We start from the raw sequence: 218301 nt of genomic DNA, 5'->3' as shown, positions 1-218301 counted from the left end.
AAAAAGTGTTTCCTCGTCTCCGTTCTAAATGGCTTACCCCTTATTCTTAAACTGTGGCCCCTGGTTCTGGACTCCCCCAACATTGGGAACATGTTTCCTGCCTCCAGCGTATCCAAACCTTTAACAATCTTATATGTTTCAATAAGATACCCTCTCATCCTTCTAAACTGCAGAGTGTACAAGCCCAGCTGCTTCATTCTCTCAGCATATGACAGTCCCGCCATCCCGGGAATTAACCTTGTAAACCTACGCTGCACTCCCTCAATAGCAAGAACGTCCTTCCTCAAATTAGGGGACCAAAACTGCACACAATACTCCAGGTGTGGTCTCACTAGGGCTCTGTACAACTGCAGAAGGACCTCTTTGCTCCTATACTCGACTCCTCTTGTTATAAAGGCCAACATGCCATTTGTGTTCTTCACTGGCTGCTGTACCTGCATGCTTACTTTACCAACCTCTCTGTCCTGGGTCTCCTCCATGGCCGGAGCGAGCAACACTGGAAATTGGAGGAACAGCACTTGGGGAGTCTCCATCCTGGGGGCATGAACATTGAATTCTCCCAATTTTGTTAGTCCTTGCTGTCTCCTCCCCTTCCTCAGCCCTCCTGCTGTCTCCTCCTATCCCCCAGCCTTCGGGCTCCTCCTCCTTTTTCCTTTCTTGTCCCCGCCCCCCCACCACCCCCCATCAGTCTGAAGAAGGGTTACGGCCCGAAACGTTGCCTATTTCCTTCGCTCCATAGATGCTGCTGCACCCGCTAAGTTTCTCCAGCTTTTTTGTGTACCTGCTTACTTTCATAGACTGTTGAACAAGGACCTCCCAGATCCCGCTGTATTTCCCCTTTTCCCAACTTGACGCCATTTAGATAGTAATCTGCCTTCCTGTTTTTGTTACCAAAGTGGATAACCTCACATTTCTCCACATTAAACGTCATCTGCCATGCATCCGCCCACTCCCCCAACCTGTCCAAGTCACCCTGCATTCTCATAGCATCCTCCTCACAGTTCTCACTGCCACCCAGCTTTGTGTCATCTGCTAATTTGCTAATGTTACTTTGAATCCCTTTATCCAAATCATTGATGTATATTGTAAATAGCTGCGGTCCCAGCACTGCCTGCCATTCTGAAAGGGACCTGTTAATCCCCACTCTCTGTTTCCTGTCTGCCAACCAATTTTCTATCCATGTCAGCACTCCACCCCCAATACCATGTGCCCAAATTTTGCCCACTAATCTCCTATGTGGGACCTTATCAAATGCTTTCTGAAAGTCCAGGTACACTACATCCACTGGCTCTCCCTTGTCCATTTTCCTAGTTCCATCTTCAAAAAATTCAAGAAGATTGGTCAAGCATGATTTCCCCTTCGTAAATCCATGCTGATTCGGACCGATCCTGTTACTGCTATCCAAATGTGCGGCTGACAACGAAAATCCGCAGGGTCGGAAGAAGGGTTTAACCCAAAATGTCACCTCCTTTTCTCCGGAGATGCTGCCTGACCCGCTGAGTTACTCCAGCATTTTGGGTCGTTCCAGTACTTTGTTTTAGTTATAGAGTCATACAGCGCACAAACAGGCACCTTAGCCCAACTCGTCCATGCTGACCAAAATGTTCCATCTACTCTGAAGAAGGGTTTCTGCCCGAAAGGTTGCCTTTTTCCTTCGCTGCATAGATGCTGCTGCACCCGCTGAGTTTCTCCAGCTTTTTTGTGTTCCATCTACTTGCCACATCTCTTTAAACCTTTCCTATCTATGTTAAAATATCTTTTAAATGTTGTTAAAGTATCTGCCACAACGACCTCCTGAACAAGGGTCACGACCCAAAACATCACCCTTCTGCCTGCCCTGCTGAGTTACTCTAGTACGGTCCGTCTGCCTCCTCTGGCACCTTGTTCCATATACCCACACCTCTGGGTGAAAAAGTTACCCCCTCAGATTCCTATTAAATATTTTCCCTCTCAACTGAAACCTATGCCCAGTCTGAAGAAGGGTCCAGACCCAAAATGTTGCCTATTCATGTTCTGCAGAGATGCTGTCTGGCCTGCTGAGCTACTCCAGCACTGTCTTTTTCGCCTTTATTTCTTGATTCCACTACCCTGGGAAAAGACTATTCTCCTCATGATATTTTATACACCCCTCAGCATCCTACATTGCAAGGAATAAAGTTCTAGCCTGCCCAACCTCCCCCTGGCAATATCATTGTAAATCTTCTTTGGGTCCCTTTTCAGCTAAATGGCATCTTTCCTGCAGCAGAATGACCTAAACTGAAGATAGACACAAAATACTGGAGTAGCTCTGCAGGACAGGCAGTATCTCTGGAGACAAGGAATGGGTGACGTTTCGTGTCGAGACCCTTCTTCAGACTGATGTCTGACACAAAATGCTGGAGTAACTCTGCGGGACAGGCTGCATCTCTGGAGACAAGGAATGGGTGATGTTTCGGGTCGAGACTCTTCTTCAGACTGAACACGATTGTCACCAAATTTGTATGATACTTCTTTCAATTGATGAGATGTTTGATCACCAGCCTTGAGTTTGTATAATTTGCCATATTGTTTTGTCTTTGCCTCATGGGAGCACATACGGAGACTATTTCAATGCCAAGAACAGCCAAAGCAAGGGAGACCCATTTCTGAGACAAAACAAAGGCAAACTACACACAATACACAATACACAATACAATTTATTTGTCACTTGAACCTCATAGAGGCTCAAATGAAATGTTGTTTCAGTGAGTTGGTTTATAGTCCACAATAAAAATGAGCCACATACAAACTCATGTAAAACTGTTACCCTAGCAAACACATGAACAAACAAATATACATTTGAAATTACTATTTAATTCATGTATAGTCATTGAATATACATATCATGATTTTCAGATTGCAAGTTTTTTCTCCTTTTCCATAGCTTCAGGTCACAGAATGGGGAATACGCACCAGTCTCCATCTACGGGGACAGTGTGGAGAGTGTCCAGCTTTAGGTTTCTGGGCACTCACATCTCAGAGGACCCCACATGGTCCACCAACACCGCTGCGCTGGTCAAAAAGGCACAGCAACGACTGGTCTTCCTGAGAACATTGAAAAGGACTGGTCTGCCCCAATAGCTGTTGACAACCTTCTACCGCTGCACGACAGAGAGCATACTAACGTATGGCATCTCTGTGTGGTATCTCAGCTGCACGGAGGTGGAGAGGAGAGCTCTTCAGCGCGTCGTCCACAGATCGCAGAAGATCATTAGGACACCGCTACCAGCCTTGGAGGGCATCTACTACACATGGTGCCTCAGGAAGGCCGTCAGCATCCATAAAGACTCCTCACACCCTTGTAATGGACTGTTCGAACTACTTCCTTCCGGCAGACGTCACAAGGCCTTCTACCCCGCACCTCCAGACTCAGGAACAGCTTCATTCCCAGAGCTATAGCGGCTCTGAACCGGCCCTGCTGAGTGCCCCCCATCCCACCTGGACTGTCTCCCTCGGATGGTCACGTCGCACAGACACATCTGCACTTTAGTCTGTTTTGGCTGTTTTACTGTTTTAATGTTCTTTTTACAAACCATGTTCTCGGGGTATCTAAATCTAAATTGTATTAGTTATTTAAGTTATGACATCGGATGGAAGCTGCATACCCAAATCTCGTTGCACTTATGTGCAATGACAATAAAATATATTATTATATTATTATCATTAGCTTAATGAACTGTGATGATCTCTCTCTATGTTTGACATAAGCCAGTTATGATTACCTATGCTGCCATCACCAAGCGCATGGTGATGGACTGAAAAATCATGAGTGTTTACTTCAGAGAGAGTTTACCATGAGAATGGGTTATGTGCAAAGCGGAGACGTTTTGGGCTGAAGGGCCTGTTCTTGTGCTGTATTGTTCCGTCACTGATTCAAGGACTGATTCAAGTTTAATGACTGAATAAGTACAATAAATGAACAGCATAATGACTGAATCAAGTTTATTTTAGAAATATCTTTTTGCATATTAATCATTCAAGTATAAAAATATAAAATTAGCAGCAAATTTTAATAATATATTTGGCCCCCAGAGTACAGCACCAGTTAGAATGTAAAATACGTGAATCGCCTTTCACAACGTTAGTACGTCATTTCTCGTTTAATAGTTAAGGACTGCAGATACTTTAAGCCAAACATAAATGCATCAAATTCACTGGACTACAACTAGGGAAAAAATGCAAACCTGTAGTTACAATAAATTAATAGTTCTGCCTGGCGGCAGAGGTCAGTCATCTATTGGGCACCAAGTGCAAGAAGGCAGAGTTATCTTTGGAGATGCGTGGGTGGTGGTGCTTCACATGGCGGGGCACTGGGTCACGCTGACCGCACCATGGACCTCCGTGGCTTTCCTGAGGGGCATTGGCTTTACGTTGACCATTACGTTGACCATGCAGCCGATGAAAGATGCGCGGGTCGGGAAGTGAGATGCCTGCACGCCTCCTGTGAGGTGAGAAAGAGAAGAAGGTTTTAGAACACAAGAGCATGGAATATCCTCGAGTCTGATGAAGGATCTCGACCTGAAACTTCACTAATTTCTTTTCTCCACAGATGTTGCCTGACCCACTGAGTTACCAGCATTTTGTGTCTATCTTCAGAGTATGGAACATGGCAGGCAACTCTGACGGTCCATGCTAAAGGTTTAGTTTAGTTTATTATTGTCACGTGTACTGAGGTTCCAGTGAAAAGCTTTTATTTGTGTGATAACCAGTCAAAGAAAAGGCTATACATGATTGTAATCAATGGTTCCTTTATTATCACGTGTACCTAGGTACAGTAAAAAAATGTATTTCACTGTGCCTGGGTACATGCGATAAAGAAACCATTGATTACAATCAAGTCATCCACAGTGTACAGATTAAGGATAAATGGTATAACATTAAGTGCAAGATAAACTATTGTGCCAATGGCTAGGTTATTAGTGAATATATCATAGAACATTGATCAATACCGCACAGGAACAGGCCCTTCAGCCCACAATGCCTGTGATGAACATGGTGCCGAGTTCAATAAATCACCTTTGCTTGCATGTGATCCATATACCTCCATATTTAAAAGCCTCTTAAACGTCACCATATCTGCTTCCACCACCAGCCCTGGTAGCGTGTTCCAGGTACCCACCACCCTACTTGTAACAAACCTGCCTCGCACATCCCCTTTAAATGTTCCACTCTCACCTTATATCTATGCCATTCTGGGAAAAGTGTTCTGACTGTTGAGTTCCATTCTGGGAAAAAGTTCTGACTGTTGACCCTATCTATGCCTCTCACAATTTTATGTACATCAACCAGGCCTCTCGTCGACCTCCAATGTTCCAGAGAGAATATTACAAGCTTCCTTGTAGCTAAGACCCTCTAAATCCAGGTAGCATTCTAGTAAACCTCTTTTGCATTCTCTTCAAAGTCTCCAAATTCTTGCTACAATGAGGTGACCAGAACTGCAGGTAACACTCCAAATACAGCATAACCAATGTCCTACAAAGCTGCATGGTCGTATTAGCCTGCAAGTCCTATAAAGCTCTGATTTCATCTCCTCCCCCCATTTTCCTATCTATATTAATCCAATTTACCATCATTTAAGGGCCAATCATTCGCAGCATGAAAACAGGCCCTTCTGCTATACTCATCCACACCAACCAAAATACCGCATATCTAACGCCAATTTGCCTGCATATATTTGCCCATATTGCTCCAAACCTTAGCTATCCAAATTCCTTGCCACGTAGCTATCCAAATGTCTTCAAGTCTTGTTATGGGACCATATAGAATGCCGATTGGAACATTTTAGGGATATGGGCCAAGCACGGGCAAATGGACCAGCTTGGTCAGCATGGACAGGTTGGGATGAAGGGCCTATTCAATGCTGTATGACTAAGAAGGGGCGATCCTTCCCTGCGTCCTCGATTCCTAGGCATGAATGGCATGGAAATTTGGCCATTTGGCCCAATGAGTCCATACTAGCTGAAAAAGGAAGATAGGTACAGTGGCTCTCAGCTGAGCACCCTGCAGTTTACACCTCTTCAAGTGCTCATCCATGTATCTTAAATGCAGTGAGTTTCCTCCTCCCCTATCAGTTTGAGGCTGTGAATTCCTGCAATCTTGAGGAAAACACAGAGTTCTGGAGTAATTCACTGCCTCAGGACCTAACCGGCCTAAAGTGTTGTCTGTCCATTCCCTCCCAGAAGCTGCCCGGCCACTGAGATTCCTCCAGCACTTTGTTTTAAACAACTGGTCTATGTTCTCTCGTCACCGAGATGTCCGCTATGTGAAATTACTATCCACCTTGACTGAGCCTCCAATAATTTGATAAAATCTTGCTGAAATCTCCTCTCAGGCTCCTCTGAGGAAAGCAACTCCAGCATAAGAATTCCTGCCTCAGACTAAAGTTCGTAATCCCTCTCTCCTCCACTAATGATGTCATATACAGTACCTCTGGCTAAAATTCAGGCCCTTAATATGAGGATTATTGTCAGGTGTACCAATATATAGTGAAAAGCTTTGGTAGACACAAAATGCTGGAATAACTCAGCGGGTGAGGCAGCATCTCTGGAGAGAAGGAATGGGCGACGTTTCGGGTCGAGACCCTTCTTCAGACCCTTCAGACTAGTGAAAAATGTTCATATACATAGAACCAAGAACAGTACAGGAATAGGCCCTTCAGCCCTCTGTGTTGGTGCTGAACTTGATGCCAAACTAAACTAATCTCCTCTGCCTATACATGATCCATTTCCCTCCATTCCCTGCATATCAATGTGTCTATCTAAAAACCTCTTAAATGGCACTTTCGTATCTGCCTGGCAGCACGTTCCAGGCATCTGTGTAAAAAACTTTCCCCGTCTGATCTTTGACATTTCCACCCTGGGAAAAAGGTTCTGACTCAACCTTAACTATGCTTGTTATAATTTTGTGAACTTCTTCAGGTTTTCCCTCAACCTCCAGCATTTCAAAGAAAACAGTCCAAGTTTGTCTGAAGAAGGGATTCGACCAGAAACGTTCCCTATCCATTTTCTCTAGAGACGCTGCCTGACCCGGTCAGTTACTCCAGCATTTTGTGTCTATCCAAATTTGTACAATCTCTCCTTGGAGCTAATACCTTCTAATCCAGGCAGCAGTCTGGTAAACCGCTTCTGCACCCTCTCCAAAGCTCCAACCCCCTGCAATGGGGTGACCAGAACTGCACACAATAAATTTGAAGTGCACGCAATATCTTGTTGAGATTTGTACTTTGGAATGTGTTTGGCATTGGAATGTGTGCAAGTGCTAACGTGTAATAAGAGAAATATTCACCATTTATTTTAATTTAGGGAGAGGAAGGAGTGATTTATTGACTTCAGTAAGCGGGATGGTGCACACACCCCTGTGAACTTCACTCACGCCAAAGTGGAAATGGTCGAGAGCTTCAAGTTTCTCAGAGTAAGCATCACCAACAATATGTCCTGAACTAATCTCATTGATGCTACAGCCAAGATACCACACCAACGCCTCGAAGACTAAGGAAGTTCGGCATGTCTCCAATAAGTCTTACAAACTTCTACAGATTCACCATAGAAGGCATTCTATCGGGATGCATCACAGCTTGGATTGGCACCAACTCTGCCCAAGACCAGAAGAAATTGCAGAACGTTGTGGATGTAGCCCAGTCCACCACACAGGCCAAACTCCCCACCATCGACTTCCTACACTTCACGCTGCCTCGGGAAAGCAGCCAACATAATCAAGGACCACTCACACCCCATTCTTTCTTCTCCCCTCTTCTGTCAGGCAAATTCAGGAACAGCTTCTTCCCTACTACTGAACGGTCCTCCCATAAGCTCGGGTGTAGTCCTGATATTTCAATCAATCTCTGATCTTGATTCTTTTCTCAGTTGAAAAAGACATAGAGTGCGGGGGTAACTCAATGAGTCAATCAGCATCAGTCAGATGCTGCCTGATCCACTGAGTTATTCCAGCTTTTTATGTCTATTTTTGTAAACCAGCATCTGCAGTTCCTTGTATCTACATCTTTTCTTTGTAGCTGTAATGCCCCAAAAATTATATTCAGCACTCTGGTATTTTCCTCTGTGTACATGTGTGTGGACTGATGGTGCTCATAAGTCCACGTCACAGGAGCAGAATTGTGCCATTCGGCCCATCGAGTCTACTACACCATTCAGTCATGGCAGACCTTTCCCTCTCAACCCTTCTCCCATCTTCTCCCCATAACCTTTGAACGGTACGGTATAATTGGACTGGATAGCACGCAATCATGTCATAGTCATACAGCATGGAAAAAAGCCCTTCAGCCCAACTTGCCACGCCAACCCTCTTGCCCCATCTACACTAGTCCCATCTGCCTGCATTTGGCCTATATCCCTCTAAACCTATCCTATCCATGTACCTGTCTAAATGTTTCTTAAATGTTGTGATAGTACTTGCCTCACCTACCTCTGGCATCTCGTTCCATACACCCACTGTGTAAAAAAGCTACCCTTCAGGTTCCTATTAAATCTTCCCCCTCACCCCCCACTTTAAACCTATGTACTCTGGTTCTTGATTCCCCTACTCTGGGCAAGAGACTCTGTGCGTCTACCTGATCTATTCCTCTCATGGCAGAGAAGGTTTCTCACTGTATACGTGACTTAATACACCAATACCGACACGCCTCCAAGCACTGGTTCTGACGTTGGTAATGTTGGTCGTACCTGGCAAGCCTCCGACGTAGAGAGGGTCCGCCGTGTCGGTGGAGAATGAGGCCAAGGGACCAACAACGTGGTCACGTTCAGCGTCCACGTCCAGCTGCACCACGTTGTTTCTCTTGATCACTGTGGAGAATAAAATAACACTGAGTGACGACAACGTTCAAGTTCGTTACCTTCACGCATCTGACAGGTGGATGCATCTTTCCTCTCCCCGTGGGTTTGCCCCAAGCGCCCTGGTTTCCTCCCACGTCGCAAAGTTGTACAGGCTGGATTAATGCCTAACCTTTCCACATTTCATACTTTGGACTTAGACTTAGAGATGCAGCACGAAAACATGCTCTTCAGCCCACTGAGTCCGCGCCGACCACGATCACCTTGTATACTAGCGCTATCCTGCACACTAGGGATAATTTTACAACTTACTGAAGCCAATTGACCTACGAACATGTAAGTCTTTTGTGGCGTGTAGGAGGAAACTGGAGCACCCAGAGACAACCCACGTGGTCACAGGATGAGCAGACAAACTCCGTACAGCACCCGTAGTCAGGATCAAAGCTGGTCTCTGGCTCTGTAAGGCATGAACTCTACTGCTACGGCACTGTACAGCCGAAGGAAGATACGTTCCTTGACCGCTGACATCTGAAGTTTAACAGCCTTAGAAGGATCCTCATAGACGCAAGAAATTGCAGATGCTGGTTTACATAAAAGACACAAAGTGCTGTAGGAATCTCCCAAAAATGTGCAGGATTGTAGATTAATTGGCCTCTGTAAATTGCCACTAGTGTGTAGGGGGCCAAAGGGCCTGTTTCCATGCTGTATCTTTCAATTCAATTCAAACACTCAGCAGGTCAAGCAGCATCTCTGGAGGACATGAAGAGGGTCCCGACCTGAAATGTCGCCCGCCCATGTTCTCTAGAGATACTGCCTGACCTGTTGAGTTACTCCAGCACTTTGTGTCTTTTTTTTTAAGAAGGATTCTCACCTGCGATTCTGTGCCATTGTCCATCGCACAATGAGGGAGGTGTGACGGATGTGTTGAAATCTCCAGCCCCGTTGTTTACATGGACTGTAACCTGTGGACAACAATTAGCACCTGGTTCATATTTTTAAAAGCAGAAAATACTGCTGTGGTTTCCTTAATATTAATATTATCACAGTGAAAGATTTGATTCACATTTCATGAATTATTAGTCATAAGCCAAAATAGGCCCTTTGGCCCATCTTGTTCATGCTGACCAAGTTGGCATCTTGTGCTAGTCCCACCTGCCTGTGTTTGGCACATATCACTCTCACTCTATCCTATCCTTTCCATGTACATCTAAATATCTTTTAAATGGTTATAGTACCTGCCACAACTGCTTCCTATGGCAGCTCGTTCCATACACACACCCTCTGTGTGAAAGCGTTGTCCCTCAGGTTCCTATTAAATCTTTCCCCTCTCACCTTAAACCTAGGTCCTCTATTTATTGAGTTCACTAACTCATATATTTGTAAATATTGTCATTATTACAATTGTAATTGTATCTGGTTCTATAGATTCCTCCGGCAATTCATTCCAGTTGCAGACTACCCTATGAGTGTGCCCACTGAGGTCCCCCCTGAAGTTCCCCATGGGGTCCCTTTTAAATCTCTTCCCTCTCACCTTCAGCCTATGCCCTCTACTTTTAGAATCCTCTATCTGTCTCAATAAGATCACCCTTTAGTCTCATGGGCTTGTGGGTTATAGGGAGAGGTTGGATAGGCTGTGACTTTTTCCTTCGGAGTGTAAGAGGCTGAGGTGTGACTTATTGAGATGTATAAGATCATGTACCTATACGTGCATCTGTGCATTGTGGATGGCTCGATTGTAATCATGTATTGTCTTTCTACTGACTGGTCAGCATGCAGCAAAAAGCTTTTCACTGTACCTCGGTAGACGTGACAATAAACTAAACTCATAACTCATGAGGGACATGGATATAGTGAACACACAGTTTTTTTCCCCAGGGTAGAGGATTCTAAAACTAGAGGGAATAGGCTTAAGGTGAGAGGGGTGAGATTTAAGTGGGACCTCGGAGTTTTTCAACTTTTTCCTCTTAGGTTGTCCGTATCTGGAATGAGCTGCCAGAGGAAGTTATAGAAACAAGTACAATTAGGACTTTTAAAAGACATTTGGACAGATATATGGATAGGAAGGGTTTAGAGGGATATGGGGCAAATGCAGACAAATGGGACATGCCCATGATGCCAACTGGTTGAACATGGACAAGGTGGGCCAAAGGGCCTGTTTCCGTGCTCTGTGACCCCATGGCCAAACTTTCGGAGTCAACCACGCTTTAACATGTTGCTGAGAAAATAATTTATCATTTCAACTGAGTGGGTGACAAGGCAGAGGTGTGTGAGCAATAAATCGATCGGTTGCTAGGTTACCAAGGGCTCGGGAGCATAGTCATCTTTCACCTTAAAGTGATGATGGCATAATACCGGGGGAACTTCATGAAATTGCTGATGGACATTGATTTTATGGGGGGTGGGGGTGGTGGTGGTGGGTTATGGTAAGATAATTAGCTTTTGGTAGCATGTATTGACACTGATAGTTCTGTCTAGACTGGAGTTAACTGAGTCATTCCCCTCAAAGTTACATGCTCAAAAACTGCTCATCCTCTCACATCTGGAATTGATTCTACTTGATCTGAAAAGAAGTTGCATTCTGCAGCACACTTTGTTTAGTTTGGTTTTGAGATACAGCATGTAAACTTGCCTGTCGGCCCACCGACCAGTGATCAACATTCAACATTAACCCACTTTCTCATCCACTCCCTGCACACAAGAGGGCCAATTAACCTACAAGCACGCACGTCTTTGGGGATGTGGGAAGAAACCGCAGCGCTTAGTCTGAAAAATAACCTTCCACTATCACCTGTTGCTTCCTTCCATGAAGCCAATTCTCTATCCTGTCAGATAGCTGTCCCTGGATCCCATGCAATCTAACCTTCCAGAGCAGCCTCCCATGTGGAACCTTATCAAATGCTTTGGTAAAGTCCATATTGATAATGTGTACAGCCTTGCCCTTGTCAACCATTCTGGTAAACGTCCTCTGCACCGTCTCCAAAGCCTCCACATCCTTCCTGTAATGGGGCGACCAGAATTACGGCCTAACCCAAGTCCTAAATCTAATGTTGCAGCGGATACTTAAGGTAGAATAAGAAAGCGATTAAACTTCCATAACATGCAGCCGTATAGTATCACAGGTCAGACCTACCTTTCCTTTGTACATGTATAGACTGAGGTAGTTTCCTTGAGGGCTGTTTACATGGAAGAGGACACCAGTGTGGGTTTGAGGCCGCACCTCAAACAGGAGCTCAAAGTCTTTGCCCACCACGAATGAGTCTTCTACAAATAAAGATTGAAGCGTCAGGCATTTACCGTGCAAGAGACTATTCACGCTGCCTCGGCAAGGCCACCAGCATAATTAAGGACCAGTCTCACCCCGGACACCCTCTTCTCCCCTCTCCCATCAGCCAAGAGGTACAGAAGTGTGAAAACGCACACCTCCAGATTCAGGGACAGTTTTATCCCAGCTGTTATCAGGTAACTGAACGATCCTAACACCAACTAGAGAACTGTCCTGACCTACTATCTACCTCATTGACGACCTTGGGACTATCTTTAATTGGACTTTACTGGACTTTATCTTGCACTAAACGTTATTCCCTTCATCTTGTATCTGAACACTGTGGACAACTTGATTATAATCATGTATAGTCTTTTTGCTGACAATAGCACGTAACAGTGTACGGATACAGGATAAAGTGGATAACGTTTAGTGCAAGATAAAGTCCATTAAAGACAGTCCGTGGGTCTCCAATGAGGTAGATTGTGGGTCAGGAACGCTCTCTAGTTGGCAATAGGATGGTTCAGTTACCTGATACCAAACCATTTGTATTGCTTCATCATCACCTCGTCCCCAGCCAACAATGGACCATTGTCGGCTCCACCTTTCCTGAGTCATCGATGCAGGCTCTGCCTTGTTCTGTACCTTCCCATACCTCCAGTGTCTCCCTCCCTGACTCAGTCTGATAAAGGCTATTGACGTGAAACATCACCTATTCCTTTTCACCGGTGATGCTGCCTGACCCGCTGAGTTACTCCAGTATTTTGTGTCTAACAGCTGATAAGACCAAATATATCACGACACAAAGGTAAATTAAATTATCCTGATTACTTAAGAGCAAAATACATTTTCAAAAAATTCAAAGGTTATTTTCCAGCTGGACTGATAAAGATTTAACAAACCTAAAACGAGATAAGCTCCCTCTGCTGCAAAGTATGCTCCTTGTTCAGCGTTGCCGACGAAGCACGGTGTGACTCCAAATGTTCGCGAGGGAGAAGGTAACAGATTACCGTCCAGTTTGAAGTTCCTTACACACCCGTGGAAGCTCAACCTTGGTAAACGCTGGATACAGAAACGATTAGTGTTAAAATTTAAACAAGCCACGGCCGAGAAAGCACACCCTCTCCTCTGCTTCTTCAGAAGACGAAAGGAAGTTTGGCATGTCTCCAACAACTCTCGCCAATGTCTACTGATGCATTGTAGAAGGCGTGTTTTTGGGTTGCATCACAGCTTGGTGTGGGAACAGCCAGACCACGGAAATTACAGAGAGTTGTGGATGTAGCCCTGTAGCCCAGTACATAACACAGACTAGACTCCCCACCATATACTTCACGCTGCCTCGAGATAGCAGCCAACATAATTGATTGCCTTTCTCCCCATCCATTCCCTTTTCCCCCCTCTCCGGTCAGGTAACAATACAAAAGCTTGAAAGCACGTAATGCCAGATTCAGGGACAGTTTCTTCCCCACTGTTATCAGACTACTGAATGGTCCTCCTATACACCAGGGTGGAGTCTCAATCTTCAAACCTACCTCATGGCAGACACTGTAATGCTGTTCCACTATATTCTGCACTGGTATGTTTCTCTTTGTACTACCTGTTGCACCTATGTATGGCTTGAATGTACTCATATATACTATGAAGATCAGTGGAGGTGTGGTGTTAGTCATAGTTATCGGCATCTAGTTATACTCAGCGCAGAAATAGGTCCTTCGGCTCAACTAGACCAAGGTGCCCCCTCCAAACTAGTCCAATTAGACCTTTTTAGACGATGCTGTGACCAGGCAACTCTCTGCAACTTGGCCCCACAAGTGGATCTGCTATCATTACAATCGATCCACTCTTTTAAACTTCAGCAGTGGCCCTTTATCCAGCATATGTACACTGTACAATGTGCCCAGCTTAATTGTGATCATGTATGTAAAGTATTTTTGCTGAATGGATAGCACAAAACAAAAAAGCTTTTCACTGTACCTCGGTACACATGACAATAATAAACTAACCTAAAATGTACCTGTCCAAATTTCCCTGAAATGTTGTTACTGTACCTGCCACGACTACCTCCCCATTCCATATTCCCGTTGCTTTCTGTGTGAAATAGTTGTCTCTCGCTAAGGTATGGGAACGAGGATGAAGGTTGCAAAGTTTACGTTACCTTGTGACTGCGCTGTCCTTTACCAGATGGTAATCCACCCAGATAGAATGGTGACTCCACTTTCAAGAGAGGGCCGCTGCTCACACTGCCCTGCCGTGTCCGAAGTCCATCAATAACCAGCTTTCCGTTGTTACTCTCTCTGCTGAACACCACCTATGGAGTGAGAAACAGAAAGTTATGCACAAATCAATACAGGCAATCCACAGGAAATAAAATTAACACCAAGTTATTGTGTTGATATGGCATTCACACATCTCAAAATATAGAACGTCAATTAGAACATTTTGTTATTAGATTTTTAGACTTTAGAGATACCGTGCGGAACAGCGATCACCCTGTACACTATCTTACATACTACACAATTTTTGCCGAAGCCAAATAACCTGCGCATCTTTGAAGTGTGGATGAAAATGGAGCACCTGGAGAAAACATACGTGGTCACAGGGAGAACAGACAAACTCCGTACAGGCAGCACCCATAGTCAGGATCAAACATGGGTCTCTGGTGTTGTGCGGAGCAACTCTACTGCTGCACCACTGTGCTGCCCCCTATTCAAAGCGTAAACACATAACTTTGTTTGGCAATTGCACTGCCTAAAGGGACTGTCTATCTTTCACAACCTAATTCACGACCTCTGCCAATTTTGCCCTTGACTCATACTCGCAGCATGGTCGTCACAAGGTTGTAGGAGGTTGTAGGTAGGTCGTAGCAGGCCGTGATGCTTATCGTAAGTACTCGTGGCATTGAGTAGGTCGGGGCGTATTTTCTAGCATGATGAAAAATGTCCACGAGTAAAAAAGGTTGTGAATTAGGTCGTGAAAGTGGGACAGGCCCTTAAGATTGTTCTACAATGCCGAACAAGATGCCCCATCTGTTAGTCCCATTTGCTCACAATAACCCATTTAGCTCTATTTCCTTTTTGCCCATGTACCTAAATGGCATCCACCGTGTTCGAGTCAATTCAAATTTATTGACAACCACTGTGAACATAGAAATAGAAGAATACAGCATGGTGTTTGGCCTTGTCCCATGCCAGGCTTTGACCCGCCCCAACATCTCTTTGCCAGCTTTCTCCCCCCTGAAGAAAGGTCCCGACCCAAAACATCTTCCATCCTTTTCCTTCCACAGATTCTGCTTGACCTGCTGAGTTGCACATTTTGTTAAAAGATGGAGGAACCCAGCGGGTCAGTCAGCATCTGTGGAGGAAATGGACAGACGACCCTGCTTCAGGCAAATGTGGATTCAACGAACTGCAGATGCTGGTTTACAAAAAAAAGACACAAAGTGCTGGAGTAACTCAGCGGGTTAGGGAGCGTCTCTGAAATGATCAGTGTGAAGAAACGTCCCGACCAGAAACGTTACCTATCCATGTTCACCAGAGGTTCTGCCTGTCCCGCTCAGTTACACCAACACTTTGTGTCTTTGTCAAAGTTCTGTGAGGAACAGGTACAGTGAAGATCCTGCTGTTGTGGATATTTACAGTGAGCCAGAGGTTGAGGAGGATGAAGGTTCTTCTGCACCCTTGCTGGCCCATACTCCCCCCCTTCTCTCCATCCCCCCACTCACCGTGTGCCAATGGCCGTCGTTGTGTCTCGCTCTGCTCCTGATCTTCAGTCGTTTCCCGTTGACAGCGAAAGCAAAGAAGAAACGCCCCTTGGAAATATAGAGGGTCATGTAGGACTTCTGAGACTTGTCCGACACATAGAAGATGATTCCCTCCGCTGAGTTCGTCCGCACATCGATGGAGAATTTTGATCTGGAATGCAAAATATATCGTAGAGTCATAGAGCACAGAAACAGGCCCTTTGGACCAACTCGTCCATATCGACCAAGATGGGCGGCACGGTGGCATAGTCGTAGAGTTGCTGCCTCACAGCGCTAGGGTCAATCCTGACTAGGGGTGCTGTCTGTGTGGAGTTTGTACGTTCTCTCTGTGACCGCGTGTGTTTCTTCTGGATGCTCCGGTTTATTCCCACACTCCAAAGACAGACAGGTTTGTAGATTATGTAGGAAGAAAGTGCAGGTGCTGGTTTAATTCGAAGATAGGCACAAAATGACGGAGTAACTCAGCGGGACAGGCAGCATGTCTGGAGAGAAGGAATGGGTGACGTTTCGGATCGGGACCCTTCTTCAGACTGATGTCAGGGGTGTGGGCGGTACATAGATAAGGAAGTTTATATATAAGGAGGTGCAAGGTGTGAAAACAGGACAAAGGGAATGGAGATCAAGGAAAATGTAGAATAGATCATTGTTAGTTGGGAGAAGGTAACAACAAAGCAAACAGAGATAAAATGTAGTCAGAGACAGTAAGACTGGTCGGAGAACTGCGAAGGGGGAGGGGATGGAGAGAGAAGGAAAGCAAGGGTTACTTGAAGTTAGAAAAGTCAATGCTCATATCGCTGGGGTATAAGTTGCCCAAGCGAAATATGAGGTGCTGTTCCTCCAATTTGCACTGGGGCTCACTCTGACAAAGGAGGAGACCCAGGACAGAAAGGTCAGTGTGGGAATGGGAGGAGGAGTTAAAGTGCTGAGTAACTGGGAGATGTGGTAGGTTTCGGTGGACTGAGCGGAGGTGTTCAGCGAAATGATCGCCAAGCCTGCGCTTGGTCTCGCCGATATAAGTCCACACCTGGAACAGTGGATGCAGTAGATGAGGTTGGAGGAACTGCAAGTGAACCTCTGTCTCCCCTGAAACGACTGTCAGGGTACTTGGACAAAGTCGAGGGGGGAAGTAAAGGGAGCGGTTGCAGGGGAAAGTACCTGGGGAGGGGGTGGTTTGGGTGGGAAGGGACGAGCTGACCAGGGAGTTGCGGAGGGGACAGTCTCTATGGAAAATGGAAAGGGGTGGAGATGGGAAGAAATGGCTAGTGGTGGGATCCCGTTGGAGGTGGCGAAAATGTCGGAGGATTATGCGCTGTATGCGACGGCTGATGGGGTGGGAGGTGAGGACAAGGGAGACTCTCTCCCTGTTACATATGGGGGGAGGGGGAGCAAGAGCGGAGCTGTGGGATATCGAGGAGACCCTAGTGAGGACCTCATCTATAATGGAAGAGGGGAACCCCCATTCCCTAAAGTATGAGGACATCTCTGATGACCTGGTATGGAACATTGGGAGTAGGGAATAATAGTCTTTACAGGAGGAAAGGTGGGAAGAAGTGTAGTCTAGATAGCTAAGGGAGTCAGTGGGTTTATAGGTTAATTGCCCTAGTGTGTAGGGAGTAGACGCAAAAGTGGGATAACATAGAACTACTATGAACTGTTCGGTACAGATTCAGTGGGCAGAAGGGCCTGTTTCCATACTATATACATATTTTACCTTTCTTTAAATGATTTGGGAAGGTTATCATACTCCAATCGACTGTCTGGTGAGTTTCCAAATTGGTAGGCCCCGCTGACTGCCTTCAGTTGCCATGACATCTGACATCGATTGAGTTCCTGGCCTGTATTTTCTTTCATTGAATGATCAGGAAGAACTATCTGATTCTTTCCATCCTGTTTTGAAGAACACATCGCGTTAAATCTTCCCACTGTCAATAAAGGATGCTCATTACTTTAGAAGTATATAAAATCATGAGAGGCATAAAACATAGAATACAGCACAGGAACAGGCCCTTCGGCCCACGATGTCTGTGCCAGACATGATGCCAAGACCAATTTGTATCTGTCTGCAAGTGATCCATATCCCTCCGTTCACCACATGTTCATGTGCCTATCCAAAACGCCACCATTGCATATGCCTCCACCTCCATTCCTGGCTGGGCATTCCAGGCACCCACCACACTCAGTAAAAAAGCTTGCCCCGCACATCTCCTTTAAACATAGATAGTGCATGGAGGGGGGAGGAAAAACAGCCAGAACCTTTTCCTCACCAATGTTAGAGGTATATAGAAGAGGCACAGTTAGGGAAAACAGTCAAAACCTTTTTTCCCAAGTGGCAATGTCAAAGACTACAGGGCATAGGTTTACTGTGGCTAAAGGGATCAGGGGGTATGGAGAGAAGGCAGGTACAGGATACTGAGTTGGATGATCAGCCATGATCATATTGAATGGCGGTGCAGGCTCGAAGGGCCGAATGGCCTACTCCTGCACCTATTTTCGAAGTTTCTATGTTTAACTAAACTAAAGTGAGAGGTGGAAAATGTAAAGGAGATGTGCGGAGCAAGTTGTATTTTTACACAGAGATTGATGCGGGCCTGGAATGAGCTGCCAGTGGTGGTGGTGGAGGCAGACACGAGTGGTGTGTAAGAGAGTTTTGGATAGGCATATGGATCTGCAGGTAATGGAGGGATATGGATTATGTACAAGCAGACGAGAGTTGGTATTGGCATCATATTCAGCACGACCATTGTGGGCCGAAGGGCCTGTTCCTGTGCTGTACTGTTCTATGTTACGTTGGGTGTTGTGCTGACAGGTACACGCACCTTGTTGGCCTTCACAGTTCCCTGGCTGTTTGGTTTCTTGACTTCCTTCAACATGAGCATTTCTGGAGCTCTCGGCTGGCGACAGGTGTTCAGGTTTACGTTTGACAGCTCAGTTGAAGACACAAAATTTTCCACTTTGGGATCTTGATTTTCCCTAGATAAGCGAGAGCGAGAGAGAGAGAGAGAGAGATGATTAGTCAAGCCTTTCTTGGGTCAGGACTCTTAAGATTTAAGCTGGAAAAAGAGTAGACAAATGGAGACACGAAGAACCTCAGAGGGCATGGAAGATATACAAGGATGTTGCCAGGACTCGAGGGCCTGAGCTATAGGGAGAGGTTGGGCAGGCTGGGACTCTATTCCTTGGAGTGCAGGAGAATGAGAGGTGTACAACATCATGAGGGGGAAAAGATAGGGTAAATGCCTAGAGTCTTTTACCCCCAGGGAAGAGGATTAAGAACTAGAGGGTTTAATGTATTTTCCCCAGGGTAGAGGAATCTTGAGCTGGAGGGCAACGTTTTAAGGTGAGTGGGAAAAGATTTATGAGGAACGCCATTTTCACACAGAGGTGGTGGGTATATGGAATCAGCTGCCAAGGAGAAGTAGTTGAGGCATGTACTATAACAGCATTTAAATGACATTTGGACAGGTATGGGAATAGGAAAGGAATGGAGGAACAAATGGAGGCAAACTTAGCTGGGCATCGTGATCGTCATGGAAGAGTTGGGTTGAAGGGCCTCTATCCATGCTGTGTGATCTATGTTAGCTGATATTTAATGTGGGTGTATGGAACGAGCTGCCAGAGGGGGTAGTTGAGGCAGGTGCAACAACAATATTTAAAAGACATTCGGACAAGTACATGGACGGAAAGGTTTGAAAGGATAAGGGCAAGTGGGACTCTGGAAGTGGAAAATGATGCAAATGCACAGGTCAGTCAGCGCCTGTGGAGGAAGGAATTTTTAATGCTTCTGGTGACAGTGTGGTGAAGAGACTATATAGTGATGAGAAAAAAGAGTGAGATAAGTACAGAGAGAGGGATGGAATGTGCTGGAGAAACATATGAGCGAAAGGGATGTTAGCGACAGATAGATTTACCTATTCAGGAACACATTGTTGATGCAGCCATCAAAGTTCTGGGTGATTTTGTCGCCACCCAAGTATACAGTGTCCTTCCTGGGAGGCTGAGATAATCCCACCGATATTTCACTCCGGTCTAGATCGTCCACGTTCAAATAGACCCTGGAAATGTAAATGAGAAGCAATTGGTGACTGATGTGTATTACAGTATATTGTTGTGGGACAGACAAAACTGTACTGACAGGGAACACAAGTTGAGGAAAAGCTCAATGAGACTCTGCACTTGGAGTATTGTGTACAGTTCTGGTCGCCCCATTACAGGAACGATGTGGCGGCTTTGGAGAGGGTGCAGAGGAGCTTTACCACAATGCTGCCCCCATTAGAGGCTATTAGCTACAAGGAATGGTTGGACAGACTAAGATTGTTTTCTCTGGAAAGTTGGAGGTTGAGGGGAGACATGACAGAAGTGTATAAAATTGGAAGAAACATAGATAGGGTAGACAGTGAGAACCTTTTCCCCCAGGGTGGAAATGTCAAAGACTGGTGAGAACATAGCTTTAAGGTGAGAGGGGCAAATTTTAAAGGAGATGTGCGGGGCAAGATTTTACACAGAGGATGGTGAGTGTCTGGAACGCGCTGCCAGGGGTGGTGGTGGAGGCAGATATGATAGTGGTGTTGAAGTGGCTTTTAGACAGGCACACGGATATTCAGGGAATGGAAGGTTATGGATCATGTGCAGGCAGATGAGATTAGTTAGTCTTGGCATCATGTTAAGCACAGACATTGTGGAGCAAAAGGCCTGTTCCTGTGCTGTACTTTTTGTAGGTTCTATGAAAACAATGTCAGGTAGAATTGGCAGGTTCCAGTACAGGGAGGAATTGAGGCGTGTACAATAATAATATTTAAAAAATATTTGTACAGTTACATGGATAGGAAAGGTTCAAAGGAATATGGGCCAAACGTGAACAAAGGGGGCTTGTGTAAATGTGGCATCATAGCTGGCATGGACGAGTTGGGCTGAACGGTCTGGTCTGTTCTCATGCTGCAAGACTATTTCAACCAGAAGAGGCAATTCGACTGACAAAAGATCTAGGAAATAACATTAGGAAACACACCTGTCATTCGTCCTCTGAACAGAGACATAGTGACCAGCTCCATCATTGAAAGAGCTTCTGGATGTGAGGGTCTTGCCCAGAATGTCGACCTTCACCTTGCCATTTTTCAGAGAGATTTCAAAGCTGCCCTACAAAAGTAAATTAAAAATATTTTCAACATTTGACAATGGCAGTTTCCGCTGAGTAAGCCAACACATCACAACCTTTGATATTAAATGCAAAGTAAAATGTTTTATTTAGAAGCCAAGCTCTTGATAGGAGACTCACAAGAGACTGCCGATGCTAGAATCCTGAGTTAAAAATAAAGTGCTGGAGGAACTCAGCGGGCCAGGCAGCAATGACTGATCCACCAGCAGTGAAGTGCTTTGGCGATGTGAAAGGCGCTAGAGAAATGTCGTGGTGGTGGAAATGTGAGTACATTTAACTTCATTCTGAGATCTAGCTTTCGTCGAGTTTAATTTAGTTTAGTTGAAATACAGCACGGAAACAGACCCTTTGGCTCCACAGCCCACGATGTCTGCGCCCATCCCCGCACATTAACACTATCCTACACACTAGGGGCAATTCCCAATTTTACCGAAGCCAATTAACCTACAAACCTGTACGTCTTTGGAGTGTGGGGAAAAACTGGAGCACCCGGATGAAAGCCCACACGGGCACGGGGAGAATGCACAAACACCGATCAGACAGGTTCAGGATCGAACCCAAGTCTCTGGCCCTGTGCGGCAGCATTAACGAGGATGAATGTATGTTCTTCAGGAGGTTCGGGGGTGTTTGATCGCAGGGCGGGGATTACCGGCATTGTTAGCGGCTGCTGGAGGAAGGAGGAAGCATTTACCTTTTCATAGGAGAAGAGCAGGGCGTCGAGCTGGCTGGTGGAGAAACCAAAGCCAACGTGGAAGTTATCTGGGAATGTGAAGTTGGTGGCACTCAGGCCCAGAACTCCTTTGCCAGCGAAGTGAGCAGTTCGGACCAACTGTTTGGAAGGAACAAAGGGTCATTAGTGATAGGAGCAGAATTAGGCCATTCGGCCCATCAGGTCTACTGGCCAGCATTCAATCACGCCGACTATCTTTCCCTCTCAACCACATTCTCCTTCCTTCTCCCCATAACCCCTGGCACCCATACTAATCAAGAATCTGTCAATCTCCACATTAAAATAAGCATTCTTAGCCTCCACAGCCTTCTGTGGTAATGAATTCCACAGATTATTCACCCTCTGCCTAAAGAAATTCCTCCTCATCTCCTTTCTAAAGCTACATCCTTTTACTCTGAGGCTATGCCCTCTTGTCCTAGACTCTCCCACTAGTGAAAAAATCCTCTCCACATTCACTCTATCCAGGCCTTTCATTATTCGGTAAGTTTCAATGAGGTTCCCTCCTCATGCTTCTAAACTCCAGCGAGTAGAGGCCCAGTGCCGTCAAACGCTCATCATACGTTAAACCACTAATTCCTGAGAATGAGAACGGGAAAAATGCTGAGGTGGCAAGGGGCAGAAGCGAGGCACAACACATCGTGGCCCACCACTACCACCAGCTCCTAGAACAACTTGAACAACATCAACTTAATCTTTATCTGTGAGTAATTGCGTTTACAGGCCTGCAGAGCTGCAGTGACTAAGAATTTCATTGTTCTGTTGCCAGAACCTGTCCAAATTTTCATTTAGTTTAACGATACAAAGTGAACCAGGCCCTTCAGCACGCTAAGCACACGCCGGCCATCAATCAGCCGTTCACACTAATTCTATGTTATCCTACTTCTGTATCCTCTCTGTACACAATAGGAGCAATTTACCGAGGGCCAATTAACCTATAAACCCGCAAGTCTTCGGGATATGGGAGGGAGCCGGAGCATCCGAAAGAAACCCACGTGGTCACAGGGGGAACGTGCAAACTCCATACAGACAGCACCTGGAGTCAGGAATTAACCCAGGTTACTGCCACCGTAAGGCAGCAGCTCTACCGCTGCGCCACTGTGCTGCCCTTTAAATTGAATGAGAAACATAATATGATTGAGAATGAGTACAAATGTGGTTGGAAACTCACCAAGAGATCCTGTGAGCACCCTTTACTGACGCCGACTGTGTACTCCCTGGATAGATCCTTGTTTTGGTCTGCCTTTGGGTTTTTCACACAGGCGCGCAGTGATGATTTGACCGGCATGTTTAAGCTGCATTAAAAGATGTCAGGAGGAATTACAGGACAACTCATTCCATCCATACCTTGACTTCAGCTGAATACTCTTCACACATTCCTATTTTAGTTACAGAGTCATAGAGCCATACAGCAGAGAAACAGGCTCTTCAGCCCAACCTGTCCATGCTGTCCAAGATGCCCCATCAACTCTAATCCCACCTGCCCATGTTTGACCAATATCCTTCTAAACCTTTCCCATCTATAAATCTGTCCAAATGTCATTTAAATGTTGCTATAGTATCTGCCTCAACTACTTCCTCCAGCAGTTCATTCCATATGCCCACCACTCTCTAAATGGAAAGGTTGCCCCTCAGGTTCCTGTTAAATCTTTCCCCTCTCACTTGTTAGAGTGATGGTACTCATGTACAGTGTGGTTTGGCTTGTGTCTAAATACAATCATAAACCAGTACAAGGTAGACAAAAATGCTGGAGAAACTCAGCGGGTGAGGCAGCATCTATGGAACGAAGGAAATAGGCAACGTTTCGGGTTGAAACCCTTCTTCAGACTGATCTGGCCATGGAGGATGCCCAGGACAGAAAGGTCAGATTCGGAATGGGAGGGGGAGTTGAAGTATTGAGCTAACGGGAGATCAGGTTGGTTAATGCGAACTGAGCGAAGGTGTTGGGCGAAGCGATCGCCAAGCCTACGCCTGGTCTCACCGATGTAGATCAGCTGACATCTAGAGCAGCGGATGCAATAGATGAGGTTGGAGGAGGTGCAGGTGAACCTCTGCCACACCTGGAAAGACTGCTTGGGTCCTTGGATGGAGTCATGGGGGGAGGTAAAGCGACAAGTCTAGCATTTCCTGCGGTTGCAAGGGAAAGTGCCAGGGAGAGGGGGTGGTTTGGGTGAGAAGAGACAAATTGACCAGGGAGTTACGAAGGGAGCGGTCTCTGCGGAAAGCCAAAAGGGGAGGAGATGGGAAGATGTGGCCAGTGGTGGGATCACGTTGGAGATGGCGAAAATGTCAGACGATTATTTGTTGTATGTGACGGCTGGTAGTGTGGAAGGTGAGGACAAGGGGGACTCTGCCCTTGTTACGAGTGGGGGGGATGGGGAGTGAGAGCAGTCACGGGGTATAGAAGAGACCCTGGTGAGAGCCTCATCTATAGTCGAAGAGGGGAACCCTGTTGCCTGAAGAGTGAGGACATCTCCGATGCCCTGGTGTGGAACACCTCATCCTGGGTGCAGATGCGGCATAGACGGAGGAATCGGGAGTAGGGGATGGAGTCCTTACAGGAAGCAGGGTGGGAAGAAGTGTAGTCCAAATAGCCATAGGAGTCAGTGGGTTTATAGTAGATGTTGATCAGTAGTCTATCACCTATGATAGAGATAGTGAGGTCTAGAAATGGTAGGGAGATGTTGGAAATGGTCCAGGTGTATTTGAGTGCCAGATGGAAGTTAGTGGTGAAATGGATGAGGTCAGTGAGTTGTGTGTGGGTGCAGGAGGTAGCACCAATGCAGTTGTCAATGTAGCGGAGGTAGAGTTCGGGGGTAGATTGTTCGACACACCCTACAAAGAGGCAGGCATAGCTGGGGCCAATGCGTGTGCCCATAGCTACGCCTTGTATTTGGAGAAAATGGGAGGAGTCGAACAAAAAGTTGAGGGTAAGGACCAGCTCAGCTAGGCGGAGAACAGTATCAGTAGATGGGGATTGGTTGGTTCTGCCGTTTCTTCCTTGATGTCTTCTTCCTCTACTTTCTCCTCCCCTTCCCAGCTCTCCCTCAGCCCACTGACTATACCTCTTCCTTTCTTCTTCCCGCCCCTGCCCCCCGCACCCTCACATCAGTCTGAAGGGTTTCAACCCGAAACGCTGCCTATTTCCTTTGCTCCATAGATGCCGCTAAACATCCGCCGAGTTTCTCCAGCATTTTTGTCTACCTACGATTTTCCAGCATCTGCAGTTCCTTCTTAAACATAAACCAGTATAATATGGCTTCAGTATCTGTGCCTAGTCTGGTCTCTGAGCATTCGAAACCCTTCCCACTTGCTGCCTCTGTGAACTCCACTCTACCTCATCTTACGGAGCTGAAGCAGGAGAGAAGAGTGTGAGGAGGCACTCTCACGGAAGACCTGGTCTATTTTACTAATCTCTGAATGAGAGCCCAGGCACACAGCCATCAACAGAACCTCCAGTGACCATCCAGTGGTTATACCAGTCTCTGAAGGTCCCAGCAGTCTGTCACAGGCGCCCAGGCCAAACGCAGCAGGAATTGAGGGGCCATTTTCATTACTGCAACAACTGCTGTTGTTGGGAAGGATTTTTTTTTCCTGCACCCAGCTTCCAAAGCAAAAAAAATCATGACGTACCTTTCTTTAATGTGTAATGGGATTCCTCCCAGGTAATAATTGGAGAAACGGATTTCTTTCAAATTGATTACGCTGTCGATAGAATTCACCAGTTCATTCCCAACTCTCACAACAACCCTCTTTTGGGTTCCCGAATTCACCATCTGCAGCTTGATCTGACATTAAACGTGATTGAAAAATAATTGTCGTTTAATTGTTTTAAAGATTTAATGAATAAGTACTTCACTTTCTGGAAATCCATGCTAAAAATATTAAATGCATATTGCATGCCTTTTGTACTTCCAACTAGCAATTATTCATGTTTACTTATTCTATCTTTAATAAAGATTTTGCTGCTATATAATGCAATGTCAAAAACAATTTAAGATAACTAAAATAATTGAATTGCATATTTATATTTGGAAGAAAAACAACAAAATATAAGTACTTCTCTTTGATGGCATCTAATTCTTTGACACAATGTGATACTCAAAAAAAATTGTTATATATAATATTATATTCTACTGTATACAATGTTAAATGCAATATACAAAACTATATTCACTACATGGAGTTCTGGTATAATAAATATTCCCATAAAGTGAATTGGATATAATGCAATTGATTAATTAAGGAACATTATTTGTATTATGCAGGCCGAATCGGTGATAACACAATTGTGATGGAAATTAGAGATCCACTGCATTAGTGCAGAATTCTTGATTAGTACAGCTGTCGGAGGTTAATGGAAGAAGGCAGGAGGATGTGATTAGGAGGGAGAAATAGATCAGCCATGATTGAATGGCGGAGTAGGCTTGGTGGGCTAAATGGCCTAATTCTACTCGTATTCCTAAAGGGCCTGTCCCAACTGTAATTCAAGAGCTCTCCTGAGTTAAAAAAAAATCAAACTCGTGGGAAGTACGTAGAATGTACGTAGCGGTTACGTCGGAGCTCGTGGATGTCCCGTAGCGGCTCGTAATGCTAACGGCATGTACTCGGGAAACGCGGTAACTCGTGAAGTTTTTTCAGCACTGTAAAAAATGTCCACGAGAGCCCCGAGTACCTACGAACGGCTATTACTGTAATTCTCCGAGTTCAAATCAGGGGAAACTCGGGAGAACTCTCGAATTACCTCGTACGGTGGGACAGGCCCTTTATTACCTAATGACAGAAGAGTTGGAAATTGACAAGCAGAGCAAAAACTGTCATGTTAAAAAAATAGTCTTGGGAATAAACTATTTCTGTGTAACCTCCCTGCAGCAATAAGACACCATCTTATCTTAAACACATAGTCTGCCAGTTACACCATGGGAGACCTTTGAAATTGACAAACGATCGCTTCTATTGACACTTGTGCAATGTTACTTTGTTAAACAATGTAACATGCAGCCTTGGGTATTTTTGGCTTGAAGAAACAAAGATAAACCTATAGTTATTAAAATAAATCTGTATTTTTGAAAATCATCCCGGAAAAATAACTTTGATATCGCAAGGTTGAAACTCCAAACCCCCTTTTTCCCAATGACAACAATTATTTTTCAAACACAATTTTCTATAACTCAAGATTTCTTAATTCAACTATCGTGTTACAGCAGAACTACGTGTACATATATTATATTTGCTATTATATATACTATATATTGTATACAATTCTGCAATATGCTACCACACTATATATAGCATTCCATACTATAAACAATGCCATGTTCCTTGGGACAGTACACACTATGCATAATGTACAGTCCGGTGTATATATATGTGCATATACAGTGCATGTCAGAAGAGTATATGTACAGTATGCACTATGTATACCATGTTTTTGGTACATTGGTATAGAAATAAGATAACAAGTATAAAGTAAACTAGTGTTTACATCTTTTCCACATATAGTATTCAGAAGAAAAACAATTAAATGTAATTACCACATTCTCTTTGGTGATGTCCAGTTCTTTATCTGAGATGATGGGCGGGCTTCCATTTGACTTGAGGTCGTACCTGAACACCAACCTTCCCCCCTCGAGGGTCAGAGCACAGCTTGAATCCTGCAATCAATGGAAGAGCGGGTTCTAAACCACATCCTTAAACAATAAGACGGATTCATGCGGGAGGTCAGGCAGTATCTACGTCAGGACACCACTACCTAGTTTAGTTTACTTTAGTTTAGAGATACAGCTTGGAAACAGGCCCTTCAGCCCACCAAAGATAGACACAAAGTGCTGGAGTAACTCAGCAGGTCAGGCAACATCTATAGAGAAAAAGGATGGGTGACACTTCGGGTTGGGACCCTCCTTCAGGCTCCATCACTCCAGCAATTTGTTGTAACACTTTAACGACTCCAACTTCAACACGTTACTTCAGCACTTTGTATATATCTTTGGTATAAACCAGAATCTGCAGTTCCTTGTGTCTATGTTCAGCCCACGCTGACCAGTGATCACCCGTGCACACTACTTCTATTCTACACACTAGGGACAATTTACAGCAGCCAATTAGCCTACAAACCTGCACATCTTTGGAATGTGGGAGGAAATCAACATTCCAAAGGTGAGAGTGGAAAGATTGAATAGGACCCTGAGGGACAACTTTTTTCACACAGAGTGGGCCTGGAACATGCTGCCAGGGGTGGTGGTGGGGTCAGATACAATAGTGGCATTTACAAGGTTTTTAGATAGTCACATGGATATGCAGCGAATGGAGGAATATGGATTACGTGCAGGAAGAGGAGATTAATTTAATTTGGCATCATGTTTGACAGGAAGATTGTGGGCCAAAGGGCCTGTTCTTGTGCTGTACAGTTCTATGTTCTGTAATCTATATTCTAAGCCTGAAGTCCCACACCATCAGGTTCAGGAACAGCTACTTTCCTTCAATCATCAGCTTCTTAAACTGACCTGCACAACCCTAATCCTAACTCGACAACAGAACACTGCTGACCACCTCTTGCATTACTGTGCACTTGTTTTTGAATTTTGGTTTACATAATGTCTTATTTTTGCAAAGTCGTGTGCACAGTCTTATAGAATTTATGTGTCATTTATGTATGATTTATTTCTGTAGGTGTTGTCTGAGTCTATGTACCTGTGATGCTGCTGCAAGCACGATTTTCACTGTACCTGCACCTCACCCTAGTTGTGCACCTGACTTAATGTAAACGGTTGGCTGAAGCTCAGAGCCTCAACAAACTGCAGAGGCTGAGATCTGGAGCAAATAACAAAGTGCTGGAGGAACTCAGCTGGTCAGGCAGCATCTCCAGAGAAAAGGAATAGGTGGCCTTTCGGGTTGGAACCCATCTACAGAACTCAGGGGGTCAGGCAGTGCCTGCATGTTTTGATGAGTTCCTTCAGCGCTTTGCTTTCTGGTTAAAGGGCAGCAGGACTTGAAGGGCCTGCTTCGGCGCTGTGTGAATCTATCAAGTTAACCCTCTGATTTAAGAGTAAGGTAAACTGCAAATTGGTTTACCAATTTCTCGAAGTATAGCAGGACCGCATCTTTAGTGGAGGTTTGAATGGTTTGTTCAATTTTTAATCTTTGCCCAATATTGGTCAGGTTTATTAATGCGTATCCAGTGCCATCAAAATAGAAAGCGTCACTTCCTGGTTCCTTGGTTGGCTTATATCTGTAAAGGAAACAGATTAAACTCTTATTATAACAGAACATGGATAACAGCGAATGTAGTTAAATAACAAAGGTCCAATTTTAATTAACACTCTGAAGGGTTTAAGCCCTTTCCCACCCCGGTCATTCCTTCTTCCCCCACTTCCGTCCAGCAGGAGGTACAGAAGCTTGAAAGCGCGCACCACCAGACTCAGGAACAGCTTCTTCCCCTCTGTTATCAGGCTTTTGAACGGTCTTTCCACAAGGTAGGGTACTGTCTGATTCACCTCTACCCCATTGCGGACATTGGACTTTGTCTGGAACTGATGCGCTACATTGCTGAGAATCATATTCTGCACTCTGTATCTTCCCCTTTGCTCTACCTATTGGAATTGACTTTGCCGATTGTATTCATGTATAATATTATCTGATCTGATGGGATGACATGAAAAACAAGACTTTTCACTGTACCTCGATAATAATGGTGATACTGTAATAATAAATCTAAATCAAAACCTAAACCATCTCTTTTGAAATAATGCTATTTGCTTTATGCCTGTTCCCAGATGCGTTAACAGTGAACATACCTTTCACAGGGTCTATCCTCTATAGTGTTGATGTTGAAGGTTTCCTCAAAGTTGTACAGGCTGATTAGTTTCTCATTCAGAATGCCAAGTTCAATACAACCTTCATATTTGGGATGATCTAATTCTGCAGGAGGCTAGATGACAGGGAAAGATGTTCACAATTAAAACAAACGTTTCAGCTGGAAAGGGTGCAGAGAAGATTTACGAGGATGTTGTTGTGACTAGAGGTACAGGGAGATTGGATAGGGTGAGATAGAGGTGCATAAAATCATGAACCTTTTTTCCAGGATGGATATGTCCAACACGAGAAGGCATATATAAGGTGAGATGGGGAAAATTTAAAAGAGATGTGCGTGCCAAGTTTTTTACACAGAAACTGGTGGGGGACAGGAGTGATGATCGAGGCTGATGAGATTTTAAGCGGCTTTTAGATAGACACATGGAAGTGCAGAGAATGGAGGATATGGATCATGTACAGGCTGATGAGATCAGTTTAACTTGGCATCATGTTCGGCACAAACATTGTGGGCCAAAGGGCCCCGTTCCTGTGCTGTACTGTTCTATGTTTGATGATCTATGAAGCAGGTGGGGCTGAGAAAGCAGCTAAGTAGAAAGTAGCAAGCTATCACATGAATTAGTCTTCAGGTAAAAGGAAATGAAAGACACATGGACACAAAGTGCTAGAGTAACTCAGGCAGCATCCCTGGAGGACATGGATTCGGCCCACAATATCTATTCCAAAGTTATGGCACAAATCTCTGTCTGTAGTTGAACCATATGCCACCATTCTTGCTATATCCATGTACATATCTAGAAGTCTCATGTACCACTCTTATATCTAGAAGTCAAAAGATAAGACATAATGAGAACTCTTTTCACTGCAGAGAGTGGTGAATCTCTGGAACCTCTGCCACAAAGGTATTGAGGCCAGTTCATTGGCAATTTAAGAGGGAGTTTAGATGTGGCTGTGGCTAAGGGGATCTCTGGAGAAAGGCAGGTACGGATACTGAGTTGGGATCAGCCATGTCATATTGAATGGCGGCCACTCGAAGGGCCGAATGGCTTTCCTGCACCTAATTTCTATGTTTCTATGTTTCTATGTTTCTAAGTGAATGGATAGGTGATGTTCTGGCCACGACCTACTTTTGAATGTGAAAAAGAATTGCAACTCAAAAGATTCAGTCTGAAGTAGTGACCCGACCGAAAACATCACCCATCCACACTCTCCGGTGATGCTGCCTGATCCGCTGAGTTACTCCAACACTCTGTGTCTTCTTTTGTAAGTCTGCACCTGCAGTTCCTTGTGACTACACAAATGATATGGGCAGAATCCTTACATGACGAGTAAAGGTTTTACCGTAAAGGTTTGTGGGAATCCTCCCACGTAGAAGACAGCATCTTTTGGGTCTAGATTGAGCAGCAGATCGTTTCCACTGGTTGTTTTGACGTGGGTACGGCTATCTTCGAGCTTGCCGCTCAAGGGGCTGACCAGACTGTAGTTCAATGCACCGTACTGCATGATCCTGCAAGAGAAGAGGTCAGTGTGAATTGCAGAACATGTGTGTGTGAGAGAATCAGCCACCCTCCTGCAGTGTTTACTGCCTGGTCTCTCTGCTGGGAGAAGTAGGAACGGGGTACTGATTTTGGATGATCAGCCATGATCATATTGAATGGCAGTGCTGGCTCGAAGGGCCGAATGGCCTAATCCTGCATCTATTCTCTATGTTTCGATGTTTCTCTGGAACCTGCCTCTCCGGCGCCAGTCTCCATGGATGTTTGATCGAGCTTACTTGAGCCCCCAAGGTTAGAATCACGGTGGCTTTACAGCATAGAAGGAGGCCATCTGGCCCGCTGTGTTTGGCAGAGCCACAGTGTCCCAGCACCAGGGCTGAATCCTGACCTCGGGTGCTGGAGTTTGTACGTTCTCCCTGTGACCATGTGGGTTTCCTCCGGGTGACTTTAGACTTTAAAATTTAGAGATACAGCGTGGAAACAGGCCCATCGGCCCACCGATTCTGCGCCGATCTGGGTTCATCCAGTACACTAGCACTATCCTACACACACTAGGGACAATTTACAACTTATAGAAGCCAACTGACTGACAAATAAGCATGTCTTTGGAATGTGGGAAGAAACCGGAGCACCTGGAGGAAACCCGCACGGTGTTATGTGTTCGATAAAGGGAAAACGTGAAAACACCACACAGACAGCAGCCGTAGTCAGGATTAAACCGCTGTGCTGCCCTGTGCCAGGGTACTCCGGTTTCCTCCCGCATCCCAAAGACGTTCGCGTTTGTAGCTAAATTGGCCCTCTGTAAATTGCCCGTAGTGTGTGGGGAGTGGAGATGGCAGACTCCACCCACCCAGATGGATCCAACCCTCCTGCACTGTAGTAGCCCTGCATGGTCATGGCCCTTCAGGCCTGCTGTAAATGTGGGCAGGCTGTCTGTCTCCCTCTCTCTCAAGCAGTGAGGAGACCGCTGAGAAAGGAGGGGGGGGGGATCTGGCGGGGGACGCCTGTGGCCACGTGCGGCAGCAGACTCGGGTCACCGCTGCACGATAAAACCGTTCAGTGAACCTTTGTAACTTTTTGTCAGCACCAGAATCGCGGAGATTCTTGTGTACTGCCGAGGTGAGGGCTGCTGTAAAACAAAGCATTTCACTGTAACTAGCAGGCACGTGTCGTCAGGGTAGGCAGGGTAGGCAGTGCCTACCCTGACTAAAATTATAAAATGGTAATTATTAAATATAAATAGTAAAGATTTCCAATTCATTTACTAAATTCAGTATTTATTATTAAATGGTTATTGTTTTAATAATCGATCTTAGGTAGGCATAATCCCCTTGTGCCTTTCATCTGCAGTTCGCGTAATATGCGTAACTATGTTCAACCCTCGTGCCGTGGATGCTGCTTCAAGCCTTCACTTACAACGGGCAGTAAAGACAGCTGAAATTCTGCATTTGCACCGTGGACTGCACGCAAGATGCCCCCACAGGAGATGAGACCAATCTGCGCATGAGCATTTTTTAAGATGTTTTAAAAGTTGACTGACCGTCTACAGGACCGATCTGCGCAGTTTTTTACAATTTTCTGCGCATGCGCGGGTTTCACGATTTTTTTAAAGTCGACTGACGGCCTAGTGCCTACCCTGAGTAATTACTCACGGCACGTGCCTGGTAACTAGGTACACGAGACAATAAGGTATCATTGATTCGTTGACAGAGAGTGAAAAATAAAGAGTTCATAAGTTCATAAGATCAGGATTAGGCCATTCGGCCCATCAGGTTTACTCTGCCATTCAGTCATGGCTGATCAATCTGTCCCTCTCAACCCCTTTCTCCAGCCTTCTCCCCATAACGAATACAACAAACAGCAACCGCACAAAGATTTCAAAGTAGTCAAGAGCATGCGTTACCTCTCGAACTTGATGTGGTCGAAGGTTTTGGTGTTGACCGCTCTGTCTGAGGAGATCCGTTCAACTTTAGCCCCCAGTTTGTAGATAGTCACCAACTTCTCATTCATCAGCATCATCCCCAGGTAATCCTTGGAGGTCTGGGGTTCAGAGGGAAATTATATATCAGATGTTGAAAACCTAAACCTTTACCAGATCTACTCAGCCAATGTAAGGTAGACAAAGAACCTTTGTCTCAGGGTGGAAACGTCAAATACTAGAGGGCATAGCTTTAAGGTGAGCAGGGCAAAGTTTATAGGAGACGACTGGGCCAAGAATCATTTACACAGAGGGTGGTGAGTGCATGGAACGCGCTGCCAAGGGTAATGGTGGAGGCAGATACAATAGTGATATTTAGGTAGAACATAGAACAATACAGTACAGGAATAGGCCCTTCGGCGCACAATGTCTGTGCCGATCATGATACCATGAACAATCCTTACCTGTATGTATACGCTATACACACACACACACATACACACACACACATGTAGGGGTCAGTGCAGGGAATGGAGGGATACAGCTCATGAGGAGATCAGATTAACTTGGCATTATGTTCAACAAGGATAATATGGGCCGAAGGGCTGTCCCTGTTTATGTTCATGTCATAGGAGCAGAATTAAGCCATTTGGCCCATTGAGTCTACTCCGCCATTTAATCATGGGTGATCTATCTTCTTCTCTCAAACCCATTCTCCTGCCTTCTCCCCATAACCTTTGACATCCTTATGGGCCTGTCCCACTTAGGCGATTTTTCAGCGGACTGCCGGCGACTGTCAAATTGCCGGCAATCAGCTGAAAAACCGGCAACTGCAACAGCGACTGTCAGAGTGGAACACACACAAACACACATCGCTTCCTTCACCAGCCCGTTATGCAGACGGGGGACAGGGCAAGCGGGGGGAGCCGTGTCTAAAAAATTCACACGGTGCAAGGCGAAACAGACACACGCCGTGATGACCAGGAGTTTTGAGTTGTAAAAAGATGGCTAAAGCCCAGTGTACGGTAAGTCCTTTAAAAGAGGGGGGGGAGAAGGAGTGGTGACAACTTTTAAGAAGCCAGAGATACACGGCTTTGAAGCTGGGCGGGCATTTAACATTACCGGTCGGTTATCCTTGGTTCTGAAAACTACTGCTTACCTTTTTTTCCCCCCAATGAGCCAATGAAATTCACTGGTCAGCACCGGCTACAACCTACGAGAACGTCCAAGAACCTTCGGCCTCCTGGCAACCCACTAGGACCTCCTGGCGACCCACCTATGGCACGAGAATTCTTGCTACTCTCCATGGCGGCTTCATTCCAGTTGCTGCCAATTTTTCAACATGACCATAACGGCGACCATAATGAGGCCGTGACTAGTTCCCAGAATGCAGGAACTCCTCACGACCATGAAGGCAACTCCCTGGCAACCACCTGCATAGTCTCCTGCAGTCGCATAAAAAGTCGCCGAAGTGGGAAAGGCCCCTGACTAATGAAATCCCTGTCAATATCCGCTTTTAAAATACCCAATGACTTGGCCTCTTCTAGTGTCTGTGGCAATGAATTCCACAGATTCACCACCCTATGGCTAAAGAAATTCCGCCTCATCTCCTTTCTAATGGTACCTTCTTTAATTCTGCGGCTGTGCCCTATGCTCGTATTGGAAACATCATCTCCACATCCACTCTATCCAGGCCTTTCCCCCTCATCCTGCTAAACTCCAACGAATACAGGCCCAGATCCATCAAGCTCATCATGCGTTAACTCAATCATCCCCGGGATCATTCTCGTAAACCTCCTCTGGTCCCTCTCCTGTGTTGAGAGTGTTCTGAGATTACTTACATCTCTGTGCCCCAGGTACAAGACGAACATGTCTTTGGATTGCTGTCGTTTTCGTCTCCTGTTGTCACCCCGTGAAACCTCTGGCCGTTTCAGGTACAGGAGGAGGGAATTGTAAGCCTTCAGGGAGTCCAGGTTATCGGGGAGTCGTACCTCCACCCCAGAGTCACCATTAAACTTCATCGCCACGTTTATCTACAATATGAGCGAGAGAAAATATTTCAGCAATAGGCTTGGTTATAGAAAGACCATTGTGTTTCCACAGGGACCTCTTATCCCAGGACACCCAAAGCATGGGCCACCCCTCTTTGATCATCGTTACTGTTTGCATTACTTTCATTCATTAGTTCTATATCTCCCTTAATCACCGTCTATATCCCTCGGTTCCCTTTCCCTGACCCTCAGTCTGAAGAAAGGTCTCAACCCGAAATGTCACCCATTCCATCTATCCTGAGACGCTGCCTACCCCGCTGAGTTACTCCAGCATTTTATGTCTATCTTTGTAAAAGTTAGGATGTTATCTTACAGTTGTGCAAGATGTTGTGAGGACACATTTGGTGTATTGTGTTCGGTTTTGGTCATCTGCCCAGGACAAGAAGGCTCTGCAGAGAGTAGTGCGTTCGGCCGAACGCACTATGGGAACTTCACTTGTCCCCCTGCAGGAACTATACATCAGGAGGTGCAACTCCAGAGCCAACAATATCATGAGAGACCCCTTCCACCCCTGCAACGGACTGTTCCAGCTGCTACAGTCAGGCAAACGCCTCCGTCGCCGTGCGGTGAGAACGGAGAGGTTGAGAAGGAGTTTTTTCCCAGAGGCCATTCGGACTGTAAATGCCTATCTCACCAGGGACTAACTCTACTGAACGTTTTTCCTTCAATTATTTATTATGTAAAAGAATATGTGTGTTATGATTGTGTTTATAGTTTGTTTGGTTGTTTGTCATTTGCACAAAAGTCCGTGAGCATTGCCACTTTCATTTCACTGCACATCTCGTATGTGTATGTGACAAATAAACTTGACTTGACTTGACTTGACTACTACAGGAAGGATGTTGTTAGGCTGAGACGACGGGACAGCATGAAGGTGATAGGCCCAAAGGCCTATTTCTCTGCGGTACAAGTCTCTGACTAGTTGTACCAGGCACTAGTGAGTCGGCACATGGAGTACTGTGTTCACGTTTGGTCACCTAGTCATACCTGCCGCAGAAAAGATGCGATTAAGCTGTGTGCAGAGAAATTTCACGAGTTTGTTGCCAGGACCCGAGGACCTGAGCTATCGAGAGGTTGGGCTAACTAAGACTTTATTACTTGGAGTAAGGGGGTTGAGGGGTGAACTTAAAGAGGTGCATACAATCATGATGGGATAGGGTGAATGCACAAAGTCTTTTATCCAGAGAAGGAGAATCAAGAACCAGAGGTGGGGTGGGAGATTGCAACCTTCACGTGGTCCGCCCTGTTTCGACGAATGCAATCAACCTGGCATGCACAATCAAATAAGAACAAATAGAACAAGTTGTCCTACAACTTTAGGCTGCGTACTCCATATGCAAGAAGAAGAGAGAACCAGAGGTCATAAGTTTAATGATAGAGGGGCAAGATATAATGGGAACCTGAGGGCTAAGTTTTTCACACGGAAGGTGGTGGGTGTATGGAATGAGCTGCCAGAGTAAATAGTTAAGGGAGGTACAATAACAATTAATAGACATGGGCAGGTACATGGATAGGACAGGTTTAGAGTTTGGGTTTATTTTCTATGTTACCAGAGATTTATTACAAATGTATTTATTAGTAATTATAGAGATATTTCCAATAGATGTCCGAGTCTAGGTATAGACAGAAGTGTCTTTGACGTTACTGAGTTGGTTTTCTAATGCTCACCTTGTTTGCAGCTTCTCTAGCCTGGTCAATAAGTTCCCGGATACGGTCGATATTTTTGGAGATATTGTTGACAGGTTGTATAAGGCTCAAATCCTTTAATTTCTGGACCAACCCCGGCAGACTGTCGGTCAAATTTTTCACTGCAAGGGAGAAAAGATATTTAATGGTCAATATGTATCGAGGGAGGCCATTCTGCCCATTGAATCCAGGCCGGCTCACGAAGCAACCCCCCATGGCCCCACACATTGAGAACCTGGAAGGAACAGTACATCACAGGAACAGGCCCCTTCTGCCCACAATACTGTATTGACCATGATGACCAGTTAAACTAATCTCATCTGCCTGCATGTGATTCATGCATTATCCCATACACTTTCATGTGGCTATGGAAACGACTCTTAAAAGCCACCATCACATCTGCCTCCACTACCTCCTCCAGCAGTGCGTTCCAGGCCACCACCACTCTCTGTGTAAAAAACCTTGCCCCGTTGTCTCCTTTAGCTTGGCCCTCTCACTTTATAGCCATGCCCTCTAGCTATGGACATTTCCATGCTGGGAAAAAGATTATGGCAGTCTACCCTAGCTGATGCCTCTCATCATTTTATATATGAGGGCAACATTCTCTGAAAATTTCTATCAACTCCTCCGGGAACTCCTCCAACTAAGGGATTAGTACTGGAAAGCCTTAGCTCAAGAAAACTATGCATCAGTGTCCAAAACTGGAAATTGGAGAGGGCGCAGAGAAGATTTACAAGAATGTTGTCAGGACTCGAGAGCCTCCTATAGGGAGAGGTTGAGCAGGCGAGGACTGCATTATCATAACGTTTAAGAAATATTTAGACATGGATAACGAAGAGGGAAGCTCAGTTTAGAGGGAAATGGACCAATGCAGGCCGGTGGGACTAGTGAGGATGGGGCATATTGGTCCGCATGGGCAAGTTGGGCCGAAGGGCCTGTTTCCACACTGTATGACTCTATGCCTGTATGACAAATGTTCTTTCTGAAAGTTCTGCTCCTCCTTTCTTTCACACAGTCATGCACGTCTTTCATCTTCAACAGTTTGTCATATCACACGGGAGAATAGGAGGCTATTTGGCCCATCAAGTCCATGCTGGGTCGCAGTGTCATTTCATTATGAATAGAGTGATCCTGACTTCCCATCTACCACATTCGCGATCTATGAACTATCTTTAATCAGACTCTACTGGACATTATCTTGCACTAAACGTTATTTCCTTTATCCTGTATCTGTGCACTGTGGACGGCTCGATTGTAATCATGTACAGTCTTTCCGGTGACTTGATAGCACGCAACAAAATGCTTTTCACTGTACCTCGGTACATATGACAATAATAAACAAAACTAAACACTTCTTTACCATCCCCTCCTTTCCTTCCCCGTCAGATAGAGACTAACATTGGCCTCTGAAAGGAACCGTTCGACTTACCTGACTCTTCCGCTTCGTTTAGCACGGTGTTAAACTCAGAGATGTTTGGAAAATTTTGCGTTGTTCTGTTCATGTTTCCGACATCGTTGATTATGGGCTGCAATTTGTCCATCACGCGAGTGGCAATGTCATTTGCTCCGCTGGCCGTGGCTTTCGCTTGGTCTAAAGTCTGGCCCACGTCATCTGTTCAAAGAAGCACATTGGAATATATAGCTGAATAATGTCAGGCTGGAATAAATAGTGCCCCCCCCCCCCATGTGTAGACGGAAGGATCTCCTCAAAATCCATGAAGGACGAGAGGGTATTATACTTTAGACTTTAGATACAACGGAGAAACAGGCCGGTGGCACAGTGGTAGAGTTGCTGCCTTATAGCTCCAGAGACCTGGGTTCCATTATGACTACAGGTGCTGTCTGTGCGGAGTTTGCACGTTCTCCCCCTGTAACCGCGTGGGTTTTCTCACGGTCACACTCCAAAGATGTGTGCAGGTTTGTAGGTTAATTGGCTTCTGTAAACAGTTCCTAGTGTGCAAGGTAGTGCTAGTGTATGGGGTGATCGCGGGCCTGGTGGGCTGAAGGGCCTGTTTCTGCGCTTATCTCTAAAGTTAAAAAAAGTTTTAAAAAAGAAGGGTCCCAACCCGAAGTGTAGTCTGTACATTTTATCCACAGACGCTGAGTTTATCCAGCACTTTTTTTTCGTTCAGGTTTACGACATTTGCAGTTCCTTGTGTTTCCATTTCCTGACTCTTATACAATGCTCTGGCCGATGGAGGCAAGCATACCACACCCCTCTATCACTCTATCTACAATCTTTCCATGGTCCCAGTGCTGAGTGCCCTACCTCTGTTTATTTGGTTCAGTTTCTGCCTGAGACTTGTAAGATTTTTCAACATTTGATCTTTCTTCTCAGTCCCATCCAGGAGTCGTTTTTTCGCATCTTCAAGTGTCGGGATGACTTCTGAAACAAAAGGCAAAAGAGGCATTCTCGTTACTGCATGCAAGTATTTGGGATTTACAAAAATAAGTTTATCATTCAAAGAAAGACACAAAATGCTGGAGGAGGCAGCATCTCGGGAGGTCATGGTTAGGCAACGTTTCAGGTGGGTGGGTGGGACAAGATGACGGACACTGTGCTCAAATTTTATGCACTGGCTGGACCCCAGCTGGGTCACAGGCTCCAGGTCTGGTCACCGCACTGTAGAGAGGGATGGCACGCAGTGGCGCAGCAGTAGAGTTCCTGCCTCACAGCGCCAGACAACCAGGTTCGATCCCGATTACGGGTGTGTGTGTGTCACGGAGTTTGCAGGTTTTACATGGGTTTTCTCCGGGTGCTCCGGTTTCCTCCCACGCTCCAAGGATGTGCAGGTTTGTAGGTTAATTGGCTTCTGTAAATTGTCCTAGTGTGTAAGATAGGACTAGTGTAAACAGGTGATTGCTGGTCGGCACAGACTCAGTGGGCTGAAGGGCATGTTTCCACGCTGTGAATCTGAATTAAACTAGACAAGAAGGTCCCAGAGAGAGCGTGTGGGGACTTACTGAAAGGGTACCAGACATGAGGGATTCCAAGTCCCAGGTCAGAGTGGAGAAGATCATGCGGTTACAAGGAATAGGAGTAGAATTAGGCCATTCGGCCCATCAACTATACTCCGCCATTCAGTCATGGCTGATCCATCTCTCCCTCCTAACCCCAATTCTCCTGCCTTCTCCCCATAACCTCTGACACCCGTACTAATCAAGAATCTATCTATCTCTGCCTTAAAAATATCCACTGACTCAGCCTCTGCAGCCTTCTGCGGCAAATAATTCAGTTGAAGATGGTGGAGAAGAGGATTGAAGATATTGGAGAAGATAGTTGGAATAAAGGAGGGGTGAGGAGGATAGGTTCACAGTGGTCGTCAACAGGAGATGGAGGGAAATGTTTCTCATTGACAGAGATCTCGAGGATCGGGGCAATGGATTACGATTTTAGGCAAAAGGAAAGTGAGGATAAACATTTTTATTAGTACTGGAGAAGGAATTATTAGCAAAGGGCACAAAGGAATGGGACTGGTTTACTGGTGATCTACTTTGATCTCTATGGCCCGAATGGCATCTTTCAGTTCCTGTACTATACTTTACTCTTCTTTGTTCCAGTTCCATTTGCCTGCACTATGCCCATATCCCACAAAACCCTTTCAGCTATTTATTTCAGATCTTCTTTTAGTTCCAGGATTGTAATATTTCCCTGTAATTTCATCAGTGTGGACTCCACAGAGCTCTATTGTTGTTAAATATCCTACCTGTGTTCAATGTCCTCTCAGCGTCTTTTGTCAAGGAAAGGACTCTGTCACTTTTGCTATTCACATCAGCTGCTTGTCCGGGCAAATCCTGCTTCACCACCGTCTGGAAATACAATGGGAAAGGTCAGTGATAAAGTCATACAGCACAAAAACAGGCCCTTCAGGAGAACCCGTTCATGCCAACCACATGCCTCATCTACACAGCTCCCATTTGCCAGCATTTGACCCATATCCCTCCAAACCTTAGGTACACAAAAATGCTGAAGAAACTCAGCGGGTGCAGCAGCACCAATGGAGTGAAGGAAATAGGCAACGTTTCGAGCCGAAACGTTGCCTATTTCCTTCGCTCCATAGATGCTGCTGCACCCGCTGAGTTTCTCCAGCATTTTTGTGTACCCTCGATTTTCCAGCATCGGCAGTTCCTTCTTGAACACTCCCTCTAAACCTTTCCTGTCCATGTACTTGTCCAAGTGTCTTTTACATGATGTTCTAGTACCTGTCTCAACTACTTCCTCTGGCAGCTCCATTCACCACTCCCTGCTTCTTCACTCTATATAATATTTTTATCTACACTTTGTATGAAACTATAACACTATAACGCTGTATTCTGCACTCTGGTATTTTTCTCTTTGAACTACGTGTTATACATGTGTGTATGGTGTGATTGTGAACCAACTTATCACCAACTAGAGAGCAGTCCTGACCTACCATCTACCTCATTGGACACCCACAGACGATCTTTAATCGGACTTTGCTGGACTTTATCTTGCACCAAACATTATTCCCTTTGAAGATTTGAAGAAAGGCCCCGACCTGTAACGTCACCCATCCTTTTTCTCCAGAGATGCTGCCTGACCTGCTGAGTTACTCCAGCGCGTTGTGTCTATCTCCAGTGTAAACCAGCATCTACAATTCCTTTCTACACATTATTCCCTTTATCCTGTATCTACATCATGGACGGTTTGATTGTAATCATGCATAGTCTTTCGCTGACTGGATGGCATGGAACAAAAAAGCTTTTCGCTGTGTTTTGGTACACACGACAATAATAAACTAAACTACTCATGTGTGGAATGAGTTGATTGGAAAGCACACAAACAAAGTTTTTCACTGTATCTTGTGGCAATAATACTCCTTAACCAATCCCAAACCATCGTTCAGGTCCCCAGCTGATCTTGCATTATAGTTCGATGGTTACCTGCAAAGCATCATCTGCTGCTGCCTCTGCTCTCTTTGCTGCTGCTTCTGCTGCATTGACTGCGTTGATTATGTTCTCATAGGCATCGGAGGCATTGATAACGCGCTGTAGGAGGGAGTCCTGGTTCACTTCTTCTATGGCCCTGTGACAATGAAAACAATCAACAACCAAACGTAGATCACCCGAGATCTTCACAACATCTTTCCCCTCAGTGTAACCCAATCAACCCCATCTCAACGATTCAATGATACTTTATTGTCACATGTAATGCTTTTGTTGTGCATGAAACCTTGCATACAATACTTGTTTTTCATTAACAGAGAGCTGCTGCCTTACAGCGCCAGAGACCAGGGTTTGATCCTGACTATGGGTGCTTGTCTGTACGGAGTCTGTACGTTCTCCGTGTGACCTTCGTGGGTTTTCCCCAGGAGCTCCGGTTTCCTCCCTCACTCCAAAGACGTACAGGTTTGTGGGTTATTTGGCTTGCTAAAATTGTAAATTGTCCCTAGTGTGTGCAGGATAGTGTTAGTGTGTGGGGATGGCTGGTTGGTGCGAATTCAGTGGGCTGAAGGGCCTGTTTCCGCGCTGTATCTCTAAACTAAACTAAACCCGATAAAATCATACATCAGAACTCACCTAGACTTGTCTGGCACTGATATTGTTATAGAAGTTCACCAATCCAAATTTAACATCTAGGACACAGTGAATGGTAGGTCCTGCGGAGTGTTGTGGAGCAGAGGGGTCTAGGAATACAGCTACATAGTTCCCTGAAAGTGGCGTCATAGGTGTTAAGGTGTTGAAGAAGGCTTTTGGCACATTGGCCTTCATCGGTCAGGGAACTGAGTGTAGGAGTTGGGACATTGTGTTACAGTTGTACAAGATGTGGGTGAGGTTGCACTTTGTTCGGTTTTGCTCACTGGGTTACAGAAAAGAACATTAAACTGGAAAGAGCACACAGAGAAGATTTATGAGGATGTTGCCAGGACTTGAGGGCCTGAGCTAAAGGGAGAGGTTGGGCAGGCTGGGACTTTATTCCTCGGAGCTCAGGAGGCTGAGGGGTGATCTTACAGAGTGTTTAAAATCATGAGGGGTTTACAGAGTGAATGCACCAAGTCTTTTTTACAGGAGAGGGGAATCAAGAACCAGAGGATATAGGTTTAAGGTGAGAGGGGAAAGATTTAAGTGGAACCCGAGGGGCAACATTTTATTGAGGAAAGTGCTGGATATATGGAATGAATGAGCTGACAGAGGAAGTAGTCGAGGCAGATACTTTAACAACATATGGGCAACTACATGGACAGGAAAGGTTTAGAATGATATGGGCCAAATGTGGGCAGATGGGAACTAGATTTACATTGAACCTGCCATCACTGTACTTGTACATATGATACTAAACTCAACCTTGAGCCGTAACCCCTCTTTCCGCCCTGTTCCCACAGTCAGGAGAGGTTAGCATTGACAGGCATTATGGCCAGCATATATGGGGTGGACTGAAGGGCCTGTTCCCACCCTGACGGGCCTCTGGGTGCCTTTGATCGCTCTCACCTCTGGAGCTGCTTGGAGAGCTGATCCAGATTGTTGGCGTGCTCTTCTGCACGCGATACAATAGGCTCCTTGCTGGCCGCCTCCGCGAGACGCCTCATCTTCTCGTTGAGCAAAGTCAAGGCTCCGTCCAACTCCGCACCCTGCTTCTCGTAATCCTGGGTAAGGTAAACACGGTAAGAGGCAAAAACTCCTAACGGGCAACAATGAGTCAGGCAACAGAGATCAACAATCTAATCGAATCACCCAATCAGCGTCAATGGTGTGGAAGCAGAAATGGTTGAGAGCTTCAATGGTTCTTTATTTGTCACACATGCAACTGCTCAGTGAAAATATTCTTGCGTATTTACACATGCAGGCTCTGCCTTAGGTACAGAAGTGTGCAAAAGCACACCTCCAGATTCAGGGACAGTTTCTTCCCAGCTGTTATCAGGCAACTGAACCAACCTGCCTCAACTAAAGAGCAGTCCTGAACTACTATCTACGTCATTGGAGACCATAACATCGGACTATCTTTGATCGGACTTTACTGGCTTTACTTTGCACTAAACATTATTCACGTTATTCCCTTTATCATGTATCTGTACTCTGTGAATGGCTCGACTGTAATCATGCATTATCTTTCTGCTGACTGGTTAGCACACAACTAAAGCTTTTCACTGCATTAAACTAAACTAAACTGAACCATGTTTTAACTCCATTTTCACGTCCAAGGTCTGGTCAGCCTGTACGTTCGGTCCACTGGAGCAGTTCACCAAGTTCCTTGGCGTTAATATTATCAATGATCTGTCATTGATCAACCAGACTGAAGTGACAGCCGAGAAGGCACGCCAACACCTCTCCTTCTTTAGGAAATTTGACATGTCTCCAATGACTCTACAGGTGCACCATAGAAAGCAGACTGTCGGGTTGCATCACAGCTTGGTTTGGGGACAGCTCTGCCCAAGGCAAGAAATTGCAGAGTTGTGGATGTAGCCCAGTCCATCACACAGACCAGACTCCCCACCATTGACTCCATCTATGCTACCTCAGGAAAGCAGCCAACATAATCAAAAAAATGTCTAATGTCATCAAAGACCCACACCACCCTGGTCACGCTCTCATCATGCTGGTACCATTAAGAAGAAGGTACAGGAGCCTGAAAACCATGGCCTCCAGGTTCAAGGATAGCTTCTTCCTGGCAACCACCATGTACACTGCACAACACTAACCTCAGCCCTACATCAGCAATGATCTGCTGCCGACTTTGTTTTGGTTGCACTATGTACTTTGGCTTTGCACTATGATGCTCTGGATAGCTCGTGTGACTAATTAGTCATTCATAACATTGGTGTTTATTGTACATTTGTCTGTGTATTATTGCGCTAATTGGCCTGAGAATCTCAATGATCTGTTGCCAGTATTGCGATAATTAAACAATCTTGATTCCTGGAGCTCTAGTCGTTGGTTACACGGTTACGTGCTGATGCCTACTCACCTGCTGGCTATCATCCAGCATACGGAGCATGTCTCTGAGCTTGCCGAGAGTGTCATCCGCCATCCCAATCAAGTTTGAGGTTTCCAGTTTTTTATCTTCCAATTCATTGTGTTTTTCCTGTGGAGAAACATGATGTGTGACTTGTGGCGTCGCGTTAGATACAGCGCAGAATTAGGCCCTTCGCCCCACCGAGTTCGCGCTGACCAGCGATCCCTGCGCACTAGCACTATCCTACACACACTAGGGACAATTTACAATTATACCAATTGTATACCAACCTGTATGTGTTTGGAATGTGGGAGGAAACCGGAGATCCCGGAGAAAACCCATGAAGGTCACGGGGAGAAAGTATAAACTCCGTACAAACAGCACTTGCGGTCAGGATCAAACCCGAGTCTCTGGTGCTGTAAACACGAGTCTCTGGTGCTGTAAGGCAGCAATTCAGTTACAATGGTCCATGGATAGGGAAGGTTTAGAGGCGGACACAAGAAACTGCAGATGCTGGAACCTTGAGCAAAGCAAAGAATGCTGGAGGAACTCAGCGGATCAGGCAGCATCTGTGATAGGTGACGTTTCGCGTCGGGACCCTTCTTCAGACTGATTTAATTCTTCATCAGTCTGAAGGTCCCAACCCGAAATGTGCTCTGTCCATTTCCCTCCACAAATGCCGCATGACTCGCTGAGTTCCCTTTATACTGTTTCTGTACATTGTGGACGGCTCGATTGTAATCATGTATAGTCTTTTAGCTGACTGGATAGCACGCGACAAAAAGCTTTTCACTGTACAATAATGAAATGAACCGTCCATAGATGCTGCCTGACCCGCTGAGTTCCACCAGAACTTTGTTAATACCAAACAAAACACAATCTAAAGCCTGATAATACCAGTTCCCTGCCAACAGATGTCGCTGGTGTGTGTTAAATAGATTAGCTTCACCTTGGCTGAAACCGGATCTCTTCACAAAGTGCAGATATTCCATGGAATGTCAATCAGACATAGATAGGATAGACGGGCAGAATCCTTATTCTTAGGGTGGAAATGTCAAAGACTAGAGGGCATAGCCTTAAGATGAGAGGGGGAATGTTTAAAGGAGATGTTATTTACACAGAGGGTGGTGGGTGCCTGGAACTCGCTGCCAGGGGCTGGTGGTGGAGGCAGATACGATAGTGGTGTTTAAGAGACTTTTAGATAGGCACATGGATATGCAGGGAATGAAAGGATATGGATCACGTGCACGCAGAGCAGGTTAGTTTATCTTGGCAGCACGTTCGGCACGGACGTTGTGGGCCGAAGGGCCTGTTCCTGTGCTGTACGTTCAAAGTGGGTTGGTGTTACAAGGCAGACTGTCTGAAGCAGTCCCTGAGGATGACCACATAGCCTGACCTTCATGTAAAATTGATCAGAATACAATCTTACAGAAAAGAAACCGCAGATAATATAATTTTCATACAAAATTAGTCACCTTAATGGCTTGCAGTGCGATGGAGTTAATTTTGTTGATGTCTTCAGCCTTCTTGGTTAATTTTGCTGCGTCAGTCATTGCTTCTTGAAGATCCATCAGTTTGGCCAGATATGAGCTCAATGCATCCTTTATATCTGTAGCAAGCATCTTGTTCTCATTGATATTTTTTTGAATATTCTTAATCCGATCAAGCACTGTAAGATGATAAACATATAGTCATAGAGTGATACAGCATGGAAACAGGCCCTCGGCTCAACTTGCCCACACCAACCAAAATGCCCCATCTACACCAGTCCCACTTGTCTGTGTTGGGTTGACATCTCTCTGAACCCGTCCTGTCCATGTCTACATGTTTCTTAAACATTGTGCCTCAATGCGCCTAAACCCATCTCAACCACCTCTTCCAGCAGCTCGTTCCATACACTCACCACCCTTTGTGTAAATAAGTTACCTCTCAGGTTCCTATTAAATCTATCTTCCCCCCTCACCTTAAACCTATGTCCTCTGGTTCTCGATTCCCCAACTCTGGGAAAAAGACCCTGTGCGTTTGCCTGACAAATAACAACGATTACATTTGCTTCAAATAAGTTATTCACAAAGATTTAAATTATCATATTCAAACGCCAATAAAATAACATGTTAAATTCAAATCAAGTCAAATCTCTCACCAACCTCTCAGAGATCTCCATCTCAAATTTTCATAACCCAATCAATTTTCTGTTCAATTTCCCCTCAGGTTCATCTTCTCTTTAACAAATCACCATTGTAGTGTCTTATCAAATGTCTATATAAAGTATTTTTCGATTTCCCTATTCTGTGCATTTACTCTATTTAATCTTTTCATGATATTGCACACAAGGAATTTAGGTTATAAGGTGGCAGATAATATGTTGGTAAAACAAGCCTGCAGAACAGATGGATTCCAGCTTGTCTGGTAGCGGATGTTATATACGATGCTCAAAACCCAGCAAGAAGCTGTAAGAAGGATTTTATCGGGATGCATCAGAGTTTGGTTTGGGAACAGCTCTGCCCAAAACCACAAGCAGAAAGTTGTGGATGTAGTCCAGTCCATCACACAGACCAGACTCACCACCATCGACTGCATCTATACTTCCCTTTGCCTCGGGAAAGCAGGCAACATTATTAAGGATCAACCACTCACTCCCCAGTCATTCCCTCTTCTCCCCTCTTCCGTCGGGCAGAAGATACAAAAGCTTGAATCCACTCACCACCCCATTCAGGAACTGCTTCTTTTCTGGTGATATTAAACTGTTAAACTTTTCTCCCATATGCTAGGTTGTAGTCCTGATCTACCAGCCTACTGCATTGCAGACCTTGCACTTTTTTATTGCACTTTCTCTGTAACTGTAATGCCATAGAAGTGCAACGTTATATTCTACACTCTGGCTTTTTAGATTTAGGTTTATTATTGTCACATGTATTGAGGTATGATAATCAAGAAAAACGATGATAAGCAAGAAAAAAAAGTCCCAGCCATTTCATCCAAGTAGCAACCATCCGGGTTGCTAAACACTTTCATTCTCCTTCCCATTCCCACACAGACCTTTCTGGCCTAGGTCTCTTCCATTGTCAGAGTGAGGCTAAAACGCAAATTGGAGGAACAGCATCTCATATTTTGCTTGGGCAGTTTACAACCCGGTGGTATGAATTTTGATTTCTCTAACTTCACGTAGCCCCGGCATTCCCTCGCTCTCTATCACTCCCCCATCCAAGTCGCACTAGCTTCTCGTTTTCATCCAACAAACAGCTAACGATGGTCTGTTTCCTTTATCATCGTTATTTTGCATAGCTTTCTCTCATTGTTCTATATCTCTCGTTTCCCTTATCCCTAACCAGTCTGAAGAAGGGTCTCGACCCGAAATGTCACCCATTCCTTCCCTCCAGAGACGCTGCCTGTCCACTGAGTTACTCCAGCTTTTTGTGTCTATCTCCAGCCATTTCAAACTTACCCTACAACTCAAGCCCGCAAGCCCAGTTAACATTCTGGTGAATCTCTCCTGCACCCTTTCCATCTTCGTCTCACTTTGAACCATCCTACCAACAACTAGGGAGCGGTCCCGAGCTATCATCAACCTCATTGGAGACCTTCAGACTATCATTAATCGGACATTACTGGACATTATCTTGCACTAAACATTATTCCCTTTATCATTTATCTGTACAGTGTGGGTAGCTTGATTGTAATCATGTATTGTCTTTCTGCTGACTGATAACATGCAGCAAAATGCTTTTTATTGTACCTCGGTCGGTACGGCTGACAATAAACTAAACTGAACCCAACTCTGCCTTCAGCCCAGCAGCAGCTCTGAAGGAAGGTGCCGCATCAACCCTCCCATTCTTTTGCAGGAAAGCAGAATTTAACAGGGCTTACATAGTTCAGATTCAGTCTTTTCCCGATCTGCCACCTTCCTCTCCTCGTCGAAGTTGAGGCCCCTCATCTCGTTGAGCATTCGTTCTACCTCGGTCATGTTCTGCACAGTGCCTCCGGACCCAATATCCTTCAGCTTCTTGAGGAGATCTGAAAGGAGAAACAAAACCACACTGCAGGAGAAAAGCCTTTCCGTTCTGCCTTTGCAACAAAGTTTGCTTACAACACCTAGAAGGGTTATGGGCCAAGCGCAGGCAGGTGGGACTAGTGTCGATGGGGCTTGTTGGTCGGCATGGTCAAGCTGGGCCGAAGGGTCTTTTTCATACTCCATGACTCTATGAATTTGGTGAAACCATATTTGGTTGGAGTGGTGAAGGAGGCAAATATTGCTTGACTTCATAGGTCAGGGCATAGAAGATTAAAGTTTAATTTAGTTTAGAAATAAAGATTAGAAACAGGCCCTTTGGCCCACCGAGTCCATGCCGACCAATGATCATCCATACACTAGCTCTGGGGCAATTTACAGAAGCCAATTATCCTACAAATCTACACGTCTTTAGCGCTGAAAGGTAGCAACTCTACCGCTGTGCCAGTGTGCCGTTCTTTAGATGGGATGTTATTTCGTAACTTCACAAAGCACTGGTTTGCATGTGGAGTATATTATAAATGAAGTGTGTGTGTGTGCATCTGTTGTGCTGCTGCAAGTAAGAATTTCACTGTTCCGTTTCAGAACGTACAACAGTAAAACATTCTTGACCCTTGCCCCCTTACCTGAGATGTTCATTGCCACATTTTCTACGTTTGTCAGCAGGTCACGTGCCCGTTGCGTGGTCACGTCCACCGACGTTAGTAGCTGCTGCGTGCTCCGCGAATTCTTTTCCGCCTTAACATGAAACATTATCCAGTGTTAGAACAGGGCTTGCAATAAAACTCCAGTCTGCAGAGCCCAGCCCCACATCCATGCGCAGCCCCTAACATACGCTCCAAGCAATGCGGCCTTAATGTGCGGGGATCACTGGTTAGTGCAGACTCGGTGTGGAGAAGAGCCCACTTCTGTGCTGTTTCTCTAAACTCTTTAAACTAAACTAAACATTGGATTCCCAGCTTGTTGGAAAGGGTGCAGAAGAGATTCACCAGGATGTTACCTGGGCTTGGAGACTTGAGTTATAGGGAGAGGTTGGGTAGGCTGGGACTTCTTTGAGCATAGGAGGCTGAGGGGTGACCTTATTGAGGGGGTACAAGATCATGAGGGGCATGGATAAAGTGAACACTCACAGACTTTTTCCGAGAGGTCAGGGGATATGGGGAGAAGGCAGGAGAATGGGGTTTAGAAGGAAAGATATATCAGTCATGATTGAATGGCGGAGTAAACATGATGGGTCGAATGGCCTAAATCTGCTACTAGAACTTACGAACTTATGAGAGGATTTAAAAACTTTCGGGCATAGGTTTAAGGTGAGAGGGGAAGGATTTAAAAGGACCTCAGGGACAACTTTTTCACTCAGATGGTAGTCCGTATCTGGAACGAGCTGCCAGAGGAAGCTATAAAAGCGTGTACAATTACGAGTTGAAATCATGTTTGGCACGGACATTGTGGGCCAAAGGGACTGTTCCTGTGCTGTACAGTGCTATGTCCCATTACGACTTCTCTCAGGTGGGATGGTGTTTTTCCAAATGTTTCCCCACCTTTCCCTTATCTCCATCACCATGTTACACCCTTGTAAAGACACGTTGTATATTTCAAAATGGGAGAAGGTGCTTGCCTTTTCTTCGAGAGCGTTGATATCTTGAATGAGATTCAGGTTGTCATTTTCCAAATTGTCAGTCTGTTTCACCTGTGTGTTGACGATGGATCGGTACGCATCCAGATCCGACTGAAACACACAAACAACTCACTTCAGCTACATTGAGACAACTCCATTTGTTACTTCAGGTATATTTTTAGCAAACTTTACATGCTATAAATCATTTTCAGTCCACTAGAAAATACATTCCAAAATCATAAATTTTAGGTGAATTACTTTCAAATTTACTCTCATTCTCTCTCACACACATTCTCTCTCACACACACATTCTCCCACACATTCTCACACACACAAATTCTCATGTACACTCCCACGCTTTCACATACATACATTCACACACTCTCACATATACTTTTCTCGCACATTCTCACATACACACTATCTCACATACTCTTACACACACACACACATTTTTTCACATACACACACTCTCACCGCACACATTCTCACACACTTACATTATCTCACAAATGCCCCTCTCTCACAGACACACACTCACAATCACATACTTTTTCCTCTCCAACATATACACCACATCAACCTAACCAAGAAATCACAAATGGGTTTGGTATTAATTGGGTATTTTTAAGCACTAAACTAACATTTTGTTTAAGACGAAAAATACACAAGGTTTTACAATCACGGCAAAGTTGAAACATTGAGGGAGGTTGCTATGTGAAGTTCTGAGGCAGGTGTGATGCAGCGAGTACACACGGTTGCAAAAGGTGAGCTGTGGGATGAGGCCATCGCTGAAGGCCCAAACAGCAGCCTGGGGCATGACTCCTTGAGACTGAGCGTGCGGACTGGACTAGACTTTGGAAATGTGGACTACTACTGTACACTTGTTACAGAGAAGTAATGCTGAGGCATTATAAAGTACTGCATTTGGAGTATTGTGAACAGTTTCGGCCTCATATCTGAGGAAGCAAGTGCTGGCATTGGAGATGGTCCAGATATATTTTGTGCGTTTGACAGCATTGGGCCTGTATTGGCTGGAGTTTAAAAGGATGAGGGGTAACTTCATTAAAACAAACCAACAGTGAAAAGCCTGGATAGAGTGGATGTGGAGAGGATGTTTCCACTACTGGGAGAATCTAGGACCTGAGGCCATAGCCTCAGAATAAAATAATGTACCTTTAGAAAAGAGATGAGCAGGAATTTCTTGTCAGAGGGTAGTATATCTGTGGAATTCATTGCCACATACGGCTGTGGAGGTCAAGTCAATGGATATGTTTAAGGGTTATGGGGTGAAGGCAGGAGAATGGGGTTAAGAGGGAAAGATCGATTTGCCATGGATGAAAGGCGGAGTCGATGATGGGCTGAATCATTTAACTCTGCTCCTATAACTTATGAACTTATGAACTTTGGTAATCAGGGATTGTGCTTGGGTATGGCAATACTTTAATGAACTGTATGCAAGAAAAAGAGTTTCACTGTGCGTTTGCACATGTGACAATAAAGCGCTGTTGACCGTTGACCACCGTGTCTACCTCGGTCCGTTTGATGGCCTTGTCCAAGTTGTCCATTTGGAGTCGTGCACTAGCACTGATGTTTGCATTCTGAAGTTGCAGTTTGATTTTCTGGATGTCCGAATCCATCTTGCTCAGGTCAACCAGCAATGTTTCTACACAGCTATCACAGACTGGGACACAAGAAGAACAGGTTAGCACGGCAGTGCTCCACTGGCACAGAAACCAAACACTGGCAGACACAGCGATACATCTCTCACATGATCAGACTTGTCCCACGTCGGGCATCCCTTCTTGTAACGTTCAGGTTCAGGGGCAGCTTCTGCCCAACACCCATCAGGCTCGTGAACACCACAAACTCCAACTAAACTCCGAACTACACTTTAGACTTTAGAGATACAGTGTGGAAGTAGGCCCTTCAGCCCACCGAATCTGCGCCGACCAGCGATCACCCTGTACACTAGCACTATCCTACACACTAGGGACAATTTACAATTTTACCAAAGGCCATTAACCTACATATCTGTACGTCTTTGGAGTGTGGGAGGAAACCGGAGCACCCAGCGAAAACCCATGCGGTCACAGGGAGAACATACAGACGCCTTATAACAGAGGGGAAGAAGCTGTTCCTGAGTCTGGTGGTGCGCGCTTTCAAGCTTGAAGATTGAGAGCAATCACGGTTTGGGCAAACGAACCCGTGGCCAACATAGACAACTCCACACAGACAGAACCTGAGGTCAGAATCAAACCTGAGTCCCTGGCGGTGTGAGGCAGTGCCTACTGTGCTCGAACCCCAGGGACTCAACCTTCCCCACCCAACGCTCCCAGAGTCAGGACAGAGGCGAGGGGGCTGTTTTACTCACTGTCGCACTTTCCATCAGAGCTGGTGTCTTTGTGTTCCTCATTATTACAGTCTGTGAAGGAACAAAACATATTCATGAGCGGTCATGTCGAGGACCTCAGGATAAATGCAATGAGTGTGGGGATTCTAAAGAGAAAGACCGGAAATAGGAATTTACTTGTTCCAGTTTAAAACATTCTACGGAATCAGAAAGAGAGATGTGATGCAGAAAGAGGTCCTTCAGCCCATTGAGTCCCTGCTAACCATCAACTCAGGAAAGTAACCAACATAATCAAGGACCATGCACACCCCCTTCTCCCCTCTCAAGATTTCCTCTTCTCAAACAAAATCAATTTCAAAAAGTGCATTTACCCTGCGGACCTGGGGGGTAACTTTTTCACACAGAGGGTGGTGGGTATTTTGAACGAGCTGCCGGAGGAGGTAGTTGAGGCAGGTACTATTACCCTGTACAACATTTAAAATACATTTGGACAGGCACATGGATAAGAAAGGTTTGGCGGGATATAGACCAAACACAGCAGGTGAGTGTGATATATGGAGCATGTTGGGCTGAAGGGCCTGTTTCCATGCTGTATTACTTTATGACTCGAAGAGTCTCCCATTGGGCAAAAGATTCAGAAGCTTGAAATCGTGTACTACTAGATTCAGGAACAGCTGTTATCAGAATACTGAATGGTCCTCTCATAAGCAAAGAATAATTTCCCAATCTTCCACCCAACCTTGTTATGGCCCTTGGACTTTTTTTCACCAGCACTTTTTCTGTAACTGTAACACTACATTCTGCATTGTGTTTATTTTCCCTTTTGCACTACCTGACGTTACATGTGCAGCATGATCTCACTGGATAGCACGCAAAATAAAGTTTTTCACAGTATCTCAGTAAACATGACCAATACCAATACCACAGATGCAATGCTGAGGCTTCATAAGGCACTGGTCAGACCGCATTTGGCGTATTGTGAGCAGTTTTAGACCCCATATCTGAAGAAGGATGTGCTGGCGGTGGAAAATATCCAGAGGAGGTTTACAAGAATGGCCCCAGGAAAGATTGGGCTAACATATGATGAGCGTTTGATGACACTGGACCTGTACTCATTAGCAAATCTTACCGAATAGTGAAAGGTCTGGATAGAGTGGATGTGGAGAGGATGTTTCCACTCGTGGGAGAGTCTAGGACAAGAGGGCACAGCCTCAGAGTAAAAGGATGTAGCTTTAGAAAGGAGATGTGAAGGAATTTCTTTAGGCAGAGGGTGATTAATCTGTGGAATTCATTACCACAGAAGGCTATGGAGGCTAAGTCAATGCTTATTTTAATGTGGAGATTGACAGATTTCTTGATTAAGAAAGGTGTTTATGGGGAGAATGTTGTATGGGGAGAAGGCAGGAGAATGGGGTTGAGAGGGGAAGGTAGATCAGCCATGATGGAATGGCAGAGTGGACTTGATGGGCTCCGTTTAACTTATGAATACCAGCTCCTGCCCCAATTCTCTTTGTTCTGCGAGGTAATACCTGGGCAGCTGTTACATTGTCCTGTCAAGGGATCACAGCTGGTCGTCTCAGAATTGCCGCACTGACATCTCCGGCATTGATTCCCGATCTCCAGTGGGTTCCCAAAATATCCTGCAGCACACCTGTGGGATTCAATCAGAGTCACGTCAATGCAACTTTACTTTCATTTAAGAGGCAGACACAAAGGGCTGGACAACACAGCGGGTCAGGCAGCATCTCTGGGGAGAAAGCTTACAGCAGGTGGCGTTTCAGGTCGGGTCCTCTCTCCAGAGATGCTGCCTGATCGGCTGAGTTACTCCAGAATCTTTGGTCTAAACCACCATCTGCCGTTCCTTGTTTTTACTTTAGTTTACTTTAAAGATACAGCACGGAAACAGGTCCTTCGGCCCGACCAGTCCATGCCGACCAGCGATCGCCCCGTACACTAAAACTATCCTACACAACACCAGGGACAATTTACAATTTTTACCAAAGTCAATTAACCAACAAACCAGTGCATCTTTGGAATGTTGAAGGAAACCAGTGCATGTACGAACTCCGTACGGATAGCACCCATAGTCAGGATCGAACCCGGGTCTCTGGCTCAACTTCACTGCTGCACCACTGTGTCATCTGAGTGCAACATACTCCTCTGTCCCATAATAACATATAAAGATAGAGAGCTTAGTTGCATAGTTAACTTGGCATCATGTTCGGCATGGACATTGTGGGTCGAAGGGCCTGTGTTCTACGATCCTGTGCCTTTTCTATTTTCTCGCCCGATTCCAGGGGACTGATACACAAGAGGAGTTGTGTATGGCTTAATTGTGCCCATGTATCATGTGATTTAACGGGATAGCGAGCAAGCCAAGCTTTTCACTGTATGACGGTACACACGACAGTAATGAACCAATAACACCATTGCTTTACAAAGCTTGGCATTGTGATTAATGATGAAAGACTAACCTCTCGCATTTTGTCCCGTTATAGCCTGGTTTACAGGAGCACCTCATGGCACCATTAACCTCATCACACCGTGTGGCAAAGCTGTGAAGGGAAGCAAGTTACAGATGATCAAAGAATCAGGATGATATCGGGGAACAGCATCTCACTGCAACCCAACAGTATGAAGACTGGATTCTGCAATTTTAAGTCATGACCCCCCATGCCTTCTCTCTTTCCCTGCCCCGCACCAACACCAGTGAACACACATTTCTCCCACCATCTCCCATCCGCCCCGGAAGGCCTGTTTACATACTGTATCTTCCAATCTAAACCCCTCTCCCTCCTCTGTATGCTCCTCTCCTATCATGACTCCCCCAATTCCCTTTTGTTCCCTTTCTTTCCCCTCCCTCACTTCCACCCATTTCCTTGCCTCCAACTTTGCATGACCTCCTTATCTGACACCATTTTGTCTCCCTATCACCTCTGTGACTTACTCCAGCCATCTGCCAAATAACCCCCCCCCCCAACCTGTGTCTATCAATCACTTGCCAGACTAAGTTCTTCCCCACCTCTCTTTGCCAGCTTTCTCCTCCCTGAGGAATGGTTATTGGAACCCAAAACGTTATCTGCCCATTTCCCTGCACAGATGCTGACCCGGCACTCGGTGTTTGCTCACAGAGCTGTGACACCGTGTTTGGTTGTGTGGTGCTTACTTGTTGCTGGGCCCTGTGTGTGGACAAGCACAGGCTCTGCAGACACTCCGGGTGGCACTGCCAAAGAAACCGGGCTGACACCGTTCACAGTGATCCCCCTCCGTGTTATGTTGACAGTTCTGTTAAAGAAGACAACACCAGTTAGAGTCACAGAGTAATACAGCAGGCCCTTTGCCCCAACTTACCCACGCCGACCAAGATGCCCCATCTACACTCGCCCCACCTGGCCAAGTGTCTTTTAAATGTTGTTATTGTACCCGCCTCAACTGCCTCCTCTGCCAGCTTGTTTCACCCTCCGCATGAACGAGTACCACAACAAGTTCCTATTAAATCATTCCCTTCTCACTATAACACTTAAATCCACTATAAACACTTGATCCACTTAAAAGATATAAACACTGAGAATAACGCAAGTGCTGGAGAAACACATCGGGTCAGTTTGAAGAAGGTTCCCATCCTGTCCATTCCATCCACAGATGCTGCCTGGCCCACTGAGTTTCCCAGCATTTAATGTCTGCTTAAGTTTCAGCAATGGGCAGAGACGTGATAGATGGAGGACCATTCAGCCGTGTGATACCAGCGGGGAAGAAACTGTTCCTGAATCTGGTGGTATGTGTTTTGAAGCCTTTGCATCTCCTGCCTGGCGGGAGAGGGGAGAAGAGGGAATGAGTGGTCCTTGATTATGTTGGCTACTTTCCTGAGGCAGAATGAAGTGTAACATGGTCTGGGAACAGCTCCATCCAAGGCCGCAAGAAATCCCAGAGTTGTAGGCGCCGCCCAGACCATCATGCAAACCAATCTCCTTCCATTGACTCCATATACACTTCACGCTGCCTCGGCAAGGCCACCAGCATAAAGAAGGACAAATCTCACCCCAGATGCTCCCTCTTCTCATCAGGCAAGAGGTAGAGGAGTGTGAAAGCGCACACCTCCAGATTCAAGGACAGTTTATTCCCAGTTGCTATCAGGCAACTGAACCATCCTATCACCAACTAGAGAGCGGTCCTGAACAGCTATCTACTTCATGGGAGACCATTGTTCAAGTTCAAGTTAAAGTAAGTTTATTGTCATGTGTCCCTGATAGGACAATGAAATTCTTGCTTTGTTTCAGCACACAGAACATAGTAGGCATTTACTACAAAACAGATCAGTTTGGACTATCTTTAATCGGACTTTATTTTGCACTAAACGTTATTTCTTTTATCCTGTATCTATACACTGTGGACGGCGTGACGTTAATCATGTATAGTCATTTCACTGACTGGTTAGCACACAACAAAAATGCTTTTCACTGTTCTCGGTACATGTGACATTAATAAGTTAAACTGAATTAGATGGAGTCGATGGCAGGGAGTTGTGTCTGGGCTATGTCCATGACTCTCTGCAGTTTAGTCTCTGTGTGACATTGATTCGGTCATTCTAAGTTCATTAGTTTTTACAGAACTAGGAGCAAGGGAACGGTGGGAAACTGGATCGGTTATGGTTCAGCAGACAGCCGCACTGTCTGTAGAGGATTGTGTGTTTGATCCAACGCCACCACTGACTATGAACCTGGATATATACCAGGGATCAGGGCCCATTCCACGTCCGGGCCAAATGGTCTCCTTTTGTGCTGTAAGATTTTCTTCCAGCAACCATTGAGATTTCAAATTGTCCGATGAGAATATTTGCAAAATGCATTAAAAAAACATCAATTACGACTTAAAAAACGAGAAATAGACCAGAATTGGAGCATATATTTGCTTCTCTGGGCCATGTTAAATCACAGCAGCATACAATTGCCTACATCGGCCTCACTCCCAGCCCCCCAGCTATGTGGAGTTGTTCCACTGAGGGGAGGGACTGGGATGCAGACAGCTGGATTACAATTTAAAATCTGCTTGTTAAACTCTGCCCTGAGGAAATACAGCCAATTCTTTTCTATTTGGAAGATTTGCTCTCACATTCCTCCTGAGTGCTGTGACAATTTTTAAATCAACTTCATGTGGGGTTTTTTTCTGTGTGTTTGTCAGGGTCTGATGTCGTGGGCAAGACTCATCCCATGTCCCCGAGTGGTAAAAGGGACACAAAGTGCTGGAACAACTCAGAGGGTCGGGCAGCATCCTAGGAGAATGTCATCCTAGGAGATGCCCCCTCCTAGGAGGGGGCATCTTTTTCCCTTTTCTCCAGAGATGTTGCCTGACCCGCTGAGTTTATTTATTTTTTATCTTATTATTTATTTTTATTCAAATCGTTTGCTATGTCGCTCTTCAAGGGAGATGCTAAATGCATTTCGTTGTCTTTGTACTGTACACTGACAATGACAATTAAAATTGAATCTGAATCTGAATCTGAGTTACTCCCGCACTATGTGTCTTTATTTCCGCCAATAACTTTCCTCTTACATTCGACCTTGCGGAGATTGTGTTCACAAATTGTATCTTGGTAATAAATGGACACTCCCAGGAGGTTCTTTGGCCCATTGTGCCTTATTCTATTATTCAATGATCCAGGTTCACCCTGCTCGGCAAGGTCAACCAGTCTCACCCCAGTCACTCTCTCCTCCCCTGTCTGTGTTTTAAAACGTAGTAACCAGTTATTTTTTGGAAAAAGTGTGTTCCCAGTGCTAATTAGGGGGGGAAACCATGGGATGGGGGAGGGGGGAGGGGAAACCTCTTGAATCCATCGACCTCATTGGAGACCCGACGAACTATTTTCGTTGGGTTTCCGTTCTTTGGGGCTAAACGGAGCGGCCTACATCTATGCAGAAGCCGATGGCTCAATTGTACATCATGTCGCCGTCGCGGGGCTGGCCGACCAAAAACGGGTTTACTGTACCTTGGAGCACTGCTGCTAATAAAACTGCTGCTGCTGCTAACCGGTTTCCTCGGAAGCTCAACGACTTATCTTTGGAAATGGGCACCGCAGAATCGCGGCTCCCTGGAGGGCCATATCTCACTTTTCAGGGGATCTCGCAACGGCGACTTTACAACTTTCCACTCCGAGTCTCTTTCCCACTTTACTTTAGACTTTAGAGATACAGTGCAGAAACAGGCCTTTCGGCCCACTGAGTCCGCGCCGACCAGCGAGCACCACATACACTAGGGCTCTACACACTGGGACCCGGTTTTTCACTGAAGCACCACAAACCTGCATGGCTTTAATGGCAAGAAGAAACCATTGCCATCGCGGTCACGGGGGGAGTGTATACTTTGTACTCTGACATCCGTAGGGGGGGGGGCCCCCTAGTCAGTGGGAAATAAGTTTATTTGGCCTTGCATCACAGCGATGTGATGCCTAGATCCACACGTTATGTTGTGTCCGTGGTACACTTTGGGCGGTATGTATGCAGCGGCAAGTTACGGCCTCACAGCGTTTGACCCGTATTCGATCCAAATGACAATAAATGTATCTTATCTTATCTTATCTTATCTTATTTCCGCCAATAACATTCCTCTTACATTCGACTCTCCGGAGAACGTACAGGTTTGTAAATTGTAATTGGTAATTTGTGTTCCCAGGAGGTTCTTTGGCCCATAGTGCCTTATTCTATTTGCGTCAATGTATGGGGTTCATTGCTGATCGGCAAGGACAACGGTCTCACCCCAGGGCTCTCTCCCCCCTCTTCCATCTCTAAAGATGTACAGAAGTTTGAAAACACTTACCAGCTGTTGGGAAAAGTTATCTTCCCCTTTTATTCCACAACTGACTGTCCTTGACCAAATAGAGTGATTGTCCTGACCTACCAGTATCGACCTGATTGATTAGCTAACGTGCAAAATATAGCTTTTGACTCTACCTCGGTACATGCGACAATAAAAAAACCTCAACATAAACACGGTCCACATAGGCAGCAGCCAAGGTCAGAATCAAACCCAGATCTCCAGCATTAGGAGGCAGTGGCTGTACCAGCTGCACCATTGTGTGTGAGAGAGGTTTCTGAGTAAGATGGTTTATACAGAAGAGGGATTGAGGGAACGTGAGAAACGGAGACAGGGAGATGGAGAGGGAGGAGACAAGATGCAGCGGTGATCGAACCTGCTGTACACAAACAATAACACTTTAAACAATTAAATCCAAATTACTGTGACACAGTGGCACAGCTGGTAGAGCCACTGCCGCACAGCTCCAGAGACCTGGGTTCGATCCCCACCTCGGCTGCTGTCTGTCTGGGTGGAGTTTGCACGCTCTTCTTGTGATTGCGTGGGTTGCCTCCGGGTGCTCCAGTCTTCTCCCAAATCCCAAAGAAGTGTAGGTTTGTAGGTTAATTGGCCCTCTGTAAACTGCCCTGATGCGTAGGGAGTGGATGGGAAAGTAGGATAACATAGAACCAGCGTGAATGGGGGGAGGGGGGCGATAGTTAGCATGGACCTGGTGGGCCAAAGGGCTGTATCTCTGAAATTAAAACTAAAACTATCTCAGTGTCGGGACATCGGTTTGCGGGAACTGCTCCAGTACATCAAGCGCATGGTCCGATCGGACTTTGAATAATGTCACCGAAAATGGTAAATGGTGGCGCCTACATGTGTAATATATGCAAAACGAATTTCACTGTGCAGTTGCATACATGACAAATAAAGAATTCGTGAACTATTGCTACTTACGATGCATTTTCCGGTTCGTGCTTCACACAGGTTTGAATGACCATGACAGCGACAAGGAACACATCGCCCCAAGTAAAATCCCGGGTTTTCTATGTAATATCCATCGCTGCATTTCTGTCAACAGTGGAGGAGATGTGAGTTAACACTGGGAGCCAGGGGAGGAAAGAGGGAGACACACACGCCACCGACAGCGGTGACAAACAGGAAAAAAGTCACCAATAAAGAACCAAGCAGAGTTTACTTCCAGCAAAAAGGCTCAAAGTACTGGAGTAACTCAGCGAGTCAGACAGCATCTCTGGAGAAAAGGAATAGGTTACGTTTCAGCTTGGAACCCTTCTTCAGACCTATACCTTTTCTCCAGAGATGCAAACTGAACCGCTGAGTTACTCCAACATTTTGTGTCTATCTTTGCCAGCATCTGCAGTTCCTTCCTATACATTACATCCATAAAGACAGAATTACAAATTAGCTCAAGTTATGGAAATGCTTCAGGCAATAACATTTTTGTAGGTCTCTGCCCTGAAACGTTAACTCTGTTTCTCCCTTCATAGATGCTGCCCGACCTGCTAAGTGTTCCCAGCATCATTTTGTTTTTATTTCAGATTGTCGGCATCTGCAGGAGTTTGCTTTGACGTACGAGTTACGTAAACATTCGATGACTTGCTCGCACCTCTCTGTGCCTATCGTATTTGCCTCAAACACCACTCCGGTCAGCATGTTCCAGGCACCCACCACCCTTTGTGTAAAAAAAGTTGTCCCAAACATCTCCTTCAAACTTTGCCTTCTCACCCTAAAGCTACACCCTCTAGTCTTTTGACAATGTTACCTTGAGAAAATACTCCAAATGCAGCCTAACGAGTTGAATCAGTACTTTAGATCTGTCTTCACTAACAAAGACACAAACAATCTCCCAGATGTACTCGTGGCTAAAGGACCTAGGGTGACGGAGGAACTGAAATAAATCCACATTAGGCAGGAAATGGTGTTGGGTAGACTGGTGGGACTGAAGGCTGATAAATCTCCAGGGCCTGATGGTCTGCATCCCAGGAAGTAGCTCTAGAAATCATGGACCATTTTCCAATGTTCTACAGATTCAGGATCAATTCCTGTGGATTTTGTGGATTGGAGGGTAGCTAATGTTGTTCCTTTTAAAGAAAGGATGGTGAGAGAAAACAGGGAATTATAGACCAGTTAGCCTGACATCGATGGTGGGGAAGATGCTGGAGTCAATTATAAAAGATGAAATAGCGGCACATTTGGATAGCAGTAAAAGGATCAGTCCGAGTCAGCATGGATTTACGAAGGGGAAATGATGCTTGACTAATCTTCTGGAAATTTTTGACTAGGAAAATGGACAAGGAAGAGCCAGTGGATGTAGTGTACCTGGACTTTCAGAAAGCCTTTGATAAGGTCCCACATTGGAGATTAGTAGGTGTATTTAGAACACATGGTATTGGGGGTAGAGTGCTGACATGGATAGAAAATTGGTTGGCAAACAGGAAACAAAGAGTAGGGATTAACGGGTCCCTTTCAGAATGGCAGGCAGTGACTAGTGGGGTACTGCAAGGCTCGGTGCTGGGACCGCAGCTATTTACAATATACATCAATGATTTGGATGAAGGGATTCAAAGTAATATTAGCAAATTTGCAGATGACACAAAACTGCGTGGTTTTGACCCCAGCTATTTACAATATATATATTAATGATTTAGACAAAGGACTTAAATATAACATCTCCAAGTATGCGGAAGACACAAAGCTGGTGGGCAGTGTGAACTGTGAGGAGGATGCTATGAGGATGCAAAGTAACTTGGATAGGTTGGGTGAGTGGGCCGATGCATGGCAGATGCAGATAAATGTGAGGTTATCCACTTTGGTGGCAAGAACAGGAAGGCAGATTATTATCTGAATGCTGTCAAGTTAGGAAAAGGGGAAGCGCAATGAGATCTGGGTGGCCTTGTATATCAGTCACTGAAAGTAAGCATGCAGGTACATCAGGCAATGAAGAAAGCTAATGGCATGTTAGCCTTCATTATAAGAGGAGTTGAGTATAGGAGCAAAGAGGTCCTTCTGCAGTTGTACAGGGCCCCGGTGAGACCACATCTGCTGTATTGTTGCAGTTTTGGTCTCCAAATTTGAGGTAGTAATATTGAGGGAATGCAGCGTAGGTTCATGGGATGGCGGGACTGACATATGAAGAAAGAATGGATCGACTGGGCTTGTATTCACTGGAGTTTAGAATGATGAGAGGGTATCTTATTGAAACATAAGATTGTTAAGGGATTGGACACGCTAGAGGCAGGAAACGTGTTCCCAATATTGGGGGAGTGCAGAACCAGGGGCCACAGTTTAAGAATAAGGGGTTGGCCATTTAGAACGGAGATGAGGAAAAACGTTTTTACCCAGAGAGTTGTGAATCTGGAATTCTCTGCCTCGGAAGGCAGCGGAGGCCAATTTTCTGGATGCTCTCAGTTAGATAGTGCTCTTAAAGATAGTGGAGTCAAGGGATATGGGGAGAAGGCAGGAACGGGGTACTGATTGTGAATGATCAGCCATGATCACAGTGAAAGGCGGTGCTGGCTCGAAGGGCCGAATGGCCTACTCCTGCTCCTATTGTCTATTGTTTAACCAAAGTCCTATAAAGCTGCATCGAGACCTCCTGACTCTTGCACTCAGTGCCCTAAGCGACGAAGGCAAACATGCCATAGTCATTATTTAATAATCCTGCCATATGATTGAGACGTTACAAACAGTGGGAAAGGCTGACTATCTGGGACTATTTCACAGCGGAGCGAAGACAGATAGAGGAGGAACATTATCAGTTCAGCGGAAGGTATTCACAACAAAACACTGGCCATGATCACCAATTAATAATGAATCTAACTTGGATTCAGGGCAAACCTACTGGCCAACCTAATTGCAGATCTTGCACTCATTCCCTGTAACTGTAATGCTATAACACTATATTCTGCACTCTGTACTAACTTTTGTACTTGTTTATGGCTTGATTGTACTCATGTACATGATTTGACTGCATCTCAGTACACGTGACAATAATAAACCAACACCAATACCGAACTTTGGGAATAGCTCTGCCTAAGACCACAAGAAATAGCAGAGATTTGTTGGTTTGGCCCAGTCCATCACACACACCAGACTCCCCACCATCACGTTGCCTCAGGAAAGCAGCAAACATAATCAAAGTCTTGGCCCTCCCATTTTTTCTTCTCCCCGCTTCCATCAGCAGGAGGTACAGAAGCTGGAGAATGTGCACCACCAGACTCAGGAACGGCCTTGTCCCCTTCACAACTGCTGAACGGTCCTCCCATAAGCACGGGTCCCATCGCATCCCATCGCCATTATTCCATCAAAGACACAGAGAACCCCTTCCAAACTTCATCAGGTCTGAAGAAGGGTCCCGACCTGAAACACCACCGATCCATGTTCTCCAGAGATGCTGCCTGACCCGCAGAGTTACTCCAGCGCGTTGTGTCCTTTTCTGTAAACCAGCATCTGCAGTGTCTTCATCAGCGCAATTGTCCGATCATCTATCTACCTCATGGCTGTTCGTGTCAGACCAGCGGCCAAGGTTCCCCGCGTCACATCACACAGAGGACCTTGGCTGGCTGTGAATTGCTATGAGAGGTCCCAACTTTGATGGCACCTCCCTTCTTCCCATTCAGTGGCTCCAGGGTGAAATACAAGAGGCTCGGAGCAGAGAGATGGTGATATCTTCCCGCAAGAAATGAAGAGGCTAAGGGAATGATTCAGCGACTGAGACAGAAACAAGATCACAACGGGGAGAGGAGAAGAAAGAAATAGATGCAACCTCAGGGCCAGCCCAGTCTGATTATAAGTAGGGAGGTTATAGGATGTATGGTACAGAGCACACTGACTGGTTGCTATACTGCCTGGTTTAGTAACTCAAAAGCCCAAGTACATGGGAGGCTACAGAGAGTGGTGGACATGGCCGGGTCCTTCATAGGATACTGACCTCCCCACCATCGAAGGGATCTACAGGAGGCGCTGTTTCAAAAAGGCAACCAGCATCATCAGAGACCCACACCACCCTGGCCACGCTCTCATCTCGGGAAGAAGGTACTGGAGTCTGAGAACCATGACCTCCAGCTTCAAAAACAACCGATTCCCAACAAACATTAGACTCTTGAACACTGCCCAACACCAACCAATACCTCGGCTACCATGATCTTCTATAGAGTTTGATTTGGTTGCACTGCAGGAGTAGAATAAAAATGCTCGACGAACTTAGCAGGTCAGACATCATTAGTGAGGGGATGGACAGCCAACATTACGGGTTCTTCCGTATGACCCGAAACATTGTCTGTCCATTGTCCCCACACACAAATGCTGCCTGACCCGCTGAGTTCCTCGAGCAATTTTGCTCGAGATTTCAATATCTGTAGTCTTTCGATTAGCCAGAGAGCTGGAGTGTTTGTTTGTCAAATGCACCAGATATGAACTGGAACACCCGCACTCCCTGTACAGGCATATTAGACACCACAACAACCAAAATAAATATACAACAAATTAACCCACAGTAGTGCAACAGTCTGATCAGCCTCAGTACAGCCTGCATGCCCTCTCCCCCACTGCCGAGCCCCTCAAACATGTCCATTCCTATTTCAGTGCTTCACATCGCTGCAACTCTCCAGAGTCATGCAGCACGGAAACAGGCCCTTCGGCCCAACTTTCCCAACTTGCCCGTGCACACAACGATGTCTGTAGATATATTCTGCACCAAGCACTATATTCTCCACTCTTTATCTTCCCCCTTTTGCTCAATCTACTGTACTTGTGTTTTCCTTGATTACATTTGATTTCACCCATTGTGAAAAAGGGTTCCAACCCAAAATATCGCCTATTCTTTTTCTCCCGAGATGCTGCCTGACCCGCTGAGTTACTCCAGCACTTTGTGTCTATCTTCGGTATAAAACAGCATCTGCAGTTCCTTCCTTTACATTTATCTGATCTGACTTGATTGAACAGCATGCAGAACAAAGCTATTCATTGTACACATGAAAATAACAAGATCTGCCTCAGCTGACAACAAACTGTTAACTTTTCTCACATTTTCCCCTCCCATTTTGTGTACCCTTCGTTGTTCCTCTGAGCTAATAAAGCCTCAATACTTGAGAAAACGCACCACAAGTTTTCATTATCACAGAATTTAAAAATAAAACAGACAGCAATTAAATGATTTAAACCCTAGATCTATCTGATGGTGCTGAACAACTGTGGGGCATATTTTCTCTGATCTCCTGAGGGAAATTTTCTTTGAACTATAAACCCACTGGCCCTTCTCAGTCAATGTAGGAGAAGGGTCTCGATCTGAAACGTCGCTTGTCAATCCACAGATGTTGCCTGACCCGCTGAGTTACTCCAGCACTTTGTGCCCTGCTCACTAAATGTTTAACAATGTTTAACAATGTCAGATTAGAAGGTTACCGTTCTGCAGTTGACTCTGTCCCGGAGAATATTTTCCGCTCTCCGTGATACTTTCTTTGGCTTTTCCATTGCCCTCATTCCTCCGAAACATGGCCCGAGGATTGACAGGAGTACCGCCAGCACCTTCAGCCGCCTCGCCCACAAATTACACTCAGGCATCCTCCTTCAGTCTCTGCGTTCGGTGCACACCTTAAAATGGGAAGCTCACTGCCAAAGGCTTCTTTTATAGCTGGTGTGTCAAATGGAGGCTGATTCAATCTCCGGTGTCCTCCTCCCCACCTTTAAACTCAGCCTCGCTGACTCAGGTTTATACGTCAGCCTGAGCCAGCCGGCACTGACAAATAATCCGGCGCATTCGCAGGTCTAGTTGCTACTGGTTCGAAGGTGTGGCAACCGCACACCTATCCTGCGTCTGGACCCAGACGTGTCTAGACAATTGCTCACTCACTTCCCCTATATTTTGGAGTACATTCACTTTGCCCTTGAAACAAGTACACTTCCCAGCACGGTTATCATCTTAGCAACACAAATAAAGGAGGAATGAAAACACAGTGGCCAGCGTCACTTACAGCGAGGTGGGGAAAGGTTTTAGAAAAATAACCAGAGTAGTTTTGTTTATTGTTACGTATAGCGAGGTACAGTGAAAAGATTTTACTTCGAGTTTGAGTTTAGTTTATTGTCATATGTACTGAGGTAAAGTGAAAAGCTTTTTGTTGCTATCCAGTCAGCAGAAAGGCTATACATGATTGCAATTGAGCCGTCCACAGTGTGCAGATACAGGGTAAAGAGAATAACGTACAGTATATTGCAAAATAAAGTCCAGTAAGATAAAGATAGTCCAAGGGTCTCCAATGAGGTAAATTGTAGGTCAAGACCGCTCTCTAGTTGTTGGTAGGATGGTTCAGTTGCCTGATGGCAGCTGGGAAGAAACTATCCCTGAAGATACAAAGTTGGTTTGCAAAAAAAGACATAATGTGCTGGAGTACCTCAGCAGATCAGGCAGCATCTCTGGAGAACATGCATAGGTGACGTTTCAGGTCTGAAGAAGAAAAGAGTCCTGACTCAAAACGTCATCTATCCATGTTCTCCAGAGATGCTGCCTGACCTGCTGAGTTACTCCTGCACTTTGTGTCTTTATTATAAAGTAAACTCATGCTTGTTTATGCTATGCTTTTAGTTTTGCCTTTAGCATTGATTTACCTTGCTTTTTATTTTCCAGGCTTTGCTTTCCTTTAATAGAACAGTACAACACAAGAACAGGCCCTTCAGCCCATGATGTCTGCCAAACACGATGGCGTAAAACTAATCTACTCTCCCATTCCTTTTACCCCTGCATATCCATGTGGCTATCCAAAATACTCTTAAACGCCACTACCGTGTCTGCGTCCGCCACCACCCCGGCAGTGTGTTCCAGGCACCCATCACCCTCTGTATAAGAAACATTTCCCCTGCACATCCCCTTTAACCTTTCCCCCTCTCACCTTTAAGCAATGCCCTCTAATCTTTGACATTTCCACCCTAGGTAAGGGCACTGACTGTCCACCCTATCTATGCCTCTCATTATTTTATATACATCTGTCAGGTCTCCCCTGAACCTCCAATGCTCCAGAGAAAACAAACCTATTTTGTCCCAATGGAGAAAGAAGGAACAGCAGATGCTGGAATCTTGAGATAAATACAAAGTACTGGAGTAACTCAGCGGGTCAGGCAGCATCTCTAGAGAACATGGACAGATGCTGGGCGGCCCACTGAGTTACTCCAACACTTTGTGTTTTGCAAACTGTCTTTGTAGCTGATACCTCCTAAAAGAGGCACCATTCTGGTAAAACATAGAAAGAAAGAACAGAAGATGCTGGTTTATACCAAAGATAGATACAAAGTGCTGGAGTAACTCAGCGGGTCAGGCAGTATCTCTGGAGAAAAAGGATGGGTGATGTTTCTGGTCAGGATCCTTCTTTAGATCATCTGAAGAAGTGTCCTGACCCGAAACAAAACCAATCTTTTTTCTCCATAGATGTGGCCTGGCCCGCTGAGTTACTCCAGCACTTTGTGTCTACCATTCTGGTAAACCTCTTCTTCACGCTCTCCAAAGCCTACATTCTTTCTGGGTCCTTCATAAGTTGCTATTAGATACAAATCTGTTAAAAGCGCATGTTATAAAACTGGTATTTGGGATTAGATCTAACAAAAGTGTGGACTAAACAAGAGGTAATGTCACCTGTGCTAATACATCACAACATGTTCTTACAACATCCTCCAATTATACGCAAAAGCCCCAGGGTGGAGCTAACGCACACAGTTCCCCACCCTGCCGACTAATACTTTTCCGCTAATAAACCTCTACAAACCAAACACACGTACAAACACACAGACCCCTCCCAAGTGTCACATGCATTGATACATACTTACATCACCACATCTACATGCTTTTGCCATGAAAGGACAATATTTCTACAGCACAACAAGTCGGGATGGGATTATTATGAGTTAAACTGCCTGCGAGATACAGTCAGATGGAGTAATAGCAATACAACCTAACACAATCACTCTGTTTCTCTCTCCACAGGTGCTGCCTGACCTGTGAAAAATGATTTTGCTTTTTATTTTGTATGTCTGATGTCTGCACTATTCCCATTTTCAATTACTGGAGGAGCATTTGGTCAGGGGCTTAAGAAAGTCCACCATGTCGTAAGGGCGGCACAGTGGCACAGCGGTATAGTTGCTGCCTAACAGCGCCAGAGACCCTGGTTCGATCCTGACTACGGGTGCTGTCTGTACGGAGTTTGTACGTTCTCCCTGCCTTAAGGGCAGCACAACACCTTGCAAACAGCAACCCATTACAAAGACCAATAGGATAACATAGAACTAGTATGAACGGATGTTCGATGGTCGGCCGAATGACCTGTTTCAATGCTGTAGCTTTCAATCAATTCAAGTTCTGAGAGAGAAAAAGATACAATGTGCTGGAGTAACTCAATGGGTCAGGCAGCGTCTCTGAAGAACATGGACAATGACGATTTGGATCAGGATCCTTCTTCAGACTGAGTGTACTTTATCTTGCACCAAGCATTATCCATGTTATTCCCATTACTATGTATCTGTACACTGTGGATGTCTCGATTGTAATCATGATGTATCTTTCCGCTGACTGGTTAGTACGCAGCAAAAGCTTTTCATCGTACCTCGGTACACGTGACAATAAACTAAACTTAAACTGTAGTAATGGGGAGAAAGCTGGAAGAGAGAGGTGGAGTCGGGACAAAGCCTGGTGAGTGATAGGTGGGTAGATGCAAAGTGCTGGAGTAACTCAGCGGGTCAGGCAACATCTCTGGAGAAAAACGATGGGTGATGTTTCAGATCGGGACCCTTTTTCAGACTGAAAGTAGGGGGTGGGGGCAGGGGTGAAGAGCTAAGACTAAGCAAGGCCGGCCACAAATGACCTCAGGCAGGGTGGTGTCTGGTGGGCCCATTGTTGGCTCAGGAAGATGTGATCTCAAGAGAAACTAGGTGGGGAACTGTAGAACTGGTAAAATGACTAAGGAGGAGGAAAACGGCATGGTTACTTAAAATTATAGAGAATCAATGTTCATACCATTGGGTTGTAAGCTACCCAAGCAAAATATGAGGTGCTGTTTCCCCAGATTGCGTGTGGACTTACTCTGGCAATGGAGGAAACCCAGGACTGGAAGGTCAATGTGGGAATGGGGAGGGGAGTTTTAAATGGTTAGCAGGCGGGAGATCCAGCAGTCCTCGGCGGACCGAGGTAGATACAGGTGGGGGAAGGAGGGTGGGGGGGGGGGGCTTTGACTGGCAGACAGGTGGACAAAGGTCGCTAAGCTTGGCTCAGGGGCATCTCTTGCAGGCTTCGAGTCTCAGGCAAATTGGCAACATGACAAGCCCATTTTAGCTAGTCCTGGGGTAATTAGCACCTCCGTGCCTATTAACAGACTCAAGCATAGGTGTGGTGCTACAACACTGCCAACGAGGGGATTGTTACGGAGCAAAAGAATGTTGGCACGTGTAGCACCAGTGATTAGGAGATGCCAGCTCTAATCTGTAATAAACCCCAGTGGAAACATTTAAACATAACCATTATAAAATAAATTGCACCTATTATAACATTTAGCAATGATTGGAAGATGATCAGAATTTATTTAAATTGCACACTCTTCAGTTTTATTGCTGTTATTAATCATCTCCAGTCAAAGTAACAGAATTTTAAAATGTCGTAGAAATAGTTGGCATCCAGCCCCATGTAAAATGATGAGAGGCATAGATGGGGTAGACCGTTACAACCTGTTTCTCATGGTGGAAATGTCAAAAACAAGAGGGCATAGATTTAAGGTGAGAGGGGCAATGTTGAAAGGATGTGCATGGCAAGTTTGTTTACACACAGGGTGATGGGTGCCTGGAATGTGCTGCTGCGGGTGGTGGTGGAGCCAAATACAATAGTGGAGTTTACGCAGTCACATGGATGTGCAGAGAATGGAGACATATACAGACCATGCGCAGGCAGAGGAGATTAGTTTATAATCATATAGTGGTGTACAGCACAGAAACAGACCCTTCGGCCCACCTTGTCCATGCTGACCAAGTTGCTGTAACGGTTTAACAGTATGTTTTTTAGCTCTGTGCGAGGGGCAAAGTTGAATGGAGATGTGCAGGGCTGGTACTTTTACACAGAGGGTGATGAGTGCCAGCGGTGGAGGTGCCAGTACATACAATAGTGGCACTGCAGAGGCTTTTACATAGGCACATTCTTGCTGAGTGGAAATATGACAGACTAGAGGTCATAGATTTAAGGTGAGAAGGGCATAGTTTAAAAGAGATGTGTGGGGCGGTTTTGTTGGGTCCCTGTTCCTGTGCTATACCCTTCTATGTTCCGTGTTTGGAAAAAGAATAGCTCAGGAATTTTCCCTGATGATTGGCCTGTTATTTATTCCTTAGACGTTGGGCCATATTCGCCTTTACTGCTTGTGTGATCCACTTCCAACATCACAGCAAGCAGCAATACAGAACCATGAGAAAAAGTCAAAATGTTGGAGGAACTCATCAGGTCAGGCAGCATCTGTAGAGGGAATGGACAGACTATGTTTCATGCCAGGAGCCTTCTTCAGACTGATCAGAACTGCTGTTTCTCTAGCACTTTGTTTTATGATTGCAGCAATTTATCTCTGGATATCGTGAGAGACATAGGTGAGGCTACATTTGAGGTGCTGCATTTCTGGTCACCCTGCAAGAGGAAGGATATCATTAAACTGGAAAGGGTGCTAAAAGGATTGGCAGGAAGCAGTTTAGTTTTAATGGAGTTTTAATTTAGAGATGCAGCGCGGAAACATGCCCCTCGGCCCACCGAGTCTGCGCCAACCAGCCAACCCCGTACACTAGCGCCATCCTACACACTCGATACAATTTACAATTCTTACCTAAAACAATTAAAACAACAAACCTGTACATCTTTGGAGTGTTGGAAGAAATTGGAGCTCCCAGAAAAAACCCACGCGGGCACGAGAAGAATGTACAAACTCCGTACAGACAGCGCCCGTCAAGATCAAACCCGAGGCTCTGGCGCTCTGAGGCAGCAATTCTACCACTGCATCACAGTGCCGCCCAAATGTAACATGAGTACAATCGAACCATACAGAAGTACAACAGGTAGAGTGGGGAAAAGTACCAGACTGCAGAATATAATGTTATAGCATTACACTTATAGAAAAAGTGCAAGGGCCACATTGAGGTAGGTATGAAGATCGGGACTACACCCTAGCTTATGGAAGAGTGGTTCAGCAGTGATAACAGCAGGGAAGAAGCTGTTGCTGGAACTAGTGGTAGGTGCTTTCAAGCATTTGCATCTTCTGTCCGATGGGAGAGGGTGACCGGGGTGTGAATGGTCCTTGATTATATTGGCTGCTTTCCTGAGGCAGCGTGAAGTGTAGATGGAGTCGATGGTGGTGGGGAAGTTGGTCTGTGTGATGGACTGAGCAATGCTCTATGTTCCAGAAGGACATGCTCCCAATGCTGGCAAAGGGGATATGAGCGGATGGGAGAAACAAGGTCAGCATGGACGTGATGGGCTGAAGGGCCCGTTATTGTGCTGTATGACTCTATGAGTGTGACTTGAACAGACAGCATTATGCCCCGGGGCAGGACAGCATAACTCCACAACATCCCGCTGCCGTCAGGCTGAGCAACTGCATCTGCCCCCAGATTCCATCCATTCCCATCTCATAGTTTCCACCAGTTTTATAACCGGCAGTTGTTCAAGAAAAGCTGGAATACTAAAACTATCTGGAAACAAAGATACTTAAAAAAAAATACGGTGGCTCCAAGCCAGGGAGTGCATTAATATTGACCAATTACTGTTTGTTTAATGGTTGTGTAATGGCACAGATAGGGTGGACAGTCAGAACCTTCTTCCCATGGTGGTAATATCAAATACTTGAGGGCATAGCTTTAAGCTGAGAGGGACAACATTTAAAGAAGATGTGTGGGGCATGTCTATTTATACAGAGTGTAGGTTAACCCTTATTATTGTAAAAAGAAATGAACTGCTCCGGGATGAGGAGCTTACACTAGATAAGGTTGAACGTGTCTGCCGGGTTGCAGAATCCACTGACACGCATACCAAAGCCCTGGGACCGGGACCACACTCTGCCTACGATGTGCATGACTTCTATAGGTCCCCGCAACAAACATTAACCCCACGACAACCACCTACAGGGAGGGTAACTGATCCTCTGGTCCATACTGTGGTGACTGCGGTGGCTCACACCTGAAATTTCGTAAGCAATGCCTCGCTTATGGCAAAACTTGTCACTATTGTAAAAAGAAAGATCACTTTATCTGCTGCTGCCGTGCCCGTGCCAACAGGGCCCAGCCACAACAATCTCTCTATGCGCTTGAGCCTTCACTTTCCCATGACCGACACTGAACAGCGCTACACTCAAATGGAAAAGGAGCTACTCACAGAAACTTTTGCCTGCAAGAAATTCAAGGACTTTATCTTCGGCAACCCGATCACGGTCAAAACAGACCACCAGCCCCAGTCAGTATCCTCAGTAAACTGATCCACACGGCACCAGTGTGTTTACAATGCATGATGTTGGAACTACAGAGATATGACATTAGATGTGACACTTAGCTGACACCCTCTCATGGGCACCTCGCCCAACCTGTGAAAAACACCTGTCTGATGACGAGCACGAGGGGTACATGGTTATGATGGTCACCTGCCTCCCATCTGCTGGTTTAGACATCCTCGTATCACAAACAGCTGCAGATGAAACGCTACAATCTGTGGCCACTGTCATCTGCCGCGACTGGCCAGGCAATTAGCACGACCTGCCGCAAGCTGTCCGCCCATTTTATCCTGTCCGCGATGAACTGGTCATTCAAGACAGCGTCATAATGAAAGGACATTAGGCAGTCATCCCGACGTCTCTTCAAAGCAAGTTCTTCGACATTGTCCATGGGGGCCATCCCACTGCAGAAATAACCCTCCAACATGCAAAAGGCATGCTGTTCTGGCCTGACTTGGCTGACTACATTCTCGATAAAGTTGCTGCCTGCCCAATCTGCAATAGCCTGACCCCGCACCAACAGAAGCAACCACTTCTCCAGCACCCCACACCAGACTTACCCTGGTCTACAGTGGCGGCCGACATCATTGAGTGGCACGGCAAACAATACCTGGTTCTAGTCGATTCCAACTCAGGATGGTTTGAAATCGACCTGCTCAGTAGCCCGACCTCAGCCATGGTCATTCATAAATTAACTCGCCACTTCTCTGTCCACGGAGCCCCCCTAAAGTTACTCTCAGACTATGGAACTCTCCAGCCAATTCTTCAGGAATTTCGTGAAAAACTGGGACTTTCACCACATCACCAGCAGCCCCGAGTACCCGCAGTCCAAAGGTCTGGCTGAGCGTGTGGTAAATAGTGCGAAAGAACCAATGGAACGCTCACACAGGGGCGGCTCTGATGTCTATCTCGACCTACTCCACCTACGGAACATCGTCCGCGACCCTCTCCTGGGATCAGCAGCCGAACGGCTCATGTCACGGCAAACCCGCTCCACCCTACCTATGGTCAAGCAACTACTAGAACCACATGTTCGTGCACCGTCAGTGATCCAATCAAGTTCAAGTGAGTTTATTGTCATGTGTCCCTGTATAGGACAATGACATTCTTGCTTTGCTTCAGCACAACAGAACATAGTAGGCATTTACTACAGAACAGATAAGTGTGTCCATATACCATGATATAAATATATACACACATGAATAAATAAACTGGTAAAGTGCAAATAACAGAAAATGGTTATTAATAATCAGAGTTTTGTCCGAGCCAGGTTTAATAGCCTGATGGCTGTGGGGAAGTAGCTATTCCTGAACCTGGTTGTTGCAGTCTTCAGGCTCCTGTATCTTCTACCTGAAGGTAGCAGGGAGATGAGTGTGTGGCCAGGATGGTGTGGGTCTTTGATGATACTGCCAGCCTTTTTGAGTCAGCGACTGCGATAAATCCCCTCGATGGAAGGAAGGTCAGAGCCGATGATGGACTGGGCAGTGTTTACTACTTTTTGTAGTCTTTTCATCTCCAGGGCGCTCAAGTTGCCGAACCAAGCCACGATGCAACCGGTCAGTATGCTCTCTACTGTGCCCCTGTAGAAGTTAGAGAGAGTCCTCCTTGACAAACCGACTTTCCGTAATCTACTCAGGAAGTAGAGGCGCTGATGAGTTCTTGATAATTGCATTAGTGTTCTTGGACCAGGAAAGATCTTCAGAGATGTGCACGTCCAGGAATTTGAAGCTCTTGACCCTTTCAACCATCGACCCGTTGATATAAATGGGGCTGTTGGTCCCCCTCCTACTCCTTCCAAAGTCCACAATCAGTTCCTTGGTTTTGCTGGTGTTGAGGGCCAGGTTATTGCGCTGGCACCATATGGACAGTTTCTCGATCTCTCTTCTATACTCTGACTCGTCCCCATCAGTGATACGCCCCACAACAGTGGTGTCGTCAGCGAACTTGATGATGGAGTTCGCACTGTGATTGGCTACGCAGTCATGGGTATAGAGTGAGTACAGCAGGGGGCTGAGCACGCAGCCTTAAGGTGCTCCCGTGCTGATTGTTGTCGAGCCTGACACATTTCCACCAATACGAACAGACTGTGGTCTGTGGATGAGGAAGTCGAGGATCCAATTGCAGAGGGATGCGAGAGACCCAGTTCTGCGAGTTTGGTAACCAGCTTGGAGGGGATGATTGTGTTAAATGCCGAGCTGTAATCGATGAATAACAGCCTGACATATCAGTTTTTGTTGTCCAAGTGGTCCAGAGCGGAGTGGAGGGCCAGCAAGATCGCATCCACCGTTGATCTGTTGTGGTGGTAATCGAACTGCAGTGGGTCCAGGTTTTTGTCGAGGTAGGAGTTGATTTGCTCCATGATCAACCTCTCAAAGCACTTCATCACCACCGACGTTAGTGCCACTGGTCGATAGTCATTGAGGCATGTCACCTTACTCTTCTTGGGCACCGGTATAATTGATGCCCTTTTAAAGCACGTGGGGACCTCAGACCTCAGAGGTGAGAGGTTGAAAATGTTCGTAAAAACTCCCGCCAGTTGATCCGTACAGGTTTTTAGAACACGACCGGGTATACCATCAGGTCCAGGTGCTTTTCGGGGTTCACAAAGAATTTCCTGACGTCCCAGCTCCAACGCCGCCACGACATACAAAGAAAATACTATGATAAAACCAGTTCTCCGCTTCAACTACTCAACAAGGGCTAGGTTGTCCACTTGCGGTCACTCCGAGATTACGACCGCCTCGGAGTCATTCTGGGGTCAACCGCAGAGCCACGCTCGTACTTGGTCAGTATTGACAACGGCATCTATCGGCGAACCCGCCAACACCTCCTCCCGGTTAATAAACTGGCACCTCCACGTCCTTACCCGGACCAGCCTGCCGGTCTTCCCTCAAGCTCAGCGAATGCTGTTCCAGCGATTCCTCTGCCGGTGCCAGCGCCATCCCTGCCTTCCCCGGTGCCCCCATCCCCACCGGTGTCTTCTCCTCTGCGTTCACCCGATAAGGGGCTTGATCCCTCAGAGAAGGATGAGGCGTACGAGTGGTATTACCGTACACGTGCAGGCCGTGTCTGCAAGCCAAACCCACTGATTGGAAAATTTACCGTCTACACTTGAAATGTGCATGACCCGTTTTGTTTTATGTGGGCACATATGCAATAAAATAATAAATGCCGCACTTTATACTGAGTTGGATGCTCAGCCATGATCATATTGAATGGCGGTGCAGGCTCGAAGGGCCGAATGGCCTACTCCTGCACCTAATTTCTATGTTTCTATGTTTCTACTGGTGTTTTACAATATGCCCCACTAACCACGCTATATGTGCTTTGTTTCTTTAAGAGGAAGGATGTAGATTAACCCTTATTAATTCATGCCATTTATAATCTCCACTACACATATGTGCATGCTACCCTTTACATGGTAATACGGGTACTACACAGCTTTACACTAGCAAGGTCAGCTAACTCGCTCCCTCTCTCTCTCTCTCTCTCACAAGCCAGCGGAGCTAGATGCTAATAGCTGGCTGTTTGAATGTTCCTGTTTGCCTATGGAATAGAAATTGATCTTCACCATGTGCATGTTGCTGTGGATCATTCATAAACACAGAGGATGGTGGGTGCCTAGAATACGCTGCTGGGCGTGGTGGTGGAGGCAGATACAATAAAGGTATTTTGGAGGCTTTTAGATAAGCACATGGATATGCAGGGAATGGAGGGATATAGATCATATACAGGCAGAGAAGATGAATTTAATTTGGCATCATGGTCGGCATGGACATTGTGGGCTGAAGGGCCTGTTCCTGCGCCGTACTATTCTATGTTCTGTGCTAAATGCAGACATTCCCGCAATGAGTTATTCTAGATTTAAAAACCTCTCTACACAGCCTACAGCGAAGAGTTTAGAGGGAGTCACTGAAACTTTCTGTTTGCACTTCCAGGTCCAAATTCCAACTGAAGTATTTGTAAAAGTATTTGTTATTGTAGGTTTTGGAACAGCCTCAAACCGATGAGTGAATTATTCTACTCCAAAGGTACTGGCCTATTGCACATTAATCAGTAAAGCCAGCAGTAAGGGAATGTGCATTGGGTCCAAGGGTGGCAGAGTACAACTAATACACTCTTCTGTAAAGCACGCCTTCCCTAACACTCTTACACTCTTGGAACTAACTGATAGTTTAGTTTATTTTAGAGATACAGTGCAGAAACAGGCCCTTCAGCCCAACGAGTCCGCGCCGACCAGCAATCCCCTGTACACTAGCACTATCTTACACACGAGGGACAATTTACAATTTTTACCACAGCAAATTAACCAACAAACCTGTACGTCGTTGGAGTGTGGGAGGAAACCGGAGCACCCGGAGAAAACCCACACGGTCACAGGGAAAAGGTACAAACTCCGTGCAGACAGCATTCGTGGTTAGGATTGAACCCGGGTCTCTGGCGCTGTGAGGCAGCGGCCCTACTGCTTTGGGACGGACAGGTTGGGAAGGACACCCACTGCTCCATAATGTTACGTGCCAATTCATGCCAAAGACTGATAATGTTAAATCACTCGATTAGCAAAGCTACTTTCAATGAAAAACAAGTTCAAAAGAACAAAACACAGAAAGTGCTGAAGGAAGTCAGCAGGACAGGCAGTATTTGGAGAGGGAAATGGGCAGATAATGTTTTGGGTCGGGACCCTTCTTCAGACTGATTGTAGTACCTGTAAAGGGTTGAAAGTTGGAAAAGGGAGGCGGGGCAAAGCCTGGCAAGCGATGGGAGGACAAAGCTGGAGAGAGGAGTGAAGGAGGAGGGAAATGTACAGCTGGAGTGAGGGATACCAGTGGAAGGGTACTGGCACACTGGGCTGGGAATGATCGTGGGAGAAATGGGTGCACACGGGTTGGAAAGGAGGGGGAACGGAGTGTGTTACCTAGATTTGGAGAATTCAATGTCCACACCGTTGGGCTGTAATCTACCCAAACGGAAAATGAGATGCTGTTCCTCCACTTTGCATGTGGCCTCACACTGACAATGGAGGAGGCCTAGGACATATAGTTGGTATGGGAATGGGAAGGGGAAATAAAATGGTTAGCAACCAGAAAATCCAGTAGGCCTTGGCGCAATTGTTTGGCAAAACAGTCACCAAGTCTACACTTGGTCTCGCCGATGAACAGGAGGCCACATCGGGTACACCGGGTCAGTTTCTTCCCAGCTGCTATCACGCCACTGAACCATCCTATCACCAATTAGAAAGCAGCCCTGAGCTACCGTCTACCTTATTGGAGACCCTCAGACTCACTTTAATCAGACTTTACTGGACTTTATCTTACACAAAAAATTACTCCCTTTACCCTATATCTGTAAACTGTGGCCTGCTTTATGTGTAATGATGTATAGTCTTTCCTCTAACTGGTTAGCACGCAACAAAAGTTTTGATTGTACCTCAGTACATGTGATAATAAACTAAACTAAACTAGATCAGGTGCACGTGAACTTAGAAGGATTGCTGGGATCCCTGGATGGAGTCGAGGGGGGAGGTATAGAGTTGTAGGATCATAGAGTGTAGAATAAAGCTCCTTGGCCCAACGTCCACATCGACCAACATGTCCCATCTACACTAGTCCCACCTGCCTGCGTTTGGCCCATATCCCTCTAAATCTGTCCTATCCATGTACCTGTCTAATTATTTCTCAAACGTTGTGATAGCACCTGCCTATTAAATCTTTCCCCCCTCACCTTAAACCTATGTCCTCTGGTTTATGACCTCTGGGCGAAAGACTCTGTGCATCTACCTGATCTATTCCGAGAGACAAGTGTTACATCTCCTGTGCCCCCACTGCAAACTGACAACATTGCCCTTCACAGAACAGATGGACTTGAATGCCGATGGACACTAAGTGCTGGAGTAACTCAGTGGGTCAGGCAGCATCTCTGGAGAAAAAGTGAATGCTGGGTCCTACCTGGCAAGAGTCTCCCATGTAGTGTGTGGGACAGGAACACACTTCGACGTTGGTGGCAGGGGTTGCAGATTCAGAACCATTGGCCTCGTCCAGCTGAACGGAGCCCAGTGACAGGCGCTGGGTCTGGGAGAAGTACAACGCTCTGATCTGCAAATCTTCCACGTTGCTCAACAACAGCATGAAATTCTCCCTGGACACCGGAGTATTGATGATCGCATGCCTGAAGTTATCCTGTTGGTACAGGAGACAATGCTAAATTCACCAGCAAGGACATGGAGTATTGTGTTCAGTTTTGGTCAACCTGTAGTCATTCAATTGGAAACAGTACAGAGAAGATTTGGAGTCATAGAGTAATAGAGGGTGGACACAGGCCCTTCTGTCTAACTTGCCCACGTTGACCAACATGCCCCATCTACACTAGTCCCATCTGCCCGTGGTTGGGCCATATCCCTCTAAACCTGTCCTATCCATGTGCCTGTCCAAATGTCTCTTTTACCTGCCTCAAGTACCTCCTTTGACATTTTGTTCCATATACCCACCACCTTTTGTGTGAGAAAGTTTCCCCTCAAGTTCCTATTAAAACTTTCCCCCCTCACAAACCTCCTCTTGTCCTCAGTTCCCTTACTCTGGGCAAAAGACTGTGCATTTACGAGGATGTTAAGGGACTTGAGGGGCTGAGCAATATGGAGATTTGGGCAGGCCAGGGGCGATCTTACAGAATTAATAGGGGCAATGTTTTTACGCAGGGGGTGGTGGGTGTATGGAATGAGCTACCAGAGGAGGTCGGTGAGACAAGTACTATAACAGCATTTAAAAGTTTTTAAAGTTTAGAGGGATATGGGCCAAATGTGGGGAGGGGGAGTTGTATAGATGGGGCATCTTAGTCGGCAAGGCCCTGTTTCCACGATGTATGGATCTATGACTCGATGACTCCAACTCCTTTGCAATAAACACCAACAAGCTGTTAGCCTTCTTACTATTTACTGGAGATCCTGCTATCTTTTGGTGGTTTGTGCACCACATCACCTAGATCACCACAACACCTAGATCACAGTATGGTATGGCAACTGCTCTGTCTCCGACTGGAAGGCATTGCAGAGGGTGGTGAAAATTGCCCAACGCATCACCGGTTCCTCGCTCCCCTCCATTGAATCTGTCCAAAGCAAGCGTTGTCTGCGGAGGATGCTCAGCATCGCCAAGGACTGCTCTCACCCCAACCATGGACTGTTTACCCTCCTACCATCCGGGAGGCGCTACAGGTCTCTCCGTTGCCGAACCACCAGGTCGAGGAACAGCTTCTTCCCGGCGGCTGTCACTCTACTCAACAACGTACCTCGGTGACTGCCAATCACCACCCCCCCGGACACTTATTATTTATTCAAATCATTTGCTATGTCGCTCTTCCAGGGAGATGCTAAATGCATTTCGTTGTCTCTGTACTGTACACTGACAATGACAATTAAAATTGAATCTGAATCTGAATCTGATCTCCACCAGCTCAACAGCGTAAAGAGTAATCAATTGTCCACACTTACCTCCAACAGTTGAACCTTTCCATGATAAACTCGATCCGGGGCCGGGCTCCTCGGATCAAAGTACATGATGGTCATTTGTTCTCCCTTGCAAAAAAATTTATCCAGTTAGAGATATGAGGGTATAGGGATATGGAACAGTACAGCACAAGAACAGGCCCTTCAGCCCACTAGGTCAATGCCAAACATGATGCCAAGACAATCACTTAACAGTCTCACCTAATCTATATCCCTCCATTCCCTGTATATCTATGTACCTATGCAAAATTATTTTAAAAAGCCACTAAAATCTGCCTCCACCACCACCCACCGCAGCGCATCCCAGGCACTCACCCCCCTCTGTGTATAAAATTTGCCTCACACATCTCCTTTAAACTTTGCCCCTCACCTTAATGCCGCGCCCTCCAGTATTTTATATTTCCATTCTGGGAAAAGGTCTCTGACTCTCAGAATTTTATTTACTTCTAATCAGGTCTCCCCGTAAACTCTGGCACTGAAGAGAAAACAATTCAAGTCTGTTAAATCTCTCCTGTCATTATTACCCCCTAATCCGGACATCATTCTGGTAAACCTCCTCTGCACCCACTCCAAAGCCTCCACATCCTTCCTGTAATTGGGCCGACCAGAACAGAAGATTTTCCTTAAGATTCCAGCATCTGCAGTTTCTTGTGTCTCTGTAATGTGTTGATCCCACAGCCAAACATTGTGGCAAGAAACTTTGATATTCCTACTATGCACGGTTCAATAATCAGTGCTTGTTACTAATTCCGTCACCAACATTCTTTTTCATTCAAAGAGCGGTACTTACCCTCAATTGAACGTCTGATCTCTTTTCAAGCAAAGTCATCCCTTCACTTGGCAAGCCAAAAGATTTTATTTGGTAGGAGAGAAAGCCACCATATGATGAGAGCTGTAACGCAAAAGTCAGAGATGTTTTAGTTTAGCTTAGTTTAGAGACAAACAAGTGCAGGCCCTTTGACCCAACATGGTCCCAAATGCTGCCTGAGCCGCCGAGTTACTCCAGCACTTTGTGACTTCCCTTGTAAAGCAGCATCTGTGGTTCCTTGCATCTAGACATTTCTCACCTTGTCCCCCAGGTAGGATTCCGGAGCAGCCCAGTGCAGGTCATGGATAATGTCAGGCAGTTCCTGGACATCAGCCACCACGGTGTCACTCCGCCGGTTAAACACAACTGGAATCTTTTGTTTATTCGCCGTACGTAAAACCCACTTCCTCATTTGCATGTGCTACATGAAAGTATAAAAGTGAAATCATAACATTGTCTAAGTGGTGCGAGAGTCTACAGCAAGCGGGCATAGTTAAGGCCAAACACTTGGTCCACCAAGGCCAGGTTGATAGCCACTTTCACTCTCCTTCCCATTCCAATATTGACCTTCCCTCCACCCCAAACCTCCCCCCTCCGTGACCACACTCGCTCCACTAAAGGTCCATTAACCGGTTCCACAGTTCACAATGATGTATCTCTCTTGGGCTCACCTGTCTCTAGACAACAGTCAGTCTATCAGGGAACGTCCTTGCCTGAAGTTATTTCTTGCCCGCCCCGATTTGTCCTGTTTTTTCTTCACTTCCTGTTTTTCTTCCCCCACTCTCCCCTCTACAATCAGTCCGAAGAAGGGTCCCAACCCAAATCATCGCCGATCTGTGTTCTCGATAGGTGATGCCTGAGTTACTTTGGATAGCACTTTGTCTCTATCTAAGATTCACCTTTCTGTCATGGGCCTCCTCTATAGCCAGAGTGAGGCAACACATATACTGCAGGAACAGCACCTTTATTCTGCTTGCGTAGCTCACAGCCCAATGGTATAAACATTGAAGATAGAATTCTCCAATTTTACATTGAATTAACAGTGAATTCTCTAATTTTAGATAAATCCCCTCTTCCTTATCATCTACTCAACTTTCTCTCCACAATTTTCCTTCCAATCCACCCTCCCCCAGTCATAACATTTGGCTTGGCCCATCATGTTCGGTAAAGACATGGTGGGCTGAGGGGCCTATTTCTGTGCTATACTCTTCTATGTTTAGTTTAGAGGTACAGCATGGAAACAAGCCTTTGGCCCACTGAGTCTACACCGACCATCAATCATCCATTCACACAAGTTCAATATTACCCCACTTTCGCATCCACTTCTTACACTCTAGCGATAATTTCACAGAGACCAACTAACCTACAAACCCTGTACATCTTTGGGATGTGGGAGGAGACCGGAGCACCCGGAGGAAACCCATGCAGTCGCAGGGAGAATGTGCAAACTCCACATGGACAGCACTCGATGTCAGGCAGCTGCTCTACCTCCTGTGACAATGTGTGGTCCTGTTCTAGGTTACGTGATCACACCTCCAGGAATAGGTACAACTGAAGTTGGCAATCTAATGCATCTTCAGCCTTACCAGTGACAACCTTTAAATGGACAATTGCTATGTTGGCTGTTTACAGTGTTGCCTTCAGACCTACACTATGGCACCTGGAGGAAAGTATCTTTGAGAACCAGAGGACATAGGTTTAAGGTGAAGGAAAAAAGATTTAGTAGGAATCTGACCGGTAACTTTTTCACACAAAGTGTGGTAAGTGTATGGAACGAGCTGCTGGAGGAGGTAGTTGGGGCAGGTATTATTGCAATGTTTAAGAAACATTTAGACAGGTACATGGATAGGATAGGTTTAGAGGGATATGGCCAAACACAGGTAGGTGGGATTAGTGTCATTGGGACATGTTAGTTAGTGTGGGCAAGTTGGGCCGAAGGGTCTGTTGCCATGCTGTACGACTCTATGACTCTGTGAAAGGTGACAAACCAAGGCTAGGGTCACATCACTTACCTGGGTCCTGGATTTATGTGAGCTTCGACACTGACTGGTCACTCCAAAGCAGAAACAACTGGTGCAGCCCTTGGCGTTGGCTGGCTCCAGGTGAAATGAGCCGGGTCGACATTTATCACACCGGGCACCCACCACGTTCTCCTACAATGGTCAAAGACAACGATTCAAGTGGGTAACCCTCCTCCTCCCCTCTTCCAGAAAATCAAAAGCGTACATATCAAATAATGATGAGGCGGAGCGCAGCAAGGAGATTGAGAACCTCGTAACCTGGTGCCAAGGCAATAACTACTTCCTCAATGTCAGCTAGACAAAGGAGATTGTGATCGACTTCAGGAAGCGAAGCGGAACACATACCCCGGTGTGCATTGGCGGCGCCAAAGTAGAGATTGGGGAAATCTTCAAGTTTCGAGGAGTAAATATCACCACCACCAAATTGCCCTGGACTAGCCAATGGAAGCAATAGCTAAGAAAGCACACCAATGCCTCTACCTCCTTAGAAAGCTTGGGAAGTTTGGTATTTTATCAAGATGCATCGCAGCGTGGTTTGGGAACAGTTCCATCCAAGACCGTGAGAAATTGCAGAGAATTGTGGACGCAGCCCAGATCATCATGCCAACCGACCTCCCATTCCACTGACACCATCTACACTTCAAACTGCCTCAGCAAGGCCACCAGCATAATCAAGGACCAGTCTCACCCCGGACACTCTTTCCTCTCTCTTCTCCTAAGAGGTAAAGAAATGCAAAAAAATATACTTCCACATTTATGGGACAGTTTCTTCCCAGCTATTATCAAGTAATTGAACCATCCTCCCACCAGCTAGATACTGATCCTGACCTCCTCTCAACCCCATTGGAGACCCTCGGACTATCTTTAATTGGTCTTCACTGGACTTTATCTTGCACTGAACGTTATTCCCTTCATCCTGTGTCTGTACACTGTGGCTGGATTGTAATCATGTATAGTTTTAGTGGATGGCATGCAACAAAAAAGATTTGCAATGCCGCTCGTTACACGTGACAATAATAAACTAAAGAGCACACCATCACACTCAGGAACAGCTCCTTCCCCTCCATTATTAGGTGAATCTCCTCTGCATTGTCTCCAGTCCAATCACATCCACCCTGCAGTATGGTGACTGGAACTGCAGGCTTCTAAACGGTCCTTCCATAAGCTAGGGCACTGTCCGATTTACTTCTACCCTATTGCAGACAATGGACTTTGTCTAAGCAACTGGTGCGCTACAATGCTGAGAACTATATTCTTCACTGTAGCTTCCCCTTTGCTCTATCTATTGTAAAGTCACTGTCTAAACAGATCAGGTAATACCATACATAAATATAATCAGGTCAAACTCAAATACAATAGGTAGAGCAGAGAGGAAGGATAGAGTACAGAACATTGTTCTTTTAGTGCTGTGGAGCATCAGTTCCAGCACCTTGTTTTCTGCATGGAAACTATAAAAGCAGGGCGGTTCCTTGTACACAGAGAGGGTTTTTTAATTTTTATTTATTTATTTTATTTTATTTTTTTAAATTAGAAGTACAATAAGTTACAGTAATACACACCACATATATCTTATTACATTTGTTGAGCTTTAAAAAAGCTAGAAATAAAAGAAGTAAGGAAAGTGAGAAAGAGTCGTGATAGTGCAAAAAAGTGTTGGGAAAAGAAAGCCCATTAGAAAGAGAGTTAGAGAAGAAAGTTAAGAAATAGACCCTGGAAAAGAAAGAAAGAAAGAGAAACAATCGCTCTATTATAAAAAACTCTTCAAAAAGGGATATACCATCCATATTTTTCATCCCCCGTTACCAGATCCTGGCACCATTTATTTTTTAAATTACTGTTGCACCTTATGCTTGTAGTAAGTCCATAAATGCAGACCACATCTTTTGGAAGTGGTCTGCTTTGCCTGCGAGGAGGAGTCTCATATCTTCCAGGTGTAATGTTTCGAACATGTTTGAAATCCACATTTTTATTGTTGGTATAGGAGCGTTTTTCCAGAATTTGAGTATGCTTTTTTCCCATTATTAGCCCAAATACACAGAGAGGGTATAACAGGCTTTACGGAGGGTCGAAGATCGTGAGGGAGTGGGTGTTGGAAGGACAAGGTTTAGTTATAAAGCACGGAAATAGATCCTTCGGCCCAGTTAATCCGTGCCGACCAGAGATCCCAGTACACCAAGGACAATTTACAATTTTTACAGATGCCAATTAACCTACAAACCTACACATCTTTGGAGTAGGGGAGGAGACTGGAGCACCCGGAGAAAACCCTTGCGGTCGCAGGGAGAACGTACAAATTCCATATGACATCCCCAGCTGCACCAACATGCAACGACTGACCTTGCAGAGACAGCGCCCGGTCACGGGGTCACACACGCTGAGCTGCGTCGCATCGGGATTACAATCGCATGGAAAACAGTCTGGGAAGCGGGAGAATCCCACCGAACATCTATCGCACTGCCGCCCGGTGACGTCTGGCTTGCATCTAAATTGGAAAATATTCTATGAAATTCAACAGGATTCACAGCACCATCAGAGTCATACAGCACGGAAACAGACCCTTTGGCCTAACTCGTCCACGCTGACCAAGATGCTCCATCTACACTCCAAAGATGTGCAGGTTCATAGGTTCACTGGCTTCTGTAAATTGTCCCTAGTGTGTAGGATAGAACCAGTGTATGGGGTGATCACTGGTCAACACAGAGTTTGTGGGCTGAAGGGCCTGTTTCCACGCTGTATCTCTAAAACTAAAAAAACTAGTCCCACCTGCCGGTGTTTGGCCCATATACCTCTAAACCTATCCTATCAATGTACCTGTCCAAATGGCTTAGATACATAGATACATAAAAAATAGGTGCAGGAGTAGGCCATTCGGCCCTTCGAGCCTGCACCGCCATTCAATCTGATCATGCCTGATCATCCAACTCAGTATCCCGTACCTGCCTTCTCTCCATACCCCCTGATCCCTTTAGCCACAAGGGCTACACCTAACTCCCTCTTAAATATAGCCAATGAACTGGCCTCAACTACCCTCTGTGGCAGAGAGTTCCAGAGATTCACCACTCTCTGTGTGAAATGTTGTTATAGTACCTGCCTCAACTACCACCTCTGGCAGCTTGTTCCATACACCCACCACCCTCTGTCTGAAAACTTTGTCCCTCAGGTTCCTATTAAATGTTTCCCCTCTTACCTTAAACCCATGACCTCTGATTCTTGATTCTCCTACTCTGGGTAAAAGACTCACCCTGTCTATTCCCCTCATGACTTTATAAGATCACCTCTCAGCCTCCTGTTGTTATAGTAACTGCCTCAACTACCTTCTCTGGGAACTCGTTCCATACTCCCACTGTGTGCGTCTCTAGTTGATGAAGGGGGAAATATGGGGCATTTAAAAGGGAGATAAAAAAAGGGGAGAAGGAAAGGGATATTGAGGGGTGTGGGGAACTGGTACAGAGGAGATGGGGCAGATGGGCCAGAATCATATTGAAGGGCAAGGAAGGCTTGATGGGCTGAGTGGCCTAATCCTGCTCTTAGTTTCTTGTGTTCTTATCTTTTGATGAATACCGCTCAGTAAAAGCTGAATTTCGTGGCGAATTTTAACATCCCCTGGCCCCTTGCCTCTGCATGTGTGAATAATTAAAGTGATTCCAATGTGGGAGGGCCTCCAACAGAGAATACTTTCTTTCAGTTGTAGAAGCTATGATAACCTGCCAGATTGGTGAAGTACTCTTGACGTGTTAAAACAAGAGATGTGGGACCCATGAATACAGAACATAGTACTGCATAGAAACAGGCCGTACGGTCCATAAGGCATTACTAAACCGAAGCATAGAACACGGAGCAGGGCAGCACAGGAACAGGCCCTTCAGCCCACAATATCTGTGCCGAGTATAATGCCAAGACCAACTCTTATCTGACTGCACATTACCCATATCACCCCATAGATAGCGTAGACAGTCAGAACCAATCCCCAGGGTAAAAATGTAAAATATGAGCATGGCTTTAAGGTCAAAGAGGAGAAGAACATGTCTCCCCAATACCCTGCATATCCATGTGCCCTTGCACTTTTTTTAATTTCTGCACTTTCTCTATAGTTGTATCTCTATATTCCGCACTCTGTTTAGTTTCTCTTTTGCTTAACCTGATGTAAAAGTGTATGGCATAATTTGACTGGCTTAGCTTAGTTTAGTGAGTTTAGTTTATTGTCACATGTACTGAGGTACAGTGTAAAGCTTTTTGTTGCACACTGTCCAGTCAGTGGAAAAAGACAATTGTAATGAATGATTTCAGATCTACTTCTAGGACCAGCACAGAGAATGGCCGGGTTTGGGCATCATCACAAAACAATGTTTTTTCACTGTATCTCAGTACACGTGACAATAATAAACCTAAACCTAAACAGGTGACCAATTGAGGCATGGAACAGCAGTCTGAAAAAGGGTCCAGAACCGAAATGTCACCTGTTCTTTTTCTCCAGAAATGCTGCCTGACCCGCTGAGTTACTCCAGCATTTTGTGTCTATCTGAGGTATGGAATGGGCTAGAGGGACTGAGTGGCCTACGCTCAGTTTTGGGTAATCACGGTGGCACAGTGGTCGAGTTGCTATCTTACAGCGCCAGACACCCGGATTCGATCCTGACTACGGGTGTTTGTACGGAGCTTGTACATTCGCCCCGTGACTGTGTGGATTTTCTCCGGGTGCTCCGGTTTCCTCCCACACTCCAAACATGTACAAGTTTGTCGGCTAATTGGCTTTGGTAAAAAATTGTAAATTGTAAATTGTCCCTAGTGCTAGTGAATGGGGTGATCACTGGTCGGCGTGGACTATGTGGGCCGATGGCCTGCTTCCGCGCTGTATCTCTAAACTAAACTAAAGTGCTTACCGGCACTGCCCAGTCTTCCGGTGGCAGTCAAGGTTGGTGGGTTTGATGATGCCCTCTCGCGTGCAGTTGCACTGCTCACAGCCGACCAGAGGATGATAGCTGAAGGTCTGCTTCTCGCAAGCCTCGCACTTGGGCTTCACCGTCTGCGGTGCGCAGATGCAGCGGCCCGTCCCCTCGTCGCACAGCCGCTGGCCGCAGTTACAACCTGAGGACGAGATACAAATGTAAGGCACTTGACTATAAAACCATGAGAAGACCAGATCAGACTTTGCTTATCTTCACCTTGTTGAGTAGTGACCGGGGCTTGACTAGCTGAGCCAAATTGTCCGTGGAGGTGATTGGCTGGCTCACCGCGAGCACACTGGGATTACCTTCCGAGAGTCTCTTGCCCGGAGTAGGGGAGTCGAGAACCAGAGGATATAGGATTAAGGTGTGGGGGTGGGGAAAGATTTAATAGGAACCTGAAGGGAAACTTTTTCACACATATGGAATGATGGTAGTTGAGACAGAGGAGGTAGTTGAGACAGGGACTTTTGCAACCTTTATGAAACAATTAAGTGGGCAGATAAGACACAAAATACTGGAGTATACTCGGCGGGTCAGGCGGCATCCCTGAAGAAAAAGAATAGGCGATGTTTCGGGTTGAGAGCCGTAAACCAACATCTAGAGATATTTCTTACACAAATGAACAGGTACGTGGAGAGGACAGATTTAGAGGGATATGGGCCAAACACAGGCAGGTGGGACTGCTGTAGATGGGACATGTTGGTCGGTGCGGGCAGGTTGAGCCTGTTTCGATACTCTATAACTCTGGGACTCTTTCTTCCCCTGAGGAAGACCATGCACATGGGAGGCTCTGAAGAGATCAGGAATAGGGATGACAGGGCTTTGGAAATGGCGGCAAAACCAGGCCACTCTTGCGTGCTGTCTCAGTGGACTATTTCTATGCTCTTTGTACTAATTTAGGATTGTGCTTAGGTGTGGCAATACATTACTGAACTGTATGCAAAAAATAAAATGTCACTGATGTAGTGGATGAGGCCACTGTTTCCAGCTTTGGCGACCAGGGTTCAATCCTGACCACTGGTGCTGTCTGTGCGGAGTTTGCATGTTCTAACTGTGTTCGCAAGTGTTTCAGTGAGGTATTGAATCATACAGCACAGATACAGGCTCTTTGGACCAAGTCGTCCATGCCGCTTAGAGTCATCAAAGCAACATCATGGAAACAGGCCCTTCGGGCCACCTCGTCCAGGCCGACCAACATGCCCTATCCACATTAGTTCTATTTGCCTTCGTTTGGCCCATATCCCACAAGCTTTCCTATCCATGTACCTGTCCAAGTGTCTTTTCAATGTTATTGTATCCATCTCAGCCATTTCCTCTGGCAGCTTGTTTCACATACCCACCACATTTTGTACGAAAAATTTGCACCTCGGGTTCCTATTAAATCTTTCCCCCCTCACCTTAAACCTATTCCACCTGGTTCATGATTCTCATACCCTGGCCAAAAATACTTTGCATTCACCCCATATATTCCCCTCTTTATTTTATACACCTCAATAAGATCACACCCCAGCATCCTGTCTGCCCAATCTCTCCCTATAGTTCAGGGCCTCGAGTGCTGGCAACATCTTTGTAAACCTTCTCTGCACTCTTTCCAGCTTAATGGCGTTGATCTTAGAGCAGGGTTTCTTCCGGGTGCTCTGGTTTCCTCCTACATCCCCAAGATGAGCAGAGTGGTGATTTAATTGGCCACTGTAAATTGCTCCTGGTATGCAGCTGAGCGGTAGAATCGAGGGGGAGGTGAAGGAAATATGTGTAAATGGGGAATCTTGGTCGGCATGGCAAGTTGGGCTGAAAAGTCTAGGTTAGTTGAGTTTATTTTATTGTCAAGCGTACCGAGGTACAGTGAGAAGCTTTTTTTTTAGTGCTATCCAGTCAGCGGGAAAAACTATACATGATTACAATCAAGCCGTCCACATTGTACAGCTTCAGGATTAAGGGAATAATGATTAGTGCAAAATAAATTCCAGTAAAGTCTGATTAAAGATAGTTTGAAGATCTCCAATGAGGTACAGTGGCGCAGCGGTAGAGTTGCTGCCTTATAGCGCCAGAGACCTGGGTTCGATCCTGACTACAGGTGCTGTTAGTACGGTGTTTGTATGTTCTCTCCATGCGTTTTCTCCGGGCGCTCCGGTTTCCGCCCACACTTCAAAGACGTACAGGTTTGTAGGTTAATTGACTTTGTTAAAAAATTGTTAATTGTCCTCAGTGTGCAGGAAAGTGCTAGTGTGTGGGGTGATCGCTGGTCAGCGTGGACATGGTGGCCAAAGGGCCTGTTTCTGCGCTGTATCGCTAAACCCCAAAGGTCCCGACCACAGAGGAAAATGAAGGAGGACTGGCCAAATTTTGTGCCTTCCACCACAGTGATGAATGCTTTGGTGGATGTTTGTGTTACATTTTTATTGTGTATTGTGTGTTCTTTCTCATTGGACCACTGCTGGCAAATTCATGGAAGCTGCATACCCAAATCTCATTGCACTTATGTGAAATGACAATAAAAGATATTATTATTATTATTATTCTTATTATTATTATTTCACTTGCACTTTATGTGCAACGTGACAAATAAAACCGTATTGTATTGTATAATGTGTAAAGGTAGATGGTAGTTCCGGATCGCTCACAAGTTGGTGCTTGGACGGTTCAGATGCCTGATAACAACTGGGAAGAAACTGTCCCTGAATTCGGAGGTGTACATTTTCACACTTCTGATCATTGAATGTATTATTGATGATTGTACATTTATTTGTTGTTATTGCGTTAATGGCGTTAAACTATCCCTGATTCTTTTCCTTGCTTGTTTCCGAGCTGTGTGAGTGTGTGGCCTGCCCACCATCTTCCATCCCTCCTCCAAGGCTCCATGACTCTATACTCCATCCCCAACGTCAGCAGGTTTGTTTGGCACTTTTATTCTGAATTTAACTGATCACTTTATTGTGCCCGAGCACGTCACGCACTCTCCGCGGCCGGCGACGTTGTAATACAGGGAGACTTACGGCGGCAGCTGGGGAACAGGTAGTGTCCGGTTGCACATCGATCGCACTGACGTCCGATGACGTTCGGCCGGCAGGGACACTGCCCTCCGATCGGGCTGCAGTCAGGGCTGGTGGCACCGTAGCTGTTGCACCCGCAGGGCAGCGCGCCCTCGTTATAGAAGGCCACCAGCGACTTGGCAGAGTCCAGGCAGAACTTGGGCGAGGTAGCAGGACTAGAGGGGCAGAGTTCCATGGAGTCATCAGTATTGAGGCGGGTCATTTAGTCCCCCCATGAGGTCCCACCCCTCTGTGAGTGACCTCCACATTCCCACACTCCCTGTGCAAATTTAGTTTAGTTTAGTTTAGAGACACAGCATGGAAACAGGCCCTTCGGCCCAATGAGTCAGAGCCGACCATTCACACCTGTTCACACTCGTTCTATTCTTTCCCACTTCCTCATCCTCTCCCTGCACACTGGGAGTAATTTACAGGAGCCAATTAAGCAACAAACCCTCACGTCTTTGGGATGTTGGAGGAAACCGGAGCACCCAGAGGAAATTCATGCGGTCACAGGGAGAACGTGTGAACTCCACACACATACAGTAGCCAAGGTCAGGGTCAAAGCCGGGCCGCTGGCAATGTGAGGCGGCAGTTCTACCCAATGTGCCACTGTGCTGCCTTTCCCACCTCTCTGCACTCGTACAGATGTCGAGTGCACGGAAATATCTGTACGCTGTCTGTACGGAGTTTGCACGTTCTCCCTGTGACCGTGTGCGTTTCCTCCAGGGGTTCCGGTTTCCCCCCACATCCCAAAAACGTACAGGTTTGTACGTTAATTGGTTTATGTAAATTGCCCCAGTGTGTAGGATGGAACTAGTGTACGGGTGATCGTCAGTCAGCTTGGACTCAGTGGGCCGAAGTAGGCCTGTTTCCACGCTGTATCTCTAGACTAAACTTTATTTTTTGCCCTTTACATTGACTACTGTTTTCCCACAATCCCCTCCCTCCCCAAGAATGGCAAAAATCCTAGCTATAAATATTATTAAAGCATCAGAATTTTATATTGTACGTAGAACAGTACAGCACAGGAACAGGCCCTTCAGCCCACAATGTTCCTGCTATGATAGTAGTGTCCAAGATTCTTTCAGATAGATACATGGACGTGCAGGGAATGGAGGGATACGGATCACATGCAAGCAGAGATTAGTTTAACATTGTGGGCAGAAGGGCCTGGTCCTCTGCTGTACTGTTCTGTTCTATGATCTAGGCATTTCAGTTATACTCACTCAATGTGAAAGCTCTTCCCTCCACAGGCAGTAATGAAGTCAAATGACTTATCCAGAGGCTTCTCATGTTGTAAGTCAGGACTGTAACTCTCTGAAGGAACAATTAAGATATATTCCTATAAAAGGAAAGTAGGTTGAAACAGTTATGTGTCAGTACCAGCGGGAGTAGCAGCAGACAATTCAGCCCCTCAGACAACTGGAACTTCACGGACAGACTACCCGTTCTTCCCTGATACCCTCGGCTTGTACAGTCACAGTCATACAGCGTAGAAGCAGGCCCATCGGCCCAACTTGCCCACACCGACCAACATGCCCCATCTACACTAGTCCCACCTGCCTGAGTTTGGCCCATGTCCCTCTAAGCCTATCCTATCCATGTACTTGTCTAAATGTGCAAGAAGGAACTGGTTTTTGGATCTTGACCCGAAACATAACCTATTCCTAAACATTGCGATAGTACCTGCTTCAACTACCTCTTCCAGCAGCTCGTTCCATACATCCACCACCATTTGTGCAAAAAAGTTACCCCTCAGGTTCCTATTAAATAATCCCCCACTCTCCCCCCCCCCCACTCACCTAAAACCCAATTCCTCTAGTAGACAAAAATGCTGGAGAAAATCAGTGGGTGAGGCAGCATCTATGGAGCGAAGGAAATAGGCGACGTTTCGGGTCGAAACCCTCTAGTTATTGATTCCCTACTCTGGGAAAGAGACTGCGTGTGTACCCAGTCTATTTGTTTCATGATTATGTACATTTCTTTAAGCTCACCCCATATCTTCCTGTGCTCCAAGGAATAGAATACTAGCCTGCTCAATTGCTCCCTGTAGTTCAGTCCCTTAAGTCCTGGCAACATCCTCGTAAGTCTTCCCCTGCCGTCTTTCCAGCTTGACAACATCTTTCCTATAACATGGTGCCCGAAACTGAACACAATACTCTAATTGTGGCCTCACCAATGTCTTATAGAACTGCAACATGAATCCCCAACTTCTATACTCAATGCTCTGACTGATAAAGATCATAGTGCCAAAAGTCTTTTTGACCACCAGTTACGTCACTTTCAAAGAACTATGTACCTGCAAGCCTTGATCCCTCTGCTCTACAACACTCCCCAGAGCCCTACCATTTACTGTGTAGATCCTGCCCATGTTAGACTTCCCAAAATGCAAAACCTCACATTTCTCTGTATTCCTTCAAAGTTTCTTTAAACTTATTGCCAATGTTTTTTTCTACACCCTCGCTTCGTTTTCCCTAGTATCCCAATTGCATAGTTCTGCTCTAATTGCTAAGATCTCACGTTAGGAGTTTGGGGGGTTAGAGGCTTTATATTTATCTTCTCTCCTTATATGACACCCTTTTGTCTTCTTTTCACCTCTAGCCTTTGTCACATACTCCACCCAATGACCCCGCCCCCTCACCTGTATCCACCTATCACTTAAGCAGATAGGAACTGCAGATGCTGATTTATACTGAAAATATACACACATTGCTGGAATAACAGAGGGTCAGGCAGCATTTCTGGAGAAAAAGGATAGGTGACATTTAGGCTCATGACCCTTTTTCAAATCTGAAGGGTCTGAAGGAGGGTCCTGACCCGAAAAGTCACCCATCCTTTTTCTCCAGAGATGCTGCCTGACCCGCTGAGTTACTCCAGCACTTCATGCCTATCCACCTATCAGTTGCCAGGCTTTGTCCTGCCCCCACTTCTTTTTTCCATCTTCCCCACCCCACCCCCCACAACTCCATCATGCTGAAGAAGGGTCCCAACCCGTAACGTCGTGTGTCCATTCCCTCACCAGATGCTACCTGACCCACTGAGTTCCTCCAGCACTGATTTTTGTTGAACTTACCACCCAAAGTGCTTTGTCTTTTGGAACAGTGAGGGTCAGAGACACATCCTGACTCTTTAAGTCCAACTCTGTTCTCTGTCCTGAAGTAATCGGGCTGCGGCATCCAAACCCGTGTGGGCAGAAGGCAGCGTTGAAGGATCCTGGGAACCAAGTAAACACACCGTGTTAACACTGAATTCTCCATCAGTCCGAAGAAGGATCCCAACCCAAAATCTTCATAGATGCTGACTGACCCGCTGAGATTCTCCAGCACTTTGTGTTTTGCTCCAGGTTCTGGCATCTGCAGTTCCTTGTGTCTGCATATAATATTTATCCAGCAATTTGTTGTTAACCAAAACTAAATCCAGTCATAGTCGTTTAGCATGGAAACGAGCCCATTAGCCCAACTACTCCATACGCAATCTACGCTGTCCTGATAAATCCTGGAACACCTCCATCTGATCTCTGCTTCATCTTTGACACTTATGCCCCTGTGCCACTTAGGAAACCTGAACCGAAACCTCTGGAGACTTTGCGCCCCACCCACGGTTTCCGTGCGGTTCCCGGAGGTTGCAGGTGGTTGCCGGAGATAGCAGCTAGTGGAAGCAGGTAGGGAGACTGACAAAAACCTCTGGAAACCATCCGAGCAACCGCATGGAAACCTTGGGTGGGGCACAAAGTCTCCAGAGGTTTCTGTTCAGGTTTCCTAAGTGGGACAGGGGCATTAAAGACTACAATCATTGTCTTGCACAATACTTATTAACTATTGCAGATGCATCCTATTGGGTTGCATCATAGCTTTGTTTTGAAGCAGCTCTGCCCAAGACCGCAAGCAATTGCAGAGAGCATTCAGTGAAAAAGGCTACACATAAATGCAATCAAGCCGTCCATAGTACCCTCACCAGCAGATTTAGTCTTTTAGGAATATAGCAAGGAAACAGATCCTTCGACCCACCGAGATCACGCCGATCAGCCATCACCCCGTACACTAGCACTATCCTACATACTAAGGACAATTTACAATTTTACAGAAGCCAATTAACCTATAAACCCACGCATTTTTGGAGTGTTTACCTAAGATTGCACCCAACCCAGGCGGCTCTTTGTGCTAGTCACAGAAGTTGATCTGCAATCACGCATTACAATTGTTCCACTCTTTTAAATCTCTACTCTGACAGCAACATTTCATACTTTAACTGCGCTATTCACATTATTCCCTTTATCGTGTATCTGATCACCGTTGATGGCTCGATTGTAATCATGTATTGCTGACTGGTTGGCACGCAACAAAAGCTTTTCACTGCACCTCAGCACACGTGACAATAAACTAAACTCAAACGCTGAGCTCAAGCTCTGTGGGAGGGAACCGGAGCACCCGGGGAAAACCCACACGATCACGGAATGTTCAAACTCCGCACAGACGGCACCCGTAGTCAGGATCGAACCCGGCTCTCTGGCGCTGTAAGGCAGCAACTCTACCACTGAATCACTGCGTCATCCCGGCTGATCTCTCCTTCCTGAGGAACACTGCCGAGAGGTTTGCATAGCAGCGTGGCTGTGGGTGGCTAACTCACCTTTGTAGGAGCCTGCTCCATCCACCGTCACCTCCACTGGGAATGAGGGGGTCAAAGGCTGGTAAAAATGCACAAGCACCACATATCTGCCTGTATCTGGCACCCTGGTGTTAAAGGTCACCCGATTCTGTGAGAAAAAGAAGAAAAAAAAAGTTTTATACAATCATTTTATTTCCCACATATATGAAAATTAAGACGTTGGTGAGGCCACCACACTTGGAGTAATCTGATGAAGGGTCTCGACCCAGAACTCCACTTATTCCTTTTCTCTAGAGATGCTGCCTGACCCACTGAGATAGCATTTTGTGTCTATCTTGGAGCGCTGCATTCAGTTGTGGTCAGCCTGCCGTAGGAAAACACAGCATTGAGCTGGAGAAAGTGCAGAGAAGATCTACGAGGATGTTGCCAAGACTCGAGAAATTGAGCAGGCGAGGGCTTTATTCCTTGGAGCAGAGGAGGCTGAGGGATGAGCCTGTAGAGGTGTATAAAATCATGAGAGAGATAGATTGGGTAAATGCACAGAGTCTTTTATGCAGAGCAGTGGAATCGGGATCTAGTGGGACTACATTTAAGGTGAAGGAGGACAGAGTTTATAGGAATCTGAGGGGTAACATTTTCATGCGAAAGGTGGTGGGTGTGGTGAATGAGCTGCTGGAGGAGGTGGTTGAGGCAGGGACTATCGGAATGTTTAAGAAGCAATTAGACAGGTACATGCCTAGGACAGGTTTAGAGGGTTATGGGGCAAGCGCAGGCAGGTGAGGCGAGTATAGATGGAACTTGTTGGTAGGTGTGGGCAAGATGGGCTGATGGGCAAGTTTCCACACTGTATGACTATGAAAATTAAGACGTTAGTGAGGCCGAACTTAGTGTGTTGTGTTCACTTTTGGTCACTCTGCTATGGGAAAACATGCCATTAAGCTGGGAAGGGTGCAGAGAAGATTTACGAGGAGGCTGCCAGGAGTTGAGGGCCTGAGCTATAAGGAGAGGTTGAGCAGTCTAGGACTTCATTCCATGGAGTGTAGGATGCTGAGGGGTGATCTGGTAGAGGAGTACAAAATCATGAGATAGGGTGAATGCACCCTCGAGGCTTTAACCAGAGTAGGGGAATCGAGAACAATAGGTTAAACGTCTGAGGGGAAAGATTTAATGAGACCCTGAGGGTAAAAACGATCGATAGATTATTAAATATTAAAGATATCAAGAGATGTAATGTTCATGCAGGGAAATAGTTTAATGAAATTCAAGGAACTGCAGATTCTGGTTTGCAAAAATGATTGAATGTTAAGGCAGAGCAGGCACGATGGGCTGAATGGCCTTGTCCCTGCTACAACATCTTATGTTCTTGTATTAAATAATGGATTGTTTTCTCTAGAACGTAGGAGGTCGAGGAGAGATCTGCCAGAAATATTTAAAATTGTGAGAGACATAGATAGGTTACGCAGTCAGAACCTTTTCCCCCAGGGTGGAAATGTTAAAGACTAGAGGGCACAACTTTAAGGTGAAAGGAACACAGTTTAAAAGAGTTATGCAGGGCAAGTTCTTTTCCACAGAGAGTGGTGGATGTCTGGAACATGCTGTCAGTGGTGGTGGTGGTGGAGGCAGATGTGCCAGTGATGCTTCAGAGATTTTTGGATAGGTAGATGGATATGTAGGGAATGGTGGGATATGGATTATGTGCAGGCAGATAAGAATTGGTCTTAGCATCATGTTCAGCACAGACATTGTGGGCTGAAGGGCCAGTTCTTGTGCTGTACTCTTCTATAGAACATACGTTCTATGTTTTAATAAGCTCACCCCTGAGCCTCCTATGATCCAAGTCCCAGCCTATCCAACCTCTCCCAATAACTCAAGCCCGCAAGTCCAAGTAACGTCCTAGTGAATCTCTTGTGCAACAATGCCATCCTTCCTATAGTTGGGCGACCAGAACTGCACATATTCCTGGTACCTTAGATTGGAAGACAAAGGACAGACACACCGTGTGAATACATAAAACATCCAGGAAATTGCAGAGAATTGTTGACACAGCCCAGACCATCACACAAATCAACCACCTTTCCATTGACTCCATTTACACCTCACGCTGCCGTGACAAGACCACCAGCATAAGCAAGGACCAGTTTCACCCTTGTCACTCCCTCTTCTCCCCTCTCCCACCAGGCAAGAGGAGCAGGTATGAAAACGCATACCTCCAGATCCAGGGACAGTTTCTTCCCAGCTTTTATCAGACAATTGAACCATCTATAGAGCGGACCAACTAGAGAGCGGTCCTGAGCTACCATCTACCTCATTGGAGACCCTCGGACTATCTTTAATCGGGCTTTATCTTGCACTAAACGTTATACCCTTTATCCTGTATATTTTCACTATGGACGGCTTTATTGTAATCATGCATAGTCTTTCTGTTGACTGGTTAGCACGCAAAAATAAAGCTAGGACTTTATTCTCTTCACCTCGGTACACATGACAATATAATAAACAAAACTGCAAACAAGACCAAGAGTTGATTACCTGTGGTGCTTTCAGTAAAATGATGTCTCCAGGCTCCACCATGGTTGGAGGGTGCTGGGAGATCTGCAGATCAGTATCAGGGTTGTGTTGAAGGGTTTCGCTGGCTGTTGAAAGGACTCCATCCTCCACCCTCACTGCGGAGATGGGCGTTTCATACTTGGATGCAACACAGGAGCTGTGGAAAATTGAAAAAAATAAAAACGGTGAAAATAATATTGTACAGTCAGGATTTAGTTTAGTTTAGATTAGTTTAGTTTAGTTTAGAGATACAGCATGGAAACAGGCCATCGGCCTACCTAGTCTCTACCGACTAGCGATCACCTGTTCACACTAGTTCTATCCTACACGCTAGGGACAAATTACAGAAGCCAATTAACCTACAAACCTGTAGGTTTTTGGAGTATGAGAAGAAACCGTAGCACCCAGAGAAAACCCATGCAGGTCACTGGGAGAACGTACAAACTCCATTCAGACAACACACGTCATCAGGATTGAACTCAGGTCTCTGGCGCTGTGAGGCAGCAACTCTGCTGCTGTGCCACCGTGCCACCCTAACTTACTTGGAGGGTTCACAGTCCCATGTCACTTGGACATAGTGGTGAAGAAGGCGTTTGGCATGCTTGGACATTGAACATAGAATGTTACAGTACATGTACTGAATATGATGCCAATTTAAACTAATCTTAAAGTTAAAATAAAGGGTGGCACAGAGGAGCGAAGGGACGGCGCAGTGGCGCAGCGGTAGAGTTGCTGCCTTACAACACCAGAGATCCGGATTCAACCCTGACTACATGTGCTGTCTGTACAGAGATAGCTTGTTTTCCCTGTGTCCGTGTGGGTTTTCTCCAGGTGTTCCTGTTTCCTCCCATATCCCAGAGACACGTGTGTAGGTTAATTGGCTTCATAAATTGTAAAATTGCCCCTAGTATGTGGGATAGTGCTAGCGTACGTGGTGATCGCTGGTCAGCACAGATTCAGTAGGCCAAAGGACCTGTTTCCGTGCTGTATCTCTAAAGTCTAAGATCTAAAGGGTCTCGTCCCGAAACGTCACTCATTCCTTCTCTCCACAGATGCAGCCTGTCTCACTGAGTTACTCCAGCGTTTTGTGTTTCTCTAAGATCTAAACCTCTTCTGCCTGGATGTGACCCATATCCCTCCATTCCCTGCATATCCATGTGCCGATCTGAAAGCCTCTTTAATGCCTATTAGCCCACCACCACCCCTAGCAGCATGTGCCAGGCACCCACCATCTTTAGTTTTGTTTAGTTTAGAGATACAGCTCGGAAACAGGCCTTTCGGCCCACCGAATCCCTGCCAACCAGCGATCCCCGGCCCGCACATTAACACTATCTTACACACACCAGGGACAATTTACACTTATACCAACCCAATTAACATAGAAACCTGTACGTTTTTGGAGTGTGGGGAGGAAACCGAAGATCTCTGAGAAAACCCCCGCAGAATTGACAAACTCTGTACAGACAGCACCCGTAGTTGGGATCGAACCTGGATCTCTAGCACTGCAAGCAACTCGACCGCTGCGCCACTGTGCCACCCATGTTAAAAAAAACCTTTCAAGCATGTAAATAGGCCCTTCAGCCCAATTCACCCAGGGCGTCTACCTGAACTACTATTTGCCCCATATAAGGTCATAAGCTCGTAAGGAATAGTAGAATTAGGACATTTGGCGCATCAAGTCTACTCCGCCATTCAATCATGCCTGATCTATCTCTCCCTCCTAACCCCATTCTCCTGCCTTCTTCCCGTAACCTGTGACACCAGTACTAATCAAGAATCTATCTATCTCTGCCTTAAAAATATTCACTGACTTGGCCTCCATTGCCTTCTGTGGCAAAGAATTACACAGATTCACCACAATCTGACATAAATAAATTTACGTTTTTCATCTGGGGGGGAGAACGTCCTCTAATATCTCCCTAGACCTTTTCCGTCCCCCTGTCCAAATGATTTTCAAACATGTATTCTGTTTAGCGATATAGCACGGAAACAGTAGTTTCAGCCGACCATCAAACCTGGATTTTTAGCTTTCTGCAAGCGCTCCCGACACAGGGCCACTGTGCCAGGGCGTGTTCAAAAATAACCTTTCAAGCATGTAAATGCCATTCAGTTGGAAAGAGTGCAAATTCAAGTAAGAGGATCTACCTGAACTCGAGTTTCCCCATATAAGGTCTATGTAAGGAATAGTAGGTTTTGGCGCATCAAGTCTACTCCGCCATTCAATCATGCCTGATCTATCTCTCCCTCCTAACCCCATTCTCCTGCCTTCTCCCCGTAACCTGTGACACCAGTACTATTCAAGAATCTATTTATCTCTGCCTTAAAAATATTCACTGACTTGGCCTCCATTGCCTTCTGTGGCAAAGAATTCCACAGATTCACCACCCTCTGACTAAATAAATTTCTCCTCATCTTCCTAAAAGAACGTCCTCTAATATCTCCCTAACCTTTTCCGTCCTTGAATCTGTCCAAATGATTTTCAAACATGTATTTCAGTTTAGCGATATAGCACGGAAACAGGCCCTTTCAGCCGACCATCAATCACGGATTATTCAACTTTCTCAACCGCTCCCAACACAGGGAGACTGCACAGGGCGTTGTTCAGTTGTAGTCACTTTGATGTAGGAAAGATACCATTCAGTTGGAAAGAGTGCAAAGAACAAGTAAGAGGATATTTGCAGAATTCGAGTCCTGAGCTATGGGAAAAGGTTGGGCAGGCTAGGATTCTATTCTCTGGAGCACACAAGACTGAGGGGTGATTTTATAGAGGTGTATGAAATCATGAGGGGAATCGGCAAGGTGAATGCACAGAGTCTTTTCCCCAGCGTAGGGGAATCAAAAAATAGAGGACATAGGATTAAGTTGAGAGAAATATGAAGTAATAGGAACCCGAAAGGCAACCGTTGGGTGTATGGAATGAGTGGCCAGAGGAAGTAATTGAAGCAGGTACATTAACAACATTTAAAAGTCATTCAGACATGGTACATGGATAGGAAAGGTTTAGAGGGCTATGGGTCAAATGCAGGAAGATGGGCCTAGCTTAGTTTTTGCTCAGCAGAGATGGGTTGGGCCAAAGGGCCTGTTTCTGTGCAGTATGACTGTGACAATTGAGAATGCAATGCCAGTGTGCTGTGCATTGAGCCATAGGTCTACAGGGAGTGTTCTCACAGACTGGAGTTCTGCCAAGCTCCTGTGGCCTAGTTGTTCCTGATTTAATCAATCGTGCTGCCTTTATGACTTTTATTTGCCCGCAGTACAATAGAAGCTGTTTATGACTGAGTGACTTGAATAAATAATGCTATTCACTCAACGCTATCTGGAGTCAACGCACAAATGTCATTTACAATCGCACTTCTGTGTCCATATCACAGAAACGCAATCTCGGCATGAAGGGAAAAAACATTTCAACCGCCGTTTACTCAAAGGATATTTTCAAACCGATGCCAAAAGCAAACTTGTATATTTTGTACATTAATTGAGAGGCTTTTGTGTAGTTAGCTGTTGGATCACAATACCCATGTCCCACTGGAAATAGATTATCCTGATTAATTCCATGAAAACCCTTTCAGATTTATTTGTTCACAGGAAGCAGACATTCCTGGCAATTACAGCTCAAACCCAATGGCCCCTGAGCTGAGGAGCTAATTAAGAGTCCACTGCACACTGGCACGGCAGTACAGAAGGTAGAGTCGCTGCTTCATAGTGGCAGAGACCCAAGTTCAATCCTGATCTACGGTGCTACCTGCATGGAGTCCACACGTTCTAAAATTCTTTTGAGTTTAGGGTTTAAAGATATAGCATGAAAACAGGCCTTTTGGCCCACCGAGTCCATGCCGGCCATCAATCACCAGGACACTAGTTCTACGTTTTCTCACTTTTGCAAAATTTGGTAAGCAACCGGAGTACCCAGAGACAACCCTTGTGGTCACAGAGAGAACATACAAGCTCTGTACAGACAGCACCCGTAGTCTGGGTTGAACCCGGGTCTCTGGCGCTGAGCCAGCAACTCTACCACTGCATCACTGTGCCTCCCCAGAGTTCTCTTGAACTTCTACAGGTGCATGCTCCAAAGACATGCAGGTTTCTAGGTTATTTAGCTTCAGTAAAATTGTAAATCGTCCCTTGTGTATAGGATAGTGCTAGTGTACGGGGTGATTGCTGGTCAGCGTGGACTCGGTGGGTCAAAGGGCCTGTTTCCACACTGTATCTTTAAACTAAATTAAACTAAGGAGGCAGTTGAGGCAGATGCTATAATGACATATAAAAAATTCGGATAGGTACATGGATTGGAAAGGTTTAGAAGGAAATGTGTCAATGGTGGGAAAATGGGGCCAGGATAGATGAGGCATCTTGGTCAGAATGGATGAGTTGGGCTGAAGGGCCTGTTTCCATGCTACATGATTCTATGTACATGATTATATCTCTCTGCTCGTCCGAGGGACTTTACAACCCTCTGACGAGCAGAAGGAAGATCTGAGGCTCTGTTGGTGCAGCGTAAATTACAATGAAAACACAAAGTACTTGTGCTATAACTCCAGGATTATGCGCTCAACTAAAACAATACAAGCCCAAAACCAAAGTATTATCTAACTAAATACACCAACTTACAAAAAATTACCCCATATGCAAAAAAACCCCCAACTACCTACATATTGGGGTTGGACAGGCTAGATGCAGGAAGACTGTTCCCGATGTTGGGGAAGTCCAGGACAAGGGGTCACAGCTTAAGGATAAGGGGGAAATCCTTTAAAACCGAGATGAGAACTTTTTTCACACAGAGAGTGGTGAATCTCTGGAACTCTCTGCCACAGAGGGTAGTTGATGGCCAGTTCATTGGCTATATTTAAGAGGGAGTTAGATGTGGCCCTTGTGGCCAAGGGGATCAGAGGGTATGGAGAGAAGGCAGGTACGGGATACTGAGTTGGATGATCAGCCATGATCATATGAAATGGCGGTGCAGGCTCGAAGGGCCGAAATGGCCTACTCCTGCACCTAATTTCTATGTTTGTATGAATTCTATATTAATTATCTTTAAAAAAAAACTAATCTTGTAGATGCAAGTATATCATTGGGGTTATCAAATGGGCACCTCCCTTCAAAGGTGTTTCATTGAGTTAGGCCCACGACATCTCAGGAAGACTCAACAAAATGTCAAAATAAGGGATAAAAATTCCCGGCGGCAAAAAGAACAGAAGGCCTTGGTCGAGTCACAGCTGATGGGCTTAACCCATGTCTTTTTTGCTTCCCATTGCTTGTTACAGCTGCACAGTCTTTTTTTTTTTGGAGGTTTATCCATATTTGCACATGTCAAACCGACCGAACAACACCAGACGTTATTGAAATTTGTTGTTTTGGCAGGAATTGGCAAAATATAGCGTACAACTGATGTGCATAAGGGGGCCTGTGATAGATTGACAGGTGAATCACTTGTGTGTGGCGTCAACAGCACATGCAACACGCACGCATGCTTTTGTATCAGATCTAGGATCTGTCTGTAAGCGTGTCCTCTGATGATTACAGAGTACAGATGCTCCTCGACTTACAATGCTTCGACTTACGATATTTAGACTTGACGATGGTGCAAAACCGATACACATTCACTAGCCTGGCCTCCTGGCATCGTTGGGCTGCGTTGATAATTTAAGCAGTAATGCTTTACTTTTTAATTAAAATTGTTTTCCTGTGGTATATTTAGATTTACGCCTGCTCTGTTGAGCAGACGCACTCGCTCGCCTGAGCTGGCTTGTTAGTATCTAATGCTAGCCTGTGAACTTTCTCCTATTTATCATGATGTAAGGTTGATTTAGTCAGCTGTTTTATATGTGAGGTATCTGAGCTGAGGCTGGAGAGAGGAGAGAGAGGGAGAGAGAGAGCGTGCAGTGGATACAGAAGATGCGAGCTCCAGGACCGAAGAAGAGGCTGGCATACGTGGAGAGTTTACAGGGAGATAAGAGAACCGTTAGCCTTTCCGTGGGAGGAAGCGATGAGGGAGAGACTTGAGGAATCTTGCAGGAGGCGAGATGGACATCAAACGGCAACAGATCTGATGAGCCCGTTGATGAAGTCTCAGAGCTGCTACCTGCTGTGACAATTCGCCATGTGTTTGCTCCTGCGGGGACTGACACTCGGGTGATTTAAGGGACAATGGTGCTCAGGGAATTGGTGAGTGCTCCGACCGAACAGTGGCGCTAGTGGGGGTGGAGTGGGTGGTTGAGAGACGCCAAAGAGATTTCATAATTAAAACGTGGAAATTAAAAACACTCCCAGAGGCAGAGGACTGAAGAGGAGTGGGGGGGGGGGGGGGGGGGGGGGGGGGGGGGGGGGGGGGGGGGGGGGAATGAAAACCCACAAGCGCGTGGCGGTCCAACCCGGAACACTCTGGTGATGGTAGGTTAGGTGTATCAAATGCATATTTTCGATTTACGATGGGTTTATCGGAACGTAACCCTATCGTAAATTTAGGAGCACCTGCTAGCAACAGTCAAATATGGGACAAGGGCGGTCCCATATGGGATAACCCAATTTAGCCCAATATGCGGGATGTCCCAGCTAATACAGGACAGTTGGCAACACTAATTCTGAGGCCCTTTGCTGCAGTTACTTTCTGCCAACTACAAGAATAGACCTGGAGCTTCTTTCCCGCTATCACTGAGCCACTGTCCTTCATTGATGCGCTAATCCTACTCGTAGTCTTTTCTGTTCCGTGGTCTGTAGCTGGATACTCCACCTGTGAGTCATCTTCCGCCCCGCTCTCACAGACTCTCGGTATCTTTCTTTTATATGTCGTAGCTTTTTAGGTGTGCAGCGAGACTGTTTGCAATCTACGCCACTGCTGCAATGAGGTGCTAACCCATTACAGCTCCAGTGAGGTCTATTCTCTCCTGTCAGCTGTTTTTCCAAGCCACATGGACTTTCCCTAGTTGTCAGCTGCTCTGATCACAGCAGTCACTAGCTGGGCTAGATGTTAAATTACAATTAAACCACAAAGTACTTGTGCCATAACACCAGGATAAGTGTTCAACTAAGAAAACCAAGCTTTTTTTTTCCTTGCTGCACCCTACCAACAATGTCTGTATGCCTCAGAGCTTCTATGCGTAGCTCGAAGGAAAGGATATTGTACTTGAATTACAAATCAGCCCATCATCAAACTGAAATGTTGCCAAGTCTGCCTCGGGTCTAAGCCGCACCCACACTAGGAATTTGCTGCAAGTCCTGTGGAACTTACCAAGTTTAGACAAGACTACGAATTGCTTTGGGGATTCAATTGACGGAGATAATACACATTTACATCAGTGCAATAACAAACTAAAATCACAAATTGACGGCCAAACAGTGGATGGCTTATGGATGGCTTATACAGGAGCTGAGAAACATGGAGTAGCAGCCCTGATACACCCACTGATCAATGGAAGTACAAAGGAAGACCAGACATGGGGGAGCCGCCATGAGGGGGGGGGGAGAACAAAGGAGGGTCTGGCATGGGGGTGGGGGTGGGGGCGGGTTGGTTGGGAGGGCAGGGGGAGAGGGATGGGGAGGGGAGGAGGACCTGGCGTGGGTACTTTGTACCTTTGTCGGTGCCCTTTATGTGGCGACTATTTGATTACCTTGTGTACGCAAAACAAAGACTTTCACATGTGACAATAAAGTATTTATTCATGGTCACTTTGGCCAAAGGTAACAGTGGATGGCAGGGCCCTGGATAGGTATAGTTTTATGTTTATTAATGTCGAGGTACAGGGAAAAGCTTTGTTTTGCATACCAGCCAAACGAAACATAAATACAACATGCAGGTATCTTGTTCCCTGAATGTGGTGACACAGGTAGACAGGGTAGTGAAGAAGTTATGTTGCATGCTTAACTTCATCGGATAGTACAGAATGTAGAAACTGCAGATGCTGGTTTACACAAAAGGGCACAAAGTGCTGGAGTAACTCAACTCACTTGTTGGTCAGCATGGACTCGGTGCACTGAAGGGCCTGTTTCCACGCGGCATGACTCTCTGCAGATGCTGGTTTATACCAAAGATTGTCCCAAAGTGCTGGGTAAAGGACAGGTGACAATTTGGGTCAGTCCCTTCTTCAGACCCATCCTTTTTCTCCAGCGATGCTGCTTGACCAGCTGAGTTACCATCACACATTGTGTCTATCTTTGGTATAAACCAACATCAACATTTCTTTGTTTCTACGTAGTTTCAAATTGTCATATGTACCGGCAAAAGACAATTAAATTCTTACTTGCTTCAGCTTTAAAGGCCCAGTAAACCAATAACACAGAGAATATAATAATTTAAAAAATCAGTAATGCATATACAAAGTACTATAACAAAGTGAGTATATGGAACAAGCTACCAGAGGATGTAGTTGAAGCAGGTACCATAACAACATTTACAAAATATTTGTATAGGTACATGATGGGTCAGGTTTAGAGGGATATGGGACAAACTCAGGCAGGTGGGACTAGTGTAGATGAGACTTCTGGATTGGCATGGGCAAGTTGAGCTGAAGGGCCCGTTTCAATGCTGTATGACTCAATAGCACTCCTAGTGTAAAAACTGAAGTCCACAATGCAACCAAACTCACAGTCCATGGAGGATTATACTTGATGAGGTTAGTGTTGTGCAGTGTTCAAGAGTCTGATGGTTTCTGGGAAGAAGCTGTTCTTGAACCTGTACCCGGGGAAATCAGTATCTGTGATGGGCCCAGCAGTGTCTACCACTCTCTGCTATCCCCATCATTTCTGGGTGTTCAAGGTGCCGAATCAGACCATTCTGAGCCCAGGGAAAGGTCACTTATCCTTAATCATTAAAGAGTGAGTCCAGGTTAGGGGGCTACACAATGGATCACTCGACAGGTTGGGGCATGGAGAGTGGACGATGCAATATCACCTGCCGCTGGTCAATCAGTTGTTTTTGAAATTTGAAATAGAATCATTACTTTAACACCAACAAAACAAAGTCAGCACCAGCGACAACCTACGTCACCTGGTGACAACCTCCGTTAACCTGGCGACAACTACAACAGCACCTACGTCAGGAGGAGTCAAGCTACACACATTGGCGTCAAACCAACTATCGCCGACAGTCTCCGAAAAATTTCCAACATGTTGAAAATCTAGCAGCGACCAGAAAGATGCTACGACTCTTTGGGTGATTGAGGAGACTATTCACGACCATACAGGCAACACTCCGGTGACCATGTGGCGACAGCCTGGTCGTCTGTAGTCGCCTAAAAAATCGCCTGTGGGACAGGCCCTTTCCTGCATTACAGCGACAGACACCGGGTTCGATCCTGACTACAGGTGCTGTCTGTATGGAGTTTCTACGTTCTCCTTGTGACTGTCTGGGTTTTCCCCGGGTGCCCCGGTTTTCTCCCGCACTCTAAAAACTTATAGGTTTGTAGGTTAACTGGCTTTGGTAAAAATTGTAAAATGTTCCTAGTGTGTAAGATAGTGCTCGTGTACGGGGTGATTGCTGGTTGGTGTGGACACGGTGGGCCGAAGGGCCTGTTTTTACGTGGTATTACTAATGTCAGCAGGTAGGCCATTGTGCAGCATTTACCTCCGGTTGGTGATGGGGCCGTGAAGAGCCACACAATGCACCTTCGGTTCCACGTGCTCATTGCAGTATTCATTGGCAGGTATCAAGTAAACCCGGTGCTGTCCAAGAACAGGAATAAAGCAAAACAAGTATCAGTACCCAGTTGGTTTTTAAAAAATCACCACGCTCAGCAAGAAATGTTTATCCACATCAGTTTTAGATGAGTGCTCCCATAACTCACAGCCATGTCCCCATGTTTGTGACACTCTCACTACAGTGGATACATCGCCACATCTACCCAGTCACTGCTGAGTTTAAAGATACAGTGTGGAAACAGGCACTTGGACCCACTGAGTCCATACCAACCAACAATCATCCACACACTAGTTCTAACCTACACACTAGGGACAATTTACAGAAGAAGAGAAAATTAACCTACACACCCTCACATCTTTGTGATGTGGGAGGAAACTCACGCGGTCACAGGGAGAACGTGCAAACTCCATACAGACAATGTACAGATATTTCCGTACACTGGACATCTGCACAGATGTTTCCATACAGTGTTTCTGATAAGCTTATATAATTCCTCATTCACACTTCTAAACTCCAAGCAGTAGATCCAAACTATCTAGCCTCTCTTGAAAGAACAACACCCCATCATTTATTTTCCCTGTTCAAGAGAGCAGTCCTCAAGGATTTTCATCAGAACCACTCCCTTAGTGGATAGTCATCATCTTAAAATGTTAACTCTCAACTGAAGCTGCCTGACCTGCTGAGTGTTTCCAGCTTTCTCTGTTTTTAATTCAGATTTCCAGCGTCTGCAGGGTTTTGCTGTTGATTTTCACCATCAGAGACACGGAGGCACAAACAGACGCACAGAGACATAGACATAAACACAGACATTGACACACACACACACACTCACATACACACACTTACCGAATAGTGAACGGCTTGGATAGAGTGGATGTGGAGAGGATATATCCACCAGTGGGATAGCTTAGGACCAGAGGGTATTGGCTCAGAATTAAAGGACATTCCTTTAGGAAGATGAGGAGGAATTTCTTTAGTCAGAGGGTGGGTGAATGTGGAATTCATTGCCACAGTAGGCTGTGGAGGTCGTCAAAGGATATTTTTAAGGCAGAAATAGATAAGATTCCTGTTAGTACGGGTGTCAGGACTTATGGGGAGAAGGCAGGAGAATGGGATTCAGAGCAAAATATAGATTAGCCATGATTGAATGGCGGAGTAGACTTGATGGGCCACATGGTCTAATTCTGCTCCTATCACTAATGAACAAGAACTTATGCTCAGATGCACACATACAGACACAGACACACACACATGCACACAGACAAATGCACAGAGACATAGACATAAACACAGACATAGACACACACACACACACACACACATACACAGCCAAAATTAAACACAAAAAGACCCCCCCACACACACACACGCCCAGGCCCATGATAATAAGCAGAAATGTACACATGTGCACATACACGCATACCACACATACACAAACACACACACAAACACACACGCGCGCACACACGCGCACATACACACAGGATGGCCGTACCAGTAAGAAGCTGATTGACGTTCCCTGCAGATGTAGTTCCACATCTGAGGACAGATCAAAGGTTGCGATGCGGCCGTGCTGATCAACCGCCACGCTCCGACACGGGAAACTGTGGGAACACAAAGGGCAATGATACCTCTCACACGCGGGGGGCACGGAAACCTCTCACATGTACAGTCGGGTAGCGTACCAGCATCACCAGCAGACTGGTGGCTCCCATTGACAGTGCTGGTAGAGTGGACTGTGGTGTAGCCGTCGGTGATGGGATCGGGCCAGTTGGGCTGAATGGAACAACGGTGCCCCCTCAGCAGACAATTCAAGGTGCCGGAGAATCAATCGGATATGGATACATAGATACATAGAAAATAGGTGCAGGAGTAGGCCATTCGGCCCTTCGAGCCTGCACCGCCATTCAAAATGATCATGGCTGATCATCCAACTCAGTATCCCATACCTGCCTTCTCTCCATACCCCCTGATCCCTTTAGCCACAAGGGCCACATCTAACTCCCTCTTAAATATAGCCAATGAACTGGCCTCAACTACATTCTGTGGCAGAGTTCCAGAGATTCACCACTCTCTGAAGAGGGGGACAGAGGGAGACCTGTCACACAGAGGACCGACTGAAACTCCCTGGTTGTGAGGGGGGGGGGGGGGGGGGGGGGGGGGGGGGGGAGGTGCGGGAATGTATTTTAAAAGTTCTCATTGTACCTGCCTCTACTACCTGTGTGAAAAGGTTTAATGGTTCAGTGCCACTTTATTGTCACGTCACACCTAGAGCAGTGAAATTCCTTTTTGTTGCAGACTATATGTAGGGACAATTATACTTAAAAGTAGATTACACAAGCCAAGTGTCACCAAGTTTCTGCCACCATATTGTCCCTTTCAAGTTCGGAATTGTTAAAAATGTTCGTCTCAACATGGCCATAAAGGCCTATTGTCCTGGCAACAACACTGGGTCAGAGTTGCAGGGGTCGGCCTGGTCAAGCAATGTTGTCGATGGCCTCCACTGCTGGTCCACCGCTCCGTGCCGCTGCAGGCCGCATCCTCAAGTTCCTATTAAATCTTTTCCCACTAACATTAAAACTGCGCCCGCTGGTTCGTGATTCCCCTACTCTGGGCAAAATGATTTTGTGCATTCACACTGTCTAATCCCCCCCCCCCCCCCCCCAATGAGATTACAATGCCGATGGGTTCTGCCTAGGGAAGGCTTCATACATTTGTTAAACCAGTGGATGTCGGGATCATTGCGCTGTGCCATACCTGTATTTGCAGCCGTACAGATTAAACTTCCCACCAGCGACTGTTCCCTGTGCACTCTGCAAAGCCATCTTGAGGGAGTGCACTTGCTCACCCTGGTTGACGTACTCGATGACAGGAACATACTGGTCCAGCTGGGGGAGGCGGATGGCAAACCGCACCTGAACCTGGGGACACGAGAAGTGGCGTGAAAATCAGAGCACTGCAGAGATACAAGGAACTGCAGACGCTGGAATCCTGAGCAAAACACAAAGTGCCGGAGTAACTCAAGCGGGTCAGGCAGCATCTGCGGAGGACATAGACAGGTGATGTTTCAGAGTGGGACCCTTCTTCAGAGTGATTATAGAGGGTGCAGAAATCAGGAAAAGGGAGGTGGGGGAGGGACAAGGACTGGAATGTGATCAGTGGCTACCACCCTGACCTGCTGAGGAACTCCAAGACTTTGAGTCTATCTTCAGTATAAAGCAGCATCTGCAGTTCCTTTCTACACGTGATAGGTGGATACAGGTGAGGGGGTTGATTAGCAGATGGGTGATAAAGGCTGGGGGTGAACAGGAGACAAAAAGGTGTCAAATAAGGAGCGAAGGGGGGGAGTGAAATGTAAAGCCAGTGGGAAGGATATGGGTGAAAGGGGACTGGGAAGAGGGGAAATAAAAAGGAAATGGGGGACTTGAGGATGGAGGGAGTGCAAAGAGAACAAAACCAGAGTGGAAAATATGGTGTTACTGTGTTATAGCATTACAGTTACAGAGAAAATGTCCAAGAGCTGCAAGGAGGTACGTTGGTAGATCAGGACTACACCCTAGCTTAATAGAGTACCATTCAAGAGTCTGATAACAGCAGGGAAGAAACTGTTCCTGAACCTGGTGCTACGCACTTTCAAGCTTTTGTGCCTGCTGCCTGACAGAAGACCATAAGACATAGGAGCATAATTAGGCCATTCAGCCCATCGAGCCTGCTCCACCATTCAATCATGGATGATCTATTTTTCCCTCACAACCCATTCTTCTGCCTTCCTCCTGTAACCTTTGTAGCCCTTACTAATCAAGAACCTGTCAATCTCCACTTTAAAAATACCAAATGACGGCCTCCACAGCATTCTGTGACAATTAATTCAACAGATTCACCATCTTCTGGCTAAAGAAATTCCTAATCTTCTTTCCAAAGGTACGTCCTTTTGTTCTGACAGTGTGCCCTCTTGTTCCAGACTCCCCCATTAGTAGAGATATCCACTCTTTGATGGCCTTTCATTATCTGGGAGGTTTCAATGAGATCCTCCCTCACCTTTCCAAACTCCAGTGTGTACAGGCCCGGAGCCATCAAATGCTTCTCATACATAAACGCAATCATCCCCAGGATCATTCTCGTAAACCTCCTCTGGACCCTCGCCAAAACCAGCAAAGCCTTCCTCAGATATGAGCCCCAAAATGGCTCTCAACATTACAAATATGGCCTCACCAGCACCTTATAAAGCCACAGCATTCCATCCTTGCTTTTATATTCTAGTCCCCTCAAAATGAATGCTAACATTTTATTTGCGTTCATAACCACTGACTCTAAATAGACAATAGACAATAGGTGCAGGAGTAGGCTATTCGGCCCTTCGAGCCAGCACCGCCATTCAATGTGATCATGACTGATCATCCCCAATCAGTACCCTGTTCCTGCCTTCTCCCCATATCCCCTAACTCCGCTATCTTTAAGAGCCCTATCTAGCTCTCTCTTGAAAGTAACCAGAGAACTGGCCTCCACCGCCCTCTGAGGCAGAGAATTTCACAGACTCACAAATCTCTGTGTGAAAAAGTGTTTCCTCATCTCCGTTCTAAATGGCTTACCCCTTATTCTTAAACTGTGGTCCCTAGTTCTGGACTCCCCCAACATCGGGAACATGTTTCCTGTCTTTAGCGTGTTCAAACCCTTAATAATCTTATATGTTTCAATAAGATTTCCTCTCATCCTTCTAAATTCCAGAGTATACAAGCTCAGCCGCTCCATTCTCTCAGCATATGACAGCCCCGCCATCCCGGGAATTAACTTTGTATATTTGCAGATTGCAGACTCAATCTGCAAATTAACTGCTTGAGAATCCTAAATCAGCACTCACAAGTCCCTTTTGCATTTCCGATTTCTGAATCCTCTCATCATTAAGAGTCTACACCTTTATTCCTTCTACCAATGGAGAGGGGAGAAGAATGAATGCCTGGGCCGTGAGTGATCTTGATTATATTGGTTGCCATCCCGAGGCATTGTGAAGCGTACATGGTGTCAACGATGGGGAATGGACTTATCTATATTACTAAAAGTCTGATCTTGACCGCTTTTGGCCCACTGTGCTGCAATTGCCGAGAGAACGGCGCCACCTACGGCCGTCATTTTTGGCCACCTCGCTCAGAGACCCCCTCCGCCTTCCAGGACTGGAGGATTTTTCCCATCGATGAAAAATCAGAGAGATATTGAAGTTAAAAAAAAATTCCCATTCTCTCTGCTGCCCCTGCTGGCGGCAGGGGGGAGGGGGGGAGGGACTATAAAACCCGGAAGTGTCGTGCCACACTCAGTCTCTGCCAGACCCAGGAAGCAAGAGGGTTACGGCTCTCTGAGCTGTGAATAACACTGAACGCATGTCTACTTCACGGTGAGTCCCCTCGATGTGGCTGCTGCCAAATTGTTTGCCTTTTTTTTTAAAGTTTGTTTTTGTTCACAAAATGAATTTTGGTTGTCAGGTGGCTACTATCAAATTGTTTGCCTTGGCTTGGCTTTTAAAACTGTTGCAACAGTTGGCTGCCAGCCCAAGAATCCATTCGGCCCACAATGTCTATACTAGCCCTCTGGAAACCAGAACCTTCGGCCCGCAACACCCATACTAACGCAACAGAAAGCCCCCCCCCCACTGGCGAACAATATTGGAATTGGTAGAGAGGTGGAATATTGCGTTGGCAACCATCCCTCCCGTGTGATGCTGGGACCCAACGGGTCCCACTTAGTCTAGTATTCACTAGAATTTAGAAGGATGAGAGGGGTTATTATAGAAAGATATAAAATTATTAAGGGATTGGACACGCTAGATGCAGGAAACATGTTCCCGATGGTGGGGGAGTCCAGAACCGGGGCCACAGTTTGAGAATAAGGGGTAGGCCATTTATAACTGAGGTGAGGAAAAACGTTCTCACACAGAGAGTTGTGAATTTGTGGAATTCTCTGCCTCAGAAGGCAGTAGAGGCGTTGGAATGGTCAGACTCATCATGCAACGGTGAAAGCAACAGGTGTCGTAAACTTTCTGAGGCGCAACTTTCATCATTGTTCAACTTCTGTCAAGGAGAAGCTATACTTCACCCTCGTTAGACCTCATTTGGACTAGGCAGTTGCAGCATGGGACCCATACACAAATAAAAACATTTCTTCCATCGAACGTGTCCAAAGACATGCAGCTCGATTTGTTACTAACACCTATGATAGAGAAGCGAGTGTCACCAAACTTCTGAATTCTCTGGGGTGGAACCCTCTCCAAGACAGACGTGAAGCTCACCGTTTGACCTGTTTTTACAAAATGTTAAATGGTCAGCTCGACATAGACTACAAGACCTACACCAAACCCAAACCAATTAGGAGCAGACGAGGGCATTCGATCCAATTTGTGATCCCAGCTACAAAGACAGATGTATACAGCAATTCGTTCTTCCCCCGCACAATTAAAGCATGGAATAATCTCCACCCAACTATAGTTACCCAACCAGATGCAACTAAATTTAAAGTAGCTCTTTCTTCCCAATAACCCTTTCTGGCTTAAGCCCTCCCTTCACCACCTCTAGTTTAAATTCCATTTGGAATATTTTGGAGGACCAAGAAACCAAGAAGATAGATAGATAGAGCTCTTAGGGTTAGCAAAATCAAGGGGTATGGGGAGAAGGTAGGAATGGGGTACTGATTGTGGATGGTCAGCCATGATCACATTGAATGGCGGTGCTGGCTCGAAGAGCCGAATGGCCTACACCTACACCTTTTGTCTATGTATCTATGTATCTACCATTTAATAAGATCAAAGTGGAACAGACACGATTTTTGATCAGTATGATGAAACGTCTTGATCCGAAACATCACCTGTCCATTCCCTCCACAGACGTTGCCTATCCTACTGAGTTCCTCCAGCACTTTGTTTTAATCAATATTCCAGCATCTGCAGTTCCTTGTACAGGGTACAGAATATCGTGTTACAGTGGTCTTTGATTATGTTGGCTGCTCTCCCAAGGCAGCGTGAAGTGTAGAAGGAGTCGACGGTGGGGAGTCTGGTCTGTGCCTAATATTTCAGGACTATTTTCCTGCACTAACCACATATCCCTTGATTCCCTTAATATCTCAAAATCTATTGATCTTAGTCTTGAATATCCACCATGACGGAGCCACAAAATCCATCTTGGCCGTAGAAAGAATCCTAACGGGTTGTATCACAGCTTGGTTTGGCAACAGCTCTGCCCAAGACAGCAATAAATTGCATAGTTGTGGATGTAGCCCAGTCCATCACACAGACCAGACTCCCCACCATCGACTCCATCTACACCACGCTGCCTCAGGAAAGTAGCCAACAAAATTAAAGATCACTCACACAGCCCGGTCATTCCCTTTTTGCACCAAGACAAATTCCTTGTATGTGAATACTTGGCCAATAAACGTATTCATTCATTCTCCCCTCTCCCATCAGGCTGAAGTAACTAAAACTTGAAAGCATGCACCACTAGATTCAGGAACAACTTCTTCACCGCTGTTATCAGCTAACTGAACGATCCTCCCATGAGCTAGGTTGTTGTTCCGATCTTCCAATCTACTTCACAGCGACCCTTGCACTTTTTTATTGCACTTTCTCTGGAACTGGAATACCATAACAGGGCAACATTATATTCTGCAGTCTGGTTTTTTAGATTTAGGTTTATTATTGTCCCAGTTGTCATTAGTCTTCCCAGTCAACCAGGACTGAATGCCACTACCGTATCTGCGTCTACCACCACCCTGGCAGTACATTCCAAGCACCAACCATCCTCTGTGTAAAAAAACCTGCCTTTAAACACAGAGGTTGGTGGACTCAGCACGGTGCATCACAGGCACCTCCCTCCCCACCATCAAAAACACCTACACCCGGCACTGCCTCAAAAAGGTGGCATCAAGGATCACCGCCATCTGGGCCGTGCCCTCTTCTTCTCACTGTTACCAATGGGCAGGCGGTACAGAAGGCTGACGTCCCACACCACCAGGTTCAGGAACACCAACTTTCCTACAACCATCAGGTTCTTGAACTGACCCGCACAACCCTAATCCTTACCTCAACAACGGAACACCACGGACCACCTCTTGCACTGCCCTGGACTTGTTTCTTTTTCTATTCCAATTATGATTTTGTACTTGTGCTTTGATTTTTTTTGATTGATTGAAAGATAAAGCATGGAAACAAGTCCTTCGGCCCACCAAGTTTACACCGACCATCAATCACCTGTACATGGTAGTTCTAACTTATCCCACTTCCACATCCACACCCTACATGCTGGGGACAATTTGCAGAGGCCAATTAACTTACAAACCTGTACATCATTGGGATGTGGGAGGAAACTGGAGCATAAGTTCATGTCATAGGAACAGAATTAGCCATTCGACGCATTAAGTCCACTCCGCATGGCTGATCTATCTTTTCCTCTTAAACACATTCTCCAGCCTTTTCCCTGTAACCTTTGACACCCTTACTAATCACAATTCTGTACATTTCCGCTTTAAAAATACCCAATGACTTGGCTTCCACTGCCGTTTTTGGCAATTAACTCCACAAATTCACCGCCCTCTGGCTAAAGAAATTCCACCTCATCTACATTCTGAAGGTCAGTCCAGAGGGTAATCACAGGGTAATCACAGACCAGTCTCGCCCCAGTCACTCCCTCTTCACCCCTCTCCCATCAGACAAGAGGTACAGAAGGGTGAAACGCATACCTGCGGATTCAGGGATACTTTCTTCCCAGCAACTGAACCATTCTATCACCAACTAAAGAGTGGTCCTGACCTCACAATTATCTAATTGGAGACCCTTAGACTATCTTTAATTGGACTTTATTGGACTTTCTATAGCACTATACATTAGTCCCATTATCCTATATCTGTATACTGTGTAATCATGCATTTTCATTTCACTGACTGGATAGCATGCAACAAAAAAGCTTTTCACTGTACCTCGGTACACGTGACAATTAACTAACTGCACTAAACTAAACTAGCAGTCTGCAGAAGGGTTCAGATCCGAAACGTCACCTAATCCTTTACTAAAGAGATGCTGCCTGACCCACTGAGTTAATCCAGCATTTGTGCCTATCTTCAATACTAAACTACATGCCCTTTTATTCTGATTCGACAGAAAGAGAAGTTTGATCGGTATTCTTTCGCACCTGTCTGCCTGTGAGGACGGCCATGTTTGCCCGGGCAGATGTCAGCAGCTGGTCGACAGGCTGGAGTTTGCCGTCCACAGTGTAGTGACCATCGCTGGCTCCAGCACTCGGGAAGTTGCCCAGGGGCAGGTATTTATACAACAAGCAGCTGCGGAACAGAAATGAGTCAAGAAACACAAGTAAGACAAGCGGCCTGAAGTCAGCTGCAAACTCTCACGCCACCCTTCTCAGCACACTCCTGCCCTTAATTCACAAGGCAAAACTTTTTTTATAGAGTGCGGAATATAGTGTTGCAGCAACACTTGCAGGTACTATCGCAACGTTTGAGAAACATTTGGACAGGTACATGGATGGGATAGGTTTGGATGGATATGGGCCAAAGATTTTAGAAAGTGCAAGCATTGTGTGCAGTTGTGGCCACCCCATCACAGGGCGGATGTGGAGGCTTTGGAGAGGGTGCAGAGGAGGTTTCCCGGAATGCTGCCTGAAGTAGAGGGTTTCAGCTACAGGGAGAGGTTGAACAGACTTAGATTGTTTTCTCTGGAACGTCAGAGGTTGAGGGAAGAACTGTAGAAGTATTTAAGATTATGAGAGGCATAAACAGGGTATTCGGTCAGAATCTTTTCCCCAGGGTGGAAATGTCCAACATTAGAGGACATGGATTTAAGGTGAGGGGGGGCAAAATGTAAAGGAGATGTGCGCAGCAAGTTTATTTCACGCAGAGTGCCCAGAAAGTACTGCTATGGGTGGTGGTGGAGACAGACACGATCGTGGCATTTAAGAGGCTTTTAGATCGGCACATGGTTATGCAGGGAATGGAGGAATATGGATCATGCGCAAGGCAGAGAGATTAGTTTAAGCCAAAAAACACAAAATGCTGGAGTAAGTGAGTCAGGCAAATCTCTGGAGAATATGAATAGGTGATGTTTTGCGCAGGACCCTTCTTCAGATTAGTTTAAATTGGCATGATATTCGGCATGGACATTGTGGGCACTGTTCCTGTGCTGTATTGTTCTATAGGGGTTTCATTGTTTTGTTCCCTCTGCATCGAACAATGGGCAGCACATTGACACAGCAGTAGAGTTGCTGCCTCACAGCGCCAGAGACCCAGGTTCAATCCTGACTACGGGTGTTGTCTGTGCGCAGTTTGTATGTTCTCCCTGTGACCATGTGGGTTTTCTCCAGGTGCTCCGATTTCCTCCCACACTTCATGCAAGTTTGTAGGTTAATTGGCTATGATAAATTTGTAACTTGTTCCTAGAGTGTAGGATTATGCTAGTGTATGGGGTGATCGCTGGTCGGCGTGGACTCGGTGTGCTGAAGAGCCTGATTTCGTGCTGTTCCTCTAAAGTTTAAACACTCCTGACCCTTGCTCTGTGCGGTTTGCTTACTTTTGGCCCTGTTGCTGTGGGTCAGCGTAGTACATGCAGGGCTCAGTGACTTGAAACTGAAGGATTGGAGCCTCGTAATATTCACTGGGCAGCAGCACCAGGTAATCCTGGAGGGTAGAATTAAAGAGACATTGAAGGGTTAGGTAATGGGATGGAAAACAGTGCAAAACACAAAAACGGCAATGAGTATTTCATTGTTCCATTTCGGGACAAATAACACTAAAACATTTGTGACCCTTGAAATCTCAGATAGCATCTGTGACGGGATTGGACAGGTGATGATTCGGGCCGGGACCCTTCTTCAGGCTGATGGAGGAGGGTCACAAAACTGAAGATAGCGGGGGCTGGGACAAAGCCCAGTAATTGAGAGGTGGCTACAGTGAGGGAGGTGGTGGAAAAAGTGACACAGGATAGAGATGAAAAGGACTCAAAAGGGTGTCGGATACCGAGCGAAGAGGAATGACATGTGAAGCATAGGGAGGGATATGGTTGGAAGGGGGCAGGGCAGTGTGTGGGGAAGAGCGGTGAGATTGTGGGAGAAATGGGTGCGACCATGATGGGGTGAAGGCCAAGAGAGGGAGTAGTATTTGAATTGGAGAATTCACCGTTCATATTGTTGGGATGTAAGCTAGCCAAGTGGAATTTGAGGAATGTGTGGCCTTACTCTGACAATAAAGGACGACCAGGACAGAAAGGGCAGTATGAGAATGGGAAGGGGAGTTAGCAACCGGGGAAATCCAGTAGGCCTTGGCGGACCGAGCGCAAGTGTTTGGCGAAGCAATCACAGGGAGAACTTACAAAACATAGCTTTTCATTGTACCTCAGTACACGTGACAACAATAAACCTAAACCTGACCAAAGAACTGCCTGAATTATAAAATCAGTAGAATATTATAACGTAATGCATCGTTCCCAAGGCTGATCCTCACCAAGAGAACACCCTCCGCCTCAATGCTGACCGTCCAGGTTCCAGGTGAGAGCACAAAGGGATCACCATAGTTGTTCCTTGAGACAGTAACGAAGGATGGTTCCCTACCGCGAGCGAAGGTGATCTCCTTTGTCTGTGGAGACACTGCGAAGGAAGAGACCAAAGCATGAGTAAACACTGCAGCACGTGAAGGACTGAGATTTAATTTGATTGATTGAAAGCTACCATCTACCTCATTGGAGGTCATAAGGTCCTAAGGAATAGTAGTAGAATTAGGCCATTCGGCTCATCAAGTCTACTCTGCCATTCAATCATGGCTGATCTATCTCTCCCTCCGAACCCCATTCTCCTGCCTTCTCCCCATAACCTCTAACACCTGTACTAATCAAGAATCTATCTATTTCTGCCTTAAAAATATCCACTGACGTTGCCTCCACAGCCTTCTGTGGCAAAGAATTCCAGATTCACCACCCTCTGACTAAATAAATTTCTCCTCATCTCCTTCCTAAAAGAACAGTCGTTAATTCTGAGGCTATGGCTAGTCCAAGACTCTCCCACTAGTGCAAACATCCTCTCCACATCCCAAATCTGAGGAATCCCTCAGGCTATCTTTAACCGGACTTTACCTGACTTTGTCTTGCATAAACATTATTCCCTTTATCATGTATCTGTAAACTGTGGAACGGCTTGATTGGAATCATGTATTGTCTTTCCACTGACTGGTTAGCACGCAACAAAAGCTTTTAGCTGTATCTCAGTACATGTGACAACATGTACCTCGGTACATGTGACAGCCGTTCTGCCCATCAAGTCCACCGATCACCCATTCACACTGGTTGAGTCTAAAGAAGGTTTCAGACCTGAAACGTCACCTATCCATGTTCTCCAGAGCTGCTGCCTGACCCACTAAATAATTCTAACCCCTAGTGACTTATTTTATAAACCAGTCTGAAAATTCCTGTTTCCACATTAGTTCTATAGAAACCATAGTGCATGGAAACAGGCCCTTTGGCCCACCAACCATCAATTGCCTGCTCGTACTAGTTCTATGTCATCCCACTTTTGCATCCTACACAGGACGGGCAACTTACAGAAGCCAATTAACCTACAAACCCACACATCTTTGGGATGTGGGAGGAAACTGGAGCACCCGGCGAAAACCCATGCGGTCACAGGAAGAACGTTCTAACTCCACACAGACACCACCCATTGTCAGAATTGAACCCAGGTCTCTGATGCTGTAAGGCAGCAGTTCTATCAGCTCTACCAGCTGTGCTGCCCGAAGAGGGAAATGGGCCAAACGTGATGCAAACGGGACTAGCTTAGATGGGTATCTTGGTTGGCATGGACGGGTTGGTCTAAAGGACCTGTTTCCGTGCTGAATTCTCTGTTAGCTCTGTTTTTCTTCCCACAGGTACACCTACTACAACTGAGTTCTTCCGGCACTTTATTTTTTGCTCAAGATTCCAGCATCTGCCGTCTCTTGTGCTTGGCAGCACTTAACTAGTACTTCTAACACTGTCGAATGGGTGACGTTAACATCAGGAACTGAAAGGAAATCTCACCAATATCTCCAAAAATGAAAACACATTCCTATTATTTTTGAAACACTTACCCAAGAGGATTACAATCCATATGTAAATTAGTGTTTTAGGATTGTGGGGAAGTTTGGCACATCATTAAAAAAAACTCACACAAACCTCATGCAAAGAAGCGTTACATTTCAGAGCCATAAACTGTAAGAATCACTTGTAAATACGGTCGGGGAATATCATGGACTTGTATTCAGGAGTTCAGACCATTGATGTGGAATGGCTCCATGACTCTATGCTCCCATAGAAAAATATCCTATTGGGATGCATCACCGCTTGGGTTGGGACCAACTCTGGCCATGGGTTACAGATGTAGCCCAGTCCATCACACAGGCCAGACTCCCCACCATTGATTCTATCTATACTTCACCCTACCTCTGGAAAGCAGCCAACATAATCAAGGACCACTCACACCCTGGTCATTCCCTCTTCTCCCTTTTCCTGTCAGGCAGAAGAAACTAAAACTTAAAAGCATGAACCATCAGATTCAGGAACAGCTTCTTCCCCGCTGTTATCAGTTAACTGAATGGTCCTCCCATAAGCTACGTTGTAACTGTAGCACTATGTAGCCGTATGTAAACTATATATTTTACTCGGGTATTTTTCCCTTTGCACTACCCGTTGTACTTGTTACAGTTGTTGTTACAGCTTAATTGTACTCAAGTAGATTCAGATCTACTTTAATTGGATAGCAAATAAAGCTTTATCACTGCTTCTAAATACATGTAGCAATAGTAAACCTGTGCCAATATCTACGCTCTGCCAGTTGCCCATACACACACTGCATTCAAACGTTTAGACGAAACTCAGGAGATGCAAGGAAAAAATGTTCCTTAATTACTTACCATGAGTGGCAATGGAACCAGGAGCAGGTGAGATTAGAACCCTCTGTGGCTTACCTGTACCTTGCTGGACTCGGTAAATTGTCAGCCGACCAGAGACGGTGGTGAACCCGGGGTTAATATATCGCAGGGTGAGGCGGAACGTGTTGAGGTTGCGGTTCGGCGCATGCACCATTACCCTCACGTTACTCTGCAAGAGTGAAGTTAATGGACACGTGACTAGTGGGAGAGGGGGACAGAGTTAGTGGCTGTGCCTGGGAGCTCATGCACCATACACAGTGTCCCCTGTGGGGAGTGACCTTGTGTGGGGATGTCAGGGAAAGGCTCAGTGGGTTAGGTGCAAAGTGTGAGTGGGGAAGTCAGACGCAGAAGAGTAACCACTTACAGTTACAGCAAGACCCAACAGTTACTTCCTCAGTGACTGAGATCCTTCCTCTAATAGGCTTTGGGGCGCGGTGCTTGTAACGGAAGACTATGTGGAACAGATTGGGTGAGGTCACAGAGATAGACATGACCACCTCTGGCTGGGAAAAGAAAAATAGTCAAAGCAGCATAAGGGAAAATCCTGACATCAGCCTCAGAGGCAGCACACACACCCCACAGCGCAAACAATGCACCCCACTCCGGCCCACAGTAGCAGCAGAGAGATGAAAAATACTAGATATACACAAATGCACTTCGGACCCAAAGATGTAAATTTGCAGATACACCTGCTTCTACTTGTGTACAGTAAAGCGCACACTGACTGGTTGCATCACAGCCTGGTTCGGCAACTCGAACGCCCAGGAATAAAGGAGGCTGCAGAGAGTGATGGACACTGCCCGGTCCATCGCGGCCACTGACCTCCCCGCCATCGAAGGGATCTACAGGAGAAGCTGCCTCAAAAAGACAGCAAGCATCATCAAAGGGGATGTACACCATTTGTGGCCAGGCTCTCATCTCGCTTCTACCATCAGGAAGACGGTACAGTAGCCCTGAGAACCATGACCTCCAGGTGCAAGGACAGCTGCAAGACCATTGATCACCCGTTCACACTAGTTTTATGTTATCCCACTTTCTCATCCACTCCCTAAACACTCGGGGCAATTTACAGAGGGCCAATTAACCTAGAAAACCCACATGTCTATGAGACATGGGAGATAATCGGACCACCCGGAGGAAACCCATACGGTCACAGGGAGAACGTGCAAAACTCCACACAGACAGCATCAGAGATCAAGATCAAAACCGGTTCTCTGGTGCTGTGAGGCAGTGGTTCTACCAGCTGTGCCTTCTATCATTTAGAATTTTACATGCAATTTCTGTTTAAAATCAGATTTCCAGGTTTGGCAATGATACGATGACCTTCTGGGCCTTTATAGCTGGAAGCCATGGGCTACAGAGAAATATGACGTGATCAACAAAATGAACAACTGTGGCAGAAGGGCTTTCACGGGGAAGCAAATGTGAGGTAATTAATTGCGGACATAAGAAATGCATCAAACTGGGCACTTACCAAATGGGGAAGAGCTCAAAGTAGTACAGGTGCAGAGATCAAGGGATAAGTGGGAATAGTCAGAGAGGTCAGTGCCATGTTGTGTTTTAAGGAGGTGCTAGACTGTAATATCAAGTCCCTGGTGTATCCACCACCAGTGAACACCTCTGGGCCTCATGCCTGAGGGAGCACATGTGGTCCCAGAGCAGGTGCTCTGTTAATACAGTGAATTAATAACAGGATTCCAAGGGTGTGCGGAGGTCACATGTGTGGGGAGGTCACATGAACCAGGAATTCACCAACTAGGCCGATATTCCCTGGAATTTAGTTTACCAATGGAAGGGAGGGAGGAGAGAGAGAGAGTGAGAGGGGGGGGGGGGGAGGGAGGGAGGGGGGGGGGGGGGGGGAAGAGAGGGGGGAGGGGGGAGGGAGAGGGAGGGAGGGGGGGAGGGGGAGGGGGGGGGGGGGAGAGGGGGAGAGAGAGAGAGAGAGGGAGAGGGAGAGAGGGAGGAGGGAGAGGGAGAGGGAGAGGGAGAGGGAGAGGGAGAGGGAGAGGGAGAGGGAGAGGGAGAGGGAGAGGGAGAGGGAGTGGGGGAGTGGGGGGGAGAGGGAGAATGAAACAAAGAACTGCAGATACTGGTTAATACACAAAAGGGCCGTCTCGACCCGAAACGTCACCTATCCATGATCTCCAGAGATGCTGTCTGACCCGCTTAGTTACTCCAGCACTTTGACTGAGACCAAGATACAAAAACAGAGAGATAGACAGACACGCAGAGATCATTCACATTGGTGGAGGATTAGGTCTGGGACAGTCCACAGATGAAAACTCGAGTCCGAGGGTGAAGCCCAGAAGCATTTTTACGAAGAAAGAGGGTGAAAATGTGCAGCTTTCATTCAGAAACAACTGTCGAATCAACGGCAGATGGTCATAGAGTCATACAGCACAGAAACAGTCTCTCTGGTCCACGAGGATCAAGGTGCCCCATCTAAGCTAATCCCATTCCCCCATACTTCCCCATAGTCCTCTAAACCTATAGAATGTCCTAGGTGAGGGGAGACCTGAATTATTAAATTATTAGAGACATAGATAAGGTAAAAAGACAGAACTTATTCTTCGGGTGAAAATGTCAAAAAATGTTTTTAAAGTGAGAGGGGTAAGGACATATGCGGGGCAATTTGTTTTTTGCACAGAGAGTGGTAGATGCCTGGAACATGCTGCCAGTGATGGTGGTGGAGGCAGATACGATAGTGGCATTTCAGAGGCATTTAAATAGGCACATTGATATGCAGGGAATGGAGGGATATGGATCACGTGCAGGCCGATGCGATTAGTTTACCTTGGTGCAGACATGGCACAGACATAGTGGGCCGAATGGCCTGTTTCTGTGTTTAGTTTAGTTTAGTTTTGATATACTGCAAGAAAACAGGCCCTTCAGCCCACACTAAAATTATCCGACACACTAGGGACAATTTACAATGTTTACCAAAACCAATTAACCTACAAACCTGCACGTCTTTGGGGTGTGGGAGGAAACCAGAGCACCCAGAGAAAACCCAGGCAGGTTACGGGGAAAATGTACAAACTCTGTACAGACAGCACCGTTAGGCAGGATCGAACCCGGGTCTCTGGCACTATGAGGCAGCAACTCTACCGCTGTGCCCGCCGTCCAGTGGTGTTCTGCTGTACTGTGTTGCAAAGTTTAGTCCACTACTAGCCTTGGGAGAAAGACGTCAGCGAGGTCCCATGCTGGGGCTTTAAACAGCCTGCACCCTGGGCTCCCTTCATCAACCCTCCCGCTGTCAGACCCAGCTCACAGGGACCGCCGAGGACCTACCTGCACCGTCGATAACTGGGCGTAACCTCGCCAGCTGAAGTTAACAAACTCCTGCGGGTCAAAGCCAAAGCGGACGGGTCTTCCATTGGGCGTGGAGCCATCTTCCACCTCATACTTCAGATGGTGAAGGTCTGGAAAATAGTGCTGGCTCCGCGGCCTTCAAACACAAGGTCAGGTTAGTGTTAGTTTGGTTTAGTCAATGGTGCCGTTGGTTCAAACGCAGAATCTCCTTGAGACAGTGCGGTGTCTGCTGAACCATAACCGATCCAGTGTTTCCCACCGTCCCCTTGCAATTGCTTCTAGTTCTGTAAAGACTAATGTACTTAGAATGACCGAATCAATGTCACACAGAGACCAAACTGCAGAGAGTCATGGGCATAGCCCAGACACAACTCAGCCACATCCACAGGCCTCTCATGAATTAGGAAGGAGAGTGGGTTTTATTTAGAGAAAAGAGTCAATTTGAATTGGAGTCAATTTAAATGAGAATCAATGGTGTTAATCCATTGACCAAATCAATGGATATTTTTAAGGCGGAGATTGATAGATTCTTGATTAGGGGTTATGGGGAGGAGGCGGAAGAATGGAATTGAAAGGGAAAGATAGATCAGCCATGATTGAATTGCAGAGCAAACTTTATGGGCCGAATGGCCTATTTTTGCTCCTATGAATTTAATAAATTAGAGATATAAATGCCAGAAACAGGCCCATCGACCCACCAAGTCCGCACCGACCAGCGATCCAAATTACACTAGCACATACTACACACTAGGGGCAATTAACAATTTTTACCAAAGCCAATTAACCTACAAACCTGTGCATCTTTGGAATGTGGGAGGAAACCGGAGCACCCGGAGAATACCCACGCAGTCACAGAGAGAACATGCAAACTCCAGACAGAGAGCACCTGTACTCAGGATCCAACCTGGGTTTCTGGCACTATAAGACAGCATCTCTACCGCTGCGCGAATGTGCTGTCCATAACGTGAACGCAGTCCCCACTACCACAAATGTTACAGTCGAGTAGATGCAGAGTCATTATGGATAGAACCGTGAAATTGTAAGGGTAAAAAGACCCTAATGGGAGTTACCTACAGGCCCCCAAACAGTCGCCTGGATGGAGGGTGCAAGTTGCATCAGGAATTAAAATTGGCATGTAACAAAGGTAATGCTATGGTGGTTATGGGAGATTTCAATATGCAAGTAGATTGGGAAAATCAGGTTGGTACTGGACCCCAAGAAAGGAACTTTGTAGAGTGCCTCCAAGTTGGATTCTTAGAACAGCTTGTACTGGAGCCTACCAGGGAGATGGCAATTTTGGATTTAGTGTTGTGTAATGAACCGGATTTGATAAGAGAACTCAAGATAAAGGACCATCAGGTCTGCAATTTGAGAAGAAGAAGGTAAAATCAGAAGTGTCAGTTGAACAAAGGGGAATATGGAGGCATGAGGGAGGAGCTGGCCAAAGTTGACTGGAAAGGGACCCTAGCACGGATGACGGTGGAACAGTAGGAATTTCTGGGAATAATTCAAAAGATGCAGGATCATTTCATTCCAAAGTGGAAAAAAGATTCTAAGGGGGAGTAGGAGGTGACCATGGCTAACAAGGAAAGTCAAGGACAATAACTAAAACGGCAATATGGGGAGAAAAGATGAAGTATGAAGGTAAGCTAGCCAAGAATATAAAGGAGGATAATAAAAGCTTCTTTAGGTATGTGAAGAGGAAAAGATTAGTTAAGGCAAATGTGGGTCCCTTGAAGATATAAACAGGTGAATTTATTATGGGGAACAAGGAAATGGCAGACGAGTTGAACAGCTACTTTGGTTCTGATCTTCAGGAAATTTTTCAGGATGTAACAAGTAAAATGGATAAGGGAGAGCCAGTGGATTTAGTGTATCTAGACTTTCAGAAAGCCTTTGATAAAGTCCCACACAGGAGATTAGAGGGCAAAATTAGAGCACATGAGGGGAGGGTACTGACATGGATTGAAAATTGGTTGGCAGACAGGAAACAAAGAGTAGGAATTAATGGGTCTCTTTCAGAAGGCAGATAGTGACTAGTGGTGTGCCGCAAGGCTCAGTGCTGGCGCTGCAACTACTTACAATATGTATTCATGATTTAGATGAAGGAATTAAAAGTAACATTTGGCAAATTTGCAGATGACACAAAGCTGTGTGGCAGTGTGAACTATGAAGAAGATGCTATGAGGATACAGGGTGACGGATAGGTTGATGCATGGCAGATGCAGTATAATGTGGATAAATGTGAGGTTATCCACTTTGGTGGCAAGAACAAGAAGGCAGATTATTATCTGAATGGTGTCAGATTAGGGAAAGGGGAAGTGCAACAAGACCTGGGTGTCCTTGTTCATCAGTCACTGAAAGTAAGCAGCGGGTACAGCAGGCAGTGAAGAAAGTGAATGGCATGTTGGCCTTCATAACAAGAGGACTTGAGTATAGGAGCAAATAGGTCCTTCTGTAGTTGTACGGGGCCCTGGTGAGACCACACCTGGAGTTTTGGTTTTGGTCTCATAATTTGAGGAAGGGCATTCTTCCTATTGAGGGAGTGCAGCGTCGGTTCACCAGGTTAATTCCCGGGATGGCGGGACTGTCATATGATGAAAGAATGGAATGACTGGGCTTGTATTCACTGGAATTTAGAAGGATGAGTGGGTATCTTATAGAAACATATTAAATTATTAAGGGATTGGATACGCTAGATGCAGGAAACATGTTACCAATGTTGGGGGAGTCTAGAACTAAGGTCCACAGATTAAGAATAAGGAGTAAGCCATTTTGAACTGAGATGAGAAAAAACCGTTTTCACCAGAGAGTTGTGAATTTGTGGAATTCTCTGCCTCAGAAGGCCTCAGAAGGAGGCCGATTCACTGGTTGCATTGAAAAGAGAGTTAGATAGAACTTTTAGAGCTAGTGTAATCAAGGGATGTGGGGAGAAGGCTGGAATGGGGTACTGATTGTGGATGATCAGCCATGATCACATTGAATGGCAGTGCTGGCTTCTATGTTTCTATGTTGCTATGTTTCTATGAGTATCCCACGTTTGGGGACATTGTTAGCACATCTGAAGTGCAATGGGAAAGCCTCATCCTAGAAGATCGAGCCCCTGCCAAGTAAGTTAGTTCTGGTCACTTACTTGCTGCAGGTACGTCCCTCGATATTCTCCCGACACTGGCATTCCCCAGACATCGTGCTGCATGTTAGGTTAGCGGACCCTCCAACGTCGCAGCCGCAGCCTGTCGGGAGATCGAGCACGACAGCAAAGTTAGAACGTAGAAGAGACACACAAGGAACAGACTTACAGACAGAGGGTGTAGGGTGATCTTATAGATTGTACAAAATCACAAGAGGAATATATCGGGTAAACGTCCAGTCTCCTGCCAGAGTAAGGGAAACGATGAAGCAGACGGCACAGGTTTAAGGTGAGGGGGGAAATAGGACCCTGAGGGGCAACATTTTTTACACAAAGATTGGTGGGTGTATGGAACGAGCTGCTGGAGGAGATAGTTGAGGGAGGTACTGCGTTGCAGGCCCCCCCTCCATTACATGAGGGTCAGCTGTATCACTCACCTTGGCAACCAAAGTAGTTGTTCTCCCGGAGGTTGTAGTGCCCTTCCACGCACCGCCCACAGTCCTGCCCACACACGTTGGCTTTGCAGTAACACCTGCCCCGGGTCTGAAACAGGAAGTTGGCAGCGTCAGGGTGGAACACTGGCTCCCGTGCACCAGCCGTGACTGATACCTGCTCACCCTCCCCAGTACACTCACCTGGTCGCACAGTCCAATCCCACTGACCGTACCTCTCACAACACAGCCGCATTCTGCAATGTGGAGACAAAAGGACAACTGGATCAGGCTTAATACAGACCTGGACATAAACATAGATGATGGTTGGTAAGTTTGCAGATGACATTGAGAAGTCCCCCATGGTAGGCTGAGCCAGAAGATTAGCCCCGCTGAGATACTCCAGCTTTTTGTGTCTATCTTCGGTGTAAACCAACATCTGCAGTTCCTTCCTACACGGGTTTCACCGGGATCTGTGCTGGGACCTCTCTGGTTTGCGATATATATAAATGACTTGGGGGTAAACATAAATGGGTTGGTTAGTAGGTTTACAGATAACACCAAGATTGCTGGGGTTGCGGACTGTGAGGAAGGCTGACAAATTATACAGCAGGGTATAGGTCAGCTACAGAAATGGGCAGAGAAATGGCAGATGGTGTTTAATCTGAGCAAGTGTAAGGTATTGCACTTTGGGAGGTCAAATGTAAGGGGAAATATATACAATTAATGGCATGACACATAAGAGAATTAAGGTCACATAGGTTAGTGGAGCCATTGCCCAAAAACAGATCACTGTGCCTGACCCGTTGAGTTGCTCCAGCACTGTGTTTAAGTCTACAACACCGCCCAGCCACCCGAGAAGGAAGGGCTGAGATAACTCACCAATGCACCCATCGAGTTCCCCTTCAGCCGGCCTCCAGTACAGGGGTCTACACCTCTCACATCCAGGCCTATTGGAGTTCGCAAGGCAGGAGCAAGAAGCCTGTCCAAAAGCAAATCAGTGAGTATCACACAGAATGGATTTTGTCCTTTAAAAGCCAAGTTTTCCTTGGCTTAGTTTTAAATAACCTTTTTTATACTTAACGTCATTTTCTGTATTTTACACTTGGGTAAGTTGGCTCTATGCCCATGTTGGCTCTTACTTTAACAAAATACACTATTTACTTTTCTTCTAATTTGAATTCACCAGATTGGAACATCGGTGGGAGTAATTAATGGAGATTGTTTGGAGATAGTCCACACTACAATGGAAGAAATGTTGGATGTCTTAAAACATATGAAGATAGATAAATCTCCAGAGCCTGATAAGATATATCCGAGGATACAATGGGAAGCTCAAGATGAAAATGCAGCCTCCTTGGCTGAGATATATGAATCATCATTAGACATGGATCAGATGCCAGAAGACTAGAGGGTGGCTAAAGTTGTGCCTCTATTTAAGAAGGGTTGTAAGGAAAAGCCTGGGAACTATGAGCCTAACATCTGCGGTAGGAAAGTTAATGGAGAGGAGGGATAAGATACATATGCATTTGGATAGACAGGGGCTGATTAGGGAGTCAGCATGGTTTTGTACGTGGGAGATCAGGCTTCACAAATTTGCTTGTTTTTTTTGAAGAAGGAATCAAGAAGGCAGATGAGGGCAGGGTAATAGATGTTGTCTATATGGACTTCACAAAGGTCTTTTGATAAAGTTCCGCATGGGGGTGGGCTGCTCTAGACGGTTAGATTGCATGGGATCCAGAGAGAGAGCTAGCCGACTGGGTAGAGAATTGGCTTCATGGAAGGAAGCAGAGGGTGAGGTGGAAAATTATATTTTGAAATGGTCAAAAGATCAAGAGGTCTGTGACTAGTGGTGTCGGTGCTGGGCCCACTGTTGTTTGTGGTTTATATCAACAATTTGGATGAGAAAGTACTAGGCATTAGTACGTTCTGAGGACGTACTAAGTTTGCAGATGAAGTAGGCGGTATTGTATATAGTGAAGATGGTTATCAAGAATTAAAGCAGATCTTGGTTAACTGAGCAAGTGAGTCAAGGAGTTGCTAATAGTTTAATTCAGTGTGGGGTGTTAGGTGGGAAGTCAAACCAGGGCAGGATCTACACAGTGAATGGCATGGCCTTGTGAATGTTGTACGAGAAGACGGATCTAGGAGTGCAGGTACATAATTCCCTGATAGTGGCATCACAGGTAAATCGGGAGAGTGATAAACGTCAGGCAAGTAAACATTTAACATTCATGAATACCCTAGCCCTGAACCCTGATGTGTTTGTTCCATCCAACTGGATCGGAGCCAAGCCATAACTCAACGAGCAGAAAGACCCTCCAGAGAGCCGTAACCACTGGCAACAAGCCATCAGCTCCAAGGGCTTGGAAGATTTTCCTGAAGAAAAGCAGTTGATATGGTGCCAAGGGACAGTCCCAGATGCACAAACATTAAATTAAAATCTCGAGGTATACTTACAGAGTGAGCAAGCCCCGCTGTCCCAGGGGAGAGGCAGTCGGTCACTGGAAGAAACATCAAGTATTAGGAAAAGAAAGATTTAATAATCTATCTCAGACCTCCAGCCAACTGGATAATGACGCAACACTATAACCCCAGATCCCAAAGGACATCATTATGTTGGACAGGCTGCAGAAGAGATTCACCAGGATGTTACCTGGGCTGGACTTATATGGAGAGGTTGGATAGGCATGGACATTTTATTTTGGAGCGTAGGAGGTTGAGGGGTGACCTTAGAGTTATAGAGTCATACAGCATGGACACAGGCCCATCAGCCCAACTTGACCACGTCGACCAACAAGTCCTATCTACACTAGTCCCCCTTGCCTGCATTTGCTCCTTATCCATCGAAACCTGTTTGATCCATGTACCTGTCTAAATGGTTGTTAAACCCTATTGAGGTGTACAAGATCACGAGGAGCATGGATAATGTGAACGTCCAGTCTAAAACTAGATTGCACAGGCTTATGGTAAGGAGGGAGAGATTGAAGAGGGAACGCAGGCAATTTTTTCACTTGGAGGGTGAACCGTATCTGGAATGAGCTGCCAGAGGAAGTTTATGACTTTCAAAAGATATCTGGGCAGATATATGGATAGGGTGGGTTTAAAAGGACATGAGCCAAATTCAGGCTAATGCGACTAGCCCAGTGTGCCAACGGTCAGTGTGAACAAGATGGGCTTAAGGGCCGGTTTCTGTGCTGTACAGGTTTTTGACCATGACTTTGGAGGAGGCCATTCAGCCTTTGATGCTGTTCTAAGATTAGTCTCTATGAAGGCTGCAATTCCACCCATTCACCCACCTCATGAGTACATGAGTAGAGAGATCACTTGGCCCCTCTGTCCCATCCTGCCATGCAATATGGTCATGGCTGATCAGCCCCAGGCCTCCCCTCCACTTCTGTCCCAGCTCTCAGTTCTCATTGCCCTCAGTGTCAGATGCTCTCCACCGATCCCCAACCCCAACACACAACATTCACCTATCACCCACCCAACCATTTCCTACCCAAGGCCAACCCACCCACCTCCAGCCCCTTGCCGCCGCCCACCCATCTCTGCCCCCACCTCAACGCCAGTCACCCATCCCCCGCCCCACCCTTTCTCCAGCCCCACACTGATACCCTACAGCTAGCCCCACCCCTTCCGCCAGTTACCCAATGAGCTGGCGCCGAGGGAGCTTCATGGGGCGGGAGCTGGGAAAGTGAGCAGCATGAAGGCGGAGTGAGTACCGGGCCCGTCACTCGCTTCCCCGGCCGGTGACTTCCCACTCCTCCCGACGCCCGGCATCTTCCCTCCCGGTCTTGAGTTAAACTCTCATTCGGTTATAGCGGCCAATCGGCAATAACACACACACCGCCTCCCCCCCCCCCCCCCCCCCCCACATGGTCAAAGGGGGGACCCGGCGAGGGATCACCAAGAATGAAGGGGGACCAAGTGGGGAGACGACAGGCGGAGGATAGCACTGCTCGGTGAACTGTTGTAACGTTATCGGCACCAGAAACATGGTGACACTTCTGTACTGCCTACCTGAGGCTGCTGTATGAATCTGTGATTCTGTGGTGGGAATCTGTGGAATTCATTGCCACAGACATCTGTAGAGGCCGTCAATAGATATTTTTAAGGCCGAGATCGACAAATTTTTGATTAGTCAGGGTGTCAGGGAGAAGGCAGGAGAATGAAATTGAGACGGAAAGATAGATTAGCCATGATTGGATGACGGATTTGACTTGATGGGCTGAATGGCCTGATTCTTCTCCTGGAACTTATGCTGTGTGGTTATATCGGGCTGTATGCAAAAACAAAGCATTGCACTGTACCTAGGTATACAGTATGTGACAATAAAGTGTCATCATTGGTCCGCTGTCGAGACAGTTTACTGTATATCCAACTGGCGTTGTGCAAACCCACGTCACAGTAGAACTACCTGCTGGTCAGAGGTCTCCCCCTTGGGCAACAGCAACAAGAGGACCATTGTTACCTTGACAGCGAGGGAAGACGTTCGCTCTGGAGACGCAGGTATCACAGCGGTGCCCGGCAAAGTGTGGTAAGCATTTACACCGGCCCGTGGCCCGGTCACACGCAGAATCATACGAACCTTCCGTGGAACACCTGCAGGCTTTAATGAACAACAGAGAGATCGCCAGGTCAGCTGAAAGAGACACCAATCGCTTCGACCAACAACTTCACAGCAAGCCACGGCCTCTGATGCTGTGAGGAAGTACAGGCCTCGCAAGCAAATATCCTCATAGAGAGACACAAAATGCAGGAGTAACTCAGTTTTAATTTAGTTTAGTTTATTATTGACACGTGTACAGTGAAAAGCTTTTTGTTGTGTGCTATCCAGTCAGCAAAAACTCTATGCATGCTTACAATCAAGTGCTCCACTGAGTACAGCATCTCTGGAGAACATGGATAGGTGACGTTTTGGGTCGGGATCCTTCTTCTGATAGCCCCACACCCAGCCCCAAACTGATTGTAGAGGGGGAGGGGATCTTGAAACAAGAGAAGACCAGGACAAATCAGGGCTAGCAGCAGGTGACCTCGGTCAAGGAGGTTCCCAGATAGGCTGATTGTTGACTTTAATTTAGTTTATTGTCACGTGTACTGAGATACAGTTGGCCAGGGGTGGTGGATCCCAAGAGGGATATATAGTTGTGAATTATGGAACTGGTTAACTGACTTAGTGGAGGAAGGGGGGGAGGATTGTTTGTGGAAGTTACCTAAAATTAGAGAATTCGACGTTCATACCACTGAGTTGTAAGCTACCCGAGCGGAAAATGCGGTGTTGTTCCTCCAGTTTGCGTGTGGCCACACTCTGGCAATGGAGGAGGCCCAGGAAGAAGGGTCAGTGTGGGAATGGGAAGTGATTGCAGGCGGGGGGGGGAGGATCCCACTACATGGGTTTGCAATCAATCAGGGGCCGAGTAATGGGAAGTTTGCGGACTACAACAATACCGCGTTTAACGGGACTGCAAAACGAGACCCCAGGTATATTGGTCATCTAGAGGACACCAAGTACTGGAGTATATTGTTTGGTTTTAGTTTATTTTGTTCATTAATGTTCCGATGTACAGTGAAAGCAATTTTGTTGCATGCTTTCCAGCCAGCAGAAAGACTATACATGATTATAATCAAGCCATCCACAGTGGACAGATACATGACAAAGAGAATAATGTTTAGTGCAGGATAAAGTCTGATTGAAGATTGTTCAAATGTCTCCATTGTTGTAGATGGGAGGTTTTAGTTTAGTTTAGTTTAGTAATAGCAGAGAAGAAACTGTTCCTGAATCTGGTGGTATGTGCTTTCAAACTTTTGTATCTTCTGCCCGATGGGAGAGGGGAGAAGAGGGAATGAGTGGTGTGTGAGTGGTCCTTGATTATGTGGGCTGCTTTCCCGAGGCAGCGTGAAGTGTAGATGGTCGATGGTGGGGAGTCTGGTCTGTGTGATGGACTGGGCTACATCTACAACCCTCTGCAATTTCATATGGTCTTGGGCAGAACTGTTGCCATACCAAGGTGTGATGCATCCCAATAAGATGCTTTCTATGGTGCATCTGCAGAAGTTGGTAAGTTGGGAAGTGGATGGGGAGCTTCCGTGTAGACACAGAGAAATAAATAACTGCAGACGTTGGTTCATATCCAAAAGGATACAAAGTGCTGGAGTATCTCAGCGGCTCAAACAGCATCACTGGCGAACATGGATAGGTGACATTTCAGCTCGAAACCCATCTTCAGTCCTTCTTCTGGTGGAACCCGCCCAAAGGCTAAGCGGACCGCAGTGTCAGGAGGGAGCAGCTGGAGATGTCGGAAGCGAGGAGCAAAGGCCTGTCGGAGGATGAACCGGGGTAATGCCTCCAGAGCCGCCAAGGTTGGCTGCAGGAGGAGCTCCCGAGACACAAAGATGGCCGGGTGAGGAGAGGGATGTCGATTCGCGGGCCGTTCTGGTTGAAGGGGACGGAGAGAGACCCCGCAGGAGCCCTGTGTTTACCTGGATCGGGAGCCCATCCAGTAGACTTAGCGTGCGGGTGCACCGGACTTTGGAAATGGAGCTAAAATAGTGGCATCCACCAGTTTAAACATGCAAAAATAATTTCACTATACAGTTGCATAAGTGACAAATAAAGCATCAATGAACCATGTTCTGCAGAGATGCTGCCTGACCTGCTGAACTTTCTTCATCTTCTAAGGAAGTAGAGCATAATGCCTGTTCACTAGCCGCGCTGTCGACTGGGATACCTGCTGCGGACTTACATGAACAGTTGGGATGATGGTGATACCCGTACGCACACTGGCTGCACGAATGTCCCATGAAGTTCAGCCGGCACTCGCACCGCCCCGAGGCATCGCAATTGTTGTTCACTGATCCCACATTGTCACAGGAGCAGGCTGCAAATACAAAGTAATCATCATCCTCAGCAACAACCATCCTGCAGAAGAAACACAGCGCCAACACTTCTCACAAAGCTCAACATTACTCGGGAGCTGCGACTTTTTCCTTTGGAAATATTCCTAATGAGGCCCAATCGGAGTCCTACAGAGTGAAATCATGACTTCCTGACATATTCAATGCCTTTTGCGATAAAGGCTTCTTTACCACCCTATCTACTTGTGCTGCCATCTTCAGTAAGCTGTGAACTTGGACTCCCTCAGCACATCAATGCTGTTAAAGGTCTTGCCATGAATTGTATACTTACATTCAACCTCCCAAAGTGCCACACCTCGTACTTGCTCGAATCATACTCTTTCTGGCTTCTCTCCACTCATTTCTGCAGATGATCTATATCCCACTGTATCTTCTGACAGCCTTCCTCACTCCAATTTTGATGTCATCAGCAGACTTACTCACCAACCCATCTACATCTAAGTCATATATTTATGCATATATAAATAGATACAAATATAGTGTGTGTGTATGTATGTGCGTATGTGTATATATATATATATATATTCCAGGCACCCACCACTCTCTGTGTAAAAAACTTGCCCCGTACCTCTTCTTTACACCTTACCCTCCTCACCTTAAAGCCATGTCCTATAGTCCTTGACATTTTGCTTCCATTGACAAGGAAGGGTGTATCAGAATAGGATTACTTTTGGGGACAGAGCATGTTTTGTTTGCTGGGCGCTGGGTCCTACCTGGGCAGTGCGGGAACGAGTGATATCCCGCTCGACAGCGATCGCACCGGCTGCCTCCAACCTCCGGCCGACACAGGCACCTCCCGGCATTGTCGCACCGCTCCGGCAGGGTCCCCGCACTGCTACAGGGGCAGGCTGCAGCACAATAGGCACATCACATGCTGGACAGTACCACAGGCACACACAGTAGGATGGTACACTACACAGCACAGCGGAATAACACGCTACAGTACTGGAGTCCAGCACACTGGACGGTAGAGTATACAGCATAGTGGGATGGTACAGGTCAGTACGGAACGGTATTACAGCACAATAGGAGGGTAGGGTACAGTAGTACAGCACACTAGGATGGCACAGGACAGATTGGTACGATACTACAAGCACAGTGGGACAGTCCAGTACAGTACAGTACAGTGAGGTGGTGCAGCACAGTGGGATCGGAATACCGCAGGAATCATAGGGTCATGCAGCACCAAAACAGGCTCGTTGTCCCGACTCAACAATGCTGATCGAGATAGGTAGGAAAGTTCAGGAGAGACATGCCTTCGTTGCTATCTATTCGACTAGCAACTTAACATTTTAGGAATCCTGCACCAGCACTCCCAAGTCCCTTTGCACCTCTGATTTCTGAATCCTCACCTCAGTTAGAAAATAGTCAACGCTTGTAGTCCTACTATCAACATGTATGACTCCACACTTTGTTATGCTGTGTTCCAGCTGCCACTTCTCTGCCCACATGGCCAACCTGTCCAAGTTCTTCCGCAGAGTCCCTGGTTTCTCTACATTACCTGCTGCACCTACCACCTGTGTGAAAAATAATTGCCCCGTACATCTCCTTTGAACTTTGCCCTTCTGATCTTACAACTATGCCCACTAATCCTTGACATTTCCACCCTGGGAAAAAGGTTCTGAATGTCCACTTATGCCATTTAAACACCCTTGTCCCTCGAATATACTTGTCATTCTATATAGATACATACTCTATTATACTTCTATCAGCATAGATGAAAAACTGTTGCTACAACTATGAGAGTCACAGAGTTATACAGCATGGAATTCTCTGCCCCAGAGGGCGGTGGAGGCTGGTTCTCTGGATACTTTCAAGAGAGAGCTTGATAGGGCTCTTAAAGATAGCGGAGTCAGGGGATATGGGGAGAATGCAGGGACGGGGTACTGATTGGAGATGATCAGCCATGATCACATTGAATGGTGGTGCTGGCTCGAAGGGCCAAATGGCCTACTAGTGCGCCTATTGTCTATTGAAACTGGCCCTTTAACCCAAATCATTCATACTGACTAAGGTGCCAAGTTTAAGCTAATCCCATTTGCCCATGCCTGGCTCATTATATCCCTCTAAACCTTTCCTATCCATCTACCTATCCAAATATCTTTCAAATATTGTTACAGTACCTGTCTCAACTACTTCCTCTGGAAGCTTGTTCCATACACCCACAACCCTGTGTCGGATAAAGTTGCCCTTAAGTTTCTCTTTAAATCTTCCCCTTATCACCTTAAACCGATGTTCTTGATTCCCCTACTCTGGGTAAAAAACAATGTGCATTTACCCTTTCTATTTCTCTCATGATCTTATACACCTCTATAAAATCACCCCTCTGCCACCTCCGCTCCAAGGAATCAAGTCATAGCCTGCTCAGCCTATCCCTGTAGCTCCAGCCCTGGAGTCCTGGCAACATCTTCGTAAATCTTCTCTGAACTCTTTCCAGCGTAATGACATCCTGCCCATAGAGGGTGACCAAAATTGAACACAGTACTCCAAATGTGAAGATACGGAAGTGCTGGAGTATCTAAGCAGGTCAAACAGCATCCCTCTAGACCGTGGATAGGTGACTTTTCAGATTGGGAAACTTATTCAGCCTGCTCTGTTCTTCAAACCCTACATTCTCCAGAGATGCTGCCTGACCCGCTGAGTTACCTCAGCATTTTGTGTCTGTTTATTGTAAACCAGCATTTGCAGTACTTTGTTTCTGCTCAAAGTGCAGTTTACCCAGAGCATGGGAATCAAGAACCAGAGGACATAGGTTTAAGGTGAAACACAGAAACATAGACGTAGAAAATAGGTGCAGGAGTAGGCCATTCGGCCCTTCGAGCCTGCACCGCCATTCAATATGATCATGGCTGATCGTCCAACTCAGTATCCTGTACCTGCCTTCTCTCCATACCTCCTGATCCCTTTAGCCACAAGGGCCACATCTAACTCCCTCTTAAATATAGCCAATGAACTGGTCTCAACTACCTTCTGTGGCAGAGAATTCCAGAGATTCACCACTCTCTGTGGGAAAAATGTTTTTTTCATCTCGGTCCTAAAAGATTTCCCCCTTATCCTTAAACTATGACCCCTTGTTCTGGACTTCCCCAACATCGGGAACAATCTTCCTGCATCTAGCCTGTCCAACCCCTTAAGAATTTTGTAAGTTTCTATAAGATCCCCCCTCAAGCTTCTAATTGAGGGAGGAAAGATTTAATAGGAACCTGAGGGGCAACTTTTTTTTAAAGGATGGTAGGTGCATGGAACAAGCTGCCGGAGGAGGTAGTTGAGGCAAGTACTATCGCAACATTTAAGAAACAATTAGGCAGATACATGGATAGGATATATTTAGAGGGATATGGGCTAAATGGGCCTAGTGTAGATGGGACATGTTGGTCGGCTATTGGGCCAAAGGACCTGTTTCCACGCTATGATTCATCAACATCTTGTGCAACTGCAACATGACTGGCCACTCTCTCTTTAATCCTGAACTCTGTAGACTGTGGATGGCTCAATTGTAATCATGTATTCTCTTTCCGCTGACTGGTTAGCACGCAACGAAAGCATTTCACTGTACCTCGGTCCACGTGACAATAAACTAAACTGAACTAATCCTGGCAACCTCTCTCCATCCTCCCTGTCAATAAACACACGCGACGCCATTCTCTCCGTGGGCCAGTGAAGGTTACTTACACACGCAGGCGGGGAAGCGAGAGAATCCCGTCGAGCACCTTTCGCAGAAGCGGCCCTCCACCCCTCGTCGACACAAGCACCGGCCGTTGTCTGGGTCACACACTGGCGGAGACACTCCTGCGATGTAACACTGGCACTCTGACCAATATTAGAGAGGGTTAAAGTTCTGTATAAGATGAAGGAACTAGCTCACTGCATCATTGCAAAACACAAAATGCGGAGAAACTCCAGAATCGAAGAACCTGTTTCCATGCTGATGTACTTTCAAATCAATTCAATAGCTGCCTATGTGGGAACCATTTCCTTGGCCTGCATAAATGTCTCTTAAACCTAGTGCCTTATTCCACCACCTCCTCTGGCTATAAGGTTTGGATATCAAACACTCTCTGTGCAATCATTTTGCTCTGTTTTGAATCTGGCAAAACAGATACCAGACCAACTTCCATATCAGAAATATGTCACATATCATTTGCCAGGCTTTGCCCCATCCGTAGAACATAAGAGTGTAAGAAATAGGAGCTGAATTAGGCCATTCGACTCCGTCATTCAATCACAGCTGATCTAGTTTACCCTCTGAACCTATTATCGTGCTTTCTCTTATAACCTTTGATGACCTTACTAACCTCAGAACCTGTCAATCTCCACTTTAAAAATAATATATCTGCACACTGGGAACAGCTTAATTGTAATAATGTATAGTCTTCCTGCTGACAGGATAGTAGGCAACAAAAGGCTTTTTACTGTACCTCAGTACACGTGACAATAAAACTAAACTAAACTAAACTAAACAACAATATAGACACAAAGTGCTGGAGTAACTCAGCGGGTCAGGCAGCATCTCAGGAGAAAAAGGATAGGTGACGTTTCGGGTAGGATCTCTTCTTCAAACTCCTGAAGAAGGTTTCATTCATCTGAGGAACGGTTCCGACCCGAAACGTGACCCATCCTTTTTCCTCTAGAGCCACTGCCTGACCCGCTGAGTTGCTCTTGTACTTTCTGTCTATCTTCGTTATAAACCAGCATCTGCAGTTCCTTTCTACACTAAAACAAGGATTTGGCTTCCATAACCATCTGTGGCAATGAATTCCACAGATTCACCACCCTCTGATTAGAAAGAAATTCCACCTCATCTCCTTTTATTCTGAGACTTTGCCCTCTGGTTCTAGGCTCTCCCATTATTGGAAACATCATTTCCACACCCACTCTAGCTAACGGTACAACATAGTAACAGGCCCTTTGGTCCATGCTGTCATACTCTCCTCTGCCTGCACCCTGTCCTCTGTCTACCAGCTTTCTTCCCCCCCCCTACGCCATCAGCCTGAAGAAGGGTCACGGCCAGAACGGTGTCTGTCCATCTCCCTCCACGGATATTGCCTGACCTGCTAAGTTCCACCAGCACTTTGTACATTGCCACACGAACGTGCAATCTATTCCCCACTGCGCGTGTGCTTACGTTGGCAGTGTTTCCCGAAGTAGCCAGTGGTGCAGCGGGAGCAGTAGGGTCCAGTGTAGTGAGGCTTGCAGTCACAGCGTTGTGAGTAAGGATTCACCAGGCAGGTGTTCCCAACCGTGCCCTGCGCGTTGCACTTACAATCTGCAAAAGCCAACGATGTAAAAATGAATGCCTCAGGAACAATGCAAAGCTGCCTGCCTGTCAGTCTACTCTGCAGGCTTCCACTTCAAAACAGCCTAGAATACAGCACAGTGGCACAGCGGGTAGAGCTGCTGCCTCACAGCACTGGAGATCCAGGTCTGATCATGACCTCTGGTTCTGTGATGCAGCAGCTCTACCCGCTGTTCCACTGTGCAGAATCAAGAGTGTTTTATTGTCATATGTCCTGAAATGGAACAATGAAATTCTTACTTGCAGCAGCGTAACAGATACGTAAACATATTACTCTGTAAAACCCATAATAAACATTTGTTTTAAGTTCAGTTGATATATATACTATGTATATATATATATACTGTATATGTGCAGTCAAAAATAATGTCCCAAGCCTATATAGTTCGGAGCCTATTTGGAGCTATTGGACAAGAGGGCATAGCTTCAAGGTGTGAGGGGCAAAGTTCAAAGGTGATCTATGGAGCCAGGTTTTATTACAGAGAGGAGTGGAATGTGCTGTCAGGGGTGGTGGTGGAGGCAGTTACGATAGTGATGTTGAGGAGGTTTTTAGATAGGCACTTGGATATGCAGGAAATGGAGGGATTTGGATCACATGCAGGCAGAGGAGATTAGTGTAACTTGGCATCGTGTTCAGCATCAACATTGCGTGCGGTTCTTTAAATGACCCGAGAGAAAGAAATATTGTATTGGGCAGAATTAGTCATAATTTTTTTAACATTTAGTTAAGCTCAGCGGGATGTATTCATTTAAATCCCCAACCAAGTAAAATAATAATGGTTTGTGCTGTAAGCATTGTTTACTTAAGACTGTAGCAGAAATGTTCAAAATCTGTTTTGAAGCAAATGGCATTATATAATCCTCTTTAGTTAATGAATGAAATCATCTGACCCACGCAATGGAAAGCTGTTCCCTGAATGAACTAGGCAGTGAGGAACCACACTGGTGCCCACAGACCCAAGAATCTTCACCACATGTTGGAAGATGTTAACAGAAATTAATACAACATATAGATTATAGAACTCATAACAGTGCAGCATGGGAACAGGCCCTTCAGCCCACTATGTCAGTGCCAGATTTTATGCCAAATTCAACCAAGCTTCTCTTCCTTATCATGATCCTCATCCCTCCATATCCATGCGCCTATCTAAAACCCTCTTAAACGCCACTATCATATCTGCCTCCATCACCAACCCTGCCAGCACGTCCCAGGCACCCACCACTCTCTGTGTAAAAAAACTTCTCCTTTAAACATTGCCCTTCTCGCCTTAAAGCTATGCCCTCTAGCCTTTGACATTTCCACCCTGGGGAAAAAGGTATTGACTCTCTACGTTATTTATGCCTCTCATAATTACACATACTGTACTTCTATCTGGTTTCCTCTCAGCCTCTGCCTCAGCCTCAGCTTCAGCGAAAACAATCCAAGTTTGTCCAACTTCTGATAACCACTACCCTCTAATCCAGGAAGTATTATGGTAAACCTTTTGTACTCTCAATCCAAAGCCTCCACATCCTTCCTGTAATGGGGGGCTGGAGGGGACGGGGGCATAATTTCACATTCTACTCCAAATGGGACCTAACCAAAGATGTATAAAGCTGCATCTTGACATCCTGACTCTTATACTCAATGCACCGACCGATAAAGGCATGCATACCGTCTTCTGCTATTCTATCTACTTGAGCTGCCACTGTTTAGTTCATATCCTGCCCATATATAGGTGCACAACCTTTTATCCGAAAGCCTTGGGACCAGACACTTGTCGGATTTTGGACATTTTCGGATTTCCGAATGGAAGATTTTTAGCGTAGGTTAGGTAGGTAGCGCGGGCGGCTTGAAAAGTCTGGAGCAGCTGCCTCCTCCCCGGAGACCGGGAGAATCATTGCATAAATGTTAGTCAGTTAGTTTGGAGGGATTTTATGTGGTGGTGGTGGAGTAGGGGTGAAGGTGGAAACTTTAATTCTTAGTCCCCTACCTGGTCGGCGACTCCCAACCTCGCGGAGCTGGGGGCTCCGTCCGGCCGCGGGCGGCGCCGGTTGGAGCTCCGACCCCGGCAACTCTACCCCTGGCTGCGCGGCTCCAAATCCAGCGACGCTCCGTGAACGTTGGGAGTCGGCGGCCACAGCGCTCCGGAGCTTGCCGCACGGCGACCCGGTAAGGCATTGCCCGCTCCCCGCTGGTATCCCCGCGCTGCGACGCCGCAGACTCCCGACATTCGCGGAGCTGGGGCGTCCGGCCGCGGGCCGCGCTGGATTTGTAGCGCCGCGCAGCCAGGGGTAGAGTTGCCGGGGTCGGAGCTACAACTGGCGCCGCCCGCAGCCCCACCGGCCACAGAGCTGCGGAGCTTACTGCACGGCGACCTGGTAAGGCATTGACCGCTCCCCGCCTCTCCGACCAGGTAGGGGACTAAGAATTAAAGTTTACCCCTTCACCCCCCCTTCACATAAAAGCCCTCCAAACTAACTGACTAACATTTAAGCAATGATTTACAGATGTTTAAGCGTCTCCCGGTCTCCGGGGAGGAGGCAGCCGCTACAGTAGTACAGACCTGGGTTGACCGTGGGTTGTTTCGGGTCAAGTTTGGCGCCAAACACGAGCTTTGGTGTGCAGACGACATCTGGAAAAGATGGCCGGTTTTCGGAGTTTTTCGGTTTCCAGAACACCGGATAAAAGGTTGTGCACCTGTATTGTACAGTTAACTCTTTCTCTGCCACAGGGTGTCATGATTGTCCATACAGCAGCCCAAAAGCACACGGAAAGATTAAACAGTAAGACAGAGGAACTGCCCCGCCACAATGCTTATGGGAACATTGGCTTCTCATCGTAACTACTCACTCTGGAGATGCCCACGCGTTGGGACAACAGTCACTGGATGGGGTGTGGTGTAAACTGGACCACCTGGAAGAACAAAGGTTAATTGTTGGTCAGGTCAACATTAATAACACCGGAAGCTTCTACAATTGTGGTTAGGATGTTAGGAGGGGGGAATAGTGTCAATTATTGCAGATTGTGCGCCATAACCAATTAGTTTAATTTAGTTTAGTTTATGGTCACGTGCAGGGAGGTACAATAAAAAGCTTTTGCCATCCAGTCAGCGGAAAGACTGTACATGATTGTAATTGGGCCTTTAATAGAACTGGATACTGATAGGCAGAGTAACATTGTATAAGTAGTAGAAACCAAGAACTGCAGATCTTAAATCTTAAAAGGACACAAAGTGCTGGAGTAACTCAATCAAAGGTCAAAGGGTCAAAGGTTATTTTAATGGTCACATACACCTAGGTGTAGTGATATGCTTCTTGCAATGCAGCACATAAAGAAAGAATACAGACATAACATTAATGAGATTTAAACATAAAGAACATTCCCCCACAATGGTTCCCATTATGAGGGAAGACACAATGTCCAGTCCCCATCCCCAGTTCACCCATAGTCGGGCCTATTGAGGCCTCCACAGATGCCTCCACGGAGACCCGATGTTCCAGGCCGTTCTCGCCGGGTGACGGTGCTCCGTCGTCGGGAGAATCCTCACAGCGGCTTGGGACACCTGGAACGGCCGCTTCCGTACTGGAGACCGCGGCTTCCGAAGCCAACAAGGTTGCGCCGGTTGGAGCTCCACTACTGGCGATCTCATCGAGAGATCCCAGGCTCCCGATGTTAAAGTCAACGCCGCCGCCCGCAGCTGGCCGCTCCACAGTCCCGCAGCTCCGCGATGTTTCTTTATCGTCAGTCTTCAGCTCACCGGAGCTCCAGCGCAGCGACCCGGGCAAAGCATCGCCCGCTCCGCTCCGCGATAGCGCTCCAGCGCTGTGCCGCTGCCGAAGCAGTGGTTCTGGGCGGTCCCCGACAGGAAACGCCGCTCCAGGCCCGCTGGTAGGCCGCGAGGACGGGTCTATACCGCAGCCCGGAGAAAAGCCGCGTCTCCGACTAGGTAGGGACCCTGAAAGATCATTTTCCCCTTCCACCCCCAACCCCCACATAAAAAAGTCTAGACTCCAGAACAAAAACACTTTAACTAACTAAAAATTAAAAAAAGAGATGAAAAAACGGACAGCTGCTGGCTGGGCAGCCATGCACAGGACAGCGCCCCCTCTCCCACCTCTATAAGATCAATGGGTTTGGAAGAAACTCTAGAGAACATGGTTAGGTGATGTTTTGAGTCAGAACCCTTCATCAAGCTTGTGGTCCGGAACTGAGTCATAGAGCTGTACAGCATGGACATATGACTCTAAGTGGTGGTAGATGAGGGTGGTGTAGATGGGTATTCGATGGTCGGCATGGACATGATGGGCTGAAAGGCCTGTTTCTGTGTTCTTTGACTCTAACTGCTGGTAGATGGGTTGGTGTAGATGGGTACTCGATGGTTGGCATGGACATGATGGGCCAAAGGGCGTGTTTCCATGCTATAGAGTCATAGAGCATTGAAACAGGCCAATGGCCAAGTTGCCCACACTAACCAACATTTGGCCCACATCCCTCTAAACCCATCCTATCCATGTAACTATCTAAATGTTTCTTACAAGTTATGATAGTGCCTGCCTCAACTGCCTCCTCAGGCAGCTCGTTCTATACACACACCACCCTTTGTATGAAAAAATTACCCCTCAGATTCCTATTAAATCTTTTCCTCTTCACCTTAAAACCTATGTCCTCTGGTTTTCTGTTCCCCTACTCTGGGCAAAAAACTCTGTGCTTCTTCCCGATCTATTCCTCGCATGATTTTATACACCTCTATAAGATCACCCCTCATCCTCCTGCGGTCCAAGGAATAAACTCCCAGTCTGCCCAACCTCTCCCGAGAGCTCAGACCCTCGAGTCCTGGCAACATCCTGGTAAATCTTCTCTGTACCCTTTGCAACTTGACTGAAAGATGAGCCTGTAGCCCAGGAGGGAGGAAGCGGTTGTACATACGGCTGCACCGGGGAAAGTTGTAGTATCCCGGCGCGCATCGACCACAGTCTACGCCACTGAAGCCGGGTCGGCATCGGCAGGCTCCCGTCGCCTCCTCACAGCTCCCCGCAAACTCCCGAGGGCACCTGCAGGCTGAACAGAAGATGATACCATTGTCAGGAGATCATCGAAGGCATCGACAGGAGGTGCTGCTTTAGAAAGGCAACGAAGCATCATCAAAGACCCATACCGCCCTGGCCACGCTCTCATCTCGCTGCTACCATCGGGAGGAAGTACAAGGCGTTAGTGAGACCACATTACAGCACTGTATACAGTTCTGGTCACATTGTCGAAGGAAGGATGACATTAAATCGGAAAGGGTGTTAAAAGAAATTTACGAGGATGTTACCGGCTCTGGAGATTTTTCACACAGAGGTTGGTGGGTGTACGGAAGGAGCTGCCAGAGGAAGTGGCAGATGCAGGTACAATTAAAAGACAGATATAAACGCAAGGAACAGCAGATGCCCATATACAAGAAAAGACACTCAGTGCTGGAGTAACTCACTGGGTCAGGCAGCATCTACGGAGAACATGGATAAGTCATTCTGGTTGGGACCCTACTTCGGACTGACTTTAGTAGGGAGGAGAAAGCTGGAAGATAGGTGGGAGTGGGACCTATAGTGAGTGAGTGAGTGATAGGTGGATACAGGTGAGAGAAGTGACAATTAAAAGACACTTGGATAATAAAGGTATGGAGAGATATCAAGAACCAGAGGACACATGTTTAAGGTGAGGGGGGCGGGGGAAATTTAATAGGAACCTGAGTGGAAACACTTTTACACAAAGGTTGGTAGGTATATGGAATGAGCTTCCAGAGGAGGTTGTTGCGCAAGTACTCTCACAATGCTTAAAAATGTTTGGACAGGTACATGGATAGGACAGGTTTAGAGGGACTAGCTAGGTTAAGCAACTTGGTTGGCATTGATGAGATCATGTTCTAGGAGCAGAAATAGTCTGTTTGTCCTATCAAGTTTACTCCGCCATTCAATGGCATATCTATCTTTCCCTCTCAACCCCATTCTCCTGCCTTCTTCCCATAACCCCTAACACCCTTACTAACCAAGTAACTGTCAAACTCTGTCTTAAAAATATTCATTGATGGCCTCCACAGCCGTCTGTGGCAATAAATTCCACAGATTCACCACCCTCTGACTAAAGAAATTCCTCCTCATCTTTCTGAAGGAACGCCCTTTTATTCTGTCTGGTCCAAGACTCTCCCGTTGGTGGAAACTTCCTCTCAACATTCACTCTATCCAGGCCTTTCACTATTCGGTAGGTTTCAATGAGGACCCCTCATCCTTCTAAACTCCAGTGAGTACAGGCTTAGTGCCATCACAGGCTCATCATATGTTAACCCACTCATTCCGGGGATCATTTTTGTAAACCTCCGCTGGACCCTCTCCAACGCCAGCACATCATTCCTCAGATATGGGGCCCAAAACTGCTGACAATTGATCACAATGAGATGGGTCGCAAAGGGCCTGTTTCTGTGCTGTAAAACTCTATGTCTATAGTATGCCTAATCAGACTTCCAGAGGAAGCCCTTCGCACCACTGGCTCTCCTGAGTTTAATTGATGTGCTGCCTGTTTTCACAATAATAGTTGGAAGCAGTGGATAAATGTGCAATTAAACGGAGCTGTTGTAATGACTGTAAATCACAAAAAGTGGAACTCATTCAACTAACGATCGGGAGCACAAGTCTCAAGACTGAGTTTCATGCCTCCAGCATGGTTGGGAGTGAGCTTGTTCCGATATCCAGCTGTAATGCATGGTGTCTTTTCCTCAGGGGAGGGGAATCAAGAACCATACGGCATAGGTTTAAGATGAGAGAGACCTTCACGATTCTTGCTTACTTTCCTTACTTCTTTTATTTCTATTTATTTTAAAGCTCAAAAAATGAAGTGGTACAATATAATGTAATAAGATAGATGCGATGTATTAATGTGATTTACTGTACCGCTAATAAAAATAAAATTCAAAAAAAAAAAAAAAGATGAGAGAGGAAAGATTTAATAGGAACCTGAGGAGCAACTTTTTCACACAGAGGGTGGTGAATATATGGAAAGAGCTGCCGGAGGGGATGGTTGAGGCAGGGATTATAACAACATTTAATAGACATTTGGACAGGTACATGGATAGGAAAGGTTTTGATGAATATGGGCCAGATGCAGGCAAATGGGACTAGCATAGATGGAGGCATCTTGGTTATCAATGAAAAATTGGGCCGAAGTCATGCAACAAAATAACAGGCCCTTCAGCCCAACGAATTGAAGGCAATATCTCCAAGTTTGCGGATGACACTAAGCTGGGGGGCAGTGTTAGGTGTGAGGAGGATGCTAGGAGACTGCAAGGTGACTTGGAAAGGCTGGGTGAGTGGGCAAATGTTTGGCAGATGCAGTTTAATGTGGATAAATGTGAGGTTATCCATTTTGGTGGCAAAAACGGGAAAGCATATTATTATCTAAACGATGGCCGATTGGGAAAGGGGGAGATGCAGCGAGACCTGGGTGTCATGGTACACCAGTCATTGAAGGTAGGCATGCAGGTGCAGCAGGCAGTAAAGAAAGCGAATGGCATGTTGGCTTTCATAGCAAGAGGATTTGAGTATAGGAGCAGGGAGGTTCTACTGCAGTTGTATAGGGTCTTGGTGAGACCACACCTGGAGTATTGCGTACAGTTTTGGGTCTCCAAATCTGAGGAAGGACATTATTGCCATAGAGGGAGTGCAGAGAAGGTTCACCAGACTGATTCCTGGGATGTCAGGACTGTCTTATGAAGAAAGACTGGATAGACTTGGTTTATACTCTCTAGAGTTTAGGAGATTGAGAGGGGATCTTATAGAAACTTACAAAATTCTTAAGGGGTTGGACAGGCTAGATGCAGGAAGATTGTTTCCGATGTTGGGGAAGTCCAGGATGTTGGGGAAGTCCAGGACAAGGGGTCACAGCTTAAGGATAAGGGGGAAATCCTTTAAAACCGAGAGGAGGAGAACTTTTTTCACACAGAGAGTGGTGAATCTCTGGAACTCTCTGCCACAGAGGGTAGTTGAGGCCAGTTCATTGGCTATATTTAAGAGGGAGTTAGATGTGGCCCTTGTGGCCAAGGGGATCAGAGGGTATGGAGAAAAGGCAGGTACGGGATACTGAGTTGGATGATCAGCCATGATCATATTAAATGGCGGTGCAGGCTCGAAGGGCCGAATGGCCTACTCCTGCACCTAATTTCTATGTTTCTATGAATCCATGCTGACCAAAATGTCCCATCCTTTGACCCAACTCAGCCAGGCCAACCAAAATAGAACAGCACAGTACAGGAACAGGCCCTTCGCCCCATATACAATATAGAACATTACAGAGCAGGAACAGGTCCTGAACTCAGGAAGATGTCCCATCCATTGGCCCGAGATGCCCATGCAGAGCGCGATGCCCCACTGGAACAGCCTTTGGCCGTGCAGCAGGGCAGTGAGACGGTGAGAAGCTGCTCACCGACACAGCCATCAGGTGCGTTGTTGGGAACCCCAGGCCGTCGGTAGTGGAACGGAGCGCACCGCTCACAGTTGGTCCCCGCCGTGTTGTGCTGCACAGAAAGTTGGAAACAAGACAAATAAACAACTTAGTTTAGTTTAGGTACCATACAGACACAGGTCCTTTGGCCCACCATGCCAACCATCAGTCACCCGTTCAAACTAGTTCTATGTTATCCTACTTTCTCATCCATTCTCTACACATTAGGGGCAATTTACAGAGGCAAATTAACCTCATATTTCTCGTCTGAAGAAGGGTTTCGGCCCGAAACGTTGCCTATTTCCTTCGCTCCATAGATGCTGCTGCACCCGCTGAGTTTCTCCAGCTTTTTTGTGTAACCTAACCTCATATTTTGTCTGTCTGTCTGTGTGTGTCTCTGTATGTGTGTGTGTCTGTGTGTGTGTGTCTCTGTATGTGTGTGTGTCTCTGTGTGCCTGAGTGTGTGTATCCGTGTGTGTGCCCATCTGGCCCATATGCATGTTTTACCTATTTTACCTCTATCCACTGTTGTCCTGCCCTTACCTCTTTATACTGCCCGACTAGATGAGTTCCTTCAGCAGACAAAAAATAACTGCAGATACTAGAACCCAAAGTTAAAATCAAAGTGCTGGAGGAATTCAGCAGGACAGGCTGAGGGAATGGACTGATGACATTTGGGGTTGGTACCCTTCTTCAGCCTCACAGGCAATATTACCTGTCGGGACCCTTCTTCATACCCTATATATATATATCTTCTACAGTCACAGTTCCCCCAGACGTCTCTCTTCGGCTAATGGAGGCATAAACATAGAAACATAGAAATTAGGTGCAGGAGTAGGTCATTCGGCCCTTCGAGCCTGCACCGCCATTCAATATGATCATGGCTGATCATCCAACTCAGTATCCCGTACCTGCCTTCTCTCCATACCCTCTGATCCCCTTAGCCACAAGGGCCACATCTAACTCCCTCTTAAATATAGCCAATGAACTGGCCTCAACTACCCTCTGTGGCAGAGAGTTCCAGAGATTCACCACTCTCTGTGTGAAAAAAGTTCTTCTCATCTCGGTTTTAAAGGATTTCCCCCTTATCCTTAAGCTGTGACCCCTTGTCCTGGACTTCCCTAACATCGGGAACAATCTTCCTGCATCTAGCCTGTCCAACCCCTTAAGTTCTGAGGTGAATGGTTGAACGTACCTGGCAGTTCAGACAAACACCACCTCCTTTATACTGCCCATGGATGTTCATACTCCCTCTCCTCTGGCTGATTGCGGCATCGTAGTAACAATCCATGGAGTGTCCGTGGCAGTTACAAGCTGTGGAAGGATACACCACATTATTTCAGCAACGGACCACACCTACGGACCACATCTTACACGACCAGTTGTGTTTTGCGCTAATATCTTGTTCCCGTCTGTTTCTTTTCATTGTCCTATACAATTTATGTTCAATGTGTGTCTGAGCCCACGTGCCTTTGATTTTCCGGCTGCACTTTTTTATATCTGCATTATCTCTAGAAATGTAACATTATATTCGTCAAAAAAAGACACAATTCTGGAGTAACTCGGCAGGTCAGGCACCATTTCCAGTCAACATGGATAGCGAGTTTAGTTTAGTTTAGTTTAGAGATACAGCGTGGAAACAGTGCCTTCGTCCCACCGACCAGTGATCACCCGTACACTCGCACTATCCTGGGGATAAAATGTAATTTTACAGAAGCCAATTAACCTACAAACCTGTACGCTGCCAGAGATGCCAGAGAGTAATGGTGGATGGCTGTTTGTCAGGTTGGAGGCCAGTGGCTAGTGGGGTGCCACAGGGATCTGTGTTGGGTCCACTGTTGTTTGTCATGTACATCAATGATCTGGATGATGGTGTGGTAAATTGGATTAGTAAATATGCAGATTATACTAATAGGTGGTGTTGTGGATAATGAAGTAGATTTCCAAAGTCTACAGAGAGATTTAGGCCATTTGGAAGAGTGGGCTGAAAGATGGCAGATGGAGTTTAATGCTGATAAGTGTGAGGTGCTACATCTTGACAGGACAAATCAAAATAGGACATACATGGTAAATGGTAACGAATTGAGGAATGCAGTTGAACAGAGGGATCTAGGAATAACTGTGCATAGTTCCCTGAAAGTGGAATCTCATGTCGATAGGGTGGTAAAGGAAGCTTTTGGTGTGCTGGCCTTTATAAATCAGAGCATTGAGTATAGAAATTGGGATGTAATGTTAAAATTATACAAGGCATTGGTGAGGCCAATTCTGGAGTATGGTGTACAATTTTGGTTGGCTAATTATAGGAAGGATTTCAACAAAATAGAGAGAGTACAGAGGAGATTTACTAGAATGTTGCCTGGGTTTCAGCAACTAAGTTACAGAGAAAGGTTGAACAAGTTAGGTCTTTATTCTTTGGAGCGCAGAAGGTTAAGGGGGGACTTGATAGAGGTCTTTAAAATGATGAGAGGGATAGACAGAGTTGAAGTGGATAAGCTTTTCCCCATTGAGAGTAGGGAAGATTCAAACAAGAGGACATGACTTGAGAATTGAGGGACAGAAGTTTAGGGGTAATACGAGGGGGAACTTCTTTACTCAGAGAGTGGTAGCTGTGTGGAATGAGCTTCCAGTAGAAGTGGTGGAGGCAGGTTTGATTTTATCATTTAAAAATATATTGGATAGGTATATGGATGGGAAAGGAATGGAGGGTTATGGTCTGAGTGCAGGTAGATGGGACTAGGGGAAAATAAGTGTTCGGCACGGACATGAAGGGCCGAGATGGCCTGTTTCCGTGCTGTACATCTTTGGAGTGTGGGAGGAAACCAGAGTACCCAGAGAAAACTCACATGGTCACAGGGAGAACGTACAAACTAAGTACAGACAGCACCAATATTCAGGATCAAACCCGCGTCACTGGAGGTGTAAGGCAGCAATTCTACTGCTGTACCACTGTGCTGCCCAGAATGTTTTGGGTCGGGTCTGAAGAAAGGTCCCGACCAGAAACATCACCTATGCATGTTTTCGAGAGTTGTTGCCTGGCGCACTGAGTTTCATCAGTCAATGAAAGTAAGCATGCAGGTACACCAGGCAGTGAAGAAAGTGAATGGCATGTTAGCCTTTATAACAAGAGGAGTTGAGTATAGGAGCAAAGAGGTCCTTCTGCAGTTGTACAGAGCCCTAGTGAGACCACACCTGGAGTATTGTGTGCAGTATTGGTCCCCTAATTTGAGGACGGACATTCGTGCTATTGAGGGAGTGCAGCGTAGGTTTACAAGGTTAATTTCCGGGATGGCAGGACTGTCATATGCTGAGAGAATGGAGCAGTTGGGCTTGTACACTCTGGAGTTTAGAAGGATGAGAGGGTATCTTAGTGAAACATATAAGATTATTAAGGGCTTGGACACGCTAGAGGCAGGAAACATGTTCCCGATGTTGGGGGAAGTCCAGAACCAGGGGCCACAGTTTAAGAATAAGAGGTAAGCCATTTAGAATGGAGACGAGGAAACACTTTTTCTCACAGAGAATTGTGAGTCTGTGGTATTGTTATTGAGGGCGGCGGAGGCCGGTTCACTGGATACTTTCAAGAGAGAGCTAGATAGGGCTCTTAAAGATAGGGGATAAAGGGAGAAGGCAGGATCGGGGTACTGATTGGGGATGATCAGCCATGATCACATTGAATGGCGGTGCCGGCTCAAAGGGCCGAATGGCCTATTCCTGCACCCACTGTCTATTGTCTACTCCAGCACAGTGCAGTTCCATGTGTCCACACTATATTCTGTACTCTGGTATTTTCCATATTCTCTTTGCACTACTTATTGAACTTGTGCATGGCTTGATTGTACTCATGTATGGCATGATTATTAGTTTAGTTTAGTTTATTATTGTCATGTGTACCGAGGTTCATTGAAAAGCTTTTTTGTTGGGTGCTATCCAGTCAATGAAAAGCCTACGTGATTACAAATCAAGCCGTCCACAATGTGCAGATACAGGATAAAGGGTATATCATTTTGTGCAAGATAAAGTCAGATACAAGATAGTTCAAAGGTCTCTAAGAGGGAGGTCATAATGACTCTCGAGTTGTTGGTAAGATCAAGTCAAGTCAAATCGATTTTATTTCTATAGCACATTTAAAAACAACTCTTGTTGACCAAAGTGCTTTACATCAGTACAGATACTAACGTGCTACATAGAATGGTACACAGATCTAACAATACATACATAAAGTGTTTACAGTGCTCCCTCAGAGGACCTCAAGAAATGCTTGTGAGTAAAAATAGGTTTTCAGTCTAGACTTAAAGGAGTCGATGGAAGGGGCAGATCTGATGAGAAGAGGGATACTGTTGCTTGAGATAGTTCAGTTGCATGATAATAGCTGGGAAGAAACCGCCCCTGAATCTGGGGGGGTGCGTTTTACCTCTTGTCTGATGGGAGAAGGGAGAAGTGGGAGTGACCGACGTGAGACTGGATAGCATGCAAACTATAAACTCAACTTGACTCGGCTTAATTTCAACATCCATTTCTCCAATAATGTGGTAACAGAAAAATAAATTGGAGCTTAGCATGCGTGCAATTGGCAGGCTGACGTCTGTTTTCTTTCCTCCCAGGACCTGCCCCTAATTGATGTTAATACTTTTTAAATTTCCAGGTTTATTTAATTAACCCAGCTGTCACTGTCACAGAATCATACTTACAACGTGGAAACAGGCCCTTCAGCCCAACTTTCCCACAGCTGCCAACATGTCCCATCTACACTAGACCCACCTGCCTGAATTTGGCTTGTATCCCTCTAAACCTGTCCTATCCAAGTACCAGTCTAAATGTTTGTTAAACGTTATGATAGTCCTGCCCTGACACCCAGCTGTTGCTGGGCATATTTAGCAGCTCAAGCAGCATTGGGCTGTGACATTATTCCTCGGAGCACAGGAGGCTGACAGGTGAACTTATAGAGGTGTATTAAATCATGAGAGGAATTGATGGTCATACAGCCCAACTTGTCCATGATGACCAAGATCCCTATCTAAGCTACTCTGATTTGCCAATGTTTGGACCATATCCCTTACCTATCCATGTACTTGTCCAAGTGGCTTTTAAATGCTGTTATAGTACCTGCCTCAACTACTTCCTCTGACAGCTGGTTCCATATACCCCCAACCTCCGGGTGGAAATCTTGCCCTTGGGTTTCTACTACATGTTTCACTTTCAATTTAAACGTATGTCCTTTGATTTGTAATTCCCCTACTCTGGGTATAAAAAACTGTGCATTCACCATATCTAATCTACTAATTCTTTTATACACCTCTATAAGATCACCCCTCAGCCTTCTGTGCTCCAAGGAATAAAGTCCTAGCCTGCCCAACCTCTCCCTATTCATTCACCCTGGTGATGGGATGAATGCACACTCCTTTACTTGAATCTTGAGTAAAACACAAAGTGCTGGAGGACTTCAGTGGGTCAGGCAGCATTTGTGCAGGGATTGGACAGGGGACGTTTTGGGTCGTATCCCTTCTTCAGACTGATGGAGTAGGGGTGAGAAAGCTGAATAAGAGCGGTGGGGGAGGGACAAAGTCTGGCGAGTGATCTGGTGGATACGAGTGGAGGGGTGAGATTGGATGGGTGGAATAAGTGACAAAGGTTGGAAGTGAAAAGGAGACAAAATGGTATCAGATAAGGAGTGGAGTGAAACGGAGATGTGGAGGTAGGGATATGGGTTGAAGGAGACTGGAGGGGGTGGAGAGAGATAGAATGAAGGGGAAACGGGGGTTTGGGGATAGGCATATAATTAGTACGGGTGTCAAAGATTATGGGGAAAAGGCAGGAGAATGGGGTTGAGAGAGAAATTTAGATCAGCCATGATTGGATGGCGGGGCAGGTTCGATGGGCCAAATGGCCTAATTCTGATCCGTTAACTTATGGTGGGGAAAAGGAGCAGGGCGACTTGGCTTTGTAGGGGGGAACTGCAGATGCTGGTTTCAACTGAAGGCAGACACAAAATTCAGAAGTAACTCAGGGGGTCAGGCAGCATCTGAGGAGAAAAGGAATATGTGACGTTTCGGGTTGAGACCCTTCCTCAGACTTGGGAGAGCACTATGCTCCTAATGTTAGTGCATCACCACAGTGACACAGCAGAAGGGGCCCCACACAGAGAGCACAGCACTAAAGGCACAGCGTCTGTCTCAGTCGATTGAATTATTAATTGCGGCCAGGCGCAAACAGGATTGAGCTGCCGAACTGCCAGATGTGACCTGCTCCCTGATGCAGCTGCAGGGGAGAACCCAGCAGTGTAACTGCAGACAGACACAAAGTGCCGGAGTAACTCAATGCGCCAGGCAGCATCTCTGGAGAATAGGAGTAGGGGGCGTTTTGGGTCGAGACCCTTCTTCAGACAGAGAGTTAGGGGGAAAGAGAGATATAGAAGATAGACACAAAAAGTTGGAGTAACTCAGCGGGACAGGCAGCATCTCTGTGGAGAAGGAATGAGTGACGTTTTGGTTCGAGACACTTCTTCAGACTCGTTAGGGATATAGATGGCGATATAGAGAGATATGGAACAAATGAATAAAAGATATGCAAAAAAAGGTACGAGGTAGAGGTGCATTGTTGGCCGTTGTCTAGGTGTAAACGGGTTATACAGACAATAAAACTCACCAGTGTAATAGTACAACAACTAGGGTGGGGGAAGGACAGAGAGAGAGAGAGAGAGATAGGGGAATGGAAGAGTTACTTGAAGTTAGAGAAATCAATATTCATACCGCTGGGATGTAATTGCAGGCCATGGATGTCCCGTCTCACTACCAACCCTCCCCTCCCTGACCCAGTGCACCGCTTCTCTTCCAAATGTCACTGATGCCAATACTTTGGGGTGTTGGTCCCCAGTCACGGAGTCATAGAGCTCGGGGGGGGAGATTTATTAGGAACTTTTTTTTTACTTTTAAACTTTTTGAGATACAGCAGGCTCTTTGGCCAGTCTGACCCTGTACACAAGCACTATCCTACAATTCACAATTTTTTTAACCAAAGCCAATCAATCTACAAACTTAATAACAGCGGGCAAGCAGCTGTTTCTGAATGTGGTGGAACGTGCTTTTGTATCTTCTGCATGATAGGAGAGAGAAGAGGGAAAGACTGGGAGTGCGAGTGGTCCTTGATTATGTTGGCTGCTTTTCAGAGGCAACGAGAAGTGTAGAAAGAGTCGATGGTGGGGAGCCTGGTCTGTGTGATGGACTGGGTAACATCCACAACTCTGCAATTTCTTGTGGTCTTGGGCAGAGCGATTCCGAAAACTGCGATACATCTATAATGCATCTATACTGCGATATTTTCTATAATGCATTTATATCAGGCCCTTCGGCCCACATTCTCTATGCCAACTAAGACTCTATGCCAACTAAGATGGTACATTGAGCCACTAACTCACTTACATTGACCCAGTTTCGATCCTGACTAAGAGGGCAGAGTGAAGTGGTTTCGCTTAGTTTAGAGATACAGTGTGGAAACAGGCCCTTCAGCCCACTGAGTCCACGCTGACTGGCGATCCCCATTACACTACTAGGAACAATTTACAATTTTTTACCAAAGCCAATTACCCTACAAATCTGTATGTCTTTGGAGCATGGAAGGAAACTGGAGCACCCAGAGAAAACCTACGCGGCCATGGGGAGAAGGTACAAACTGGGGCAGAGTGAGGTGACGGGACAGAGGAATGGGCTGGTGTGTTGGGGCAGGGTGCGTGATGGGGGTTTGTGCATGGATTTTGGGGAAGCCATGGACACAAGAATACACTTTACAACTCAACCTGATTGGCAATCAGTTCATTAAGACCTTACCCAGATTGCTGCCTGGATACCCTGGATTACGGGGTATTAGCTGCAGGGAGAGGTTGGACAGACTTGGATTCTTTTCGCTGGAATGCCAGAGGTTGAGGGGAGACCTGATAGAAGTATATAAAATTATGAGGGCCATAGATATGGTAGACAGTCAGAACCTTTATCCCTAGGGTGGAAGTGTTAAAGAGTAGAGGGCAAAGCTTTAAGGTGAGAGGGGCAAAGTTTAAAGAAGTGTGGGGCAAGTATTTTATACAGAGGCTGGTGGAGGCAGATACAATAATGGTGTTTCAAAGGCTTTTAGATAGGCACATGGGTATGCAGGGAGTGGAGGGATCTAGATCATGGGCAGGCAGAGGATTGAAGATAAAATATTTTCTCATTGATCAAAATCAGTTGCTAACTTTCAACGATCGCCTAGATTATATCAATGGCTGTCTTCCCCCACACAAGGTATACAATGACAGCTATAGATTGTACAACCCGTCCCAGAAGCCAAGTGTGCCTCTCAGTGGCCTGTCTATAAAATGCACTGTCGTTACGCATCAGTTTAGAATATTGTGTTCAGTTCTGGGCAACATGTTATAGGAAACATGTTGTCAAGTTGGAAAGGATGAAGAGAAAATTTACGAAAACGTTGCAAGGACTCGAGGGTTTGAGCTATAGGGAGAGGTTGAACAGCCTACAATATTATTCCTTGGAGCGCAGGAGAATGAGGGGTGATCTTATGGATGTGTATAAAATCATGAGAGAAATAGATTGAATCTTTTGCCCAGAGTTGGGGAATTGAGAACCAGAGGATATCGTTTTAAGACGAAGGGAAATAGGAACCTGAGGTAACTTATTTACACAAAGGTTGGTGGGTATATGAGAAAAACAGCCATATCCCAAATCTCTGCCAAGTAGGACATTAGATAATTGGGATACACCCTTTGCATAGATACATAGAAAATAGGTGCAGAGTAGGCCATTCGGCACGTCGAGCCAGCACCACCATTCAATGTGATCATGGCTGATCATCCACAATCAGTACCCCATTCCTGCCTTCTCCCCATATCCCTTGATTCCGCTAGCTCTAAGAGTTCTATCTAACTCTCTTTTGAATGCATACAGTGAATCGGCCTCCACTGACTCTGAGGTGGAGAATTCCACAAATTCACAACTCTGGGTGAAAATGTTATTCATCATCTCAGTTCTAATTGGCCTACCCCTTATTCTTAAAACTGTGGTCCCTTGTTCTGGACTCCCCAACATCGAGAACATGTTTCCTGCCTCCAGCGTGTCCAATCACTTAATAATTTTACATGTTTCTATAAGATCCCCTCTCATCCTAAATTCCAGTGAATGCAAGCCCAGTCCACCCATTCTTTCGTCATATTTAAGAAAGATGCAGATGCTGGAAAAAATCGAAGGTAGACAAAAATGCCGGAGAAACTCAGCGGGTGAGGCAGCATCTATGGAGCAAAGGAATAGGTGACGTTTTGGGTCGAGAACATTCTTCAGACTTCAGTCTTTCACCATATGACAGTCCTGCCATCCCAGGAATGAACCTGGTGAACCTACGCTGCACTCCCTCAATAGGAAGAATGTCCTTTCTCAAATTAGGAGACTAAGACTGCACACAATACTCTAGGTGCGGTCTCACCAGGGCCCTGTACAACTGCAAAAGAACCTCTTTGCTCCTAAACTCAAATTCTCGCGCAATGAAGGCCAACATGCCATTAGCTTTCTTCTCTGCCTACTGTACCCGATGACTGATGTACAAGGACACCCAAGTCTCGTTGCACCTCCCCTTTTCCTAATCTGACACCATTCAGACAATAATCTGCCTTCCAGTTCTTGCCACCAAAGTAGATAACCTCACATTTATCCACATTATATTGCATCTGCCATGCATTTGCTCACTCACCCAACCTATCCAAGTCACCCTGCATCCTCTTCACAGTTCACACTGCCACACAGCTTTGTATCATCTGCAAATTTGCTAATGTTACTTTTAATTCCTTCATCTAAATCATTAATATATATTGTAAATAGCTGTATTCCCAGCACCGAGCCTTGCGGAACCCCACTAGTCACTACTGCCATTCTGAAAAGGACCCGTTAATTCCTACTCTTTGTTTTCTGTCTGCCAACCAATTTTCTATCCATGTCAATACCCTAACCCCAATACTATGTGCTCTAATTTTGCCCACTGATCTTCTGTTTAGGACCTTATCAAAGGCTTTCTGAAAGTCCAGATACACTACATCCACTGGCTCTCCCTTGTCAATTTTACTTGTTACATCCTCAAAAAATTCCAGAAGATTTATCAAGCAAGGTTTCTCCTTTATAATGGCACACAAAATCATGAAGGAATTGGATAGGGTGAAGGTAGGAATCAAGGTGAGAGGGGAGACAGGAACCCAGACAATCTTTACACACAGGGGTTGGTGTTCCATTCTGTTTGTAGTTTGTTTGGTTGTTTGTTTGTCTTTTTGCACAAAAGTCCGCGAGCATTGCCACTTTTCATTTCACTACACATCTCGTATGTGTATGTGACAAATAAACGTGACTTGACTTGACTTGACTTGGTGGGTATATGGAATTACAGAACATGGTCTATATCCCTCCATTCCATGCCTGTCCAAATGCCTCTCTGATTGAACATTACCCCCGGCAGCACTCTCTGCCTCTCATCATTATATGGGACCCTTCTTCAGACGGATGCTGAAAGCTGGAAGAGAGGAGGGGCAGGACAATGCCCTGCAAATGAGAGGTGGATACAGGTGAGCGATTGGGATAGGAAAGGTGTGATTTGTGAAGCCAGAGGTAGGAATGTAGGTGGAAGGGAAGGAGGACGGGCAAAATGGGTGCAAGTCTAGGTGAAGCAGAGGGGGAAGGAAGAAATGAATAAATAACAAAGTTTTTAAGAGAGAACTGCAGATGCTGGCAAAATCGAAGGAGACAAAAAAGCTGGAGAAACTCAGCGGGTGAGGCAGCATCTATGGAGCAAAGGAATAGGCAACGTTTCGTGTCGAGACCCTTCTTCAGACCACCAACATATCTCGACCCGAAACGTCACATATTCCTTCGCTCCATAGATGCTGCCTCACCCGCTGAGTTTCTCCAACTTTTTTTGTCTACCAAATAACAAAGTTTGGTTGTTTGTAGGCCAGTTACCTAGTTACCTAAAATTGGACAATTGAATGCTCACACCTTTAGGTTGTAAGTGACCCAAGAGGAATAAGAGGTGATATTCCTCTAGTTTACATATGGCTACATGGCAATGGAGAAGGCCCAGGACAGAGAGGTTGGTGTAGGGATGGGAAGAAGAGTTAAAATGTTTAGTAACCGGGAGATCCCGCGGACTGAGCGCAAGCGTCTGGCGAAACGGTGGAAAAATGTGCCCCTCCCTCCCGGAGTGTTCCGTCCAGTTGGATTCCATTAGTTTGCTACAAATTCCAACATCTGCGGCCTCTGGTGCCTCCTCACTAACAGTGATGTGTCCGACTCAGATTAAAGGAGCATTGATCGACTCACGTTCACATCGATTTACCACCGAGGTCGTCGCTGGTTGCCATGGTTCCTGGTTGAATCCGGGACAGCAGCGGCTGCAGGATATCCCGCATGTGTTGTGCTGACACGCACACTGCAACCTGGACATCATACACACCACACGTCAGTAACACACCACTGGCCTCAACCGCACCGTGTTTCAACACATGAACATCTGCACAAAATCCAGAATGTACCTCAAAAAGAGACACTAAGTGCTGGAGCAACTCGGCAATTTCGGATGGAAGAAAGGTCACCTATCCATGTTCTCCAGAGATGCTGCCTATCCTGCTGGTTTACTCCAACGCTTTGTGTCTTTTTTTGTAAACCAGCATCTGCAGTTCCTTATAGACTCGTAGAATCATACAGTGTGGAAACAGGCTCTTCCGGCCCAAGTTGCCCACACCGACCAACATGTCCCATTTACACTTGTCCCACTTGCCTGCGTTTGGCCCATATTCCTCTAAATCCATCCTATCCATGTACCTGTCCAATTGCTTCTGAAATGTTGTGATAGTACCTGCCTCAACTACCTTCTCTGTCAACTTGTTTCATACACCCACCACCCTTTGTGTGAAAGAGTTACCCCTCAGATTCCTATAGATTTTTCCCACTTCATCTTAAACCTATGCCCTTCTGGTTATCAAATCCCCTAATCTGGGTAAGAGACTCTGTGTGTTCCTTGTTTCTACATTCTCCAGAAGCTACTTCAATCGTTAGGTTTTCGGGCTTAGGTTTAGGTTTATTATTGTCATATGTACTGAGAAATAGTGTGACTGTATGACTCTATGTACCTCATGGTGTGTCATCGCCAGTCCTTCTGACCATTCTGTTCGCATGGTTAGTTCAGCACTGTTCACTGTTGCTATTTTGAAGTTAGCATGCAGGTCCACCACGTAGTTAAAAAAGCCAACAACATTTTAGTTTAGGTTTAAGATTATTATTGTCACATGTTCTGAGGTACGTTGAAAAGCTTTGTCTTGCATGCAAGGATGTGAACAGTGGATCTAGTAGAACTGTTTAGGAACAGCCCCTCATATTTTGCTTGGGCAGCTTACAACCAGCAGTATGAAGGTTGATTTCTCTAATTTCAAATAAACCCTGCATTCCCTGGTCATCCTACTAGTTCCACTGTTCACCTCCTTGTATCCCTTCATTATCACCTCTTCCCCAGCCAACAATGGGCCATTATGGACTCCACCTTTCCTTGGTCATCTGTTGCCAGCCCTGCTTTGTTCTGGCCTTTATTCCGGCTTTTTCTGACGTCCAGTTCCCTCCCCTCTCTCAGTCTGAAGAAGCGTCCCAACCCGAAAAGTCACCCATCCTTTCTCTCCAGAGATGCTGCCTGACCCGCTAAGTTACCTCAGCATTTTGTGTCTACCTTCGGTGTAACATCTGCAGTTCCTTCCTACCCATGTTCTCCAGAACTGCTGCTGACCTGCTGAGTTACTCCAGCACTTTATGGGTTTTTTTTTGTAAATCAGCATTTGCAGATCATTGTCCCTTGTGCCAAGATCAGACGTGGAGATTGCAAAATGGTACCAGAACGTGGCGACACTCTGGGTGTGCCGGTCCAGAAGAAGATGTATTGTACTCATGATTGGACAGGAGAGCATGTAGAGCAAGTTTTTCACCATATCACTGTACACTTGACAATAAATAAAATAAACTAAGCCAAATTAATCTAAGTCACGTTTAATCCATGAGGGATGTACGTTGTTCCTGTTACTCAGGTACATTGATCATAGAACCGCGGTGATGCCAACTCATTTTTTGACTGTGTTCACGCTGAACACGATAAATACTTACAGGAAGGGGCTTGCTGGATCCTGGGCATTGCAGATGTCCGAGTGCCCGTTACAAACGCACCGACCACCGATACTGATGTCCTTGATGCTGTAGTAATACTGAGAGAATGGAGAGAATTGATGGCCGACTGACACTAATGGAATCATAGAGACGTTTTCACCAACCTATCTATCTACCTGTGATGCCAATTTCAGACAACTGTGTACCTGCACTCCTAGATCCCTCTGCTCTACAACACTCGCTATCTACCTGTGACGCCACTTTCAGGGAACTATGTACATGTACTCCAGGATCCCTCTGCTCAACAACATCTGCTTAACAAAGGGTACGGCCTGGATGGAGCATTTTAGTCGGCATGGAACAGTTGGGCTGAATGGCCTGTTATACAACACAAAGCACAACCTTATCTTCCTTTGAAGAAGTTTTCGTCCTCTATCCCCTCAAGGTATGACTACTTTGAAGAAGTTCCCATCATCTCCAACGGGCCTCCAGCTCTTCATCATGCCCCACCACCCCACTCCCCACAACCTCCTACTTTCAATCTGAAGAAGAGTCCTGACCTGAAACGTCATCTATCCATGTTCTCCACAAGAGCCACCTGTCCCGTTGAGTTACTCCAGGGCTTTATGTCTACTTTATCTTATGCATTTGTATCGTGTCAGCTCAGAACCTACCCTTCGAGTGACGGTAGGATCCCTCTGAGTCTTGGAGATGAGATGACCCAGTAAGGTGTTTGTCCGTAGGAACCGCAGCCTGATGTTCGTGGCCTTTGTGAAATCTCTTAAAACGGGAGAGTCGTTGAAGGTGGTGGACCCTGGCCGACCATTAACCAAGGACACGACAATCTGCAGAAAACATCATCATGCGTGTTGAGGCATTCACGGCAGAATGAGTAAAAGGCAATTTTAATGTTTTTTTTAATATCATATAACCATATAACAATTACAGCACGGAAACAGACCATCTCGGCCCTACAAGTCCGTGCCGAACAATTTTTTTCCCTTAGTCCCACCTGCCTGCACTCATACCATAACCCTCCATTCCCTTCTCATCCATATGCCTATCCAATTTATTTTTAAATGATACCAATGAACCTGCCTCCACCACTTCCACTGGAAGCTCATTCCACACCGCCACCACTCTCTGAGTAAAGAAGTTCCCCTTCATATTACCCCTAAACTTCTGTCCCTTAATTCTGAAGTCATGTCCTCATATCCCGCAGCAGAATCAGAGAGCTCGGTGACCTAGCAATTATTTCTAGGAAACAAAGAACTGCAGATGCTGGTTTAAACCAAAGATAGACACAAAGTGCTTGAGTAACTCAACTGGTCGGGCAGTATCTCTAGAGAAGAAGGATGGATGACGTTTCGGGTCAGGACCTTTCTTCAGTCTGAAACATCAGCCTGACCCAAAACGTCACCCATCCTTTCTCTCCAGAGATGCTGCCTGACCCGCTGAATTAATGGAATTAGAGCTTTTTGTGTCTATCGTCAGCAGTTAATTCTGCTGCACACGGAAATACAGATGCTGGAAACCTGAGCAAAAAACAGAGTGCTGGAAGAACAATTATGACTTATAAAAGATATTGGGACAGATATCTGGATAGGAAGTGTTTCAAGGACTATGGGCCAATGCAGGCAAATGGGACTAGCCCAGTATGCCAACTTGGTCGGCCATGGACAAGATGGGCCGAAGGGGGGTAGCATGTGTGGACGGAATGGACAGGCATCGTCTCAGATTGGAGGATCCTGACCCAAAAAGTTGGGGGTCCATTTCCCACCACAGATGCCCACTGAGTTCCTCCATCACTTTGTTTTATTTAAGTTCTGCTTCCTCACAAGAAAGACTGGATAGACTTGGTTTATACTCTCTAGAATTTAGAATTTAGATGAGAGGGGATCTTATAGAAACTTACAAAATTCTTAAGGGGTTTGGACAGGCTAGATGCAGGAAGATTGTTCCCGATGTTAGGGAAGTCCAGGACAAGGGGTCACAGCTTAAGGATAAAGGGGAAATCCTTTAAAAAACCGAGATGAGAAGAACTTTTTTCACACAGAGAGTGGTGAATCTCTGGAACTCTCTGCCACAGAGGGTAGTTGAGGCCAGTTCATTGGCTATATTTAAGAGGGAGTTAGATGTGGCCCTTGTGGCTAAGGGGATCAGGGGGTATGGAGAGAAGGCAGGTACGGGATACTGAGTTGGATGATCAGCCATGATCATGTTGAATGGCGGTGCAGGCTCGAAGGGCTGAATGGCCTACTCCTGCACCTAATTTCTATGTTTCTATGTTTCACTGCTCCAGCAACCAGAGTTCGATCCTGACCACGGGTGCTGTATATGTGGAGTTTGCTGATTCTCACTGTGACCGCACAGGTTGCCTCCGGGTGATCCGGTTTCCTCCCACATCCCAAAGGCAAGCGATTGGCGGATAAATTGGCCCGACTGTGCAGATCAATAGCGCAAAGAATCAAAGAGGTGTTGATGGGCAGAGGAGAGCAAGTGGAAGGTGTACAGGGAAAACAGGAGAGTGAAGAGAAGTGATGGGGATGCTCCGACAGAGGTGCCAATGACCCAATGTATAAGATAAAATGAAGGCCATTTGGCCCATCGGGCCTGTGCCAGCCGTTTGACAGACCTCCCCAATCAATCCCGTAATCATGACCTTTCCCGACAGATCTCTCTTTTTCATGGGCAACCTTTGCGAGGCGCCTGCCTTCAAGAATGTGCTCTGGAGCAGAACAAATTGAGTTGTTAAATTGTACACCACAATAATGGGCCCTTCAGCTCACCTTGTCCACACTGCCCAAGTTGGCACACTGGGCTAGTCCCATCTGCCTGAATTTGGCCCATAGCTCTCTAAACTCTTCCTATCCATCCATCCAAATGCCTTTCAAAAGGCAAAATTGTATCCGATTCTATAGCTCCCTCTGGCAGCTCATTTCAGATACGGACTTTCCCGGAGTGAAAAGGTTTACCCTGAGGTCCCTCATAAATCTCTCCCCTCTCACCTTAAGCCTCTGCCCTCGAGTTTTATATTTCTCTCTCTGGGAAAAAGACTGTGAGCATTCACTTTATCCACGCCCCTCTGATCTTGCACACCTCAAAAAGGTCACCACTCAGCTTCCTAGTCTCCAAAGAAAAAAGTGCCAGTGTCTCCCCCTGTAACTAAAGCCCACACAAGTCCAGGGAACAAAAGACTCTGAATGGCTTGGCCCCGTTCAGGAATCCTGGTGAATCTCTTCTGCACCTCTTCTGACTTAATCTTCCCACAGTTTTTTTATGGCCCCCTTCCAATCATGTTTCTCTGAAGAGCAATCCTCCATCTCTGGAAACAATTTGCGGCACTTACTCTTTCTAACCCTCTCTGCCAACAGCCTGAACCATGAGGTACAAGGTTCCACACGCTCTCACTTTGTATTTCTTAAAGGACCCAGTTGCAGATCTCTACAGCTGGAAATGCCCTCTCGAGAATTGTAATTCCCCTCGAGTAAATTTACAATCAGATCTCCCTTCAGCCCACTGTTTTGTAGAGAAAAGGCCCTGATGTGGCCCCTCACATTCATCATCTCCTCTTTCAAGAATCCAGATCATCTCCCCATCTTTTTGAGAATGGTAGGACCACAACAAGAGTTCTGCAATATCACCTCATGTTCCGCTTGGGTAGCTAACAACCCAACGGTATGAAGGTTGAATTCTACAACTTTAAGTAACACACACCGACCACCCCCCTCATTCTCTCCTTTGCCACCCACCACAGTACGCACGCCCCCACTATCCCCCCCCCCCCCCCCCCCCCCCACCACAACCCATTCACCCCCCATCCCCTTCCACCCTCCCCCTCCCTCCGCCTTTACATTTTACATGTATAAAATCATGCGAGGAGTTGTTCGGGTTGATGCACAGTCTCTTGCCCAGAATGGGGAAACAAGAGCCAGAGGAGATGGGTTTATGGTGAGGGGGGAAAGATTTAATAGGAACCTGAGGGATGACTTTTCACACAAAGTATGGTGGTGTACGGAACAAGCTGCTGTAGGAGGTAGTTAAGGCAGGGACTATTGCAACGTTTAAGAAATATTTAGACAGGTATACGGATAGGGCAGGTTTAGAGAGATATGGGCCAAATGCGGGCAGCTGGGATTAGTGAATGGGTCATGTTGGTTTGGTGTGGGCAAGTTGGGCAGAAGGGCCTGTTTCCACACTGTAATACTATGACTCTTCTCTCCTTATCTGACACCCTATTGTCTCCTCGTCACCTCGAGACAGTGCCCGCAGTCAGGATTGAACCTGGGTCTCTGGCGTTGCGTACGGCAGCAACTCTACCATGGCGCTACAGTGCCGCCCTTCAACCACTGTGCTCCACCCTTAACTACTTGAACTAATTAACGACTTGAATTAAAGGAGTTTAATAAATCTACAACTGTATTGAAAAAACTATTCTCGGTAATAAGAATGCACTGTTGTAAAAAACATGTTTAGTTCCCTAATATCATCGAGGTGCATAGTGATGCAGCAGTGAAACAGGCCCTTCAGCCCACCTGGTCCGTACCGATCATTACCCGCCCATTTACACTGATTCCACATGAATCCTTCATTTCCTCTCCGTTCTCAGTGGCATTTAAGAAGCATTCAGATAGGCACATGGACGTGCGAGGAATGAAGGGAAATGGTCACATGCAAGCAGCAGAGATTAACTTGGCGTCATTTTCATCACAGACATTGAGGGCCTGGTGCTGTGCTGTTGTTCCATGTTCTATGGCCAGCAAAGTGGGCGGCGCGGTGGGGCAGCGGTCGAGTTCCCGCCTTACAGCGCCAGAGACCTGGGTTCGATCCTGACTACGGTTGCTGTCTGTATGGAGATTGTGTGTTCTCCCTGTGACCTAGTGGTTTTACCCCAGGTGCTTCAGATTCCTCCCACGCTCCAAAGACGTACAGGTTTGTACGTTACTTAGCTTCGGTAAAATTGTAAATTGCCCCAAGTGTGTAGGATAGTGTTAGTGTACGGGGATTGCTGGTCGGCACGGACTCCGTGTGCTGAAAGGCCTGTTTCCACGCTGTATCTCTCAAGTCTAAAAGTCTAAAGACTGGTTGCGTGATTGCCCCCGTCCACGGACAGCCTGCATGACAGAAGTTGAACTTCACTCTGCCTCGCTTCCACGAGTGACCCTCGATGTCGGGCGTGATCCTCACCTCCCCGTTCTCCAGAGGCAGAATCCGCGAATACTCCGTAGTACAGATAACATCGTCATCCCTCGTAATCCGTTCATGTGCTCTCGTCCCAAACAGCTCTTCGCAGTCTCGTTTGGAATCTGGGGAGAACAGAGGCCAAAGACATCTTTTTAAACCTGAGACTTGTTACCCATACCTTAGCATAAAGTCACAGAGCTATACAGCACAGAAACTGACCCATCAGCCTAACTGCTCCATGCTCACCAAGTTGGCACACTGAGCTAGTCCAATTTGCCTGCATTTGGTCCATATCCCTCTAAATCCTTCCTATCCTTTTATTGTAGTTTAGTTTAGTTTAGTGTCACGTGTACTGAGGTACAGTGAAAAACTTTATTGGTGCGTGCTATCCAGTCAGCGAAAAGACTATACATGATTACAATCAAGCTGTCCATAGTGTACAAATGCAGAATAAAAGGAGTAATGTTTTTTGCAAGATAAAGTCCAGGAAATATTCTGCTCCTATATTTTATTGTCTTTGAGATGCGAGGCATTTAAGAGGCATTTTGATAGGCACATGGGCATGCAGGTTATGGAGTGACATGGATCACGTGCAGGCAGAGATTAGTTTATCGTGGTATCAGTTCAACACAGACGCTGTGGGCTGAAGGGCCTGTTCCTGTGCCGTACTGTCTATGTTATGTAAATCATCAGGAAATTGAAGAAAGATCATCGACCTGAATTATAATGGGATGGAAAAATACTACACTTGTCAGAATGCAAAGGATACTGGATATACTCAGCAGGTCGGCAGCATTGTTTTCTCGAAGGAACTGCACCTCGTATTTCTTTTGGTCAGCTTACAACCCAGTGGTATGAACATTGACTTCTCTAACTTCAAATAGCCCTTGCTTTCCCTCTCTCTCCATCCACTCCCCCTTCCCAGTTCTCCCACCAGTCTTAGTCTCCGACTACATTCTATCTCTGTCCCGCCCACTCCCCTGACATCTGTCTGAAGAAGGGTCTCGACCCGAAACGTCACCCATTCCTTGTCTCCAGATATGATGCAGAGTTACTCCAGCATTTTGTGTCTATCTTCGATTTAAACCAGCACCTGCAGTTCTTTCCTACACCAGTGGCATGAATATTGATTTATCGACTTTCAAGTAACCTTTGCATATGCCCTCCCTCTGCACCCCTCCCCCACCTTAGCCCTCTTGCGTGCTTCACTGTTGGTATCCCTTCATTATCACTTCTTCCACAGCCAACAATGGACCATTATGGGCCCTACTTTTCCTGTCATTGGTCCTGGCTCTGATTTGTTCTGTAACTTTTCATATCTCTAATTTCCCTGCCCCCGACTCACAGTCTGAAGAAGGGTCTCGACCCAAAACGTCACCCATTCCTTCTCTCCAGAGATGCTGCCTGACCCGCTGAGTTACTCCAGCGTTTGTGTTTATCTTCAGCACTATTTTCTCCACAGTCGTTCCTTTTTGTATAATTTATGTACAATTTATGTTTCTGTGTGAGTCTATATACCGGAGACTAGTTTAACTAGGCATCACGTAGAAAACAAAGGAAAATAAAAGCTGTGAGACTCACGAGCAAAGTACTGCCAAGGCTTGTACGATCTTCCAAAGTCAACTGAGCGCTCAAGGGCCCAGAGGTCTGGCCGAGGAGAGTTAGCAAACTTGATAAGTAAATAAGCCACATGGAAGAGCTGTTAAAAAGACACAGGCGTTCATTAATAATACAATGGAACTTACAACCGGGAAGATGTACACCGTTAAATAGATTATTTTTAATTCATTTTCAGGATTTAAATATCAAGGCCAGGATTTATTGCTCTTCCATAGAGAAGGTAGAGAGCCACCTTCATGAACCACCACAGTCTAATTCAAGTTGAAGTTAAGTGTCATACGCACAAGTGTAGTGAACTACAAGTACAATGATTTTAAAAAACGACGCAGAGTGCTGGAGTAACTTAGTGAATAAAGGGCCTGTCCCACTTTCACAACCTAATTCACAACCTTTTTTACTTGTGAACATTTCTCATCATGCTAGAAAAAAACGCCCCAACCTACTTGATGCCACGAGTACCTACGACTAGCATCACGGCCTGCTACGACCTACCTAGGACCTCCTACGACCTCGTGATGGTCATGCTGCTTATGTGAGTCAAGGGCAAACTCGGCAGAGGTCGTGAATTAGGTTGTGAAACTGGGACAGGCCCTGAGGGTAGCATCTCTGCAGAGCACGGATTGTCCATGTTCCCCAGAGATGCTGCCAGACCTGCTGAGTTACTCCAGCACTTTGTGCCCTTTTTGGTGCACCTGCAGTTCCTTGTTTCTACAGATACAATAAAAAAAATAGCCGACAGCGCCCAATAAAAAAATTATACAGAGATTATACCTAAATTACACACAACCAAAATTGTGCAAAAAAAAGACATAAGAGCAAAACACAATTAAAAAATGAAGTGTTCACTTGAAGCTGTACAATAAATGTATTATGTCACATGCCGCGGTTTATACTTTTGTATACTGCTTCTAATAAAATTAAAAAAAATTTTTTTTTTTTTAAATGAAGTGTTTAGTACATGCCTGGAACATGCTGCCAGGGTGGAGGCAGATACAATGGTGGTGTTTAAGAGGTTTTTAGATAGGCACATGGATATGCAGGGTCGAAGGGCCTGTTCCTGTGCTGTACTGTCATATGTTAGTGATCTCTTTACCTCTTTATGCTCTTTCCCACCTACTTTTGTTCAGCGTGAAAGTCAATCCCCCATTATCTCCAGGCCCTGGATGAAGTTTGTTTAGAGTTTTCACTTTGATTTAACTGCAGTTTATGTAGACATAACTTCATTTTGTTGCCCTATCCGGGACACATGACAACTCTCTTGACTCTTGACATAATACCCGGGACGAACATTGTGGGCCATGGGGTCTGTTCCTGTGCTGCACTGCTCTGTGTTAACACCCTGGATACTGACGGTAAGTAGTTGGTGCGAACAAAGCCACTGGATGCCAAGGGAAATGATTACACTTTCTCTTTCGGGAGACTATAGCTGCCTGGCCTAGAGGAATCAGAACAATGGTTCTCTCATCAGGCTGATGAACAAAAAAATAATATATCGAGCCCAAAGTGATAACAGTGCTCTTAACCCCCCTTAAATTGATGGAGTGTTTATTTGAAGGGGAAATTAATAATAAATTAGCCGAATAAAGAAAATGACAGGTCTCTACAAGAGAAATTGCAGTCTTAATTGCTCTTTAATTAGTGACTGTTGATACAGAAATATTGCAGAAGAAAAGATTCCTAGACCTGTTCAGAGATCAACATTTATTGATGTTAATCAGAGGTTCCGTAGCTGAAGGCTGTTATTCAGTTTCACAGTTATGTATAAATAGAGTCTAATGAGATAAATACTAGGTAATCACAGCTCAAGGGAACTCAGGTATACAAATTATTGCACTGGGAGATAAAAGGCTGTTCGTAGAGGTGAGGTGAGGGGGTGTACAGACTTTGCAACAGAGAACGTGGTTGTTTGCTTGGATTGTTTTCTCTGGAATGTCAAAGCCTGAGGGGAGACCTGACAGAAATCGGAGCGTAACGGTTGCGCGACGGTAGAGTTGCTGCCTTAAAGTGCCAGAGGCCCGGGTTCGATTCTGACCACGGGTGCTGTCTATACGGTGTTTGTACGTTCTCCCCGCGACAGCATGGGTTTTCTCTGGGCATTCTGGTTTTCTCCCACATTCCGAAGATGTACAGGTTTGTGAGTTGATTGGCTTCAGTAAGAATTGTAAATTGTCTCTAGTGTATAGGATAGTGCTAGTGTATCTCTAAACCAAACTAGACTAAAAAAACGTGGATCGCTAGTTGGTGCGGACTTGGTGGGCCGAAGGGCCTGTTTCCGTGCTGTATCTCTAAACTAAAGTAAAATATATAAAATTATGTGAGGCATAGCTAGGATAGACAGTTAGAACCTTTTTCCTCCCACAGTGGAAACGTCAAAGACTAGACAGTATAGCTTTAAGTTGTGAGCGGTGAAGTTTAAAGAGATGTGCAGGGCAAGCTTTTTTTAAAAACAGAGAGTGGTGGGGGCCTGAAAGTCACTGCGGGCTTGGTGGTGAAGAAGCTGAGGTTTGTCTCCTTGGGTTAGTGGAGGTTGGGAGGAGGTTTGTGGAGTGGTGGACATAGAGTCATGCAGCATGGATGGCCCAACTAGCCCACGCCAACCAATACATGTCCCATCTACACTAGTCCCACCTGCCCGAGCTTGTCCCATATCCCTCTAAACCTATCCTATCCACGTACCTGTCCAAAGGTTTCTTACATGTTCGGACTGTAAACGCCTATCTCACCAGGGACTAACTCTACTGAACATTTTTCCTTCCATTATTTATTATGTAAAGGTATATGTGTGTTATGATTGTGTTTATAGTTTGTTTGGTTGTTTGTCTTTTTGCACAAATGTCCGCGAGCATTGCCACTTTCATTTCACTGCACATCTCATATGTGTATGTGACAAATAAACATGATGACTTGACTTGACTTGATAATACATGCCTCAATGAGCTCCTACGACAGCTCGTTCCACACACTCACCATCTTTTGTGTAAAGAAGTTTCCCCTCAGGTCACTAATTTAACAATCACTAATTAAATCTTTCCCCCCTCAACTTAAATCTACGTCCTCTCAATTGCCTTACTCTGGGAAAAGGACTGTGCATTTACCCGATCTATTTTATTTATTTTTTTCTCTATACCTCTCACCCATGATCAGGAATGGTTTAGAGACGGTTGAGAGAAGGACGCTGTTCCCATTGATGGATGATTCAAAGGTCGAGAGACACAAATGTATAATTATGGATAAATGATATGGGGGAATCTGGTACATCAAGGTCCTTGACCTATGGACCAAAGTAGATGGATAAAATATGTAGGAAGGAACTGTTGAACTGAAGATAGACACAAAATGCTGGAGTAACTCAATGGGTCAAGCATCATCTCTGGATGTAAGGAATAGGTGATGTTTCGGGTTGAGACCCTTCTTCTGACTGAGAGTCAGGGGGGAAAACAGGTATGAAAAGGTACAAAGAACAAATGAATGAAACATATGAAAAGAACAAATCAAAGCCAGCACCGATGATCAAGGAAAGGTGGAGCTCACAATGGTCCATTGTTGGCAGTGGAAAAGGTGATAACAATGGGTACGACCAGGGAAGGTAAGCAGGACAACAGTGACAGTAGTACGATGACTAGGGTGGGGGAGGGACGGAGAGAGAGGGGATGCAAGGGTTACTTGAAGTTAGATAAATCATTATCATAACACTGGGTTGTAAGCTGCCCAAACTAAATACGAGGGTAGACAAAAATGCTGGAGAAACTCAGCGGGTGAGGCAGCATCTATGGAGCGAAGGAATAGGTGACGTTTCGGGTCGAGACTCATCTTCAGACTGATGTGGGGGTGGGGGGGCGGGAAGAAAAAAGGAAGAGGTGCAGACAGTAGGCTGTGGGAGAGCTGGGAAGTGGAGGAGAACGAGGAAGAAAGCAAGGACTACCTGAAACTGGAGAAGTCAATGTTCCTACCTCTGAGGTGTAAACTACCCAAGCCAAATATGAGGTACTCCAATTTTCGGTGGGACTCACTCTGGCCATGGAGGAGGCGCAGGGCAGAAAGGTCGGTTTTGGAATGGGAAGAGGAGTTGAAGTGCTGAGCCACCGGGAGATCAGGTTGGTATATGCGAACTGTGCGGAGATATTGGGCGAAGCGATCGCCAAGCCTACGCTTGGTCTCACTGATGTAGATCAGTTGATACCGTGAGGTTGGAGGAGGTGCAGGTGAACCTCTGCCTCACCTGGAAAGACTACTTGGGTCCTTGGATGGAGTCAAGGGGGAAGCTAATTGCGAGGTTTTGTTCCTCCAGTTTGCATGTGGCCTCACTTTGACAGTGGAGGAGGCCCAGGACAGAAAGGTCAGTGTGGGAATGGGAAGGGGTGTTAACATGTTTGGCAACCTAAAGATCGCATAGGCCTAGTCGGACGGAGTGGAGGTGTTCGGCACATCACGTAGGCCTAGGCTCAGTCCGGCTTTTGTCCAGAGATGCTGCCTGACCCGTTGAGTTACACCAGCACTTTGTGTCTATTTTTACATATCTGCTGTGCTGCTGCAAGTAAGAATTTCAGTGTTCCGTTTTGGGATATGATCATAAAACACTCTTGACTTGGTATTCAAAGCATCTCAGTGCAGAAGATCAGTTTATTTTATTTTTCAAGAAAAATCATCATGGGCTCGATTAAAATATTGGACAGACATTGTATTGGTGCCTATTTTGGTAATGTTTGAATATAACAGTCTTGCTCTAGTCTTAACTGTTTGGAATTACTCAAAAGGAGTGTCAAACAGTTACGGGATTCAGTCTATAGTTACTTTGAAAATCACAACTGTTGCCACACAGCTTTAACAAAACATCTGCAGAGGTAGATTTATTGGGAGGTGAGATAGGCTGGGATGATCTGTAGTTATTGTTGTTTAAATAATAATCTCTGTGGCAACTCTACTTTGGCAGTGATGTCACTCCATGAATGATCTCAGCCTTACTTGCAAGGAGGTATCTATCAACACTGGACAGGTTGAGTCAAAGCAACTGGAATCTGGGTAGATCTACGTGCCAAAAACAAACTGCTGGAGGAACTCAATGGGTCACAGAGTCATAAAGAGCAGAAACAGGCCCTTCGGCCCAACTCATCCATGCCGACCAACATGCCCCACCTAAGCTGAAGAATCTGACCTGAAACGTTGCATGTCCATTTCCAGCCATAGATGCTGCCTAACCCGGTGAAGTCCTCCAGCACTTTGCTTTTATTGCTCAAGGTTCCAGCATCTGCTGTCTCTTGTGTCGCCAAACTGACTGTTGTTTTAAATTTTGGAGAGATTTAGATTTAGAGAGACACAGCATGGAAGCAGATCCTTCAGCCCACCGTGTCTCCGCTAATCATCGACCAATGATTCACACTTGTTCTATGTTATCCCATTTTCCCGTCCACTCCCTACACACTCGGGGCAATTTTAAAGAGGGTCAATTAACTTACAAACCCGCACGTCTTTGGTATGTGGGATGAAACTGGAGCACCTGGAGGAAACCCATCCGGTCGCAGGGAGAACTACACACAGACAGCTCCCAAGGTCAGGATCAAACCCAGGTCTCCAGCGCTGTGAGGCAGCAGGAATATGGACCCCCTCTTGGATTTGTTTTCTAAAAACTAATAGGACAATCATCTCAAGAGTACACAAAGAGCTGAAGTAACTCAGTACATCAGGCAGCATCTCTGCAGGGCATGGATAGGTGACGTTTCGGGTCAAGAACCTTCATCATCTTGTAGAAACAAAGAACTGCAGGCACTGGTTTATACCAAAGATAGACACAAAGTGCTGGGTATCTCAGTGGGTCAGGCAGCATCTCTGGAGAAAAAGGACAGGTGATGTTTCGGGTCCGGACCCTTCATAAGACTGAAAGTAGAGGGTGGGGTGGGGGGGGGGGGGAAGAGCTGGAGGTGAGAAAAGACTTGACTATAGTCAAGCAGTTGAAGCTTGCTTGCAAACGATGTGCCTGACCTTTCAAATATGTTGGTCTACTTGTTCCATAACAGTAAGATATTTTGTTTAAGACAAGTTGCTGGATTTATTGTGTCTACAGTCTATTCATACAAAGGCTGGACATTTATCTCTTCCTGAAGTTAAATGGCTGTAGACACAGAAGATTAAGCACCGTGGCCTGACTTTGTTCTGCGGGTCTTGTGTCTGAGGCTACAACACCACACTGAGCCAGTGTAAACACCTGAATTAAACCTCCACTTGTGTTCGGTCACAAGTAAGCTCAGAGACATCGAGGGCTCAACGTTATATTGTTTGTTCATCCCACAGAACCTGTATAGCTGTCAGCATAAACTCTGGGAGATCACATTCAAGAGTCAAGAGTGTTTTATTATCCATTGTCCCAAACAGAACAATGAATTCTTTACATGCAGCAGCACGACAGAATATACTGACGATAGACACAAAATGCTGGAGTAACTCAGCGGGACAGGCAGTATCTTTGGATAGAAGAAATGGGTGATGTTTCGGTTGGAAACCGTTCTTATTCTCCTTCTTCTTGCGTATGGCGGTCCCGTTGTCTTTGTGTTTTTATGTTGTTTCTTTTGTTTGGTTAGTTTAGTTTTTTTGGTTTTAGCTTGTGTTTTGGGGGGGGGGGGGGGGGGTATGAAACGGGGTTTGCAGTCTCTCCCTGCGGGGGAATACGACCTTTTTGTCGTATTCCCCTTCTCTGCCTCCGTCTGCGCTGAGGCCTAATGGAGCTGACGACCTCGAGGCTCCAGAGGCAGAGCACCGTCAGGACTCGCTCTGAGCTCGCTCCCGTGAGGGTGGTCCGGCACAGGGCTGGAAGAGGTTGGGACGCTCCCGTGAGGGCGGCCAGCCCGAGGGGGGAACGAGGCTCCCGTCGGAGCGGCCGAGCTCGGGAAGGTGCGGCGCTGGCAGCCCGAGGGAGGTTCGGCGCCCAAGTCGTGGCGGCCTGCTCCGGGGGGGAGAAGCGACGCCCAAGTCGGGGCGGCCCGGTCCGGGGGAGGTTCGGCGCCCAAGTCGGGGCGGCCCAGCCCGAGGCTGAAGACGGCACAGTACTCACGTGAGGGTGGCTGGGACGGTGTTCTGGCGGCGGTGGACTGAGTCCGGGGTTCGGCCGCAGGCCAGCAGCTGCTTCTGCAGGACTGGTGGGCGGCAGCTTCAACCACCCCAGGCCGCGGTGTTTTAACCGCGGGACTGTTCTTAACATCGCCCAGGGGGTATCGCCCCAGCGCAGAGGGAGAAGAGGAGGGAAGAGACTGCGACCTAAGACTTTTGCCTCCATCACAATGAGGAGATGCTGGGTGGACTCACTGTGGTGGATGTTAATGTGTGTTTATTGTTGTTTTATTGTATGGTATTATATGTATGACTGCTGCAATTTTGTTCAGACTTCGGTCTGAATGACAATAAAAGGCTATCTATCTATTTATCTATGGCGTGCACAGCCTAAAGTTGTAGGACAACTTGTTCTATTTGATCTTACTTGATTGTGAAGACTAGGGATGAAGCTGCTCCTGGACATTACAGTTTTCAGGCTCCTGTACCTTCTTTTTCCCGATGGCATGATTGAACTGAGTGTGTGGCCAGGGTGGTGTGGGTCTTTACCCAATGTTCAATGGGGCCGGCCCTGATTAGGACTGTAGGTAGGAGCACAGCTGGTGCATGATTGCCAAACCCAGTTGACATATTGAACATAGAACAGTGCAGCACAAGAACAGGCCCTTCGGCCCACAAAGTCTGTGCCAAACATGATGCCAAGTTAAACTAATCTCCTCTGACTGCATGTGATTCGTATCCCTCCATTCCCTGCATATCCTTGTGCCTATCTAAACGCCTCTTAAATGCCACTATCGTATCTGCCTCCACCCCCACCCCTGGCAGCGCATTCCAGGCACCCACCACTCTCTGTGTAAAATTAAATTCCCCTGCATATCTCCATTAAATTTTACCCCTCTCACTTTAAAGCTAAAACCTCTAGTTTTTGACCCTTACACCCCAGGGAAAACAGGTTCTGACTGCCCAACCTACCTATGCCTCGCATCATTTTGTGGCATTAAATACCACTATTTCTAATACATAATGCTGTGTAAGACACTTTTGGATAGACACATGGAAATGCAGGGAAAGGAGGGATATGGGTTATGTACTGGCAGATAAGAGTTGGGGTTGGCATTATGTTCGGCATGGACATTGTGGGCTGAAGGGCCTGTTCTAGTAGTCTACTGTTCTATTTTAGAAACAAGGAACTGCAGATGCTGGTTTACACAAAAGACACAAAGTGCTGGAGTAATTCAGCAGGTCGGGCAACACCTATGAAGAAAGGTCCTGAACCGAAAACGTCACCTCCCCAGAGATGCTGCCTGACACAGAGTTACTTCAGCACTTTGTGTTGCAAGATTCTTCAGTTCCTTGTGTCGACAATTTCCTTCCTTGACTGATTCACTGTGTGTGCTCTGAAGCAGTCTAGAGACAAAAGGACTTCTCTCAGTATGCAGTGTGGCTTCACCAACACCATGTACATTTACAAAGCACAAAGTACTGGAGGAACTCGGAGGGTCAGACAGCATCTGTGGAGGGAATGGACAGGTGACGTTTCAGGTCATGATCCTTCTTCAGATTCAAAACGTCTAAAGAACCCCGACCCGAATCATCACCTACCCATGTTCTCCAGAGATGCATGTCTGTACTGTTCTATGTTCAAATTATACACTTTTGATGTGATTTTAATTTTGATATTTAAGTTGTGATGGCAAAACTACAGATGGAGCAATGTTGAGTGTGTCATGTGAGTCCTGGGCTTCAAGTGCATCTTGGCATGGGAACACATCACGTTGGGTTTAGTTTCAAGCTGGAATGCTGCCCGGCCAGCACACGTCAGCGCTGCAGTCTCCCCTGGGATGTCTCCCCCTGCAGCTGCCGCAACCTGCTGTGCAGATGTGCATGCCCGCAGCTCCCTGATGTGCGCAAGTCAAGCAAAGTGGGAAAAGGTCCGTTTTCCTTTCAATACCTTGCCACCTTTCCATCTTCTCCCCCTGCTGGGAACACAGAGGGGGAAAGAGTGCAGGAACAGGCCCTTCAGCCCACAATGTCCGTGCTGAACATGGTATCAAGTTAAACTAATCTTCTCTGCCTGTACATGATCCATATCCCTCCATTCATATTCTAAGAGTCAGTGTGGAAGTTGGCCCTTCAGCCCAACTTGCCCACGCCAACCAACATGCCCCTTCTATACTAGTCCCATCTACCTGTGTTTGGCCCATATTCCCCTACAGCTATCCTATCCATGTACCTGTCCAAATGACTCTTAAATGTTGTGATAATGCCTGCCTCAACTACCTCCTCCGGCAGCTCATTCCATACACCCACCACCCTTTGTGTAAAAAAGTTATCCCTCACGATCTCAGGGAGAACATACTAACTTCGTACCGACAGCACCCATAGTCGGGATCAAACCTGGTCCCTGGCGCTGTAAGGCAGCAGCTCTATTGCTGCGCCACTGTGCCGGCCCGATGGCCTTTGACAGCTTATTCCATACACCCACACCCCTCTGTGTGAAAAGATGACCTCTTAGTTTCGTATTAAATATCTTCCCTCTTGCCTTAAACCAATGTCTGGTTCCTGAACCTCTACCCTGGGGAAAAGACTCTACATTCACCCCGTCTGTTCCGGGGATAGGTGCCTGGGGAGGCTCTGTCTGGGTACGTGGCTGCCGGTCTCGGAATCAACCTCGTGACTCATGCCAGAGCGACTGCCTTGCGTGGAAGTAACTGCCACAGCCCTGGCCAGCTGTTTCCACATCTGCTTCCAATCAGTTCCCTAACCAACCCCAACAGTAGTTGGAAGGTTTACACTCAAACACCAAGCACGTGGGGGGACTGAGGGAAAATCAGTAACGAGGGGGGGACAGAGAGGAAACATGGTAAACAGGCATGGCGGAAAGCCACTTGGCTCTTTAGGTTTGTTCCATCAGCAAGTAGAGTCATAGAATCATGCAGCAGAGAAGCAGGCCCTTCGGCCCAACTCATCCAAGATGCCTCATCTACACTAGTCCCAACTGCCTGCATTTGGCCCCGAGCCCTCTAAACCTTTCCTATCCATGTAAAAATTTAAAAAAAAAAGAGAGAGGGGTGAAAAAGGTAATTAAGGAAGAATGGAAAAGTTTGTTTAAGTTTAAAGACATCATTCGAGATATGTTCGTATATTTCAAAGTGTAGTATTTCATCCAATCTTTAGTCCGGGTGCTAGTCAGGTTCCTGTGCTGAACTATTCTGACCCTTTAAGTACTCAATAAAAGGAGACCATGTTCCAACGAATAATTCCTGTTTGTCCAACAGGGCAAGTCTAATTCTTTCCACGTTTAAGGTCTCCGTCATTTCTATAATCCACATTCTGATTGTGGGGGCCGTAGGGCCTTTCCAAAATTTTAGGATTAATTTTTTTCCTGTTATTAAACTGTAATCGATAAAGTTTCTTTGTGTTTATTCTAAGTGTTTGATTTAATTCTAATATTCCGAGTATTATTAATTTTGAGTTTGGTTCCAGTTGTGTTTTGGTTACTTTGGATATTATACTAAAAATATTTACCCAAAAATTTTTAATTTTTGTACAGCTTGTAAACATGTGCGATAACGTAGCTTCTGAATGTTGACATTTATCACATATAGGTGAGATATGTTGAAAAATTTTATGTAATTTTGTTTTGGCGTAATGTAACCTATGTATTACTTTAAATTGTATTAGAGAGTGTCTGGCGTTTAGTGAACACTGATGTATGTATTGTAAACTTTCTTCCCAAGTGTCTTTCGTTATTACCTGATTTAATTCTTTTTCCCATGCTTGTCTGTGTAGGTCCGTCATAGGGATGTCACTGTCTAATAAGATATTATATATAAAAGATATTAATTTTTCTGTATTAGGATGCTTATTCCAACATTCGTCAAGAATCTCTGGGTTTCTATTTCGAAAGTTTTTAGAATTTGATTTAACATAATTTCTAAGTTGAAGATATCTGAAATAATCATTCCCTCGAAGTCCATAAACCTGTTGCAACTCCTGAAATGTCAAAAAAGAGCCTTCCTTGTAAAGGTGTCCCATATTTTTAATTCCATTATTCTTCCATTGTGTAAAACCCCCGTCTAAACATGAAGGCTTAAACAATGAATTATTCACGATTGGAAGAGAAAGAGATAAGTTATCTAATTTTAATGTATTTTTTAATTGTTTCCAAATTTTTATAGCACTAAATATTATAGGGTTTTCCCTGTAAATTTTCTTGTTTAATTTGGACGTAGCAAATAATATCGAACCAATGTCATAAGGCATACAATCTTCCTTTTCCATTTTTAACCAGTCTGGTTGCTGGTCTATTTCTCCCAACCAGAAGTTCATATTTTTAATATTAACTGCCCAGAAATAAAACAAAAAGTTAGGTAAAACCAAGCCTCCATTATTTTTTGATTTACACAAGTGTCTTTTGCTTATCCTATGATTCTTATAATCCCAGATAAAATCATTAACAATAGAGTCCAATTTTTTAAAGAAGTTTTTTGCCAGGTATATCGGAATCGTCTGAAAAAGGTATAATATTTGTGGTAAAAAAATCATTTTTATGGCATTAATTTTGCCAACCATTGAGATAGGTAATGTTTTCCAGTATTGGATATTCTTATGTAATTTATTCAATAATGGAGGGAAATTTGCTTTAAATAATGATGTATATATCTTAGTTACGTAGATACCTAGATATTTAAATTTTTCATTTACTACTTTAAATGGGAATAGTTGTATTATCTGTTTGTTATGTTCCCTTATTGGCATAATTTCACTTTTATTCCAATTTATTTTGTATCCTGACAGTGCACCAAATTGGTTTATTAGTTTTAATAGGTTTGGGATACTAATTTCTGGTTTAGTGATGTAAATTAATACATTTTAAATGTTATTATACCTGCCTCAACTACCTCCTCTGGCAGCTCGTTCCATATACCCACCACCCTCTGAATGAAAATGTTGCCCCTCAGGTTCCTATTAAAATTTTTCCCCTCTCACCTTAAACCTGTGCCCTCGTTCTTGATTCCACCATCCTAGTGAATGGGCCGAAGGGCCTATTTCCATGCTGTAAGCGCAAACTGAACTAAATTATAATTTCCTCAAGGTTACAAAGTTCAAAACAAATGCAAATCACGGGACGTTTTGTAACTGCATGCTTTTAGGATTATCGGTAATACCATCAGCAGCGTTCTACCGTGATAACTGCTGGGAGGGAGATTTGGCTGGATTACATTTGCGCATGAGACAGAAATAAGTGAGGTTTGATCATTTCCAGTTGAGAAATAATACGTTGGGCAAGGACTCATGTGGCAGCGTGTCCCTTACCCCATGGGTTTAACAGACGGACTATCCTGTCCTCAGTCCACATTTCCTTATGTTTGTTGCAATTATGTCTTCAAAATGATGGAAGGGCCAATGTGTTTAAACTTTCTGCTGATTTGTTCATGGTGTTAGGATGAGTTGCCTGTGCGTGGGGTTAAATCTCACGCACTCTGGGTGCTGTTCCAAACATAATAGCGCACTGCTCCACTTCCAACACTGTCCTACAAACTAATCCCTCCGTCTATATTTCTGCACAGTTTTAACCCAATTCCTAATCTAATCCTACCGCCCCATTCTCTGCACTGTCCTGAAATAATCCCCAAACTTCCCACAACCTCATTTTCTGCACCACCCTTCCCCAATCCCCAAACTATTCTCGCAGCCCCACTTTCTACAGTCCTGCACCAACCCCCAAACTAATCCCACTTCCCAACTTTCTACCCAAACTTGCATCAAACCCAAAACTAATCCCAATGCCCCACTTTCTACACTGTCTTCTGCACCAATCCCCAAACTATTCATACTGCCCTTCTTTCTACTCAACCATGCCTCAATCTCAACACTAATCCCACTGCCCCACTGCCCACAGGTCTCCAATATGCACGCTGTTTCAATCTGGTTCAAAAATATCCAATTTACTACAATTCAATGAATTTCCCACAACAATAAACTTCAAATCAAGGTAAGTCAAGTCAAGTTGAATTTATTGTCAATAAAATCTATCAAATGCTAGTGTTTACCAAAGATAGACACAAAGTGCTGGAGTAACTCAACAAGGTCAGGCAGCATCTCTAGAGAAAAGGGATGGGTGAGGTTTCGGGTCGGGACACTTCTTCAGAACCTGAACAAGTGTCCCGACACAAAACTATCCTTTTTTCTCCAGAGTCTGAAGAAGGGTCCCAACCCGAAACGTCACTCATCTCCAGAGATGCTGCCTGTCCCACTGAGTTATAAACCAACACTTTGTATCTATCTTTGGTATAAACAGTGCCGGATTTACGTATAAGCTAAACAAGCTATAGCTTAGGGCCCCCACATTCCAGGGGCCCCCCAAAAAAATTGATGGGCCTCGAGGTCTAGGGGGGCCTCCGGCCAAGGCAGAACACCTACCGTTCAACTCTGGGCGGCCCCCCTCTCTATCTCTCTCTCTCTCCATCTCCCCCCGCTATCCGTGTCCGGGCCGCCGGGCTCCGCTCGCTCCTCATCCGCCGGCACGGCAGCCCGCCTTGCACATGCGCACAACCACGGCCAGCACATCATCGGCCGCCCTGCGCATGCGCACTGCAATGGCAACTGGTCGGCGCTGGGCACTTTCTCCCTCGCTTTGAATTGTGGGAGATTTGGCCGCCATGGCTGTCCGGTCGTTGGGGGCCTCACAAGTGGAACATCTTAGGGCCTCTCTTCATCTAAATCCGGCACTGGGTATAAACCAGCAACTGCAATGATTTTTTTGTTTCTGAACGTTGGCGTTAGCTTGTCGGTGCGAAGGGAATTAAAACAAGACTGGGCAGTGAATGCAGTCGGAAAGATTGGCAGCAAAACTGTAATTTTCTCCAGTTACTCAAGTTCATACAGGTGGACGCAGATGCCTGAGTCTCAGTCATGTAGTTCCATCCCATATCTGATAATGTCTGGGCCATCTGCCAGGGCTCAGTGTGGATTTAACTGTATGTTGTCGCCAGGACAGTAGGAAGGAGCAGCAACACACTTCAGTTATCAGAAGCACAGCTTAGAGTCCTGCCCAGGAGAGGGTAAAGAAAGGGTTGTATCTGTGTTCTGCCCAGGGATGTCCCAAACACTAATGGAAGCGATATAAAGTAGAATTAACGATGATAAACTAATTAACATCAGGAAAATTCTACATATGGCCTCCCTCAGTACTGCCCCTTCCACATCCTAATCCTCATCCAAACCCTTCCTATCTATAAGAGAAAGACTCTTCTTCTTTCTTCTCCCCGCCCCCCCACCCCCGATCAGTCTGAAGAGGGGTTTCGGCCCGAAACGTTGCCTATTTCCTTCGCTCCATAGATGCTGCTGCACGCGCTGAGTTTCCCCAGCTTTTTTTGTGTACCTTCCTATCTACATATCTGTTCAAATGTCGTTTAAAAATTGTTATTGTACTCATCTACAGCTTCCTCAGGCAGCTCATTGTAGATATGGACTACCCTCTGAGTGACAACGTTGTGATTCAGGACTTGATCAGCTTGACAGGGGGGCACAGATGCACAGCTGGTAGAGTTGCTGCCTCACAGTGCCAGTGATCCGAGTTCGATCCTGATCCTGTCTGTGTGGAGTTTGCACATTCTCCCCGTGACCGCGTGGGTTTCCTCCAGGTGCTCTGGTTTCCTCCCACATCCTGAAGATGTGGGGGGTTTGTAGATTAATTGGCCCTCTATAAATTGCTCTAAATCACACTAAAAGACTCTCTTAAATCTCTTTCCTTAAGCCCACGCCCTCGTTTTGGTATCCTCTACCCTGGGGAAAAGTATTCCCTTTAATCATGCCCCTCATGATCTTGAGCACCACAATAAGGTCACCCCACAGCCAAAGAAAAAAATCCCAACCTCTCTCTACATGTCCACAAGCCTTAAACTCCTTGGTAACATCGTTGTAGAGGTTGTAGGGTGAATCCTTCCCTTCTCCAGATCTCAGGTACCAAAGGCCATATTTGTATTGCCCCCCTCTCTCTCCCCCTGTCCTACCATATGCGCATCCTTGCATACCCGTCATTAGCGCATCTAACGATGGGCTATTATGGACTTCACCCTTCCCGAGGTCATCTGTTGCCAGCCCTGTTTTGTTCTGGCCTTCCCTATCTTTCAGTCTAAAGAAGGGTTCCGACCCAAAATGTCACCTAATCCTTTTCGTCAGAGACGCTGCCTGACCCATTGAGTTACTCCAGCATTTTCAACTCCAGCAAGGGGCGGCACGGTGGCGCAGCAGTAGAATTGCTGCCTTACAGTGCCAGAGATCTGGGTTCAATCCTGACTATGGGCACTGTCTGTACAGAGTTTATAATTTCTGGAGTTTGCATATTCTCCTCGTGACCGCATGGGTTTTCTCCGGGTGCTCCGGTTTCCTCCCACATTCCAAAGACGTACAGGTTTATAGGTTAATTGGCTTCGGTAAAAATTGTAAATTATCCTTAGTGCGTGGGATAGTACTAGTGTACGGGGTATTCACTGGTCAGTGCAGACTCGGTGGAACAAAGGTCCTGTTTCTGCGCTGTATCTCTGAACTAAACTAAGCATTTTGTGTCTATCTTCTGTACATTCCCAGCACTTCCTGGTTTAGTAACTCATTCCCAGAGGATAAAAGAACTAAACTTCATTCCAGACTGAGCAATTTTCCAATGGGCCAGATGGCTGTCAGTGGAATCATTTGACGTCATTGGACAGGGCTCAACAACCATTGCAAATCCTACTTCACCCAGAGCACATGGCCAAAGGTTCTGCTCACAGGTACAGTCATGCATCTCCGCATTACTTGCCTGAAAAAGCAATCAATGGCGTGTGTCTCTTTGATGGAGGCCGGATGAAGCTGCCAGCTGCTGAACTGACCGACCAGGGATAAATTGTTCCCTCTCTCTCTCACGCACATTTTGCCAAACAAGAAATATGCACGCTGCGTATATCTGCCAGAAAAGTTACACATCCAAAGAACTGTTCTGTGACTGTATTTTTTAAATCCAGACAAATTTCATGATGATTATTTAAATCATGAACCCTTGCCTAGTTATTGGATTGTGCTCTACCAGTTTTCACTCCATCCATACAACATTGACCACAATAAATCATCCACAGAAGTTTTCCACAGTCAGGGAAAGTCCTTCCTTGAAAGAAAAAGCACACAAAGTGCTGAAGTAAGTCAGCAAATGTATCAGGCAAGTTAGGGTCAAGGAAGGACATTGCTTTCTAGGCAAGATTCTACAGTTCCTTGTGTCTACAAGGAGTAACTCAGCTAGTCAGGCAGTATCCCTGGAGAACATGGATAGGTGACATTTTTTCAGTCTGAAGAAAGGTCCTGACCTGAAACATCACTTATCCATGTTCTCCAGAAATGCTGCCAGCACCTTGTGTTCTAGGCAATATTCTGCAGTTCCATGTGTCTACAATGTTCCTTCCTTGACTCTAACCTGCCCAATTCACTTTGTGTGAGCCGCAGCAGTCTAGAGACAAAAGGTGCATAGTACTCCAGGTGTGGCCTCACCAACACCCTGTACATTTGCAAAACACAAAGTGCTGGGGGACCTCAGCAGGTCAGGCAGCATCTGTGGAGAGAACAAACAAGTGGCTTTTCAGGTTACGATCCTTCTTCAGACTCAAAACGACCGAAAATGTTGCCTGTCCATTCACCATCACAGAAGCAGCTTGATCTGCCGAGTTTCTACAGCACTTTCCTTTTTTTTGTAAACACATGGAACTGCAGACGTTAGTTTACCAAAAAAGACACAAAATTCTGGGGCAACTCTTGCAACATCCTTGGAGAACGTGGATAGGTGACAGCACAGTGGCGCAGCGGTAGAGTTGCTGCCTTACAGCGCCGGAGACCCGGGTTCAATCCCGACTATGGGTGCTGTCTTTATGGAGTTTGTATGTTCTCCCCGTGATCGTGTGGGTTTTCTCCAAGATCTTCGGTTTCCTCCCACATTCCAAAGACGTACAGGTATGTAGGTAAATTGGCTTGGTAAATGTAAAGCTTTTCTTTCCCCCCAGACATGGAGAAAGTTGGAAAAGAGAGGTGGGGCATGACAAAACCTGGCAAGTGATAGGTAGATAAAGATGAAGAGGGTTTTCATAGGCAGATAGAGGGGCAAAGTCCAGGGATGAAAAGATAAAAAGTATTAGATAAGGATAGAAGGCATGAAATGCAAAGCCAGACGAAAGAATGTAGATGGAAGTGGAAGGGAGGACGGGGAAAAGAAGAAATGGGTGAACAGGTGGGGCACAGAGAAGAGAGGGGGGGGTGTGACAGGGATAGGGAGAAAGGGGCAGATGTTTACCTTCAATGTCTTATATTTCATTTGCTTTCAATACACAATTTCATCGAGAATTGTTCCTATTCATGTTGAAAGATAATGGCATCTGAATTCTTTAGTTGAAAAGATTACTGCAAAGAAAAGCCGTGAAGAGCTGTAATCCAATCGTTATATTTTCAGGTCACTTTAGAGGAAGTATGAGGAAGGAACACTTTTTTCAGTTGGCAAAGTTTACAAATTTGTATGTATTGGTGTCCCAAGAGTAACTGCATTCATTAACAGTGGCGATTGCTGCATGTCTTTTAATTACAAAAAGCAAAAAAAGTAATATTCAAAAGTTTTCGTAAGGTATCTGAAAATAGCCATCGTTGGAAAAAAAAATTGTACAATTTAGGATTGAAAAAAAAGATTATCAACCAGATACAGACTGGGAGAATGCAAATGAAATCAATAGTCTGGCTTCATCTAAATGTTCAGTTGTAACTGATTTAAATTTAGAGGAATGTGGACCAAATGCAGGCAAATGGGACCAGCTTAGATGGGGCTTCTTGGTTGGGTCGAAGGGCCAGTTTCCCTGCTGTATGACTCCGTGACTCAATGACTAAAATTGGAGAGTTCAATGTTTAGTTTCGTTTAGAGATACAACATGGAAACAGGCTCTTCGACCCACCGGGTCCGCACGGATCAGCGATCCCTGTACACTCGCACTATCCTATACACTAGTGACAATTTACAATTTTTACCAAAGCCAATTAACCTACAAACCTGTACGTCTTTGCAGTGTGGGAGGACGCTGGAGCACCCGGGGAAAACACATGCGGTTACAGGGAGAACATACAAACTCTGTACATTGAGTACCCGTAGTCAGAATCGAACCCGGGTCTCTGGCGCTGTGAGGCAGCAGCTCTACTTGCTGTGCCATTGTGCCGCCTTTAGCCTTTGACATTTCCACCCCAGGTAAATGTTTCCGACAGTCCGGCCTATCTATGCCTCCCACAATTATATATATCAGGTCCCCCTCTCAGCCTCTGACATTACAGAGAAAATGTGCATTCCACTGCCCCTATCAGGCCCTAGTAAACACGAGCCGGGAATGTTGGTTCCTTCATTAACCAGGAGGGTGATTGAAGTTTCAGATCTCTTTGTTACCAGGACTTGAAGAAAGTGCGGATGAACTTTGGTTAAGTGCTTGTATTGTCTGGAACGCCTGCTTATCTGCGACATCGAATCGATCTCCCCCATGCTTTGCATCCTCTTCCAGGGTGTGATAAGAACATCTATTGTACTGCCTTCTGACATCTGCTACCTGGGCTGCGCGCTTGAGTTACAGGGAGAGGTTGGGATTTTTGTTATTGAAGCATAGGAGGCCGAGGTGTACAAAATCATGAGGGGTAAGGATAAAGTGGATGCTCACAGTGTGTGATATATATGTGTGTGTATGAATAGGAAGGAACTGCAGATGTTGGTTTACACCGAAGATAGACACAAAATGCTGGAGTAATGAAGCACGACAGGCAGCATCCCTCGAGAGAAGGAATGGGTGAGGTTTCGGGTCCAGACCTTTCTTCAGACTGAGTCAGGGGAGTGACAGGTAAAGGTGTGAAAACAATAGTTGATGAACAGCAGACAACGGTCGAGGAAATGTAGAATGGATCATTGTTAGCTGAGGGCAAGGTAACAAGGAGGCACACAATCAGTTCAAACAATCAGGAGCACAGTGAAACTAGTTGGAGAACTAAGGTGGGGGAGGGATGGAGAGAGAAGGAAAGCAAGGGTTACTTGAAGTTAGAAAAATCAATATTCAAACCACTAGGTTGTAAATCGCCCGTGAAATATGAGGTGCTTTTCCTCCGGTTTACATGTGGCCTCATTCTGAGAGTGGAGGAGGCCCAGGACAGAAAGGTCAGTATGGGGGGTAGACACAAAATACTGGAGTAACTCAGCGGGAGGCAGCATCTATGAAGACAAGGAATTGGCGACGTTTCAGGTCGAGACTCAATTCCTTCTCACCCGCTGAGTTACTCCAGCATTTTGTGTCTACCTTCGATTTTACCAGCATCTGCAGTTCTTTCTTAAACAAGGACAGTATAAGTGATTGGCAACCAGGGGATCACGTAGCCCAAGGCAGACTGAGCGGTGTCCAATCCCTGTCCGGTCATGTTTAAGAAGGAACTGCAGATGCTGGAAAATTGATGGTAGACAAAAATGCTGGAGAAACTCAGCGAGTGAGGCAGCATCTATGAAGAGAAGGAATTGGCGATGTTTGGGTCGAGACCCAATCCCTTCGCTCCATAGATGCTGCCTCACCCTCTGAGTTTCTCCAGCATTTTTATCTACCTCTGTCTGGTCCTTGTGGATTGAGATAGCCTTGCATCACTTTGGGTGAGGGAGTTCCGGATAGCTATTGCGTGATTTTCTGTCCTGGGCCCAGCATATTGATGCAATCATAAAGAATCATCACGTCTCTACTTTCTTCGAACTTTGAGGAGATTTGGTACATTGACAAATACCCTTGAACAGGTGTACGGTAGAGAGCACACTAACTGGTTACATCATGGCCTGGTTCAGCAACTCCAACGCCCAGGAATGAGGGAGACCACAGAGAGTGGTGGACACTGCCCGGTCCGTCATGCGTACTGACCTCCCCACCATCTAAGGGATCTACAAGAGGTGCTGCCTCAAAAAAGCAGCCAGCATCATCAAAGACTCACAACACCCTGGCCACGCTCTTATCTTGCTGTAACCATCGGGAAGAAGCCTGAGAATCGTGACCTCCGCGTTCAAGAACAGCATCTTCCCAACAACCAACTTGAACACTGCACAACACTTACCTCAGCAACTATGATCTTCTATGGACTGTCTCTTTGGTAGCACCAATATGGTTACCAACTATAACTAATGTTTAATTGCATTTTTTATAATTATATTTATCTGTGTGTGTTATCGTGTTATTGTTTCCTGTAAAGCTGCATTAAGTAAGAATTTAATTGCTCTGTTGCCAATACATAAGACAATTATATGTGTAGAGTGGCGCAGTAGTAGTGTTGCTGCCTTAAAATGCCAGAGACCCAGGTTCGATCCTGACCACGGATGCTGTATGTACAGAGTTTGTACATTCTCCACGCGACTGTGTGGGTTTTCTCTGGGTGCTCTGAGTTCCTCCCACACTTCAAAGACAAACCAGTTTGAAGGTTAATTGGCTTTGGTAGAGATTGTAAATGGTCCTTAGTGTGTAGAATAGTGCTAGTGTATGGGGGATCACTGGTCAGTGCGGTGGTCAAAAGGGCCCGTTTCCACACTGTATCTCTAAACTCTCTTGACTGGACCAGTATAACGAAAGACGGACGTGGCTTGGGAAGTTATATACGCTCTGGGATCTGCATTCAGAAATGAAGATAGGGGAAGCACTATAGTTTCAAGAAGGTTATTGACACTGGGAGAAATATTACAACCAGGAACATCTTCAAATCTTGGCACCAACCAAATTGTAATTACTCTGCAGTGTAAAAACACTTCCATATCCTTGTGGAGGATGTTTCCACTAGTGGGAGAGTCTAGGACCATAGGGCACAGCCTCAGAATAAAAGGACATACCTTTAGAAAGGAGATGAGGAGGAATTTCTTTAGTCAGAAGGTGGCGAATCTGTGGAATTTATTGCCATAGACGGCTGTGGAGCCCAAGTCAATGGATATTCTTAACGCGGAGATTGACAGATTCTTCATTAGTAAGGGTGTCAGGGGTTATGGTGAAAAGGCAGGAGAATGAGGTTGAGAAGGAAAGAAAGATCAGCTATGGCAGAGTAGACTTGATGGGCCGAATTCTAATCCAATTACTAATAAATGGCTCATACAAGTTATGTTCCCACTGTGGCCAGTTCTCAACTTAAAGATAAACTGCTGAAGGAACTCAACGGGGCATTTAGTGTCTGTGGAGGGAATGGGCAGACTATGTTTCGTATTGAGACCCTTCTTCAGACTGACCATATTCTTCATCAGTCTGAAGAAGAATCCTGTCCATTCACTCCACGTAAACTGCCTGACCTGCTGAATGTGTCCAACACTTTTTTTTTTGCTCAAGTCTAGTATCTGTACAGAGCCTTTGTGAGACCACACCTGGAGTATTGTGTGCAGTTTTGGTCCCCTAATTTGAGAAAGGACATTCTTGCTATTGAAGGAGTGCAGCGTAGGTTTACAAGGTTAATTCCCGGGATGGCGGGACTGTCATATGCTGAGAGAATGGAGCAGGTGGGCTTGTATATTCTGGGGTTTAGAAGGATGAGAGGAGATCTCATTGAAGCATATAAGATTGTTAAGTGCTTGGACACACTAGAGGCAGAAACATGTTCCCGATGTTGGGGGAGTCCAGAACCAGGGGCCACAGTTTAAGAATAAGGAGTGTGCCATTTAGAACGGGGACGAGGAAACACTTTTTCTCACGGAGAGTGGTGAGTCTGTGGAATTCTCTGCCTCAGAGGGCGGTGGAGGCAGGTTCTCTGGATGCTTTCAAGAGAGAGCTAGATAGGGCTCTTAAAAATAGCAGAGTCAGGGGATATGGGGAGAAGGCAGGAAGGGGGTACTGATTGTGGATGATCAGCCATGTTCACATTGAATGGCGGTGCTGGCTCGATGGGCCAAATGGCCTACTCCTGCACCTATTGTCTATTGTCTATTTTCTGCAATTCTTGTGTCTCAACTTAAAGATACCTCTTTACATTCAACGTTTAAAACATGGCCATTGTGTACAAAATCATGAGGGGAACAGAGAGGGTGAATGCATGGTAAGGGAATCAAGAATGAGAGGGCATAAGTTTAAGATGAGAGGAAAAATATTTAATAGGAACCAGAGTTTAGTTTAGAGACACGCCGTGGAAACAGGCCCTTCGGCCCACCAAGTATGTGCCAACCAGTGATCACCCGTACACTAGGTCTATCCTACACGCTAGTGACAATCTGCAGAAGTCAAGTAACCTACAAATCCACATGTCTTTGGAATGTGGTAGAAAACCGGAGCAACGTCCAAACTCTATACATAAAGGACCCAAGGTCAGGATTGAACCTGGGTCTCTAGCGCTGTGAGGTAGTGGCTCTACCGCTGTGCCATCGTGACACACAAAGGGTTAATTATTTCACACAGAGGGTGGTGGTTGGCTGTCCGAGAAAGTGATTGAACAAGGTATAATAACAACATTTAAAAGACATTGGGACGGGTACATGGACAGGAAAGGTTTAGAGCGATTTGGGGCACTAAGATTTTTATTAGTTTGGTGACACCGCATGAAGCCGAGATGATGAAACGGGGGATGCAGACCAACCTGAACAGAGAGAATACTGAGGCATTTAATCTTAATTGTTACGTTTCATGCAATATTTATGAACAAAAGGTCCATCAATAAGATAGGAAATGCTATCATGTTTTTATAAATGTACCATTTTTTTTACATAACAGTCTAGGAAACGAGATAAAAGCAAACAATCTATTGCCGGAGGAACTCAGCAGGTCAGGCAAACATGACCTCTGGTTCTTGATTCCCCTAAAAAAGACTGCATTCCCCTTGTGATTTTACGCACCCCTATTTGAACACCCCTCATCTCCCGGGCTCTGAGTCCCAGCCTTCTCTGTTTAAGAATAAGGGGCAGACCATTTAGGACCGGGATGAGGAAAAACCTTTTCACCCAGAGAGTTGTGGATCTGTGGAATTCTCTGCCACAGAATGCAGTGGTGGCCAATTCACTGGATGTTTTCAAGAGAGAGTTAGATATAGTTCTTAGGGCTAAAGGAATCAAAGGGTATGGGGAGAAAGCAGGAGCTGGTACTGATTTAGGATGATCAGCCATGATCATATTGAATGGCAGTGCTGGCTCAAAGGGCCCAATGGCCTACTCCCTCACCTATTTTCTATGTTTTCCAACCTCTCCCTGGACTTCCACCAGTTATTAGTTTCTTGCACAAGATTACAGCACCATCAGTCTCTGGTGTCTCCAAAAGAGACAAAACGGTGTTTTGTTTAGTGGGGTGGAATTTGAGGAGAAACGAAACCAACAGTTCTAATAACGTATAAACAATGCAGAAAAATTCTAAATTCTCCGGAGAGATATCTGCACTGAAGCAGATAAAATCTTTCACAATGGTTGACAGGGTGGATGCTGAGATGGTGTTTTCCTTAGTGTCTAGAACACCCCTAAGCATTCTGCGCTAATAATAATAAAGTCCTAGTCTGTCCAATCTCTCCCTATAGCATGCGCTCAAGTCCAGGCAATATCCTTGTAAATCTTCTCTGCACCCTTTCCAGCTTAATGACATCCTTCAAGGTGCCTAAAACTGAACACAGTACTCCGTGCAGCCTCGCCAATGTTGAGTTTGGAGACACAGAGCGGAAACAGGCCCTTCGGCCCACCGAGACCAGCGATCACCCCGTACACTAACATTACCCCTTCAAGAATATGGGATAAGCCATTTAGAACGGAGATGAGGAAACACTTTTTCACACAGAGAGTTGTGAGTGTGGAATTCTCTGCCTCAGAGGGCGGTGGAGGCCAGTTCTCTGGATACTTTCAAGAGAGAGCTAGATAGAGCTCTTAAAGATAGCGGAGCCATGGGATTTGGGGAGTAGGCAGGAACGGGGTACTGATTGAGGATGATCAGCCATGGTCACATTGAATGGCGGTGCTGGCTCGAAGGGCCGAATGGCCTACTCCTGCACCTATTGTCTATTGTCTATCCTCTACACGAGGGATAATATACTATTTTTACCAAAGCCAAATTAACCTACAAACTAGACACAAAATGCTGGAATAAATGCTGGAGTAACTTAGCGGGTGAGGCAGCATCTATGGAGAGAAGGAATTGGCGACGTTTCTGGTCTCGACATTGGGATAACATAGAACAAGTGTGAAAGGGTGATCGATGGACAGCATGGACTTAGAGCTGAAAGGCCTGTTTCCATGCTGTATCTTTCAATCAAAGCAATCAGTCAGTTACTGCTGGAATCTTGTATTCCTTGTATGAAAACTCCTCCTTACTTTGAACACTGCGCCTTCCAAATCTGCCCCTTAACCCTTTCCATGGAAAGCATCCACAGCGTCTCTTGACTCTAGGATGGAGAACCATTCGACCAACATCTAGAGAGTGGTCCTGACCCATCTAACTCATTGGAGACCTTCAGACCATCATTAATCAGCCTTAACTGGACTTTATCTTGCACTAAACATTATTCCTTTTATCCTGCATCTGTACAGTGTGAATTACTTGATTGTAATCCTGTAGTCTTTTTGCCGACTGGCTAGCACACAACAAGAAGCTTTTCACTGTACCTTGGTGCACGTAACAATAATAAACTAAACTAGACACATGTCAATAACTAACACATGTCAATAACTAAACTAAACAAAGAACTGAAGCTCCTCGTCCCTGGGGCCATTCTGTAAGTGTTGCATGGACGTCCTGTCGCAGAGACCTACAGCACCAAAACAGGCCACCCGTTGATGCCAACTATCAAGCACTCAAAACTCATCCCATTTATCAGTGCTTGGTCCATAGCTCCCTATGCCTTGGACATTCAAATTCCTTGTCCCAGATGCTACTTAAATATTATGAGTCTCTGCCTCCACCACCCACTCAGTGGGTTCCAACAGCCCACTTCTATAAAAAAAAAGAATTCTCTAATTCCGCCATCCATCAAAACCCAAGCTCTCTCATTTTAGACTCTTTGTGGCAATGTTTCTACTATCTACCCTGTCTATCCTCCATCAGGGTTCTCTTAGTCTACTTGTCTCGAAGGAAAGATATTCCCACGACCCCAGTTTCTCCTCATTGTAATTGGCATGGCACAATGGCTCAGCGAGTAGAGCTGCTGCCTCATTGGATCTCGGGCACTGTCTATGCGTGTAGTTTGTACGTCCTCACTGTGACCGTGTGGGTTTCCTCTGGGTGCTGCGGTTTCCTCCCGCATCCCAAAGACGTGCGGATTTTTAAGTTAATTGGCCTCTGTAAATTGTCCCTAGTGTGTAGGGAGTGGATGAGAAAGTGGGGTAGTGTAAACTTTAGACTTTAGAGATACAGCACGGAAAGCGACCCTTCGGCCCACACGAACCAGCGATAACCCTGTACACCAACACTGTCCCACACAGTAGGGACAATTTACAATTTCACCTAAGCCAATTAACCAACAAACCTGTACATCTTTGGAGTGTGGAAGGAAAGTGGTGCACCCGGAGAAAACCCACAAGGGCACAAGATGAATGAGCAAACTCCACACAAAGATAAGACACAATATCAGGATCAAACCCTGCTGTTTGGCACTGTGAGACAGCAGCTCTACCATCTGTGCTGCTGCAAAGCTATAGAATCAGATACAATTATGACTTTTAAAAGACTTTTAGACAAATTTATGGATAGGTAGGGCTTAGAGGAATACGGGTCAAATGCAGGCAAATGGGGCAGTAGACCAACTTGGTCAGCACGGACAAAGTGGGCCAAACTTCCTATTTCTGTGCTACAGAGGTCAAGGACCACTCGGTCATCCTGTCTTCTCCCCTCTCTTATCGAGGAGATGATACCAAAGTTCAAAGACCAGGACTGCACACTCTATACCTCATTCAGCTCCCAAAGCCTTTCATAGAACAGGAATAGGCCCTTTGACCACCATCTCTGGGCTGAACATGATGCCAAGGCCATCACTTATCTACCTGCACATGAGTCATAGGTAACGGCGCTCCCGTGAGGGCGGCGGGGCTGAGACGCTCCCGTGAGGGCGGCCTGGCTCGAGGGTGGAACGGATTTATGCCTCCATCACAGTGAGGTGGTGCTTGGTGGACTCACTGTGGTGGATGTTAATTTGTGTTTACTGTCTGTTCTGTTGTTTATTATTGTATGTATGGCTGCAGGTAACGACATTTTATTCAGACCGTAAGGTCTGAATGACAAATAAAGGATCTAATTCTAATTCTAATATCCTTCCATTCTCTGCATATCCATGTGCCTATCTAAAAAATCTCTTAAATGCCACTAACTTATCTACCTCAACCACCACCCCCAGCAACACATTACAGGCACCCACCACTCCCTGTGTAAAAAAAGTGCCCTCCACATCTCCTTTAAACTGTGCCCCTCTCATCATAAAGCTATGTTTAGTTTAGTTTAGTTTAGAGATACACTGCAGAAACAGGGCCTTCAGCCCACCGAGTCCACGTCGACCAGTGATCCCCGCACACTAACACTATCCCACACACACACTCGGGATAATTTAGAATGATACCAAGCCAATTAATTTACAAACCTATACATCTTTAGAGTGTGGGAGGAAACCCCAGCACCCGGGGTAAACCCACGCAGGTCACTGGGAGAACGTACAAACTCTGAACAGACAGCACCCGTAGCAGGATCGAACCCGGGTCTCTGGCGCTGTGAGGCAGGGGCTATCGTGCTGTCAATGCCATCTCGTATTTGACAATTCCACCTTGGCAAAAACTATCTGGCTGTCTACCCAATCTATGCCTCTCATAATTTTATATATGGTATATATGAAGTGATGAGTCTGAATAAATGTTACTGAGAAAACAACACATGCCTACCTACACCAGTGATGAATAGATATCTCCAGAGATCGGTACTGACCTGTCCGAAGTTCAGGGTGACGTTAACCTTGTTGTAGTGGAGTCCGCGGGACAGGGGTGGACTCTGCCACCACCGCTCCGTTCCATCAATGGCGTTGGCGATCCCGTGGGCTTTGTACGCATTGTCAGACAAGCAGTGATCGCAGAACTGCCCCTGGAAGGGAGAGAATTCAGGGGTACATGTAAAATGTTAATGTCAATCATACAGACCAGACTCCCCACCATTGTCTCCATCTACACCTCACGCTGCCTTGGGAAAGTAGCCATAATCAAAGACTTGGTTTTCTCCGGGTGCTCTGATATCCTCCATCATTCCAAAGACATGTGGGTTGTAGGTTAATTGGCTTTGGCAACATTATAAATTGTCCCTAGTATGTAGAATAGTACTAGTGATTGGTCAGGGTGATTGCATGGTCGGTGAGGACTCAGTGTGCAGATTCGCCTGTTTCTGCGCTGCATCTCTAAAGGCTTATGTCTAAAGACGCCATGTATTGCAGGTTTGCTGGGTTTTTTATCTGTACTTTCTCCCTCACTGTAATACTCTAACAGTAACACTATATAATACCACTGATATTTTTCTCGTTGCTTTATCTGTTGTACTTGTGTATGGCTTGATTGTACTCATGTCTAGTATGGTTTGAGTGGACAGCAAAGTTTTTCACTCTATTTTGCTACATGTGACAATAATGAACCAATACCAAAAGGACTGAACAGTGAATATTCCTCTCGTTGTGCATCCAGCATAGGAAGGTGGCAATTAAATAAATGATCACCCACAACCTCAGTGAATTATGTTCAGTTTTGGTCATCCTGCTATGGGAAAGATGCCATTAAGCTGGATAGAGCGCAGAGAAGATTTACGAGGCTGCTGCCTGGACAAGGGCCTGAGCTACAGGGAGAGGTTGGGTAGGTTGGCTCTTTATTCCTTGGAGCGCAGGAGGCTGAAGGGTTATCTTATAGTTGTATAAAATCATGAGGGGAGTAGATAGAGCGAATGCAGAGTTTTTTTCCCCCAAGGGTAGGGAAATCAACAACTAGCAGGCATAGGTTTAAGGTGAGAGGGGACAAAATTAAATATCTGAGGGGCATCTTTTTCACACAGAGGATAGTGGGTATATGGGCTGAGCTGCCACAGGAGGTAGTTGAAGCAGGTACTACAACAACATTTAAAATACAGTTGGATGGAGAGTAGAGATTTAGAAGCAAATGGGCCAAATGGAGGCACATGGAACTAGTTTAGGTGGGGCATCATGGACCCCGTGGACGAAGGGCCTTGCTGTATGACACTATGACTAATGGTACAGCAGGAATGGCAGGAGCTGAGTGGCCTTCTCCTCCTCCTTTCCGCACGTGCTTATGTTACGAGTATTTACACTTGGATCGTTGCCCACTGTAATAGAGTGCCAGAAGCTAAAACACAAGCAGTAAACACTTCTAAAGCACGTTAACATATTTCCAAGGCCTCTCCGGGCCTGCTTCAAATTGCAAACGACACTGCTGAGTAGATCAGCAGTTCCGAAGGTAATGAAGAAAAATGAGTTAAGTTATTGGTTGTAATTTTGACCGCTTGTGCTGAAAACAACTAACTATGTGGCAAAAATGTAGACACAAGGAAGTGCAGATGCTGGCATTTTGATCAAAACACGATGTGCTGGAGTGACTCAACGGGTCAGGGAACAAGTATACACATATCTGCCATTTAATTTTCTCTTGGCACGGAGTGCGGCACAGCAGCACAGCTGTAGAGTTGCTGCCAGACAGCGCCAGAGACCTGGGCTTGATCCTGACTATGAATGCTGTCTGTACAGAGTTTGTACTTTCTCCATGTGCTCCGGTCTCCTCCCACAGTCCAAGGACATACAGGTTTATAGGTTAATTGGCTTCAGTAAAGATTGTGAAATTGTCCCTAGTGTGTAGGATAATGCTAATGCACAGGAATCACTGGTCGGCACGGACTCGGTGGGCCGAAGGGGCTGTTTCCGCGTTGTATCTCTAACCTAAACTAAACACCATTCAGTCTATTGAAAGGTGCTGACTTGACACATAGTCTGTCCATTCCCCCCACAGATGCTGGCGATATGCAGAGTACTGCCCTGCCGACTACAAATTCACAAGGTTCAGAAGGCTGGCTGACCTGCTGGGTTCCTTGAGCACCTTGTGTTTACCTGTCTGATAAAGCCACTGAGGTGTCCCAATGGGCAAAATAATGCATGACAATCTTACTGGGGGGTTCACTCCCTGGTTGAAAACATCAAAGATTGAGGAGATTCAATTTGTTGCCAAATCTCTATTGTGTGCAGTAGAGAGCATACTGATTGGTTGCATCACGTCCTGGATCAGTAATTCGAATCTCGATCTGAAACATCACCCATTCCTTCTCTCCAGAGATGCTGCCTGTCGTGTTTCATTACTCCAGCTTTTCATGTCTATCTTCAGTCATTTGAATGCCCAGGAACGGAGGCTTCAGAAAGTGGACACAAGGAACTAAGGATGCTGGTTTACAAAAAAAAGACAGAAGATGCTGGAGCAACTCAGCGGGTCAGGCAGCAACTCTGGAGAACATGGATAGGTGATGTTTCATGTTGGGATTCTTCTTCAAACTGGCCCGACCCATAAGGTCACCCTTCCTTTATCTCCAGGATGCTGTGTGAGCCATTCAGTTACTCCAGCACTTTGTGTCTATCTTTGGTATAAACCAGCATCAATTGTTATTAATTTCTACAAGGAGATGATGGATATTTGGGTGTTGCAAAATTGACTCTTGCAGCAATGGCCTGGATCAAGTCTGAAATCCTGCAGAAAGTGGTAGACACTGCCTAATCCATCACAGGAACTGACCTCCACACCATTGAAGGGATCTATAAAAGGTGCTTCCTCAAAAAGGCAGCCAGTATCAAAGACCCACACCACCCTAGTCACGCTCTCATCCCACAGCTTGAACCATCCTACCAGCATCTAGAAGCAGTCCTGAACTGCTACCTATCTTATTGGAGAACATGGATTATCTCTGATCACACTTTATTGTCTTTATCTTGTACTAAGTGCTATTCACGTTATTCCCTTTCCTTTATCATGTATCTGTACACTGTGGGCGACTCGATTGTAATCGTGTATTGTCTTTCCATTGACTGGATAGTACGAAACAAAAGCTTTACACTGTACCTCGGTACACATGACAATAAACTAAACTCAAACTCATGAGCCTGTATTCGCAGCAGCCATCAGGCTCTGGAATGCTGCACAGCGCTAACCTCCTCCTCGCACTTTGGACAGCACATTTAACTCAGGAAATGACTCAAGGCGTATTGAAGAAGCATTAAACGAAACATTAAAAGATTAGATCGCAAGTCAACTTGTTGGATGGATGACTAAAGGATTAGTCATAGAGGTTAGCTATTTCAGAGCAAGAACAGTACAGCACAGGCACAGGCCCTTTGGCCCACAATGCTGGTGCCGAACACAAGGCCTAGTTAAACTAATCTTCTCTGTCTGCACATGATCCCTCTGTTCCCTGCATATCCATCTGCCTTTCTAAAAGCCGCTATCGTATCAGCCTCCTCCCTGGCAGCACGTTTCAGACGCCCACCACTGTCTGTGTAAATATAAAGGAATGACCACAGGTAACCAAAACTGGACACAATTCTCCACGTGCAATCTCACCACTGTCTTGTACAACTGCAACACAATGTCCCAACTTCTAAACTGTGTAGGGAGGAACTGCAGAAGGCTGGTTTAAACCAAAGTTACACACAAAAAGCTGGAGTAACTCAGCGGGGTAGGTAGCATCTCTGGAGAAAAGGTATAGGTGACAGTTTCGGGTCTGGACCCCTCTTCAGACTAAAGACTGTCTGTCTGTTTTAAACTCAATACCCAGTCTGATGAAGCCTTCTTCATCATCCTATTTAGCAGCAATGCTACTTTCAGGGACACCTCCCTCCCTCATTCACACACTCACTCCCTCCCATTCACGCACGCACACACTTCCTATCACTCACTCTCCCTCAAATTTCCTTCCCACACTCACACGCTCCCTCTCACTCACACTCCCTCACACACACTCCCTCTCACTGACACACACACATCTCACTCACACACACTCCCTCTCACACACACACACTCAAACACACACCCTCTCACACACACACACACAATCTCTCACACATTCACACACACACTCACTTGCACACACTTACTCCCACACACACTCTCACACACACTCTTACTAACACATACTAACCCTCTCATTCTCTCACTCGCACACATCTCCCTTCCACTAACTTACGCTCCCACACACTCCCTCTCACTCACACGCATTCATGTACACACACCTTACTCATCTCATACATATACTCCATACATACGTCCTCCCTCCCTCTGTCTCTCTTACACCCTCCCTCACTCACACGTCCTCCTTCTCCCTCCCTCATACACACTCCATACCTCTCAACACACCCACACACGCACACTGACACACTCACTCCTTCACACACGCACACTGACACACTCACTCCTTCACACTCACTCCTTCACACACGCACACTGACACACTCACTCCTTCACACACGCACACTGACACACTCACTCCTTCACACACGCACACTGACACACTCACTCCTTCACACACGCACACTGCCTCTCCCTCCTCGCCAAGCTGCCCTCCACGACCAGCACCACTCCCCTCACTCGGGCAAAACTGCAGCCCGGGCTCCCTCCTCCCACCCACAGACACGGATCGCGGGTGCCGGCTACTCGGCCCCTCGGCTCCCCGGGCCGGGGTACCTGGATGGTGTGTCCGGACAGCCCTGCGGCCGGTCCTCCCACCAGCTTGCAGTAGAGGTCGGGCCGGGGCCGGCGCGATGCATCCAGCCCGCAAGTAGCCGTGGCGCTGATCTCCGCCGCCTTCGCAATGTTCATGTAGGGAGGGTGCAGACTCAGGCCATTCACACGGTCCGCCGTCCCCTGGCTCCTAACCCACTGCAGGAGCGCAGCCCAGAGCAGCAAACCTGCCCTCGACCCTCTCGCCATCTTCCCAGTCACCGAACTCCCTCCCTCCCTCCCACCTCCCTCTCTCTCTCTCTCTCTCCCACACCCCTCCTCTGCCCAGGAACCGAAACGCGAGGAAATCCTGGCTCAATCATTGTTCCAGACTTCTAAATATAGAAACCTTGATTTCAAAAAGAAATACCCTCCTTGGAACTTACACTTTAAGTTAAATTAATCATTTGCCAGACTTGTGTGACAAAGTCATTTGTTTTTCTCATTTATAACAGTGCAATATTATAGGCAAACATGCCGAAATAAATGCAGACACGTTGAATTAAATGTAAACTTGCTGAATAAGATTGATGTTAAATTATTAGCAGAGCGAGTTGGCTTGGGCACAGATTCACACACAGAGAATGCGTGTGAGAGAGAGGTGGGTGAAAGCCGAGATTTGTTCTTTCTGCGAAGTGTTTTTTTTTGTTTTAAGAGCAAATTCCTTCTGGCTGGAGAACTTCGCCGTGACAACAGCAGCTCTCTCCCTCGTCAGAAATATAATGAAAGTTGTCGTTGTGAGAAACCTCGGTGAGTCTGTGCACACCTTGGCGGTGGACCAGTGTGTGAAATCCAGGAATACAACTCAATGTTCAAGTCACGCTGCCACACATTATTTGGTTACAAACCCCCTTTCCAGTAAACACACTTTTGCACGTACACTGGGCGCGGAGATCATAGAACCGTACAGCACAGGATCAGGCCCTTCGGCCCACAAGAGAGTCAAAAGAAGGGTCTCGACCCGAAACGTCACCGATTCCTTCTCTCCAGAGATGCTGCCTGTCCCGAGTTATTGCAGCATGTTGTGTCTACCTTCGGCCCACATGATGCCAAGTTAAACTAATCTCTTCTGTCTTGTCTGTACATGATCTATACCCCCCCCCCCCCCCCCCCCCCCCCCCAACATATCCATTTTTCGTTATTGTTACATGTGCAAACGCAGAGTTAAATTCTTTTCTTACCCACAGTTCACGAAGTGTTGCCATACCTAAGCACAATCCCCAATATATAACGTCAACAGAAATAGTCCACTGATCCTGCATGCAAGAGGTGCCAGGTTTTGGTGCCATTTTAAGCCCCACTGTACGACCCTAATGGCCTCTTAAATACCACTATAGTATCTGCCTCCACCACCATCCCTGGCAGCGAGTTCCAGGCACCCACCACTCTGTGCAAAAAAAAAACTTGTCCCACACATCTCCTTAAAATTTCCCCCTCTGAACTTAAAGCGGTGCACTCTAGACTTTGACATTTTTTTAAATGGGAAAAAGGTTCTGACTGTCAATCCTATCTACGCACCTCATAATTTTAGTTTCAGATTTAATTTCAGCTTATTGTCACGTGTACCGAGGTGCAGTGAAAAGCTTTTGTTGCCTGCTAACCAGACAATGGAAAGGCAACACATGATTACAATCGGGCCGTCCATTGTACAGATATACAAGGAAATAACGGTTAGTGCAAGATAAAGCCAGTAAAGTCTGATCAAAGATAGTCCGAGGGTCACCAATAAGGTAGATAGTAGTTCAGAACTGAAGATAGACATAAAATGCTGGAGTAACTCAGCGGAACAGGCAGCATCGCTGGATAGAAGGAATGGTGACATTTCTGATCTCTAGTTGCGGTCAGATGGTTCAGCTGCCTGATAACAGGAGGTACACAAAAATGCTGGAGAAACTCAGCGGGTGCAGCAGCATTTATGCAGCTGAGGAAATAGGCAACGTTTTGGGCCGAAACCCTTCTTCAGACTGCTCTAGATGTCAGCTGATCTATATCGGTGAGACCAAGCGGAGGCTGGGCGATCGCTTCGCCGAACACCTCAGCTCGGTCCACAATAACCAAGCTGACCTCCCGGTGGCTCAGCACTTCAACTCCCCCTCCCATTCCCCATCCGACCTCTCTGTCCTGGGTCTCCTCCATGGCCAGAGCGAGCAACACCGGAAATTGGAGGAACAGAACCTCATATTCCGCTTGTGGAGTCTGCATCCTGCAAAATCATGGTATGCCTGATAACAGCCTCTCTGAATCTGGATGTGTGTGTTTTCACACTTCTATCCCTTTTACATAATTCTATCAGGTTTCCCCTTAACCTCCGTCATTCTAGAAAAAACAATCCGAGGACGGGTGATTGTCAATCCAAGTTTAAGAGGAATTAATCTCTGGATTGTGGGTGGCTGTGCTTGCAAACACTAACTATTTCCCTGGGATTGAATGTGTAAAGGGGAATTTAGCAGAAGACCATCTTCATAGGGGGCTAGTACAAGCGTGATGGGCCAAATGTCAGGTTTGGCACAATGTGCCCCAATTTTGAACTGTCTCTTGTCATCCTTAAAACAAGATTGCATCTTGTCACGTGAAACTAAAAAAAAGGAGAGCTGCCAACTGCACAGTGTCAATGGACCTTTTGTTTTCAAATGTTGAGTTTAGTTTAAATGTTCTTAATTCATAAAAATGTCTGGGCTATATAACTACAGAGAATTCAAGACAACATTTTTGTAACAAATAATGATTCCATTACTTAACATTACCATGTCCTTGGTTATCAGAAGTTTGCAAACGTAGAATTAATAGTTCATGGGGTTTTAAGACAATTTTATTTTGTTTAAGCTGGCAGAGGCCTTTGGCTTTGGTCATCCTGGTTTAGGAATGATGCCACAAAGTTGGAAATTCAGAGAAGATTTATGAGGATATTGCCAGGACTCAAGAGCTGAGCTATAGGGAGAAGTCAGGCAGGCTAGGAGTTTCTTCCTTGGAGAGCAGGAGGCTGAGGGGTTATTTTATAGAGGGGAATAGATAGGGTGAATGCACAGAGTCTTTTTGCTAAGGTTTAAAAAAATGTGGAAAACCTTCCCTAGCTCCTGGGGTGAAAGCCAGTGGGATTGTAAAATCATGAGGGGAATAGATAGGGTGAATGCACAGTCATTTTCCCAAGGTAGGGGAATCAAGAACAAGAGGTCATAGGTTTGAGGTGAGAGGAGAAAGATTTATATAGGAACCTGAAAGGCAACTTTTTCATACAGAGTGTGGTGGGTATATGGAAGGAGCTGCCAGAGGAAGCTGTTGAGGCATGTACAATAACAACATGTAAAAGATATTAGGACAGGGGGATATGGGCCAGATGCAAACAAACGGGACTAGCTTGGACGGGGCATGTTGGTTGGCATGGATTAGCATAGAACACTACAGCACAGGAACAGGCCCTTCAGCCCATAATATCTGTGCCAAATTTAGATATCAAGACCAATATCTGTCTGCACATAACCCATATCCCTCCATTCCCTGTCTGTCTGAAAGCCTCTTAAATGCCCGTTTTATCTGCTTCTACCACCGTCCCAGGCAATAAGTTCCAGGCCACCACAACCCTCTGTGTAACAAACTTGCCCCACACATCTCCTTTAAACTTTCCCCCTCTGATCTTAAAGCTATGCTCTCTAGTATTAGACATACCTCCCCCTCTAAAAAAGGTTCTGACTGTCTACCTATGCCTTATAATTGTATTTGTAGCGAATATCCTCTAATCCAGGCATCATTCTGGTAAACCTCCTCTGCACCCTTCCCAAAGCTTCCACATCCTTCTTGTAATGGGACCACCAGAACTACACGTAATACTCTAAATGTGGTCTAACCAAAGTCCTATAAAGCTGCTTCATGAGTTCTTGACTCTTACACACTTGCCTTGACTAATGAAGGACCTCTTTACCACTTTATCTACTTATATTCCCACTTTCAGGGAGTTGCTGCCTTATTGTGCCATAGACCAGGGTTCGATCCTGAGTCGACCCCCCCCCGACCCGAAACATCACCTATTCCTTTTCTCCAGAGAATCCGCCTGACCCGCTGAGTTACTCCAGCATTTTGTGTATATCTTTGGTGAACGGGTGATCGATGGTCAGTGCGGACTCGATGGGCTGAGGGGTCTGTTTCCATACTCTGTTTTTCAATCAATCAAAACTTCAATCAACTCCCCTTTGACACATTTTCTCTAACCTATATCCAAACCTGACTTTTTCTCAGTATGTGTGGCAGGATCACCAGCTACTGGTTCGCCCAGCCCTGTAACTCTACGCAGACACATTCTGCTGGTCATATTGTTTCTTTAATAAACCTCTCTTCAACATTCCCAACAGGTGCCAGCCAAGAATGGACATGGTCTGCAGGGACAGGGCAGCAGGGTTTCCAAATGGCTGGGGGATGGGCAGGGGGGGGAGGGGCCGGGGGACCTGGAGATTCCTGAAATATTGCAACGCAGTCCGAGATCAAATCTCAGCCTTGCACCCCGACTGTTCAGCAATTTCAAGGCATCTGTGCTGGCGAATCATCCTGTCTGCAGTGTCAACATCGGCAGCTCATAGAGCATTAAACTACGCAATGGTACAGTGGTCAAGTTGCTGCCTTACAGTGCTAGAGACCCGGGTTTGATCCTGACTGCGGGTGCTGTCTGTACAGAATTTGTACGTTCTCCCCGTGACAGCATAGGGTTTCTCTGGGTGCTCCAGTTTCCTCTCACACTCCAAAGTTGTACAGGTTTGTAAGTTAATTGGCTTCTGTAAAATAGGAAATCGTCCCAAGTGTGTAGGGTACTGCTCGTGTACAGGGTGATTGCAGGTCAGCGCAGATTTGGTGGACCAAAGGGCCTGTTTCCATGCTGTATCTCTAAAGTGTGAAATGTAGGAACAGGCCCTTCAGCCCATAATGTCTGTGCTGACCACGATACTAGGTTAAAACAAACCCTCTTTGCCTGCATGTGATCCAGATCCCTCCATTCCCTGCACCTCCTCATGGGCCTAACTAAAAACCTCTCAAGAGCCACTATCACGTAAGCCTCCACCACCACCCCTGGCAGCGCGTTCTAGGCACCACCACCGTCTGGGTAAACAAAATCTCATCATACCACACATGAGCACACCAGATAGTGCAAAAGAGAAAATAATTAGGGCAAAATATAGTGTTATAGAGAAAGTGCCGGTGAAAGAATAAAATTCAATGGCCACAACAAGGTAGATTGGAAGATTAGGTTTTCATCCATAGAGTATGAGAGTCTGTTAAAAGAAGCTGTTCCTGAATCTGGTAGCATATACTTTCAAGTTTTGTAACTTCTGGCCAACAGGAGGGGGGGCGAAGGATTGACCAGGGCGTGAGTGGTCCTTGATTATGTTGCCTGCTTTCCTGAATACAGTTGTGTTGAAGTGAAAATTCAACATGCATTGGTCATGGAGACATATAACGTGAAAACAGGCCCTTCGGATCAACCAGCTCATGCCAACCAACATCCCATCTACACTAGTCCCACCTGCCTGTGTTTGGCCAATATCCCTCCAAACCCATCCTATCCTTCTTTGTACCTGTCTAAATGTTTCTTAAACGTTATGATAGTCCCTGCCTCACTACCTCCTCCAGCTGCTCGTTCCATACCCACCACCCTTTGTGTAAAAGAGTTACCCCTCAGCAGGGGCGGAAAACCCGTGGGGGCCAGAGGGGACACGTCCCCCCCCCCCCCCCATGTTTTAAGAGATGGGGGACATCCCCCCCCCCAAGTTTTTGTCATCCGGATTTTAAAACCCGGTGAAATCTCCGCTTTCTGCGAGACAGTGGAGGTTGGACTGCTGATCAAGGGCGTCAATTGGACGAGAGAGACGTCGGTCAGCAGGCAATGGGGGCGGGACATGATGATTCAGCGCGATCATTGGGAGGAGGGAGGAGTGGGGGGGGGGGGGGTTGGGAGGGACTGAGGGTCGAGGGTGGGGATTGGGGGGGAGGGACGTGGCACAGACCTGCGCCTCATTCGCAGCCAGGATCGATCCCGGCCGGGTCTCCGGCGCTGTCCCCCGCCCCCCCCCCCCCCCCCCCCCCCCCTCAGGTTCCTATTAAATCTTTCCTCCCTCACCTTAAACCTATGTCCTCTGCATCTTGAACTCGGCCTTTGAAGGATTCATTAGCTAGCTCTCACCTCTGGCTTTTATGTTTTGTTTTTGATTCGCTCACTGTTTTGGGAATGATTACAACCGTGACACAGTTGTCTGCTTCCCCTTCGTAGACAGGCTTCACCGTAAAGCCTAACAATCAGCAGAGAAGGGACGGTAAAACCTGCCCTGTTTGCCTTTGGTTACCGTTAATTATCGAGCAGAGTTGGGTCTGGTTGTTGGTGGATAGCCCTTCTGGCGCAGCTGAAGCAGCACTGGTCACTTCCTTATTTGTTTTTGGATTTGGGAAGGAATCAAGCAGCTTGGCATAGCCTGGGATGTGAAAGACTCGAGTCCTCTAGACTTTAGAGATACAGCGTGGAAACAGGGCTCTACGGCTCACCACGTCCGTGCCGACCATCGATCTCCCGATCGCACTCGCGGTGTCCTACACACTAGGGACAATTTACAATTTTACCAAAGCCAATTAATCTACAAACCTGCACATCCTTGGAATGTGGGAGGAAACCGTAGTATCCGGAGAAATCACATGCGGTCACAGGAAGAACTTACAAACTCCATGCAGGCAACACCCATGGTCAGGTTCAAACCCGGGTTTCTGGCACTGTAAGGCAGCAACACCTCCGCTATGCCACTGTGACGCCCATAATCAGTGGCCAGTGAGATAATGAGGGGTGTTTCTCAATGTCCAGGATATCAACAGCTCAACACAACTTCTTTCAACTATTCACGCTTCTTAAAGCATAGAACATAGAACAGTACGCCACTGGAATCCATGTATATTTACGTTAAAAAACACAAGGTGCTGGAGTAACTCAGCTGGTCTGGCAGCATATGTGGAGAACATGGATAGGGGCTGCACAGTGGCACGGAGATAGAGTTGCTATCTTACAGCGCTAGAGACCTGATTTAATCCTAACCACGAGTTCTGTCTGTAGGGAGTCTGCAGTCTTCTTGTGACCCTATGGGTTTTCTCATGGTGGTCCATTTTTATCCCACATTCCAAAGACATGCGGGTATTTTGGTTAATTGGCTTCTGTTAAAAATAGTTATCCCTAGAGTATAGGATAGAACTGAAGTATCGGTGATCGCTGGCAGGCATGGACTCAGTAGGCCGAAAGGCCTGTTTCCACGCTGCATCTCTAAACTAGACAAGACATTTTGGATCAGAATCCTTCATCATTTTGAGTTACGCCAGTGTCTTTTTTTGTCAACCAGCATCGGAAGTGACCTGTGTCTACATGTATATCCAAGTCCTTTATATACATCATAAACAACAGAGGCCCCAGCACCTGTGGAACTCCCCTAGTCACAGACCACCAGCCTGAATGACACCCTTCCACTACACCTCTCTGTTTTCTATCAGTTAACCAGTTATGAATCCAAATGGCCAAGTCATTGTGAATCCCACACATCTTAACCTTCTGGATCAGCCTGCTAAGAGGTACTTTAATAAATACCTTACCAAAATCAATGTAGACATCACCCTGCCTTCATCAATCACCTTTGTCGCCTCCTTGAAAAACTCAATCAAGTTCGTAAGGGATGGAAATACGTTTGAGGAAAAAAAAAAATGGATTTCTTCCAGAGCCCCACCAAGGGCTTGGAAGAGAGGTTTAGATTCTGGAAAATTGTCTGCCCTATTTAATAATTAATAAATATATAAATGTGTAACTGGAGTTTTAAAGTGAATCCCCAAAACACAGAAATAGATTGGTTCAGGGAAGAATCTGCAATTAATCCAATTCTTTATGGCATTAAGTTGGAAAGGGTGCAGAAGAAATTCACCAGAGTGTTCCTTGGGCTTAAGTTATAGAGAGAGGTTTTCTTTGTAGTGCAGGAGGCTGAGGGGCGACCTTATTGAGGTGTATAAGATCATGGGGAGCATGGATTAAGTGAAAGCTCACAGTCTTTTTTCCCCAGGGTAAGGGATACTAAAACTAGAGGGCACAGGCCTAGGTTGAGAGGGGAGAGATTTCAGAGGGACCTCAGGGGCAAATGTTTCACTCGAGGGTTTTCTGTATTTTAGTTTAGTTTAGAGATACAACATGGAAACAGACCTTTGATGACCTGTTCACTCTACTGGATCTGAAACTTTGTCAGCTCTTTGGTGGCAACTCTTCGCGTACTGCCTAGGTGAAGTCTGCTGTATGATTTTACCGGATAATATGCAAAAACACTGTACCTCTGTACATTTGACAATAAAGAATCATTGAATCATCAGTATGAACAGCGAGAAGAAGTTATAGAAATGGATAGAATCGCAACATTCATAAGATATTTGGACTGATACATGAATGGGGAGTGTTTAGAGGGATATGGGCCAAATGCAGGTTAATAGCACTAGCCCAGTACAGTATGCAAACTGGGTGGGCATGGTCAAGGTGTGCCGAAGGGTCTGTCTCCGTGCTCTATAGTTCTATGGCTTTATGACTAATTCATCCTACATTTTCGCTACAGCACAGTCTGCTTCAGTATCCATTTTCCTTTTGAATCTGTGTCTATCACAACTCACCATTACTCATTACATAAAAATAAAACAACACACTGAGCATGAACTTTGAGCAGTCTGCTCCCTGCGTAGTGTTTTCAGATCCCCAACACTCAACAACACACTGCTGACCACACACATAGAGGCAGATGAAAGTTAGCAGTCGATTCCCACCAGGGACAGGTTACAGAATAAGTTTAGAAACCATAGTTTATGGTCCCCATAGGGTCTGTAAAGGGATTTAAGGTGGGGTGGGGGGGGGGTTCAATGGTACTTTATTGTTGCATATGCCGAGGTTTTTTTTTCGTATGCAGTTCAGTACAAGTATTACTATAGTTTAGTTTATTTCGGAGATATATCGCAGAAACAGGCCCTTTTCACCCACAAACTCCGCGCGACCTGCGATCCCCGCACTTTATGCCATCCTACATACACTAGGGACAATTACCAATTTATCAAGCCAATTCTACCGAGCCAATACCTGTTGGTATCCTCCACCACTGCTCCACCACCACATGCAGCTGTAGGTCCTGTCCGCTGGAGGGATGGAGGGGTAGGGGGTGTGATGGGATTGTGGGGATCAGTGCAGGATTAGTGTGAATAGCTTTATTTGCACTAAATGTAAAACTTTAACGTGAGATGGGCAAAGTTTAAAGGAGATATGCGGGGCACAGTTCTTTCTCCTACCTTCAGGAAGAAAGCATGGGATCCTGAAAACCGCGGGTCACAGTTTTAGGATAAGGGGGAAATCTTTCAGGACCGAGATGAGAAAAACATTTTTCATACAGAGAGTGGTGAATCTCTGGAATTCTCTGCCACAGAAGGTAGTTGAGGCCAGTTCATTGGCTATATTTAAGAGGGAGTTAGATGTGGCGCTTGTAGCTAAAGGGATCAGGGGGTATGGAGAGAGAAGGCAGGTACAGGATACTGAGTTGGATGATCAGCCATGATCATTTGAATGGCGGTGCAGGCTTGAAGGGCCGAATGGCCTACTCCTGCACCTATTTTCTATGTATTTTCTATGTTTCTATGACCTTTGTTGAGTTAGATAGAGCTCTAGGAGCTAGTGGAATCAAGGGATATGGGGAGAAGGCAGGCACGGGTTATTGATTGGGGACGATCAGCCATGATCACAATGAATGGCGGTGCTGGCTCGAAGGGCCAAATGGCCTCTTCCTGCACCTCTTTTCTATGTAACAGGTTTAAGAACAGATTAGACACAAGGACAATAATCACTGAAGAAGGGTCCCAACCCGAAATGTCACCTATCCATGTTCTCCAGAGTTACTGCCTGACCTACTGCAATACTCTCAGCACTCTGTGTGTTTTTTTTTTAGGTTCAAGAACAGCTACAGCATTTCCCAACAACCATCAGGCTCTTGAAAACGGCACAAAGAGTGGCGAGTGCCTGGAACGTACTGCCAGGGCTAGTGGTGGAGGCAATTATCATGGTGGCATTTAAGAGGCTTCTAGATAGGCCAATGGATATGCAGGGAATGGAGGAATATGGGTCACCTGCAGGCAGAGTAGATTAGTTTAACGGCATCGGGTTCGGCACAGATTCTGTGGGTCGAAGGGCCTGTTTCCATGCTGAGTGATTCCGGAGAGGCAGTACATAATCAGATTTCTTCACCCTGCATCCATGGTGTTCAGATTAGAACACACAAACACGGAGCAGGGAAACAGCTCCATCTAAACCAAAGACCACTCTAAAGAGTCAAGAGTCAAAAGTGTTTAAATATCATATGTACCGACAACTAAAGATAAAATTGTGTTTAGTTTATTGAGTTTAGATTATTGTGACATGTACTGAAGTACAGGGGAAAGCTTTTGTTGCATCCTATCCAGTCAGCGGAAAGACCATACCTGATTACAATCGAGCCATCCACATTGTACACATACATAATATAGGGAATATCGTGAATAAAGTTTAGTGCAAGATAAAGCCAGTAAAGTCCGATCACAGATAGTGCGAGGGTCTCCAATGAAGTAGATAGTACTTCAGGACTGCTTTGTAGTTATTGGTGTGATGGTTGAGTTGCCTGATAACAGCTGGGAAGAATCTGTCCCTGAATCTGGAGGCGTGCATTTTACACACTTCTGTACCTTTTGCCCGATGGGAGGGGAGAAGAGCAGCTTTACAGGCCCATAAAAGCAATAGCATACAGGTAAATATGATCATCAAAAAATGTATAATGATAATACTGATGTAAAATAAACTGAAGTCCGTAGTGCAACTAAAGACTCAGCCCATAGCTGAGGAGTGGTTAGTGTTGTGCGGTGTTCAAGAGCCCGATGGATGTCGGGAAGAAGCAGTTTTTGAACATGGAGGTCATGGTTTTCAGGCTCCTTTACCTTCTTCCCGATGGAACAGTGAGATGAGAGCGAGGCCAGCATGGTGTGGGTCTCTGATGAAGCCGGTTGCCTTTTTGAGGCAGCACTTCCTGTAGATCCCTTCGATGGTGGGGAGGTCAGTAGCCATGATGGACTGGGCAGTGTCCACTGAACTGATCTGCCCGACCTATTGCAGTCTCTTGACCTATCCCTAGCATATTAACCTTTGTCTAATTGGAATCACATTGTCCACGGACATTAGCTCCCTTTGTACTAGTTAATGTTGGGCTAGTTAACATTGCCTTCTGGAATATTAGAACGATAGCCACTGGGGGAAAGGAAACATTTGCAGGTGGATCGTCTGACCAAGCCAAAGAATAGTCCAGACAGAAAGAGTTTAAAAAGTATGGCGTTGCGGTCGGCTCTGTCTCTGCCCTAATCCTCAAAGCTAACCTCTGAAAACTTTATTTTTAAAACAAAATAATTCGGTAACACAATCTCCTAGTCCCCTCTCATGCAATGAATTCTAATTTTTACACTTACACCTGTTCTGGTCTGTCCTTGTCTCAATCTCTAATTGCCCAACTATTCCTAACTTTCTCTCTTTCACAAATTACCAATGAATGTAAATCACTTTTATATTCAAACCAGCGTGTAATCGTCTCTCGATATTTTTAATCCTCACATATAAAACAACAGCAATTTGACGTCTGTGATCTGAACGATGACAGGATAATTGAGTCCAGCGTCTTTGAACCAAGTCAGAGTCTTGACCAGTGACCTCAAACAAAATTGTCCAACAGCTGAAGCTAATTGAGGCAGAATGCAAACCCAGATCTTACCACAGATGTTATTTGGACAGAAGTTGACAGACGTTACACTGTGCAGCAACTAAGCTGAACAATAATATTTTCAGAGGTTAGCTGGAAAGAGTGCAGATAAGATTTACAAGGATGTTGCCAGGACTTGAGGGCCTGAGCTTTAGGAAGAGGTTGAGCAGGCTAGGACTTTGTTCCTCGCAGTGTAGGAGGCTGAGGGTTGATCATAGAGGTGTACAAAATCATGAGGGGAATAGATAGAGTGAATGCACATGAATGAGTCTTTTTCCCTGAGTTGGGGAATCAAGAACAAGGGGACATGTTTAAAGTGAGAGGGGAAAGATTTAACAGGAACCTGAGGAGCTGAAAGTGCTGGAGTAACTTAGCGGGTCAGGCAGCATCTCTGGAGAAAAAGGATAGATGATGTTTCCGGTTGGAAGAAGGATTCTGACCCAAAACATCACCCATCCTTTTTCTCCAGAGTTGCTGCCTGACTCGCTGGGTTATTCCAGCACTTTGTGTCTATCTATGACAGTATGACCTCTTTCTGAGACGTGGGAAGCAAGCAGCCTTCAAGGCCCTTGGGACTGGTGGTAGCTCCCTGATAAAGTGCAGGGAAAGGCATTTAGGTTCTGTTTAAATCGCACTGCTGTTATCAGAGATAGTGGCAAGAAGCACTGTTTAAATGAGAGTCCATGTATGTCTTTTAAACAGATGAAGCATAAAGGATTAATTGTGCATGTGATGGTGGTCTTCCCTTCCGCTTGCTCTGGTCAGGTCATTGAGTTTCTTTTGACTCTGCCGCCGGTCTGTGGTTCTGAGGGGAATGGCTAGTCAGGCCGGGCTGCCCAGTTAGTGGATAACTTCTTACACATTCCTGCTTTGTCTCTCTGAAAATTCTGCACCTTAACTGCACAAGTACGGGCTTTCTGTTCTCCTTGTCGGGTGGATCTGGGGAAGGTGTATGGTATATATGGCAATGTCTTTCGACTTTAGAGATACAGCACGGAATCATGCCCTTCGGCACACCGAGACCCCTTCGACCAACGATTCCCGTACACTAACACTATTCTACACACCAGGGACAATTTACAATTTTTACCAAAGCCTATTGACCTATAAACCTGAACGAATTTGAAGTGTGGGAGGAAACCATAGCCCCTGGAGAAAACCCACACGGTCACAGAGAGAACGTACAAACTCCATATAAACAGCACCCGTGATCAGGATCGAACACGGGTCTCTAGAGTTGTGAGGCAGCAACTATACCGCTGTACCTAGTGCGCCGTCTTATAACACTAGATCTAACAGGTGGAAGGAAACTCACGAGGCAAACCCAGAATAGCAACGTTTGAAAGACATTCGGACACAAGTTTATGGATAGGAAAGGTTTAGAGCGATATGGGGGAAATGTGGGCAGGTGGGACTAGTTTAGAATGGACATCTTGGTCAGCATGAACGAGTTGGGCCGAGGGCCCTTTTTTGTGGTGTATGACTCTGTGACCAATCCTACTGCTGATTCCCCGCCACCATCCTCCATTAGCTGATGAATAAGGGCATTGCCTCCTGCGGGTTCCCCTCCACATCACGCATCATCCTGACCTGGAACAGATATCACTACCCCTTCATTGACTAGCGTTTGACGGCTCTGGGTCTGTACTCACTGGAGTTTACATGAGGGGGTTCGCACTGAAACATACCGAATAGTGAAAGGCCTGGATAGAGTGGATGTGGAGAGGATGTTTCCATTAGTGGGAGAGTCTAAGACCGGAGGGCATGGCCTCAGAATAATACAAAGTACCTTTAGAAAAGAGATGAGGAGGAATTTCTTTAGTCAGAGGATGGCGAATCTATGGAATTCACTGTCACAGACAGCTGTGGAGGCTAAATCATTGGGTATTTTTAAAGCGGACATTGACAGATACTTGATTGGTAAGAGTGTCAGGGGTTATGGGGAGGAGGCAAGAGAATGGGGTTGTGAGGGAAAGATAGATCAGCCATGATTGAATGGCGGAGGAGACATGATGGGCCAAATGGCTTAATTCTGCTCCTACTGTATGACTTATGAACTTAGATCCAGTAACTCCTTTCCCAGCAGAACTGAGGGAGAATATTGGCCTAAATATATTGGCAGTGCTTCAAGAAAGTGGTGCACCCCACATACCCAAGCATGGCTAGAGATGGGCAATAAATGCCAGGCCCAGATCTGGTTTGATGATCGACAGGTACAGCATGGAAACAGACCATTCATCCCTACTGAGTCCATGCGACCTGTTCACAATAGTTCTACGTTATCCCACTTTCTCATTGACTCCATATACACTAGAGGCAATTTTACAGAGGCCAAATAACCTACAAACCTGCACGTCTCTTAAATGTTGCAATAGTACCTGTCTCAACTACCTCCTCTGGCAGCTCATTCCATATATAGTCACCCTATCTATTGCCCTCATGGTTTTATACAGTCATAGTCACCGTAATGCAGCACAGAAAAAGAACCTTTGGTCCAACTCATCCATGCCGACCAAGATGTCCCATCTAAGCTAATCCCATTTGCCTGTGTTTGACCCACATCCCTCTAAACCGTGCTAGAGTAACTCAGCGGGTCAGGCAGCATCTCTGGAGAAAGGAATAGGTGACATTTTGGGTCAAGACCCTTCCTCAGAATGAGAATCAGGGGCGGGAGAAACTAGTCTCTCTTGTTTCCCCCTCCCCTTGCCTCTCCCCAGACTCACAGTCTGAGGAAGGGTCTTGACCCGAAGCATCACCTATTCCTTTTCTCCAGAGATGTTGCCTGACCCACTGAGTTACTCCAGCATGTTGTGTCTATCTTCGGTGTAAACCAGCGTCTGCAGTTCCTACATACACATTCCCTCTAAACCTTTCCTGTCCATTTTACTCTGTGTATTCACCTCGTAATTTTCTACACTTCTATAAGATCACCCCTCAGCCTCCTGCTCTCTCTGCCCTCGAGTTACCCTTGTGCTTTTTTGGATCGTATGTCAGATGACCCAGTGAGAGCCATTCTTTGCGAGTCGGACAATGTTACAGACAGACTGCTCAGTCTGTAAACCAAGCAGTGAGGCAGACTGTTGCTCGCCTGCGCCCCCTCCTGGCCACTACAGTCTGCAGCCACCTTTATATATTTAGTATGCCCCCTCTCTAATCTCCAGTTCACCCCCCTGCCCTTAGCTCTATGCTGGACATGTCAACATTCAGATTTACATAATCCCAGCAGGTTTCAATTTGAGTAGCTTTGACCCTACTGATATCGATGTGAATCATTACCGAGGAAGGCATCGTACATTATAAAACATGGACCACAGGTTAATTGAGTTTAGTTTATTGTCACGTGTACCGAGGTACAGTAACAAGCTTTTGTTGCGTATTAACCAGTCAGTGGAAAGACTATACATTATTACAATTGAGCCATTCACAGGGTACAGATACATGATAAATGAAATGACGTCCAGTAAAGTCTGATTAAAGATAGTCCGAGGGTTGGTGGATGGTGGATTAGGACTGCTCGCTCTCTGTTGGCAGGATGGTTCAGCTGGAAAGAAACTGTCCCTGTATCTAGAGGTGTGTGTTTTCACAATTCTGTACCTCTTGCCTGATGGGAGAAGGGAGAAGAGGGACCGTACAGCATAGGAACAGGCCCTTCGGCCCACAATGTCTGTACCGAACATGGTCCCAATCTAACTAATCCCATCTCCTTGTTCTATATCCCTCTATTCCCTGTACTGCTTCAAATTCTTCATAAATGTTACTATGGTATTGTCTTGGCAACAGTACATTAAGAACCACCTTTTGGACTACCATGGACTTGTTTATTTTCTAATTATGTTTTGCACAAACGTCTTTATTTTGCACATTCTTCTTTTAGAAGCGCTATGTGTAATTTATTTATTAGTTCGGTATCATTTGTTTCAGTGTGTGTTGCCCGAGTCTATGTGCCTGTGATGCTGTTGCAAGCAAGACTTTCATTGTACACAGGCTGTACCTTACCGTACTTGTGCAGATGACGGTAAACTCAACCTGACTTGACTTGTAGTTTGGTGAAGTCATTATGTTTTAGTCAGTAGTCATAATAACCCAGGAAAGACCGGAATTTCCCAAGGCCGGTTGTGTAACAGTGCTCACACGAACTGTGGTCTCAACCAGAGCTGTTTGTGACGGTATGTACCGTACAGCATACAGCTAAAGTTAAACAAGAAAGTGATAAACTAGATTGCAAATTTTCAACATATGTTGATTTTATATTTTGATTTTATGCTTTTAATTTTATTAAATTAGAATGTTAACCCACTTTCTCGTCCACTCACTGCGCACTAGGGGCAATTTACAGAGGCCAATTAACATTCAAACCCACACGTCTTTTGGTTGTGGGAGGAAACCGGAGCACCTGGAGGAAACGCACATGGTCACAGGGAGAACATGTAAACTACACGCGGAGAGCACCCATTTCAGGACTGAACTCGGGTCTCTGGCGCTGTGAGGCAGCAACTCTACCACTGCGCCACAATGCTGCTCCACAGTGGGTTCCTTGCTGTAGGGGATTCACATCCGACAGGGGACTGCACTTCACCCAACCCCACTTTAAACCACCGGTAAATGGGAGCAAGATGTCAACCCACCATTAAATCCTTACAAATCTCTTCCAGGCCTCAAGTAGATTCCCGGAAATTTTACTGACAATCTATAATTAAGTAATTATGGAGATATGCACCAAGGATTTGTCCAGACCACCATGAAGCCTATGGGAAACCCATCTTGTAATGCAGTGCAATAACCTGCATCTGTCATGTTTACCAATTGTACAGAGACAAGACAAGGTGAATAATTTTTAGTGCAAGATAAAGTCCAGTAAATTCCTTTTAAAGATAGTCTGGGAGTCTCCAATGAGGTAAATGAGAGGTATGGGCTGCTCTCTAGCTAATGATAGAATGTTTCAGTTGTCTGATAACAGCTGGGAAGTAACTGTCCCTAAATCTGGTGGAGTGCATTTTCACACTTCTGTACCTCTTGCCTGATGGGAGAGGGGAGAAGAGGGAGTGACCGGGGTGAGACTGGACCTTGATTATGCTGGTGACCTTGCCGAGACACCGTGGTGTAGATGGAGTTGATGGTTGGTTTGTGTGATGGTCTGGGCTGCGTCCACAACTCTCTGCAATTTCTTGCAGAATTGGATGAAGTAGTTCCCAAACCATGTGTTGATGCAACCCCATACAATGATTTATATGGTGCATCTGTAGCAGTTGGTGAGAGTTGTTGGGGACATGCTGAACTTTCTAAGCCTTCGAAGGAGGTAGAGGTGTTAGTGTGCTTTTTTGGCCATTGCTTCAATATGGCTAGTCCAGGACAAGTCGCTGGTGATAT

At 46.0% G+C, this 218301-nt stretch overlaps 1 protein-coding gene across 1 annotated transcript; it reads right to left on the bottom strand.

Moving 5' to 3' along the window:
- Positions 1 to 3946: 3946 nt before the first annotated feature.
- LOC129696407 (laminin subunit alpha-3-like) lies at positions 3947 to 201367 on the bottom strand. The gene is made up of 78 exons (XM_055634270.1): positions 201107 to 201367; positions 196329 to 196481; positions 169345 to 169462; positions 167767 to 167885; positions 163254 to 163424; positions 162580 to 162677; positions 160756 to 160871; positions 150612 to 150730; positions 149399 to 149489; positions 145874 to 146005; positions 143798 to 143860; positions 140794 to 140934; positions 139341 to 139478; positions 136382 to 136516; positions 135497 to 135631; positions 133225 to 133362; positions 131211 to 131254; positions 129633 to 129732; positions 128955 to 129007; positions 128757 to 128862; positions 128323 to 128422; positions 125169 to 125325; positions 121914 to 122046; positions 119424 to 119566; positions 118495 to 118601; positions 117104 to 117251; positions 110694 to 110857; positions 109432 to 109540; positions 107862 to 107959; positions 98288 to 98462; positions 95780 to 95906; positions 94227 to 94366; positions 92380 to 92495; positions 91115 to 91326; positions 88056 to 88260; positions 85513 to 85657; positions 83167 to 83307; positions 81414 to 81575; positions 81137 to 81238; positions 80332 to 80415; positions 78797 to 79027; positions 60307 to 60420; positions 55724 to 55842; positions 55032 to 55112; positions 54087 to 54208; positions 52579 to 52629; positions 51737 to 51888; positions 50205 to 50315; positions 49213 to 49324; positions 48445 to 48591; positions 46053 to 46246; positions 44590 to 44706; positions 43116 to 43270; positions 41571 to 41712; positions 40373 to 40475; positions 38935 to 39051; positions 38095 to 38277; positions 36648 to 36787; positions 34770 to 34961; positions 32914 to 33050; positions 30856 to 31021; positions 29499 to 29632; positions 28777 to 28933; positions 27240 to 27359; positions 25339 to 25493; positions 22877 to 23000; positions 21670 to 21807; positions 20832 to 20959; positions 19735 to 19878; positions 18643 to 18796; positions 17538 to 17713; positions 15788 to 15977; positions 14222 to 14374; positions 12969 to 13128; positions 11935 to 12065; positions 9676 to 9766; positions 8697 to 8816; positions 3947 to 4459 (listed from the first exon to the last, which is right to left on the bottom strand). Exons 1-78 carry the CDS (start codon positions 201350 to 201352, stop codon positions 4314 to 4316), a joined length of 10491 nt encoding a protein of 3496 aa, XP_055490245.1. The 5' UTR covers positions 201353 to 201367; the 3' UTR covers positions 3947 to 4313.
- Positions 201368 to 218301: the final 16934 nt, after the last annotated feature.

Source organism: Leucoraja erinacea, chromosome 4 (assembly GCF_028641065.1).
Source record: "Leucoraja erinacea ecotype New England chromosome 4, Leri_hhj_1, whole genome shotgun sequence".
NCBI classification, from domain to species: domain Eukaryota; kingdom Metazoa; phylum Chordata; class Chondrichthyes; order Rajiformes; family Rajidae; genus Leucoraja; species Leucoraja erinaceus.
The sequence above is the reverse complement of the archived record's forward strand: the minus strand, read 5'-3'. Positions and strand labels throughout refer to the sequence as shown.

What these genes read in the sequence shown, in the direction of transcription:
- LOC129696407 (XM_055634270.1), bottom strand. Translation starts at nt 201,352, where the DNA reads ATGGCGAGAGGGTCGAGGGCAGGTTTGCTGCTCTGGGCTGCGCTCCTG. An exon ending in GGATTGGACTGTGCGACCAG is followed by an intron (nt 128,863 to 128,954) that starts GTGAGTGTACTG and finishes TTCCTGTTTCAG; the next exon opens with ACCCGGGGCAGGTGTTACTG. An exon ending in CCATTACACATTAAAGAAAG is followed by an intron (nt 23,001 to 25,338) that starts GTACGTCATGAT and finishes CTTTTAATGCAG; the next exon opens with CTTAAACATGCCGGTCAAAT.